The sequence below is a fragment of the Hibiscus syriacus genome, unplaced genomic scaffold (assembly GCF_006381635.1).
Source record: "Hibiscus syriacus cultivar Baekdansim isolate YM2019G1 unplaced genomic scaffold, ASM638163v2 tig00112293_pilon, whole genome shotgun sequence".
Classification (NCBI taxonomy): Eukaryota; Viridiplantae; Streptophyta; class Magnoliopsida; order Malvales; family Malvaceae; genus Hibiscus; species Hibiscus syriacus.
In genome coordinates, this window is record NW_024063296.1 from 3761252 (window position 1) to 4049609 (window position 288358).

General features: G+C 34.4%; 1 protein-coding gene and 1 long non-coding RNA gene across 2 annotated transcripts; one reads left to right on the forward strand and one right to left on the reverse strand.

Annotated features, from left to right (window-relative positions):
• Positions 1 to 57063: 57063 nt before the first annotated feature.
• On the reverse strand, positions 57064 to 58349 carry LOC120177616. Its single transcript, XR_005521436.1, has 3 exons — positions 58224 to 58349; positions 57417 to 57484; positions 57064 to 57136 (listed from the first exon to the last, which is right to left on the reverse strand). It is a non-coding gene; the product is annotated as an uncharacterized LOC120177616 (long non-coding RNA).
• Positions 58350 to 257690: 199341 nt separating this feature from the next.
• Positions 257691 to 258847, forward strand: LOC120177580. Its single transcript, XM_039183677.1, has 2 exons — positions 257691 to 258346; positions 258466 to 258847. The coding sequence occupies exons 1-2, from the start codon at positions 257691 to 257693 to the stop codon at positions 258845 to 258847; spliced, it is 1038 nt and encodes a 345-aa protein (XP_039039608.1).
• The last annotated feature ends 29511 nt before the right edge of the window (positions 258848 to 288358 follow it).

A 288358-nucleotide genomic window follows, 5' to 3' on the forward strand; every position in this document is an offset into this window, starting at 1 on the left:
TAATAACAAAAGAAAAATATATAAATTCTTACAATTTATCTGTTCACATAAAAATTCAAAGAAACAAAATTCCTCGTCTTTTTGTTTGCTCATTATTTTACACAACAAGTAACATATAACTATAAAAATATATTATTTAATTTTATAATAAAAAATATAAAATAAAAATTTAATCAATAAATTTTTAATATCAATTTAATTTTATAACAAATTTAATTAATAAATTTAAAAATTATATTTATATAATCAAAGATATTTAGAGGTACTTTAAAATATTTTCATATATATATATATATGTGTGTGTGTGTGTTTCCCAAGTTTTTAGTTTAGATATGAAAATTCATGAACACACATAATAAATATAGATATTTGAAATAAAATCAAACATATATATTGAATTGAAAAGCATTTAAAAAAAATTACCTTCGAATTAAATGAAATACTTGATAACTTGATTGAAGTCTGCCACATTTCAAATTCCAAGGACTAATTTAGATTGCTTTAAAACCTCATTACCGATTTGAACACTTTATAAAGAGTGAGCGCTTATAGCATGATTTACCCAAAAGCTTAGGCTAGGAAACTATATCCCTTCCTTTTTACAATTTCTTTCTTTTTCCATTTGAAACAAAAAGTTGTCGCAACTCTATATCTCTTTCATGTTCTCTTTCTCTTCATTCAGTTTTTCGTCGATTCTTCATTCCCCAGGTCGCCGTGTTCGACACCTTCAACATCATTGTGTTCGTCTCATCGACCTCGTTCATCTAGTGTTCTTGGATTATTGTTTGTCGTAGCCATTTACAACCGATGAAGGTTCTAATATTCGGGTTTCTTTAAAACCCATTCTTTATTGAACTTTTCAAAAAACAAATGTTTGTAAGCAATTCTTCAAGTCGTAATATATTTTTCCTGTTTTTTTAGGAATTTTCTGGCCTTTGGAGGAGGCTTCACACACCCCATGCACAACCATGTTTGAGTGGGCTTCGTCTTGGCAGTTCAAACAGTGAACCGGTTTAGCTAAACCTGTCATGAATCGGTCTGATTGAACTGGTTTAACTGAACTAGTTTGACCAAATAGAACCCTGACTTGAATCACACCATTGACCATTAATCATTGACCGTTAACTTTTTTCGTTGACTCTTATCCTTATGTTTTGGACATCCTAAGTCCGATTTTGTAGTTCGTTTTGCCAAATTCTGACCCAAAATCCTTGTTTTGTTTCATTTATCACTTAAAGTCATAATTTTTTAAGTAAATTAAGAGATTTTGGACTCTCTATTTAGTGTTATTTTCTTAAGGTGAACATGTATCTCTGTATTGCTCTCTGGTAGATACTGATCACTCCCCTTTAGCTCAGTTCGATTCTGCACGTTCATCTTGAGATATGTGTAAGTGTTATGTAGTGACTTTATAGTCTATTTCCATTTAGATATATGGTTTCAGTATTCATTGAAAGGTATTATTTTTAGGTCCCTATTCTGCAAGACCTAGTATGACTGATCATGGGAATTGTAAAGCTTAGCTGACACTAATTAACTACTATATGTGTATCCCCTTGACATGTTTGATACTTTTAATATTATATGTTATTATGATGTATGATGTTATTTTTATATATGTACGTATTCTAGTTACGATTATCTAGGTTATGACTGATTTCTTATTAATGTTGTATCACTTTTAATATGTATATTGATGCATCCTACATGGGATTGTATTCCCATCTTGATTTTGCATGCGATTATATATCCATCCTGATTTCTATACGGGTTTATATCTTGTCCTATTTTTGCATGAGATTATATCTCTGTCCTGTTTCTATTTAGGATCCCCTTCAAAAGGTGAAATTGTGTTAATTTCCTATTATATCTTTTCGTTAATGGTTAATTGGATTAATGTTGTCTGATTTTATATTTCATCATTAAGTCATTTATGTTTTACTTTAAATGACACATTAGGTTTTATACCTCACTCTTTTAGTTTCTTTCTTTTCAAACCCTTTTGGCTTTTAGGATACGGCAGTTAGTTGAGGATCAACTAGTTGCACATTTTTATTTTTGATATTGTATGGATGATTTTAGACTCCGCTTTACCTATGATTCCATTATTTTATTTTCTTATATTTATATGTGACTTTGAATTATTATGTTTTTACTGAATTTAACTTTTCAACTCGTTTTACGATACATATATATTTATACTAAGAACTTCTACTACTATTTTTGGATCATAATATTTTTTTTGGCAATGATGTTGTAATATGGAAATTATAACTTTTGGTAATCTGGTTGTTGGGGTCTTCGAGATTTGCTCGTAACATCCAGGTTGGGTCTTAGGGGTTACATTTAGCATATGTTTAACGGTAAATTATTTATGGCAATATCGAACAATTTTGGTTATGAGAAATATTTTTTGAAATCCGTTTTAAATGGTAAATTTCTGCTTTCTAAATGATTTTAATCTTGTCTATTTTCAAATCTGAACATTTTGTTTCAAGACTCCAATACCAAATATTGATTTTAGATCATGTTTACTTTTTATTTCAGACACCACTCAATAGATAGTATGCCACCCCGTAGAGGTCGATGTCCTTTTACACCATACCGTAGAGGTGGTATCGCTCGGGGCCATGAAGGTCGAGCAACTAATTTTGTTAGAGATCTTTCGATTCCTAACGTTGAGTCATCTGAAGGATGAATCAAGCATCTGATTCTTATGATCCAACTGAGCATACACCTTCCATTAGAGGCATATATGCGGCTGATTTAGAGGATGCTAATGTTGGTCGAGCAATATTACATTTACTATAAAGATCTACTAGGGTCCAACTAGACGACACTAACGTTATTGTTTCCTCGACTATATTAGGTAATGGAGTGGTGTACTTTAACTTACTCGAGTGTCCACGTCTATTGGGGAGTATTGGATTGAAGATACCAAGTTTCTTTTCGATGAGATGGATTATATAGAGAATCAAAGACTTCAGGCATTTATTTCATTACTGAAAGATGATGCCCTAAGTTGGTAGAATTCAATAAAGATGACTACTCCTAGTGATTAGTTGACCTATGAGTTTTTTCAAAATGCTTTTTGGAGTCAGTTTTTGGTAGTCATTATCTGAAAGAGCGAAAGTAGAAATTGATGAATCTAAAGTAGATTGATATGTCAATTCAAGATTATGAGCTATATTTTATACGTCTTAGTAGGTACGTTGTTGGACTTATCGCTATCGAGGAAGACAAATGTTTATTGTTTGAAAAAGCTCTACATGTTGAGATCCATAACAAGATAGCCACTTATCATGAGAGGGATTTTGTTAAGTTCGTATATCGAGCTGAGACTGTTAAGGAGATAAAAGTTCTCAATAGGTAACATCGTAATTATAAAAGGAAGCAATCGGGTTCTGAGGGTCCTTCTGGTTCTTCTACTCATTATGGGAAGCGCTTGAAGGATTATACTTTGAGATTTGATTCTAGGTTTAAACATGTTTCATATTTTTGTCTGTCTATGAAACATGATGTTTCTTCTACACAACGAGTTGTTCCTAGTTGTACTTACTATAGTAGGCAACATGATGGTGAGTGTCGTAAAACCTTAAGAGTGTGTTTCAAGAGTGGTTCCATTGAGCATTTTCTAAGAGATTGTCCAAAATAATCCTCGAGATATTAGACTCCTACTCATTCTCAAGGATCATCTCAGACACCAAGGGGTCATATTCAGAACCGACCCGCCTCATCAGGTCATGCTCTAGGTTCTTTGAGTAAGGATGATATTCTTATGGTAAAGGTTCTAAGAGGTCAGAGGCCAGTCAATCTGCTCTTGTTTATGCTACTAGACGTCGTGAGGATCGTGATAAGCTAGATGTCATTGCAAATACTTCTACTGTTTATTTTATTCATTATTTTACTTTACTTGACTGCAAGTTTACTCATTTGTACGTTGTGAGTTTCGTGGCTCATAATCTTGACATTCTGGTTGAGCCAATTACTTGTCTTGTTACTTTTCAATCTATTATCGGTCAATCTGTTATAGTTGACAAAACCTATCAAAACAGTCCTCTCGAGCTCTGTGTAGAGACATTTTTGGTAAATCTTATGGAACTCTCGTTGGATGAGTTCGGTCTTATTCTTGGTACTGGTTGATTGAAAGAACATCAGATTAATCTAAACTATAAACGTAAGAGAGTAATTTTAAAGACTTCTAATGATAGAGAGATTGTTCTAATTCGTGAGTGTCTGTTTATCTGTCTAATGTAATATCAACCTTAGTAGCTGAGAAAATGATTCGTAAGATTTTCATAGCATACCTTGCTTATATTTTTGATTCGAGAAAGTCTACTTCCGGAATTGAACAGATTCCTATTATAAGAGATTTTATAGATATACTCCCAAAATAGTTACTTAGTGTATCGCCTGAGAGAAAAGTAAAGTTTGAAATTGATTTGTATCAAAGTATCTCACCAGTATCTATGGAACCTTAAGGTTCAGTTGTAGGAGTTGTTGGATCGAGGTTTTATTCAGCATAAGACCTTCTCGTGGGAACCTCCCATGCTTTTTGTTAAGAAGAACGATGGTATGTCACGCTCGTGCATCGATTATTGAAAGTTGAAAAAGTTGACGATTAAAAAGAAATACCTGTTACCACACATTGACGATTTATTTGATCAATTTTGAGGTGCAATTGCTTTCTCTAAAATTGATCTTTGATCTGAATATTTTCAGCTTAAGTTGAAAGATTTTGATGTTCCAAAGATGGGTTTTTGTACTTAATATGATCAACAATATCCTAATTTATTTGAAGTCTGAGGCTGAGCATGATGAGCATTTAAGGGTTATTTTGCAGACTTTGGAGGAAAAACAACTCTATGCGAAGTTTAATAAGTTTGAATTATGACTTAGCTGGGTAATGTTATTGGGTCACATTATTTCTGCTAAGGGTATTCTGTTGATCCAAAAAAGACTGAGGCTATTATGAATTGGAAAGAAACCTAACAATGTTGCTGAGGTATGTAGTTTTCTAGGTTTGGTAGGTTATTATCGTAGATTTGTAGAGGGATTTTCCATGATTATTACAGGAATGTACCTTTTGTTTAGGGTGAAGCTCAACAATCGAGTTTTGAGTAATTGAAATAAATTCTGACTCAAGCTCTGGTTTTAATCCAACCCGAGTCTAAAATTGATTATATAGTTTACAATGATGCTTCGTACAATAGTTTGGATTCTGTTCTGATGCAGGATGGAGGAGTAGTAGCTTACGTATCTTGTCACTTAAAGCCATATGAGTGTAACTATCCTACTCATGATCTAGAGTTAGCTAAAGTGGTATTTGAGCTGAAACTCTAGGGGCACTACTTGTATGGTGAAAAATACTATATTTATATCGATCACAAAAGTTTGAAATATTTTTAATTTGACACAATGTCACCGGTTGGAGTTCTTGAAATATTATAATTTTAAGGTTGGGTATCACACTGTTAAGGTCAATGTACTTGCTAATGCTTTGAGTCGTAGAGTGATTATTGATTTAAGGGCGATATTTTCCAATATGATATTGTATGATGATGGTACCTTGTTAACTGAACTCCGAATTAAGCCTACCTTGATGGCTAAGATTAAATCGAAGCAACCTCTCTATGCATCCTTGTTTTCGTTTGCAAAATGACCAGTGCAGGGTTATGATTATGAGTACACCTTCGATGAGGTTGGTGTATTGTGCTTCCGAGGATATTATTGTGTTTCGAATGATCCTGACTGTCAAAATGCTATTTTGCGGGAAACTCATAATGGTCCTTATTGTATGCATCTTGCTGGTATTAAGATGAATCAAAATCTCAGAGAAAGGTATTATTGGTCTGGTTTAAAAAGAGATGTCACTTATTATGTGACTGTGTCTAACCTATCAACAAGTAAATCCTGAGTATCAATTTCGATCTGGTTTACTCCAACCCATTCAGATTCTCGAGTGGAAATGAGTGCGAGTAACTATGGATTTTGTTAGTGGATTACTATTGACACAATCCAAGAAGGATTCAATATGGGTTATCGTTGATCGTCTAACCAAGTATGTTAACTTTATTCCGGTTTTGACTAATTATACTCTAGATAGATTTGCTCGATTTTATATTTATGAGATTATTGATCTTCATGGGTTCCTTTGTTAATTCTCTATAATATATATCTAAGGTTTACGTCGCAATTTTATAAGGATATTTGTGAGGCTCTAGGTACACGATTTGAATTTTAATACGACTTATTATCGCAGTTTGATGGACAACCGTAATGGGTTATTAAGATTCTGGAGGATATGCTGCAGATTTTCAGGGCAATTGGGAGGTTCACTTTCCATTGGATGTGACTGCCTACAAAAACATTAATCAGACCAGTGTTCAAATGGCACTGTATAAGGCTTTGTATGTATGGTCATAGGTGTCATATTTTTTTATGTTGGACTGAGTTTTCTGAGAGAAGGGTTACAGGACCCAATCTTATTTAATAGACTGGGAGTATAGTTAAGCTGATTCAAGATAGGCTTAAGGCTACTTTTGATAGGAAAAAGTCTTATATTGATCTGAAGAGGCGAGATATTGAGTGCGATATGGGTGATCGAGTCTTTTTGAAAGTATCCCTGTGGAAGAAGGTTCTCATATTTGACCGTAAAGGCAAGTTGAGTCAAGGGTTTGATGTAACACCATGAATTTTCCTTAAATTTGAAACCCTATAAATTGGGGATTTTTCATTAAAACCTTAAAATTTATTTCAGACCAAATTGAAATTTTTAGATGTTTCGATGATTGTTTTACAAAAAGGTAAAACTTTGAGATATTTTAAAAAACTTGAAAGAGTGGAGATATTTATAATGTAATTTTCCCAATTTATTTTATAACTCAATTATCTGCCCTATTTCTTCTTCAGCCGTCCGCACCCCCTTTGTTATCTTTCCTTCTTCCTATTACTTCATGAACGTTGGCACAACCATTTTTTTGTCAACACCACCATTCTTTAAACAAGGCTATTAGGTTGTCGTTCGGTCGCTCTTCTTGTCCTTCGTTCTTCTCATTCATTGTGTCATCGTAGGGAAAAACTTGGTAAGTTTAAAACCCGACTTCCCCATCGTTGTTCGTGTGAACCATGATCGTTCACAACTGATTGGGAGTCGGTCTGAACGGAGCATTGTCGGACCGGCCTGGTAAAAGCTGCGATGGTCACCATTTTCCGTGTGGAGCCCTATTAGCCTTTGTTTCAATTTTGTCCCTATCGTTTAACGTTGATGCTCTCTTCGGTTGCTTAGGGCCAAGACAAGTCTGGCCATGCTTTATCGTCGGCTTTAGGGACTGGTTCCGATGTGCCCCGTCACTGGTAGTCTCATTTCACTCGATCTAACAGCCCTATACCTAAACTAAATTCCACTGCTGACTTTTGATTTGAGTTGGAAATCGATTAATTATTGTTGTTAATAATTTCATTGATTTGAAATTGATTTTTGGGACATTAAATTTAGATTTTATGTTTTTTTGTAGAAAATATCAAACTAGAAATAAAATTACTGACCCCTCTGTCGTTACCTGCTAATTTCAAACCGATATGAGTTAATCGTTCTGATTCGATTTGATCCATTGTTTAATTTAACCGTGGAAGATGTTACGATTGTCACTAGTTATTTTGTTTATGTGTCTCTAACGAGTGCTACATTTTTATTTATGAATTATCTAGTTGTTTGGTATATCTTGTTGATTGTGTTGTGATCCTTGATTGTCTACTTTATCATTCGGTTATTGTTATGTGAAATTTGATAGTTTAACAAATATCTAGAAATGATATATGTTGAATATGATTTATCATACATTAATTTGTGTTATGTAAAGCATGTTGATTTTTTAGATTTAGAACTTTATGTAAATATTTTCATATCATACTAGTTGAGATTGAATTTGGATCGGATTAGAATTTGGATATTTTCATATCATACTAGTTGATTTTCATATCATATCCCTTCATTTTATAGTTTCTATCCTTTTCCATTTGAAACAAAAGTTATCGCCATTCTCTTTCTCTCTCACGTTCTCTCTCTCTTCATTCAGTTTTTCATCGATTCTTCATTACTCAGGCCGCGTGTCTGACACCTTTGATATCATTGTGTTTGTCTCATTGACCTCGTTAATCTCATGTCCTTAAATTGTCGTTCGTTGGCGTTGTTTATAACCAGTAGCAGATCCAGAAATTTAGAAATAGAGTCCAAAAATTTTAATAGTCTTCCTTTTAATATAATGGGTATGCAAAATTTCTTTTTTTTTTATTCTTTTAATAAATTGAACTATATTGAATATCTAATCTAAAATAATGGGTGTGCATTTGGCTCCCTGGCCATATGCATATGCCCTTGTTTACAACCGGTGAAGGTTCAAATATTTGAACCCTATCTCCATTGATATTTCGGAAAACCAACGTTTGAAAATGACTCTCCAGGCTTTAAAATATTTTTCAACTTTTTTTTGGGAATTTTTCAGCCACTGGAATAAGCTTCACTGGCCGTCGTGCATGAGTGAACTTCGTCTTAGCAGTTAAAACATTGAACTGGTTCAGTTGAATTGACCTTGAACCAGACCTTAAACTAGTCTGACTGAACCAGTCATATAGAAATTTTGTCAATAGTTAGAGGACCTTTTATCCTTTAAACCTATTTTAATTTCTTGGTAAAATTAATGTAATAATCCCTTTTTAAAATGTCACAAAAATATTAACTTAAATCTGCCAACTAACCTATTTGTTGATGCAATAGATTATGCAAACACCATTCTTATTACTTTATCTTCTCTCTCTGCCGCTCTGTTCAGTGTTGCACTGTATGGCAGATCATAGGGACAAAGCGCAATCATTTTGGGCAACCATAATCACCATGTTTTGTTATATGATTTTTTACTGCTAATTGTACTTTTTTGATCATATACCTCATATTAGGGGATGAAAATGATGACTTTTTAAGTCTAATAATAATAGATAAATATACCCACAGCAACTAGAACTGTATTTTATTTTAGCATTGTCACGCTTCACTTGTTCTAACGACGATATTTATTTTATATGAATAGATAAAAATGGCGTAGTTCTTTTTGAGAGTTTAAGTTAGTCCTATATTTTTATATTAACATGACTAATCAATTTCTGCATACTTCATTCTCATCTCCTTTCCATGTCCTTTTTTTTTTTTTTTTGTATTTATTAGGGTATATGATGCCTATGTGTGCACATTGCATGTTTATGTGGCTTGTTGAATAATGGTGAAGGTTTAATGCAGGGTTGTTTGATGGTAACAGTGAGTGAAGTTTAAGGCTTTGGAAATGGTGATCGAGAATGGTGGTTAAGTGGTATTGGATTTGGGAAGATAGTGAATCTGAGGACTAGCATGAAGCTTAGGGATTGTGGTCGAGATATCGTGATTGTTATTTTTTTGGCATTTAGAGAGAAGCATATTGTAATGATTGTACATTTGAGGACATAATTTAATTGCAAAAAGATGAGCCTTTATGTAATTTATATTTGGAAATTATTGTATTTTGTAAAAGTATTGGGTAATAATCGTAAATTATAAAAGTTTTGGGTAATAATGTAAATTATAGAAGTTTTGAGCAATTATAATAATTTATAAAAGTTTTAGGCAATTATTGTAATTGTAGTAGTTTTTGTTAATTTTTGTAATTTATAAAGATCTTGGATGACATTATTATTGACATTCATATTATTCTTTAATGATGATAGAGAACGTCACTGAAAATATGAAAAATGTTCTTTGCCATTTATAGCACGCAATTATTATATTATTGGTCATGATATGAATATTCAATGACGACATTTTATACTTTAGTGATGTAATTAGTTGTCACAAAATGTAAATTATAGTAACGTTTTATATAAGCATCAATATATGTCAATAATGCATGACGAAAATAAGTATATTCGTCACTCTTGACATTTAGTGACATACCAAGCGTGATAAATGCCTAATTTTACGTACAAAATACAAATAAGATGTAAATGTTAATTTTCATGACAATATTTTAAATGTCACTAATAACAAATTTGTGTAGTGGTGAAAGATAAAGTTGTGTGAATTTTTTATATCTTTTCAATAATGGTCAATTGGTTTTGTTGCTATCTGATTTTATATAGCATCATTAAAATTTCTGTTTACTTTATATGACACAGTAAACTTTATAGTCCACTCTTTTAGTTTTTATCTTTTGACATGTTTATAGGAACACATGAGAAATGTTATATGCTATGAGATATATTAATACGAAATGATATGAAAATTTACATGAACTACGTAATTACATGTATATGTAAATGAAGCTATGAGTTTATATGAATATGTGATATGTTTACATGAATATGGAAAAAAATAATAATAATGCCCATGATATGTGTCATGAGAGCTAGGGGTATAGTTGGCATGCTAAGAGTCGAGGGTCTATCCTTCGGGATATATATGTATTCTTTGGAACATGTGTGAGGTCTTTTGGGACACATACCTGATCCTTGGCATATGTATATGATTCTTAAGGAATTTTCTACGTGGTCCTTAGGGACAATCTTATATGGCACTACGGTGCATTTCTAAGTGGCACTACGGTGCAATTCTACGTGGGACTTCGGTGCATTTATACGAGCTATGGTGACAACATTAGTGCACAACCTCTATAGACTCACATATTTATAGTTCTCACATGTGTACATGGGCTAATAAAGAAATAACAACAAACATATTACATGTGACTTGTATGCTTTTGTGCTATGAATGGTATTATATGATTTATATGATGATATGTGGATTATATGATTAAATGAGTCAAATGTTGGTTAAAATACTAGGTATAAGAGGATATGTATTTAGTGATTTAAACAATAATAATATTGATAATGAAATAAGGCTAAAGATGGAAATGATGAGTGATGAGTATATGTGTGTGTATATGTTCTTACATGTAATGATATATTGCATATGTGTTATAGGGATTTGTTACATGAATAAGAGTATGAGTGATAGCAATAATTGTTCGTGCATGATTACAAGCTATAGTTTATATTATATGTTTATTTGCCTCACTAAGTCATAGACTTAGCGTGTGATTGTTTCACACGTAGGTTACACAAGTGAGAAGAGTAAAGAGCAAATTGGAGCAAGACAGGTCAATTACTTCTTACCGAAGATCAGATCAGAAAGATGTCTTGAATTAGGTGTATTCTGTACATTGAAAATAGTTGGCATGTAATTAATGTTTTGAATTGTATATGCTCTGATCGGTTTTGCAAAAACATTTAAGCTCTGAATAGTTCTGGAAATATTTTGAATAAGTTACATGTATAAAAGTTTTAAATTACTCACTATTTTATACAAGTAAATATTTTGAAAAGTCAATGTGACACCTCAGACTCGGATCCGGGTCGGGTACGAGTTGGGGGTGTTACATAGAGGGTCTCGTTATTTATTTTCAAACATACTTTACAATACACACTTTATTCGGTATTTATCTTCATCGGACATTTTTTTATTTCTAGAATTATTTTTATTACTTGTATTTTGGACATAGGGCATTATAATTATTTTTAAAATTGTTTATGCATGTCATATCGAATATTTATTATTTATGAGGAAATTTTCTCGTATAATTGTTTCAATAAAATATTATTTGTTCTTTAAGAATGTTTCTTTAATTATATTGTAAGTTTGTAAGTTTTAAATTTAACATGGTTTACTAAGGGGAAAATTATTTCAATTTGATTCTCTAGGTTCAACCTAATTTCTTCTAGGTCGGTTCTAGAGTTGTATTTAGTGGTATTAGAGCTAGGTTCAACTCTCGGGCTGTGAAGCTCGGTCACAAAAGTTTTGACCAAAAATGATTTCTGCATGCATATAAAATTTTATTTGTAAAAAATTGATTTTTTCATAATAAAATTATTTCTTTTTCTTTACTTATTTTTATTTTGAAAAAGGTAAAAAATATATTTTGATTTGAAACTCCAATTACCAATTAAGATCTTAGATTTTGCCTTTTGTATATGTAGTCCACTATGCCACCTCGTAGAAATTCTTGATTAGTGTATGTTTAAGGTTACGTCTGTTTAGACACGATCGGAGATAAAAAGAAAGATAGATATGCTAATTCTAGTTAAGTTAGTATGGGTAGATCAGATCAAAGACGAGGCTCAGCTAGATCGACTGTAAGGTAGCCAGAGTTGGTATATTCTACTCGGAGATATGAGGATCATGATGAGTTAGACGAAATTACAGGTACTTTCTTTATTCATTCAATTTTCATTTTGGTAAACTTTGAGGCCGAATTTTTCTTTAAGAATGAAAGATCTGTAACATCCGAAATTTTCCCCAAATTTAAAACCCTATAAATTGCGGATTTTTCATTAAAACCCTAAAATTTATTTCAAACCAAATTGTAATTTTCAGATATTGTGATGATCGTTTTACAAAAGGGTAAAACTTGGAGCCATTTTCAAAAGACATAAAGAGTATAGGGATTTATGAAGCCATTTACCCAATTTATTTATAACTAAATTCTATACCCTATTTCTTCTTCAGCCGTGCCCTTTGTTATTTTTCCTCGTTCCTATTGCTTCATGAACGCTGCCACTGCCATTTTTTTGTCAATGCCACCGTTCGTCAAACAAGGCTGTTGGGGTGTCGTTCGATCGCTCTTCTTCTCCTTCACTGTGTCATTGTCGACCAAGACTCGGTAAGTTTAAAACCTGACTTTCCTACGGTTGTTCGAGTGAACCACGGTCGTTCACAACTGTTTGAGAGTCGGTCTGAGGGAGGCTTCGTCGGACCAGCATGGTAAAGGTTGTGCTGGTCACCATCGGTCTTGTGGGACCCTACCGGCCTTTGTTTTGATTCTGCCACCCCTGTTGTTTAACGTAGATGCTCTCGTCGGTCATTTAAGGCCGTGGCAAGTCCGATCGTGCTCTACCGTCGGTTTTAGGGACTGGTTCCGGTGTAATTCGTCACCGGTAGTCTCGTTTTAATCGATCTAACAGCCCTATACCTGAACTAAATTCCACTGTTTACTTTTGATTTGAGTTGGAAATCGATTAATTATTGCCGTTAATAATTTCGTTGATATGAAATGGATTTTTGGGACTTTAAATTCAGACATTACGATTTTTGCAGGAAATATCAAACAAGAAACGAAATTACCGTCCCTTCAATCGTTACCCACTAATTTCGAACGGCCCGAGTTAACCGTTCTGATTCGGGTCAATCCATTGTTCAAGCTAACTGTGGGAGACGTTACGATCATTACTACTTATTTTTTTTATGTGTCTCTAACGAGTTGTACATTTTTATTTGTGAATTATCTGGTTGTTTAGAATATCTTCTAGATTGTGTTGTTACCCTTGATTGTCAAGTTTATCCTTCGATTTTCGTTATGTGAAATATGATAGTATACCATATCTCGGTAAATGATATATGTCCAATATGATCTATTAGACATAAATTTGTGTTATGCGAAGCATGTTGATTTATCAAATTCAGAATTTTATGTTATGCATTCGGACTTTGATAGTATGTAAATATGTTTACATTTGGATCCGATTGGAATTTGGATATACATATCATATTTTCATATCATATTGGTTGAGATTGATAGGGGATATTCAGTTAATTCACTCGACGGAAGGAATTTCACTTCGGATTCAGTGATCTTTACCTTTGAGGTGAACCTCACTTCCTATGACGTGATTGTATTTAGAGTGGTTTTGGGGAATCCACTCTTCGGATGGTGTGTAAGGCATATGGGCGCATTTACAGTTGCATTTCATTCAAACCATGAATATTATGACTCGGACTATGACTATGTTTGTGTTTTGAACTTGTTTGTGACTGATGCACTTTAGAGAAACACTAAGCTTAATAGCTTACATCCCTATATATATATATATATATTAGATACTCAAATTTAGGTGATTCGGTACTTGGAGGGTCTCGTTATTTATTTTTTAATAAATTATTATTTGAATTTTAAGAATGTTTCTTTAATTATATTGTAAGTTTTTAAGTTATTGAGCATGGTTTACTAGAGAGAAAATTATTTCAATTGGATTCTCTAGATTCGACCTAATTTATTCTAGGCCGAGTCTAGGGGGTTACATTTGTTGTACCTTATTAGATTCTGCTTCAACTATTTCCACTTGCTTATCATCTTGAGTTACCGCCTGAGCTTGAGAGCATTCATGATGTATTTTATATCTCTATGTTGAGGCGTTACAGTTCTAATACGCCACATATCATATCTGTGGAGGATGTTGAGTTAAAACATGATGTGTGTTATTAAGAGGGGTCTATTCAGATTCTTGTTTATGAGGATCGAGTATTGAGAAACTGATGTATACCGACGACTAAGATTCTAGGGAGTAATCTTAGTCTTTCAAAGGCCACTTGGAAGACTCGGAAGTCCATGAAAGACCAGTTTCCTCATTTGTTTCCGTCAGATGAAATTCCAAGGCCGGAGTTTTCGAGTTGTCACATTCCAAATTTTGGGACTAATTTAGTTTGCTTTTAAAACCTCATTACCGGTTTGAAAACTATCTAAAGTTTGAGGTTTTATAGAATGGTTTACCCAAAAGTTTAGGGCTAGGAAACCATATCCCTTCATTTTATAGTTTCTATCCTTTTCCATTTGAAACAAAAGTTATCGCCATTCTCTTTCTCTCTCACGTTCTCTCTCTCTTCATTCAGTTTTTCATCGATTCTTCATTACTCAGGCCGCGTGTCTGACACCTTTGATATCATTGTGTTTGTCTCATTGACCTCGTTAATCTCATGTCCTTAAATTGTCGTTCGTTGGCGTTGTTTATAACCAGTAGCAGATCCAGAAATTTAGAAATAGAGTCCAAAAATTTTAATAGTCTTCCTTTTAATATAATGGGTATGCAAAATTTCTTTTTTTTTATTCTTTTAATAAATTGAACTATATTGAATATCTAATCTAAAATAATGGGTGTGCATTTGGCTCCCTGGCCATATGCATATGCCCTTGTTTACAACCGGTGAAGGTTCAAATATTTGAACCCTATCTCCATTGATATTTCGGAAAACCAACGTTTGAAAATGACTCTCCAGGCTTTAAAATATTTTTCAACTTTTTTTTGGGAATTTTTCAGCCACTGGAATAAGCTTCACTGGCCGTCGTGCATGAGTGAACTTCGTCTTAGCAGTTAAAACATTGAACTGGTTCAGTTGAATTGACCTTGAACCAGACCTTAAACTAGTCTGACTGAACCAGTCATATAGAAATTTTGTCAATATAGTTAGAGGACCTTTTATCCTTTAAACCTAATTTTAATTTCTTGGTAAAATTAATGTAATAAATCCCTTTTTAATAAAATGTCACAAAAATATTAACTTAAATCTGCCAACTAACCTATTTGTTGATGCAATAGATTATGCAAACACCATTCTTATTACTTTATCTTCTCTCTCTGCCGCTCTGTTTCAGTGTTGCACTGTATGGCAGATCATAGGGACAAAGCGCAATCATTTTGGGCAACCATAATCACCATGTTTTGTTATATGATTTTTTACTGCTAATTGTACTTTTTTGATCATATACCTCATATTAGGGGATGAAAATGATGACTTTTTAAGTCTAATAATAATAGATAAATATACCCACAGCAACTAGAACTGTATTTTATTTTAGCATTGTCACGCTTCACATTTGTTCTAACGACGATATTTATTTTATATGAATAGATAAGAAATGGCGTAGTTCTTTTTGAGAGTTTAAGTTAGTCCTATATTTTTATATTAACATGACTAATCAATTTCTGCATACTTCATTCTCATCTTCCTTTCCATGTGTCCTTTTTTTTCTTTTTTGTATTTATTAGGGTATATGATGCCTATGTGTGCACATTGCATGTTTATGTGGCTTGTTGAATAATGGTGAAGGTTTGAATGCAGGGTTGTTTGATGGTAACAGTGAGTGAAGTTTAAGGCTTTGGAAATGGTGATCGAGAATGGTGGTTAAGTGGTATTGGATTTGGGAAGATAGTGAATCTGAGGACTAGCATGAAGCTTAGGGATTGTGGTCGAGATATCGTGATTGTTATTTTTTTTGGCATTTTAGAGAGAAGCATAATTGTAATGATTGTACAATTTGAGGACATTAATTTAATTTGCAAAAAGATGAGCCTTTATTGTAATTTATATTTGGAAATTATTGTATTTTGTAAAAGTATTGGGTAATAATCGTAAATTATAAAAGTTTTGGGTAATAAATGTAAATTATAGAAGTTTTGAGCAATTATAATAATTTATAAAAGTTTTAGGCAATTATTGTAATTTGTAGTAGTTTTTGTTAATTTTTGTAATTTATAAAGATCTTGGATGACATTATTATTGACATTCATATTATTCTTTAATGATGATATAGAACGTCACTGAAAATATGAAAAATGTTTCTTTTGCCATTTATAGCACGCAATTATTATATTATTGGTCATGATATGAATATTCAATGACGACATTTTATATACTTTAGTGATGTAATTAGTTGTCACAAAATGTAAATTATAGTAACGTTTTATATAAGCATCAATATATGTCAATAATGCATGACGAAAATAAGTATATCGTCACTCTTGACATTTAGTGACATACCAAGCGTGATAAATGCCTAATTTTACGTTACAAAATACAAATAATGATGTAAATGTTAATTTTCATGACAATATTTTAAATGTCACTAATAAACAAATTTGTTGTAGTGGTGAAAGATAAAATTGTGTGAATTTTTTATATCTTTTCAATAATGGTCAATTGGTTTTGTTGCTATCTGATTTTATATAGCATCATTAAAATTTCTGTTTTACTTTATATGACACAGTAAACTTTATAGTCCACTCTTTTAGTTTTTATCTTTTAAGATCCTTTTGACTTTTAGGATACAACTGGTACTTAGAGGATCGATTAGTTTCATATTTTCATTTTTGATATTGTATGGATGATTTCAGACCCAGTTTTATCTATTATTCTATTATTTCATTCTTCCACTAAAAAATGGATAACTTAAAAAAATGAAAAACAAAATAGAGAAAACCATAGAAAATTTTGTATCTTGAAATCAAAAATAATAAAAGTACATAATTTTTTATTTAAAATAATAATACAAAAAATGAATCTTAACACTTTTTATTAAATGATATTTAAGTGATTTTCAAATTTCAAAATAATATACATATTTTTTGATGTTAAAACAATAATATCAGATCGGCATGTAGTTGTGACCCCAATTTTTTTTCATAACATCAATTAACTGCTCAACATAACACACAAACTCAGTTTTTATAAGCCTTCTTGTATTTTCTCCCTGATGAAATGGAAATCGATATCGATGTGTTTTGTACTCTCATGATAAATCGGGTTAGCAGTAATATGCAATGCTGCCTTATTAACACAATAGATTTTAACTGATCTCCCGTTCTCAACTCCCAGCTCTGCTTGCAAACAACTCAACCATAGCAATTCAGATGCTGTCATGGACATGCTTCTGTACTCGACTTTAGCTGAGGATCTTGCAATTGTAGAATGTTTCTTTGACTTTCAAGAGACCAACAAATCGCCAATCTTAATACAAAAACCCACCACAGATTTTTTTGACATTGGACAAGATACCCAATTAACATCACTGTAAGCTTCAACATGATTATCACCTGAAGACTTAAATAGTAGCCTTTATCCTGGATCCTTCTTGATATACCTTACAACTCTAAGTGTTCGTTTCATGTGTGAAATTTTAGGATGCTTCATAATTGGCTAACATGATGCACAAAAAAAAAATATTCGATCGTATGTGAGTTAAATAAATTAACCTTCCTATTAGCCTTTGAAAAACTGCTTTGTCTTCTAACAACCTATCTTCGTAATGTTGTTGTACTCCATCAAACGTCGTTATTGTGAGCTTTTGATTTTGTTCTAAACGGGTCAGAACATATTTTGATCCATTAAACATGTATCATTAATGAATTACAAAACATATTGCCATTGATTCAAAAAAAATCCCTTCCTTATACCTCAATACTTCAATGTCAAGGAAGAACTTCAAATCATCAAGGTCTTTCATTTTAAAGTTTTGATTCAAAATCCATTTCAGCTCCTTAATCAATTCATCATTATTTCCAGTTACAAGTAGATCATCAACATAGACTAGCAACACTACCATATCTTTTCCACGCCTATCTATGAATAAAAAATAATGAAATTTACTTTGAACAAATTTAGCAACTAAAAAGACCTCGATCAACCTCAAATTTCATTGTTTGGATGCTTGTTTTAACCCATATAAGGATTTATGTAGCCTGCACACAATCCTCTCCCCTGGATGTAAAATCGTTTAGGAAGTTACATATAGATTTTTTCATTCAGGTTGGCTTGAATAAAGGCATTGTACACATCCATATGATAAATGGGCCACTGGAAATGAGAAACGAGAGCCAAAATTGTTCTCACAGTGACTATCTTTGTAACGGGAGAAAAAAGTATCCAGATAATCAATTCATTCTTTTTTACTTTAGCCTTTTGCAACCATTCGAGCCTTAATGTGCTCCATTTAACCAGATGCATGATACTTACCTTTGTAAACCCATTTACAACCTATGAGAATTTTTCATGCGGTAATGGGACAACTGACCAAGTTTTATTGGATTCTAAAGGATGAACCTCTTCTTTTACGGTCTGAATCCAAACTAGATACTAAATAGCTTCAGAATAGATTCGAGGTTTATTGAAAATATTTCGATGTTTCTATATAACAAATTAAGTATAAATGAATTTTAAGATTTTACAAATCATTTTCAAAGTATATTCGATTCAAATATTCGAATATCAAAATATTACTCCAAGGATTTCAAAGGTCAATACCAATCCTTACTAAAGTGTAAAATTGTGTTTTATACTTAAAATATTTTTGAAACAATTTTCACAAAGTATTTCGAACCAAAATCGAGCCAAAAATGAAATTTACAAAGTGATGTACCGATGCACTACATTGATGCATCGGTGCACACCCATTTCGAATGCATTTTGTGTACCGATGCACAAGCCATGCATCGATGCACTCATGAATATTTTGAAACATCGAATGCATTTTGTGTACGGATGCACAGACCATGCATCGATGCACCCCAAGCTCATTTGAAACATCGAATGTAATTAGTGTACCGATGCACCCATAGTGTAACGATGCACTAAGTCTTATAACGGTAGAAATATTTAAATTTTATACATAGTATACCGATGCACCTTAGCTATGCATCGATGCACCCCACGCTCCTACCAGATTTTTAAATGATAATTACACAATAACAGCTCTATTTACTTCACAAATGATCCCCAATGTTCAGAAGTGATCCAAGGTGTATTTAAACAAGCTTAGGAGCCATTGATCAACAACAATTAAGAAGAGAAGAAATAGAATCAAAGAGAAAGCATCAAACCTCAGGTTTGAGCATTTCAAGCCAAATTTTCATTTTGCTTTCAAGAACACTTATTGTGCTCAATTGTATTCATTTTTGAGTGTTCTTTCTTTGCTCTAGAATTGTGCAAACATCTTACCTTGTGATGTTTTCTTGTAAGTTTGCAAATTTGTGTATTTCTCTTTAGGAGAGAGTGTTCTCAAGAATTTGGGATATAATTCTTGAGGGAGTAATAAGGTTACTCTTTGTCCTCAAAATACAAAACAAATTAGTGAATTTGTTGGAAAATCCTTTGTGTGGATAGCTAAGGTAGTTGACGTAGACTTTGGTTGAGAAAGTTGAACCACTCTAAATCGCTGTGCAAATATTTTCAATTTTCTGCAAAAGCTTATACCAAAATTTTTATTGCCAATTCACCCCCACTTGGCTATTTCTTCGATCGATTAACTCAACAATTGGTATCAGAGCCTCACTCATTTGAAGGTTTAATCTCCTCTTGAGTAGATTCGGGAAGACTTATATCGATATTCAAATCATCAATGGCCTCCACTTCAAACCCCGACCTTGGTCTTGATTCAATGCCCGTCAACAAGCCTCCTTTCTTCAATGGAGCTAGTTATTCTTATTGGAAGAATAGAATGAGGTATTTCATTTAAGCAAGTGAAATGGGTGCATGGAATATCATAGAAGATGGATACTTCATTCCTTCCACTCATTCAAGATTGTGGAGTGAAGCAGAGATAAGAATGTTCCAGCTCAACTCAAAGGCTATCGATATTATTTTTTGTGCTCTTGGACCGGATGAATACGGGAGAGTTTTATCTTGTACAACTGGCAAGGAGATATGGGATAAAATACAAGTCACTCATGAAGGCACATACGAGGTAAAATAATCTAAAATTAGTCTTCTAACTCATAGCTATGAAAATTTCAGGATGAAACCGGATGAAGATATCAAAGCTATGACGGATAGATTTGCCACGATTGTCAATGGTCTCAAATCATATAGAGAGATCATTCCAAACGAAAAGCTTGTAAGGAAGTTAGTTTACTCTCTTCCAAAATCTTGGCAATAAAAGAAGACGGCAATCATCGAGGCTAAAAACTTAAAGTCTTTAACTCTCGAAGAGTTAATTGGTTCTCTCCTCACTCATGAAATGATGCTTCAAGATGAGGTAGACCTCGAGAATATTGACGAGACAAAGAAGAAGAAGGCGAAAAAGAATAACGTGGGAGTTGCTCTTAAATCAAAAAAATATGAGAGTGATTTGGATGAAGATGACGATGACGAGGAAATGACATTATTTGCCAAATGGTTCAGAAAATTGCTGAAGCCCAACCGAGGAAGAAAATTCAAATGAAATGAAGGCTTCAAAACTGAATCGAATGAGAAAGACCCGATCAATTTCTACGAATGCAAAAAGCCTGGTCATGTCAAATACGATTGCCCACAATTGAAGAAGAAGTGTCAATCAAAGAAAAAAAACAAGGCTCATGTGCTAAAATGAGCGATGATGAAGGTTCCGATGAAGAGGAACAAGAAGTAGCAAACTTGTGCTTGATGACCATCAGGGAAAACTCTAAGGTAACCTCTAGCACATTTAATTTTAAAGATTATTCTTTTGATGAGTTATTCGAGGAATATACTGGGTTGGCTTCGGATTATGAGAAATTATTTTTAAAATACAAAAATGATATTTCAAAATTGAAAAATGAAAATAATCTCATATCCAAGACCAACAATGATCTTGAAAGTAAAATCAAAGATTTGCAAATCAAACTAGATGAGTTTGAAAAGAAAAATACTGATTTGCATAATTTACTTTCAAGAGTAAATGATGATCATCAAAAGAAAATTGATGATCTTAAAGTTTCTTTTGATAAATTTGGAACAAAACGTTTTAAAAATGGAGAAGTTAAAAATCCAACTTTGTTAGAAAAAGTTTTAAAAACTACAATCATAGACGTCCCCAAAGAACCTTTAATGAAAAAATCGTTAGAAGTATATGGGTTCCTAAAGAACTTATTAATACTAAAGATAAGGATATCCTACTCAAATGGATACCCAAGGGGACTAGAATTTTGGAGACTAATGAATATGAACCCAAAATAAATTGGGTACCAAAAATAAAAATTTAATCTACGTTTGTAGGGAAAGGAGCATTGCTACAAGGCACGGGAAACAAATTGAAACTCATGGTACCTTGATAGTGGATGCTCAAGACATATGACCGGAGACAAGAGCCGGTTTATAGAGCTTAACGACAAAAATGGAGGAGAGGTGACTTTTGGTGATAATTCAAAAGGTCACATTTAAGGTATAGGTACAATAGGTAATACCTCTTCCATACAAATTCAAAATGTTTTATATGTGAATGGGTTAAAGCATAATCAATTGAGTATTAGTAAATTTTGTAATAAAGGATACAATGTCTTATTTGAAATAAATGGTTGTAAAGTCATTGACATTGCATCTAATCAGATTATGCTTGTTGGTCATAGAATAAGAAACATTTACATGGTGCATTTAGATTCTATAAATATGACTAATTTATGCCTAGTTGCTAAGGATGAGCATGATAGTTGGTTATGGCATAGGAGACTAGGACATACTAGCATGAGTGTTTTACAACGACTAATTCAAGGAGATTTCGTAAGAGGGTTGCCAAAGCTAAAATTTGATAAAAATAAAATCTATGATGCTTGTGCTAAAGAAAAACATCAAAGAGCTTCCTTTAAGTCCATTAATGATGTATCATCTAGTAGAGTATTACAATTGATCCATATAGATCTTTTTGGGCCAATTCGAACTATTAGCTTGGGTGGAAAATAATATTGCTTTGCATTGGTAGATGACTATTCTAGATATATTTGGGTTCTATTTTTAAGTACAAAAGATGAAGCATTAGAAAAATTCATCACGTTTTCAAAAATAATCCAAAATGAAAAAGGTTACTCCATACTAGTGTTAGGAGTGATCATGGCACTGAATTTGAAAATCTTGGATTTACTGATTTTTTTAATTCTAATGGTATTAGCCATAATTTTTCAGCTCCAAGAACCCCTCAACAAAATGTAGTTGTTGAGAGGAAAAATTGAACTTTAGAAGAAATGGTTAGAACCATGCTTTGTGAAAAAAGTTTGCCAAAATATTTTTGTGCGGAAGCCACAAATACCACTTGTTATGTTATTAATCGAGTAATGATTAGGCCAATTTTGAAGAAAACTCCATATGAACTTTTCAAAAATAAAAAGCCAAACATTAGTTATTTTCATCCTTTTGGATGTAAATGTTTTGTTTTAAACAACGGTAAAGAAAATCTTGGCAAATTTGATGCTAAAAGTGATGAAGCAATTTTTATGGGTTATTCCTTAGATTCTAAAGCTTATCGAGTATTTAATAAAAGAACTTTTGTAGTAGAAGAGTCTATACATGTTGTTTTCGATGATAATACCCTTTCGAGGAAGGATTCTTGTGTAAATGATGATGTAAGTATTATAAACAAAAATGACGTTAGACATGACGTTGGAGAACCATCAACAAAAGAAGAAACAAAAGATGAGGAAAATCATGATGTTCTCGAGAATCCAACCATTGAAGAAAGGGAAGTCTCTTACCCAAGAGAATAAAACTATGCCAAGGATGGTGAGATAATAGGTGATCCATCCAAAGGGGTAACAACTCGATCTTCTCTTAGAAATATATGTAATTATGTTGCATTTATCTCATGCATAGAGCCTAAGAATATTAAACAAGCATTAAATGATGAACATTGGATTATGGCTATACAAGAAGAGTTAAATCAATTTGACAGAAGTAAAGTATGGACATTAGTTGAAAGGCCTAGTAATAAATCTACTGTAGGTACTAGATGGGTATTTAGGAATAAGCTTGATGAAAGTGGTAATATAGTGAGAAACAATGCTAGGCTTGTTGCTCAAGGCTATACTCAAGAAGAGAGCATAGACTATGATGAAACATACACTCTCGTAGCTAGAATGGAAGCAATTAGAATGTTATTAGCATTTACATGTTTCAATGAATTTAAATTGTATCAAATGGATGTTAAAAGTGCATTTTAAATGGTTTTATAAAAGAAGTGTATGTGGAACAACCTCCTGGTTTTGAAGATTCAAAATTTCCAGATCATGTTTTTAAACTGTCAAAAGCACTTTATGGTTTAAAACAAGCTCCTAGAGCTTGATATGAAAGATTGTCAAAATTTTTAATTGGAAAAGGGTTTTCAAAAGAGAAGGTTGACACTGCATTGTTTTTTAAAGCATAAAGGTAAATATTTATTAGTTTTTCAATTTTATGTTGATGATATAATATTTAGTTCTACTAATGATGTTCTTTGCCAAGAATTTTCTAAGCTAATGCAGAGTGAATTCGAGATGCGCATGATGGGTGAGCTCTCATTTTTCTTGGGACTCCAAATCAAGCAAAGAAAAGATGTCATCTTCATCAATCAAGAAAAATACTTCAAAGATATGCTCAAGAAATTTGGATTGGAAAATGGGAAAACTCATGCCACTCCAATGAACTCATCAACAAAGCTTGACAAAGATGAAAGAGGTAAATGTTTGGATGTTAAATTATATAGGTCAATGATTGACTCTTTGCTTTATCTAACCGCAAGTAGACCGGACATTATGTTTAGTGTTTGCTTATGTACTAGATTTCAATCATGCCCTAAGGAATCATATTTACTAGCTATTAAGAGAATCTTTAGATACCTTAAGGACACTCCTAATTAGGACTTTGGTATCTTAGAGACTCTAGCTTTAGCTTGCATATCATCTCTGATGCGGATTATAGAGGATGTAAAATAGATAGGAAAAGCACCTCCAGTACTTGTCAATTCCTAGTAAATATGATGATTTCTTGGTTTTCAAAGAAACAAAATTGTGTTGCATTATCTAGTACTGAAGAAGAATACATTTCAGCCAGTAGTTGTTGTGCACAAGGTTTATGGATGAAACAACAACTTTTAGATTATGGAATTGAAGTAGGTACCATACCTATCAAGTGTGACAATACTAGTACTATTTGTCTCACTAAAACTCCCATCCAACACTCTAGAACTAAGCACATTGAAATTAGACATCATTTTATTAGAGATCATGTCGCTAAAGAAGATGTAGTTCTAGAATTTGTTGATACTTTGCACCAATTAGCGGATGTTTTTACAAAACCTTTAGAAAAAGAAAGATTTTGGACACTTAGGAGAGAATTAGGTTTAACTGACCTATCTTCACTTATTGTTTAAAATAAGTTTAGCACTTTTTATAAATGATAAATGCTTATAAAAAAAATGTTTTTGATTGCATCCTTTGCTATTAGTTAGGGGGATTTTATGATTCTTAGTGAAAATTAATTATATGTTCAAATAATGTTTAAGGATAGATTTGATTGTTTGAACATTTTTAATTTTCATGATATGAGTTGCCAATACCACTAGAGCTAATTAATTTAGCATTTTAAGTGTTTAAAATGAATTTTTGACATTTTTGTGCACAATGCATCGATACACTAGACAGTGCATCGATGCATCCCTTGAATGTGCATCGATACACCATGAAGGTGCACCGATGCACTCCTTAAATGTGCATCGATGCACTCTGTTGTTCATTGATACACCCGTCGGGTTTTGGGTATTAAATCCTTAAAATCTTTACATTTTTCAAAAACCCAAACGCCTACACACTCCCGTTGTTTGCCTTCTCTCAACCCCTACTCTATCTTTTGCTCAAAATCAATGAATACTAGTCGGAATCTCTTCGTTCTTCAACTTCTAATCCTGCTACAATCATTAAAATCGTGCAAACTACATCCAATTCCACTCAATCCGAAATTTCAAGGTAATTTTTTCTAAAAACCTCTATTTTATTGATTTTTGAACTTAAGACTAGTTTTGATTAGTTCTAGGTTGAACAAAGTATCAGACATTGATTATATGATGATTATAAACTAGATTTTACAACCAATTTCGTCAAAAATACAATTTTTCAAAATTTTCTTTGAATTTCGAAATAATTTTTTTTATTTTCAAAAATTATTATTTTAATTGATGTTTTTTTATTCAATTATGCTGCTTTCATGAAAACTATACATATTATAATTTTCAAACATTGTTTTCCAAATAGCTTTCAAAAATTTGCCCATTAGGATTCGATTTAGAGAACCTTGACTATTGCAGACTCATTTGAGTTTTGGGATTGATTTCATTGCATACATGTGTTTCAAAATTTGCTTGTTACCTTACCTTACGTATTTCAATTTCTTAAACCATGTCTAATCCTAAATGCCCTAGGTCTTCATCGAGTCGTTCGAGTCAAAACCGACCTCCCATTCCTCCTCCACCACAAAATCCAAATCCAAACGAACCCGAATTAACTATTCTTAATTCTTGCTTCAACCAACCCGATCATCGTCGAGATGAATTATATCATAGGTTCATTAATTCTTTCCAATCCTACAAAATTCAGGAAAAACGTATCTCCTCCATTCAAGAAATAGTGGATATGAACTTACGATATCTTCCTATCCTCCGTTCCTGGAAGTTTGATAAATTGTGTCAAATTAAGCCCATTATTTATCACCAATTAGTCCTCATTTTCTACTCTAATGCGGGTTGTGTCCAAAACGCACGTCAAAATGAAACTGTAGGAATTAGATCCTATCTTTTAGGTCAAACCATTTATATTAATTCGGACACAATAGCTAATGCCTTTGGTTTAGACAATGATGGTCTTGATAATGAAAAAGTGGTTGTGGCTACACCCTATCAATCTAAGGGTAGTGTTAGTACCTTACAAACTCATAACGAGCGATTCATTCATTTGATGATCTCTTGGTGGTTTAGACCATTCGAAGGTAGGTACTCATCTCTTAGGGTCTTAGATTTATGGTGGATACATTATATCCAACATAACAGGAAAATAAATTTGCCACAGATCATCTTCGATTAACTAGTTGATACCGTAAAAGTTATCCCATCCAAAAATATAGAAACTTTAATTTACGGTTGTCTCCTTAGTAACATGTTTATCAAACAAGGGCTTCAAGTTTCGGTTGATATTCCCATCCCTCTTCAGAACCAAATCAATCTCACTTCCTTAAAGAAATCAGGATGGAAAAAGGATAAGGAAACTGATCAATGGGTTCGAATCTATGAGAAAACTCCGGGAGCAAGCTCCTCACGAGCTTTAACTCCTCCAGCACCGGTAGCGGAAGATGATCCAGAACTTCAACAACTTATGCAAGATATTGACGATTAAGTTCCTGACGATGAGCCGGTGCAACAAGAGGATCAAGTGCCTCCATACGTTGGTTCATTTTTGGAGATATTTGATCTAAGGTTTGCATCCATTGAGTCCCATCTAACTGCTATGGGGGCTCAACAACTGGAGATGAATGAACGTTTAGATGCTCTCACACTCGAGATGCGAGCACATTATCCTCTACCTCACGATCCTCCTTTGGATGACTAGACCTAGCTTGCTTTAGTTTTCTTGGATTTCGTACCTATTGTTAAAACATTTTGAATGTTTTTTGATTTATATTTTGGATGATTGTGAATATTTTAAGTATAAAACACAATTTTAAATCCTTGGAGTAATATTGTGTTTTATACTTAAAATATTTTTGAAATAATTTTCACAAAGTATTTCGAACCAAAATTGAGCCATAAATCAAATTTACAAAGTGATGTACCGATGCACTACATTGATGCATCGATGCACACCCATTTCGAATGCATTTTGTGTAACGTTGCACAAGCCATGCATCGATGCACTCGTGAATATTTTGAAACATTGAATGCATTTTGTGTACCGATGCATAGACCATGCATCGATGCACTCCAAGCTCATTTGAAACATCGAATGTAATTAGTGTATCGATGCACCCCTAGTGTACCGATGCACTAAGTCGTATAACGGTTGAAATATTTAAATTTTATAAATAGTGTACCGATGCATCTTAGCTATGTATCGATGCACCCCATGCTCCCACCAGATTTTTAAATGATAATTAGGCAATAACATCTCTATTGACTTCACTAATGATCCCCAATGTTCAAAAGTGATCCAAGGTTTTTAAACAAGCTTAGGAGCCATTGATCAACAACAATTAAGAAGAGAAGCAATATAATCAAAGAGAAAACATCAAACCTCAAGTTTGATCATTTCAAGCCAAATTTTCATTTAATATTCATTTTGCTTTCAAGAACACTTATTGTGCTCAATTGTATTCATTTTTTATTGTTCTTTCTTTGTTATAGAATTGTGCAAACATCTTACCTTGTGAGGTTTTCTTATAAGTTTGCAAATTTGTGTATTTCTCTTTGGGAGAGAGTGTTCTCAAGAATTTGGGGTATAATTCTTGAGGGAATTGTAAGGTTACTCTTTACCCTCAAAAGAAAGAACAAATTAGTGTATTTGTTAGAAAATCCTTAGTGTGAATAGCTAAGGTGGTGGACGTAGACTTTGGTTGAGAAAGTCGAACCACTCTAAATCGCTGTGCAAATATTTTCAATTTTATGAAAAAGCTTCCACCAAAAATTTTATTGCCAATTAACCCCCTCTCTTGGCCATTTCGTAGATCGATTAACTCAACAAGGTTCAAAGATGACAGAAGTACATGAATTAAAAGCTTATGTTGAAGAGGGTAAATGTGAGTAAAAAACATGATCAGAAGGAGGAGAAGATGGGTAGGTGCACACTAAATCCTTAAGCCAAAAGTTTAGAAGTACGTGTAGACTTTTGAGTGACATCTTCTAGGAATAACAGTAATGAATTAGGATTTTCCTGGCTAATATGATCATCATGACTATTACGACCTGAAGCACTTTAAAAAAAAAAGAGAGAAATGGACATAACATAAACTGTACGAAGGTATGCATGACTAAAAAATCATCATAGACATAAAGAAAGAATGTGAAAAAAGGAAGAACACTTTCATGAAAACTTAAAGGAGAGATATCATCATGAAAGTGTACTACCCAACTTTTTGGGCTATAGATATATCAAAGTATGACATTTTCCCTTGGGAAATTTTAGAGTCTGTTCACACTAACATCGATGAATAGGAAAGTGTCATCATATCAAAAAAATATTATAGGTGAATATTTCGATATCTAGTGTGATCTACTATCAAGTGAAATGATTATGTTAATTGATTTGATTAAGTATAATTGGATGTTATTTCCTTATATAAGAAGATCTTTTATGATTTGGAGAAATCTCAGTTGTCGATGTAAATAATCTAGACATTGGATTTAGGGAGACTCAGCTATAAATATAGGTCTTTTCCATCTCATTAAAGTCACAAAAAAGTGACAAAAAGGGAAGAAAGAAAGATAAAAGTCAAACAAAAAAACATAAAAAGAAGGGAGAAAATGAGGACCTTCCATTCGACCCTCAATGATTCTGACGATTTCTATGTCTATTCGAAAATCTGAACAGTGGGGAACTTTGTTGTAGTGAGAGAACCCACATACCCAAAATCCAAGTCGATCGGACGTTGAGGAGTGAGATCGACAAAGAAGAAGTCAAAACGTTCTTAGCTAGATTTATGTCGTTTGGAGCACAATATCACAAAAAGAAGGCTGGATTCATGTTCTTGGTAGTGAGACAAAGCAGGGAGAATTGTCTCCTTGGTCCTTTTACGTTTTGCCTTACTCTGTTTTGATCCTTTTAGCATAAAATTTAATTTAATCATTGTAATTTGGCCCTCTAACTTTTACTTAATGCAATTTGACCTATTTGTTTCATTTTAATTATTATTAATATGTATGATATCCCTTTTTTATTTAACTTTATATTATACATCGAATATGATTTATTAAATTGGTTTTTATTTAGGTTATTTTATTATATGAAATATGTTATTGATGACATATCAATTTTTAATATTAACTACAAGCATGATAGCCTCGTAAGCATAACTCGACAATTTTCATAATTTGAATAAAACACACTGCTTGCTTATTCTAAACTAATATTTTTTTCATAATTTTCATAAGCATGATAGCTTAATAAGCATACCTAAATGTTTTTTTAAATATTTTTTTAACTAAAATTTATTAAAATGATAAAATATTTTTGGGTGATCCAATCACACCTTAAACAAAGAATTGTGGGGACTCCCTCAAACCATATTTTTAAAAGGAAAACTCAATTTTAGTCAAAATGAACATCTAAAATTAATTTTTAATTTTTCAAGACATACTACAGTTTGGCGACTCCGTTGGGGACTTCAGGTAGTCATTCCATTAGTTGATTAATTATTGTCTTTTCAAAAGAAATTAGGAATTTAAATTAATTTAATTCTTTATCCCTTGTTTGTTTGCACCTACCAAAATAACTTGATTGTTTGTATTTTCTTTTATTCTCTTGTAAATAGTTGTACCAATGTGTGTATTTCAATGATTTTCAGACTTTTAAGAAATTTTGAGAAATTGTTTTAGAATTAGATTTTGTTCATCAAATGTTGGTAGGTTTCTCCTCACACATAACATGTGTATTGTATAACATAAAGCTTTATACCTGACATGTCCTTTTTGATTGGGGGGTGAAAGTGATGTCTTCGTAGAAAATGTTTTATCGTGTTAGGCTTAGAAGTAACTTTCAAAGTCCATACTCTATGCCTTCATGGTATATGTTTCTCCGTGTCAGAATAGGGAATTACATCATCTCAAATTTAACTTCATCCATACGAACCTGTGATGGATTTAGGATCGAGGGTCTGGTAAAGCCCAATGGGACACCATAATGGATAATATAAAAACCTTTTATCCTAGAGCCAAAATCATGCATAGAATGAACCATAGAAATCTACACGGAATGAAATCATGCCAAACCCACAGGGAATTCTAAATAAGTGTACACAAATGAGAAATCAACTTCTATAATTTTTTCTTTTATTTTTACTTAGCATCCAAACAATAATCACAAATGAGAAATCAACTTCTATAATTTTTTCTTTTATTTTTACTTAGCATCCAAACAATAAATCATGCAGTTATGGTTTATTTTTCCAAACAAAGCATGTTGGTAGAAATCATGTGTGGGTAGGATTCTATCATGAAAAGGGTAGATAACATGTGCGGTAGGATTTACTTGCTTTATTTGATATTACTTATTTCACTAGCTTATTTTATTTGTTTTAACCTTTTTGATTTATTTTATCTATTGCATCAATTATCATACTATCAGAGGTGTTGATTTGTGGGTATTCATTCAAATTAGAAAGTTTTCACAAATGAATCAAGAGTCCCAAAAGCATCTAACTTCTTATTCAGAAGTGCGTGCTTGATCAGAAACAACACAACGTGTGCATGAAGATAGTCTACCACTAGGTTTTGTGTTAGATAAGACTAATTTCAGTAGCAATCAGATTGATTTAAAAATTGAAGAGTCCCTTATGCAAAAGAAAACCCAATATTGTCCGAAATATTCAAAGGCCATATGCAAAAAGAATAAGACCTTACGAATGCATATTATGGAGGAGGCCATTATACAAATGAGTGGCGTAGCACAATACATGAACATGATGGTAGAATAATTTGAAGCTATCCAAGATCATATTGATATTGTATTGGACTATTGATAACTTCGTAAAAAGACTTAAATTCTAGTCTTTTCACTTAAGTTATTGCTCGTTTAAACAAAGTATGCATTGCATTTTTAGTTGCATTTAGTTACATATAGGTTGTGGTGGATAAGTTTTGCCTAAGCATGATTTATTTGACTTAACTGATGTTGTTGAGGAGAAGGGGTTGTTTGTGTTGTGTTTGTGCAGGAATTCTACAGAGGAAGAACATTTCAGTTGTGATAATGAAAAGTTGCAAAGGCCAATGGAGCAGATGAGAACGTGAGGAGCAGATTTATCTCGCCGAGGCAAGATTTATCTCGTTGAGGCAAGATTTATCTAAAGAAGTCTGAAGCAAATGTGGCGAAACAGCCTATATCACATGCCAGCTGGATGACCTGCTTCACATGCAAGCAAGCCTTGAATATCCTGACAACCACCAGCCGCCTTTCCTTTTTAGGTTTGGGAAATTAATAATGGCTATTTAAGGAAACTCCAAAAGTATGCAAAGCCCAAGGAGATTCTCCTTATAATTACCTGCCGTAGCCACAAAAAGAAAGGGGAAGGAAGAAGAAAGAAGAGCTTTACCTTAGGCGTGAGCAAGCAACTGTAGTGCTTTCCCTCCATCTACCCCAGTCTTCCTTGGTGTCTTCCATAGCCAGACGATAACAGAGCGGGGATCAGGCCTCGAGAGAGGGTGATCACCAAGGAAGGCGTGGTGCTGATCAGGATTGTCGCGACAGAGCCTCCAGTTTTGGGAGTCGTTATTCCTTTGTTCTTAAACTCTGATTTTATTTAGGGGTTATTAAACGGTTTAATCTTGGATGATCTTTGATAACACAATGAATGCTTTACATGGTGTTAAACTTTGTTTTGCCTGAACAATATTTTATGTTTATGAATGATGAATTATGTTTGCTTATGATTGTTTTGCTCATAGTTTAATTATTTTGCCTTAACACTGTAAGAGCATCGAGAGATTGCCCGGGGTTTTGGTAAAACATTTATGGGCATTGTAAGAGCATCGAGAGATAGCCTTTTGTCTAGAAAGTGATTCTTAAATTTGAGAGAATTAAGAGAGATCAACTTGAGCAAATTAATGAATCGGGATGGTGAAGTTCTAACTTGTCTACCTTAGAGATAAGGAGTGAGTTTCAAACGACTAAAAGGGATAAAGGCTATAGTAGGTTAAGACAACGTCTATAGTTAATGCCAAGAGGTATTGCCATAGCAACCATCAATGAATACCTAGTAATCCTGTCAGGAATTTTAGTGAGTCATAATAATTCATTATGGGCTTAGAATAATTGTTGTCGAGACAATGGTTTAGCATCAGTGCTCTATGACACGTCTGAATATGTGAGGTTGTTTACATTATATTTAATCCAATACTTGTTTTGTTTTGTTTCATCTGTCTGCATATTTTACCACACTTTTCTGAAATCATTGAATCATTATTCTTAGGTCCTTAATATTAGTTCTTAGCTTTGATACTTAGTAGGATTAATTTGTGGCATTAGTTCTAGTTGTGATGAAAAGATATTTCTAATCCAATTCCTGTGGAGACGATACTCACTCACTACTATATTACTTGCATCGATTGTGTATACTTTCACAGATTAGCTTGCCTTAGCATATACAATCACAAGCGATCATGTTTTTGGCGCCATTGCCGGGGATTGGCAACTGACGAAATTTCTATCCATAACAAGTTCTTTGTGTCACTTTATAATTATTTAGTCTAACGTAGTTTATTATTTTTTATAGGTTTTTATTATTGCATGACCTTGATATTTGCTGGTAAGCCTTTGGAACCATTCGACCCAAAGTTGAATAATCGTTCAGACAAAGGTTGCGTGCCCAAAGAACCATAGAACAATTGAATCAAATGCAAAACGACATGGGAGATTTAGGAGATCAAGTTGCAAGACTAAGAGAGATACGAGATCATTTGAACCCAATTCTCGATGACCTTAATCCTGGCATAGTGGCACCTGAGATACAAGCCACTCATTTTGAACTGAAACCGGTGATGTTTAATATGTTGAACTCTATCGGCCAATTTGGTGGTACACCCAATAAAGACGCTAGACAACATGTGCATGCTTTCCATGAAGTATGCGATTCATTTAGACAAGAAGGAGTACATAAAGATGTACTCAAACTGAAACTTTTTCCTTACTCCTTACGTGATAGAGCAAGAGCTTGGCTCAGCGGAGTTCCTTCCGGATCAATGGAGTCATGGGCAGATTTATGCAATTGTTTCCTACTCCGTTATAATTCGCCCAATATGAATACACAGCTTCAGAATGACATTGTGAGTTTTCACCAAGGCGATGATGAATCAATGTATGAATGTTGGGATAGGTATAAAAGTTTATTTCGTAAATGTGTTAATCATGGATTTCATGATTGGACGCAAGTGGTGATGTTTTATAATGGAGTCAATGCACCAACTCAAATAATGTTAGATGCCTCAGCAAATGGCACCTTACTAGACAAATCACCCGAGGAAGCTTTTGAAATCCTCAATAGGATAGCAAATAATGACTATCAATTTCCAAGTGCAAGATTGGGAACCGACAGAAAAACCTCTGGAGCATATGAATTAGAAAGCAAAGATTCGGTAGCAGCCCAACTTTCTGCCATAACCAATATGTTGAAAAATTTGCAATGTCCTAATGAGGTAAGAGAAGTCAAGGTGGCCAATAATGTGTGCCTATTCTGTCAAGGCAACCATCATGAGAGTGAATGTTCTAAAAACCATGAGTCAACAAATTTTATGGGCAACTATAATCGGAAAAGCAATAATCCCTATTCGAACACGTACAACCCTGGTTGGAGACATCACCCAAATATTTCGTGGAATAATCAAGGGAACAACAACAATCAAGCCACAAATTACAGGCCGCAACAAAATAATTCTGACCATCAGCATATTCAGAATCAGCATCAGTAGCCCTGGTAGAAAAACAAAGGTATACCTTACTCTAACACTCATTCCAATACTAACTCCTTGGAATTATCCTTGTAGGAATTCATGGCCTCGACAAAAGATTTCATGGCGTCTACAAAAACCTTGATGAACGAACAGTCTGCAATAATTAAAAATCAAGGAAATTTGTTACAAAGCCAGGAAACACTTTTGCAAAGCCATAGTTCATCTCTCAGAGCATTGGAGAATTAAGTGGGACAGATTGCCATGGCATTACATTCTCGCCCACACAAAAATCTCCCTAGTGATACTGAAGTCACTAAGCATCATGGGAAGGAGCAATGCAATGTACTTATGCTAAGGAGTGGAAAACAAATTGATCAATATGACAAGTTTGGGGGAGAATAGCTGAACAATTCTCGCCAAGGTGTAACACAACCAGATGAGGAATCTGAGAATGCTGAACAAGAAAAAGCGCATGAAGAGAAGGAAAGAAGTGAAGGCTCAGAAAAATATCAACCGGATAACAATAAATTCATGGTTAAGGCCAGCAATTTGCCTGCACCATCAGTAGTCGATGTGAGACCACCACCGCCGTTCCCTCAACGGTTGAAGAAACATGATGATAACATACAATTCAAGAAATTTGATGATGTTCTGGACCAGCTGTGTATCAATGTGTCCCTACTCGAAGCCATTGAGAAAATGCCTTCCTATGCCATGTATCTGAAGGAAATTGTTACAAATAAAAGGAAGGTAGAACGTGTCGCCACGACAACAGAAATCTGCTCGGCAGTGAGCAAACTCCCACCAAACTAAAAAGACCCTGGCAGCTTTGTAATACCATGTTCCATTGGTAATGATTTCATCGGACGAGTTCTCATTGACTTGGGATCATGTGTAAACTTGATACCAAAATCGATATTCATGAAACTAGACGGGTATCACGCCCATCCCACCTCGGTCATTCTATAGTTGGCTGATCGGTCTTATGTGCGACCTGAGGGCAGAATTGAAGACGTCATTCTAGGATGCACATTCTTAGCCACAGGGAGAATCCTAATAGACTGTGAAAAGAGAGAATTCATCATGAGAGTTGGCGAGCAAAGTGTCACGATCAATGTATTCAACTCTCTGAAATATGAAGACGATCCAGAGGAATGCCAATGCATTAATAAGATTGAAGAAAAGGGAATCCTGGGACGAGGTGAATCCTTAAGGCTCGATGAGTACAACAATTTGTACCATGAACCTACAACTGAAATACATGAAGCAGAAAACTTTGGCCCTGACGAAATATTTTCAGAAGACGATTCTGACAATCATGGCCACGACAATGAAAATCTGCACACTGAACACCCTGAAAGCGATACCAAGGTAAGATGTAAAGGAAAGACAAAGGAACAATTTAGATTTTTCATAGGTTAGGTATGAAATTTGAACCTTTAGATTATGATGAAGTGAAATCTCAAGAGTCATCTTCACAACATGCACTGAAATTGGAGCTTAAGACTACCATCACATTTGAAATATGTTTATCTAGGAGTTGATGAAACTTTACCAGTGATAATCTCTGCCAACCTAACCTTCGAACAGGGGAAGAGTTTGTTGAATGTTTTGTCACATCACAGAAAAACTATAGGATGGACGATGGCAGACTTGAAAGGAATCAGTCCAACTATATGCATGCACAAAATCAATCTTGAAGATAGCCACAGCACCTCAGTGGAACCCCAAAGATGGCTCAACCCGATCATGAAGAAGGTAGTCATGAAGGAAATAATAAAATGGGTGGATGCGGGAGTGATTTATCCTATATCCGATAGTTCATGGGTTAGCCCAGTCCAATGTGTGCCAAAGAAAGGTGGTGTAATTGTGGTTAAAAGCGAGCATGATAAGTTACTCACCACGAGAACAGTCACGGGCTGGCGTATATGCATGGATTATAGGAAGCTCAACAAAGCCACAAAGAAGGATAATTTTCCCCTCCCTTTCATCGATTAAATGTTGGATAGATTAGCAGGAAAGGAATTTTATTGCTTCCTCGATGGATACTCGGGGTATAACCAAATTGCCATAGTACCCGAAGACCAAGAGAAAACAACTTTCACATGCCCGTATGGTACCTATGCATTTAGGCGAATGCCATTTGGAATGTGTAACGCTCCATCTCCATTCCAACGATGCATGATGGCAATCTTTTCAGATATGGTGGAAAAGTGCATGAAAATGTTGTGAAGAAACCAACCTAGTACTGAATTGGGAAAAATGCCATTTTATGGTAACTGAAGGAATAGTGTTGGGACACAAAATTTTATGCCACGGCACCGAAGTCGACAAAGCCAAGGTGGATGCAATTGCTAATCTTCCCCCACCTACTAATGTGTGTGGTGTATAGTTTCCTTGGACATGTATGATTCTAAAGGCTGTTCATAAAAGACTTTTCTCAAATTTCTAAACCCTTATGTCTTTTTGCTTCAACAAAATCATCCATTTGAGTTTACTAATGATTGTTTGAATGCCTTCACAGATTTAAAGAAAAAGCTTTCAGCAGCGCCAATAGTTATCCCACTAGATTGGAACGAACCATTTGAGCTTATATGCGACGCTAGTGACTATGCAGTCGGAGCAGTGCTAGGGCAACGAAAAAGTAAAATTTTTCATGTTATCTACTATGCAAGCCGAACACTTAATGATGCTCAAGTGAACTATACTACCACTGAAAAGGAACTCTTAGTAGTAGTATTTATATTCGATAAGTTTAGGCCATATCTAATAGGTACTAAGGTAATTGTGCACACAGATCACTCAGCTATTAAATACCTGATTAATAAAAATGATGCAAAGCCTAGACTAATTCGATGGATATTATTACAGCAAGAATTTGATTTAGAGATCAAGGATAGGAAAGGTATAGAAAATCAAGTGGTGAACAATTTGTCTAGGCTAGATAACAAACTTGATTGTCCTAACATCACAGATATTAAAGAGGATTTCCCTGATGAGAAAATATTATTTGTCACAGCTGCACTGTGGTATGCTAACATCGTTAATTTTCTTGTTAGTGGTACTGTGCCTCTTGATTTATCTAGCCAGGGAAAACGGAAATTTTGACATGATGTGTGACATTACTACTAGGACGAACCATTTCTATTCAAGCAGTGCAGAGACCAAATAATCTAAAGGTGCATTCCAGAAGAAGAGCAGCAAGATATCCTACTCCAATGCCACTCGTCACCATATGGAGGGCATTTTAGTGGGATGAGAACATCAACAAAAGTGCTTCAGTCGGGATTTTATTGGCCAACCCTATTCAAATATGTGCATGAATTCTACAAGTCATGTGATAGATGTCAACGTACAGGAAACATTTTGAAACGGCATGAGATGCCATGGCAAAATATTCTGGAGATAGAACTTTTCGATTTATGGGGCATAGATTTCATGGGACCTTTTCTAACATCATTCAGAGATATGTACATTCTCTTTGCAGTGGATTACATATAAAAATGGGTTGAAGCCATTGCAACACCTAAGAACGATTCCAAGACGGTGTTGAAGTATTTGCACAAAAATATATTCACCCGCTTTGGAACACCACGAGCTCTCATTAGCGATGAAGGGACACATTTTGATAATAAATTGATTGCCAAGGCACTGAAAAGATATGGAGTACAACATAGAATTGCTATGGCGTATCACCCTCAGACAAATGGAAAAGCCAAAGTTTCTAACCGAGAAATCAAGAAGATCCTCAAAAAATTGGTCAACCCAAGTCGAAAAGATTGGTCTCCGAAGCTAGATGAAGCATTATGGGCTTATTGCACAACATTCAAGAGACTGATAGGAATTTCCCTGTTCAAGCTAGTCTATGGAAATCAATGTCATCCACTGGGTGAACTCGAACACAAAGCTTATTAGGCCATCAAAAAGATAAACATGGATGCTCAGCTTGCTGGAGAAAGAAGACTATTGGAACTGAACGAGGTGGATGAATTTAGAGAACATGCATACGAGAATGCTCGGCTTTACAAGGAGAAAACAAAACGATGGCATGACAGAAAAATATTGCCGAGGAAATTTTATTCTGGACAACAAGTACTGCTCTACAATTCACGCCTTAAGTTATTCCCAGGCAAGCTAAAATCACGATGGTCAGGACCATTCATCGTACACCAAGTCCATGACAATGGAGCAATTGAAATTCAGAACCAAAACGATGGTTCCATCTTCAAAGTGAAAGGGTAGAGACTCAAGAAGTACAAAGGATCTCCAGTCATGCGTGATAAACCGGCATCGTTGGCACATGATGCCCAAGAGTTTGCTTTTCTTAATTGAGCAAATATTAGTTGTCTAGGTAATGAAAATCTGAATTTTGTACATAAGTAAGTTAAGTTATTTTATGCTTTAATCTATTTTATTTTTTTATTTTATTCTTTCATATTCTAGGGGAGCAAGGAACACGTGGCAGCATGGGGAGTTGAAGCATGCATGAAGAAAAAAGAAGCCCTAGGGTACGCGCTTTGGCGGCAGAATAAAGAGGGAAAAAATACTTTCTTCCCCTTTATGTCTTATCAAATATTTCTCATTTAATAATAAATCTTTTCCCCATCGTGTAAAGACCAAAATGCCCTGAAACCACCTATCACTTTCCAAGAAAAACTACTCACTCTTCTTCTTCTTCATCGTGTTTCCTTCTTTCTTTACAAACAAGAAAATTTATTTTCTTTCTCTCAAAATACCTCCCCATCGCCACCACTAAAATCAGCAAAGAAAAATGGTGAGATCGAGAACGGCCCACCCCCAGACAGAGTTTCAAACGTTTGCAAACAGCCGAAGCAGAGGCACGCTTCAAAACTATTCAGTAATGGCCAAGCTCGTAATCCTAACGCCGTAGCACCAGCAATGGTGAGGGAGTTCTATTCCCACCTCGCAGACACCTCCAACCACACTGTATATGTTCGAGGAAAACTCATTCGCTTTTCCCATTCTGCACTTAATAAATACTTTAAGTTGGGGAAAGTGGATGACCAGCATAAGAGATTTGTGGCTGAGGCAGATCAAGAAACGTATAATGGAGTTCTACAGGATTTATGTTTTGGGTGGGCCAAGTTCGAAGGGAATGCCCCCACAAGAAAGCGAGTAGATCGTCGAGCCCTCAAACAACACGTGAAACTATAGAACCATTTTCTTAAAAGCAAGCTAATTCCAACGTCCCACAACACCACTATCCTTGTCAAGCGACTGATGCTGTTGCACTCGATCATATACGGTAGGACAATCGATGTGGGTGAAATCATCTTTGACTAGATCCATGACTGTGCCAAGAAAAACCGTGGTAACCTACTTTTCCCAAACCTTATAACTGTGCTGTGCAGAAAGAAAAAGGTTCCTGAGGAACCATTCGAAGGCTTCATCAAACCCAAGGAGGGTATTACAAAGAAAAAGGTCCACGAGTTGATGAGTTTCAATGATGACGACCCAAAGGAGGGTCTGGAGCGAGGAGCAAAATTGGTTTCCGTGGCTAGAATGACACTTGTGGTCACACACACGCGTGAGATGCATGAAAAGATCGGGCACGTGGAGGACCACTTGAAAATTTACTATGAATACGCCAAGGCAAGGGACATGCAACTCAACACCTTCATCAAGGAGTTGCTCCCAACCACAATGATCAGACTGCCAACCTTCCCCAGTGTCATCCTCAATTACAATGCGGGCGGCAACATATTCCATGTCTCGACATCTTATATCCCTCTAGACGTTCCACCAGAGGTGCCCACCGATGTGCCACCATTGGCAACCCATGTCCCACCCGTATCAGAAGAAATCCACGACAATACCGAGGAGTTCTTTAGTTCCTCATCCTTCTCCACCACCGAAAGCAGCAGTGATACTCCACCCCACTTCTTCACTGATGAAGATTTCACGCCAGCACGAAAGCAGCCTGAGCAGGATCCTATTCCGTCCACAGTTTGATTAACACCACCAGCCCCAACAACAGCTACTAGTCCACCACCAGTTCTAGCACAACTGACTCCCGCGACCGAGCAGTCCACTCCAGCCCGAGCTTCGACCAGCAAGAAGCGATACTAGAGAACAGCGGGGCGTATACTTCAACCGTGTCCTTCTCAGCCTGAAGCAGTAGACTTGGGATCCAAGAGCCCTTCTCCTCCCAAATGACGCCGCACGAGGGCGTCTAGTCAAGCCACACCACCACAGTCAGGTTTTGTAATTTTTTTTCGCATTTGCATGTAACATCATTTAGTGTAGTTTTCATGCAATGATGACAATGCATCCCTCAAGCTTGAGGGAGGTGTTGTCCATTCTGCCATACTTTGTTAAATAGTAATTGTTGTTAATTGGTTAAAAATTTTGGTTGTCATGATATAAGCAGGTTAGGATTATTTTTAGGAATGAATTAGGGATGCCTAATGATGAATGCAAAATTTTATTGCATAGGCCAAAATTATTATAAAGACTGTCTGAACAATAGAACCAACCCTAGGCTTGATCTTTTGAAACTTATAAACACGATTGTAGGCTGTCTTTGCTCTAGGTAATCTGTAAAAGTTTTAGGAAAGATCTTTTAATTACCGAGACTTCAAAAATATTCTAAGGGTAAGGTAAAAACTCTCTAGTGTTTAAAAACTTGAAAACTCAAAAAACACAATGGGACACTCCTTTGTGCAAAGGCATGAAAAATAAAAACTCCAAAAGAAATTAAGAGTAGCCAAGGCATATGAGTTAATGAAAGTAGTCACAGAATGACTCTGCCCCGACTAGCTTGAGGGTAGAAGGTATGCTCCCTTTCACCTAGAGTGTGGAACGGTGGTTGTGATGAGCTGACTCCCCTATATAAAAATAAAGTGTGAATAAAGAGAATAAAAGTTGATAAATAACTAGGAGTATAAACTAAGCCTGATGAATAATTTGTTTCCTTGACAACCTAGAAGTGCTTACTTTAAGTTTTCTAATTACCTCTATGCATAGACTGGTTACAATCACGCATACACAAAAGTAAAGGTTCCTGACTAGGGAAGGGACTTGACTAATATGATTGTCGAACATGTTGAGGCCACATATTTTTGCTGAGGGCTGAAATCTCAAACTTGATGATGTTCTTGATACAGCTTTGCCATGACAATTTTGATTTTCTTCTAGCTATTATCCATTGCTTGAGGATAAGTAATAACTTAAGTTTGGGGTGTGATAACTCCGTAAAAAGGCTAAAATTCTAGTCTTTTCACTTAAGTTATTGCTCTTCTAAACAAAGTTTGCACTGCATTTTTAGTTGCATTTAGTTACATATAGGTTGTGGTGGATAAGTTTCACCTAGGCAAGATTTATTTGGCTTAACTGATGCTACTGAGGAGAATGGGTTATTTGAGTTGTGTTTTTGTAGGAATTCTACAGAAGAATAACATTTCAACCGTGACAATGAAAAGTTACAAAGGCCAATGGAGTAAATGAGAACGTGAGGAGTAGATTTATCTCGCCGAGGTAAGATTTATCTGAAGAAGTATGAATCAAATGTGGCAAAACCACCTATGTCACATGCCAACTGGATGACCTGCTTCACGTGCAAGCAAGCCTTGAATATCCTGACAACCGCCAGTCTCTTTTCCTTTTTAAGATTGGGAAATTAATAACGACTAATTAAGGAAACTCCAAAAGCATACAAAGACCTAGGAGATTCTCCTTATAATTACCAGCCATAGCCGTAAAAAGAAAGGGGAAGGAAGAAGAAAGAAGAGCTTTACCTTAGGCGTGAGCAAGCAACAACAGTGCTTTCCCTCCGCCTACCCCCAATTATTCCTTGGTGTCCTCCATAACCAGACGATAGCAGAGCGGTGATCAGGCCTCGAGAGAGGGTGATCACCAAGGTAGGCATGGTACTGATAAGGATTGTCACGACAGAGCCCCCAGTTTTGAGAGTCGTTCTTCCTTTGTTCTTAAACTCTTATTTTATTTGGGGTTGTATTAAATGGTTTAATCTTGGATGATCTTTTATAACACCATGAATGCTTTACTTGGTGTTAAACTTTATTTTGTATGAACAATATTTTATGTTTATGAATGATGAATTATGTTTGCTTATGACTATTTTGCACATAGTTTAAATATTTTGCCTTAATACTGTAAGAGCATCGAGAGATTCCTGGGTTTTGGTAAAACATGTCTGGGCATTGTAATAGCATCGAGAGATAACCTTTTGTCTAGAAAGTGATTCTTGAATTCAAGAGAATTAAGAGAGAACAACGTGAGCAAAGGAATAAATCCGAGATGGTGAAGTTCTAACTTGTCTACCTTAGAGATAAGGAGTGAGTTTAAAACGACCAAAAGGGATAAAGGCTAGAGTAGGTTAAGACAACGTCTATAGTTAACGCCGAGAGGTATTGCTATAGCAACCGTCTAAGAATACCTAGTAATCCTGTCGGGAAGCTTAGTGAGTCATAATAATTCATTATGGGCTTAAAATAATTGTTGCCGAGACAATGGTTTAGTATCAGTGCTCTGTGACACGTTTGAATATGTGAGGTTGTTTCCATTATATTTAATCCAATACTTATTTTGTTTTGTTTCATTTGTTTGCATATTTTCTTTGTCTCGACTACATTTGTCTGAAATCATTGAATCATTATTCTTAGCTCCTTAATATTGGTTCATAGCTTTGATACTTAGTAGGATTAATTTGTGGCACTAGTTCTAGTTGTGGTGAAAAGATATTTCTAATCCAATCCCTGTGGAGACAATATTCACTCACTACTATATTACTTGCATCGATTGTGTATACTTGCACATATTAGCTTACCTTAGCATATAAATTCACAAGCGATCAACTATGGAAGAAGAGTCATTTGGTTGATGAATGAAATGACTAGGTCGTATATGTAATCAAACTATTTATGATATTTGAGATTTTTCTTTTAAATGAAAGGTATTCTTTAATGGGATACTATTTTGATCAATATTTTTCTTGTATTTCATATTGCATTCATCTCATAATGCACTACATTAATTTTATTTATATGTTTTTGTACTATAGTATGCATGCATATTTAAAAGATAAATTAGTAATAAATAGAAGATTGTGTAATAGAAAAAGATAATGGCCGACATAATTTTGTTTCTTCACAATACATACTTTAAAGTAAAGAAAATGTAGGCTAGGCTAAAGGAAATTGAAGATAACTTTGTTAAAATGCAAAGAGATTTGGAAGATATATTAAGCCAAACCTTAAAACTACTATGGATTTCATTAAACAAGGCCAAGCTTCTCTGGTAAACTAGATAATGGAGAGTTACAGACTAAATCTTGCTAGCATCTTAGGAGTGGGAGGTTCTGAAGAAGTAGTGGCACCACCACTGTCGAAATTGGTGATCACACCTGGAATTTTCCAAGGGTGTGAGGGAGATTCTTCTGCCACAAAGGGGAAAAGTTCGATAATGAATCCTCACAATAACCTAAAAGACAACGATGTGACAAATCATTATGAGGAGGACAAGTCAAGGAAAATAGAGAATAAAATAAAGCAATTGGAATATCAAGTGAGGGTTGTGAAATGAGAAGACAATCTATATGGGGTTAACACTTTGGACCTACGTATGCTCCTAGATTTAGTCTTGCCCTCTAAGTGCAAGATCCTAGACTTTAAGAAGTTTGATGGGATCAGTTTCCCCTTGGTTCACATCATCATGTCTCTCGAAAGATGACGAGTTATGACAAAAATGATCAGCTTTTAATCCAATACTTTCAGGAAATTCTAACGGGTTCGACAATCGATTAGTACAATCAATTGAACCCAATTCACATCAGATCATGGAAGGATCTTGCTAAGTCTTTCCTGAAATAATATAGACATATGAGCGATATGAAAATTGGCCGAGTGACTCTACAAAGCATGAAAATAAAGTGTTGTGAGAGTTTTAGATAATATGCACAACAATGGAGAGATGTTACAATCCAAGTGCGTCCACCAATGATTGAAATAAAGTTTATTACTCTATTCATTGACACAGTGAAGTCGCCCTACATTGACTACATACTAGGAGCTGGTACCAAGAGTTTCTCTGGCATCGTCATGTATGGAGAAATGATTGAGAGAGAATTAAAAATGGAAAGATAAAAGGCACTAGTAGTATTGATGCTAAGAATTGAGTCAATATTAATATGATGAAATCTCGTTCAAACAATAGTTGGACCAAATCTCATAAACATGTTATAGAGAAAGCTCATATTAGTTTGATTTCTATGATATATGAGGAGTTGCTCCCAACGCTTGTTGAGAAGAGTCTTTTGAATCTTGTTCAATCTTAGCCAAAAGAGCCCTTATATCCTGAAGGGTACGATGTCAAATGTTATATTCAACTACCACATATAGCATTTTATCTTGTTTAAAATTGCTTTTTTTTTTTATTTCTTCCTTGAAAAGTTTGTAAGTTGCTTGATGTTAAAACATATCAAATCAAATGCTACTTCCTAAGGATATGAGAAATGGGCAAGTTTTAATCTTGAAGTTCCTTTAATATCAACTAAAATAAAGTTCTTTTAAAAATCAAGGTTATAGACCTTTGACAAGTGGTGAAAAACCCTAGCCAAAATGTACAATCTCTCAATTTTTCTCTTGAAAATCATTTGCCAACTTCAAAACATATAGTCTTGATATCCTCAACATTATATTGCCCTTTCTCTAGAGCATTAAATTCATACCCTCACTTTCTTAAACGTAATTGGCCTTATCAAAACATTACCTTTCGTTACATATATAACTTCAATGTCGCATTATCGTATTCTTAGACGCAGAACCATTGTTCTTCTTTCACAATAAAATCCAGACACGTTGAAAGAGAGTCGTTGTTCATGTATGAATCTCCCTACAGGGAAAGCAAGTTTGGGCATCTTACATTAGTCTTATGTAGATAAGTTATAACTCCGTAAAAAGACTCAATTTCTAGTCTTTTCACTTAAGTTGTTGCTGATCTAAACAAAGTATGCATTGTATTTTTAGTTGCATATAGGTTATATTAGCATGTAGTGGATAAGTTTTGCTTAGGCAAGATTTATTTGGCTTGACTGATGCTGCTGAGGAGAAAGGGTTGTTTGAGTTATGTTTGTGTAGGAATTCTATAGAGGAAGAACATTTCAGTCGTGACAATGAAAAGTTTCAAAGGTCAACGAAACAAAAAAGAACGTGAAGAGCAGATTTATCTGCCGAGGCAAGATTTATCTGAAGAAGTCTAAAGCAGGTGTGGCGAAACTGCCTATGTCACATTCCACCTGGATGACCTACTTCACGTGCAAGAAAGCCTTGATTGTTCTGACAGCCGCTAGCCACCTTTCCTTTTTAAGCTTGGGAAATTAAAAACGACTAATTAAGGAAACTCCAAAAGCATGTAAAGCCCTAAGAGATTTTTCCTTATAAATATTCAGCCATAGCCGTAAAAAGGAAGGAGGAAAGAAAGAAGAAGAGAGAAGAGCTTTACCTAAGGTGTGAGCAAGCAACTGTAGTTCTTTCCTAGCGTCTACCCACCAATCTTGCTTAGTGTCCTCCATAGCCAGACGATAGCAAAGTGGTGATCAGACCTTGAGAGAGGGTGATCACCAAGGCAGGTTTGGTGCTGATCAGGACTGTCGCGACAGAGCCCCCGGTTTTGGGAGTTATTCTTCCTTTGTTCTTAATTCTGGATGATCTTTGATAACACCATGAATGCTTTACTTGGTGTTAAACTTTGTTTTGCCTAAACAATATTTTATGCTTATGAATGATGAATTATGTTTGCTTATGACTATTTTGCTCATAGTTTAAATATTCTTCCTTAACACTGTATGAGCATCGAGAGATCGCCTGGGGTTTCGGTAAAACATGTCTTGGCATTGTGAGAGCATCGAGAGATAGTCTTTTGTCTAGATAGTGATTCTTAGATTTGAGAGAATTAAGATAGATCAACATGAGAAAAGGAATGAATCCGGGATGGTGAAGTTCTAACTTGTCCACCTTAGAGATAAGGAGCGAGTTTCAAGCGACTAAAATGGATAATTGCTAGAGTAGGTTAAGAAAACGTCTATAGTTAACGCTGAGAGGTATTACCATAGCAACCGTCCATGAATACCTAGTAATTTTGTCAGGCAGTGTAGCGAGGCATAATAATTCATTCAGAACTTAGAATAATTGTTGTCAATACAATAGTTTAGCATCAGTGCTCTGTGACACGTCTGAATATGATAGGTTATTTGCATTATATTTAAACCAATACTTGTTTCATTTTGTTTTATCAGTTTGCATATTTCCTTTATCTTGACTACATTATTCTGAAATCATTGAATCATTCTTCTTAGTTTATTTGTATTAGTTCTTACTTCAAATACTTAGTAGGATTTAGTTTGTGACATTAGTTCTAGTTGTGGTGAAAATATATTTCTAATCCAATCCCTGTGGAGACGATACTCACTCACTACTATATTACTTGCATCGATTGTGTATATTTGCACAGATTTTCTTGCCTTAGCATATACATTTACAAGCGATCAAGTTTCTGGCACCGTTGTTGGGGATTGGCAACTGACAAATTTTTTTACCATAACAAGTTCTTTTTGTCACTTTATATTTATTTAGTCTAACATAGTTTTTATTTTCTTTTATAGGTTTTTATTATTGCATGACATTGAGATCTACTGGTAAACCTTTGGAACCATTCGACCCTGAAGTTGAGCAATCGTTAAGACAAAGGTTGCGTGCACAAAGAACCAGAGAACATTTTAATCAAATGCAAAACGACATGGAAGATCTAGGAGACCCAGATGCAGCGATTAATCTCCAAGTTGCAAGACCAAGAGCGATATGAGATCATTTGAACCCAATTCTCGATGACATCAATCTTGGCATAGTGGCACCCGAGATACAAGCCACTCATTTCAAACTTAAACCAATGATGTTTAATATACTTAACTCTATCGGCCAATTTGGAGATACACCCAATAAAGATGCTAGACAACATGTACGTTCTTTCCTTGAAGTATGCGATTCATTTCGACAACAAGGAGTACATGAAGATGTTCTCGAACTAAAGCTTTTTCCTTACTCCATACGTGATAGAGCAAGAGCTTGGCTCAGCGGAGTTCTTTCCGAATCAATAGAGTCATGGGTAGATTTATGCAAGAGTTTCCTACTTTGATATAATCCGCCCAATATGAATACACAGCTTCGAAATGACATAGCGAGTTTTCGCCAAGGAGATGATGAATCAATGTACGAATGATGCACCAACTCGAATGATGAATCAAGAGCTTGGCTCAGTGGAGTTCTTTCCGAATCAATGGAGTCATGGGTGATGTTTTACAATGGAGTCAATGAACCAACTCGAATGATGCTAGATGCCTCAGCGAATGACACCTTATTAGACAAATCACCCGAGGAAGCTTTTGACATTCTCGATAGAATAGGAAATAATGACTATCAATTTCCAAGTGCAAGATTGAAAACCGGCAAAAAAAACCCCTGGAGCATACGAATTAGAGAGTAAAGATTCGGTAGCAGCTCAACTTTTTGCCATAACTAGCATGTTGAAAAATTTATAACGTCCTAATGAAGTAAGAGAAGTCAAAGCAACCAATAATGTGTGCATGTTCTGTCATGGCAACAATCATGAGAGTGAATGTCTGAAAACCATGAGTCAACCAATTTTGTGGGCAACTACAATCGGAACAACAATAATCACTATTTGAACACGTACAATCCTGGTTGGAGACAACACCTAAATTTCTCATGGAATAATCAAGAAAGCAACAATCAAGCCGCAAATTACAGGCCACAACAAAATAATTCTGACTATCAACATTTTCAAAATCAGCATCATCAGTAGCCCTGGCAGAACAATATAGGTATAGCTTCTTCCTCTAACACTCATTCCAATACTAACTCCTTGGAATCATCTTTGCAGGAATTCATGGCCTCGACAAAAGATTTCATGGCTTCTACAAAAACCTTGATGTACGAACATTCTACAACAATTAAAAATCAAGGAAAATTGTTACAAAGCCAAGCAACACTGTTGCAAAGCCATAGTTCATCTCAGGGCGCTGGAGAAATAAGTGGGGCAAATTGCCACGACATTACATTCTCGCCCACACGGAAATCTCCCTAGTGATACTAAAGTCACTAAGCATCATGGGAAGGAACAATGCAATGTACTAACGCTAAGGAGTGGAAAACAAGTCGACCAATATGACAAGTTTGGGGGAGATCACCTGAACAAGTCTTGCCAAGGCGTAACATAACCTGATCAATCTGAGAATGTTGAACGAGAGAAAGTGCATGAAGAGAAGGAAATAAGTGAAGGCTTGAAAAAGCATCAACCATATAACAAGAAATTCATGGTCACGACTAGCGATTCCTCAGCACCATCAGCAGTAGATGTGAGACCACCACCACCGTTCCCTCAACGGTCAAAGAAGTATGATGATGACATCAAGTTCAAGAAATTCGTTGATGTTCTGGATCAGTTGTATATCAATGTGCCCCTACTTGAAGCCATTGAGCAAATGCCTTCCTATGCCAAGTTTCTAAAAGAAATTGTTACAAAAAAAGGAAGGTAGAACGTGTCGCCACGGCAATAGAAATCTGCTCAGCAGTGAGCAAACTCCCACCAAAGCAAAAAGACACTGACAGCTTTGTGATACCATGTTCCATTGGTAATGACTTCATAGGACGAGCTCTTATTGATTTAGGATCAAGTGTAAACTTGATACCAAAGTCCATATTCATGAAACTAGACGGATATCACACCTATCCCACATCGGTCATCCTACAGCTGGCTGATCGGTCTTATGTGCGACCCGAGGGAAGAATTGAAGACATTGTAGTAAAGGTGGATAAATTTTTATTTCCAGTTGATTTTCTTATCCTGGATTGCGAAGCCGATGAAAATGCACCAATCATTTTGGGACGCCCATTTTTTGCCACTGGCATAATTTTAATAGATTGTGAAAAGGGATAATTCACTATGAGAGTTGGAGAGCAAAGAGTCACGATCAATTTATTCAACTCCATGAAATACGCAAACGATCTAGTGGAATGCCAATGCATTAAAAAGATTGAAGAAAAGGCAATCCTTGGACGAGGTGAATCCCTAAGGCTCGATGAATACAATACTTTGTACCATGAACCTACAACCGAGATGCATAAAGTAGAAAACTCTGTACCATAGATATCTGAGCAATGAACACCCTGAAAGCGATACCAAGGTAATATGCGAAGGAAAGACAAATGACCAATTGAGATTTCTTATAGGTCAGGTATGAAATTTGAACCATTAGATTATGATGAAGTTAAGTCTCAAGAGTCATCTTCACAACATGCACCAAAATTGGAACTTAAAACTTTGCCATCACATTTGAAATATGCTTATCTAGGAGTTGATAAAACCCTACCAGTGATTATTTCAGCCAACCTAACCTCCGAACAGGAGAATAGTTTGTTGAATGTTTTGTCACAACACAGGAAAGCTATAGGTTGGACGATGGCAGATTTGAAGGGAATTAGTCCGACCATATGCATGCACAAAATCAATCTTGATTATAGCCACAACACCTTATGGAACCCCAAAGACAACTCAACCCGATCATGAAGAATGTAGTCATGAAGGAAATAATAAAATGGCTGGATGCAGGAGTAATTTATCTATATCCGATAGTTCATGGGTTACCCCAGTACAATGCGTACCAAAAAAAGGTGGTGTGACCGTGGTCAAAAGCGAGCAGGATGAGTTACTTGCCACGCGAACAATCATGGGCTGGCGTATATGCATGGACTACAGGAAGCACAACAAAGCCACAAAGAAGAATCATTTTCCCCTCCTTTTTATTGATCAAATGTTGGATAGATTAGCGGGAAAACATTTTATTGCTTTCTCGATGGATACTCGGTATATAACCAAATTGCCATAGCACCCGAGGACCAGAAAGATAACTTTCACATGCCCGTATGGTACCTATGCATTTCGAAGAATGTCGATTGGATTGTGTAATACTCCAGCTACATTCCAAATATGCATGATGGCAATCTTTTTAGATATTGTGGAAGAGTGCATGGAAATATTTATGGATGACTTCTCCGTTTCGGGTGATGACTTTAACTGATGTCTCAAAAATTTATCCAAGGTGTTAAAACGATGTGAAGAAACCAACCTAGTACTGAATTGGGAAAAATATCATTTTATGGTAACCGAAGGAATAGTGTTGGGTCACAAAATTTCATACTATGGCATCGAAGTTGACAAAGCCAAGGTGGATGCAATTGCAAATCTGTCCCCACCTACTAATGTGCGAGGTGTACGCAGTTTCCTTAGACATGCAAGATTCTACAGGCGGTTCATAAAAGACTTTTCTCATATCTCTAAACCCTTATGTCTTTTGCTTCAACAAAATCATCTATTTGAATTTACTAATGATTATTTGAATGCCTTCACAGATTTGAAAAAAAGCTTTCGGTAGCACCAATTATTATCCCAGTAGACTGGAATGAACCATTTGAGCTCTTGTGCGACGCAAGTGACTATGCAGTAGGAGTAGTGTTAGGGCAACGTAAAAGTAAAATTTTTCATGTTATCTATTATGCAAGCCGAACTCTTAATTATGCACAAGTGAACTATACCACCACTGAAAAAGAGCTCTTAGCAGTAGTATTTGCATTCGATAAGTTTAGGCCATATCTAATAGGCACTAAGGTAATTGTGCACACAGATCACTCAGCCATTAAATATCTGATTAATAAAAAATATGCAAAGCCTAGACTAATTCGGTGGATATTATTACTGCAAGAATTCGATTTAGAGATCAAGGATAGAAACGGTATATAAAATCAAGTGGCAGACCATTTGTCTAGGCTAGATAACAAACCTGATTGTCCTGACATTACATAAATTAAATAGGATTTCCCTGATGAGAAAATATTATTTTTCACGGCTGAACCGTGGTATGCTGACATAGTTAATTTTCTTGTTAGTGGTATAGTTCTTCTTGATTTATCTAGCCAGGGCAAAAGGAAATTTCGACATGATGTGCGACATTACTTCTGGGTCGAACCATTTCTATTCAAGCAATGCGGAGACCAAATAATCCGAAGATGTATTCCAGAAGAAGAGCAACAAGATATACTATGCCAATTCCATTCGTCACCATATGGAGGGCATTTTGGTGGAACGAGAACAACAGCAAAAGTGCTTCAGTCCGAATTTTATTGGCCAACCATGTTCAGAGGCGTGAATGAATTCTATAAGTCATGTGATAGATGCCAACGAACATGAAACATCACGAAACGACATGAGATGCCATGGCAACATATTTTGGAAATTGAACTTTTCGATGTATGGGAATAGATTTCATGTGACCTTTTCCAACATCATTCGGTGTTGAATTTTATGCACAAAAATATATTCACCCGCTTTGGACTACCACGAGCTATCATTAGTGATGAAGGCACACATTTTGACAATAAACTGATTGCCAAGGCACTGAAAAGATATGGAGTACGACATAGAATCGCTATGGCGTATCACCCTCAGATGAATGGACACGCCGAAGTGTCTAACTGAGAAATCAAGCAGATCCTTGAGAAAGTGGTCAACCCAAGTTGAAAAGATTGGTCGCCAAAGCTATATGAAGCACTATGGGCTTATCGCACAGCATTCAAGACACCGCTGGGAATATCCCCAATCAAGCTAGTCTACGGGAAGGAATGTCATTTATCGATTGAAATTGAACATAAAGCTTATTGGGCATATGCATATGAGAATGACCACTTGTTGGAGAAAGAAGACTCTTGGAGCTGAATGAGATGAATGAAATTAGAGCACATGCATATGAGAATGCCCATCTTTACAATGAGAAAACAAAACGTTGGCATGAAAGAAAAATATTGCCGAGGCAATTTTATTATGGACAAAAAGTACTACTCTACAATTCACACCTTAAGTTATTCCCAGGCAAGCTAAGATCGAGATGGTCATGACCCTTCATTGTTCACCAAGTCCATGACAATGGAGCAAATGAAATCCAAAACCCAAAACGATGGTTCTATCTTTATGGTGAACGGATAGAGATTCAAGGAGTACAAAGGAGCCCCAATCATGCGTGACAAACCGACATCGTTGGCACATGATACCCAAGAGTTTGTTTTACTTAATTGAGAAAATATTCGTTGCCTAGGTAACGAAAATCTGAAATCTGTACATAAAAAGTTAAGTTATTTTATGCTTTAATCCATTTTATTTTATTATTTTCTTCTTTCATATTGTAGGCAAGCAAGGAACACGTGGCAGCATGAGGAGTTGAAGCATACATGAAGGAAAAAGGACAAACTAGGGAAAAAGGTTTTGGCGGTAGAGTAAAGGGGGAAATAAATCTTTTCTCCTCCTTTATTTCAAATCATATATTTCTCATTTAATGAGAAATCTTTTCCCCGCCATGTGAGGACTAAAATACCCCGAAACCACCCATCACTTTCCAAGAAAAACTACCCACCCACCTATTCTTCATCATTTTTCCCTCTTTCTCCATAAACCAGAAATTTGTTTTCTTCTTTCTCTCAAAAATACCTCCCCGTTGCTACCACTAAATTCAGCCAAGAAAAATAGTGAGATCAAGACTAGCCCCAGCCCCCAAATAGAGTTTCAAACATTTTCAAACATCCGAAGCAGAAGCACGCTTCAAATCCATTCAGTAACCCCAAGTATATTTGGAAGATGGATTCATTTTTTCAGTCGAGGGTAATGAGCTGTTTGGACCCGAGGTGAAGGACGCCATAAAGAAGCATACTTGGGAGAAGTTTACTCGAAATCCTAACGCTACAGCACCAACAATGGTGCGGGAGTTCTATGCCCATCTCGAGGACCCCTCCAATCACACAGTATATGTTCGAGGAAAACTCATTTGATTCTCCCCCTCTGCACTCAAAAAAAACTTTATGTTGGGGAAAGTGGATGACCAGTATAAGAGATTTGTGGCCGAAATAGATCAAGAAACGTACAACGGAGTTCTACAGGATTTATGCTTTGGGTAGGCTAAGTTCGTAGGGAATGCCCACGCAAGGAAACGAGTAGATCGCCGAGCCCTAAAACCGCACGTGAAATTATGGAATCACTTTCTCACAGGCAAGTTGATGCCAACATCCCACAACACTACTTTCCTCGTCAAGCGACTGATGCTCTTGCACTCGATCATATATGGTAGGAAGATCGACGTGGGTGAAATCATCTTTGAGTAGGTCCATGACTGTGCCAAACGGAACCGGGATAACCTACTGTTTCCAAATCTTATAGTCGTGTTGTACAGGAAGAAAAAGGTTCATGAGGAACCATTCAAAGATTTCATCAAACCCAATGAGGGTATTACAAAGAAAAAGGTCCCCGAGTTGATGAGTTTCAATGATGACGACCCAAAGGAAGGTTTGGAGCGGGGCACAAAATCGGTTGTCGCGGCTAAAATGGATTATGTGGTCATGTACACGTAAGAGACGTATGAAAAGATCAGACGCATGGAGAACCACATGAAAATTTACTTCGAGTATGCCAAGGAAAGGGACATGCAACTCAACGCCTTCATCAAGGAGTTGCTACCGACCACAATGATAAGACTGCCAACCTTTCTCAATGTTATCCTTTATTGCCAAGGCCAGAAATTATTGTTAAGATTGTCTAAAGAAGAGAACCAACCCTAGCCTTGATTATTTGAAATTTATAAACACGATTGTAGGTTGTCTTTTCTCTAGGTAATCTATAAAAATTTTAGGAAAGAACTTTCTAATTGCCGAGACTTCAAAAAAATATTCTAAGAGTAAAGTAAAAACTCTCTAGTGTTTAAAAACTTGAAAAACACAAAGGGACACTCCTCTGTGTAAAGGCATGAACAAGAAAAAATCCAAAAGAAATAAGAGTAGCCATGGCATATGAGTGAATGAAAGTAGTCACATGATGACTCTGCCCAACTAGCTTGGGGTGGAAGGTATGCTCATTTTCACCTAGAGTGTGAAACGATAAGTGTGATGAGCTGACTCCCCTATAAACAAATGTGTGAATAAAGAGAATAAAAGTTGATAAATAACTAGGAGTATAAACTAAGCCTAGTGAATAGTTTGTTGCCTTGACAACCTATAAGTGCTTACTTTAAGTTTTGTAATTACCTCTATGCATAGACTGGTTACAATCATGCACACACCATCGCAAAGAATCCTGACTAGGGAAGGGACTTGACTGATATGTCTGTTGAACATGTTGAGGCAAAATATTTTTACTGAGGGCTGAAATCTCAATCCTGATGATGTTCTTGGTACTGCTTTGCCATGACAATTTTGATTTTCTTCTAGCTATTATTCATTGCTTGAGGACAAGCAATATCTTAAGTTTGGGGGTGTGATAACTCCGTAAAAAGACACAATTTCTAGTCTTTTCACTTAAGTTATTGCTCCTCTAAACAAAGTATGCATTGCATTTTTAGTTGCATATAGGTTATATTAGCTTGTGGTGGATAAGTTTTGCTTAGGCAAGATTTATTTGGCTTGACTGATACTACTGAGGAAAAAGGGTTGTTTGAGTTATGTTTGTGCAGGAATTCTACAGAGGAAAAACATTTTGAGTCGTGACAATGAAAAGTTGCAAAGGTCAATGGAACAGAAGAGAACGTGAAGAGCATATTTATTTCGCCGAGGCAAGATTTATCTGAAAAAGTCTGAAGCAGGTATGGCGAAACTACCTATGTCACATGCCAGCTGGATGACATAGGAGAAATTAATAACAGAAAATTAAGGAAACTCCAAAAGCATGCAAAGCCCTAGGAGATTTTTCCTTATAAATATTCAGCCGTAGCCGCAAAAAGAAAGGAGGCAAGGAAGAAGAAGAGATAAGAGCTTTACCTAAGGCATGAGCAAGTAACTGCAGTTCTTTCCCAGCGTCTACCCACCAATCTTCCTTGGTGTTCTCCATAGCCAGACGATAACAGAGCAGTGATCAGGCCTCAAGATTGTCGAGACAGAGCCCCCATTTTTGGGAGTCATTCTTCCTTTGTTCTTAATTCTTATTTTATTTTGGGTTGTATTAAACGGTTAAATCTTGGATGATATTTGATAACACCATGAATGCTTTACTTGGTGTTAAACTTTGTTTTGCCTAAACAGCATTTTTATGCTTATGAATGATGAATTATGTTTGCTTATTACTGTTTTGCTCATAATTTAAATATTTTTCCTTAACACCGTAAAAGCATCAAGAGATCGCCTAGGGTTTCGGTAAAACATGTCTTGGCATTGTGAGAGCATCGAGAGATAGTCTTTTGTCTAGATAGTGATTCTTAGATTCGAGAGAATTAAGATATATCAACGTGAGCAAAGGAATGAATCCGATATGGTAAAGTTCTAACTTGTCTACCTTAGAGATAAAGAGTGAGTTTCAAGCGACTAAAAGGGATAATTGCTAGAGTAGGTTAAGACAACGTCTATAGTTAACGCTGAGAGCTATTACCATAGCAACAGTCCAAGGATACCTAGTAATCCTGTCGGGCAGTTTAGTGAGGCATAATAATTCATTCAGAACTTAGAATAATTGTTGTCAAGACAATAGTTTAGCATCAGTGCTCTATGACACGTATGAATATGAGAGGTTGTTTGCATTATATTTAAACCAATACTTGTTTTGTTTTGTTTTATCTGTTTGCATATTTCCTTTGTCTCGACTACATTATTCTGAAATCATTGAATCATTCTTCTTAGTTTATTCGTATTAGTTCTTAGTTCAAATACTTAGTAGGATTTAGTTTGTGACATTAGTTCTAGTTGTGGTGAAAATATATTTCTAATCCAATCCCTGTGGAGACGATACTCATTCACTACTATATTACTTGCATCAATTGTGTATACTTGCACAGATTTACTTTCCTTAGCATATACATTTACAAGCGATCAATAAGTTATAGTAATTTGGGCATAACAAAAACAAAAGGAGGAAAAAAAAATTAAAAATCATTATGCATTAAAGAGTTTTTTTTAATGATAAATTAATTATGAACAACTATCCCCTTGGGATACCTCTTTCACAAGGAATTTATGTATGAGATGATGAAGGGTCTTAGATCATTATCCATTCACAAAAAGAGAATTATCCATTGATTTCCCCATTTGATCCTAAAATATTTTTTCTTCTTGGATTTAACCTTAACAAAGGATCACTCCCCACACTGGGAACAAAATGAAAGAAAATCTACTCTAATGAGTGAAGGTAATCCTTATGAAATAGTTTCTCTTAAAACAAAAGTTTTTTCTTACATGAGATAGTTTTTCTTAAAACAAGTTTTGTCTCACTAGAGACATTTTCTCTTAAAATAAAATTTTTATCTCGCTTGAGATAGTTTTCTCTAGAAAATTTTCGTCTCACTTGAGACGGTTTCTCTTGAAATTTTTTTATTTCACTTGATATATTTTCTCTTGAAGTAAATTTTATCTCACTCGAGAAAGTTTCTCTTGAAACAAAATTTTTATCTCCCTTGAGATAGTTTTCTGTTGAAAATTTGTCTCACTTGAGACAATTTCTCTCAAAAATTTTCTCTCACTTGAGATATTTTCTCTTGAATAATTTCATCTTGTTAGACACAATTTTCCAATATGACTTAACCTATAAAGAGGAGTCATCCAAAATTTTACTTAACTCGCAATAGAGGAGTCGTTCATAACTTAGGTCAACTCACAACGACGTGCTAATTTGCGACATGTTGAATTAAGTTTTGATATAAAAATTATGGCAAAATGTTTTTGGACTTGAATTGAATTTATTCAAAGATTTCAAAAATAATTCAAAGTCAATTAAATTCGAATTTGAGCAAAAATACTAAGAGGTACCGATACCCCTATGAATGGGTACCGATACCCCTATGAATGGGTACCGACACCCTGGGTACCGATACCCCTATGACTGGGTATCAATACCCCTATAACTGCTCAAACATCGAATGCAATTTTGGTACCGATACCATACAAGGGTATCGATACCATAGTGCAAAGGAGTACCGATACCCCTTGAGGGTGCTCTGTAACCGCTTGTCGTCAGTGGTAGTTGTCTTGTGGACAGCCATCTTCTTTCTATTAAAACAAGTCAAAATAACAAGACAATCATTAACTCGCAAATCGTATTGAGGCATCCGAATTCAAGCACCTATCCACATGGCATACAATACACATGACTACAAGGTCAGAACATTCTGCTTCGCATGATATCCGACTATAGATTTCACTGCAGACAAAAACTTTATAGAAGAGTGTCTCCTAAATATCTGAGCAACACCTTCATAGGTAACCTAATTTCGAGATGCTTAAACTTAATAGGTAGCCTATCCAAGCAAAGTTCATATTGTGAAAACACCTTCTCATGCTACCCTTACCACCGGTGCGGACTGCACCAACCATTTTCATGAGCCTTTCCTTGTTCATCTGCCCAAGGTAAACAGCAAGTCAATAAAAAAGTATGACAAATTGAGACACGAGATTCACACACAAACACAAGCTTATCAAAAGCACCAAAACAAACAAATAAAAACACACTACATATGAAACAAACACGCACCATACAATATACCAGCAAATCTTGGGAAACACAAAAGAAATGAACTATCTCACGCCTTACTAACACACCCAAAAACCAAACAAAAAGATGAAAAGAACAATTCAATGACAACCTTATCCTAATTTTTTCTTTTGAGGCAAAATAAAACAGACGATGCAATTTAGAAAAATAAAAAAGGAAATGAACTTTAGAACAATACACACATATATCAGTTGCCTTAATCAGGATTTAAATTGAGGACATATCAAATGCTACTATAGTCATTGCGAGTATCACAGTCATGCAACAATGGTTTTGGACCGCACCGCTACCTCTGTACAACAGACCACTACCTAAATCTCTGGGCCTAGTTTATTTATTATAATTTTATTTACGGGTTAATGCATAAAGCATAAGCTAAGTTTTTTTACACAATAATTCCACAAAATATACAAAAACAAGGGTCATAAAAAACTTAAATCAAAACAATCTTAAGAGATAAAAAATGGAAGATAAATCGGCCATTGATTGAAAATTAAAATTATAGAAACAGATTAAAAATAACAACCGCTTGCACAAAACGTAGATGCCAAATGATAAAAGAAACGGGAAATTAAGCTATCGAACCTTAACAGTATGAGAAATAATGATGGATATGCCGCGACTCAGACTGCAACTACAACTGGAAAGGATATGGTGAAAAAATAGGGTTTATATATATCTAACCCCGTGAACACGCTCAAGCTTCTATTTCTATGCCTTTAGGGTTTTTATCTCCACCCTTGGATTTTTAGTATTTTAATCCAACGGTTACGAAGCCATCTTGTCCATGTTTATCTTTGCAACAATGGACATGTCCATTTTACTTTTTCTTTGTTTGAGTTAATTACATTATCGTCATCAAATTGTGATCAAGATTTTAAATTTGTACCAACTTTCAAAACATTTATATTGAATCATGTGTCTATTATTGTTGTATCAATTAGGATTTTTTTTAGTCTAGTTCTATATAAGGATAGACATTTGACTCGAATTTGATAGATTTTGATTAGATTTAACTTGATCCAGTCATTTTAAAAAAAATGTTTTTTATCGGGTTAGATTCTTTTGAAAGGTTTGAATTAGAACGAATTCAATTTAAGATGAAAAAATCCAACTAATATTATAATTATTATATATTTAGAGATAATTATAATATTTCTCTTTTATTACTTTTTATTAAGTCCTTATTTTACCAAATAAAAATAAAAAATAGATATAAATATATATATTCGATCATGTCAGATGTAGATTTTACCAAAAAAATTGGATCGAAGTCCAAATAATATGGAGTCCTTCTAAATATGAATCGGATAGAGTTCAAGTAGGTCAAAAGCTCAACCATGAGCGTCACTAGTTGTGTATAAGTCAGGTCTTGTTTAAGCATATTTAAAATACATAAATTAAATTCTATATAATGTATATTTATTTGAATAGTTTTTCATAAAATATGTGTTAGGAATTTTTTGTTGTATCGATCAACAAAAAAATGGCTAAAATGGTGTGAATTGGGTTTTTGAAAATTTTGGGAATTAAGGAGAAAGGATAGGAAAATTGGCTAAATGATTTGGAGTGGTTCAATTTCCTCAAAGAAGTCTATTGTCACACCCGAATATTATGGTTTAATTTTAATCAAAGGATCAGTTTGAGAGATTTTAGAATTTGAGATCATTTATGTGAACACCTCATTGTCCAATAACTTCAGTCATGATTTACCCATTTCCTTTAACCTTGAAAATAAATAAAAGAATTTTTGTAGAACCATGACTTGAACCTAAAACCAAAAGTATGGCCAACCATGCCTTAGCCATTAGACTAGGCCACTCTTACAGACAAGAAAGAACGAAAATATCTCTTAAGTATGATTCCTAAACACCCTACTTAATTTTTTTTACCAAATTTCTCCTTGTGAAAGGGGGTCAAACAAACAAGTTTTAGAACTATCCACCCCGAGCTGTTGCTTCCCTCCAGTTATCAGTGATCGTCACCGTCACCGTCACTACCAACATCCTCGCCTTCACCTTGCAATGCTAATCCCATCAGCTAGCCACACAAATTCACCACCTTTCATCGTAAAATTGGAAAAATATCATTCATAATCTTCAACTCTGATCTCAGTCGTCGTTCAGCGATGTCATGAACTGCCTAGACTAGTGTGCTTCTAGCACCTCCTGACTAAAACCCCGTAGGCCACTCATTGTTTGTTGCCACCGTTCACCGCATATAAACCTTCGAAGGTATCCTAGAGATAGCAATGACGCCTCTATTTTTTGATGATTGGGGATGATTCTGATGGCCATTGGTCTCACCGCCACTTTCGTTGAACTCCCTGCTTTGTTTCAATCAAAACCAAATCGGTGGGTCCTTAATTGTCGTTGTTTTCATCATATGTCATCGGTGGAAGCTTTTGATTGTATTTCACTCATTTCAACGTGGATTAGCTCCTTTATCTAGGTTGATTTAGGGTGTTGATGGTGTAGAAATTCATTTAGAGTGATTGGCTACTCAATACCGACAATATCACGCTGCCACATGCCACTACCGTACGTGGGGCCTCCTTCCTAGCTGTGTCTTCTAGAAATAAGTTAACTTAGGATGAGTCAACTAAGATCGAGCAACCAAGTCAACTAGAACCAGTTTAACTCGTTAACTTTGATCGAACCGTTGACTTTGATTGAACTCTTGACTTTGACCCATCCATTGACCTGATCGTTAACATACCCAGAGTTGACCATTAACTTTGATCCGTTGAATTTGAAAAAAAAGTTAAAATTTTTGAAAAACCATATTTTATGTTTTTCTACATCCTGAGTCCGAATTCGAAGTTCATTTTGCCAAATTTTTACCCAAGAGCCTCTAAATTAACCTCCAAACCCAAACTTGCATAGTTACTTTAATTAAATTGTTTAAGGAAAACTATAGAAGGGAAAAGAGCTGATTACGAATTTGGTCATGGTAGGTATCCACGTTTCTCCTGACCCGTCGATTGCTCGACCTAGCTCCTCTTGTTTTGTCTAACCGCGTGAGTTGTGATTACTCATATAATTTTGTAACTCAGTTTAATACTTTATTCAATATATTATTCATATATTAACACTATTCTGATCTAATTTAAGTTGTGTACTACTTCTATTCTTAGCAAGATCGGTGCTCAGTAGATCTTTTGAATCAACCCATTTTGCGAGGTGTGTTTCTTGTGTTATATATATATGTCCAAATTACCATGTGTACATGAATGTTTTATCTATTTTGGAAGCATGACTGATTTAGATCATTGAAAAGTCTGATATTGGTTTACTGATTTACTGAATCTCTGATATATGTTTTACTAATTTTAAATTCATATTTGACTGATACATGTTCTCTGGTTACTGTTTACTGAAAATGTCTATCTTAAGATTTCCAGTTTATTAGTACTATTTGAAATTATTTTCAATAGAATAGGGATATACTCTGGAAACTTTAGAGGTTCAACTCTGATCAAGTTGGTAATTCCTTTTGGACCTATGGCGACCCTTGGGTGAGCTCAATGGGCTTAGTGATAAGACCTTATGGACCCTTTGACGCTCCCATAGGGTGACTCATTTGCTTTGTGTATTGGGTAAGTCTTTATGGACATGAGGTCACTCCCCTCAGGTGGCTCCTATGCTTCGGCTAGGATAAGTCCTTATGGACCCAAGAGGCTCTCTGAGGTTGGCTCCTAGGACTTTTAGGCCTAGAGTAAGTCCTTATGGAATATAGGTATAGGGAACTGCAGTTGGTGCTCGGTTGGAGGGTAACTTTGTGATTTGACTGAAAATTATATTGCTACTTTCATATTAAAATTGTTCTGATTTTTAAAAAAAATATCCATATGTTTTACTTTGCACTATTAAAACACACTTATAACCCTAGCTCACTCCCCCATCTTCCCCTTTTTAGATATTTTGGATAGGCACTGAGATTAACACTTGGAGGATCAACACATTTTGCATAATATATTTTATTGTAATGCTTTAATCTTCTGAACTGCCTTTATTTTGTTGACATGTGTTTGTTATTTTGATACACTAGTTTTATGGCCTACTTCCTATCACTCTGATGTATGTATATATTTTGTCACTGGTTATTAATACTTTGTTTCACTAGTGATATTTTGTGTTTTATGTTACTCGTTTTGGGATTTTTTTGATTTAAGTATGTTTTTCTTGGGAGTTGTATCCATGTTGGATGAGAATGCCCACACTTGGTGGGAGTCTACAGTGAGTAGTGTTTCGGCTGATTGTCTGACGTGGAACTTTTTTCTAGTAGCATTTTAGGAGTCAATTCTTGGGATAACGATATCTGGTGCAGATATGATAGTAGCTTCAAGACTTTGTTCAGGGAGATATTGTTGGGACTGTCAGCGCACCCATGGCGCAACGGAAATAAAACGTGACTACCTCACCAGTGATCTAAGTACGTTAAATTCAAAATCGAGAGGAAGAGATGTGATTACTTACATTGGGTTCATTAAAAATCAGCAAATACAACAGCAACTAACTGAAGTCGCGAACAGTTCGAATCTAGCCTCCACAAAAATTTGTCTTGACCTCTACTTAGTTCACCTGATTGAATAACAGTTAAAAGCAAAACCTTTCTAGGAATTTTGGGATTTTTGAAAAACATTAAAATGGCTGCTACACCAATATATCCGTTATATAAGTGTCGCCCTAGGTATTAGGGCTTTTAAAAATTCTGAATTTAAATAGGAATATAATTACTTTAAACACATTATATTCATGTGTAATTAAAATTACTCACGGATACACACATTTATATTACTAATAAATACACTTTATTCATGTACAATCAAAATGTACATATGTAACACATTTATGAGTTGCTCTCTTTTTCAACCATTGGGTGCAACCCTGTAGGTTCCTGTAACGTTAGTAGTAATATTTAGAACTATTATAATATTACAAACAATGAGTGGCACCTAGGAGTATGTCATTGTTCCCTAAGTTACGTGAAGTCATGATTCGACATAACATGTTTGTTACTAACTCTTTCAATGTATTATATCCTTTTGTCCTTTATATATAGAATATACACAAGTCTTGGAATAGTCGCACTTGTGTAGCCCATTTATTATTCCTTGATATCTAGAGTAGACTATAATAAAGAAATATTTTGTGATATCTCATACCAACTTATTCGAGCATGGCCATGCATTTCTAGTCTCACCTAATCAAGTGGCCTGTGATATGTTTCCTATTATATAGGAAGGACAAATCCTATCTCGATCATTCACACCCTGCTACAAATATTGTGATATATTCAATGTCAATCTTTATAGTGCAACCAGTTATGGAGCATTTTTAACTTTATAAAAATATACAACAATGTATGTTGAGATTGTAATGATCTCAAGTCTAAGGATTATACATATAATTGTCACTAATATCGTGAACATCACATAATAATCCAAGACTTATGTTTATAGAGGCTCAATCCAATATATTGTTCTCTAACAATATATTCATGTATTAATTTTGACATCACTGTGACAATGACAACTCTTTGTCATCAATCAATAACATGTTAGTCTTAAGTGTATTATTACTAACCATGCCCATAATAATTCTTGACTAAGGATCTTTTAATAATAATCACTTTATTATACAGACATTATTATTTTTTAGCTTATTTAATGCACAAAAATACAATAAAAGAAAATAACGGTAATGCGTTTATTTGATAAATAAGGTAAATAAAATGTGTCAATACAATCATCATATGATTGGTCTTTGAGCATAGTCTAACAATATCCCACTAGCACTAAGGCTAATCACTCACATATTAAATACCAAATGACTCAGTGTGACGATCATGCTTCTGTTGTGCTAGAGGCTTCATCAAGGGACAAACAATGTTGCCATCAGTGTGTACTTTGCATATCTAAACTTTTCCTCGATACATGAAATCTCAAATGAGATGGAAACGCCTAAGAATACGTTTGGACCGTTGAGGAGATATGGGTTCCTTTTCTTGTACAATGGCTCCATTGTTATCACAATGGAGTTCTATAACATCTGATATACTAGTAACAACCCCTAGTTCAAATATGAACTTCTTGATCCAAACATCCTCTTTTGTCATAGTATACACCATGAAATTTTTGAATACCTTTAGCGACTAATATCCCTTTGTATGTTTATACATTACCATCTATGTCAGTTTTCTTCTTGAAAACACATTTACATCCTATAGGTTTAATACCTTGAGGTGGTTTAATAGAACTCCATATGTGGTTTATTAGCATGGAATCCATTTATTAGATTCTGGGCCTGACGCTACTTTTTGATAAGTTCTAATCTCCATGTGTGGTAATAAGAAATCCATATCTCTCATGTATATGGCATTCTCTTGTAGATATTCGCAGTGGTTGTGTTCCTAACTATGTTGAATGTCCTTTAACAACTTTTAAAACATGCTTAACCTCAGGTTTATCAATTTGTTTTTCTTAATCTTATCCAATTTCAACATTTCTACCCTTTCATTTCTTTAAAAGAAGTTCTCTTTTGAGAAAGACTCCCGTTCGAGCAACAAACACTTTGTTCTCGTTAGGGTTAAAGAAATAATATCCCTTAGTTTCTTTAGGATATCTAACAAATATACACTTATGAGATTTAGGTTCAAGCTTTGAAGACATCTAAAGTTTGACATAAGCTTCACAATCCCAAATCTTCATAAAAGACATACTAGGATGCTTCCCAATCCATATCTCATATTGCGTCTTTTGAACAAATTTAGATGGAACACGATTTAGTGTGAAAACGATTGTTTCAAGTGCTTGTCTCCAAAAAGAGGTCGAAAGATCACTGTGACTTATCATTGATCGAACCATGTCTAGCAATGTTCGAGTCCTCCTATCAGAAACTCCATTCCATTGTGGTGTACCAGGTGGTGTAAGTTGTGAGACAATCTCACATTCTTTTAAGCTCATCAAACTCTATGCTCAAGTATTCTCCACCTCGATCCAATCGAAGTGCCTTAATACTCTTACCTAATTGATTTTGAAATTCATTTTTAAACTCCTTAAACTTTTCAAGAGCTTCAAATTTATGGCCCATAAGATAAATATACCCATATCAACTGAAGTCATCAATAAATGTAATGAAGTATTAGAATCCACCTCTGGCTTGTGTATTCATTGGCCCACATACATCGCTATGTATTAATCCCAATAAATCACTTACTCGCTCACCTTTACTATTAAAGGGAACCTTAGTCATTTTTCCTAATAAGGAAGATTCACATACATCCAATTATTTGAAAACAAATGAATCTAAGAATCCATCTTTATAGAGCTTTGATATGCGTTTCTCACTTATATGGCCTAAACGACAGTGCCGAAGATAAGTTTGATTTGAGTCATTTGTTTTTACCTTTTAGTATTTATGTTATCTTTTAGTATTTATGTTATATATGGTATTTTCTTGATTTAAAATATAGAAATCGTTAGTCAACTGTGCTGAACTATAAAAAACATTATCGAGATAAAAATAACAAATATTATTCTTAATAATAATATCAAAACCATTATTGTCCAAACAAGAAATAGAAATAATGTTCTTAGTCAATCTGAGGACAAAATAAGAATATTCTAAATGCAAATCAAGTCCACTAGGCAAAGATAAAGCATATGTTCCTATAGCTAATGCAACAACTCTTGCTCCATTTGTAACTCGTAGGACCACGTCTTCCTTAGCCAGATTCCTTCTCTTTTGTAGTCCCCGTACAAAATTACAAATGTGAGAACCACAACTGATATCTAATACCCAAGAAATAGATGTTGACACATTAACATCAATAACATAAATACCTAAAACAAATGTTCCATTTGCTTTCGCCGTCTTGAGCTCTTGAAGGTAAACATGGCATTTTTTTCCAATGCCTGGTTTTGTCGTAATTAAAACATTTTTCTTACTTGCTAGCTCCCCTTTTGGGTTTCAATGCATCATTTTCTTTGAGCTTGCCATTACCCTTAGGCTTGGTCACTTTCTTGTTATTTTTCTTTCCTTTGTTCTTGCAGATCATCAGAATGGGCTTAGGTCCAACCTTTTTCATATTACTTTCAACAGTTCGTAACATGCTTAGTAATTATGGCAAAGTCTTATTAATTTCATTCATATTGAAGTTAAGGAAAAATTGGTTAAAGTTATCTGGTAACGATTGCAGGATAACATATGTAGCCAATTCATCTTTGAGAGGAAATCCCAACTTTTCCAACGTTTGGATGTAGCCATCATCTTGATAAAATGAGCTCCTACAGGAGATCCCTCTGCCATTTTACATTGAAACAGAGCTTTAGATGTCTCATATCTCTCTTGGCGTACTTTCCCCACATATATTTCTTTGATATTTTGAATCATCTCATATGCAACCATGTCCTCATGTTGCTTCTGAAGCTCAGGAGTCATGGTGGCAAGCATTAGACAACCTAAGTCTAACATATCATCCATATGTTTCTTAAATTTGTCTTTGTCATCTATAGAAACATTAGCTACCGGTTCATCAGGAAAAGGTTCTTCAATGACATATTTTTTCCTTTCCAGTTTGAGAACTATTCTCAAATTGTGGAACCAATCAATGAAGTTTATCCAATTCAACTTCCACTTATCAAGGAGCAATCACAATGATAAAGTGTTGTTTTCCATTATCTACAACAATAGAAATATTTAAAGTAATTAAATTTACCTAAACTTTATAAATATGTCTTTATTTACAAATTACTCCCACTATTTTATTCAAAATTAAATCCCCTCTTGTTTTAATTTCGGAAAAACATCTCGAATGTTTTTCTAGTGAGTTAGGATCCATATTTCACATTATTCTTAAACTAGCTTTGACTTTTCGTTTAGGAAAACGGTTTTTAGGTAAGTAACACCTTACTAATTACATTTCATGTAACTCCTCCATTTGGTGAACAACTATTTTCTCTAAACATCTTATGATTCATCCAAATAATTGACCTCTGGGTTTCTAATCCTATTAGAATAACATAGCTAAGTTATTATAATTATTTCAATCAACAAATATCACTGGCTTTTCTTCGGTTTAACCAAGATAGATTTATGTGCCAATGCTTTGGCAAAGCCTACACAATGTCGATCGAAGTCTTAAGGAGGGTAAATATTGGACGGTTATGTTAACTTAGATTATAAAGAGGGATTTACGAAATTACCTCATCATTGTTAATATTAGGCCTTTTATTGATCTCATCAAGGTTCATGCTTATTTTAGCATGCCAACGTGTCATTTGTTTCATCACATACATTGCAGATATGAACAATAAATAAAATGCAATGGTTATATTAAAAAAAAACTAAGGTAGTCTATCCCAAGCCAATGGGAGAACCAAGAATCCTAAAACCTATGATTGTTTCTCAAGCACCTTCTCGCCTTTAGTTGTACATTCATCTTCTTCTTGTAACTTCAAGGGATTGCAATTTAAGAAAATCATTTTACATACAAGGGAGTGAGATGAGAAGAGAAATACAATAGAAATATAGAAAGGCACGACATGCAGGTCGTATTTAAAATTGCAACCATTGTAAATTAAAAGGGCTATAACCATGCATGACAAATACCGTGGAAATCAAACATATCGTATATATGTTATTACAATTTTTTTCAATTACCAATATGGGGCTACAATCTATGTTACCTATTAAGGAGTCAAGGGCCAGAGCCCCTCACGACGGTAGGCCGCACCGGCATGGCCGGTCAGAATTTCATGAAAACATCACTTACATTTTTTATGAAAAACCCTCAACATTTCATAAAATTTATCAACATAATCATTTTTTTCTTTTATTCTTTTTTGAAAAAAAATTAAACATTGGAAAAACTGTTGTTCCTCTGTCGAACGCTATATGTTATCTCATACCCACTTATTGACATGTTAACAATTAACATATCAATATAATAAACTCTTGTAACAAACCAACATATGATAAACTCTTAATCAATGATTGTAAATATAACAGATTAATGTATTAATCATAGCAGTTATCGAATCAAACAATAATATCATATATATTCACTGAAAACGATAAAATTAAAACATGTATCGCATACATATAGCATCAACAAAAAATTTAACCCAAATTTGGATCGTACAAGTGGATCTAATGCCACTGTTGGGACCGTCAGCACACCTATGGTGCAGTGGAAACAAAACGTGACGGTCTCACCAGCAATCCAAGTATGTTAAATCCAAAACCGGGAGGAAGAGATGCGATTACTTACATTGGGTTCCTTGAAAATCAACAAATACAATAACAGTTAACGGAAGTCACGAATAGTTTGAATCCTAGCCTCCAAGAAAATTTGTCTAGGCCTTTACTTAGTTCACATGGTTGAATGGCATTTAAGAGCAAAACCTTTCTAGAAATTTCGAGATTTTTCCAAAAACATTAAAACGGTTGCTAGATCAATATATCCCTTATATATGTGTTGCCTTAGCTATTAGGACTTTTAAAAATTCTGAATTTAATTAGAAATATAATTACTTTAATTACATTATTAAATTTGGTATTCATGTGTAATTTAAATTAGTCATATATATATATATATATACCATATATATATTAATTTTAAATACAAATTTTATTCAGTTACAATCAAAATGTACATATATGATACATTTATGAGTTGATCTCTTTTTCAACCATTGGGTGCGACCTTGTAGGTTCCAGTAACGTTAGTAGTAATGAATAAAACTATTATAATATTACAAACAATGAGTGACATCTAACAATATGTCATTGTACATAAGTTACGGGACGTCATTATTCGACATAACATGTTCGTGACTAACTATTTTAATGTATTATATCTTTTTGTCCTTTATATCTATAATATGCACAAGTCTTGGAATAGTCACACTTGTATAGCCAATCAATTATTCCTTGATATCTAGAGTAGACTATAATAAATGAATAATTTGTGATATCTCATATCAACTCAATCAAGTGGCATGTTATATGTTTCCTATTATGTATGAAGGACAAATCCTATCTCGATCATTCACACCCCGCTACATATATTGTGATATATTCAATGTCAATATTTATAGTGGAACCAGTTATGGATTATATTTAACTGTATTAAAACATACAACAATGTATTTTGAGATTCTAATGATCTCAAGTCTAAGGATCATACATATAGTTGTGAATATGAGTAATATTGTGACCATCACATAATAATCCAAGACATATGCTCATAGCGGGCAATCCAATATACTATTCTCTAACAATATATTCATGTATTAATTTTGACATCTCTATATCAATGACAACTCTTTGTCATCAATCAATAACATGTTAGTCTTAAGCATATTATTACTGCTTATAATAATACTTGACTAAGGATCTTTTAATAATAATCATATTATTATACGAATGTTATTATCTTTTAGCTTATTTAATGCACATAAATACAATAAAAGAAAATAAGGGAAATGCTTTTATTTGCTAAATACGGTAAATAAAACGTGTCATTACAATCATCATATAATTGATCTTTGGGAATACTCTAAAATTTATGACTGTTTCTGAGTATAAGATAGAGTTCTTGAAGTTGTCAAAATATGGGTCTAGCTTGGTGCCAACCAAGAGAGATAGGTTCTGTAAGTTTGCTTAGGGACTTAGGTATGAATTATGCAAAGAAGTTTTTACTCATCAGGACAACATATTCGATAAGCTGGTAGGTAGAGAAAAGTATGCTGAGAAAATTGAAGCTATGGATATTGTTAGTAGGATATTAGATCAAGAGTGATCTAGGAGTCCTTTGGTGTATCTGAGTCTTCTTCCTGTCCGGAGAAGAAATCTCATTCTGTTACCCCTCAGAGGAGCAATATTGGTTTAAGACCTACGTCACCTCCACCCTTAGTAGTTAGTCAAGGTGACTCTTCAGTTTCTCCCTATGATAAGTTGTGAGTACTATAGTAATCAAAATAGAGGAGAGTGTAATAAAAATATGGGTACTTGTTATCGTCGTTGGTCTAGTGAGCATTTTCTTAGGAATTGTCCATACTATGCCTCTTCTGAGCGTTCATATAGTATGACCCCTATCTGTTCCCATTCTTCTATTCAGACCCCATCTAAGAGTCATAATCAAGGTAAGACTTATAGATCTGCTTCTAGGACTGATGATAGAACCCGATCACGACAGAGTAGAGGACCAACTTTGTTTGAGGTGAGACAACCTACTTTTGTCTATGCTACTAGATGTTATAATGATTGAGATAAGCTCGAGACTTCTGCATGTATATTTATTATTGTTTATGTTTCCTAGAATGTATTTTGAATAATGATCCTACATATTCATGTATTCCGAGTCTTGTATCTCGAGACCCTTAGATTTTGATCTAGTATGTTGAAATTAACGATATTGTTACCGTTGCAAGTCTAGTGAGATATTATGTTATCTTAGATGGAATACTTAGGTTATGTTTTGAAGGATTCATTGGAGACTTAGTTTCTACATCTGCTCGACTCAGGTGAATTTCGAGGATAAAATTCTTTTAAGGGGAGAAGAGTTCTACACCCTAAATATTATGGTTTAATTTTAATCGAATTACATGTTTGAGATATTTTAGAATTTAGGATCAGTGAATGACTTCAATCTTGATTTACCATTTTCCTTTAATTCTAAAATATAAATAAAATATTTTTTATGGTTCTCATGACTTGAACACAGAACCCATAGTATGACCAACCATGCCGTAGCCATTAGACTATGCCACCGTTACTAATTAGAAAGGCTGGAAATATCTCTTAAGTTTGATTCATAAACACCCAACTTAAATTTTGCTACCAGTTTTCTCCTCTTGAAAGAAGGGGGTAAAAAACAAGTTCTAGAACCATCTACCCATAGTTTTTGCTACCCTTCTGTTCACCAGCCTCTTCCAGTTAGCGGTGACTGTCACCATCGCTGTCAACATCCTCGCTATCACCTTGCGATGCAAACTCCTTCAACCAACCACCCAAACTTTCCATTGTTCATCGTAAAATAGGAAAAACATCGTTCGTAATCTTTAACTCCAATCTCAATCGTCGCCCAGGGATGACGTGCACCGCCTACACAAATGTGCATGTCAGTACCTCCTGACCAAAATTTCGTATGCCACTCGTTGTTTGTTACTGTTGTTCACCATAAAGAAACCTTCAAAGGTTAGCTAGACTTAGTAGTATCGCCTTTATTTTTAATGATTAGGAGAAATTCCAACGGTCGTTGGTCTCACCACCACTATTGTTGAACCTCCCGCGTCGTTCCTATCGAAACCCAAATACTGGGTCTTTTAACCGTCGTCGTTTTCATCATATGTCGCTGGGGTAAGCTTTTGATCATATTTCAGTTATTTCATCATGGATTGGCTCATTTATCTGGGTTGATTTAGGGTGTTGGTGGTGTAGTAATTCATTTAGAGTGATCGATCACCTGAAACCGACAATATTGCGCTGCTATTTACCATTGTTGTATGTGGGGCTTTATTCCTATTCGAGTCTTCTGGAAACTGAGTCAACCTGAGTCAAATAAAACTGATTTGAATCATTAACTTTGACCAAACCGTTGACTTGGACGTGATCGTTAACCTTCATAGAGTTGACCGTTGGCTTATATAAAAAAGTTAAAATTTTTTAAAAAAAGCCTATTTTATGTTTTTCGATGTCTTGAGTCTGAATCTAAAGTCTTTTTTGCCAATTTCTAACCCAAAAGTCTTCAAATTGACCTCTAAACATGAACTTGCATAGTTACTTTAATTAAATTATTTAAGGAAAAGTAAGGAAGATATAAGAGTTGATTACGACTTTAGTTATGGTAGGTAGTTGTGTTTCTCCTGACCTGTCGACTGCTCGACCTAGCTCCACTTTTTCCAACCGACCATGTGAGACGTGATTGTTTCTATAGCTCTATTAAAATACTATATTAAATATATTATTCTGAAAGTAATACTATTATGATCTTATTTAGGGTCATGTACTACTTTTGTTACTAGTGAGACCAGTGCTCAGTAGATCTCTCGGAGCAACATGATTTGCAAGGTGTGTTCCTTGGGTTATATATATATATATATTTGTCAAATTACCATGTGTACATGAATGTTTTATCTGTTTTAGAAACATGTCTGATTTAGATCATTAAAAAGTCTAATTTTGAATTACTAATTTCCTGTTTGACTAATACATGTTTTCTGGTTACGGTTTACTGAAAATTTCTAACCTATGATTTCCTGATTTATTATTACTATTTGAAATTATTTTTAATAGGATTCTGGGATATACTCTGGAAGCTCTGGAGGTTCAGCTCCGATCAAGCTGGTAATTCCTTATGGACCAAGGCAACCCTTGGGTGGGCTCATGGGCTCAATGGGCCTAGTGGTAAGACCTTATGGACCCTATGAAGCTCCCATAGGGTGGCTCATTTTCTTTGTGCATTAGGTAAGTCCTTATTGACCTAAGGGTACTCCCTTTAGGTGGATCCTACACTTCGACTAGGGTAATTCCATATGGACCCAAGATGTTCTCTTAGGTTGGCTCCTAGATCCTTTAGGGATAGGGTAAGTCCTTATGAAATGTAGTTCTAGAGAATTGCATTTGGTGCTCGATTAGAGGGTAACTTTGTGATTTGACAAAAAATTGTACTTCTACCTTCATATTAAAACTGAATATATTTTTTTTTAAATTATCCGTATGTTTTACTTTGCACTGTTGGAACACATTGAGCGCCCTAGCTTACTCCCCTATCTTTACCCTTTTTAGATATTTTGGATAGGCACCCAAATCGACACTTAGAGGATCGAAACATTTTGTATAGTATATTTTGTTGTAATGTTTTAATCGTATGAATTACATTTATTTTGGTGAAATGTGCCTGTAATTTTGGTACACTAGTTTTATGGCCTACTTCCTATCACCTCTGATGTATGTATAAATTTTGTCACTGGTTATGGGTGCTTTGTTTCACTAGTGATATTTCGTGTTTTATATTACTCGTTTTGGGCTTTTTTGATGTAAGTATGTTTTATTAAAGAGGTTGGGTTTTAAAGTGTTGAAAATTTCTTGAAAATTATTAATGTAATCCACTAGATCTAGTCGTTTCACATAGGTTGGGTCTATAGGGTTACATCTACATTCACTACCTTAGCTCCTCACTAAGGATTGCTAAAAAATTCACTAATTTTTTCTTTCTTTTTTCTAGGCTCAAGACTAACCTTTACAAAATTCTGTATGCTTTCAATGTTTAAGAGAGATATACTCCCTTTTGTATCGATACTGTTCATGGAGCATCAATATTGTAGGAACAATATCAATATTGTTTTGCCAAAAAATTGTTCTTGTGTTCAAATTCTTGTTTAATAGACTTTGAATTATTTTTGAAAACTTTGAATAAATTCAATCAAGTCCAAAAATATTTCTCTTAATTTGTTATATCAAAATAGATTCAACAATTTCCCCCTTTTAGATATAACAAAAAATTTAAAAAATGGCAATGGCAAAACCCCCTTAATAAAAACATTTAATGAAAAAGAGATATATTTTAGAAAATATTAAAGCTCCCCTCTTCATTCTTGAAATTGAATTTTTCAAACACATACTTCTCTCATTTTTTTATATAAAAATAATTCAAACTTTTTAGGTTTAAAATAACAATGGAGAGTAAGCAGAAATTTTAGTATAAAATCTTTCTGAAAAATCAAAGCTCCCCTTCAACAAAAGCATTAAAAAATGACTTTAAAAACTAGACGCTTAAAAATTATTGAATTTCAACAAAGATAAAGAAACATGTTAGTAACGCATGAATCCAATAAATCCAAGTCTGTTATACTTTATGTAATATTAACATGAGACATTAAAGTTCATATGCGTAAAATCTTTAAAAATGGTATGCATTTGAAAATTTTGATATAAATTCTAAGAGAGATATCATTTACAATAAAAAGCACATACATAAACATTTAAATTTAAGTTCAAAAGTAAAATTTTGTAAAAACAAAGAACATTAGAAGTAAATTTGACCAAAAATCATTATGATGAACTAAGAATTTTATAAAAATCATTAAAATTTTAAAAAGTTCACTACAACACATTTTAACATACATGAAAAAAAATTTCATTTATGCTCAAAACTCATGCATGCATAAAACAAAATAGGCAACCAATATAAGGAAACAAAAACATTAAATTTAGAGGTTACCCAATCATTTCCATGTGCGACTAGAGCATTTGAATTTCTTCACTTTTGTCACAATTGCTCCCATATACCTACAAGAGATATTTATTTCGAATTTGGTATCCAAATTACTTTGGACCCTTGATGGTTAGGGCGAATGTCTCGAGTTCCTTTAGAACCCATACTTATATAATTTTAAAATGTTTTCTAAGTTTTAAAGGGCAAGTATGTTTCATGTGACCATGAAAATGAAAATGTGAGCATTTTATCATTTTTAAAATGGACAAATAATTTTGAGAAATGATTTATTTTTATTTTCTTTACCATTCAATCTTAGCCTTCAAGTTGAAATTTTCTTTCTCTAATTCTTCAATTTTGATTTTTGAAAGCTCAAAATCTTTCATTTTGTTTTTCAAAATCAAATTTTGCTTTTAAAACCAAATCATTTTCATTTTTATATTTCAAAATCAATTTCTTATATTTGGAATTCATGGTCTCAAATTCAAAATATGATTCATCACAGGCTTCTTTTAACTCTTTAAATGAATAAGAATTTAAATCACTAGAGTTAGAAGTTACCCTTGAATATTTTTCTATGGTTGTGTGACATAGGTTGGCTACATCATCTTCATCATTGAAGTTGTCATCATCACTCCAAGGAACCATAAATGTCTTCTTTTCTTCCTTGATCCCTTCTTTATTTATAAGAGGACATTCATATTTGACATATTCTGTTATTTGACACTCAAAGCACACCGGAAGAGCCTTCTTCTTGCTTGATTCATGCTTCACTCCCTTTCCTTCAGAAGACATGAATCTTGTTAATCTTTTGAAGAGCTTGGCCATTTATTCTTCATCCACCTCTTCACTTAAGTTTCTCACCTCCTTCTTTTTATTATTCTTCTCTTGTTATTCATTCTTCTTTTTTAGTATCACTTCATAAGTGTAATGATTTGATGAGCTCATCAAGGGTCTACAACTCCAAATCCTTGGCTTCTTCGTTGGCTGTTTCTTTGCCTTCCCAAGATATAGGCAATGAGGAAAACATCATTCTCACTACTTATTCATTGGGATATTTCTTCCCAAAGTTCTTCAACTTATTGATTATTGAAGTGAATCGATCATACATCATCTTTATGTCTTTATCGAACTTTATTTTAAAGTTATCATAGTTAAGAGTGAGAATGTCAATATTGGACTTCTTAACTTAGCTTGTTCCTTAATGGGTCACCTCTAACTTGTCCCATATCTCTTTTGCATTAAAGTATGAAGCTAATCTAGTATATTCATCTGGGCCAAGTGAAAAAAGAGAATTTACACGGGCTTAACATTGAGTTGGGTGAGATTTTTGTCTTTTTTGGTCTATTATACCGGTTTCTTGGAGGGGTGGAAGAACTATCGACGATTGCATCCCAAACATCTAGGTCAGTGGCTTGAATTTTATTAGTCCAATAGGAGTAGTTGGCACCATTAAATTAAGAAGGTCTCGTGATAGAGTAAGATTCCTTAAGGTAGTATGAGCCAGAAGTTGAAGTCATCTTCTCGGTTGTATAGAGAATTGATAGAACTTCTTCAAGGATAGTCTCAAGAGCTTGTAAGACCTTTATATGAGTTATGCTCTGACACCAATTGTTAAAATTTTTGTTGTTATATCAATCAACTGAAAAAGTTATCAAGAAGGGGTGAATTGACTTTTTGAAAATTTTGGGAATTAAGGAGAAAGATAGGAAATTTAGATCAATGGTTTAAAGTGGTTAAACTTCCTCAATGAAGTCTACACCCACTACCTTAGCTTCTCACTAAGGATTTCTAACAAATTCACTAAATTGTTCTTTCTTTTTCTAGGCTCAAGAGTAACCTTTACAAAATTCCCTATGTTTTCAATGTCTAGGATAAAACAACTCCCCTTTTACAGAGGATAAAATTTTTGTAAACAAGAAAACATCTACAAGGTAGGTGTTTACAATTTATGCTCACTAAAATACTATTTACAAGAGAAAATAAAAAAATAAGAGTGAAAGATCTTTTCTTTTGATGTGGATTACTTGGATAGGTGTTGTAACCTTATTCAAGTTTACTCAACTTGTTTTTATACGTTGGAATGAGTTTGTGACCATTTATAGCCATTGCAAAATAAAACTACCCATACCTAGGAGTATTAATACTCGGGATGGGAGTATCGTTACTACCCTAATAACTTTTAAATAAAATAGCTATTTACGACTGTTGGGCTATAACAGTATCGGTATTGGGGTCATGGTATCGATACTACTATGTAAAGTAGTATTGATACTCCTTTGTGTATCGATGACAAAATTACCTACAGGAATCTGAACACTTTTGACAATAACATGCAATATTGGTATTGCCAAATGAGTATCAATACTTTGCATACCTTTGGTATTGATACTACAAGAATAATATTGATATTGTTCATGTGGTATCGATATTGTAAGAACAATACCAATAGTGCTTTGTCATAAAATTATTATTGTTTTCAATTCTTGTTTAATAGACTTTGAACTATTTTTGAAAACTTTGAATACATTTAATCAAGTCCAAAAACATTTTTCCCTTAATTTGTTTTATCAAAATAGGTTAAACAACATGATTGACCAATACAAATATTTTAAAGACTTAACTAACATATTTAAATATTAAAGACCAATTTAAAATTCAAATTATAGTTTCGAGGTATTTTGTAATACCCCAACCCGTACCCGACCTGGATATGAGTTTGAGGTGTCATATAGACTTTTCAAAACATTTACTTTTACAAGATAATGAAAATTCCAAATTTCATTGAACAAAAGTTCATAATTTATACAATTTCTCCAAAGAATTTACAAAACTTATTAGAGCATATACAATTCAAATCTTTTATTTACATGTCAACTAATTTTCTTATAACAAAATATATATTATTCATATACTTTTATGATATGATATTTAGAAAAGAGAAGCTGACATGTCTTGCCTATCATTGCTTTGCTCCTCTTCTTGTTTCTCGGAACCTACGTGTGAAACACCCACACGCTAAGTCGAAGACTTAGTGAGGCATATAAAACATATAATGCAACTTTAACTCCTAACCATGAATAAACATTTAATTCTATCACATCACAAAAAATCAAATACCTTTCACGTAACAAATGCATACATGCTCATATATCATCATCTATATTCTTAACATTATCATATATTATTCTCATTAATCTCTCTTATCATCTAATCTTATATTTAGCACTTATACACCTCACATCATACATTTCATACAGCAAACCACATAACATCACATAGAATTTATTTATGTTATATCTTTTTAATAGTCCATGTACACTTGTGAGAACTAAAGATATGTTAGTACATTAAGGTTGTGCACATATGCTGTCACCAAAAATTCCCACTAGGGGCACATAGAATTTCTCCTGAAGGACCACATATATGTCCCGAAGGACCACTTATATGTCCCAAAGAACCACTTATATGTCCCAAAGCACCACTCCTTAAGGATCACATATATATTCCAAAGGACCAAATATGTGTCCCGATGAACCACATATATGTTCCAAAGGATTATATATGTATCCTGAAGGACCACATAGAACCCTCGACTCTTGGCATGCCAACTATACCCCTAGCTCTCATATCACATGACATGGGCATTATCATTTATATTCAACACATAACTTGTATCACATAGCCATATAGTCACATAGATCACTTTTACATATCTCATACTTTCATGTAATCATATATCACTTGTCACATAACTTATATCTTGTTCTTATATCTTCTCATAGATATATATTCAAATGTTCACATAGTCACATAACTCATCACATATACATGTACTCATATAATTCATATAGTTTCTCATATAATCCCATAGGTCATATCATATAGTTTATACTTCATGTTCATATATTCATTTATATCTATACCACATAACTGATATTCCAGGTTCATATCATTATATAATTCAATTATATCATTTAACATAGATTATCACACTGATATGCATTCACATAACTCATTTAACATACATAGTATAACATGTAACTCATACAATAACATATGACATATACACTCATATTCATTTACTTTAATATGGAAAATAGACTCATCACAAGTCTTATTTCTATAGAATATCATATACCTAATATTATGCACTCATCTTAGCCTCATTAGTCCACGTCATGTACGTATCTCTTTCTTGTTCGATCTTATCTCATTGACTCATCAAATACTCATCTTCCGATCAATATCTACACAATTATACAAATTATATAAATATCAGAGTTTGAATCGTTTATGACTAATCAATATAACTTAGGCTGAAATAACAACATGATTTAGCATTCCAAGCTTAATAATATCGGTACTCTTATTATGGTACTGATACTACCCTCTTATGGTATTGATACCCCCTACATACCGATACAATTTTTACATTCAGTATTTATAAATTGATAATAATATCGATAATAGACACTTGGTATCGATACCCCTTCAACCAGTACCGATACCACCATTTAGGTATCGATACCTCATAAATATTTCATTCAATTTTTCCTTATGGTATCGATACTGTTCCTTCAATATCGATACCCAAACTCAATTTCTACTCATTTGTTTTGGAAGTATCGGTACTGGGTGAACAATATCGATACCCCACCGCAGAGCTTATTCATTTTACCCTGAAAATCGACCATTACCCAGCTAAATTCCTTATTTTACTCTTCTTTCATGCCTTTAAACTTAATTTAATCAAACTATTAAAAATAATGTAATAATAAATTCAATGTTTCATATTTATATATTTATTAATTTAATCTTAATTTTTAAATTTTATTCTTAAATTTTACATATTATTTCAATTAAATATATTAAAAAAACTACTTCCTCGTTCTATTATATTCAAAATTGTGGTTGAAAATGAATGAATGAATTGAATGATATTGATTCTATTTATAGTAAGTAATAAAATGTCACTTGGTGAATAGACTTATTAATAACAAGTCATGTAACTTGATGAATGTACTTATTTTTTATTTAAAGTTGCATCCATTCAATTATACCTATTAGCTTTTCAATAAATCTATTCATCAAATGGCTTAACTCTTCATCAAAAGGTATTAACCTTTCAGTTCAATTACTTCAACTATAAATAGGTTAGTTGAGACACCTTTTAGGCACAACTCACAAATCAAAATAGGAAATTACTTAGAAACTTCTTTCTAAAATCATTTTTTATGGTAATGGTAAAGGATAAGATTGTGTTTGACTAATTACTAGTGTTGTGCTTACTACTTTGATTGTTTGTTTTGTGTCTTGGGAGAACGATGTCTTACCTTACTCAAAATAAATAAGGAGAATACAAACCTAAACCATGATTTTACCTTTTTTGATGGAATGAATATAGACCCCAAACTTGTTAAAACCAATCATTTTTACCTTTTTTCCAAAGTAGAAAACCCATCCAATCTTTCTTTTTTTTTGTTAAGTTTTTTCTCTCTCTCCAAGAAGCTAGCATCCTTGATTTGTCACTGACCAATCATTGGTGACTTACACTACCGAAACCATTACGTTCTCTATCCTTCCTTTTATTGATTGATGTCATTGAGTTCTTCTTCATCGTTGAAGTGTGGATAAATGAAGTGAAGTAATTTTTAGTCGTTTGATAAAGTTTAATTTTGACGTACTTTGTCAAAAAACAACATGGATAAGTGAATCAAAATCCTTTAAAGCTTATTTTTGGAATTTTTGTAGCTTTCTAACCTTTTTAGATCACCTCACATGCTCATGTACTGCCCCATGAGCCTGGGAGTTGTTCACCGTATGGGAGCTTTTAGAACCGATTTGAATTGTCCAAACCACCTCAATCGATTTAGATCGTCTGAGCCATTGATTGATTAATTGACTGAGTTAAGACGAGGCATTGATCAAGCCGTTCATCAAGAACTGTCAAGTCATTGTTTGAGTCGAGTCGAGCCATTGACTAATAAGAGTGAAGCCGTTAATTGAGTTGGGATGAACCAAATTGACTAAGTTGATCCATTAATCGATCGTTGACCAGTGTTGACCATCATTGACCGACTGTTTACTTTTTTTAAGAACACCTATTCTAACATTTTTTAATGTCTTGAGTCAATTTTTGAGGTTTCTTTCACAAAATTCAAACCTAGTATGTAACATCCCAAAAGACGGGTCAGTGATCAAGATAGAAGTTTTGGAAACTTAGTGACCAATCTCAGAAAAAGATTAAAAGTTTAGGGACTTAATTGAAAGATTTTGATGTTGGATGTAGTAATAATGTTTGAAAGTAATAAGGTTTTATAGTCATTTTAGAAGCCAGATTTTTTATTTCCCTTTATATAGGGTATTAAACACGTGGAAAGTGAGATGAAAGAAGAAAAGAACAAGAAGAGTCTAGAGATGGTGAAGATATCTTCTTCTCTCATCTTGTGTCTTCATGTATAAGGTAAGTTGGTTTCAAACTAGCTAATTCTTTTGTTTTAAAGTTGGTTTTGATTCTTAGAGTGATAGAAAAGATTAAGGAAAGCTTAAGATGTCTTAAAACTCAAAGATTATCAAGTTATGAGAGATTGAAGATAAGAGGTTCAAATTGAAATCTTGGAAAAGAGTTAGTAATTGAAGTTGGAAGTTAAATTTGACTTGTCATCAATCAAAATAAGAAATTCAAAGTGCTGGAAACGAATTTAGAACATGTTGAGAAATTGATAAGATTCTTGGGTTTCAAATTCAAGATAGAATATTGATTATTAAGGTGAGTTATAGTGATATAAATTGGTTAGAAGAAGTGTAGTTAAGTTTAAAGGGCTAAAAGGAGGTTATATAAGAAGAATTAAGTAAGTTTAGGTGCTTTTCGTGCTTAAAATGTGAATTATGGGCAAAGGGTATCGATACCCATTCACGAGGTATCGATACCTCCAGGGCAAAATTCAGGAAAATATTCAAAGGGTACCGATACCTTCAGAAGTGTATCGATACCCCCTTGAACGAAAAATTTTAGAATGCAAAGAGGGTACCGATACCTTAAGGAGGGCATCGATACCCCCTAAAGGAAAAAGTGAATTATAGTTCAATAAATTAATTTAAGTTATTAGTATCGAATTACAAAGTGAAGATATCTGATAATTACCTTAAAATGGATATTTATGTAGATGCAGAGCCTAAACGAGTTCTGGAACCATTGACAAGTAAGAGTGATCAGGGGGATAGTTAAGAAAATGATATTGACTAGTGAGGCCAGGTGAGTGCATACAAGTTAGTTTATGATGTTTAATGGAAATAAGACTTGCGACTAGTCTATTTCCTATATTAGAATGTATGAATTTATGATCATATGCATGTGTTTGATTTGAGTATATGTGATATATATATATTACAGTATGTGTTAAATGATTTGTGTGAATATATGTAGTGTGATAAGTTATAGGAACTAATATGAATAATCTATATGATTGCATGGGAATGTGAAATAGGTTATATGATAGGTGACCATACATGTTACATAGTATATGTGATCAATTATAAGAATCAGTATAATAGATTTATATGACTACATGAGAAGGGTGATGAGTTAAATGAGACTAGACTATATAGTAATATGATAATAATATATTAGTGAAGGGAATTGAGTATAAATGATAATACCAAACTATAAGATAAGTGTTATAGAAAAGAAGTATACTTATGAAAACTATAGTAAATGAATTATGTAAAATTAAACTAAATAAATAGATTAACTTAGTATGCAAATAATATTAGATATTTGATATAAATTATATGTTATGATATAAATAATTATGAGAATAAATTGAAAAGTGAGACAAGATAAGTATTTAATTATAAGATAATATGAGATTATATGAATATATCTAGTAAAACTTTTTGAGGAAGACTTAGGTGTTATATGATTTAGGTATGGAAATGATCTATGTGTAAGTAAATTATGTGGGTAAGTGACTATGTGTGAAATGAAGTAAACTAGGTAATTATAAGGTATGTGAATATAGGTATATAAGATGAGCTACATGACTATAAACTAGGTGAAATTAAGTGGTGAGAATGATATGACAGAAAGCTATAAAAGAATATGTTATGATAAGATATAAGAACAACTTATAAGCTATGTGATATGTGAGTTTTATGAAGAAGTTCTACGTACAAGTGATCTACGTGTATGTGTGATTTATATGGAAATGAACTATTTGACTACTTGTGATCTTATAAAAATGTAATAATGAGACTATGTGTATATTTGAATGTGTGATAAGATAAATATTAGTGCCCATGTTGTATGTCACGAGAGCTAGAGGTATAGTTGGCATGCCAATAGTTGAGGGTCTACGATGTCCTTCAGGACATATATGTATTCTTTGGAACATGTGTGAGGTCTTTTGAGACACATACTTGATCCTTGGCATATGTATATGATTCTTAAGGAATTTCTACGTGGTCCTTAGGGACATTTTATATAGCACTTCGGTGCATTTCTACGCGGCACTACGGTGCAATTCTACGTGTCACTTCGGTGCATTTATACGAGTTGTGGTGATAGCATTAGTGCACAACCTCTATAGACTCACATATCTATAGTTCTCACATATGTACATGGGCTAATCAAGAGATCATAACAAATATATGTTTGTGATATGATAAATGTTATAGAAAGGAATGATGATGTATGGGTATAGTATTTGATTAAGAAGGTTAAGTATAAAAGTATGTGATTAAATGATAAACTACTAATGATGATTTATGTGTATGTATGTATTTCTTACTAGGTAATTTGATATGATTTATATGATGATGTTTGTATTGCTTGGTTAATTGAATTATATGTTGATTAAAAGAATAGATATAAGAGGATATTATTATAAGATATAAACTATAAGAATATTGATAGTGGAATAAGGATAGAGATGGAAATAATATGTGATATGTATATGTGTATATTACATTGTATATAATGTTATATTGTTTTGATGTGACATCATGAGTTGACATGTTCATACATGTGTAAATAGTTAGAGTTCTTTTATAAGTTTAATGTCTCACTAAGTCATAGACTTAGCGTGTGAATGTTTCACACATAGGTTCCGAGAAGAAGAAAAAGGGATCGAAGATAAGCATGGTAGGTCAGCATCTCCTTCTTGCAGTTCATATCAGAAAAATCTTGAATTATATGTATTTTATTTTATGAAATGTAGTTGGCATGTAAGATAAAATATTGGTGTCGGATACGCTCTGATAAGTTTTGTAAAACCATATTTTTTATACAATAGAAATTATGTGGTTTATTGAAAATGTTTAATTGAACATTTATTATATTTTGACAAAGTAAATGTTTTGAAAAGTTAATGTGACATCTCGGACACGTATTCGGGTCAGGTACGGGTTGGGGGTGTTACATAGTAAGCTATTTTTCAATGTTCTACCTTCCGATTCGATTTGATTTTCATTATTAAGGTTTGTTTTTGATATAATTAATTTTTCCATGTATCTAAGATACTATTATACAAAAAATTAAAGTTATAGAGAAATCAAATAAAGTTTCAACACCTTATCAATTTAGCTCAGAGTTAAGGTAATACTTTACTAATCTATGCATTCTTTACGATACATGCTGATAATTGGTCAATTCATGAATGAATATGTTTTGGACATGAGCTACAATTGATTATTTTTAAACCCACTCTGCTTATGATAAAATGTTAGTAAATTAATTAAGACTCGAATGGTACATATAAGAAATTAGATTACTAATAGGAAATCCAAAGTTGAATGATTAACTAATAAATCAATTAACCTTGAAATCTTCAAATCTGATTATTCTTGTAGAAAGATTTAATGAAAAAAATAAATGGTTTGAAAAGGAAGAAAATATCCTTGACATGTAAAAAGGACAATGTATTTCCTTAGTAGTGGAATTGACGTGGGAATACATTCATAACCTCATAAAACTATTGATTTTCCCATCGAAATCATGATCTATTTGAAAAGCCCTAATAATATGTTTATGACTTTCGATATTAAAAAATACTTTAATTATCAAATTTCTTAATAAATATTTAAAGTACTTTATATGTCTCAATTGATCAAAATGACTGAATTAGCATTGAGTATTGAAATGGCTTAAATATTCTTGTAACTTTGAATAAGTGAATGGCTTCGAATAAATCTTGAGAGTATCAATAAAACCTAAATGTTTTATCATCCCTAAAGGTTATGGGGCCCAACCCAAGTATGTCGGCAATTTTTGATATTATTTCATTACTAGAAAGAAAAGATTCCACATGAATACATGTTAGTTTCCTCAAGGTTCGTCCGATATTGATTCGTTAATATGATGTGTTCAACTTTATAATGCATTTGATACTAAGAAATGAATATCCATAACTATCTTCATCTGAATATATAGTAAATTACCAAATTACTAAATCTTTTTAATTCAATTAGAAATTTGGAATAATGTAAATAATTGTTTACCTATACTCAACTGAATTACCAAAATTTTTTATAGATTTAAAATGACTAAAATACCCCTACAGACCTAATTGGTAGGATAACTCTTGATATATTCAAATTTTAAATAATCATAGTGTAATTGTTCGTAAATATCTTTCTAATATATTTGAACTTTAAATAGTCCTGATGTATCAATTCTCAAATGCCTAAGTCGAGCCTTAGTTATCGAACCCCTCTTAAAAGGAATCTCATTTCTAAAACCAGCTAAAAATAAATTATGTGTTCCTTTCCTAGTAATTACCATGTACCTTCGAGAAATAAATTAGACTTCGAGTGTGTTCCATGTGCATTTGAGTATTTTTTTGATTTAAAAAAATGTGGTTGTTCTAAGATTTTAAAGGTATTACTTTGTTATCTAAAAATAAAAAACACGATCTCTAATTTTTGTTTTCTTATACAAAAAATACATATGTTTCATGATTTTTTATATTATTGTTTTAATGTTCTAGTTGTAATTGGAGGAAGTATTTCAGACTTAGTCTATGACTTACAAGTCCTTACCATATGCTCATTTTCTTTTTGTATAAGGTAAGTCCTTACCGCAAGTCCTTATGCTAAATGCAGAAGGTCCTTATCAAGGTCCTTATTCTATATGTAGAAGGCCCTTACTATGTGTAGAAGTGGGTGTAGGGTTCAATGGAATTTACACATTTTGGTATTCATATGAAGGGTAGTTACATGGTGTTAAATTAACTTTTATCGTCTCTTTAAAAATCTTTTTTACTAAAAATATTATTACTGGTTGAAACTATATGTTCATTTTCCTTTGCACTGATGGAACACACTTGACTCTCTAACTTAATCTTCGTAATTTATCTCTATCTAATTCTTTTAATCTATAAACTTCCCGAATGTTGCCTTGAGGATCAATTAATGAATTTTAACTCATAGTTAGAACATGTAGATATCTTGATCGCCATGAAATTTTATGTTTTTGGATAACCTGATTATGACCTATAACATCATCTGGTAGTTCTACATTTGTAAGATTTCCAAAAGCTCACTCCTTTACTCACCATTTTAGGTTAAAGGAATTAATCATTGTGCAGTTAATGACATCAATAACGGGAATTCCTCTGATAGTTCATGTGGAGTACAATACATGTGTAATTAGGGGTATTTGGTCACATCATTTTTATGTTAGAGTTTGAAATTTAATTTTATATTTTGTATTATAGAATTATGTTTTAATGTTTGAATAATTTCTAAAATTATGTTTCCTCTGCTTATTTTAAAATTATTTTATGATCTTAAATGATTTGATTTTTATTGTTATCTTGATTTTTATTGTGGGTCATTCTGGTGGTCCTAATATAACACCTCAAATTGGATCCGATCACTTGTATTAGTCTGAGGGTGTTAAATTTAGTGGTATCAAAGCTTAGAGTTGAGTCTTCTAGACAGATCAGTCTATAATCCCCTAAACCCGGTCCATATGTTTCAACTAAGTCTAGTGAATCACATTCATGATGCTTAAAGATATTGTTCCGAAACCATTATTCAATCATGGTAAAATCACATTATAAATGACGTTTATGAAATTATAATAATTTATACTATAAAAATACAACTCATAAATATAATGAAAAAAAAAATTTATTTAAACATGTCTTAAAAATCCAAATTTACGATAAACCAAATATAAATAGCAAAGGAGTAATCATTATAAAATCCAATACTTTAAAATAAGGCCCATGTTACCAAAATAGTGTCAAATTAAAAGATAAAACATTACAATACGATATACTTCAAGAGATATGTTGATCCTCCAAGTGCTCAATCAGGTGAATCAAACCAACAGTATCTGAAAGGGGAAAACATTTTCGAAAAGTGAGCTAGGCTCAGTGTGTCCCAACATTACTATAAAATCATGATAGGTACACTAAACAAATCATAGTCCAATAAATCTCATAAAATTATACTGCAGTAAATCTCATAAAAGAGTTACCCTAAGGGAACATCTTAGGGCCTGAGAGCCTACCCAAGATAGATTTTGGGGCTGTGGGGCCTACCTAAGAACACATCTTAGGGCCGCAGGTCCTACCCGAGAATGATCTCAGGGCCGTAGAGCCTACCTAAGAGTCACATTAGGTCCGTAAAATTTTCCAGATTGATTACAACTGTACTTTATAAATTCGTATTCCAAAAATTCAATTGCACCGTGACATAAATCCATAACATGGTAATCATATACCATTGCAAAACAAAATCAGATAGCAGTCATAATCCATAAACCATCATATTAAATCGGTGCATCAATAAAACAGTAACCAAAGAATTCAATGTACCACATATTAAAACAAATAAAACAGTTCAGTAATAAATAGGGAACACACCTCGATAATAAATTCAAGTAGTAGATCTACTGATTGATGGTCTCACCACGCTCTGCTACAGTTTTCGAACCTAATTTATAATAACACTATATTGTTAATGGGTAACATAATTAATCTCTAAAATCATAAAATTTACGGGTGAATACTGGCACACGTGGTTTAACTGATCTAGAAGAGCTGGGTTGAGCTGTCGAACGATCCGGAGAGTCTCTTTTACCTTCAAACAAAAATAATTTATCAACCCCAAGTCTTACTTAATTGATCAAAGCTAAAATTCTTAGGTATATAAGCATTTTCCGGGTTTGACTATCAATTTGGAAGATTTCGAGTCTGAATTTGACCAAACAGATTGCGGAATCGGAATCAGGACGTCGAAAAACATAAAGTATGACTTTTCAAAAATTTAAATTCTTGGTCAAAATCAAAGTCAATGGGTTTGACTGATGATTTGGAGGCATTCGGGTTTGAATTTGGTGAAACGGACTTCGGAAACGGATTCGACATGTCGAAAAATGTCAAAATAGGTTTACTCGAACAAAATCAAAGGTCTTTTAATGGTCGTTTAAAGCCGATCAAAGTTATGGTCAAAAGGGTTCAATAGTCCACATTTGAAAATTCCCAAAATGTCACCTTTTCAAAATAATTCACAAAATATCACCTTTTTCAAAATAATTCCCAAAGTGTCACCTTTTTCAAAATAATTCCCAAAGTGTGACTTTTTTCAAAATAAATCCCAGAATATCACCTTTTTCAAAATAATTCCCAAAATGTCACCGGGTCCGGTCGGTCCGGTCAATGGGTCGGGTCGAACCGGGTCAGACCGGTTCAATCCGATGCAGATCGGTCAAACTGGTTCAGACGGTCAAACCGGTCAAACAACATCACCCATCAGTTCGTAACTCCCCCACGCGTGGGGGCGCGTGAAGGCTCTTCCGGACTCCAAAACTTCCTGAAACAAATTCTAAAAATTATTTTAAGCGATTTTGAGTCACGTACCAACCTCGGTTCAAAATTTTGAACGGTGGAGAGCTCGATTTCAACTCGATCGGAACTTTGACCGCTTCACCTCCCTCGCGCGCCGCCGTCTACAGAGACAAGGAGGACACCGTCGGACTCAGAAATACACAAGGAACACGATGGTGCGGGAGGTGTCGAAAACGGATCAACGATCGTAGATGAATTTAATATTTTCTCGGCGGTGGTGCTAAAAAAAATCAATATTTTGACTCGAAATTAACGGCGTTTGGCAGTGTTTCGCTATAATTGATTTACAGGGTTTTGTTCACGGCTCAAAAACGAACACTATGGTGGTTTTAATTCGAAGATCAGAGGTCGGACGGCGTCGGAATTGGGCTTGCAAGAAGGGTGCGGGAGGAGGAATTTTGTTTACAAAAGTTTCTGATTTTAAAATCAGAAACGCGGTGCATGTATAAAACCACATAACCTGCCGACACTCTTTGGTTAAATTCAGGGCTTAGTCCCTGAATTTCCTTCAACTTCTAAAATGGCCTACAAATTTTGAAAACTCCCGATTTAATCCTCAAATTTCACCAAATTACATAATTAATAATTTTTTTTCCAAATTTTATTCTGGGTTGCTACAATTCTCCCCCTCTACAAGAAATTTCGTCCTCGAAATTTACCTCATGAGAAAAGTTGAGGAAACTGAGCCTCCATTAACTCCAATGTCTCTCAAGTAGCTTCAGAAGGGCCTGGATTACTCCATTGAACTTTTACAATTGGAATATGTCTATTTGGAAGAACTCGTTCATCACTTTCTAAGATCTGAATGGGCTCCTCCTCATATGACTAATCAGGCCTCAGCTCTACCTCTTCAACCTGAATGATGTGACCATGGATCTGGACGGTATCGCCTCAACATTGATACATGAAAGACATCATGAATACGACTGAGATCAGGAGGCAAATCAAGCTGATATGCAATAGGTCCTACCCTCTTCAAAATATGAAATGGTCCAATAAATCTTGGACTCAATTTGCCCTTACGCCCGAATCTCAGTACTTTCTTCCAGGGTGATACTTTTAAAAAGACATGATCTCCAACTTCAAAGTGAATATCTTTCCTCCTTTGATCTGCATAAGACTTCTGTCTATCAAATGCTTCTTTCAGACGGTCACGAATCATTCTGACTGTGTCCTCCGTCTCGCGTACTAACTCAGGTCCCAACGTCCTCCTTTCACGTAACTCAGTCCAACAAATCGGGGTGCGACATCTTCGCCCATAGAGTACTTCGTAAGGTGCCATACGAATGCTGGTCTGATAACTGTTATTGTAAGCAAATTCAGCCAACGACAAAAAGTTCTCCCAGCTACCATGAAAATCAATTATGCAACCCCGCAACATATCCTCCAGAATCTGAATCACTCTCGATTGACCATCAGTTTGTGGATGGAAGGAGGTACTATAATCCAATCTTATTCCCAAAGTCGTATGTAGCACCTTCCAAAATCTCGAAGTAAATCTAGGATCTCGATCAGAAATAATAGACAATGGAACACCATGCAATCTGACAATCTCCGAAATATACAATCTCGCCAGATTGTAAAAAGTATAATTTACCCGCACATGAATGAAGTGAGTTGACTTTGTAAGTCTGTCAACAATCACCCAGACTAAATCCTTTTTCGAAGGAGTCATAGGTAAGCTGGCAACAAAATCATAGTAATACGCTCCTATTTCCATTCAGGAATCATAATAGGCTGTAACAAACCTGATGGATGTTGATGTTCTGCCTTAACATGCTGACAAGTCAAACACCTAGCCATAAAATCCGAGGCGTCCTTCTTCATGCCGACCCAATGATACATCTCTCTAAAATTCTGTACATCTTATCTCCACCGGGGTGCATAGCATATGGACTACTGTGAGCCTCATTAAGAATAATCTGCCTCAACTCAGCATCGTCAAGCACACAATATCGACCCTTAAAGCATAAAACTTTATCCTGATCAAGGGCGTAATCTGAGCTTGTCCCCTGCTCTACTTGCTGAAAGATGGATAGCAAGGAGTTATCAAGGGGCTGCTTAACTTTAATTTCATCAACCAAAGTCAGCTTAATTTGTAATTCTGCTAACAAAGTGCCATCGTCATATAAATTAATTCTGGCCATTAAAGACCTCAACTCCGATACTGCATTTCGACTCAAAGCATCCTGCCACAATGTTAGCTTTACCAGGGTGATAATCAATCACATAATCATAATCCTTTAGAAGCTCTAGCCAGCGCCGTTGTCTCAAATTAAGCTACTTCTGGGTCAGAAGATACTTTAAGCTCTTATGATCAGTGAAAATGTAACACTTCTCTTCATAAAGATAGTCTCCAAATCTTCAAGGAAAAAAGCACTGCTGCTAACTCCAAATCATGAGTTGGATAATTACACTCATGTGGTCGCAGTTGACGGGACGCATAAGCCACCACCTTACCTTCCTGCATTAGAACACAACCAAGTCCTGAGTGTGAAGCATCACTATACATTGTAAAATCCTTCGCAGACTCTGGTTGAATCAACACTGGTGCTTGAGTCAACACCGCCTTTAATTTCTCAAAGCTTTCCTGTTGTGCCTCTCTTCATTCAAACGGCACATTCTTCCTTAACAGCTTTGTCAAATGAGCATCAATGATCGATAAACCCTCGAAAAAACGTCGATAATATCCAGCCAAGCCCAAGAAAATGCGGATCTCAGAGACGTTCTTGGGTCATTTGTAATTCACAATAGCCTCGATCTTGCTTGGATCGACCTGAATACCTTGCGCAGAAATAATATGCCCCAAAAATGACACTTCTTGAAGCCAAAACTCACACTTGCTTAGTTTGGCATATAGTCGATGCTCTCTCAAGGTTTGTAGAATAATTTTCAAATGCTCATCATGCTCTGTTTCTATCTGAGAATAAACCAGAATATCATCAATAAATACAACCACAAATTGATCCAAATATAGTCAGAACACACGATTCATCAAATCCATGAAAGTTGCGGGAGAGTTCGTTAAACCAAAAGGCATTACTAAGAATTCATAATGACCATATCTAGTGCGAATGGTCATTTTTACAACATCGGACCCCTTAACTTTTAATTGGTAATACCCCAAACGAAGATCAATCTTAGAAAATACAGTAGGTCATCGCAACTGATCAAATAAGTCGCCAATCCTGGGTAATGGGTACTTATTCTTGATCATCATCTTGTTCAACTTCCGTTAGTCAATACATAGCCTTAGGGACCCATCCTTTTTTTTCACAAACAAAACTGGAGCTCCCCAGGGTAAGGTACTATGCCGAATAAATCCTCGATCGAATAATTCTTGCAATTGGACCTTCAACTCCTTAAGTTCCTTTGGATCCATGCGATAAGGTGCCATAGAAATAGGTGAAGATCCCGGATAAGTCTCAATCTCGAACTCTATCTCTCTATCAGGAGGTAACCCATGCAGCTCCTTTGGAAAAACATCAGAAAACTCGTTAACTGTACGAATCTCTTTGATCGTGGAAAAGAAACCTTTAGTGTTCAGAATACAGGTAATGAAAGTCTCATACCCCTTCTTGATCATACGATCAATTTCCATAGCTGAAACAATATTGGAGAGATAGCCACGCCATTCACCAATTAACACAACAGTCCGACCATCTGAAGTCTTCAAAGTAGCTTGCTTGTATTCGCAATCCAAATTTACATTGTGTTTATTCAACCAATCCATCCTAAGAATTAGATCGAACTCCTCTAAAGGAAGCTCCATAAGATCAGCGAGAAAATTTTTTCCCTGAACCTCCAGAGGACAACGCCGAAATACTTTATTCACTAATACTGCCTGTCCTACTGGACTCGTAACCGTAACAGTATTATCCGTGTTCTCGATCGAAATATTAAGGTTTCGAGATACTGAGCTCGATACATAGGAGTGGGTGGAGCCATTGTCCAGTAATGCAAAGTATGGAATAGAATAAATAGTAAATGTACCTGCAATATCCTTAGGCTCATCTCTGTCATCCCGATGTTAGTGGCGTAAACCAAAGCTGGCTGTCTAGCCTCAGAAACTGTTGGCCCTCTATTCTGCTGAGGTCAGGCTCTACTATCTGTCCTGGACGTTGAACCACGAGCCTTTACTTGGCTACAATCTTTAATTGGAGTCTGTACTGTAGTCTGTGAACACAGTAGTCTGGGTAGCGGTCTGCTCAGACGAAGCTAGCTGAGGACAATCCCTCTGAAAATGACCACTAGATCCACAATGAAAACATGCTCCGTCTTCCTATAACACTCTCCCATGTGCCGTTTACCACAAAAGTCACAATGAGTCACTCGAAACGGAACCAAAGAACCACCTCTACTAATAGCTAAAGGTGATGATGCTGAAGGCCTGAAGCGTGTATTGCTCCTCTGAGGGACTAAAGTACGAGTCCTCTACCAGACTGTACGGATGATTCAGTAGGGCCAAAAGATTTCCTAGATCGCTCCTGATCAACACGCTCTCTGCCAGAAGCTAAAGCCTCCATCTCCTCAGTATTCTTGGCTCTGCTCACCAGCACATCAAAAATCTCATCTTGAAGGGCTACCACCTACCTACGTAGCTCGTATCTGAGTCCGAGGGCAAATTTACGACATTGATCTCTCTTGGTAGGCACCAGACTGATTCCATACTTTAACAATTTCAAGAACTCTATCTCATACTCTGAAACAGTCATATCACCCTGAACCAAGTCCTGAAACTATTTTCATCTCTAGACTAAGTAACACTCCCCCAAGAATCGACTCCGAAAGCGCTCCTTAAAGAAATCCCATCTCAAACGATCGGTAGGAACACTACTGGTCACTGACTCCCACCAGGTATGGTCATTATTATCTAACATCGCTACTGCCCCCAAATATCTCTTAGTTGGGTCCAAACCCAACTGATCCATGCGTCTTTCTGTATCTTGAATCAATCTTCTGCTTCAGTAGGAATTCCTCCAAGTTGTCATCTAAAATTCCTGACCCAATGACGATAAGAGTTTGAGAAATAGGCACCTCGGATCCAGCACAAGCAGCTCTGACCGCTCCCTGAATCAACTGTAGAAATTGTCTACCAAAATTCTCATCAGGTGCAACTCTGGTAGAATCAGGCTCAATATCAGTCGCTCCTATGATCGGAGTAGTCATGCCAATACCAGCGGCAGGAGGCAAATTCTTCAGGGTCGCAGGAGTAGGATCACCTGTCGGTGGTGGGGGATCTACTCGAATCTCATCGATTGGGTCTGCAAATCTAGCCATTCGACCTCGTCCATGGCTAGTTCGACGTCCATGTCTAGTACTCAGTTTGGTAGATCTCTAGTTTACTACGAAGATAAAACTTAGGGTTAGATAAGCACTTTGAGTCTCAAACATAATTAAAATCGTAAAAACTTTGACACATGGCCTTAGCAACAAGTTTTGTAAAATATTTCAAAACCGTATTTTCAATTTGGACTCATAAACAGTCCGAGGTTTAAAAACCAAAGGCTCTGATACCAATTAAATGTAACCCCTTAAACCCAGTCCATGCGTTTTGACTAAGTCTAGTAAATCACATTCATGATTCTTAAAGATAATGTTCCGAAACCATTATTCAATCATGGTAAAATCACATTATAAATGACGTTTATGAAATTATAATAATTTATACTATAAAAATACAACTCATAAATATAATGAAAAAAAAATTAATTTAAACATGTCTTAAAAACCCAAATTTACGATAAACCAAATATAAATAGCAAAGGAGTAATCATTATAAAATCCAACACTTTAAAATAAGGCCCATGTTACCAAAATATTGTCAACTTAAAAGATAAAGCATTACAATACGATATACTTCAAGAGATATGTTGATCCTCCAAGTGCTCAATCAGGTGAATCTAACCAACAGTATCTGAAAGGGGAAAACATTTTCGAAAAGTGAGCTAGGCTCAGTGTGTCCCAACATTACTATAAAATCATGATAGGTACACTAAACAAATCATAGTCCAGTAAATCTCATAAAAGAGTTACCCTAAGGGAACATCTTAGGGCCTGAGAGCCTACCCAAGATAGATTTCGGGGAAGTGAGGCCTACCTAAGAACATATCTTAGGGCCGCAGGGCCTACCCGAGAATGATCTCAGGACCGTAGAGCCTACCTAAGAGTCACATTAGGTCCGTAAAATTTTCCAGCTTGATCAGAGCTGTACTTTATAAATTCATATTCCAAAAATTCAATTGCACCGTGACATAAATTCCATAAATCCATAACATGGTAATCATATACCATTTCAAAACAAAATCATATAGCAGTCATAATCCATAAACCATCACATTAAATCGGTGCATCAATAAAACAGTAACTAATGAATTCAGTGCACCACATATTAAAACAAATAAACTTAATTGATCAAAGCTAAAATTCTTAAGTATATAAGCATTTTCTGGGTTTGACTATCAATTTGGAGGATTTCGAGTCTGAATTTGACCAAACAGATTGCGGAATCAGAATCAGGACATCGAAAAACATAAAGTATGACCTTTTGAAAATTCAAATTCTTGGTCAAAATCAAAGTCAACGGGTTTGACTGATGATTTGGAGGTCTTCAGGTTCAAATTTGGCGAAACGGACTTTGGAAACGGATTCGGCATGTCAAAAAATGTTAAAATAGGTATACTCGAACAAAATCAAAATGTCACATTTTTCAAAATAATTCCCAGAATGTCACCTTTTTCAAAATAATTCCCAAAATGTCACATTTTCAAAATAATTCCAAAAATGTCACCGGAACTTTGACCGCTTCACCTCTTTCACGCGCTGCCGCCTACGGAGACAAGGAGGACACCGTCGGACTCAAAACGACACAAGGAACATGATGGTGTAGGAGGTGTCGAAAACGAATCAACGATCGGAGATGAATTTAAGATTTTCTCGGCGGTGGTGCTAAAAAAACGTCGATACTTTGACTCAAAATTAATGGCGTTTGGCAGCGTTTCGCTACAATTGATTTATAGGGTTTTGTTCACGGATAAAATAGAACACTATGGTGGTTTCGGTTCGAAGATCGGAGGTCAGACGGCGTCAAAATTGGGCTTGCGAGAAAGGTGCGGGAGGAGGAATTTTGTTTACAAAAGTTTCTGATTTTAAAATCAGAAACGTGGTGCATGTATAAAAAAACATAACCTTTCGACACTCTTTCGTTAAATTCAGGGCTTAGTCCCTGAATTTCTTTTAACTTTTAAAATGACCTACAAATTTTGAAAACTTTCGATTTAATCCTCAAATTTCGCCAAATTACTTAATTAATAAATTTTTTTTCCAAATTTTATTCCGGGTTGTTACACAGTTGATCTTTTGTCCTAGGGTATTTTGTGAGTACATGATCTAAGATTATAATCATATTCTTTTGAGCCAGAACTCTGATGTTGATTCCTCGTTCTATAATAAGTATATCTCATTATTTTGTCTATTAGGCTCAATCCATATAAAAAATGTGTGTTATTAGCTTATGACTTACTTGATAGAGAAATCAAATCAAACTTCTGATAGAGATGCGATAGCGGATGAATGATTGTTGAGGAATCAAACCTAGAAAGCTCTAGGCTCGATGAAGAAAATGGAAGGATTTGAATGGAGGAAGAAGATGACGGAGTTGTCAAAGATAGTTAATGTAGGGATTATGGTTGCTGGAAAATCAAGAATAAATATTAAGACAATAAAGTCTAAGATAATAAAGATAAATAAAGAGAAGGAAGATGAACATAACATAAAGAATTGATAAAGATAGAATGACAGCCAAATTAGGGTTTATGGCCAAATCGTAGAGATGATGGTGTGAATGATATTAATAATGAAGATGAATATGATGAAAATAGATGGTTAACTATCCTCTCCAACCATATTAGTCTCAATGAACAGGAAAACTCAATTAATGGATTTAACCAACCCTTAATCGCAATGAAGAGGCAAACCAGAGTTTGAAGATATCTCTCACAAAGAACTTGAAAAGAACTTAATGAAAAGAAGCTTCGAATGCATAAGTAATCAACACCTGCAAATATAAACTATTAATTTATTGTATTCAAGAAAATATGTGTTTATAATGGTGGGAAAAGATATGCTTACAATGGTGGGAGGAGCCTCCTTTATATAAGGTGACGGAGTCCTTGATGTAGTATAACTAACGCTTGAAATTAATAATAAAAATAACAATAACAATACTATCATAATTCTTAATATTAATAAACTAAAAATAATTGTTTTAACTCTATTTTAATTAATTATAAAATAATAGATCTAAGTATTAAAAATAATGCATCATCCTATATTAAACTATATTACAAATAATCAATAAAAATATTGAAAATTTGTAATATTTACAAAATCCCATATTAATCTTGTATAGAAATTTATGAATGCGCTATCTTCACTAAAATGAGCGTATCTTGAGTTCCTGATATCGGATTGATGCGATTCAAGAACTGTTGGAAAGATAAGAGATACCCGATCATAACTCTAGAAGACATGTTGACAAAATAACATCGGAATGCCTTTAAAAATTCATTGCAAGTCTGCTGCTATTTTGTTCTTCTTTTCCAAGGCTTGGTCGCGTGGATCAATTGGAAGCATTAGTCCATCTTCCTTTGATGTAAGCCTTGTGATGCTTATATCAAAATTCAATATGAATTTGAGTTACATTACCCTAAATGTTATGTGAAGATAAACTCATTTTCAATCTTTATATGTGGAATTTCAAATTTACTTTTGGGACACAATGTATCGGTTGAAAGTATCTGAGTTGCTCTATAATGGATTCGAGTAGTAATAGAGCATAATCAAATGAGATTATTGAGAGACGCATTCTTGTTGGCATTTTTGATTGGATGCCTGATTATGATGTATTCTTGAATTTGATCTCTGGTGGTTTAGGTTCCAAGGATATCATAGTTACCATGAATCATTGATAAGTATAAGGGTTACGAAATGCTGAAGAATTTTAGACTGACGTGTTGGATTAAAAATCGAATAATCTACTTCAAATGGTTAATGCATATGAAACCAAAAAATTGTTTCGGATTGAGAATACATGTTCATTTATGTGGGATGCTGGAGAATGATGGGTTTTAGCATGATTTCAAGTTGACCTTAATTTAGTTATGCATGTCTTAAAGAGCAATTTCAAGATTAAGAACTGCTACCAAAGTGGATTGTAGAGAAAAGTACCTTGTCTAAGCTCGAACAAGGTGATTTTCCACTAAGTTCTGAATCATGAACCAAATTGGAGAATTTCTGAAATCATCATCATTCTAATTGTATAAGTTTAGAATTTGATAGGTGTATATCCACGTACCTTAGAGATATGTCCAATATGAAATCATCAAAGAGAGATTATTTATCCAATATCATGTTACAGATGTAATACATCATGAAAGAATAGTCTATTTGGTAGTAATGATTACACTTGAAATTGTTCTGGTGAAAGTTGGTTCTATAGTAATGTATTGAACATATTAATGATGCTGGAAATAAACTTAGACATGGTATAGAAAGATTATAGTTTAAAAAAGGAAGTGTTTATGTATAGTGTAAAATCTCAAGGTGATTATGATATGTTTAAAAGAAAAAATTATCTTTGAATGTTACACTAGAGGTAAGCAAGTCTTATTTCCCAAAAGTTCGGTTACATGAATTGCACACTTTCTTAGTACAACAAGGAATTACAGTATGCATATTATGTATATTTATCCTAATACTCATGAATAAAAACTTTGCTTTGTAAAATTATGTGTATAAGACATGGTCTATAAAGTAATTATGTGTAGAAGAGTAAGTTTCGTCTAAAGGACTAAATTTTATCTATGATAGTTTAAGTGAGGCTTTTAACTAACAAAAGTCTTATGTTGATATGAAGGATTGTGATATCAAGTTCAATATTGATTGGAGTAAATGGAAAACTGAGTCTTGAATTCCTTCAACTAAATTGTATACTTAAGATGATAAGATTAGTTGTTTACCAGCTTAAGTTGACTTTGAAACCTGAATGCCTTCTACATGTCTTTTATTTGTCTACATTGCGATGATATCTCTTGAAAAATTTCATGTTGTTTAGATTAAAGATGTTTAACTAATATTTGATTGGTTCTAAAAGGAGAAGTTTGTTTAGATTCGGGATTTATGATAAGAGATAGTTCTACAAGTGAACAACTTCTGATGGTTGAAATTCCGTAAGGTAATTGAAGTTGCTATCAAAGCCACCTGAGGAAAGTTTACGAACACAAATTTTACATCTGTTTGATTTAGGTAAATTTCAAGGATAAAATATCTTTTGGGGGAGACTTGTGACACCCCGATCTAGGGGTTAAATTTTTCTTATTTTAAATACAAAGACTAAATTATTATTTTAAGTTTCGAATCAAATTATAATACGGGGAAACTTTGAGGAGTTGAAGCATATATAATTTTACCTCACATGACGAATTTTTTAAGTTCGAAAATGGGAAATTTTTAGGATTGAGAAAAAATAAATAAATAATTTAGAAATGTTAAGAGTCACCAACCATTTGCACTGTGTAGGTTAAAAACCTGGAAAAATGTCTTTTAAAGAAATAAAAAAAACCTTAAAAGATGACGTTGGTTTGTGTTTTAAGAAATTATATGTCTGAGAGATGATTACGCTCGGGGAAAGATTAACATCCTACAGCAGCTGGGATCGGTAACATCAATTATAAATTATCCCTAATATTAAAAATTTAACAATTAATAATTGTGGTTCTTTTATTCTAATTTATATTTATATATTTAAAATAATTTTTGGAAAATCACATATTATTAATATTCTCGATTAAAGAAGAAACTAACTCCCTCTAGTCGCATTAAGAGAATTATTTATTATGTTTAATTGAAACAATGGAATATTGTTGAATCATAAAAAATTTGAAAATACTAAAATTTACATTATTTATTTCCCACTAAAGAAAAAACTAACTCCCTAGTTGCACTAAGATAATGATTTCTTATGTTTTAATTGAAATAATTAAAATATTGACATTTTTAAGATTTTAGAAAATTAGGGAAGAAGATACACTATTATTTATTTCTAATTAAAGAAAAAATTAACTCCATAGTTTCATTAAGAAAAGATGTGCAATTTAATCGCATTGATAAGAGCCAAGAAAGCTTCGAGATACTAAAGGAAATATTAATGGAAATCCCAGTGCTAGTGCATCCAAATTTGTAAAATATTATGCAATTTATATTGATACATCTCATAATGGTTTTATTGTGTATTGCTGTAAATATTGACATTTTTAAGATTTTAGAAAATTAGGGAAGAAGATACACTATTATTTATTTCTAATTAAAGAAAAAATTAACTCCATAGTTTCATTAAGAAAAGATGTGCAATTTAATCGCATTGATAAGAGCCAAGAAAGCTTCGAGATACTAAAGAAAATATTAATGGAAATCCCAGTGCTAGTGCATCCAAAATTTGTAAAATATTATGCAATTTATATTGATACATCTCATAATGGTTTTATTGTGTATTGCTGTAAGAAGAAAAATCATAGCTTACGCTTCGAGGTAACTTAAGATACTTGAGAGGAATTATCATTCTTATGATTTGGAATTTGGCAATAGTCGTGTTTGCTATGAAAATACGGTGTCATTACCTATATGGTGAATGTTGATATGTCTACACTGATCACACAAGTGTAAAGTATATGTTGACTCAAAATGAGTCAAACTTGAGACAAAGGAGATGGATTTGACTTCTTAAAGATTATAATTTGATTATTAACTACCATCCAGGGAAGGCTAACATGGTAGTCGATGTGTTAAGTAGAAAGAAATTTTCTACCTTAAGAGCTTTGGATGCATGACTATCAATGAAAGAAGATGGTGTATTGATTACATAATTGAGAATAAATTCTACACTATTAGGTCGAATAAAGGATGAGAAGTGCATGTCAAGAATCGTACAAGTGGAAAAAGATGAAACCAAAGACTTTGAAGTTAAGTCTGATGGATGTTTATTCTACAAAGGAAAAGTTTATATTTCTAAATAATGATGAAATTTAAGAAAGCTATAAATCTTATTGTATTCCTTTAACTATGCATATAGGAGGAAGCAATATGTATTGTGACTTAAAAAGTTGATATTGGTGGCTAAACTTGAAAAAGGCTATAACTGAGTTTGTTGTTAAAGGCCTCAGATGTGAACAAGTTAAAACAGAGCATCAAGTGCCTTCAGGATTATTGCAATCAATTTTCATTCCTCAGTCGAAATAAGAAAGAGTTACAATGAATTTTATGAGGGACTTCCTTAGACACCCAGTAAAAAGGATTATATTTGGGTGATTGAGGATTGATTGACCAAATCAACATACTTTATCATAGTTCAAGCTGATTACTCTATGGATAAATATTTGAGTTATACATTAATGAAATTGTTTGATTACAATGAGTACCTATTTAGATAGTATCTTATAGAGATCCAAGGTTAACTTCAATATTTTGGAAATCTTTACATAAAGCCTTGGGAATTCGACTTAACTTCAACATCGTTTTTCATCCTTGAACAGATGGACAATCAAAGAGAACTATTCAAATTTTGGAAGATATGATAAGGGAATGCATGATTGAATCCAAAGGATCATGAGAAAAGTACTTGCCTTTAGTTGAATTTGCTTATAACAATAGTTATCAAACAAGTATTAAGATGACTCTCTATGAAGTCTTATATGGAATGAAATGTTGAACTATTTTGAATTGGTATGAGCTTAAGGATTGAAATATCATCATATATGACCTAATTAAGGAAAATAAAGAAAAATTAAAGAATATTCAAGATAATCTTAAGACTAATTTTGATCAAAAAAAGTCTTATTCGAACATGAAGAGAAATAAATTGTATATCAAGTTGGTGATAAAGTATTATTGAAATATCATCATATATGACCTAATTAAGGAAAATAAAGAAAAATTAAAGAATATTCAAGATAATCTTAAGACTAATTTTGATCAAAAAAAGTCTTATTCGAACATGAAGAGAAATAAAATTGAGTATCAAGTTGGTGATAAAGTATTTCTTATAGTATCACCATGGAAAAAAGTACTTTGATTTGGATGAAAAAGGAAAATTAAACTTGAGATCAATATTTAACCATATCTAACTTATGTGGAATAACCAATAAAGCTATTAGAATATGGAGTTAAAGAAATAAGTAATATGACGGTATCACTTATTAAAGTACTTTGGAGAAATCATAAAGTCGAAGAAGCTACTTAGGAAATAAAAGAAAAAATGAAAAAACAATTATCTCATCTTTTTGCATCATGTGTTGGAAATTTGAGGATGAACTTTCTTAAGGGGGAGAATTGCAATAACCAAAAAAGTTGGATAGTGACCAAAATAAATAAATTAAAAATTTAGCAGCCAAAGTGCAAACTTGGGATAAGTATAGGGACAAAAATAGTAATTATCCTAAAAAATAAATTTATCCCATAAATTAATATTTTATCCCCAAGATTGAGGTTTTTATGTCACTTATATTTTTCGTATGAAGTTTGGATTAAAAGCTATAAAGTGATAAAGTTCGAGAAAAAATTAGATAATAAAATGAAATTGATTTTTTTAGATATTTTGAAGGATGGTAAAGTAAGGTTAATAATTTCATTTCCATGTCTTATATTAATAGGATTTAACCATTAGATTTATGTTGATTTTCCATGTTAAATCAGACTATCAGATGGAAAATTGTAAGATTATAATGTTGGAAAAGTATAAGGGCAAAGTTCAAAATTAATAATATGTTGGTTCATCTTTTAACATAGGATGAATAAAATGGACATGTGGTATGATACTGAACATAATATTTCAAGGGCAAAAGGGTTATTTGACATAAATTGAATTTTTAATTCATTTTAGTTTATAAAATGACAAATGGCTTAATATTTTAACATAGAAAAATCATGAATTCTCCATCATTTTTCTCCCATGGTCATGAGCTTCATATGATATTGTGATTGAAATCGAAATTGAACCAAGTTAAAAGTTAAGGATAAGTGTAAAAGTGAGGCTTATATAGTTAAATAAATTGTGCAAGCTAAGTCTACCAGGTGAGTACATCTTTACTTATATTATATATGTGATATAAAGAAGAGTTGGGATGAATCAACCTTGATTATTTTAGAAATAAAAAAATTGAATCGTATTATGATATATATATTTTCATAATGCTTTGTTAAATTATATTTAAATGATTTCAGGTATGACAATGCACTGATTTGTGATAATTGTTATATATGAGTATATATGGATACTTTTCATGAATGAAAGTTATGGATTTTGATATAAAGCCCATTGTATGTGTATTGAAAGTTATTTGGTACAATTTGCATGATATGAGGTTGAGTGTTTATGTAATGCCCTGAGTCCCAGGTTAGTAGTTTTGGGTTAACTCGAGTGGGCTTAAATAAATCCATTAGAATTATATGAAGTCTTGGACCAAGTGAGTGTGTGTTATGCTTGAATTTGGCTAAATGGATGATAAAAAAAAGGTATTTGAAGGTATAATAAAAAATAGGAGGACCAAAAGAGTAGTTTCGCCAATTTTATTTTTAAATTATGAAAACATATTAATTTAGGTGATCCCACGCCTGAATCGCTCTCTTTTTCTCAAATCTTCCTTGTCTTTTCTTCTAATTCCTTTATCATTCATTATCTTACTCTTTAACTGCACCAAAGGTGCCAATTTTGCTAGGAAATCATTATATTTTCGAGATTTCAAGGTAAAGAATAAAACCTTCATCTCCTAAGCTTTCATTCAAGTTATTAATGGCAAGTTTTGGCCATGCTTAGTAAATATGGGTTTGGTAAGGGTTTTAGAAAACTAAGTGATTTTAATTTATTTTTTTAGAGATTCAAGCCTCGTGAAATGCTCTAAACTCCCTTATAAGTTTCCCAACAACATTAGTAATACTTATGCTCGATTTTTGTGAAGTGAGAGAAGTTGGAGAAAGCTCCAAAGCTAAGGGAAGGAGAAGCTCACTGTTGGTTGAACCATGGGTGTTTCCAACAGCTTAGGATATCAAGGTAACTCAATTCTAACTCAACTTTACCACATGTAGATCACCAGGTGTGTTTTGGTAGGTTGCATGAGTTGTGTGGAATATCCATGGTAAATTGCATCTTTCGATGTTTTCAATATGTTAAAAGACCTATTATGATCTCTTTTTATGCACATAACATTTTATTAACATTTAAGGATCATAGTAGGACATTTGAGAGTATTGGGGAGACATTTTTTTGCCAAAACATGATATTTCTAGGCACGAGTATTGATATTGAAAGAAAATTATCGATATTGTTCTTTAGGTGTTAAAATAAATGGATTTTTTGTATAGTAGTATCAATATTCATGCACTCGGTATGAATATAATAGGTAATATATCAATAATCGCAGGGTGGTATCGATACCAAGTTCATTTAGCGAACTTCAATAGTTATTTTTGGCGTTGCTACTCCTTGGATTATCGATACTAGGGGTAGAGTATCAATTCTCCCCAATAGGGGTACCGATATCTAGCCATTTTTCAAAACATCAAAGCCAAATTTGGTATCGATACTTAAGAAAGTATCGATACTTAAGAAAGTATCGATACTTAAGAAATAGTATCAATACAAGCCTTTTTGTTTTCAGCCTTAAATAAAGTAATAGAATTGATACCAGAGATAATTATCGATAATCAGAAGCTTAATATTGGTACTCACAAATAGTTATGGGTAGGAAACCCAAGGGTTTTAATGGTTAGAATTGAGGGACCCAATAACGGCAGAACGCCATGAAATAAAACTACAAGTGAGAATAGTAATAAACCTAGAATAATTAGAAACAATAACAACCAAGGCAACATAAAACTAGCCTTGTTTGATGCTCAAGATAAAGTCAGGACACTTGTGTTACTTTAATAGATATGATTGTACAGTTTGGATATCCCAGTAAGTACCAAGGTAGTTCAGCCGCAAGCTGGGCGCTGATGCCCCAAGACTCGACGGAGTGAGTTACCCGGTAAACTTTTGATATATTTATGGATCTCACCCCAGATACCCAAGGGTATATATGAAGGCTAAAGGGAATTGTATGCTCTGAGATGAAGAACCTTCAACCACACCATGACCCCTACTTGAGCATGTTAAATTAATATTTCTATGTTTTTATACGTGTGCCACTAGAATGCACATTTAGTGAATGCATGTAGTATACTATAGTTATTAGTGACACACTGAGCTTGTAAGCTCAACGTTTGAAATATGTTTTTGTTCATAGGGTTTTGGGAGATCGACGAAGATCGTTATCGTCACCAGATATTCTAACATAGTCGAGACACCAATGTACGTCTTGATTTAATTTAGAGGGAATGTTGTATTTAGATGTAACTTTATTTTGATTTTGAACTCAGTGTATTTATTCTAGATGATTTGGGAGCTCTTTATATTTTGTAAACTTTGAATTATCACATTTTATTTTATTCTTCTTGAGATGGATTTTATATGGTATTTTACAGTTGTTTTTAAAAAATATTTTGGGTTAACCACTCTGGTGGTCCCATGTGACATCATGATCTAATGATATTTAGGTTTTATTATATTAGGGTATTATATTTAATGGTATCAGAGTGTCAGGTTTAATAATTCCTAGGACTCACGGGTTAGAGTTAGTCAACATCTACATGTGTACATGCCTTTAGAGAGTCAAGAGTATTATAAAGAGTACAATGAAGATAATAACCTATATTTTTTTCTAATTTCAGATGAAACCTATGGAAAAAGCCCCAACTTATAGACAGGACGGTAGGAACAAGAATCATGCATTCCTAGCAGTCGATACTGGTGACAACTTCATACTGGATACAAACCACTAGGATGTACCTATAGATGCAGGGGTTGAGGTGGTAACCTTGTTTAGGGACCTTACCTTTACCCTTAGGAATATTGTTAGAGCTATACCCAAAACCTCAACTACACCATCTTTAGCCCAGCTCATAACAGTGTCCGAAGAGACTCTAGTAGAGAGGCTCCGTAGATACAGGACCAGTAAGTTCTTAGGTTCAGGGGATGACGATCCTATGGTAGCAGACCATTAGCCTAGGGATACTCTATGTACCCTCAGACATGCACCTTACCCTAGAGGGTAAGCTCGAGTGTGTCACTGCCCTACTCATGAATAACTCCATAGATTGGTGGGAGATTATAGAGATAATGTTAGAGCCATAGAGGCCGTCTTGGTAGTAATTCCTAGCAGACTTTCATTAGAAATACATCAGTGAGGCTTACACCGATGATTTGAAGGAGAAATTTGTACACATTGCTCAAGCGGATTGAACTTTAATAGGGTACAAGAGGGGGTTCCTCAGGGTGAGCAGATATGATCCAGAGTTGGTGTCAATAGAAAATCACTTCTACTGTAGATTTAGAAAAGGTCTACACCTCGATATTCTGTCACACCTAACAACTGAACCTCTCAGGGTCTTTGTTGAGTTAACATACCAAGAAAATACGATCAAGAAAGTCTTGTGTAGGAGACCCCTAGTACTGCAGTCGAGGATGACTGGAAATAGTTCAGATCGAGGTGGAAGATCCGAGTAGGGAGGAGACCTCTAACCTTGGTCACTGGAGCTAGTACCAGTGAGTAAGGGAAAATATTTAATCACCCTATTTGTACTCAGTATGGAAGAAGGTACCAAGGGACGTGGTAGTAGGAATTGAGGGGTTTCTTCTATCGCCACTGTATATATTTGTTAGAGATTGTCCAAGGGCTCAGGGAATGATTTTGATGTCGACCTAGAGATGAGCATCGTCTGTATAAAGAAATTGAGGGTCGATGAGTGGTGGATCATTGTTTCTCGATAACATATCAAAGGGATAAATAGGTTTGTAAATGGTGTAGAGCTGAGGGTATCCTATAGACAATATGCAGTGAGAGCCTAAAAGGAGTGCAATGCAGCAAACGTGATATGAGGTACTTTTATAGTATTTTCCATTCCATTTATTGCATTAATAGATCCTAGTTCCACACATTCATATATATAACCTAACCTAGTTCAAGAGATAGAAATCCTAACCATAGACTTAGAGGTAGGATTTCGTGGATCAACCCCTCTAGGTCTAGATGTTCTAGTAGTTAAGGTCCACCGGAGATGTTTAGTAGAAATTTAGGGTCAGAATTTCCTAGAGAACATAATGGAGTTACGTTTTCGATAGTTTGACAAGACGCTAGTTTAAAGTGTGAAGCCAAGCAGCTTAAGCTTAGGGCAGATGATTGAACCAAGTTATTGATTACAAGTGATAAGTTTGGTCGATCGAGGATCGTGTCAGCTATAAAATCTTAGCGGATGATCGACCATGGATGTCAGGTATTCTTGGATCATGTGATCAATATTTGAATTTCATTTCCAAAACTCAAGAATATTATATGAATATGAGATTCTCGATGTGTTCAGATAAGAGTTTTCGGCTTTACCACCCTATAATGAACTAGAGTTTAACATTGAAGTAATGTCGGGTTCAGCTCTAGTGTTCATTGCTCCCTACCACTTGGCACTGAAAAAATTGAAGGAGTTAAAAACTTAGATTAAGGAGTTGTTAGAGAAAGATTTAATCTAACAGAGCATTTTTTCATGGGGAGCTCCGGTCTTGTTTGTCAAGAAAAATGATCACTCAATAAGGTTGTGCATCCACTATAGACAGATGAATAAGTTAGCCATCAATAATCTTTACACAATTTTTTAAGATAGATGACCTCTTCGACCAGTTGAGGGGAGTGTGTGTGTTCTCCAAGATTGACTTGCGGTTATGGTATTACCAGTTTAAGGTAAAAGATGTCGCTTTAGCAAAGATAACTTTCAAGACAAGATATGATCATTATGAGTTCCTAGTAATGTCATTTGGACACACCTACGACCCAATGGTATTGATGGACTTGATGAACTCAATCATTTATCCCTACCTAGATCAGTTCGTAGTGGTGTTCATAGGTGGCATCATAGTGTACTCGCGATTAGAAGGAGCATGACTAGTATTTTTCTATTGTCCACTAGACACTTTGAGACCAACAATTATATGCTAAATTTGGGAACTGTGAGTTTTGGTTACTAGTGGTTTCATTTTTGGGTCATGTTGTATCAACAAATGACATTCGATTTGGCCCTCAGAAGATTCAAGCTATAGTTGAGTGAGAACCACCTAAGAATATAACAGAGGTATATAGTTTCCTAGGTTTGACTAGGTACTATCGTTGATTCATTATGGGATTTTCAATGATAGATTCCCTATTGATTAAATTACTTTGTAAGAAAGTTTTCTTTGTGTGGGATAAGAAGTGGCAACAGATCTTTAAGTAGTTGAAGACCATCCTAACTCAAGCCCTAGTGTTGACCCAACTTGAGTCAGATAAGGACATTACAATTTTCAGTGACGCTTCGTTGAATGGTCTTGGATGCTTCATGATGTAAGAGGGAAATGTTGTAGCTTTCACATCTCATTATCTTAAACCTTACGAGCATAATTATCCTACCTAAAACCTTAAGCTAGCAACATTGGTGTTTTCCTTGAAGATTTGGTTAGACTAACTTTTTGGTGAAAATGTCATATCTTCATATATCACATAAGTCTTAAGTATCTACTCACACAGAAGGAGTTAGAGTTAACACAGTGTAGATGGTTCAAATTACTTAAGGACTACAATTATGTAATAGACTATTATCAGGGTAAAACTAATGTTGTCACAAATATCTTGAGCAAAAAGTCAATGTTAGAGTTGCGAGGTCTCCTACCATTGTTGAACTTGTCTAGTGAAGGTGGGTTGTTAGTCGAGTTAGAAGTTGTGCCTAAGTTAGTGAGTGAGACAAAGAGATTACAAAATTAAAATGATCTTTTAAAGGATCATGTTGAGCAAACTTGTTTAGATGAAGCACCAGGCTTTGATTTACATGATGGGGATGCATTGTACTATAGTGGTCGATTGTGTGTACCCAAAGATGCTCAATCGTGTAGTAGGATCCTCCATGAGGCACATTATAATCCACTCTCAGTTCCTGGTTCTCGGAAGCCCTTCATGAATTCTTACAAACCAAACTAAACTTCAGTAAAACATGCTCAGATAGACGACCAATGATAATGTTTTCTTCAGGTCTTAGAAGATATTCTTAAGTGCACCATTATAGATCTTCAGGGTAGCTGGTAGGACCACCTACCATTAGTGGAGTTTGCCTACAACAATAGTTTCCAGTTGAGCACTCAAGTGCCTTTGCATGACTCCTTGTATGGGCATATGTTTAGAACTCCACTATGTTGGATGGAGCTTAGTTAAAGTCAGATTGTCGGTCCAGACTTGATTAGAGAAATCGAGTACAAGTATAGTTTATTCAGAGTTTGTTGAGGGAGGCTTCAGATAGATAAGGATTTAAATCGTAAGGATGTAGAATTCGTTGTGAGGGATAAAGTGTTCCTTAAGGTTTCCCCATGGAAAATGTACTTCACTTTGGGCGAAAAGGAAAGTTGACTCCGTGCTTCGTAGGGCCTTGTGAGGTACTAGAGAGAGTTGGGCCAGTCGCTTATCAGTTAGTCTTTCCACTAGAGTTGGAGCACATTCACAATTATTTCTATATATCCATGCTTAGGAGATACCATTTTGATCCTTCTCATGTCCTAGCAAAAGATGTAAAAGAGCTAAGGAATAAGATAATTCCTTTAGTGATTGTGATTTGTAAGAACCATGGCAGTGGGGAGCGACCTAGGAAACTAAGGAATACATGCAACTTTAGTACCCTTACCTCTTCTACCTAGGTGAATTTCAAGGACAAAATTTTATTTATTAGGGGAGAGTTGTAACATCCCGAATACCGGGTTAGTAGTTTCAGGTTAATCAAGTTGGCTTAAAAAATCTCTTAGCATTGTAGGAAGTTTTGGACCAAATGAAAATTGGTTTGGGCTTGAATTTGGCCCAATGGATGATAAAAAGGGTTTTCAGATTTATAATCAAAGGCTAAAAACCCATTAATTTGGGTGATCTCATGCCCGACTCTCTCTTTTTCTAATCTCTTTATTCTCATTTCTTCTCATTCCTTAATCTTTCATTCTATTACTATTTAAATACAAAAAATGTGCCAACTATGCTATAACATCATTCCATTTTTAAGATTTCATGGTAAGAAATAAAACCTCCATCTCCTAAGCTTTCATTCAAACTCTTATTGGCAAGTTTTGGCCATGGTTAGCAAATATGGGTTTGGTTGGGGGTTTTAGAAACCTAAGTATTTTCAACTCATTTTTATAGATTCAAGCCTCAAGAAATAATATAAATTCCTTTTTAAGTTTCTCAACAACGTTAGTAAAACTTATGCTTGATTCTTTCTAGTGAGAGAAGTTTGAGAAAGCTCTAAATCTAAGGAAAAGGGGAAGATCACTCTTTCTTGAACCTTGGGTGTTTCCAACAACTTAGGATATCAAGGTAACTCACTTCTAACTCAACTCTACACATGTAGATCACTAGGTGTTTTCTGGTAGGTTGCATGAGTTATAAAGCATTTCCATGGTAGATCGATTCTTTTGATGTTTTCAACATGTTAAAAGACTGGTTGTGATATATTTTAACACATATAGCATTTAATAAATTTTGATGATCTTAGTAGGATGTTTTAGAGTATCGGGAATACATTTTTGTGCCCAAAATAAGGTATTTTTAGGCAAAAGTATCAGTACTAAAGAATAGTACTGATGTTATTCTTCAGGTATTAAAAACAAAAGAATTTTTGTATAATAGTATCGATACTCATGCATTGGGTATCAATATTACAAGTAAGGTATCGATAATAATAGGGTGGTATAAATATTGAGTTCACTTAACAGACTTTAATAGTCATTTTTGGCATTGATACTCATTGGAGTATCGATACCAAGGGCAGAGTATTGACACTCCTCAATAGGGTATCAATAAATAGGAAATTTTCAAAATATCAAAGCCAAATTTTGTATCAGTACTCAGGAAACTATCAATAGCATATGCAAGAAGTATCGATACTCAAGAAGAGTACCAACCTTCAATAAGTCAGTAGTATCGATACCCAGAGGTTAGTATCGATACCCATAGGTTAATATCGATAATGAGTAGATTATTATCAGTACGAACAAACAGTTTCAGGTAAAAAACCTAAGGTTTTAAGGGTTAGAATTGAGGGACATAATAATGCTAGAACGTCATAAAATAAAACTAGGGGACCCAATAACGCTAGAACATCATAAATAAAAATACAACTGAGAATAATAATAAACCTAGAGCAATTTGAAACAATAACTGATAGTGTAACATAAAACTAGTCTTATATGATGCTTAAGACATAGTTAGGACACATGAATTAATTTAGTAGATAGGATTGTACAGTTTGGATATCTCAGTCAGTGCCAAGGTAATTCAGTTGCCAGTTGGGCACAGATCCCCCGAGTCATGGAAGAGTAAGTCGGCTGAGTATAAGCTTCCGATGTAGTTCTAGATCTTACCCAAGATACCCAAGGGTACATAGGATGGCTATATGGGTGTGTGAGCTCCAAGATGTAGAACTCTCAGTCACACCATGATGCCTACTTCAACATGTTAAATCATTATTCCTATGTTTTAATATTTATTCCACTAGCATGCACATTTAGTGAATGCATGTACTATAATAAAATTATTCAGAATGTGTTTATGTATGCAAGGTTTTAGAAGGTCATAAAAGGAGCGTTATCAACACTAGATATTCCAACATATCTGAGGTATCAGAGTACATCTTGATTTATTTTAGAGGGAATGTACTACTATAGACCCTTTGCATTTAGATGTAACTCTATTTTAATTTTAAACTCAGTGTATTTATTTTGTATAATTTGGGAGCTTCCTATGTTTTGTAAACTTTGAATTATTACCTTTTATTTTATTCTTCTTGGGATGGATTTTATACAGTATTTTACAGTTATTTTAAAGTAAAAATTAGTGTCTCGTGTGACATTATGATCCAATGATCTTCAGGTGAAATTAGATTAGTGTTTTACATTTAATGACATTTGAGTGTTAGGTTTAGTCGTTCCTATGACATATGGGTTAGATTCAATCAACATCTATATGTGTACATGCCTCTAGAGAGTTAAGAGTAATATAAAGAGTAGAATGGTGTTAATAACCTCCATTTGTTTCTAATTTTAGGGTAAACATATGGCAGACGACCCAACTTATAATCAAGACGGTAGGGACGAGAGTCATACGTCTCTAGAAGCTGATAATGGTGACAAGTTATCTTGGATACAAACCAGGATGACGTACTTATAGATATAGGGGTTGAGAAGGTGACCTTCTTTAGGGACCTTGCCTCCACCCTCAACTTCACTACCTCCCCAGCTAGCACCACCAGCCTAGCTTGTAGCAGTTCCTTAGGAGTCTCTAGTAGAGAGGCTTGCATATACAAGACCACCGAGTTTTTTGGTTTTAGGGGATGATGGTCCCATAGTAGTAGACCAGTGGTTTGAGAAGACTCTCTGCACCCTCAGATAGTTTCACCTTACACTATAGGGTAAGCTTGAGTGCGTCATTGCCCTACTCAAGGGTAACACTATAGAATCGTGAGAAATGATATATATAACACTAGAGCCATAGAGGTAATCTTGGGAGTAGTTTCTAGCATAGTTTAGTCAGAAATACATAGTTGTAGCTCACACTGATAACTTGAATTAACAGTTCTTATATTTGACCTAAGTGGGTCAGATTATGATGAAGTACGAGGGGGAGTTCCTCAAGCTGAGCATATATGCTCTAGAGTTGGTGTCGAATGAGGAACACCACTATCATTGGTTTAGAAAAGGTTTACACCTCGACACTCTGTCAAACATGGAAGTTGACTCTCTCAAGGACTTTGCAGAGTTGTCCTACAAGGCAAAGGTTATAGAGAGTCCTGTGTAAGAGGGATAAAAAGCCTAGTGAGACTGTAAGACAGTTTCAGAGAGTTACCCAGCCATCTAGAACATTACAGACTCTGGCCGAGAGGGCTAGAGATAGTTAGGGTTCGTAGAGACCCCTAATAGCAAAATCGAGAAGTGCTGAAAAAGTTCAGATCGAGAGGTAGATCTAAGTCTAGGAGGAGTCCTCTAACCTTAGTCTCCAGTGATAGTGCCAGTGAGTTAGTTAGAGTCTTCACTCAAGTTATTTATTCTTAGTGCAAGATAAGTCACTTGGGGAGATACCAATAAGCATCGAGGGGTTACTTCAGTTGGGGTTCCTTAGATCACTTTGTCAGAGACTGTCCAAGGGCTAAGGGAGTGACTCTGGTGTCGACCTAGTGATTAACATAGTGTATATAGAGAGGCTGAGGGCCAGTGAGAGGTTCTGGCACTATTTACATATAGTATAGTAGATGGACAAATGAGTTAATGGTTAGTGCATAACTAAGTGTAGCCTCCATATAGTATACGATTAGAGCCCATATAGAGTGTGATGTAGTAAACGTGATATCAGGTACTTTCACAATATTTTCTGTTACAATTACAGCATTTATAAATATCAGTTCCACCCACTTGTATATCTACTCCGACTTAGTTTAAGAGATAGAAATCCCATCCGAAGACTTAAAGGCAGGAGTTTGAGTATCGATCCCTTTAGACCTATATGTTTTAGTAGGCAAGATTCATCAGATATGTTTAGTAAAAATTTAGCACCAGACTTTCCTAGGTGACTTAATAGGGTTATCCTTTTAAGAGTTTAAAAAGATCTTAGGTATGGATTGGTTATCCTAGCATGACTTCAGTTTAAAGTGTAAAGCCATGCAACTTAAGCTCAGGGCAGATGATAGAACCAAGTTAGTGATAATCAGTGATAAGTAAAGTTGATTGAGGATTGTGTCAGCTATAAAATCATAGCGGATGATCGACAATGGATGTGATGCCTTTTTTGTTGGGACCGTCGACGCACCCCATGGTGCAACAGAAACAAAACCCAATGGCCTCACCAGCGATCCAAGAATGTAAAATCAAAATCGGGAGGAAAGGATGCGAATACTTACAATGGGTTTCTTTAAAAGCAACAAAGATAGCAGCGGAAAGTGGTGATCACGAATGGTTCGAATCGTAAGCCTTCACAAAAACACGTCTTGGCCTCTACTTAGTTCACCTAATTGAGAGCAAAATTTTCTTTTCCTAAAAACGGTTTTACGAAAAAGGGCTGAAGAAAAAACGACTGTTAAACCTTACCTCCTTTAAATATATCAATGACCCTAACATCTTAGGGTTTTTAAAGTTATTTCAAATTAATAAATAAAATATTATTTAGTTAATTCAAATTATATATACATTAAAGACTTATAATCTGAATTAAATCTGTAATGTTTATTTAAAAACTTATTTAATTATTACGAATTATATATATCAATTAAATGAGTTGTAATCTAAATTACATTCTTTTAATGCTTACTTACTATATTCGGGATAATTAAAATCATATGTATATCAAATATACATATCTTAATTCTAGATATATTTTAGTAACATGCAACAAATTGTACATCTTTTCTCATTTCATTCCTAGGGTGTGACCCTGTAGGTTCTTGTAACGTTAGTAGTAATTATTAGAACAATTCTAATATTACATACAATGAATGACATCTAGCAATATATCATTGTCACCTAAGTTACAAGAAATTATAATTCGACATATCATCTTTTTTATTAACTCTTTTATGTATTACATCCTTTTTGTCATTTATATCTAGAATAGGCACAAGTCTTAGAATAGGCACACTTGTATAGCCCATATATTGTTTCTTGATATCTAGAGTAGACTATAATTAATAAATAATTTATGATATCACATATCAACTTATTAGAGCATGGCCATGAATTTCTAGTCTCACTTAATCAAGTGGCCTGTGATATATTTCCTATTATATAGGCAGGACAAATCCTATCTTAACTATATACACCCAACTACATATATCAAGATATATTCAATAACAGTCTTTACAGTGCAACCAGTTACAAAGCATGTTTAACTGTATCAAAACATACAACAATATATGTTGGGGTGACATTGAACTCAAGTCTGAGGATCATACATATAGCTATCACCATGAGCAATGTTATGACTGTTACATAATAATTAAAGACATATGCTCATGATGGGTTAATCCAATATATTGTTCTCTAACAATATAATCATGTATCTATTCTGACATCTCTATGTCAATGACAACTCATTGTCATCAATCAATAACATGTTGGTCTTAAGCGTATTATTATTGTCCATGCCCATAATAATACTTGACTATGAATCTTTTAATAATGTTATTATATGGACTTTATGATCTTTAAGTTTATGTTAAACACAAACATAAAACTGAAAATAATATTGGCAATCCTTTATTAAAAAAAATAGGTAAATAAATGTATTATTACAATCATCATATGATTGGTCTTTGGGCATACTCTAACAATCTCCAACTAGCACTAAGACTAATCAGTTACATATCTAATACCGAGTCACTCAGTGTGACGATCATGCCTCTACTGTGTAAGAGGCTTCGTCAAGGGATCAATAATGTTGATATCCGTGTGTACTCTGTATATTTCAACATCTCCTCGATCTATGATCTCTCGAATAAGATGAAAACGCCTAAGAATATGTTTGAATCTTTGATGAGATTTAGGTTCCCTTGCTTGTGCAATGGCTCCATTGTCACAACAGAGTTCTACAATATCTGATATGCTGGGAACAACCCCTAATTCCAATATGAACTTCTTGATCCAAACAACCTCTTTTGCTAATTCACTGGCTGCAATGTATTCAACCTCTCTTGTAGAATCAGCTATTGTGTCTTTCTTTGAACTTTTCCAGCTCACAACACCTCCATTAAGATAAAACACAAAACCCTATTGCGATCGAGAGTCATCCTTGTCAGTTTGGAAGCTGACATCAGTATAACCTTTTACACTGAGCTCTTCCTCCCCTCTATACACAAGAAATTTATCCTTAGTTCTTCTTAAGTACTTAAGGATATTATTAACAACAACCCAGTGATTTTCACCAGGGTTTGCTTGATATCGACTCGTCATACTTAAACCATACAATACATCTAGTCATGTACATGTCATGGCATACATGATAGAACCAATAGTCGAAGCATATGGAATATTATTCATCTGTTCTATTTCTTGTGGAGTTAAAGGACACATTTCCTTCGAAAGAAAAATGCCATGTCTCATAGGCAAAAATCCTTTCTTGGATTCTTCCATACTGAACCTTTTTCAACACTTTTTCTATATATGTACTTTGATTCAGACCTAGAAGTCGTCTTGATCCATCTCTATAGATCTTAACTCCTAATATATACGCTGCCTCACCCAAATCTTTCATAGAAAAACAACTACCTAACCAAGTCTTAACAGACTGTAAAGTAGGTATATCATTTACTATGATGAGTATGTCGTCTACATACAAGATTATGAAAGAAATAATGCTCCCACTAGCCTTCTTATAAACACAAGGCTCATCTTCATTTCTGATAAAACCAAACTCTTTGATTGTACCATTGAAACGGAGATTCTAGCTTCGAGAAGCTTCCTTTAGTCCATAAATAGACCTCTGTAGCTTACAAACCTTTCTAGCATTTTCTGAGATGACAAAACCTTCTGGTTGTGTCATATACACATCCTCTTCAAGTTTTCAATTAAGGAAAGTAGTTTTGACGTCCATTTGCCAGATTTCATAATCATGGAATGCAACTATTGCGATAAAGATCCGGATGGATTTAAACATAGCTACAGGGGGAGAACGTTTCGTCATAGTCTACACCATGAACTTGTCGAAAACCTTTAGTGACTAATTTCCCCTTGTATGTTTGTACATTACCATCCATGTCTGTTTTCTTCTTGAAAACCCATTTACAGCCTATAGGTTTGACCACTTCAAGTGGTTTAACCAAAGTCCATACTTGGTTTACTAACATGGAATCCATCTCAGATCTCATGGTTTCAAGCTGTTTCTTAGAGTATGGGATAAACACTGCTTCTTGATAAGTCATGGGCTCATCTTGATCCATAAGAAGAATATCTCCATGTGAAGTAACGAGAAATCCAAATCTCTCAGGTGCACGGTGTTCCCTTGTGTATCTACGCAGTGGTTGTGTTTCTAAATCTATTGAATGCTCCTCAACAACTTCTGAAACATGCTCAATTTTAGGTTCATTGATCAATTGTTCTTGAACTTCTACAAGTTCAATATTTCTACCCTTCCATTTCTTTGAGAGAAATTCTCTTTCGAGAAAACCTCCTGTTCGAGCAACACACACTTTGTTTTCATTAGGGTTAAAGAAATAATATCCATTAGTTTCTTTAGGATATCCAACAAATATACAGATTTAGGTTTGAGATTTGTAGAAATTTAATGTTTTACATAAGCTTCACAACCCTAAAACTTCATAAAAGACATAATAGGACGCTTCCTAGTCTTTATTTCATATGGTGTCTTTTGAACCGATTTAGATAGAACACGATTTAGTGTGAAAGTGACTGTTTCAAGTGCATTTCCCCAAAAAGAAGTCAGAAGATCACTGTGACTCATCATCGATTGAACCATGTCTAAGAGTGTTCGATTCCTTCTTTCAGAAACTCCATTCCACTGTAGTGTACCAGGTGGTTTAAGCTATGAGACAATCCCACATTCTTTAAGGAGTTCATCGAACTCTATGCTTAAGTATTTCTCCATCTCAACAACTTGTGAAACATGCTCCAAAAAGATAAGTTTGATTCGAGTCATTTGTTTTTGATCTTTTAGTATTTATGTTATAAATGGTGTTTTCTTGATCCAAAATATAGATACCATTAACCAATTGAGTTGAACCATAAAAACATTATCTAGATAAAAAGAACAATAATTATTCTTAATAATAATCTCAAAACTAATCTTGTCCAAACAAGAAATAGAAATAATGTTCTTAGTCAAACTAGGCACAAAATAGTAATCTTCTAAATTTAAATCAAGTCCATTATGCAAAGATAAAACATATGTCCCTATAGCTAATGCAACAACTCTTGCTCCATTTCCCACTTGTAGGTCTACGTCTCCTTTAGCCAGATTCCTTCTATTTTGCTGTCCCTGTATAGAAGTACAAATATGAGAACCACAACCATTATCTAATACCCAAGAAGTAGATGTTGTCAAATTAACATCAATAACATAAATACATGAAACAAATGTTTTGTTTTCTTTTGGCTTCTTGACCTCTTCAAGGTAAACAGGGCAATTTCTCTTCAAGTGTCCAATCTTATCACAATGGAAACATTTTCCTTCTTTGATAACTCCCCCTTTGGGTTTCAATGCATTTTTCCCTTTTGGTTTGACCTTAACATTGCCCTTAGACTTTGCCATTACCTTTTTCTTTCCCTTTCCTTTGTCCTTGTAGACCATCAGAATAGGCTTAGGTCTAAACTTTTTCATGTTACTTTCAGCAGTTCATAACATGCCAAGTAACTCATGTAAAGTCTTGTTAATTTCATTCAAGTTGAAATTAAGGACAAATTGGCTAAAGCTATCTGGAAACAATTGCAGGAGAACATCGGTAGGCAATTCATCTTTGAGAGAAAATCCCAACTTTTTAATGTTTGGATGTAACCCATCATCTTGATAACATGAGCTCCTACAGTAGTTCCCTCTGCCATTTTGCATTGAAAAAGAGCTTTGGAGGTCTCATATCTCTCTTGACGTGATTTCTCTTCATATATTTCTTTGAGATATTGTATCATCTCATATGCAACCATGTTCTCATGTTACTTCTAAAGCTCAGGAGTCATGGTGGCAAGCATTAGACATCCAACATCTAACATATCATCCATATGTTTCATGAATTTGTCTTTTCCAGATCTTGAAGCATTAGATGTCGGTTAATCAGGAACAAGTTCTTCAATGACATATTCCTTTCTTTCCTGTTTGAGAACAATTCTCAAATTACGAAACCAGTCAAGGAAGTTTATGCCATTAAGTTTATACTTCTCAAGGACTGATCGCAGTGATAAAGTGTTGTTTGCCATGAAATCTACAATAATGGAAATATTAAAGTAAATTTACCAAATTAAATTTTATAAATAGGTCTTTATTTAAAAATTACTCCTATTATTTTATTAAAAATTAAAACCCTCTATTTTAATTTTGGAAAAATTCAACGAAATTTTTTCTAGTAGGTGAGGATCCATAATACATCAATTTCCTAAATCACCTTTGGCTTTTCTTTTAGGATAGTGATTATTTAGGTAAATAACACTTTACTAGTTACATCTCATGTAGCTCCTCCTTTTGGTGAACAACTCTTGTTCAAGTCATCTCATGACTTATCAAAATATTTAACCTCTAGGTTTCTAATCCTATTAGAATAACCTAGCTAAGTTATTACCAATATCTCAACCGGTGAATATCACTTACTTATTCTTCGCGTTTAAAGAAGATAGATTTATGTGCCAATGCTTTGGCAAAGCCCACACAATACCGATCGAAGCCTTAACGAGGGTAAATATTGGATGATTAACATAACTTAGATTATAAAGAGGGATTTGCGTAATTATCTCATCATTGTTCATTTTAATATTAGGTCCTTATTGATCTCATCAATATTCATCCTTATTTTATCATTTGATGCATTGCATACATAACAGATATAGCAATAAATAAGATGCAATGGTTATAGCCCAAAATAATGACTAAGGTGGCCCATCCCAAGCCAATGGGAGAACCAAAAAACCCTAAAGCTTAAGAATACTCTCTAGGTATCTTCTCGCCATTCTTCTGCTCCTTGTGAATCTTCATAGGATTTCAATTTTAAAAGAAACTCGTTTTACATATGAGGGAGTAAGATGAGAAGAGAAATACAATAGAGATATAGAAAGGCATGACTCCAAACCATATTTCAAATTAAACAATTGTAAATTGAACAAGGGTTATAACATGCATGTCAAACACCGTGCAAAACCAACATATCATATATATATACACATTGTTACGCCTTTGTTTAAAATTATTAATATGAGCCTTCAATTTGTACTGCTGATGAGGGATCAATGTGGGATTTTTTGAAAACCTCACGATTTGATAACACTTATCAACAGAATCATGCTTTTAGGATTTTTTGCATCGGAATAACCATTGTTCCACTGCCAAACATGATCTCCTATCGCACACCCATAGATCATCATGTCAACGATTGAAATATGGATATCGTAAAATCCATGCAGCAACAAATCAATTGAAAAATAGATTAAAAAAATAACAAATTAATCGTTGCAGTTATCGATTCGAACAATGATATCATGCATATTTGCTGAAAATGATAAAACTAGAACATGCATCTCATACATATCGCATCAACCAAGAATTTATCCCGAATTCGGATCATACAAGTGGTTTTGATACCATTGTTAGGACTGTCGACAGACCCCAAGGTGCAGCGAAAACAAAACTCGATGGTCTATCAGTGATCCAAGTACGTAAAACCGAAATCAGGATGAAAGGATACGAATACTTACAATGGGTTCCTTGAAAAACAACAAAGACATCAGCGGAAAGTGGTAATCATGAATGGTTCGAATTGTAAGGCTCCACGAAAACAAGTCTCGGCCCCTACGTAGTTCACTCGATTGAGAGCAAAATTTTCTTTTCCCAAAAATGGTTTTGAGAAAAACTGCTGCTAGACCTTACTTCCTTTAAATATATCAATTACACTAACATCTTAGGGCTTTTAAAGTTATTTTGAATTAATAAATAAAAATATTATTTAATTAATTCAAATTAAATATACATTAAAGACTTATATTCTAAATTACAATATTTAATGTTTATTTAAAAACTTATTTAATTATTCTGAATTATATATCAATTAAAAGAGTTGTAATATAAATTACATTCTTTTAATGCTTACTTACTATATTCGGGATAATTAAAATCATATGTATATCAAATATACATATCTTAACTCTAGATATATTTTAGTAACGTATAACAAATAGTACATCTTTGCTCATTTCAATCATAGGGTGTGACCCTGTAGGTTTTTGTAACGTTAGTAGTAATATTATTACAACAATTTTATACAATGAGTGACATCTAGCAATATATCATTGTCACCTAAGTTACAATAAATTATGATTTGACATATCATCTTATGATTAACTCTTTTATGTATTACATCCTTCTGCCCTTTATATTGATAATAGGAACAAGTCTTAGAATAGTCACACTTGTATAGGCCATCTATTGTTTCTTGATATCTAGAGTAGACTATAATTAACGAATAATTTATGATATTCGAGCATGCCCATGCATTTCTAGTCTCACTCAATCAAGTGACCTGTGATATATTTCCTATTTTGTAGGTAGGACAAATCCTATCTTAACCATATACACCCCACTACATTTATTGAGATATATTCAATAACAGTGTTTATAGTGCAACCAGTTACGGAGCATGTTTAACTGTATCAAAACATACAACAATATATGTTGGGATGACATTGATCTCAAGTTTTAAGGATCATACATGTAGCCACATATTTTCGTCCGACCCCATTACAATATGTTATATATATTATATAATATAAACATTTTATTATATAACATACATTTTTTACTTAAACCGTATAATATTATTATTTGTATAATAATGCTTCTATTTGGGTTCGGTTTTGTGTGCAGACCCAACTAGAAGGCTACCCAACAAGACCACACGTGTAAGACTAGAACCCTAGCGCCGCATGCCTTCATCCCAGTTTGGTCAAACTGTTGATCCTCACGTGACCTTTGTTTGCTTCGGTAACAACCACAACATCGTGAGCATGTGGGACACAAAAACAACCAAGGAACGAATTTCAGTTCAAGTGGGACTCTCATCAACAAACAAGCCGAGTTTTACTCGGAATCAAATGCTAAAACTAGGGCATTTTCTTGTATTATAAAGAGATGAACACGCACACACGAACGGGGGGGAGAACATGAAAAATAAATACGAAATACAGGGGAAGAGAAGCTTGTCATTTTTTTTCTTTGTAACCACAAGAGAGGTTCTATAAAAATTACTCTCGAAAATACATGCAAGGGATTGATTCTCATTTTTCAGATTCCAAGCAATACAACCCTTTCTAAAATTTTCATTTTCTACCAATGGTTATATTTTTCCATTTCATGTGTTTGAGAAAATAGAAGAAACAAAGTGGGTTTCAAAAATGAAAAAAGGGTTTGAATCTTGTCTAAACCGTTTGAAGCTTTATCGTTTGAGAACTTTTTTGAGGAGGCTATCGGAGTTAGGAGGTCGTCGGATCGAGGAGAGTAAAAAGGGTTTTGATTTTTGGGAATTTTAGCGTTGGTTTATAACACTTTGGGTAGATCTAAGCATGGTTTAGGGTGGTGACCATTGCAAATCGCAGGGCCACCACAGGCGCATGGTGGTCAATCTTTCTTTTTTGGTTTTGATATACAGCGCTGCTTAATGAAATAAGAGAGGGGGGAGCTCGTGAGAAGAAGAAACAAATTGGGATATACTTTTTAAAACATTCCCGAGGTCGCAAATGGAATAAAATAAAAACACTGACGAGGATCTGGGGACCATGGGTGCACGCGTGGAGGCTTGCCACTGATGATGAATGGAGATTTGGAATGGAATAGCCGAACAGGTTATTTTTACTCTTGATTTCCTTATAATTTTAACCCTATTATAAAGCTTTAATTGTTAAAGTCCATGGCTTTGTCTTATTCCATAGTACTTTAATTATTAAATTTCATGGCTTTTTCTTATTCCATAGTGCTTTAATTATTAAATTCCATTGCTTTGCCTTCTCCCTTCAAAGTTCAAATAATCGAGTCTTCTCAATTTATCTTTGGTGCAACGTGGTCATTGGAGTAAGTACCCACCGACCATTAGCCATTGCCGAGACTAAGCGGGATTAAATTTTTTTTCATCATTCAATTGTAATTTAATTAGGGAACGAATTGTGCATTCGATCTTCACCCTAAATTTTGATCTCTAACATATCACACCTAAGTTGAACAGCCACTCTTCTTTTTTGGGGAATTTTTAATCAAATCAAAGGTAAGTAATTCTAATCGGTTTATTAAATTTTTAATATAAATTTTAATTTTTGCAAATAAAGACAACCGAAAAATTAATTTGTACTGAAAGGGCAGTTCAAGGGTGCTAATCCTTCTTGACCGTAACTGACTCCCGAACCCGACACATCTTTGGAAAGACGCAGATCAGGTAAGAAATAGGGTATCCGATCAACCCATTTGTTTTAAATAAATGATCGGTGGTGACTCCAATCCACATTTTTCAAGTCGAAGCCTAATTCCGGGGCCCAACCGAAAGACGATTGTGAACCGTCTTTCGGTTGTGCCCCGGAATTGGGCTTCGACGTGAAAAATAGATTGGGAGTCGCCACCGATCATTTACTTTACGAAAAGTTGGTTGATCGGATACCTTATTTCTTACATGATCTGCGTCTTACCAGTGATATGTCGGATCCGGGATTCGGTTACGGTCAAGGAAGGATTAGCACCCTTGAACCGCCCTTTCGGTACTATGTAATTTCCAGTTGTCTTTAATTAAGAAAGTTAAAAGTTTAAATTGAAAGGTAAAATAACGATCCAAAACTTACATTTGATTGATTGAAAATGTACCCTTAGAAAGTAAAAAGCCATGTTAGATAAAATGGTAAGAAATTAATTAATTAAATTAAAATGAAATAAAACAATTAAGTAAAATGATAAAATGAAGAAAGCAAAGATAAAATAGTAAGTAAAAAAAACAAATAATAAAATATAATAAAAAAGAAAAAGAAAATAAATAAATAAACAAAAACAAAAATAATAATAACAAGTACGAATAATATATATATATATAAATAAATAAAAAAGTAATATATATAAATTAATAAATTAAATGACGAAAAGAACATATACATATATAATGGTAAAAAAAAAATAAAGATAATTACATATATATATATATATATAGTAAAAATACTACATGATAATAAGTAGTTAAAAAAGACAATCACACCGAAAAGAAAGAAAAAAAAAGTAAGGTTTGGTAAGCATAATTGACAGGAAGAAAAATGATGAGGGGCGGGGACAAAGTAAGTAGATATAATTAATTTGTGTAGAATATATATATATATATATAATCATAGTAAAATGTATATATAACACAATATATCAATAAAAAAAGAAAATAAATATAATATAATGATAATAAAAAATATAAAATTAATAGAAAAATGTATGTATAATATTATAAAATATAGCACTTAAAATAAAAAAACCAATATTTATTAATAATAGCTATAAAAACTAAAATATTTAAAAGAACATACGCATATATATATAACAAATAAATAATATAAAATAATACAATAATAATACAAGAATAATAAAAGAAAGAAAGTAAAAAAATATAATAATAAAATATAAAAAATACATATATAATATAAATAAGTAGAATAAAGGAAATATATAGTAAAATAATAATAAATATAATAGTAATAATAAAAATGCAAAGAAAATAAATATATATATATGGTAATAACGTATATAAATAGAGAAAAATTAAAAAGTGATAAATTAAAAATAAAATTAGCAAGTATGTATATATATATAAAACTAATTAAGGGATTAAAATGAAATTATGTAAATTAAGTGGGTAAATGTCAAAGAACATCGAAGATTAAACCGGCAAAAATAAAAAGTTTTCATTTTTTGATAGATTTTCGTACTGTCATTCCAAAAATGTAATTTGTTTTTTGCGAAATAGCCTCTAGGGAGCGTAGATCTAAAATCAAAGTTTCGAAAAAAACTCCCTCTGGGTCATCGCTAAAACATTTGTCTTTGGGTTCTCCAAAGAAAACACGATTAACACGCATCAAGTGAGAGTAAGAAAACAAACGAATGATAAAAAAAGCTTTCACCTTTATTACTTCGAATCGTTTACAATAGCTTTGCCTTTGTATTTTCCATGTTTTCCTCTGTATTTTGTCTGTAATCGGTCTTACAATAGTGAGTTACAATGGCTATTTATAGTGCTTGTGGATCCTATCATTAGGAGTTTAAATCATAGTAGAACTCTATCCTATTTTTAGGAGTTTAAATCCTAGCAAAATTCTATCCTATTTTTAGGAGTTTGAATCCTAGTAGGACAAAAAGGTGTGTTGTGTTGACAGCTGCCCCTCTTTGCCCATAGTCGTGTAACGGGGATAGGGCAAAGATTAAAAGATACACTTTTCGTTCGGTGGAGTTGAAAATTGACTCTGATGTTTCAATAAACTCCCTGTCGAATTGAGTTACGGATGACTCCTCCGTCGTGAAGTCGAGTTCATCTTGAAATGATATGAAATTGAAGCTGTAGTTCGGAATTTGAATCAGCATGTGGCTTCTTGTTGCCCTTCGGTCTTCTTCTTGGTTTAAAGACCTTAGATCGGAATCGAACTCAGAAATCTTCATTGACAGATAGCTTTTTCTTGAAAATGGTTGCTTGTAACTAAAGCACGGTTAACCCAGGTCCTCTTCTCGACTGCAACCGGAAAGTAGTGCGATTGATGTGTCATCGAGCTGAATGTAATCGAACTCGATAATTTTGATGCCAGATAACCCTTCTAGCCTTGAGTTATGCTATAAATGATGTGCCTTGGAGCTGAGCGTAGTCGAACTCGAAGGTCTTTGTTGACAGATACTCCTTCTTTGAGTTGGATATCCTTCGTCGTAAAGTTGAAATCCAATCTAAAGATGGATGATCGCTTGTGTGCACGATTCCCTTCGTCGTGAAGTTGAAACCGTGGGTGGCCCCTTCTTCGTGAAGTTGAGCCTGAAATTGGATATCCTTAGTCGTGAAGTTGAAATCCGAGTAAGTAGCATTGTTCTGAGTCCAATATCCTCCGTTGTGAAGTAGAAATTGGCTCTGGAACCGAGAAATTGTTTGTTGACAACCAGCTGTCCCTTCGTTGTGAAGTTGAACTTTTGTTGTCTCAAGTCCAATATCCTTCGCTGTGAAGTTGAAATTAACTCTGAATGAAATTTTGTTGACAATTAGCCGCCTCTTCGTCGTGAAGTTGAGCTTGTGTTGCCTTGGGTTAAAGATCATTCGCTGAGAAGTTGAAATTGGCTCTGAAATTGGGAAGTTGTTTATTGACAACCAGCGGTCCCTTCGTCGTGAAGTTGAACTTGCGTTGTCTTGAGTCCAATATCCTACGCTGTGAAGTTGAAATTGGCTCTGAAATTGGGAAATTGTTTATTGACAACCAGCGGTCCCTTCGTCGTGAAGTTGAACTTGCGTTGTCTGGAGTCCAATATCCTTCGTTGTGAAGTTGAAATTGGCTCTAAAATTGATAAGTTGTTTGTTGACAACCAGCGGTCCCTTCGTCATGAAGTTGAAATTGGCTCTGAAATTTGGAAGTTGTTTATTGACAACCAGCGGTCCCTTCGTCGTGAAGTTGAACTTGCGTTGTCTTGAGTCCAATATCCTTCGCTGTGAAGTTGAAATTGGCTCTGAAATTGGGAAATTGTTTGTTGACAACTACGTCCCTTCGTCTGAAGTTGAACTTGCGTTGTCTGGATCCAATATCCTTCGTTGTGAAGTTGAAATTGGCTCTGAAATTGAGAGTTGTTTGTTGACAACCAGCGGTCCTTCGTCGTGAAGTTGAACTTGCGTTGTCTGGTCCAATATCCTTCGTTGTGAAGTTGAAATTGGCTTTGAAATTGAGAAGTTGTTTGTTGACAACCAATCCCTTCGTTGTGAAGTTGAACTTGCATTGTATGGAGTCCAATATCCTTCACTGTGAATTTGAAATTGGGAAGTTGTTTATTGACAACCAACGGTCCCTTCGTCGTGAAGTTGAACTTACGTTGTCTGGAGTCCAATATGCTTCGTTGTGAAGTTGAAATTGGCTCTGAAATTGAGAAGTTTTTTTTTGACAACCAGCGGTCCCTTCGTCGTGAAGTTGAACTTGCGTTGTCTGGAGTCTAATATCCTTCGTTGTGAAGTTGAAATTGGCTCTAAAATTGGAATGTTGTTTATTGACAACCAGCGGTCCCTTCGTCATGAAGTTGAACTTGTGTTGTCTGGAGTCCAATATCCTTCACTGTGAAGTTGAAATTGGATCTAAAATTGAGAAATTGTTTATTGACAACCAGCGGTCCCTTCGTCGTGAAGTTGAACTTGCGTTGTCTGGAGTCCAATATCCTTCGCTGTGAAGTTGAAATTGGCTACGAAATTGGAAAATTGTTGTTGACAACCAGCCGTCCCTTCGTTGTGAAGTTGAACTTGTGTTGTCTTGAGTGGCAAGATATCCTCCATCGTGGATTTGAAATTGTGAATGTTTGGCTTCGAGCTAGATATCCTTCGTTGTGAAGTTGAAATCTACTATCGAGCAAATTGTGAGTTCGAGAGAAACTTTCAATCTGTCGAGTTGGTCGAAGTGTAGCTTCTTGCTGTTGAGTAACATGAATTGGTTATATTTTATCTCCTAAAAAAGGTCTGATAATTTTCATTAGGATGTTGAATCCCCAAATGATGCCCCAATATCTGATGTTGAATCTTCAAAGATGCCCCAAATGTTCCTCATTTCTTGCTTTAACATTTATTATGAGCATGAGTTTTGTGTCTAAAAGTCACATGTCATTTACCAAGATCCACTCTAGAGAGACTGTCTTGTTTAAAAAAAATGTTTTTCTTTCTCTTTTATTTTCAAAGTTATGAAAATATCAATTAAAAGAGTTTTGAAAAATGTTTGATCCAAAGTTTTGAAAATATTGTCACTTTCACGGTTTTACAATTGAGACGAAACATAAACTAGAGTTCATCGAATATCAAAGAATTAATTATATTGTTAATCCTTTAATGAATTATAGTTATTTGACAAGTGTCAAGATCAAAGCTATTTTTGGGATGTGGTTAAGTAAGGAAAGGATAAAAAACAATCTCAGGTTATTATGTTTGGTCAATGGTTTGGCATTTGATACTCAAAGGTTTGGCATGTGATGCTCATAGGTTTGGCATTTGATGCTCAATGGTTTGATGGGGTAGCTTGTATGCTCCTCTACTGGAAGTGTTCTCTGACTCCCAACCTTCATGGTCACACTCGGGTTGTGTGATGTCGTATCAAGGAATTTGTGTGATCGCCTCAGTTGCACAATTTTTATATTCGAGCCGCCTTTTCAGATTTTCAACTCGAATCCTCCTTTGGTTTCAAGAAGTTATTCATTATTTACGTCTTGAACCCCCCTTTGTTATTTTTCTCTACCATGCATTAATTACATTATTTTTTGCAAACAAAGGTTAATCCTGATGGGCGGGATGAAATCTGAAGATATTCTCTTTTGTTTAGAAATCCATGTATGATTAGAAGGTACTTTTAAGGCACGTAATGTAGGCCAAATTCATGATTATGAAAGAAAAGGATAAATAGGCCCAAACAAGTGTTTCAGGGTGTTGAACCAAGGATCAATTCATTCTGATGCCTTCAATTTTGCTCAAAATGTTTCTCTCTCTTGATGCTCTATGATCTTCGAGTGAAGTGATTCAGTGATTCGGGAATGATTGTGCTTGATCAATCTCATAGTTTGAAGCTTGATGTACCATTTGTCTTTAGGGAATCTTTGCATGTGCTTTTTTGTCCCCTTTTCTTTTTGATTTTTGTTCTTTCTTTTTTTTTCTTCTTTTTTGCTTCTTTTCTTTTTTGTTTTTCCCTTTTTGTTCTGATTGAATCTTCGTACTTGGCATTTGGTTCACCTTTTGGTATCTCATCTGAATCAATGTCTTCGCTCATGTAAGCATATTTCTTCTACCTTGCCCCCAGTGTGGAGGGTGATCATTGGTTAGGGTTGAATCAGTAGAAAAATACTACAGGCTCAAAAGGGGACACAAGGGATATATTTTTTGTCCTGTTGTGAAGGGATAAAGAAAGAAAGTCGTTCATCATTTCATACATGTAAATCTTCACAGAAGAGGTATCCCTAGGGGGATAGATTTTCAAGATTAATTATATTCACATGAAAACAGTGTAATTAATGTATGATAGAATTATTTCGAATGAATTCTTCTTCTTCTTTTCCCAGATGTCTTAATGTTCAGGCTCCCCGCAATATGCCCCAAGTTGGTTCTTTAGAAGAATGCTCATGTTAAAATGAACAACTCAATGCCTTGGGTTTTAATGGTAAGAAAGGTTATTTTTGAGTCTAAAAAAGATAGTGGTGTGATCTTATTAACTCAAAGAAAGGTATGAGTTTATCAAAAAGATAAAGGCAATGTTCAAGAATTTCAAAAGGAGGTAATGTCAAAATTTCGTCTTTTGGTAATGACAACGAGTTGTTTTGGCCAAAGAATCAAGGTATTTTATTATGGGGTTTGAGACAAGGTAAGAAAGGTCTAATCTTCCATATGTCAAAAATATATAATTCTTGAAGAATTAAAAGAATCATTAATTCATTCAATATTCGAAGAACTAAAGATTAAAATTTGTTCAATTGCTCCACCTTAGAAAGCATCATAAATTCAATCATTTAAAAGATTAAGCAAACATGAAAGATTAAAGACGTGTTCAAATAAAACAATCCTCTAAGTGCAAATGGTATATGCCATGCCCCCTTCTTCGGCAAGCGCCTTACAGTTTTCAAAGGAATGTTTGGGGCTTCTTATGTGGTAACAACTAACAGCTTCAACATTGTAGCCCTTAGGATATGGGGATTATTTTCTTAGATCATCCTGGCAGGCTTTGTCTTACAATCAGCTGATCAGGCTCCCACTGTATTGTTTTCAGTTTTTTTCTTTTGATGTTACAATCTTGCTTCCATGTGGTGTCATGTGGTTAAAACCACTTCATCGGATCCTCCATGAAGAAATTTCTGAAAATGCTTAAAAATGAAATGTAGATGCACAACGCAAAATGAAAAAAATACATGAAATGTTCGAGGCATTGATCCAAAAAAGTGCCCATTATTATAAATAATCCTTATTTCGACAAAAATGTTTTACCTTGTAAGAGACATAAAAATAATCAAAGGTACATTCGGACTAAATCCTCTAGACCCCGAACAGCTTCCAGCAGGTTGACAAGTCTTCTGTTTTCATCTGTCACTGTTTGTTTGCCTTGTTGGACCGCTCCAGCTTCCCTTGCTAGGCCGTGTAGATGGCGAGCTGCCTTCTGTACTTGATCCAGGAAATCTCAGATGACGGCGTCTCTGGCTTTTAACCTTTGTTGTGCTTGCTCCCAACGGAAACACCACTGCAAACCCCCGTCGAAGGGCACTATCTGAAGCTCACTCGCTTTCTTTTTGAAGCTATTATTTTACCATCTTTCTCATGTTGTTTCTCCAGATCAGCCATTTGGATTCTCAGGCTTTGGATTCTCAGGAGTTATCCTTGACTTTATCTTGGTACCCCTTTCTCAAGTCTTCAAGCTCAAAATAGACTCTTTTCTGCTCCCTTTCCCGTTTGTCTGCTCTATCTTTCTAAGAATCGACATCTAGTTTCCATTGATAACGTTCAATTTCAAGTTATTTAACTCTCTGTTTCAGCTCATTATTCACAGCTTCAAACTCTGCCTTGACTATCTCAAGTTCAGAAGGGACAGGCCTGAGATGTTCCTCCGTGGTCCGGGTGTCTTCACAGTCTGGCATCGGGATGCTATCATTCTTTCTCAATCTTTGCCACTCCATATAATCCGGAGTAAGCATATCTCTGGCAGCCACGACATCCATCCGGGATACTTTCTTCCATGACTCGGCTGCCTCTTTGATCCTCTTCTTATAACTGTCACCGTGATACACAAACTCTTATATAGATAATCTGTATGTTGCTGGGATAAACTGACGTGCCCCATACTATCTAAGTGCCAACAACGGAGTATACCCAACTGTACCCCAAAGTCCAAGTAAGGTCATAGTTTCAGAATCCTCAAATCAGAAAAGAACGTCACTGAGAAACAACCAGGGGGCTCTCCAAGTAATATCCCGGTCCTGAAGATGAGTGAAGACCTTCATCCATTCTTCCTTTGAAGCGCCTTCATGCCATTTCATAGTGATGAATTCTCCCAATAGTGAATAGGTAGTGCTGAATCGGCGGTAGGCAACCCCGTTAGTCTTCCAAAAGTAGCTGTGAATCCAGACTTGAAGGAGCTGAACACATCCAATGAACATTCCTCCACCAGTTCTTCTGCAATGATTAAGAGACCAAAAGGTCTAGGCTAAGATGGTCGGCGTTGGGTTGACTCACCTTGGAAGTTGTTCACATAGTTCTACTACGGCTGCGTTGATGCACCCTAGGGTCTTAGGAAAGATAATCAAACCGTACAAACCCATTGTAAAAAGATCTATAGTCTTCCATTCATCAAGGTGGTTCTTCATTAGTTTCTTTATATGGATCCACTCGATTCATTCCCTGTTACCTTTGTGTCGAAGTCGATCAGTCACCCATTTTTCATCAACACCTGCAATCTTAGCTAGTACGTTCTTGAAAGGCTGACTCTTGATGTGTTTGATATATGCCCTCTCTAGTCTGATGTTTTCGCAGTGCAGTAGGGTAGTATACTCTTCAATTGTGGGCACCATGTCCTCCCGATTAAAGGTGAAACTTCTGCTTTCTGTCATTCTTCCAACTATCCCAAATATTTCGTAACTCTTGGACATCATTCTGTTTTAGGCTGACAGAGGCATAGCTAACTAGCTATGACACGTAGTTCCCCTGAAGACTGTCTCCCTTCTATTTCTGAGTCATCTCGGACCATAGTCGTGCCTCGGCGTTCTTAATCTCTTGTATTACAACACCTTTGTCCATTAATTCAGATTATTTTGTATGTAACATATGCTTTTTAAGGATCAATAGCCTCTTATTATGATGCAAATGCTAAAAAAACAAACACAAAGGCAGAAATGTTAGTAAAATAAATAAATGAATGACGAAAGGAAAAAAAAAGACATGGTTAAGGTAAAAATATCCTAGGTTTCGGAAATATGGTTTCGGGGTAGGCTGTAATTCTCCATGGTCTCCCAGTTTATGTTCTAAAAACGGTACCCGAGTTCTCTTTGCCGGTGCCCCTTTGGGCTTGCCAGACCCTTAGTCCTAAACCCATCACAGGCTTGTGTGGACTAAGTTAAACTCGAGGGGACACATTCCCTTATGCCCGCACGGTGAATAAATTCACACGAAGACATAAGGTATATGAATCCCGAAGTCTACTTGCTAGGCTCGCACGGTGAATAAATTCACACGAAGGCGTCGCTTTCACCCCCACTTAAAGCAGGGTTTGGAGCTCGAGTTTAGAGCCTTAGATGAAGAATCTTTAAGGGCTGAAATCATTAAAAAACGATCAGTACAACTATTTACTCGAAAATATAATCAAAAGTAAGTAATAAGGATCAAAATGTTACCTTAAAATTTAAACTTACCATTTTCATTAAAAAGACAACTGGAAATTACCTTAGCCTGGCTCACTTACCTGTCTCCCCAGCGGAGTCGCCAAGATGTTGCAACCGTCTTTCGGTTGTGCCTCAGAATTGGGCTTCGACGTGAAAAATAGATTTGGAGTCGCCACCGGTCATTTATTTTACGAAAAGTGGGTTGATCAGATACCTTATTTCTTACCTGATATGCATCTTACCAGTGATATGTCGGATCCGGGAGTCGGTTACGGTCAAAGAAGGATTAGCACCCTTGAACCGCCCTTTCGGTACTATGTAATTTCCAGTTGTCTTTAATTAAGAAAGTTGAAAGTTTAAATTGAATGGTAAAATAATGATCCAAAACTTACATTTGATTCATTGAAAATGTACCCTTAAGAAAGTAAAAAAGCCATGTTAGATAAAATGGTAAGAAATTAATTAATTAAATTTAAATGAAAAGAAAACAAATTAAGTAAAATGATAAAATGAAGAAAGCAAATATAAAATAGTAAGTAAAAAAAAAATAATAAATATATAAAAAAGAAAAAGGAAATAAATAAAACAAATAAACAAAATAATAATAACAAAGTACGAATAATATATATATATAAAATAAATAAATAAGTAAATATATATAAATTAATAAATTAAATGACGAAAAGAACATATACACATATAATGGTAAAAAAAACCAAATAAAGATAATTACAATATATAGTAACAATACTAATAATGATAATAAGTAGTTAAAAAAGACAATCACACCGAAAAGGGAAGAAAAGAAAGTAAGGTTTGGTGAAGTATAATTGACAGGAAGAAAAAATGATGAGGGGTAGGGACAAAGTAGGTAGATATAATTAATTTGTGTAGAATATATATATATATAATAATAGTAAAATGTATATATAACAACAATATCAATAAAAAAAAAAATAAATAATATAATGATAATAAAAAATATAGAAAATTAATAGAAAAATGTATGTATAATATTATAAAATATAGCACTTAAAATAAAAAAAAACAAATATTTATTAATAATAGGTATAAAAACTAAAATATTTAAAAAGAACATATGCATATATATATATATAACAAAATAAATATTATAAAAATAATACAAGTAATAATACAAAAATAATAAAAAGAAAGAGAAAGTAAAAAATATAATAATAATAATAATAATAAAATATAAAAAATATACATATATAATATAAATAGAATAAAAAAAAATAATAGGAAAAATAATAATAAATAATAGTAATAATAAAATGCAAAGAAAATAAATATATATATATATAGGTAATAACGTATATAAATAGAGAAAAATTAAAAAAGTGATAAATTAAAAATAAAATTAGCAAGTATGTATATATATATATATAAAACTAATTAAGGGATGAAAATGAAAGGAATGTAAATTAAGTGGGTAAATGTCAAAGAACATCGAAGATTAAAACCGGCAAAAATAAAAAAGTTTTCATTTTTTGATAGATTTTTGTACTCTCATTCCAAAAATATAATTTGTTTTTGCGAAATAGCCTCTAGGGAGCGTAGATCTAAAATCAAAGTTTCGAAAAAACTCCCTCTGGGTCATCAGCTAAAACATTTATCTTTGGGGTTCTCCAAATAAAACACGATTAACAACACATGCAAGTGAAGAGTAAAGAGAAACAAACAAATGATAAAAAAAGCCTTCACCTTTATTACTTCGAATTTACAATAGCTTTGCCTTTGTATTTTCCGTGTTTTCCTCTGTATTTTGTCTGTAAATCGTGTCTTACAATAGTGAGTTACAATGGCTATTTATAGTGCTTGTGGATCCTATCTTTAGGAGTTTAAATCATAGTAGAACTCTATCCTATTTTTAGGAGTTTAAATCCTAGCAAAATTCTATCCTATTTTTAGGAGTTTGAATCCTAGTAGACGAAAAGGTGTGTTGACAATACATATAGTCATTTCCATGAGGAATGTTATGACTGTTACATAATAATCCAAGACATATGCTCATGATGGGTCAATCCAATATGTTGTTCTCTAACAATATAATCATGTTCAATTCTAACATCTCTATATCAATGACAACTCCTTGTCATCAATCAATAACATGTAAGTCTTAGGCGTATTATTATTATCCATGCCCATAATAATACTTGACTATGGATATTTTAATAATGTTATTATATGGACTTTATTATCTTTCAATTTATGTTAAACACATACATATAACTGAAAATAATATTGGTAATGTCTTTATTCAAAAAAATGGGTAAATAAATGTATTATTACAATCATCATATGATTGGTCTTTGGGTATACTCTAACATTCTTGGCTCACGTGGTTGAATCCTGAATTTCTGTTCCAACACTCGAGGATATATGAGCAGTACGATATTTCCCTAATGTGTTCTTAGAAGAGTTATCGGGTTTACCACCCAATCTTGAACTAGAGTTTGGCATTGAGGTAATGATGGGTTCAACTATATTGTACATTACTCCCTATCATTTGTGGTTGGGCATGAAAAAGGAAATGTCAGAGTTGTCGATAGATTTCTAGTGTGTCAGCAAGTTGAAGTGGAACACCAGGTTCTTTCAGGTTCACTTTATCCCATTCAGATTCCTCAATGGAAATGGGACATAATAACCATTGACTTCGTGACTGAGTTACCCATGACTAGAGAAAGACACAATGTTGTTTGGGTCATAGTTGACCATTTGACAAAATCAGTCCACTTCCTCCCAGTTGGGATGTATTATACCCTAGAGAGGTTAGCTTATTTGTACATCTATTAGATAGTAAGATTACACAGAGTATCAACTTCCATCATATCCAACAGGGATCCCAATTATGGAAAACGCATCATGAATCTTTAGGCACCAAACTAAACTTTATTACAACTTTCCATTCTCAGACAGATGTCCAATCAGAACGTGTCATTCAAGTCTTAGAAGACAAGTTTAGGTGCATTGTTATAGATATTGAGGGTAGTTGAGAGGACCACTTACCATTAGGGGAGTTTACGTACAATAATAGTTTCCAGCCGAGCATTTTGATGGCTCCGAACAAAGCCTTGTATGAGCACAAGAGTCGAACTCCACTATGTTGACAGAGCTCGGTGAGAGTAAGATTGTAGGTTCAAATTTGATCAAAGAAACCATGTAAAAAGTTTAGTTTATTTAGGGTTGATTGAATAAGGCTTTAGATAGACAAATATCCTATGCAAATTTAAAACACAAGGATGTAGATTTCGTAGTGGGCGTAAAGTATTCCTCAAGGTTTCTCTATGAAAGAAAGTACAGAGCTTTTGGCGTAAAATAAATTTGACTCCGTACTTCATAGGGCTTTATGAGGTACTAGCGTGAGTTGGACTGTTAGAGAATACCCAAAGAACAGTCATATGATGATTGTATGAACACATTTTATTTATCGATTTTATTGAATAAAGACATTGTCACTATTATTTTCAATTATATATTTTTGTCTAACATAAACTGAAAGATAATAAAGTACATATAATAATATGATTTTTATTAAATATCCTTAGCCGAATATTATTATGGGTATGGACAATAATAATATGTTTAAGACTATCATGTTATTGATTGATGACAATGAATTGTCATTGGCATAGAGATGTCAAAATCGATGCATGAATGTGTAGTTAGAGAAAACATATTAGATTGACCCACTATGAGCATATGTCCTGGATTATTATGTGATGGTTACAACATTGATCATGGTGATAACTATATGTATGATCATCAGACTTCATATCATTATTATCTCAACATATATTGTTATGTGTTTTGATATAGTTAAACATGCTTCATAACTGGTTGCACTATAAAGACTAATATTGAACATATCTCGATATATGTAGTGGGATGTGAATGATTAAGATAAGATTTATCCTTCGTACAAAATAAGAAATATATCACATGACACTTGATTTAGTGAGGCTAGAAATGAATGGCTATGCTCGAATAAGTTGATATGAGATATCATAAATTATTCGTAAATTATAGTATACTCTAGATATTAAGAAATAATAATTGGCCCATACAAGTGTGACTATTCCAAGACTTGTCCCTATTCTGGATATAAAAGACAAAATGATGTAATACACAAAAGAGTCAATCACAAAGATGATATGTCGAATGCTGATTTCTTGTAACCTAGATGACAATGATATATTGCTAGATGCCACTCATTGTTTGTAATATTAGAATGATTATAATAATTAATACTAATGTTAGAAGAACCTACAAGGTCACACCCTAAGGTTGAAATGAGAAAATATTAAATGGGTTTGATTGTACAATATAATTAGAGATAATATATGTATATTTCATGTTCATATAATTTAATTGTCCCAAATAAAATAAGTGGACATTAAAAGAATGTAATTATGATTATAACTCTTTTAATGAATATTTAATTTAGAATAATTAAATAATATTTTATTTCATAATAATTAAATAATATTTTAGTTAATTTGAAATTAAAAACCCAAAAGGTCAAGGTAACTCGTGTGTAAAGATAAACAAGGGTCTAGTAGACGCTCTTAATCTTTTAGCCGGTTTTCTCAAAAACCGTTTTGGAGAAAAGTGAAAATATTTGCTTTCAATCGGGTTAATTAAGTTGAGGATGAGACCTTTTGTGGAGGCTTATGATTTGAATAACTTGTAATCACTATTATTGTTGTTGCAATATTGATGTTTTTCAAGAAACCAATGTAAGTAATCGTATACCTTCCCTCGTATTTTCGATTTTATTGTACATGGATCACTAGTGAGACTGTCGAGTTTGATTCTGTTGTGCCATGGAGTGCGTCAGCGATCTTAACATAGACATAGCTTACCGCTAAGCCATATCCTAAGAGTTGGAGTGCATTCACAATTTATTCCATGTATCCATGCTTAGGAGAGACCATTATGATCATTCTCATGTCATGCCCTTAGAACATATCGAGGTGAGCCCAAACATGACCTATGAAGAAAAACCGATCAAAATCTTAGTAAGAGATGTAAAAAAGCTAAGGAATAAGAGGATTCCTTCAATGAAGGTGCTTTGGAGAAACCATAACACTGAGGAAGTAACCTAGAAAAACAAGGACACACATATTCAAAGCCCTCACCTATTATAGCCAGGTAAATTTTGAAGGCGAAATTTTATTTAGGAAGAGATAGTTATCACACCCTGAATATTGGGTTAGTAGTTTCAGGTTAACATTAGTGGGCTCTAATAAATCCATTACCATTGTAGGAAGTCTTGAACCAAGTGAGAATTGGTTTGATCTTGACTTTGGACCAATGGATGATAAAAAAGGAGTTATAATCACAACTAGGAGGACCAAAGGAGTTATTTCACCAATTTTATTTTTAATGGCTGGAAAGCCATTGATTTAGGTGATCTCACGCATGGCTCTCTATCTTTCTCTAAACTCTTCATTGTCTTTCTTCTCCTTCCTTCATCCTTCATTATCTTATTGTTTCAATGCAAAAAAGGTGCCAACATTGCTAGGAAATTATTCCATTTTTGAATTTTCAAGGTAAAACTAAACCCTCCATCTCATGAGCTTTCATTCAAGCTCTTAATGGTAAGTTTTGTCCACGGTTAGCAAATATTGGTTTAGTAGGGGTTTTGGAAACCTAAGTGATTTCAGTTTGTTTCATAGAGATTCATGCCTCAAGAAACGTTCTACAATCCCTTTTTAGTTTCTCAACAAGGTTAATAACACTTATGCTTGATTTTTGTCTAGTGAGAGAAGTTAGAGAAAACTCCAAAACTAAGGGAAATGAGAAGCTCACTCTTGGTTGAACCTTGGGTGTTTCCAGTGCTCTTGGTTGAACCTTGGGTGTTTCCAGTGACTTAGGATATCAATGTTACTAACTTCTAACTCAACTCTACTTCAATTAGATCACTAGGTGTGGTTTGGTAAATTGCACACCTTATTAAACATATCAATGATAGATTGCATTTTTTGATGTTTTCATCATTTTAAAAGACAATTATGATATCTTTAACACATAACATTTTAGTAACATTGGAGATCTCAGTATGATGTGTCAGCGTGTTGTGGAGACATTTTCGTACCCAAAATAGGGTATTTCTGGGCACGAGTATAAGTACTAAAAGAACAATAGCGATACTATCTTTCAGGTCTTAAAAAAGAGATTTTGGTATCGTAGTATAGACCCCATACAATGGGTATCTATATTGTAGGTAAGTTATCGATACTCATAGGGTTGTATCAATACTGAGGTCACTTAACAGACTTTAATAGTCATTTTTTGTGTCTCTACTCTTTGGAGTATCGATACCATGGGTAGATTATCGATACTTCCCAATATGGGTATCGATACCTAGGAATTTGTCAAAACATTGAAGCCAAATTTGATATCGATACTCAGGAAAGTATCGATACCATATGCCAAAAGGAGTATCGATACCAACTCTTTTGTTATCAGCCTTCAATAAGTCAGTAGTATTGATACCCAGAGGTCAGTATTGATATTGAGGAGCTTATTATCGGTACCCATAGATAGCTTTGGGTAGGAAACCCAAGGGTTTTAAGTGTTATAATTGAGGGACCTAATATCCCAGAACGCTATGAAAATAAAGCTACTAGTGAGGACAGTAATAAACTCAGAACAGTTAGAAACAATAATAACTAGGGCGATATAAAACTAGCCTTGTTTTATACCCCGAACATAGTCAAGATACCCGAGTTACTTTAGCAAATACAATTATACAATTCAGATATCATAGTAAGTGCCAAGACACTTTATCCGCCACCTAGGGACAGATACCCCAAGACTTGACAGAGTAAGTTGGCTAGGTGTACGCTTCTGATTCAGTCATGCATCTCACCCCGGATACCCAAGGGTAAATAGGATGGCTATAGGTGTGTGTGAGCTCCAAGATGCAGAATCCTCAACCACATTATAATGCCTGTTTTAGCATGTTAAATAAGTATTCTCATGTCTTTAGACCTATGCTACTAGCATGCACAATTAGTGAATGCATGTAGTATAGTACAATTATTAGTGAGGCAATAAACTATTAAGCTCATTGTTCGGAATGTGTTTCCATGTGCAGGTTTTTAGGAGGTCATTTGAGGAGTGTTATCGTCATTAGATATTCCAGCATAGCCAAAGCACCAAAGTACGTCTTGATTTAGTTTAGAGGATATGTACTATTGTGACCCTTTGTATTCAGATGTAAATATATTTTGATATAAACTCAATGTATTTATTCTGGATGATTTAGGAGCTCTCTATATTTTGTAAACTTTGAATTATCACGCTTTATTTTATTCTTCTTGTGATGGATTTTATATGGTATTTTATTGTTGTTTAAATATAAATGTTGGGTTAGCTACTCTGGTGGTCTTGTTTGACATCATGATCTAGTGATCTTCTGGTTGGACTGGATTAGGGTATTACATTTAGTGGTATTAAAGTGTCAGGTTTAGTCGTTCTTAGGACCCGCGATTTAGAGTCAGTCAGTGTCTATATATGTATATGCCTCTAGAGAGTCAAGAGTACTATAAAGACTAGAATGATGATAGTAACCTCCATTTCTTTCTAATTTCAGAGGGAACCTATGGTAGATAACCTAGCTTACAGTTAGGATGGTATGGACGAGATCATGCATCACTACAAGTTTATAATGGCGATTAGTTCGTCCTAGATAAAGACCAACATGACAAACCTATAGATTCATGGGTTAAGGAGGCACCCTTCTTTAAGGACCTTACCACCACCTGTAGCCATATAGTCAAATCTATACCCAGTAATGAGTAGATTAAGGAGCTTAGTTTGGCATCATTCATTGAGGACTACCTACTGGTATCACTAATGACATCCCACTGTTATTTTTGATTTTATATTTGGCATGTGTATGTATTATAAGTGTCCGTAATATTTCAATATGGGTTAGATATGCTCTAATATGTCTATAATGGTCAAATGGTTTATAATAGTTTACATGTGTGGATTTTAATAAGAAATATATAACTATGAATATGAAATTTAATTTTATATATATTTGGTAAAATTTTATTTTTCAAGCATAAAGATAATTTTTATTTAGGTAGTTTAACTTGTATAAGTATTATGTGACATCTCTGACTCGAGTTTGGTGATGGAAGTGGGAAAAGGGTCTTACATTTATTGGTATCAGAGTAGTAGGTTAGTTTATTATAATCCTAAACTGGTATGTTTTAAGTTGAAAAGTGTATTATATTCCACTAGGATGTCATTATTATTGATCTAGTATTTATTTCATTGATGTCTCTCTTACTAATGAAAGTTGACAAGTGTATGTATTATTTGTTTGAAATATAGGGTTTGAGTCAAGTGACAAAATAAGAGGACCAAAAATAAGCGAGTAGTAGAAGTTGTGAAATTAATCAAATTCCTTATATTTAGTCTAATTAAGGCAATGCACCAGCATAACAAGAAGTGCTAGTGCAAGATTAAAGAACCCCTATTTATGCCTAAGCATTAAGATGATTAAATAAAGACATATCACATTAGAATTGATCTCAAGGGAGATAGTAGCGACTAACAAATAAGCTAGAGCGCGATGGTAAGTTGTATTTGTAGAAGTTGTTCTCTAATGGTTCAAGTAATTGAGTTTCCATTGAACCTAATAGAGTTACCCTCTGAGAAATTTGAGTTAATATTTGTTTTGGATTGGTTGTCTCCTTATCATGCTATTGTTGACTGTTGCTTAAAGCGATTAATTCTGAAAGATTTAGAAGGTTTTGAGATTATAATGGTCGGTCAAATGATAAATCTATTATCTAATATGCTTTTAGCAGTAACTCCCAAGAAATTATTGTTGGAAGGTTGTCAAGCTTATTTAGCTAACGTGATTGATTAACTACACATTGAAAGCTTAAATTTAAAATAGAGGTACTATCAGTACTACACTTATATCTATGGCCCCGTTTAAAATGGCTTTGACTGATATCTCTTCAAAATAGTTATATTTTATATCATTCTTACTTAGGTTAAATTTGCACTGTAGCATTTTTAGGATCATATGTAGAAAGATTTTAATGTTTATGTTGTAAAACTGATGTTGTGACATTGTTACTAGTCGTTACTGAGTGTCGGTACTGGATTGGATTGCCTAGACGATGCGACTATTCACAACTACTATGGGATAAGGGCTGAAATTTGAATTTTTAAAGGAATTACCATAAAAAAAGGATTTTCCTATCGGTGGAAAGTTTGAATTTAATAGGCTATAAATACAACTTATTTATACACACTTGAAGATCATCAAAAACTCTAGCAATCTTTTATTTTTCTATCATACCATCACTTTAACCTATTAAGTCTTTCATCGGGGAGTGTACCAGCAGTGTGAAACAACTGTGTAGCAGCTATGATCGATCGAGACTCAAGTTTTCTTAGTATTCTTTCCTTGGAATAAACTTTTCTAAGTTTAAATTAATTATTTTTATGTTGTTATTCGGATTTGAAGATAAAGTGTTATATGAAATGCATACCTTATTATTTTTGCATAAAACAATATTTTTATGAGTTGAGTTCTTTTTAATGGATGTTTTTAGAGATAGATTCATCATTATGCATATTGATCTTAATTGTTTTTAGAAATAGAAATCATTGAGATTGAATGCTACTTAAGTTTTAGCATCAGTGTTTATGAAAGTAAAATTAAGCATATGGAGATGTATGATGTTGATTGTCTGTACTTTATTAACTATTTGATCTATTTTTTAATGAATGTTTATTCCAATTGGTTAAGTGTTTAATTCTTTAAAAAATATTAATATGTTAATTACTGTAAGACTCTTAATCGTATTGCCACAACATAATCATACTATTAGTTATCAAGTAACAACAACATTCTTTGGTTTATTATTCTTACTACTACACTACTTGCTATAGCATTCCTCCACTTTTATTATTCTATGTTTATTTACTTTGTTGTATTTCTGTTACCTTCTTAAAATACATATTACTTATCTTTTCTTTATGCCAACAACTCTTTTATGACATACACTGCTTGTGGGTTTTACATTCGATACACTTTGTGTATCCACTAAACTACTCGAATATGATACACATAATTGCATGATTGATGTAGCATCAAGTTTTTCGTTCCATTGTAGGGGAGCAAATGTTTTATTTCAATTGTTTCTTTGTTTATTAACTATGTTTATTTTCTTTTTATTGGTGCTATTTTCGTTTTCTTCTAGCATAGTGTTGCTGGTGCATTACCTATAGAAACAATCAAGATCTAAAGCCTTTTGATACAAAAATCGAATATACATTACTAGAAAATCATAGAAAATTAGCTTGAAATCAAGAAAACATGGCCCAACAGGGTGATGTAACAATGTTTTGCCACCCGTGCCAAATGGCAAGAAAGAATTGTCAGTTGGAAATAGAGGAAATCAAGAAAGAATTGTTTTTTAAGCTTCCACCAATGAAGCATTGTTGGATAAGTCCAATAACGAAGCTTACGACATTTTAGAGGGGATATCAAACCACGACTATCAATACCCGAACACGAGGAACATGTGTGGTAGACACATTACTGCAATAGTAGATAATAATGTCCTCAATTCAATGGCTACACAAATCATAGTATTGATAGACATGGTTAAGAAGTTGCACAAAACATGGGGTATGTATGAGGTATTTTTACATATTTTGTTAATTGTGTTTATTGTGGTGATAACCATAACTTTGAAGAATGTCCATAAAACTCTAAATCTGTATATTTTGTGAGAAATTACAATAGGAATGACAACACAAGTACCTATGGGAACGCGTATAATGCCAACTTTTAAAACCATACAATTTTATCTTGGCGGATCCAAATGCTGCAAATCCCAGCACAACAGTTAAATCAATAAAATCAACAAAATTACCAACCACAACAACAATATGACATTCAAACGAAGCTTTGACCTCAATATCTCTTGAGTCTTAACTGAGAGAATTCATTTGAAGAACCGAGGCAACAAATCAAAGATATGAAGAAAAAAATATAAGGAATGAAACTTTGATCCAAAGTCAATCAGTATTATTGAGGGCATTGGAAAATCAAGTGGGGCAATTAGCGAATGCTCTGATAAAACACAGCAAGGAACACTGCCTAGTGACACCGAAGTTCCTAGGCCACATGGGAAAGCTTATTACTACGAGCATTGAAAAGCCATCACAAATCCAAACGGTCTCTATATTGGAAAGCCTAATGTGAAGCCTAAGAACAAGGATGATGAGAGGATTGAACAATAAGATAAGGGAAAGGAAACGAAAGTATACCTTAAACCAATTATATGTGTCGCAACAAAAGATTCATGACAATGCATTAATTATTGGACATTGCTAGTAGCACTGCCAATGACATTGCCAATTGTAATGTCACCGTCGATGCAAAATTGGTAGATTCAAAGATCTCCCACCTTTTCCACAACGATTAAAAAACACTAAGGATGACCAACAATTCTGAAACTTCATCAAAGTATTGAAACAATTGACAATCAACATTTTCTTGATTGATGAATTGGAGTAAAATATGAATTACAATAAGTTCATGAATGAGGTACTCTTAAAGAAGTGAAGATTTGGCGAATTCGAAACTGTTTCACTTATTGAAGGGTGTAGTGCCATGGTTTCGAGTAAATTGCAACCAAAATTAAAGGATACTGAAAGTTTTACTATCCCTTGTGTTATTAGTGATCAATTTGTAGGTAGAGCATTGTGTGCTTTAGGTTGTAACATTAACTTAATGACTATATTTATAGGAAATTTATCATTGGTGCCCAGCGTATTACTGTAACACTTCAACTAGTTGATTGATCCATTATTCACATATAGACTATGAAGCTGACAAAGAATCGTCGATCATACTTGACAACCCATTCCTTACTACATGCATAACAATAATCGATGTTGAAAATGAGAACCTACTATGCATCTTAATGATAAACATGTCACTCTTACAATTTTAAATCTAGTTATGAATGATGTTAATGTTGAATGTAATTCTATTAACACCATTGATGAAATTGTAAATGAATATATGGACGAATGTTACAGAATTGAGATTAATATTCCTAATGTCACGACAACAAAAGAATTAGACGAGTTTAATCATAAAGACACCAAGACAAACGAGGGAACCAAGGCTTCCATATTTATTTTGACATTAATTGCAACTCCACACCTTTAATGCCAATTACATATTCACGAAATAAGCACTTGACAAAAATTACAAATGCTATCATGATGCATAAAACACAACAACAAGCAAGACATCAAGGAAGGTCTCACAAGGCTTTTACATTTATGCAGTGACAATTAAGAAGTGTGCTTCATGATTGATTCCAGAAATCAAGAGTTTTACTGTGAACAATGTTGTGATCCCAGAAGCACAAAGGACCTAGAGCACTGTGATGATGCAAAAACAACCATAAAAAACATAATGAAGAATCGTTTTACTGGGACCTAAGCGAAGTTACCACAAACTTCAATTTCAATATATGAAATAATTTTTGTACATGCTCTCAATAAGTCATTTATGACATTAAGTTATTTTATTTTATAATTTTCTCTTGAGATTTTTTTAAGGTCAGGTTCCCATAGCAACCGTCATACCATTAGTCATCATATGTTGCCACTGCTTCACAACACAGTTGGAGTTACAACCACCATTGATGCCCAAAACCTTTTTGAATTTATGATTTCATCGCTACATAGCATCTTCACCGACATTAGGGAAGTATTGTTATTGCTTCTTCCAAGTTTTTTTCTTGTTTGCTTTTATTTCTTATTATTTTATTTTTCTCTTTGTGTCTATGCACTGAGGACAATACGTAGCTCAAGTTTGTGGGGTGTTGTTCATTTTTTCATATTGCATTTGCATTTGTTATGTCATGTTTTGTGTTTTGCATTATTTGTGTAGTTCATTCAAGCTTTCCATGGCATTACTTTTCATGACATTAAGATAGTAAGATAGCTGCCAAGACTTTGCACTTACCTATGATGAGATGATTGTCCATAACATTTTAATGCCGAGAATCTTAGGATTTAGAGATAATATGAGATTGCCTTAATGATTCTTGTGATGCTATGGCTATTTTTTCTAATGTCATGTTTGGTAGATTTGTGGGCATTTTGACCAATATATAGTTATCTTTATGTAAAAAAATAAAACCAAAAGATAGAGAAAAATGAGATAAAAATAATAATTGCATTTTATCTATGTTCTGTGTGAATTGTACCGATAATGTTTTAGCTATAGAACACTCTGCTGCTAAGGCAAGTCTGGTACGCTTAGTGAATGTTAAGTAGGAAAGATAGTCATGAATAACATGAGTGAATGAAAGTAATCACGGGATCACTCTACCAAAGCGGTAATTGCAATGAGCTAAAACTTTATATAAGCTAAATAGTATTTACCATGAAAGTTTCTACTTTATTAATAAATTGGATAATTATGATATTCTTTTCATTAGAAATTGTTGTCGATCTTAATTAATTTTAGAAATAGAAATCATTGAGATTACATGCTACTTTAGTTTCACCATCAGTGTTTATGAAAGTAAACTTAAGCATATGAATATGTATGATGTCGATTGTTTTTGCTTTATTAACTGTTTTATTGATTGTTTTAATAAAAGTTAATACCTATTGGTTAAGCGTTTAATTTTTGAAAGAGGATTAATGTTGAAAACATTTTGTGTTTCGATATAACAAATTAAATTTAAATGAATTTTAAGATTTTACAAATGATTTTATAAGTATATTCAATTTAATTAATTGAATATCAAATTATTACTCCAAGTCTTTTAAGATCAATTTCAAACCTTACTAAATGTGTAAAATTGTGTTTTATACTTAATATATTTTTGAAACAAATTTCACAAAGTATTTTGAAACAAAATCAAGCCTAAAATCAATTTTTAAGAGTGATGTACCGATGCAACAATCCATGCATCGATGCACCATGAATTAAATTGAACATCGAATGCATTTCATGCATCGATGCACATACCATGCACCGATGCACTGAGGATTTTATGAAAAACATCGAATGCATTTGATGCATCGATGCACCAGCAATGCATTTGATGCATCGATGCACCAGCAATGCATCGATGCACTCTGGGTATTTTGAAACATCGAATGCACTTGATGCATCGATGCACTCTTAGTGCACCGATGCACTAAGGATCCGACGGTTAAAATATTTGAATTTTACACTGATGCATGCACCATGGATATGCATCGATGCACTGATAGTCCCAACTGTTTTAATTAATTTTTTCACACTAAAACGGCTATATTATCTTCATTAATGATCCCCAACATTCAGAAGTGATTCAAGGTGTATTTAAGCAAGCTTAGAAGCCATTGATCAAAAACAAGAAACATCAAGCAACTAGAATCAAGAGAGAATCAAAGAGAAAGCATCAAACCTCAAGTTTGAGCATTCCAATGCTATTTTTCATTCAATATTCATTTTGCTTTCAAGAACACTTATTGTGTTCAATTGTATTCATTCTTTATTGTTCTAGAATTGTGCAAACTATCTACCTTGTGAGGATTTCCTTGTAAGTTTGCAAAATTTGTATTATTCTCTTTGGGATAAAGTGTTCTCAAGAATTTGGGGTATAATTCTTGAGGGTTTGTAAGGTTACTCTTTGTCCTCAAAAGAAAGACAAATTAGTGAATTTTTGGAAAATCCTTAGTGTGGATAGCTAAGGTAGTGGACGTAGACTTTGGTTGAGAAAGTCGAACCACTCTAAATCGCTGTGCAATTATTTTTAATTTTCTGCAAAAAGCTTCCACCAAAATTTTTATTACCAATTCTCCCCCTCTTGGCCGATTCCGTCAATCGATTAACTAATAATTGGTATCAGAGCCTCACTCATTTGAAGGTTTAATCGCCTCTTGAGTCGATTCGGGAAGAGTTACATTGATTATCAAGTCATCAATGGCCTCTGCTTCAAATTCGACCCCAGTCTCGATTCGATGCCTGTCAACAAGCCTTCTTTCTTCAATGGAGCTAAATATGCCTATTGGAAAAATAGGATGATGTACTTCATTCAAGCAAGTGACATGGGAGCATGGAATGTCATAGAAGAAGGATACTTCAAACCTCTCGCTCATCCAAGATTATGGAGTGAAGTAGAGACAAAAATGTTTCAGCTCAACTCCAAAGCCATCCATATCATATTTTGTGCTCTTGGACCAGATGAATACGGAAGAGTTTCATCTTGTACAAATGCCAAAAAAATATGGGACAAACTTCAAGTCACTCATGAAGGTACCGATGAGGTAAAGAAATCTAAAATTCGTATTCTAACGCATAGTTATGAAAATTTCAGGATGAAACCAAATGAAGATATCAAAGCTATGACGGATAGATTCTCAACGATTGTCAATGGTCTCAAATCATATGGAGAGATCATTTCAAATGAAAAACTTGTGAGGAAGTTAGTCTACTCCCTCCGAAAATCGTGGTAATCAAAGAATACGGTAATCATCGAGTCTAAGGATCTAACATCCTTAACTCTTGAAGAGCTAATCGGTTCACTCCTCACTCATGAAATGATTCTTGAAGATGAGGTGGACCTTGATAAGATTGAAGAGACACCAAAGGAAAAGGAGAAGAAGAAAAACATTAGAGTTGCTCTCAAATCCAAAAAAAATGAGAGTGATTCGGATGATGACGAGGAAATGGCATTGTTTTCCAAACGATTCAAAAAAATGATGAGACCTTACCGAGGAAGAAAATTCAAACGAAATTAAGGCCTCAAAAATGAACCAAAAGAGAAGGACCCGATCATTTGCTATGAATGCAAAAATCCGGGGCATGTCAAATATGATTGCCCACAACTGAAGAGAAAGGGTCAATCAAAGAATAAGCACAAGGCTCATATGGCTACATGGAGCGATGAAGAAGGTTCCGATGAAGAGGAACAAGAAGTAGCAAACTTGTGCTTAATGGAATTCGGGGAAGATTCTAAGGTAACCTCTAACTCATCTGATTTTGATGATTTATCCTATGATGAGTTGTTAGAGGAATGTAATGGGTTGTCTTCGGATTATGAGAAATTGTTTTTAAAATATAAAAATGATGTTTCAAAATTGAAAAATGAAAATAAACTCATATCCAAAACCAACGATCTTGAAAGTAAAATCAAAGATTTGCAAATCAAACTAGAAGAGTTTGAAAAGAAAAATTTAGATTTGAAAATTTACTTTCAAAGGTCAATGATGATCATCAAAAGAAATTGATGATCTTAAAGCTTCTTTTGATAAAGTTGGAACAAAACATTTTGAAAGTGGAGAAAATTCAAAATCCAACTTTGTTAGAAAAGGTTTTAAAAACTACAATCATAGAGGTCCCCAAAGAACCTCTAATGGGAAAATCGTTAGAAGTATATGGGTTCCTAAGGAGCTCATTACTACTAAAGATAAGGATATCCCACACAAATGGATACCTAAGGGGACTAGGATTTTGGAAACTAATGAATATGGACCCAAAAGAATTTGGGTACCAAAAATTAGAAATTAATCTATTTTTGTAGGAAAAGGAGCATTGCTACAAGGCACGGGAAACAAATCCAAATTCATGGTACCTTGATAGTGGATGCTCAAGACACATGACCGGAGACAAAAACTGGTTCATTTAGCTTAATGCCAAAAAATGGAGGAGAAGTGACTTTTGGTGATGATTCAAAATGTCACATTGAAGGTATTGGTACTATTGGTAATACCTCTTTCATACAAATTAAGAATGTTTTATATGTGAATAGATTAAAGCATAATCTATTGAGTATTAGTCAATTTTGTGATAAGGGATTCAATGTCATGTTTGATATTAATGGTTGTAAAGTCATTGACATTGCATCTAATCAGATTATGCTTATTGGTCATAGAATAGGAAACATATACATGGTGCATTTAGATTCTATTGATATGACTAATTTGTGCATATTTGCTAAGGATGAACATGATAGTTGGTTATGGCATAGGAGACTAGGACATGCTAGTATGAGTGTTTTGCAATGGCTAATTCAAGGTGATTTAGTTCGAGGGTTGCCTAAGCTTAAATTTGATAATGATAAAATCTGTGATGCTTGTGCTAAAGGAAAACAAAAGTGAGCTTCTTTTAAATCCATTAATGACGTATCAACTAGTAGAGTATTACAATTGATCCATATAGATCTTTTTGGGCCAACTAGGACTACTAGCTTTGGTGGAAAACAATATGCATTTGTCTTAGTAGATGACTATTCTAGATATACTTGGGTTCTATTTTTAACTACTAAAGATGAAGCATTAGAACATTTCATCACATTTTCAAAAATAATCCAAAATGAAAAAGGTTACTCTATAACTAGTGTTAGGAGTGATCATGACACTTAATTTGAAAATCTTGGATTTATTGAGTTTTGTAATTCTAATGGTATTGGCCATAATTTTTCAACACCTAGAACCCCTCAAAAAAAATGGAGTTGTTGAGAGGAAAAAATTGAACTTTAGAAGAAATGGCTAGAACCATGCTTTATGAAAATAATTTGCCAAAATATTTTTGGGCGGAAGCCACAAATACCGCTTGTTATGTTATAAATCAAGTAATGATTAGGCCAATTTTAAAGAAAACTACATATGAAATTTTCAAAAATAAAAAGCCTAACATTAGCTATTTTCATCCTTTTGGATGTAAATGTTTTGTTTTAAACAACGGTAAAGAGAACCTTGGCAAATTTGATGCTAAAAGTGATGAAGGAATTTTTATGGGTTATTCCTTAAATTCTAAAGCTTATCGAGTATTTAATAAAAGAACTTTAGTTGTAGAAGAGTCTATACATGTTGTTTTCGATGATAATCCCCTTCCGAGGAAGTATTCTTGTGTGAATGATGATGTAGGTATTATAAATACAAATGAAGTTAGACATGACATTGAAGAACCATCATCAAAGGAAGAAACAAAAGAGGTAACTCATGATACTCTTGAGATCCAACCATTGAAGAAAGGGAAGTATCTTATCCAAGAGAGTACAACTATGTCAAGGATGGTGAGATTATAGGTGATCCATCCAAAGGAGTAACAACTCGATCTCCTCTTAGAAATATTTGTAATTATGTTGCATTTATTTCATGCATAGAGCCTAAAAATATTAACGAAGCATTAAATGATGAACATTGGATTATGGCTATGCAAGAAGAATTAAATCAATTTGATAGAAGTAAAGTATGGATTAGTTGAAAGGCCTAGTAATAATCTACTATAGGTACTAGATAGGTATTTAGGAATAAGCTTGATGAGTGGTAATATAGTGAGAACAAGGCTAGACTTGTTGCTCAAGGGTATACTCAAGAGGGCATAGACTATGATGAAACATATGCTCCCGTAGCTAGGATGGAAGCAATTAGAATGTTATTAACATTTGCATGTTTTCATGAATTTAAATTATATCAAATGGATGTTAAAAGTGCATTTTTAAATGGTTTTATAAAGGAAGAAGTGTATGTGGAACAACCTCCAGGTTTTGAAGATTCAAAATTTCCAGATCATGTTCTTAAATTGACAAAAGCGCTTTATGGTTTAAAACAAGCTCCTAGAGCTTGGTATGAAAGATTGTCAAATTTTTTAATTGAAAAAGGTTTTTCAAAAGGGAAGGTTGACACTACATTGTTTTTAAAACACAAAGGTAAAGATTTATTAGTAGTTCAAATTTATTGATATAATATTTGGTTCTACTAATGATGTTCTTTGCCAAGAATTTTCTAAGCTAATGCAAAGTGAATTTGAAATGAGCATGATGGGGGAGCTCTCATTTTTCTTGGGACTCCAAATCAAGCAAAGAAAAGATGGCATCTTCATCAATCAAGCTAAATACGTCAAAGACATGCTTAAGAAGTTTGGATTGGAAAATGGCAAACCTCATGACACTCCAATGATCTCTTCAACAAAGCTTGACTTGGATGAAGGAGGTAAATGTGTAGATGTTAAATTATATAGGTCAATGATTAGATCTCTACTTTATCTAACTGCAAGTAGACTGGACATTATGTTTAGTGTTTGCTTATGTGCTAGATTTCAATCATTCCCTAAGGAATCACATTTACTAGCTGTTAAGAGAATCTTTAGATACCTTAAGGAAACTCCTAGTTTAGGACTTTGGTATCCTAGAGACACTAGCTTTAGCTTGCATGCTTTTTCTGATGTGGATTATGGAGGATGCAAATTAGATAGGAAAAGCACCTCCGGTACTTGCCAATTCCTTGGAAATATGCTGATTTCTTGGGTTTCAAAGAAACAAAATTGTGTTGCATTATCTACCACTGAAGCCGAATACATCTCAGCTGGTAGTTGTTGTGCACAAGTTTTATGGATGAAACAACAACTTTTTGATTATGGAATTGAATTTGGTACCATTCTTATCAAGTGTGACAATACTAGTGCTATTTGTCTCACTAAAAATCCCATCCAACACTCTAGAACTAATCACATTGAAATAAGACATCCCTTCATTAGAAACCATGTCACTAAGGAAGATGTAGTTATAGAATTTGTTGATACTTTGCACCAATTAGCGGATATCTTTACAAAACCTTTAGACAAAGAAAGATTTTGGACACTTAGGAGAGAATTAGGTTTAACTGACCTATCTGCACTTAGTGTTTAAAATAATTTTTAGCACTTTTAAGAATAAATGAAAAATGCTTATAATGATCATTTTTTATTGCATTCTTTGCTATTAGTTAGGGGGAGTTTATGTTATTTGGTGAAAATTAATTTTATGTTCAAATATAATTTAAAAGAATAATTTGATTGATTGAACATGGTTAATTTTCAATAAATGAGTTGCCAACCACTAGAGCTAATTAATTTAGCATTTTGAGTCTTTAAAACAGATTTTTGGACATTTTTGTGCTTCATGCACCGATGCACTTAACAATGCATCGATGCATCCCTTTGAATATGCATCGATTCATCATGTTGATGCACATGCACGCCTTGAATGTGCATCGATGCACGAGGTCATGCATCGATGCATCCGTCGGGTTTTGGGTTAAAATGCTTCATTTTCTTTATTTTCTCAAAACCTAAAATCTATTCTCTCTAAGACGTTCGTCCCTCTCACTTTAAAATCTCCATTCTTGCTCAAAATCAACAATTTTTCGTCGGAATCTTCAAGCTTTTCAACTTGCAAACCTGCTTCAATCATTAAATCGTGCAAAACAACTCCTCATCCCTCACAATCTGAATTTTCAAGGTATTTTTCTAAAAACCTATATTTTACAAACTTTTGATTTTAGAACAAGATTTGATTAGTTCTAGAATGTACATTATATCGGGCATTGATTGTTTGTTGGTTCTAAACTAGATTTTACTACCAATTTCGTCAAAAATAAACAATTCTTTTTAAAAAAAATTAATTTCGAAATAAAAAAAATTATGATTTCGAAAATTATTAAGATTTTTTTTTTGTTTTCATGAAAACTATATTATGATTATCAAGATAGTTTTCAAAACATGCCTATTAGGATATGTTTTAGAGAACCTTGAATTATTGAGGACTCATTTGAATTTTGGGATTGATTATGCATGCATGTGTTTCAAATTGCAGGTGACATTCCTTATTCCAATTTCTTTTAATCATGTCAAATCCTAAACGACCTAGGTTATCTTCGAGTCGATCAAACCAAAACCGTTCTCCCATTCCTCAACCTCCTAATCCCATTCCTCCTCCACTTTCATCTCTATTAGGATCTTGTTTTAACATGCCTGAGCGTCGTAGAGATGAATTATACTCTAGGTACAGAAACTCTTTCCAAACTTATATAATCCGTGAAGAGCGTATTCCTTCGCTTCAAACTATGGTTGACATTGATTTCGAATACCTTCCAATTCGTAAAGCTTGGAAGTTTGATAAATTGTTTAAACTTAAACACATCGTCTATCAACAATTGGTCCGCATTTTCTATTCTAATGTGGTATGTATTCAAAATGAAACTCAATGTGGAACTATAGCCATTAGATCCTATCTTTTAGGCCAATATATTAATATTAACCCCGAGACTATAGCTTTCCGTTTTGGGTTAGATGATAATGGTGTATATAATGAAAGTGAAAATATGGAATATCCCTATGTTCCAAACTCAAGTGTTAGTAATCTACGATCTCATCATGATCGTTTTCTCCATTTGATGATCTCTTGGTGGTTTAGACCATCTGGAGGTGGGTACTCCACACTTCATGCTAGGGATTTATGGTGGATGTATTGTCTTAAAAATAAAGTCAAAATCAATCTGCCCCACATTATCGTTAGTCAACTAGTTGATTTCATAAACATTGTTCCTTCAAAACATGTCGAAACATTAGTTTATGGATGTCTTCTTAGTAACCTCTTTATCAATCTTGGGCTAGACGTTTCTCTTGATAATCGTATCCCACTTCAAAATCAAATCAATCTCACATCCTTGAAGAAAGGGATTGGAAGCAATACGAGGTTACCGGTCAATGGGTTTTTAGACCCGAAAAGAAAACTCCGGGAGCTAGTTCCTCACGAGCTGCTCTTAGCTCCTCTCGTGCTCCTCCTCCTACAGCTCCGGCCGATGACAATGATCCTGAATTTCAACAACTTATGCAAGACATCGATGATCACGTACCTGATGACGAGCCTGCACGAACCTGCTCCACAAGAAGAACAAATGCCTCCGTATTTTCGTTCATTTTTGGAGACATTTGATTTACGGTATGCGTCCATGGATTCGCGCTTCACATTAATTGAGTCCCAGCTCTCTACATTAGGAGCTCGACAACAAGATATGAATGATCGTTTGGATGCACTCTCACTTGAGATGAAAACACGTTACCCTCCTCCTCCTCCCGATCATTCAATGGATGAATAGACTTATCTTTCTTTGATTGTCTTTGGGATGAACTTGAATTGTTAAATCATTTTGGATTATCTTTCGTTGATTGTTGGATCACTGTTTGATATTTTATATATATTTTGGTTTGTTACAACATATGCATCATTTATTTTTTTAGCTGAAATATGACCAATTTACCATTTCACATTTTTATTATGAATATTTATTATGAAACTAATGGCTAACTCTTTCTTTTTTTATCTTAGCAGCTTAAGCTATATATATATATATATATATATATATATCAATTGGCTATGTTTTTCACTAACTTGTTTAAAACATTTTGAAGCTTTTTGATTTAACAAAAAGGGGGAGAAATGTTTAAGTGTTAAAATGTGTTTAAAAGGAGAAGTGTTATAGTAAGGGGGAGTAAGTAATTTTTCTAAATTGAAATTGATTTCAAATTTTTAGAAAATCTTAAAATAACACAAATGTTTTGTTATATCAAAAAGGGGGAGATTGTTGAAAACATTTTGTGTTTCGATATAACAAATTAAATTTAAATGAATTTTAAGATTTTACAAATGATTTTCTAAGTATATTCGATTTAATTAATTGAATATCAAATTATTACTCCAAGTCTTTTAAGATCAATTTCAAACCTTACTAAATGTGTAAAATTGTGTTTTATACTTAATATATTTTGAAACAAATTTCACAAAGTATTTTGAACCAAAATCAAGCCTAAAATCAATTTTTAAGAGTGATGCACCGATCCACCAATCCATGAACCGATGCACCATGAATTAAATTCAACATCGAATGCATTTCATGCATCGATGCACATACCATGCACCGATGCACTGAGGATTTTATGAAAAACATCGAATGCATTTGATGCATCGATGCACTCTAGCTATTTTGAAACATCAAATGCACTTGATGCATCGGTGCACTCTTAGTGCACCGATGCACTAAGGATCCAATGGTCAAAATATTTGAATTTTACACTGATGCACTATGGGTATGCATCGATGCACGGACACTCCCAACTGTTTTAATTAATTGTTTTCACACTAAAACGGCTATATTATTTTCATTAATGATCCCCAACATTCATAAGTGATTCAAGGTGTATTTAAGCAAGCTTAGAAGCCATTCAAAAACAAGAAACATCAAGCAACTAGAATCAAGAGAGAATCAAAGAGAAAGCATCAAATCTCAAGTTTAAGCATTCCAAGCCTATTTTTCATTCAATATTCATTTTGCTTTCAAGAACACTTATTGTGCTCAATTGTATTCATTCTTGAATGTTCTTTTCTTTATTCTAGAATTGTGCAAACTATCTACATTGTGAGGATTTCCTTGTAAGTTTGCATAATTTGTATTGTTCTCTTTGGGAGAGTGTGTTCTCAAGAATTTGGGGTATAATTCGTGAGGGTTTGTAAGGTTACTCTTTGTCCTCAAAATAAAGACAAATTAGTGAATTTGTGGAAAATCCTTAGTGTGGATAGCTAAGGTAGTGGACTTAGACTTTGGTTGAGAAAGTCGAACCACTCTAAATTGCTGTGCAATTATTTTTAATTTTCTACAAAAGCTTCCACCAAATTTTTTATTGCCAATTCACCCCCCTCTTGGCCGATTCCGTCAATCGATTAACTCAACAATTAATGTGTTAATTTCTGCATTGCTCATAAACGTATTATCACAAAATAATTGTATTATTAGGTACTAGATAATAACAATATTCTTTGGTCCATTGGTCTTATTTCTCCAGTGCTCGCTATAATATTCCCTTTATTTTATTATTATGAGTTTATTATTTTGTTTTCTTTCTGTTATCTTCTTAAAATACGCATTACTTTTCTTTTCTTTTGCCAACAAAAACACTTTTATGACATACACTCTCTATGGGTTCGACATCTAATATACTTTGTTATCTATTGTACTACTTGAATATGATACGTATACTTGCATGATTGTTGTAGCATTTATTGTAGCATTAATCATATACTAACATATTGAAATATAAGGATATATTAACATATTAACACGTTAAATTATATACCATATACTAACATATAAAACAGGACACTATACACTAGCATATAAAAAGCATACTAATACTATATATCATATTACAAAATCCTTATACTATATATCTAAAACTATTATAATATTATATTTATTAAAATTGTATATTAATTCATACTACAAAAAATATACTAATTTTATATGCTAAAAAACCACTTACGATATATACTATATATAATAATGGCCCACTAATATGTCATAGGATTATGCTATCATCGAGATAAAATGGGTGATGACATTGCATTTTTTGATGGAGTTAATATAAACCCCAACTTGTTAAAAGTAATCATTTTCACCACTTTCCAAAATAGAAAACACATCTAATATTTCATTTTTGTTGATTTTTTCTCTCTCCAAGAAGCTTGCATTTCTCATTTGTCTTCGATCATTAGTCGATGACTTACACCGCTATAACCATTATGTTCTCTATCATTCCCTACATCGATTGATGCCTTTGAATTCTTCATTTTCATTGATGTGCGGAGAGGTGAAGCAAAGTAATGTTCAGTCATTCAAGAAAGTTCAATTCTGTTGTAGTCCATCACAAAAAAAAAACACCTATAAATGACTCAAAATCCTTAAAAGATGAATTATGGAATTTTGCATAGCAATCCAACCACTGTAGACCATTGTTCACGTCTCATACATTTTACCTATGCGTAGGCCTTGTCCATAGCTTGAGGAGCTTTTAAAAATTCTGAATTGATCCATATTGCCCGAACCAATCTAAACTGTTCGTGATTGGTGTGCTTATAAATTACGTAAAAATAAGTACAAGTATACATAATCGAACGAGTAATACAAAGTGAGTAAGTAATATCTCTATAGGGATTGGAGGAAATTACGAGTTAAGTTAAAGACCAATATAAATTATCTAAGTATAGTTAGTGTGATAGCATGAACAAATGATAATGTCATGGTTAGATGAAATTCATGCAGATGATATTTCAATGGTAGTGTGAAAATGTACCAGATGGAAATACTATGGTAAACTTAGATGTATGAAGTTTAATCAATTAAAAATGATAAGATAAAAACAATTTGGAATATTGAAATGAATAAGATAACTTGACAATCCTCACATAAACAAGTTGCAATGGGAATCATTGGTGGGGTCACTAAGAAATCCTACGCTTTGTTCTATAGAATGGTCCAAACTTCTATTGCTTACTTGCTCGGCAAAGTTTACTAAGAGTGTCCCTATGCTATCTCTAGTTAAAGAACCCGACAGATGAAAATGCCACGACAATACCTCTTAGCTTGAACGTTAGCTTAAAACCTATCAATTATGTTATACTCTTTTAGTCGTTGAAATCATATCCTTATCTCTAAAGTAGATTAGGTCTTATTTAGCAACTAAAACTCATTCTCACGTTGTTCTTCACCTAACTTATCCTGAACACTAAGTATCTTCACTTAGTTTCTCTCAACCACTATGTATTGAACATAAGAAATGGCTTCTCTCAAAGCTCTTACAATCCTAATTGATTAAATACAATGAGCAAGGAAAGTAATAGCCATAAAACTTAAACCATTCATTAAAACAACCCTTAATCATCCACAAATAAACATCAAATAAGGTTTAATTCATGGTGGCATTCAAATCATCCAAAAATCATTTGTTTCATAATAACCCATAAAAGATAAATGAAAATGAAAGCACAAAGGTGAAGAAAAACTCCAACGTACGCTATCGTGAGCTTCTTTGGGCTACCGTGAACCACCTTAGAGACGCTATCTTCTCTTGAACACCTAGGTAACCACTCCCTTGAGTTTAAAAATGGAGGACATAACTAAAAAGATGAAAAGGGGAAGAAAAGTGGTATCTTGTAGCCACCTCTCACTATTTCTTAATTCACCCTTTTTTCCTAAAAAATTCTCTCTTTCTTTTATGGAATCATCTTCTATTTATACTAAGTGAATTTCCTAGGGTTTTGTGTCAAAATTTCCTTACTACCCTAAGGTACAATCCCTTCACGTGAAAGGTAGTATGAAGGTGGCAGTGGTACCCTCCAAGGTCGCTTGCAATAGGAGTCACATGTGGGCTGGACAACTGGCTCTTTTATAAAAGTATCTTAAGATCTTTCGTCTTTTTCTATGCCTAAAAATGTCATCTTCTGCATCATTTTCCTCTTTCTTCATCAACCAAAATTGATGCGGCAATTCTCTATGCTCACCTTTTGCTTTTATGAACCTGCACATATCAGGCAACGATACCATCCTCGTAAAGCAGCAACATTTGCAAAATAAAATGCCACTACTTTTTGAATCCACCAAATGCAACTACATGATCCTAAATGTATCTATGAACCTAAATGTTCCCTAAGATAACCAATATCTTAAGTGAAATGCCCTAAATATAGCCTTTATACGAGTTACCACACTCTCAAACTTAAGATATTGTTTGTCCTCAAGCAATAAATAGTAGTCACCAGAAGAGAAATGCCACGGAAAAGTTCAGGTCAGGATAACGATGTAAGATAGAATTTCAGCCCTTAAAAATTGGCTTCAACATGCTACACAAATTGAGAGGTCAAGTATTATTCCTTATGAGAAGATCCTTTGTATGTGTGTGTGTGAGCGTGATTGTACCAAGTTTATGCTTAACAAAGCTAGAAAGTTTCTACTTAAGCACTCTTTTTTACAATAGCATTTTATTTATCCTTTAAGCATAACCCTTACTCCCATTTCCTTAACACTTATATTTTTCTAACTACTTCTAGGAGAGGAATCAGCCTATCACACCTACCTTCATAGACTTGAAAATAAAATGGAGAAAACACCCAATTTCATAGCCTATTGAGCAGAGTCATCACGTGATTACTTTAATTCACTTGTATGGCATGGCTGCCATTTATTAAATGAGAGTATCCAAGCAATGCCATATCAAGGAGGAGTGTCCCTCTACAACTATGTTGAAGCATTTATTTGTAACTAAACACAATTCAAAATATAGGGAGTCAAATTTTAGCCTTTAAGACAAAATTTAACATTTAAGCTCATTGTCAAAGTTTTATGCTACAACATATGCAAAACTTCTTTTATAAAAGTTGCTAAGTTCCTTAAGCATAGAAAACATAGTATCATGTATTAACAAATAAAAACGAATCGATTCCTAAAGTTGGTTTCATCATTGGGCATCATCAACTTATTTCAATAAACTATCTTAGCTCTTACTAATACCATGGAAAAATAGTTTTGCAAACCTTATTAATGCAAATAACCTACTAAGAACACTACATCCCCCAAACTTGAATGAGGCCTTATCTTCAATGCTTAAAACCAACATGAAAACTAAACTACATGTTATTCTATGAAATGCAAGGTACCTTGGATTTTCTACGATTATGGTGTTATGGTGTCTGGTTTGTATTGGGGGCACTTTTTCAACGTTGTGGGACTTGGCCCTAAATTCGATATTGGCTCTTCGGGTAGGGTACTAGTTCTCTCAAGGTTCTTGTTATAAGAAATATCAACATGCCCCATCAACTTCTTCAAGCGTCTTCCAATTATGCGCGAAGAAAACTACTGCAACATTTCCATTTAGCCTGGGTATCTCACAAGTAGGTTCCTCTACAACGTGGGTCTATGTTGCATGTTCTTGTTTAGTTTGGTTTTGTAATTGGGGCTATTTTTCTTCTTCCTCATACATCATGTCAGATGGACCAATATCTTGTGGCTCAGTCGGATATTCATGTTGGGTGGCATCTGGGAATGCTACAACATCTTTATATGTTGGTAATATGGAGATGGGAAAATAGGGAGATCATGAACCAACTTGGGAAGTATCTCCTTAAAGTAGGATTCAAGCACATAGTCTCTTTGCTTCACATAAGCAAATAATATATGGAGATCACCTGATAAAGCCTCTACATGTTCCCTCATCTGGTTGGAAGACTCGACACATTAACTAAACTTACCGTGATATTTATCTTTGTACAAGCTTCCAAACTCTCCTTGGTATTGTCCTCGTTGAATCTTAATAGCACAAAAAACTTTACCTTTGTGTTGCCCTTCAAACCATATAAGATTTTGTCAAATTCATCCTCAATAACTCCTTTCTTTCGGTAAAGTGTGGCGATGAGACTTGGAAATACCAAAGTATTTATTGGCCATTCCAAGAATGCATGTGCTTATTCTACAACGATCTTTGCAACGTCTATCATGTGTCCCATGAGTATCGAGTGTAGAAACATCATCTAGGGTAGCAACTCAGTTGTGTTTTGGGATATAGGAATCAACAAGGTTTTCATGAAATGGTTCCATATCTTAGCATTCGGTTAGAGTTAGTCCCTATCTACCGTGTACTGAATAACTTATTTACCATTCAACATGGAGTTTTGAAAACATATATCTTCCAATACACCTTGATATGTCTCATTTTCGGTATCCTTTACAAAGTTTGTATGTCTATTGATAACATTCTAAAGCTTAAAATAACGGTTAATTGCAGGAGGTGTAAACCAAATGTACTTACTTCTCACAAAGACAGAGTGTTGCAGCAGATCATATATGTTTGCATAAAACATTTTAACAAGAGAAGTGTTTACATTGCCCTAGTGATTTGTGAATTTTTGCCACTTGAGTTAAGTCACAACATCCATCATGTCTGACCTAGCCCGTCATATACGTTAGAGAAAATAAAGTTGTACTTAAAGAAATCCTTTTGGCATTTGATGCTTTGCAAGTTTTCCTTATCCATATCATCTTTAAACTAATGTGCAAAGTTAGGGTTTACATTCGCTGGACAAGATCGCACGATGTTTAATTGAGTGGAAGAAGAACAAAGAGAAAAGCTTGAAGATTTTAGCTATGAGGGCTCGACCTTGAAAGAGAGAAGGAATAAATGTTGAAAACAAAGGAAACAAACTATGAAGAGAATAAAAAAATTGAAAAGTAAAGGGGGTGTTTAATGTTGGTAATGTGTGGTGGGGTTTTTGTGAAGATAAAAAAGTCGAAAGTAATACAATAAGTGTGAAAAGAAGTAAAAAGAAAGTAATAAATAAAAGTGGGGATTTGAAAATTAAAAAATCACTCCCTTGTTTCTTTTTATTTTTTTCCACCCAAAACAAAAAAAAGTAGGGTTTTGTCATTCCTTTTGTTGTTGCAGCCTCAGCCGCCAACTATCCTGAATGAAATAAAATAATGCCCTAAAAGAAAACATGAAAATTAATAAAATAACTGAAATACTAAAACAACTGGATAAAAAATTTAAAATGCACGTGTTATTTATCAAATAATAGCAAACCAAAAATGTTGTGGCAATTTGAAAAGGTTAAAGAAGTAAACTCAAGCATCATGCACGCAGAGCGTCGACTTGTCATGCAATATGGGATCTCTAGTGTATGCCTTTACCCATTGGCCATTTACCTTGAAAATAGTCCCATTGTCCAATTTTTTAATATTTACAATTATGTGGGGGTATACGTGGTGCACCTCAAAGGGTTCTTACCATCTTGATTTTAGTTTACCAGGAAATAGCCTCATCCTTGAATTGTAGAGGAGTACTTGCTGACCGCTATGAAAATGTTGCCGTAAAGTATTTTGGTCATGCAACTTTTTGTTTTTTTCCTTATACAACTTGAAATTCTCATAAACTTGGGCTCGAAACCCCTCCATCTCATTTCGCTCCAATAGTCTTCCTTCACTGGCTAGTTGGGCATCAAAATTAAGCTTCTTGTTAACCCAATATGCTTTGTGTTCCAACGCAACAGGAAGATGACAAGTTTTTCCATACACCAGTTTAAATGAGGACATTCCCAATGGAGTTTTAGAAGAAGTACGATATGCCCAAAGTTCTTCATCAAGCTTTGGGGACCAGTCCTTCCTCTTAAAGTTCACCACCTTATTGAGGATCTACTTGATCTCATGATTTGATACTTTAACCAGCCCATTCGTTTGTGGGTGGTATACTATGGAAATTTTGTGTTACACCCCATATATATTTAATGCCTTGGCAATCAACTTGTTATCAAAGTGGGTGCCCTCATCACTGATGATAGCTCTTGATGCTCCAAATCTGGTGAAGATGTTCTTGTGAAGGAAATTCATCACGGTCTTTGAGTCATTCCTTGATGTAGTGAAATATCTAACCCACTTATATACATAATCCAAAACTATGAAGGTGTAGAGATTTCAAAATCAATATGGGAAGGGTCCTATAAAGTCTATGCTCCAAACATAAAAAAACGATATCTCCAAAATATTTTGTAATGACATTTCATGTTGTCTAGAGATGTTCCCTATCCATTGGCACATATCAAAAGCCTTGCAAAACTCATGGGCATCCTTGAAAAGTGTAGGCCAATAAAAACCCAATTGAAAAACCTTTGCAATAGTCCTAACACCTCTAAAGTGGCCTCCACACATAGTGGTGTGATAATGGTCTAAAATTTCTTTTTGCTCCACTTCAAGGACACAAAGTCGGATCATCTGATCGAAACTTTGTGTGAACACATATGGCTCATCCCAAAAGTGAAATATTGAATTGTGCTTGTATTTCCTTTTTCCCTGTCTGTTCAAATCATGAGGTATAATATCATTAACAAGAAAGTTAACAATGTCGGCATACCACGCAATTGTCGCGGGATATGAAATTTTCTCGTAAGGGAATTCTTTATTGATTTTTAAATTGCCATGAAATTCTAGTTTGTTTTCTAGCCTAGAGAGATTATCATTAACTTGGTTTTCATTATATTTTTTATATTAACCTCCAAGTCAAATTCTTATAGGAGTAATATAACGTAATTAGTCTAGGTTTGGTACCCTTTTTATTCACTAAATATTTGATAGTTGAGTGATCAGTGTGAACAATAGCTTTGGTACCTACCAAGTATGCCCTAAACTTGTCAAATCCAAATATCACGATAATTAAATTTTCTCATTGGTTGTGTAATTAAGATGTACATCGTTCAAGGAACGACTGGCATAGTAAATAACATGAAAAATTTTGGTGTTGCCCGAGCATTGCTCCCATGACAAAGTCGCTTGCGTCACACATCAACTCAAATAATGAATTCCAATTAGGGGGACAATAATGGATGCTGAGATAAGTATTTTCTTCAGCTTTGTAAATGCACCATGGAAAAATTCATCAAACACGAAGGGCTAATTTTGTTGTATCAAAGTGCATAAGGGCTTGGAGATTTTGGACAAGTCTTTAATGAATCTCCTATAGAAGCCTGCATGTGCCAGAAAGCTTATAATACCATTATCAGTTAGTGGTGGAGATAACTTCTCTATCACCTCAATCTTGGCCTTGTCCACCTCAATGACCTTTTGTGAGATCTTATGGCCTAGCACAATGCCTTCAGTTACCATGAAGTGACAATTTTCCCAATTCAACACAAGGTCAACCTTTTCACATTGCTTGAGTACCCTTGCCATATTGCAATGGTATTTTTCAAAGTTGTCTCTGAGATAGAGAAATCATCCATAAATATTTCCAATAATTCCTCAACCATGTCTGAGAAAATGGCTTGCATGCATTTTGAAAAGTTGTTGGAGCATTGCAAAGTCCAAAAGGCATCATTCGAAAGGTATAAGTTCCATATGGGCACGTTAAGGTTGTTGTGTCTTGGTCCTTGATATCTTGTAAATGTATATGCTATGGCAAGAAATTTTGTGCACGTATACACAGTCGAATCAAGTAATAAATGGTAAGTGAGTTATCAGCTCCACAAGGATTGGTCGACTCTTTTAAGTTTCACCACAACCAGAACTAGTTGTCACGAGCTAATTCCTGAAGTTTTGTCGAACTAGAAAACTATTAGTAATAAAATAAATCAAGAAAATACTATAATGTATGGTTGAAAACAAGTTTGGTTGGGGCAAAATAAATATGGAAACTATCGAATTAAAATAAACAAGGCAAAGACAAATGTTGACTAAAATATATTTAAAACATCCTCACATATTCATGCTTTTCACAGAGCACTTATGCTAATCTTTTGTTATGATAATCAATTATTCTTAGTTTAGAATGATTTTTTATGATATGCTTAAGTTGCCCGACAGGATTATTGATTATTATTAGACGGTTGTTATGGCAATACTACTCAGCTTTAACTACAACCCTTGGTTTGTCAGACTATTATTTTAGCAATACCTTTCAAGGTGAACTATAATCATTGTCTATCCTACTCTATCGTCTATCCCGTTTAGTCGATTAAAACCCTTTCCTTATCTCGAAGGTAGACAACTTGAATATCACCATCCGGGATTCATTTCATTTTTCACGTAGATATATCTTAATTCTCTCGAGTCTAAGAATCAATATCTAGACAAACAAAAATCTCTCGAAGCTCTTACATTGTCAAGACGTGTTTCACCTAGACCCGAAGCAATCTCTCGAAGCTCTTAGAGTGTTAAGGTAAAACAATTAAACAATGAACAAAATAGTCATGAGAAAAATCATAATTCATCATTCCTAAAAACAGAAAATAATTGTTTCGACAAAACAAAGAGTAACACCAACTAAAGCAGTTTATGGTGTTGTCAAAGAGTCAACCAAAGTATCATCATTTTAATACAACCCCAAGGAAGGTAAAGAAATTAAGAACAAAGGAAGAACGAATCCCAAAGTTGAGGGCTCTATAGTGACATCTCTGATCAACACTGCGCATGCCCTGGCGGTCAGCCTTTCTCGAGGCCTGATCGCTGCTCTGCTACAGCCTGGCTATGGAGGAAACCAAGGACGGACGATTGGAAAATGGTGGGAAAGCACTATAGTTACTCACTCACACTTTAGCTAAAGCTTTTCTTACTTACTTGCCTCCTTTTCTTGGCGGCTGTGGTTGGGTACTTATAGAGGGAAATCTCTTAGGGTTTTGTTCAAGTAAAGATTACCTAGACACCTATTATTTTCTTGTCCATGCTAAAAAAGGAAAGACAGCTGGCTTTTGTCATAATCTTGAGGGCTTACTTGCACTTGAGGGTAGTTGTATAGCTGGCATATGACTTATGCAATTCGTCAAATCTGCTTCAGAGTTACAAGATAAACTTTACCTTCGCGAGATAAATTTACTCCTTATTGTCTTTATCTTCTCTATTTCACTGGCCCTTGCAAAATACTTTGTCCCGACTAAAATGTTATTCTTTAGTTAATTTCCTACACATACACAATCCACACAAGCCCTTTCTTCGGCAGCATCAGTCAAACCAAATAAATTTTACCTAAGCAAAACATATCAACCACAAGCAAATATAACCTAAATACAACTAACATGCTGTGAACAATTTTTTTAGACGAGCAATAACTTAAGTAAAAAGACTAGAATTAGTCTTTTTATAAAGTTATCACACCCCCAAACTTAATCTATTGCTTGTCCTCAAGCCATGGACAATAGCTAAAAAAATTAAGATTGTCATGGCAAAGTAGTATTAAGAAAATACGTGGTTTGAAATTTCAGCCCTCAACAAAAGTTGATCTCAACATGTTTGATTCTCATATCAGTCAAGTACTTTCCCTAGTCAGGATTCCTTACTAGCGTGTGTGCGTGATTGTAATCAGTCTATGCATTAATGTAATTAGAAAGCTTCATGTAAGTGCTTCTCTTTTGTGAAGGTGTCAAATTTTTTTTTGACATTTTTTTTGGGAGTTTGCTCATCATACCTACCATCCCAGACACTAGGTGAAAGGGAGCATACCTTCCACCCCCAATCTAGTCGGGTAGAGTCATCCTGTGACTACTTTCATTCATTAATACGCCTTGGCAACCCTTAATTCTTATTGAATTTTCTGGTTATGCCATTATATATAGGAGTGTCCCTTTTATTCTTCAAGTTTTAAACACTAAGGAGTTCGACCTTAACCTTAAAATTCTTCGATGTCTTAGCAAGCAGAGAGTTATTTCCTAAAAATTTACTAATCACCTTAAGCAGAGGCAGTCTACAATAATGTTTATAATCTTTCAAAGAATCAAGTCTAAGGTTGGTTCTCTTCTTTCGACAGTCTTAAAGATAATTTGGCGTAGGCAATTAGATTGTGACTTAATCATCGGGCATCCCTAATCCATTCCAAAGAATAGACTTAACATACTTATATTATGGTAACCAAAATTTTAACAAATTATCCTCAATTGCTTTTTAACAAAGTGTGAGGCAATACCTCCCCCAAACTTAATGGATGTATTATCCTCAATACATGAAAAATTAAACTACATGTAACTAAATGCAAATGAAAATACAGGAAAAAATTAAAATAAAATAAAAATACAATGTTAATGTGGTGGGTAGCTTGATTGGACGCACGTGTTCTGCGTAATTTTGGAGGAGGGGGACTCTCTAATCCCATATCTTCTGCTGCAATCTACGATAAAGATGGCAGAAGGACAACTCGTCGTTCGTTTAATGTGTCGTTTAGCACTCGGGGCTCTTGTTGGTGTTTGTTTCTCTCCAACTTGAGTGGGTTGTGCAGGAACTGTTGGAGTCTGGCTTTGCACTGGTTCAAGATATGGTATTGCGTGATGGATGGGGGATTATTTTGATGCTTGCTCGGGTGTGGGATGAGCAGGGACTGGAGTTAAATCTTTATCGGCAAAGAATTAGAGTGGAATCTCCTGAGTGCTTCCAGAGGAAGAGAAAGAGAATCCGAGGAATTCCTTTGTGTCACCGTAACCTTCTTCAGGAATGGGCTAGATATGTGTGGCTAGTGGAGGAACGTCGGTGAGAAATTCTGGTGGAGCATTTTGTGTCGAGGCATTGAATGTACTACTGCCTGCAGTGTGTTTAAGGATAACATCGGGGAAGGACGGCAGATCTTCATTGGTGGTTGAGAGCAGCTCCTTGAAAAAGGCATTGATTTGTGCATCCCTTGCCTTGACATGGCCAAAGAAGATCTCCATGTGATTTTTTAGACGCTCGATCATCTCACGGGTTTCTCTCTTATATGTGACCACTGCTGTCATTCTGGCCACAGTAACAGATTTGGCTCCTCTTTCCAGACCCTCATGCAGGGCATTGTTATCAAAGTTCATTAGCTCTGGTATTTTCTTCTTTGTTATTCCCTTTTTTGACTTGATGAAGTCCCAGAATAGTTCTTCGGGGACTTTCATCTTCCTGAACAGAGCAGTTATCAGGTTAGAAAATAAAAAGATTACCTCAGTTTTCTTTTGCGCAGTAGTGGATTTGCTAGAAGATAATTTCTCCAACATTGATCGCTCGCCCATAAATTATCGAATATAACAACATCAATATTTTCACTAGAATGGTCGTGTTATGGGAGGTTGGCATTAGCTTGCCCTTGAGGAAGTGATTCTACAGCTTCACCACCATTTAAGTGCTCGACAATCTACCTGCTTTCTTGTCTGTGCGTTTCCCTCAAATTTTCCCATCAGAAACAACGATGTTCAAGTACCCCCACTATAAGTTTCTTAGTCCGCCTCAGCCACGAACTTCTTATGTTGATCCTCCATGTTTCCCAACTTAAAATATCGATTGAATACTGATGGGGAAGATCAAATGAGTTTCCCTCTAAAGTAGAAGGTATGTTGGGATGGGTCTTCAAGATATGCGTAAAATTCCTGAACCATTTCCAGTGTTTCGGCTTTAGGTTATGAAGCGAACATCTCCCATTTATGCTTTCAAACACATCCATATCTTTTGGTCTGAATGGTTCTTTGTTTTTAATGGAAAATGAAACCATCCTCCAAGAATACTTACCATTTTTAGATGTTCTTGAACTATGCCTCTCCTTATCCGTCTGAATACGCTCAAATCTTGCTGTTGGGGCTGGATTTTTCTTTGATCTTGCCATGATATTTGCTGTTACAGGGTTTTAGTGGCTGCGAGGAAGGAGAAATATTGAAGGAAAATTGATTTAAAGAAATAAACTGAGGGAATGATGGGGAAGATGAAATGTAAGTTGGTTTTTATGGAAAGATAATGGGTGGTTTAATCGGGGTAAATTGGTAAAAACATGAGGGAAAAATATGGCTTTAATATCTCAATATTTGATTTGACATAAAGTAGGGAAAATATAACTTTCCCTCTTTACAATTACCACTAAAACCTTCTTAATTTAGGGTTTCTCTTCCTCTCATTCGTAAGTTCTTTCCCCAGGCTACCACGTGTACCTTACATGCCAACAATAAACAAAAGAAAAAAAAATAAAGTGAAACATATAACTAGTGCAAAAAATAACTTAATTTATTTATATACAGAATTCAGATTCGTTGTCTAGGCAACAAAAATTTGTTCAGGTAAGTAAGGCAAACTCTTGAGCATCATGTGATGTTGATGCCTATTTATCACGCATTGTATTCCTTTATTCTCTGACCATTCACCTTGAAATGGATCCATCACCTCGGTTCTTGATTTTTATTGCTCCGTTACTATAGACTTGGTGTACGATGAACGATCCTGACCTTCTTAATTTTAGCTTGCCTGAAAATAATTTGAGTAGTGAATTATAGAGCAACACTTGTTGTCCATAATAAAATTACCTTGGAAAAAATTTTCATCATGCCATCGTTTTGTTTTTTTCTTATATAAGTGGACATTTTCGTAGGCGTGAGCTCTGAATTCATCAATTTCGTTTACTTTATGTTCAAATTCCACAGGCAAGTAACCTTCCTTACTGTAGACGAGTTTGAAAAGGGACATTCGTAGCGGTGTCTTAAATAGGCCTATAGTGCTTCATCTAGCTTTGGCCACCAGCCTTTTCAGCTTAGGTTGACCACTTTCTCAAGGATCTGTTTGATTTTTGGATTACAAACTTCGGTTTGCCCATTAGTCTGTGAGTGATATGCCATAGCTATCTGATGTCTCACTCCATATCTTTTCAGCACCTTGGCAATTAATTTGTTGTCAAAGTGTGTGCCTTCATCACTGATGATAGCTCTCGTTGTTCCAAAACGTGTGAATATGTTCTTGTGCAAGAATTTCAGCACAGTCTTGGAATCATTCTTAGGTGTTGCGATGGCCTCCACCGATTTGGACACATAGTCTACTACCAAGAGAATGTATAGATCACCAAAAGATGTGGGAAAGGTCCTATGAAATCTATCCCCTATACATCAAAAAGTTCAATCTCCATAATGTTTTGTCATGGCATCTCATGTCTCATTGATATGTTCCCTGTTCGCTGGCACCTATCATATGACTTGTAGAATTCGTGCGCATCTTTGAAAAAGGTTGGCCAATAGAAACTAGATTGAAGAACATTTGTCGTTATTCTAATTCCATGAAAATGTCATCCATAAGTTGATGAGTGGCAATGAAGTAGAATTTCTTTGTGTTCTTATTCTGGGACGCATCTTCTGATTTTTGCTTGCCATATTGCTTGAATAGGAACAATTCATCCCAGTAATAGTGTCTCACATCAAGTCTGAACTTTTTTCGACCTTGGCTAGATAAATATGGAGGTACAATACCAATAACAAGAAAGTTGACTATGTCAGCATACCACGACACAGTCGTGGCAGATAAAATTTTCTTATCAGGGAAATCCTCTTTGATATCTTTCATGTCATGACAACTAATTTTTTTTCTAGTCTAGACAAGTGATCTGCTACTTCGTTTTTTGTACCCTTTCTATCCTTTCGAGGATATTGAAGGCTTCCTCGGGTGATTTGTCAAGTAAAGTACCATTTGTTGATACATCTAACATCATTCAAGTAGGTGCATTAACTCTATTGTAAAACATCACGACTTGAGTCCAGTCATGAAATCCATGGTTCACACATTTGAGAAGTAGACTTTTATACCTATCCCAACACTCGTACATTGACTCATCATCGCCTTGGGGGAAACTTGCAATGTCATTACGTAGCTGTGTATTCATATTGTGTGGATTGTATCAAAGTAGGAAACTCTTGCATAAATCCGCCCAAGATTCAATTGAACCTGAAGGAACTCCACTGAGCCAAGCTCTCGCTATATCGCATAGGTTATAAGGGAAAAGTTTAAGCTTAAGCATATCTTCATGCACTTCTTGTTGTCGGAATGAATTGTACACTTCAAGAAAAGCACGGATATGATGTCTAGCATCCTCATTAGTTGAGCAACCAAATTGACCGATGGAGTTTAGCATGTTAAACATTACCGGTTTAAGCTCAAAATAGGTTTCTTTTATTTCAGGTTCCACGATGCCTGGATTGAGATCATTGAGAATTGGGTTCAAGTGATCTCGTATTGCTCTCGTTCTCGCAACTTCTCTCTAGAAATTATTGGTTGCGACATTAGGATCTGCATGATCTCCCATATTGTTGTTTCCTTGAAATTTGTAGTTGGTTCATATACTCTCTGGCTTGTTGGTTACATCACCTTTGTCTGAATGACTGTTAGGTCCAATGGTTTAGCAGCAGATCTCAGGGTCATGTAACAATAAAATCTTCAATAGAAAATAGATAATAATTAAACGAGTTAAACTAACTAAGTAAAAGGTGACAAAAAATTTGTTATGGCGAAAAATAAAAATTTGTCAGTTGTCAATCCCTGGTAAATGTTCCAAAAACTTGATCATTTGTAAATGTATATGCTAAGGTAAGAAATTTTGTGCAAGTATACATGGTCAAATCAAGTAATAAAGGGTAAGTGAGTTATCAGCTCCTCAAGGATTGGTCGGCTCTTTTAAGTTTCATCACAACCAAAACTAGTTGTCACAAGCTAATTCATGATGTTTTGTCAAACTAGAAAACTATTAGTAATAAAATAAAGCAAGAAAAAACTATAATGTATGGTTTAAAACAAGTTTGGTCAAGGCAAAATAAATATGCAAACTATCGAATTAAAATAAATAAGGCAAAGACAAACATTGATTAAAATATATTAAAAACAACCTTACATATTCAGACTTTTCACATAACACTTATGCTAATCTTTTGTTATGACAACCAGTTATTCTTAGTCTAGAATAATTTGGTATGTTATGCTTAAGATGCGCGATAGGATTACTGAGTATTCTTAGACGACTGTTATGGTAATACTACTCAGTGTTAACTACAACCCTTGGTTTGTCAGACTGTTGTTGTAGAAATACCTCTCAGCGTGAACTATAATTGTTGTCTATTCTATATAGCGTCTATCGTTTTTAGTCGATTGAAACCCTCTCCTTATCTCTAAAGTACACAAGTTAGAACATCACCATCCCGGATCCATTCTATTGTTCACGTAGATCTATCTTAATTCTGTCGAGAATCAATATCTAGACAAACGACAATCTATCGAAGCTATTAAATTGTCAAGACGTGCTTCACCTAGACCCCATGCAATCTCTTGAAGCTCTTACAGTGTCAAGGTAAAATATTTAAACAATGAACAAAACAATCATGATTAAAATCATAATTCATCATTCCTAAAATAGAAAATAATTATTTTGGCAAAACAAAGACAAACACCAAGTAAAGCATATCATGGTGTTGTTAAAAAGTCAACCAAAGTATCAAAATTTTAATACAACCCCAAGCAAAGTAAAGAAATTAATAACAAAGGAAAAATGACTCCCATAATCGAGGGCTCAGTCATGACATCTCTGATCAATAACGTGCCTGCCTTGGCGGTCAGCCTCTCTCAAGACTTGACTGCAGCTCTGCTACAGTCTAGCTATAGAGGACACCAAGGACGGTCGATTGGAAAATGGTGGGAAAGGACTGTAGTTACTCACTCGCTTTAGTTAGAGCTCTTCTTACTTCCTTACCTCTTTTTTTGCGGCTGTGGTTGGGTATCTATATAGGGAAATCTCTTAGGGTTTTTCACAAGTGAAGATTCCTTAGATACCAACTATTTTCTTATCCATGCTAAAAAAGGAAAGGTGGCTGGATTTTTTCAGAATCTTGAAGGCTTACTTGCACATGATGGTAGTCGTACAGCTGGTGTATGACATAGGCAAATCATCAAATCTGCTTCAGACTTGCAAGATAAACCTTGCCTTGGCGAGATAAATCTGCTCCTCACTATCTTTATATTCTCTATTCCATTGGCCCTTGCGAAACACTTTGTCACGACTGAAATTTTCTTCCTTAGTTAATTCCCTGCACATACACAATTCACACAAGCAATAACCTAAATGCAACTAATATGTTGTGAACACTTTGTTTAGACGAGCAATAACTTAAGTAAAAAGACTAGAATTAGAGTCTTTTTATGGAGTTATCAGTCCTCTAGCGCTATGGATATTTTGTTATACCGAGAATATCACTCTAAGATTAATAGTATGCCTTGCATGCTAATCGATCTAGCATTTGATCGATGAAAGGTAGAGGAAAATGGTCTTTCTTGGGTGCATTGCTAAGCTTTTGATTGTTCATGCATATCCTCCATCAACTGATGGTGCGTGTAGGTGTAAGCTCATTATCCTCATTGCTTACCACAGTCGTGGCTCCTTTCTTGGGGACACAATACATCATGCTCACCCAAAAACTACTTGATATTGGATAGATAACTTTAGCATCAAGCCACTTTATGATCCCTTTCATCATAACGTTTTCATAACAGGGTTGAGCCTTCTTTGTGATTCAATTGAACTGCTATGGCATTCATCAAGTAAAATTTTTCACATGAAAATAATATGGTTTATCCACTTCAAGTCAGCCATAGTCAAACCTATGCTTTCTTATGTTCTGACAAAATAGTTAACAAACTACGTTATTGATCAAACTAAAGACTAGATAAGAGAATAACAGGCAATGTCTCATATAGCATATTTAAGATGTGATGGCAAAGTTTTTAGTTCTAAGGTAGGTGCATGTTGTAGCGAGGGATTTGGAGGAATAAATTCATGAAATTCAAGATGTTCAAATCACGTACCTAGTTAGGAGTGAGTAAGCTAGACTATTTCACCTTCAGTGGACAATCCTCGTGCTCCTCTATGCTTTATTTTTCATTGAGTCACTCATAGTTTATCAGTTGTACGAAATTAATTTAGAAAAATTGCTCATCTTCTTCTTCTCTCATTGAGACAATTTCCAAAATGCTCTGGCATTATTTAGAATAATCTGCATACTTGAGAGTACGAGAAATATTCATAGTCACACTTTTATCGGCAACTCACATAGTGATCTTTCCCTTATCACAGTAAATAAAAATGTGTCTCGTGGTTAATAAAGGCCTCCCAAAATTATGGGTGCATTGGTGTCAACCTTGTAATCAAGTATAAGAAAATCAAATGGGAAAACAAACTTATCCACCTTTACAATGACATTTTCAATCCTACCCTCGAGACGAACATGTGAATGGTTAGTTAGTTGCAAAATAAAGGAGGTGGGTCATGCATTTCCCATCCCAATCTTCAAGAATATAGACATGGGTATCAGATTTACACTCGATCCAAGGTCACCTAGTGTCTTCTCAACATAGAACATGGAATGATGAAGCAACCCAGATTTTTACTTTTGTGGCAACTTGCTCAGTGCGGAACAATATTCTTTTACCGTTGCAACAGTCTCATACTTCTCAATTTTCCTCTTCTTGGCAACTATTTCCTTGGGAAATTTAGAATATGTAGGCATTTGTTCAATGGACTCCAAGAGTAAGACATTAATATATAGTTGGTCGAGGATGTCCGTGATATTTTTCTCGGATCATTTTGTGGTTGTATATGGCATCCGGGTTTAGCTTCAAAATATTCAAGCTGTGGTTGAGTGATAACCATCATGGAATGTGTTCGAGGTGTTTTATTTTTTAGGGCTCACGAGACACTATCGTAGTTTTGTCAATAGGTTTTCGATGATTGCAGCCCCTTTGACTAAGTTGTATTAGAAGGTAGCTCAAACTTTTTTGGAATTAGAAACGCTAGTAAAGATTTAAATAGTTAAAGAAAATCTTAACTCAGAACATATGTTAACTCAGTTGTAGTCCTTGAATTATATAATTTCTAACAACGCTTTACTAAACGGGTTGGGTGTGTCTTGATACAAGAGGTGAGGGTGGTTGTTTATGTTTCTCCTCAGCTTAATCCACATGAATGCAACTACCCTACTAACAATTTAGAGCTTGTCGGTGTGGTCTTTGCCTTGAAGATTTAGAGGTATTATCTATATGAGGTGAAGTGTTATATCTCCACTGATCACAAGATTCTCAAGTTCTATATTTTTGGATATATTTTTTGAAAGGTTATAATCTCATCATTGAGTATCAATCTGGAAAAGTGAATATGGTAACTGTTGCTTTGAGATGCAAATCGATGTCAGATTTACAATAGATGTTAGCTTGATTGAGTGTGATCAAAGATGGAGTTCTACTAGACGAGCTGTATTTCGAGCCAAGTTTGGTGAAGGAAGTAAAATAATTGTAATAGACCAAAGAACTCTTAAGGTCTAATGTGAAACGGGTTCACCGATGAGAGGCATCCAACTTCGAGGTGATGGATGATGATGTATTATTTTCGAGGCCATTTGTGTGTCTCGACTGATGAGCAATTGCGAGATAAGATTCTTTATGAGGTGCATTATCCATTCAGATGGTTACAATATGTATTAAGATATTCATCAGTTGTATTGGTGGCAGAGTATAAAGAGGGAAATATTTAAGTTTGTTTCTAAATGTTTGGTTATGTTGGTTAATTGTTATATATTCAACGCAAGTGCACGTATCGTATCATGTAATGAAAATGGTAGCTAAGATAGCTACGGATGTCAAAACTATAGAGAGAAAGAATTCACAATAGATTTAAGTTTTCAAATAAAAGATGTTTTTGTTGAAGAGAACATAAAGCAATATGTAAAAAACAAAGTAGAAAATACCAGACAGTGTAACAATATTATGGAAAACATTAAGTCAAGTATCAAATGGATTAGAATGATAAGTGGCAGCTTTTAAGACGATCACGCAATGGAGCCTATTCTCATGCATCATGTAATGATTATAACATATGATTAACTGAAACTAATCTTCATTAATCAAACAATTAATAAGGCTAGATAATTGACAGCATTCTTCTCAACATACAAGCTTGTTTTTAACAAGAACCAATGTTGATAAAAATAAAATGAATCATCAATAATATCTATTTCTAAATACCATCAATAAATCATGTTTGGAGTTAATAATATTTCTAACATTAACTCTAAAAGTGTAGCACCGTATGAGCATAGATATAAAGATAGATTCGAAATAAAAACTTGTAACAAACAACTAAGTCTAAAACCAAATATCAACCAAAAAGTTTATAAACATCCTCGACTACTTTCTATTCCCTTCTTAAACAAATATCAATAGTAGAAAGATGATCTCTTTGACTACCAATGCTGCTTGGAAATGCTCTCCAAATGTTGCGGGACTTCCTGGCTAGGGACTTGGGCTACTATGGCTTGTTAAGACGATAAAACGAGAAGAAAATTTTTGGATCTGAAGCATTTTGTCTCGGTGTTGAGCATATTGCCAGTACTGCACTTTAGCATTGTGCATCTGGGATTCATTTTTAAGGGAGTGGCTCAACAATGCCATGATGTTCTTCTGCTTCACTATTATAGATTCTAGAGCATTTTACAGCTCAAGTATAGCTTGAATAGCTAGTGGAGGAGGTTACTCAGTAGTATTATGATCTTCAGGGTCTTCATTGATTTCTTTATCCGACTATTCTGGATCCAGCCCTTCACGTAATAGTGTCATCTTGATAGAAGATGATGTGATGGGACTTCGATTGTAAAAAATCTGACCATGAGAAAAAATGGCTACTTGCGCTTGGTGGCACAGTGAAGTGATCATTGAGGGGAAAATAATTATCTTGTCATATTTTGGGCACAATAAAACAACTCAGCAGAGAAAATTTTTCCAACATCATTTTTTCAAATAAAATTGAATGTGAAAGAAAATTATATCCTTAGTAATGGTGAAAGAATGCATTGTACGCATTAATCTAGTTCAAAGGATAATAACCATACCCTTACGTCTCAACGGAGATCTAAATGCTACATAGTGCAAATCCTTCGGATGATTTTATCCATTAATGGCCGAGTAAACAATCGTCAAAACTAATTTGCTCCAAAACGTCTTCGATGAGGTTGTTTACAAACTCCTTGTACTCACATGGTCCCTCCTCAATACCTAGCAATACGTTGGTCGGGTTAGCCCACTAATAGATCATCTTTTCCCATACGAACACCAAAGTCTTCTTCTAATCAGTGATGTTACTATAAAATTCCCAAATCATTTGCTGATTTATCTCGTCGTGATGGGAACAAAAGGTTTCCCATTTCATCTTGGTAACGGTCGGTTAGTTAGAAAATGCACGTGAGTCCTCCATTGTAGAAAACTCGAATCCCTATGCAAAAAAAAAAACAGCCAAAGAATTCCTCCGTGTATCGATGTTGCAATTTAGCCTCCATGAATAGCATAAGTTCTCTGTTAGAATTGGTTACTGGCTGAACAATAGGTTCCTTCTTCGGAGGAGTGATACCTGATTTATTGTTTTCCATAATTCTGCAGCACTTCCTAGCTAAGGACTTAGGCTACCATGGCTTGTTAAGACGGATAAAATGTGAATAAAATATTTGGAGGTGAAGAATTGGATGAATTTCGCTCAACTAGCCCTCCAATTTATAGGCTAGAGGAGTATTGAACAATCAAGATAGCTAAGCTAACAACGAATGCAAGAACTGAATGTTTTCTAATATATTTCAATTCATCCTTTACAGCCTATATATAGTTCCAAGTAAACAGAGTAAACAATCAGTTATTCGTTTGTTACAGCTACTAACAGATACTCAACAGCCTAACTGACTAATGCTAACAGGCTAACACCTTAACTGCTTTAACTGTACAAACACAACCAACAACCTCTATCAACTGTATCTCATCCTCATGGGTGAAGACTTCATGCACCACGAGCACGCATATTCCAACATTCTCCCTACTTTCTCTCTTTTCCTGCTTCTTCAACACAACTTCACACACAACGTTTCTCGAAAATCTTCAAAGGCATTTCGAGCTAGTATCTTGTCAGGCCATCAGTAACCTGATGAGCAGCGGGCATGTAGTTAACTTGCATTTGCTTCGCTGCAACCTTCTCTCGCACAAAATGGATGTCAAGGTCAACATGTTTGGTGTATGTGTGTGATAGACAGGGTTTGCACTCATGGCCACAGCGCTCGTGTTATCACACCATATAATCGGTTGTTCCTTTTGGCACACACCAAGCTCCGTAAGCAACGCACTAATCCAAACCACATCTGCTGTAGTGTCAGCCATGCTTTTGTATTCTGCCTCCATTATGGATCACGAGACAGACTTTTGTTTCTTGGAGCTCCAAACAACCAAGTTGTTGCCAATTAAAACACTATGCCCGGACACCGACCTCCTATCATCAAGACTGCCTCCCCAGTCTGCATCGGCAAACGCAACAACTTTCACCCCAGCGACAGTAGCAGTGAACACCAGACCAAAATTCATTGTGCCTGCCAAGTAACGCAGAATCCGTTTTACTGCAACCATGTGTGACTGTCTCGGAGCATACATATATTGGGCCACTTTATTTACACAAAATGCGGTGTCCGGTCTCATGTGGCAAATATACAGCAAGCCTCCAACGATACTACTATAGTTGTATGTATCAGGAATGAATTCTCCTTCATCACTGCTCAACTTAGTGGCTGCAACCATGGGAGTTGGTGTAGGTGTGGCTATTAACATATCTGCTTTTTCCAGCAGCTCAGTAATAAACTTCTTTTGTGACAAGGCTAAATACTCATATGTTCTTCTTACTTCAATGCCAATAAAGTATGAAAGCTGTCCAAGGTCCTTAAGTGAAAATTTGTCACTTAACATTCATACAACTTTACCTATTTCATCGCTCGAGTGGCCTGTGATGATTATGTCATCAACATATACCAGCAGATAAACATAGTTCACATCCTTCTTCTTGACGAACAGCGAGACATCAGTTCGTGACTCTTGAAACCCAATACTCAACAAATTTTCTCAAAGTTTGGTGTGCCAGCTTCTCGGTGCTTGTCTTAGGCCATAAAGGGCCTTCTTCAGTCGACAGACCAGCTTACTGCCACCAGGATCAGTCTGTTCAAAGCATGGTGGTTGTTGCATGAAGACTACTTCTTGAAGCTCACCGTTCAAGAAGGCATTATTGACATCCACTTGTCGAAGTGCCCAATCGTTTGTCACTGCTAGAGACAGAATGATATTCAGGGTGGTGAACTTAACCACAGGGCTGAAGGTATCTCTGAAATCGTTCCCAGGAATTTGTGAGAAACCCCTTGCAACCAGACGTGCTTTGTAACGATGAACTGAACCATCGAGGTTCTTCTTGAGCCTGAACAGTTACTTACATCCAACTACTTTTCTTCCTTCTGGTATCTTGACTAAATCCCAAGTTTCATTACGTTGCAATGCATTATATTCTTCATATACAGTTGTCTTCCATTCTGAGACTTGAAGCGCTTCATGTACTGTGCATGGAACATAATCCAGAACAGACCCTATGTATGCTTTGGGTTTGTACACACCACACTTACTCCGAGTTGGAATGGAATGAGTGTTGCCACGAGGTTCTATAGGCTGCACATTATGCTCACTGACTTCATCATCAGCATGTTGATTTGCAGTGGATTCATTAGTAGGTTGGCTGACAGTATCATCGTGTGCTTCCAGACTGCCAGAGTGTTGTTCTGAATTGACTACATGATCATCGTTCCAACTATTTGTATAAGTATCCATAAGCAGCTCATTTTCGGGCATGGGTTCCACATTTCCTTCCAAATCATGAGTTACAGCTGCTGCTTGCCTGCCATCTGACGTATTTCTGCTAGCACACATAGGTTGCCTACTGAATTCACATTGCTGAGTATTGAATTTGGTGACATCAGTGACTACCTCAAGTGACTGAGAACATTTCAAATTCGATCCTTCCATAGAGCTCCTGTTGAAATCACCTGCAAAAAGGAAACACATCACGTGCCTAGAGACATATACACGTCCATCTCTAGCTAAGCACTGAAATCCTTTGTGTTGTATGCTGTAACCAAGGAATGTGTACACTTGAGATCGAAACTATAATTTATGATTCAAGAATGGCCTTAGATGAGGGAAGCATCTGCAGCCAAAAACTCTCAAGCCATTGTAATCTAGTGTCTTGCCATACATAACCTCAAAAGGTAACTTATCATCCAACATTCTTGATGGTAACCTGTTAATCAAGTGGATTGTAGTCTGAACAGCATAGGACCAGAACTTAATAGGCATGGATGCCTGAGCAAGCAGAACTAGAGCCATCTCAACAATGTGCCTGTGTTTTCGTTCGACTACACCATTTTGTTCAGAAGTGTGAGGACACGTGATTCGATGAATCACACCGGACTTGCTTAGTTCATCTGTCAATGGGCGAAACTCTCCACCCCAATCGGTTTGAAGAGTTTTAACTACACTGTTGAACTGTGTAGAAACTAATTTTTGAAAGAGTTTGAATACTATTACAGCTTCAGCCTTTGACTTTAGCAGGTACAGCCATGTAAATCGTGTAGTAGCATCAACAAACGAGACATAGAACCGAAAGCCATTTGAAGACACGTGTGGGGGTCCCCACAGATCTGAGTAAACAAGTTTAAATGGTTTTGTGTAAGTAGTACTAGATTTAGGAAAAGGAAGCTTATGACTCTTACCCAAATGACAAGCCACACAATTTTTATTTATATCAAGAAGAGCTTTTACATCCATTCGTTTACAAATTTTAACAAACGTGTCATAGCCAGGGTTCCCCAACCGTCTATGCCAAGTTTTAGAAGCTTTGGAGGATGCTACGACAGTATGAGCTTTGGCTTCACCACTTCCTCTTATTGTGCTGGCAGCTTTGAAGGAGTATAGACCACAACATTCTATACCACACAGTAACACGGCCTTTGTGTCTTCATCTCTAACACAGCAGGTTTTAGCATGGAATTTAAGAAACAAATGGTTATCCCTAGCAAGCTTGGAAACAGAAAGTAGATTCTTAGTAATGGAGGGAACATGTAGAATATTACTTAAAGATAAGGTGCGTGAAGGGGCTTGTAACTCAACCTTGCCAACCTTACAAACAGACAATGAATCCCCATTCCCAACCATTAGCTTACCAGGATTATTGTAATTTGTGTGTGAAGTAATCGACGCTGCGTTGGGTGTAACGTGATGGGTCGCACCTGAGTCAATGACCCATTGTTCTTGACCAGTAGTACTGGAAGGTACCTGGTTCTGCCTTGTATTTCCGTTGGCATCATGGTATGTATTGTCATGACTGCAGTGACCACACGCATTACCACTAATTCCGTTGGCAGCATAATACGCTTTAGAGTTTTCAGAGCCTGAGACATGATCATCAAGTGTGATGCCAGTAAACTCTTCATCAAACCTATGCCAGCATTGACTGACAAGGTGTCCATTTTTACCACACAGTTGGCACTGCACCTTGGGTCGAGTTCTGCCCCTGCCACGAGTTCTCCCTCGAGAGTGAGTTGAGCTGTTGGCTCTATATTGTTGCTTATCACGATATGAGTTAGTGTCAACTTCTAGCTTTCCTTGTGCAAGATTTGCACTAACAGGTAAAGACTCAGGTTGATAATAGAAGCCCTCAATTTGAGTTTCAGCATCGACAAGCATGGTACAGATACTGTCAAGTGACAAGGAGTCACGCATGGCAAATATGACTGCAATGAAGGGCTGGTACTCCCTTGTAAGGCCTTTAAGGATGCTAGCAACATGCTCAGATTCTGGAATGGACTGCCACAAGAAGATAATGCATCAATGACTTCTTTTATTTTGGTAAGATAGACCCTCATGTTATCTCCCCCTTTCTTGAGGGACTGCAGTTTGGAATGTAAACTCATTACAGCAGTAGCAGATCGGTTTGCAAAAAATTGTAGAACTTTATTCCACACTTGCGCCGATGTTTCAGCACCAACAAACTGTGGAAGTAAGTGAGGACTTACTGTTGACAGTAACCAGGAAGCTAGCGCGCTGTTTTGGGCCAGAAATTCTTCGTACTCTTCATTCACGACCGTGATTCCTCCTTCGCCAGTCACAGTTTCTGGAGGGGGCAGCATCAATCCAGTTAGCATTCGCTCAAGACGACGACTGCGCACGGTGAGTAGCACTTGTTGTTTCCAAAGTAGGAAGTTTGACTCATCAAGAATCACGTTCACCCTTTTGTTGGTGAATTCCTTGGTGTTTCGGGTTGAAAACTTCATTGAAGTGGTTGTAGAAGAGGTACTTTGATCCATAGCACCACGAGCAGCGGAAACAACCCCTAGGATACGGTGGCGAATGATACCATATTGAACAATCAAGATAGCTAAGCTAACAACGAATACAAGAACTGAATGTTTTCTAATATATTTCAATTCATCCTTTACAGCCTATATATAGTTCCAAGTAAACAGAGTAAACAGTCAGTTATTCGTTTGTTACAGCTACTAACAGATACTCAACAGCCTAACTGACTAATAATAACAGACTAACACCTTAACTGCTTTAACTGCACAAACACAACCAGCAGCCTCTATCAACTGTATCTCATCCTCATGGGTGAAGACTTCATGCACCACGAGCACGCATATTCCAACAAGGAGCCAGCCTTTAACCAATATAAGTCTTCCATTTTTAGGTGATTTCAGCCTTCTGACAGTTTCCCTCGACTTGTATCATTTCCAGAATATTCCCATAACCACTTGGTGACTCATCGATTAATTCAACATCTGCTCAGCATCCCCCTGTAGCTTCAAGAAATGCTACAACATCAGTGTAACAATTTCCAGCAATAAAATCAAGATCAGGACAAAGTAACTCAGTTAGTTCTCATGATGCGAATGTGTAAAAATATATAAACTATGATCTTTATATTCCTCTAATAATGCTAAATTTCAAGCTAAACGTAGATATAAAGAATTCAAATGATAACATTTTTTTAGAGTTATCATTTGGCTTGCCAATAAGTAAAGGCGAAACTTAAGGTTTTTTCAGGTTTTTCTTTAGCCTATCCAAAATCTTCAATGGAAGTAGGATAGAGTGACCATGAATTTGGTGCATATTTTACCGATGACATGACAACGACATGATGCAATGTGGGTAGTTGTAGAGTGACTCATTTGTACATTCAAAAACAAGCTTTTGAGAGATCGACTCATTTGTACATTCAAGATATAGTTAGACATAATGGATGCCGATGTCAATTATCTCCTATAGGAGTCTGCGTTTCACATCAAGGTTTTGAGAGCACTCTATGAGGTGTTAGGTATACACTTGAACTTCAGTACTACCTTTCATTCACAAACTGATGGTAAGTCTGAGCGAGTGATTAAAGTTTTGCAGGATATACTCCGATGTTGCATTATTGACTTTGTCAGAAATTGGGATGATCATCATCCGTCGGTAGAGTTTGCATACACCAATAACTATCAGTCTAGTATTCAAATGGCTCCATAGAAAGCTTTGTACAAACAAAAGTTTAAGACCCTGCTATTATTGTAAAAAGCATACAATTTTGCCAAGATGATAAGCTAGTTTCATCCCTAAGATTTAGCATTTTATCATATTTGTCACCACATTTCACTTTCATAAAATTGCACTGCATGTTAGATATCGACGCTTTGCATCGTAGATTTTAAACTCAATTTTACCTATGCTTTATTTTAAAGGTTGAAATACATGTTTTTGATGTCGCTATCATAGTATGAAGGTAACATGAACTATCACTATCTATGGAAGTTTCATGAAACCTTGACTGTGCTATCTATGGAAGTTATTTTGATTTGTTTAATCTGTTGGTTTGAGGGTACTAAACACAAAAGTGTTATTGTGGTGAAAATCAAGTCAGAGTTTGTGTTGGCAGAAGTTGCTTAATGTCACAACGGAAGTTGGGCAAGATTGTGGGTGCAGTAGTCTAAGTGTATAGCCCGAGAGAGAATGATACTTAAATTTTTTTTAGTCTTATTATTTAACTAAAAAATTCATGTTTGGTAGATATACATGTGCTTCATTGCATTGACAATCAAAATATTTCTCCTTGCTTGCTTTTATGTCTTGGTTAAAGGAACTCTGATGAATGCTCATTTCTATCCAACTGTCTAGTTTTCTTATTTTATTATTTTGTCCCCACATTTTATTGCACTCACGTTTAACTTATTCACATTCATCGTAAACATAATTGCAACAAAAATAGTATAAATCAACATTGTTCCATGTTGGTTCGACATCCTTTAGCCATAAGGTTAATCACTATTCTTGCAATCGACTGGTGTACGCTTTCACCAACGTAATGACGTTCACACAATGATCATGTTTCAGCATCATTGTTTGGGATTGACTTAATTGTTTTTATTGTTTTTGTTTTTCTTTTCTGTTTGTACATTTTAACTCAGTGAACTAACTAAAATTATTTTCTTTTTTTATTATTTTCTTCGCGATGACAATGTATGACTAAGAGCAACCTTGGTGACGTACTCGATTTCGATCCAAAACCTAAATGAACTCTAAGGCAAAGAGACAATCTCAACGAGTATGAGTGATGGGGAAAAGATCTATTAGAAATTTTTTCATCAGCTTTGTTAAATGATCTCCAGCCAATAGAAGTCCATCATCTCATCCAAGCAGGTAATTTTGAGCATGAACTTAAATGGTCAGTACACTGGTTTGCCACATGAGGATGTGAGGGAAAATATCAAATCCTACCTTTTAATTTTTCTTCCATTACTCGGCAAGGTATTCCTGATAATGCCTTGAAAATATAATTATTTCCTTATTCATTGTAGGGATGCGCTAGGACATTGAAATCTCCAATGTCGACACTGAAAATATCAATGACTCAGATTACGTTGAATACGTCGATGCAAGTGGACTCAATTATTCAAATTCCTCTCCGTCACAGATTTCATAATGAAAATCACAATGAAGATTGTCGGCAATTCATCTCAATGTTAAAGCAAATTCAAGTTAATATACCCCTCTTAGACATTATTATTCAATTTTATAATTACAAAAAGTATATGAAAGAGTTTCTATCTAAGTAGAATAAGCTTATCGTGATTGAAACGAGCCATTGCTGTCACATTGTAGTTATCGGACAAATCACTAACACATCCTGAATGACAAGTCAAAGATATGGTTGTGAAACTTGATATGTTTTCTTTCCCAATGGATTTTATCATACATGATTGCAAGGTTGATAAGGAAGTACCTTTCATTCTTGGAGGACCCCTCCTCGCGACAAGTAGAAATCTGATAGATGTCTCCTATGGATAGTTAATAATGTAGCTGAATGATGAGCCCATTACATTCAATGTTTTTAACCTATACCCTTCACAACAAAAAAAGAAAGTTCACTGCGGACATAATCAAGGAGATCGTCCAGATGGAATTCGATGAGTAACTTAGAAATATTTTAGAGGAAGATCCATTGGTAGCAGAGAATGAAGAGGATTGTTGTGAAAATGATGTCACCTCTGAAGCCAATTTTGTTAGAACATATCACCAATGGAAGTTGGAGTATGGGAATCATGTAAATAAAAAATCCATATCATTTAAATCATCTATCGAGGAAGCGCCAATCCTGAAACTCAAGCCTTTACCTATCAATTTGAAGTATGCTTTCCTAAACGATAACGAGACATTCTTATTATTGTCTCCATGAATTTGGACGCATCCGAAGAGAAGTTGTTACGCATTCTAAAAAGTAATAAGCGAGCTATTGGTTGGACCATATCTAACATATAAGGAATTAGTCCCTTATTTTTCTTGCATAAGATGAATTTAGAGGATGAAGTTAAGTACTTTATTGAGAAACAAAGAAGGCAAAATCATATGATGAAGGAATTTGTGATGAAAAAGATTATCAAGTGGTTAGATATGAGTATTATCTACCCCTACTTGGGGGATTCCTGTCCAATGTGTGCATAAGAATGGAGGACTCATCGTGGCCAAAATTGAAAATAATGAGCTTATTCCTACCCATATACCCATTGGCTAGAGCGTGTGCAAGGGCTATATGAAGTTGAATGTAGCTACAAGGAAAGAACACTTTCCTCTTTCTTTCATTGATCAATGCTAGATACGTTACCTGGCATCCTTATTATTGTTTTCTAGATGGTTATTCAAGCTACAATCAAATAGCCATAGATCCCAAAGATCAAGAGAAGACCAATTTTACATGTTCCTTTAAAACATTTTTCCTTTAGACGAATGTCATTTGAACTTTATAATGCACCATCAACCTTTAAACGGTGTACGATGGACATATTCTTGGACATGTTTGAAGAGTCGATGGATATTTTATGGATGACTTTTTCATATTTGGAAATTCTTTCGATGAATGCATCGGCAAATTGGATAAAGTGCTTCAAAGATATTAAGACACCCGTTTGGTGCTTAATTAAGAGAAATGGCATTTTTTTGCTAATAAAGAAATTATGTTCAACCACAAAATATATCACAGAGGTTAAATATCAAAGGTTGAGATTATTGAGAAATTGCCTCCACATTCTACATAGAAGGAATCAGAAGTTTTCTAGGTCATGCAGGATTCTACAAACAATTCATTTTAGATTTCTCATGGATTGCTAAACCTTTATCTTCTATTTTAAAACAAAGTCATAAATTCATCTTTGATAATGCATTGTAACTAAAAGGACCAAGATAGCAAAAATCGAAAATTAAATGACTAAATAGGAAAAATAGATATTTAAAGGACTAAAAGGGTAAAAACAGACATTAAAAGGGCTAAATAGTAAAAACAGAAACTAAAAAGACTAAAACAATAATTACAAATAAACCAGAGTACAAATCACAAATGTTAAATAATACAAGCACCAAAAATGTAAATAACCCATAAATGCTATACATGACTAAAATAAAATAAACCATAACCTAAAGGATCAAACAATAATTAAATCAACTACCAAAGAGTGACTAAATAAAAAAGGATCAAACAATAATTAAATCAACTACCAAAGAGTGACTAAAATAAAATATTTACAACTATGATGTCCAAATTCGAATAACAACAATGTTTATACAATACATGGATTCAGAGACTAAAATGCAATTATTACAGATACCATATCCAAAGTGAAATATTGATAATAATAACAAAATAAGTAAAACAAGACTAAAATACAAGTATTAAAAAATAAATACTCAAAGCAAAATAAAACCAAACTTCATTTAATGACTGAAATGTGCGATTATAAAGCATAGAGCCTAACGTGTAATTATCCCATAACAATTAGAATGACACGGGTGAGATTACAAAATGTGAAGGATTAAAACTGCAAATAACCCCCAAATATGAAAACACGCTAACCCCCTTATCCTAAACGACGTCATTTCACCCTTAGCATTTAAGCCCAAAATGAGGCTTTTTCTCTCATTTCCCCTCATTCTTTCATTTTAGCAAAACTAGAGAGGGAGAGAGTTAAAAAAGTCTCTCAACCTCTATCATCAAAGAAGAAAGCAATGGTCGCCGCTGGCGAAGCTCACGGCGGTGGTCGCGGCGATTGACGGTGGCCGGAGCAAACAAACTAACCCAAAAGCCTCCCCTTTTCTTCCTAAAACCGAAAACTAATCCTACTCAGCCTAAATTCTCTCTAAAATCCCTAGATCTAAGAGTTTACCTCTCGAACCAAAAAGAAACCGATGACCCCTTCGGCTTCATGATGCTCATCCGATCGAGGTAAGGGCTCTCTCTTTCTCTCATTTGGCTATTTTCACTGTTTTTTCTTCGTTAGTTTGAATGGGCTTTTGATTTTTTGTGTTTTTTTCTTGTTCGAAGACCCCTGAATATCTCTCTTTGTTTTTTAATTGGTCTCCGAATGGTCCCCTCTTCTCTGTCTTCTTTTCCTTTTTATTTGCATGTGTTGATCTATGAAAATAAATCCCCATGGGATTTTGGATTGATTTTGTGTTGATTTGTAGCAAGAAATTTGTCACAGTTCGATGGATGAGTGATGTCCGGTCACTGTTTGCGCAGGGGAACAATCGACGGCGTCAGGGGAGACAATGGTAACTGCAGTATCATACCCTAGGGGGCCGGGTCGGATCCGGGTTGCTGAATGGGTCCGCTTGTAATGGGTTTGGTTCGAGTTGGTTTCTAGACTCGGGTTCTGGAACTGGGCCAGTTGATATTGCTTTGGGCCTCGGTTGGGCTTCAATCAAGTTGGGGCTCCAGTTGGATCTTCAAACTGGGTCGGGTTGTCTGAGTTGGGTCAATTTTTGTAATTTGGGTTGTTGATCTGGGTTTGCTTGTAATGGGTTTAAGCCTGTGCATTTAGGCTTTAGGTGGCATGCACAAAATATGTATTGTAATAATAATAATAATAATAATAGTAATAATAGTAATAATAATATAAATAAAATTAAAAAAACCTGACAAAAATGAGTGTCTACACTAGTCATACTTTAACTGAAGCATAAATCAATTACACCACCACTAAAAAAGAATTTCTATCTGTAGTTTTTGAATTCAACAAATTTTGATCATATCTTATCAGTGCAAAAGTTACAGTCTTTACCGATCATGCTACGCTACCGAAATTCTAAGAAGGATTCCAAGCCAAGGTTGATAAGGTAGATCTTACAACTTCAGGAATTGGACATGGAGATAAAAGATCGCAAGGGATCTGAAAATCAAGTAGCAAATCACCTACCTAGACTTGAATCAGATAGTGAAGATGGAACCATTTTATTGATTGTTAACACATTTCCTGATGAAAAGCTATTCAAAGATTCTAAGATTGTGCTGAATTTTTTTTCACAAATTCATTCTCACTAGGTTTGTTACACCGAGAGCATTAATCAATGAATAGGGCATCCACTTTCATTGCAAGCAAATGGCTGCTGCGTTAAAATGATATGGAATCAAAGACCGACTTGCAACCATATATCATCCTCAATTAAAAGGCCAGAATGATGTTTCAAAAAATTGAAATCAAGCAAATCTTAGAGAAGGTTGTTAATCATACTCGTAAGGATTGATTCACGAGATTAGACGATACGTTGTGGGAGCTTATAACTACTTATAAAATGGCGCTTCGAATGTTTCCATTTTAACTGGTCTATGGAAAATCTTATCACTTACCTTTTGAGATTGAAAACAAAGCCAATTGGGATATCAATTAAGTAAACGTGGATTATCCAACTGCTGGTTAGAAGGGAATGTTGGATATCTCGGTGTTTGAAGAGATACACCAAGAAACTTATGAGAATGTCATGATTTATAAAGAAAAAACTAAAATGATGGCACGATAGCATTAGTTTTTGGAGATAGTTCAGTGTGGGCTAGTTAGTCATTCTTTTAAATTTTAGATTAAAGCTCAACCAAGGAAAAATACGGTCGAGATGGTCATGACAATTAGAGGTATTTGAAACTTTTCCTCATGGGGTAGTCACAATTAAGGATTTAAAGAATGTCCATACATTTAAAGTGAATGTGAAGAGGTTAAAGCATTACATTGGGGAGAACGATAGAAATCAGGAGACCATTAAGTTGGTCAAAATTCTTTAAGTCATTTTACACCCACATTTCATTAGTTTAGGTCATTGTATATACTTTATCTTTAAATTTACTTACGATTATTATTATTCTTATTTTTATTTTTCTTATATTTTTATTTTCTTATGTGTAGGATGAGTCTGATGCTGCCGAAAAATTATATTGGTGCAATTGTTGAATTTTTGTCCCTAACCGTCACAAATAGAGGGCAATCACTTCATTTCCTTATTTTAATCTCTAAGCGTGTGGTTACCATGATGACAGTTTATTTTTTTAGGAATCAAATGCCCTCATCTCTCCATTTTCTTTCCCTCATAAACTGTTCGTCACTTCTCTTTTAAAACAAAGCTCTCTTTTTAGACCACTCAAGCATGAAAGAGATACCAAAACCAAATGCTAAAACGGAACCCAGTGTTGGGGTAAGGGATTTGTGTTAACCTTAACAAATTTTTGGGTGAAACCATTTATCAATGAATCTCTACACTTGTCGTACCGTTTTTCGGCGGGGATAATTGTTTAATTGTTTTAAAAAACAGTTACGACTTTAATTTTTAAAATGAGGTGATTTGGAATTAATTTGGATAAAATTGAACAGAGTCGCCATCAACCTTTTGGGTTAGGTAAGTCGAATACCTAAAAATGTCTTTTAAAAACGATTTTAAGAAAAACTGTTTTTAAGACAAAAGTTGGTCTGCATTTACCAAAGATTCGATTAAAACGGTTCGGGGTCGTTACGCGTGGGAAGGATTAGCACCCCCACAGCGCCCAAAATTGGTACTGTTTCGCTTACACGTTGTCGTAATGGTGAAAATCCTGAATCAAATATCAAGTTAAAATATGATACATTTATTAAATATTGATTAACTTATTTCAAATTAATTAATTTAAAAAAAATCATTTTACTCGAATAAAAAAACTTGAAAACATGAACTTAAAGGATTAAAATAACATAAACGAAAATTTAAGGGATTAAATAGCAAAAACATACATTTAAATGACAAAAATAGAAAAAATAAAAATTCGTAGAATAGAACCACAAATATAAATAAAAGAGTTTCTATCATGTAATCTAATATATCAAACCAACCCCCACTTATTTTCAATAATTGCATCCGTTCTTCTTTATAAGGAAAACATATCCAATATGAATACAAAACCTTCTAGCAAACATTAATTATGGGGTCTAACTTATACGCTATTATTAAATAATGTTTAATTAATTATTTATTTATATTATATGATTTTAAAGTCAAAATGAAAGACAATGGCATGTGAACTGTCGGCAAGCATGGTTTCCAACTTTCAAATATCATCAAAATTAACATTATTTTATTCATACTTTTTTCTTACTTTTATAATATTCTAATATTATAAACTAATAAATAATTATTAAAGCTTATGGATAGCATAAACTATATACTTCTTCGTTTATAATTTTCTTTTGAAATTGATATCAATTAATCTATTGCAAATTTCTTAAATCAAAACATTAAATAATATCTATACTAAAAGTAAAAATAATCCAAAAATAAAAAAACCTTAGAATAAAATAAACAAAAAAATTACAAGGATTAATAATAATTAAACCTAATGCTAGATATTGACTAAATGAATTATTTACTAATATGGTATCTAAATTCGAATATTAATAAAAATTATAAAATAAATAAATTAGGACTAAAAAGAAACATGCAGAATATAGAATCCTAATGTCTAAACACAAAAATTAAATAAATTAATATTTAGACTAAAATTAATGAACATAAAATAAAAAGATAAAATTGTAAACTCTCAAACTATTAATTAGGGACTAAAATGATGAAATTAAAACATACAGCTTAATTTAAGATTTATCCTTAAATACAAAATAATGACTAAAAATACAAGTTTCATAAACCAAGAGAATAATTTATAATATATACGAAATCCATGTAGTAATATTCAAGTGATCAAAATATAATATTTACAAATGTGACACATGTAATATAATAAAAATAAAATATAATAGGTAACCATATCATAAATGTACAAAACAAGGAAGCCGTTTAAGTATAATTCCCTTGTTAAACTACGTCGTTTTAACAATTGTATATAACTCTAAAACAAAGCCAAAAATTGGCTAAACACTTCATTTTACTCATTTCAAACTGAGAAAGGAGAGAATTTCAAATTCTCTCCACTTATTCATCGGAGATGAGAGGAACACCCGCCGCCGACGGCGGCGTACGGCAGACTTACAGTGGTCAGAGGGACCAAATGGTCCCAAAAAGCTTCATCTCGCTCCCTACTTCCCGATTATCCCCTTAATTCGGCCTATAAACAACCCTACAAGTCTAGATCTAGAATAATACCTTTCGAAAAACACCACTCCGACGACGTTTTGATGCTTCTCCGATCAAGGTAAGGGTTCTATCCCTCTCACTTTGTTTTTTTTCTTCTTTTTTTCCTCCTACTCCCTGTTCGAATATGGCCTCCATTTATAATGGATTTTAGCTTCTGTGTTGTGGATTTTCCACTAATATCCAAATAATGGCATATTAGGTATTAGGTAAAAATACCTAATTTATGAAATAATTTTAGTGGATGTTGATATCTTGTCTGATTTGGTATAGGAGGTGATGTTTGATGCATGTAATGACGACCTTCGGTGGCTTGGAGGCTTGGTTGATATCTTGGCTCGACCATGGCGTGAGGGTAAAGCTCGGCTGGTTAGGCAGCAGCGTGTGCCGTTAGACGGTTTGGCTCTCTTTGGCGGTGGTGGTAGTAGGCTTCAATTGATTTAGGGTTTAGAAAACCTCGTTGTATTGGGTCGGTTTCCTGGGTCAGTCGGGTCGGATCTGAGTAGATCTGGATCCGAGTCAAATCTGGATATGAATCTTGGGCTCCACTGGGTTGTATTCTGGCATGTTGGATTGACTTGTAATTTACACTTGGACTGCTTGTATTGGTAACTTGTACTGGATTGGGCTTCAAAACCTGCACAAAAATATAATAATAATAACATTAATAATAATAATAATATAATATTTTTTAAGCCCGATAAAAAATGGGTGTCTACAGCTGCCCCTCTTTGCACATTCTTGTGTTAACAAGAATAGGGCAAAGATAAAAAAAAAGACAACCAGTTTTTGTCCGGTCTTCTTTTTTTTGGCATTTGATTTGGATATCCTTCATTGTAAAATGTTGATCCTTCGAGTGATACGTTGTTGATTCGAAGTGTTGTGAATCGAGCAAAGGAAATGTTGAAAGCATCCTGCCGAAGGTCTTAAGGATGGCCTGAATTACGTAAAAATCAAGAAACCCCCAAAGGCTCAGTTTCTTAAAACATCCTGCACTGAAGGTCTTATGAATGGCCCGAAGGATTTAAAAATTAAGAAATCCCCGAAGGCTTAGTTTCTTAATTGTCACCAAGGAACCTCTACATATCATGTTGGTCTCTTAAGCATGTCATCAAGAAACCCCTACATATCATGATGGTTTCTCAAACTTGTCATCAAAGAACCCCTACATATCACGATGGTCCTTCAAGCTTTTCATCAAGAAACCCCTACATATCACGATGGTTTCTCAAGCGAGGCGTCACTGATTCAAAATGCCATGAATCGAGTGATAGGTCGAACAAGTTCTTCTCATTATGAACTTCTTCTCTCTCGTTGGATGAGTTCTTCTCATTATGAACTCTCCATTGGAAATGTTGATCCATCTCATTCTGTGATGGAATTGAAAGGAACAAGTTCTTCTCATTATGAACTTTTTCCTTTATGACGAGTTCTTCTCATTATGAACTCTTCTTGAAATGTCAATCCCTCAAGCGAGGCCTCACTGATTCGAAATGCCATGAATCGAGTGATAGGCCGAACAAGCTCTTCTCATTATGAACTTCTTCTCCCTCTTTCGGATGAGTTCTTATCATTATGAACTCTCCATTGGAAACACTGATGCGAGATCGAACAAGTTCTTCTCATTATGAACTTCTTTTCTCTTGTTGGATGAGTTCTTCTCATTATGAACTCTCCATTGGAAACACTGATCCATCTCCTTCTGTGATGGAATTGAAAGGAACAAGTTCTTCTCATTATGAACTCTTCTGGAAATATCAATCCCTCAAGCGAGGTGTCACTGATTCGAAATGCCATGAATCGAGTGATAGGTCGAACAAGCTCTTCTCATTATGAACTTCTTCTCTCTCTTTCGGATGAGTTATTCTCATTATGAACTCTCCATTGGAAACAATGATCTGTTTATCTTCTCTTTGAATATTTTCAAACCTACAAAAGATTATCATGTGTCAGTAATAATTGTGTTTGAAGTACCCGAAGGTATTGACCCAAAGGTTCTAGAATCTTTGTTGAGATCCATTTCTTTCAATGATGAAAAATATGGATTGATTCTTTGATGAAGTCGTGAGATCTTTGTTGGCTCTTTGAATTCCTGTCAGATATTTAACACTCGATGAAAATTAATAAGAAACTTGTTTTAAGAAAAAGCTCTCTCGAGTGAGATAAATTTTGTTTTGAAGGAAAATTGTCTCAAGCAAGACGAAGTAAGTTTTAAGAAAAACCATCTTAAGTGAGATTCAATTTCTTGTTTCAAGGGAAAGCTGTCTCAAGGGAGATAAAATTTGTTTCAAGAAAAACCGTCTTAAGAGAGACAACTTTTTTCAAGAGAAACTATCTCAAAAACTTATTTCAAAAGAAACATTCAAGGGAGACAAAAATCATTTCAAGGGAAACGTTCTCAAAATTTTGTGTTTCAAGAGAAACTATCTCAAGGGAGACAAAATTTGTTTCAAGGGAAACTTGTCTCAAGAGAGACAAAATTTGTCTCAAGGGAAACTGTCTCAATAGAGAAAAAATTTGTTTTAAGGGAAACTGCCTCAAGAAAGACAAAAAATTTTTCATGGGAAACAGTCTCAAGGGAGACAAAAATCATTTCAAGGGAAACGTTCTCAAAATTGTGTTTCAAGAGAAACTATCTCAAGGGAGACAATTTGTTTCAAGGGAAACTGTCTCAAGGGAGACAAAATTGGTTTCAAGGGAAACTGTCTCAAGGGAGACAAAATTGGTTTCAAGGGAAAATATCTCAAGGGAGACAAAATTCGTTTCAAGGGAAACTATCTCAAGGGAGACAAAATTCGTTTCAAGGGAAACTGTCTCAAGGGAGACAAAATTCGTTTCAAGAGAAACGTTTTCAAAGTATATGTTTCAAAAGCAATTGTCTCAAGGGAGACAAAATTTTGTTTTAAGGAAAACATGTAGTGAAATGAAATGTATTGTTTTGAATAAAACTTGTCTCAAGCGAGACAAATCTTGTTTTAAGAAAAACAATATTGAGTCAAATGAAATGTCTTCCTTCAAGTGAAACAGTCTCAAGTGAGACGACTTTATTTAAAATGAAACAAACTCAAAGATTTTTTTTAAAGAAATTGTCTCAAGAAAGACAAAATTCGTTTCAAAAGAAACAATCTTATAGATGGGTGTTTCAAAAAAAACTGACTCAAAGATTATAAAATTTCTTTCAAGTGAAACAGACTCGAAATTTGTATCTCAGAGAAAAAATGTCTCAAGCGAGACGAAATTTGTTTTGAGAAATTGTCTCATGTGAGACGAAATTTGCTTTGATAAATTGTCTCAAGTGAGACAAAATTTTTTTTGAGAAATTGTCTCAATTGAGATTTTTTTAAAAAAAAACAACATCAAAGGATACTGATAATTTGCTTGTTCATGTTGGTAGAGGAAATGCCTTCAGAAGATCTGATCGTTCGCATCAGGATATTGAATGCCCCAATATTCGATATTGAATCTCCAAAGATGCCCCAACATTTTGATGTTGAATCTCCAAAGATGTCCCAACATTTGATGATGAATCTCCAAAGATGCCCCAACATTTGATGTTGAATCTCCAAAGATGCCTCAACATTTAATGTCGAATCTTCAAAGATGCCCTCTATTGCTTCAGCACTGATTCTAAGCATGAGCTTTGTGTCTGAGAGTCGCATGTCAAATACCAAGATCCACTCTAGAGAGATTGTCTTGTTTGAAAAGTGTTTTTCTTCTTCTTTTATTTTCAAAAGTTTTGAAAATATCAATTAGAAGAGTTTTGAAAAATGTTTAATCAAAAGTTTTGAAAATATTACCCCTCTCTAAGTCTTATAATTGTAACAAATCATTAAACTATAGTTCATTGGATATCAAAGAATTAATTACACTGTTAATCCTTCAATAAATTATAACTTTTTGACAAGTGTCAAAATCAAAGCTATCTTTGGGAAAAGGTTAGGTAAAGAAAGGGTAAAATGAAACTCAGGTTATTGTGTTTGGTCAATGGTTTGACCTTCTTATTTCTTTGATGTTCACTGATCTAATGGGGTAGCTTGTATGCTCATATAGGGGAAGTTTTCTCCGACTCGTAGCTCTCATAGTCACACTCAGATTGTTCAATGCCTTATCAAGAAATTTGTGCGATCGCCTCAGCTACACAATTTTTACATTCGAGTCGCCTTTTTAGGTTTTCAACTCGAATCCTCCTTTTGTTTCAAAACGTCATTCAAAATTTACGTCTTGAACCCCCCCCTTTGTTATTTTTCTCAATCATGCATTAAAGATTTTATAAAACCTTTTGCAAATAAAGATTAATCCTGATGGGCGGGATGAAATCTGAAGATAGTCTCTTCTGTCTAGAAATCCATGTATGATTAGAATGGACTTTTTAAGGCACGTAATGTAGGCCATGGTTCATGGTTATGAAAGAAAATGATAAGTAGGCCCAAACAAGTGTTTTAGGGTATCGAACCAAGGATCAATCCATTCTTGTCATCTTCAATCCTGTCTTGCTCAACTTGAATCTGCTCGTATGTGTCTCTCTTGATGCTCTCTGGATGCTCCATGTTTTTCGAGTGAAGTGGTTCTGGAATGATTGTGCTTGATCAATCTCACGATTTGAAGCTTGATGCGCCATTTGAGATGATTATCGTCCCTATTTCTTTACTTTCTTTTTCTTTTTCTTTTTGCTCTTTGTTGCTTTTTTTTCTTTTTCCTTTTCTTTTTGCTCTTTTTTTCATTTTGTTTGATTGGATCTTCGCACTTGGCATTTGGTTCACCTTTTGGTATCTCCTTTGGATTGATGTCTACACTCATGTGAGTATATCTCCACCTTGCCTCCCAGTGTGGAAGGTGATCCTTGGTTGGGTTGAATCAGAAGAAAAACACTACAGGCTCAAAATGGGACAACTAGATATATATATATATATATACATATATGGATAAATGAAACAAAGTCGTTCATTATCTCATACACAAAAGTCCTCGCAGAAGAGATATCCCCAGGAGGATAGATTTTCAGAATTAATTTTATTCACATGAAAAAATGTAATTAATGCATGATATAATTATTTTGAATTCATTCTCCTTTCTGCTTCTTGCTCCCAACATGTCTCAATCGTTTAGGTTCATCTTCAGGAAATTGACGTGTGATGCCCCACGTTGTATCTTCTGATATGAAGGTTCATGCTCAAGTGAACATCTTGTACTCAATGCCTTAGGTTTTATTGGTAAAAATGTTGGGTTACGTCTAAAAAGACGATGGTGTGACTTTATTGACTCAAAGGTATCGATATGACTCTTTGTATCTCCATGAATTATTCTGGGTAAAAATCGAGGGACTTTTTTTTTTGACAGGATAAGAAAGGTCTAATCTTGTCATATGTCAAAAATCTATAATTCTTGAAGAATTAAAAGAATCATGAATTCATTCAATATTCAAAGAACTAAAGATTAAATTTTCTCAATTATTCAACCTTAGAAGGTAGCATAAGTTCAGTCACTTAAAAGATTAAGCAAGTATAAAAGACAGAACAAAAACGTGTTCAAACAAAACAATACTCTCATTGCAATGTGGTAGATGCAATGCCCCCATCATTTTCCAATTATCCATGCCCCTGAATCAATCAGGTTATGGATCTTGCGCTTCAGTGCCTCACAATTCTCGGAGGAATGTCATGAGCTTTTTATGTGGTAACTGTGCACAATATCAACATCATTTCCCTCGGGATATGGGGACTCTTTTCTCAGATCATTCTAGAAGGCTCAGTCCTACAATCAGCTGAACAAGCTCCCACTGTATTGATTTCAGCTTCTTAATTTTATGTAGTGTCACGTGGTAGGACCACTTTATATAATCATTCATGAATGAGCTCCATGTTTTTTATGAAAATGTTTAAAAATGAAATGCAAATGCAAATGCAAAGATGTAAATGCAGATGCAAAATGAAAATATATAAATGCAGATGTAAAATGCAAAGATGTAAATGCATATGCAAAATAAAAAGATGTAAATGCATATGCAAAATGCAAAGATGCAAATGCAGATGCAAAAATGTTGATCCCAACGATGGATATCGTAGAACAATTTTCACCGTTGATAAAAGCTTTCACATTATTAGACAATCCACTTTACAGACATGCATTCGCTTAGATGATTGAGTCTGAAGTTGATTACTACTTTATCTTGAATCTTCGTCCTTGAAAATTATGTCTCTCAAGTGCTCTGTAACCTAACTCTGTTAATGCTCTGGTGACGCTGAAGTGCATTACTCCTTGATGGTTAATGATGAAATGATCCTAGATAAGAATCTATTGCTGGATTATTTCTTGGATCAATGGATTGTCATTTCAGTCTCAAATACTGCACAATTTTTGAGTTCACTGCATCGTCTTGGATCTTCGTTTTTAGAATTGATGCCCCTCAATGCTCTGTAAACTAACTCCATTAATACTTCGGTGGTGTTGGAAGTCAGTACGTCGCTCCTTGAAGGCTAGTTATGAGATGATCGTAGATAATAATCTACTGTTGGATTACTTATTAAATCAAATGATCATCTTTCCATTCTCAAATGTTGCACGATCATCGAACAAATCTCATTCTGGATTCTTGTACTTCTTTTAGCCCTCGACACATGTCTGTGTATACGACTGCTTGATTGAATTTTTTTATCTCTTATGTGCAAAATTTTCTTATGAATATCCCCTTGTGAATCAATATTTTTGCATTATGTTATGTTGATGCAATGCAATGCAAATGCTAAATGCAAATGTAAAAGGTGTTAATTCCAAAAGTGACCACCATAGAACAACCTTCATTTAGACAACAAGATTTCATTACACCATGTAATCAAAATACAATTGTGATTCTTCGTTTCTTGATTTCATTGAATCATATTTTTCATGAAATGGTACCCAAAAGTTATCGGCATATTTATCACATTTGATGACGTCGGATATCCTTAAATTGAATATTGAAATCTCCATCTTTACTTTCAATGCAAAATGGTCTTCATGCCTTTGTAAAGGGTCTTCTCGTCCTTGGTATGATTATATCTATCTTCTGAGGAAACATCTCGATCCTGACGCTTTTAAAGGTAATATTCGATCAACTTCAAACTTCTTCATTCATCGAAGATCTTTCTTCATGAATTGGTCTTCAATTAGTTTCAAATTTCTTCATTCATCAGATGTCCTTCTTCCTGAATCCTTTGAACATCTTTGGATCTCTCGATTTTGACTACATGGTTAATAATTTATTGTCTCATTATGACCAACTTTCTTATTAGTCAATCACTTGCGAATTAACACCTTTGGATGACATGAAGATGCAAATGCAATAAATCCAAAATAAAATAAACATAAAACCAAAATGGGTTATTACACATAATATAAAACAAAATAATAAGTAAATAAAACCTACCCTCACATACTGACTACCCAATCATGCTTTAATAGATCATACCCAACATGATATCTACCCCCATGCTTTGTCATTTACAAAAAATCCTAACCGCATGATATTTAATTTGCATACTTTTTTGAAAAACAAACCTAACCACATGATCTCTAATTCGCATGCATTTATTCGAAAGGAAAAATATATTCTACGAATTTAAAGCAAAAGGGTTTAGAAACACTCCTCCTATATGTACACTTAATTTTGAGTTCCTATTGACAGACAGAGTTTCAGTATAGTTATACCTAGAGTGACCGTTCTACGGTTCATTATATGTATGGTTTCAGCTCTATAAGGGAAAAGGTACTCGAATTGTCCTTGATGTTAGTGCCCCCTTGGGCTGCCAAACCCTCAATCCTCACCCATTATAGGCTTAAACGGATCGAGTTCAATTCAAGAGGATACATTCCCTTATGCCTATGCGGAGAATAAATTCACACGAAGACATAAGGTATATGAATCCCGAAGGTTACTTGCTAGGCCTGCACGGAGAATAAATTCTCACGAAGGCGTCGCTTTCGCCCCCACTTAGAAAGGTTCGGAGCTCGGGTATAGAGCTTATGTTATGCAAATGCCCGTGACGTGTGTGAGAATGAACATTCAATATTTTGACTCAAAAGGAAAACGAATCCACTCGATAAAAATTTGGACAAATCTGAAAGAAAAAAAATCAAATGTTAGTATAATAATAAAAAATGAAGCAATTAAAAAACTTCAATAAATGAATCATAACTTAACTAAAGACTTGAACTCATAATTTTCACCACAACAACAATGAGTAAGCGACTTACAGACTGACTTTCTAAAAGGTCCCCAGCAGAGTCGCCAAGCTGTCGTCACCATTTTTCGGCGGGGACAATTGTTTAATTGTTTTAAAAAATAGTTACGACTTTAATTTTTAAAATGAGGTGATTTGGAATTAATTTGGATAAAATTGAACAGAGTCGCCATCAACCTTTTGGGTTAGGTAAGTCGAATACCTAAAAATATCTTTTAAAAACAATTTTAAGAAAAACTGTTTTTAAGACAAAAGTTGGTCTGCATTTACCAAAGATTCGATTAAAACGGGTTCGGGAGTCGGTTACGCGTGGGGAAGGATTAGCACCCCCACAACGCCCAAAATTGGTACTGTTTCGCTTACACGTTGTCGTAATGGTGAAAATCCTGAATCAAATATCAAGTTAAAATATGATACATTTATTAAATATTGATTAACTTATTTCAAATTAATTAATTTAAAAAAAATCATTTTACTCGAATAAAAAAAACTTGAAAACATGAACTTAAAGGATTAAAATAACATAAACGAAAATTTAAGGGATTAAATAGCAAAAACATACATTTAAATGACAAAAATAGAAAAAATAAAAATTCGTAGAATAGAACCACAAATATAAATAAAAGAGTTTCTATCATGTAATCTAATATATCAAACCAACCCCCACTTATTTTTCAATAATTGCATCCGTTCTTCTTTATAAGGAAAACATATCCAATATGAATACAAAACCTTCTAGCAAACATTAATTATGGGGTCTAACTTATACGCTATTATTAAATAATGTTTAATTAATTATTTATTTATATTATATGATTTTAAAGTCAAAATTGAAAGACAATGGCATGTGAACTGTCGGCAAGCATGGTTTCCAACTTTCAAATATCATCAAAATTAACATTATTTTATTCATACTTTTTTTCTTACTTTTATAATATTCTAATATTATAAACTAATAAAATAATTATTAAAGCTTATGGATAGCATAAACTATATACTTCGTTTATAATTTTCTTTTGAAATTGATATCAATTAATCTATTGCAAATTTCTTAAATCAAAACATTAAATAATATCTATACTAAAAGTAAAAATAATCCAAAAATAAAAAAACCTTAGAATAAAATAAACAAAAAAAATTACAAGGATTAAATAATAATTAAACCTAATGCTAGATATTGACTAAAATGAATTATTTACTAATATGGTATCTAAATTCGAATATTAATAAAAATTATAAAATAAATAAATTAGGACTAAAAAGAAACATGCAGAAATATAGAATCCTAATGTCTAAACAACAAAAATTAAATAAATTAATATTTAGACTAAAATTAAATGAACATAAAATAAAAAGATAAAATTGTAAACTCTCAAACTATTAATTAGGGACTAAAATGATGAAATTAAAACATACAGCTTAATTTAAGATTTATCCTTAAATACAAAATAATGACTAAAAAATACAAGTTTCATAAACCAAGAGAATAATTTATAATATATACGAAATCCATGTAGTAATATTCAAGTGATCAAAATATAATATTTACAAATGTGACACATGTAATATAATAAAAATAAAATATAATAGGTAACCATATCATAAATGTACAAAACAAGGAAGCCGTTTAAGTATAATTCCCTTGTTAAACTACGTCGTTTTAACAATTGTATATAACTCTAAAACAAAGCCAAAAATTGGCTAAACACTTCATTTTACTCAGTTTCAAAACTGAGAAAGGAGAGAATTTCAAATTCTCTCCACTTATTCATCGGAGATGAGAGGAACACCCGCCGCCGACGGCGGCGTACGGCAGACTTACAGTGGTCAGAGGGACCAAATGGTCCCAAAAAGCTTCCTCTCGCTCCCTACTTCCCGATTATCCCCTTAATTCGGCCTATAAACAACCCTACAAGTCTAGATCTAGAATAATACCTTTTGAAAAACACCACTCCGACGACGTTTTGATGCTTCTCCGATCAAGGTAAGGGTTCTATCCCTCTCACTTTGTTTTTTTTCTTCTTTTTTTCCTCCTCCTCCCTGTTCGAATATGGCCTCCATTTATAATGGATTTTAGCTTCTGTGTTGTGGATTTTCCACTAATATCCAAATAATGGCATATTAGGTATTAGGTAAAAATACCTAATTTATGAAATAATTTTAGTGGATGTTGATATCTTGTCTGATTTGGTACAGGAGGTGATGTTTGACGCATGCAATGACGACCTTCGGTGGCTTGGAGGCTTGGTTGATATCTTGGCTCGACCATGGCGTGAGGGTAAAGCTCGGCTGGTTAGGCATCAGCGTGTGCCGTTAGACGGTTTGGCTCTCTTTGGCGGTGGTGGTAGTAGGCTTCAATTGATTTAGGGTTTAGAAAACCTAGTTGTATTGGGTCGGTTTCCTGGGTCAGTCGGGTCGGATCTGAGTAGATCTGGATCCGAGTCAAATCTGGATATGAATCTTGGGCTCCACTGGGTTGTATTCTGGCATGTTGGATTGACTTGTAATTTACACTTGGACTGCTTGTATTGGTAACTTGTACTGGATTGGGCTTCAAAACCTGCACAAAAATATAATAATAATAACATTAATAATAATAATAATATAATATTTTTTAAGCCCGATCAAAAATGGGGGTCTACAACACTGAATTGGGAGAAGTTTTGCTCGCATCTAGGAGACTACTCAAAGTCTATGGTATTTGAGTTATACTCCAACCTTTACAGTCACTAAAGACGAGCACGCTGAGTGATGCTGAGACATTACCCTTTGCAAGCACCATGAGATGCTTGAAGACCTTTGCATAGAAGGTGTTAATGGTATGCTAAAAAAATAAAAATTTCAACAAGGACCATAAGCTTCTGACCTTGGAAAGCAAGGTACGGTTTCAATTTATTAATTGTCGTTTAAAGCCTTCTACACATAGCACCATTGTCTCCCTAGATAGGATGTGTCTCGTGCATTCGATTGTGAATGGTAGGGATATAAATGTTACCGCAATAATACATGATGAGATAGTTGAATGTGCTAACAATAAATCTGGCTTTGTTGGAATTTCCATCGTTAATCATGTCTTTATGAAAAGCTCGGGGTATTAACTCTCACCCTGATGAAGAAATGACTCCCAACAAGGGAGTTTTCAATTAATTTTCATTGTTGTGCATGGCTCGATCCACTAGTAAAGGACCTCACACAAAGGAAAGGAGAAAGTTGATAAGCCAAAGAAGGTTGAACATGACATGCGCCACTTTACAACTGACTTAATTGAAGAACTCGGAAAAGTTTAAAAGCTTATGGAGTCTGTCACTTCAAATTTTGTCATGATTTATCGAATAGAGCGAAGGCAGAACAATTTTTTCATTTGCATAAAAAAGAGGGATAATGCCATTATCGATGCATCAAAATCTGTCAACCCTGACATTACAACCACAATTCTTCTTTTCCATGATATTATTTGTTATCGCTCTCTCATTCTGAGGATGATTTTCAAACTCTGTCATTGAATTCTCTAATACATGTTCAATAGCAACAACTCATCCATATCCATGATGAAGATGAACCACAACACACTCTATCTCATTCCCTCGGAAATGATGCAACCGATGTTGTATCCAACCTCGATGCCCTTGTTGAGTCCATGCTTTATATGGCACGAGGCAGTCCTAGCAAGTGTATACTAAGGAGACTTGATTCTCCAGTGTTTAAATCTGAGAATTCGTAAGAGGAGAATAAGAGGAAAGATAAGGAGGAAGATAATTAAACTATTGTTTTGAAGAAGGACACTACTGATCCTAAAGATGCAGATGTTTCTAGTATGCATAATAACACTATAGAGGGCACAGAAGCTAATGTCATTACAACGAAAGATTCCACCTTGTAAGCCAGTGTTGACGCATCTAAATTGGACCAATATTCAAACATTCATGAGGATATTAGTGTTGAAGCCCACGAAGAATGTCGGTAGTAAGCTGATTAGGTAGACCATATCCTAGACCCACACCCTCTAGCTAAGGTGGTGTTTGATGCACCACTTCAAACAATTATGCCCGAGAAGTTGAGGGAGCTCCAGAGTCGATATTACCTTATGGTGGAGTAGACCGAGAAGACACACACATTAGAAGCCAGTTACATCAGAATCTATACCAAAAAGACCGGCCATAAGGATATAGCCGAAGAGTTTGCACAGGTAATTGTGCTTGAGAGATTGTCCTGCTCACCCAATGAAAAGAGTCTACCGAGGACCATGCTGAGCTAGATCCTACACTGATCACCACCAAGCCAGCTATTAAGGAACCAACCACTGATCTAGAAGTCATCAAGAAGGTTGCCACCAAGACTGTCACTATTCAATTAGCCAAGTAAGCCTCTGTTCTAGGGTTTGCTAAACCTATAAAAATTGAGTATGTTCCATTGACCATAGAGACAACCATCGGGCCAACAACCCAAGAGTAAGGAAATGTGTAGAATTCCACTAAACCTATTAGAGAGGTCAACGAGAAAAAAAAAAAAAGAAAGAGGAACCGAACCAAATACATGATCGATAAGAAGATGAAGGAAAGTGAAGAACATCGTGATCGTATAAGTGAGAAGAAACGTTTGAAGACAGCCACATTAGCTGTAGAAGAGGAACCTTGAGTTTGTTTTTCTTTTCTTGAATTTATTTTTAGCATTCATTCATGTTGCATTCTATTTTTGTCATCACATTTTTGTCATTGCATTATGTTTATGTTACAATGTCAGTGCATGTTATGTTGTTTAATTTACGTATTGCCACTCTGTAGTGTAAATATATGCATTGCAATTTGTATCTTTTCAGTGTATTTTTATGTCGTTGTGACAATACATGTTTTAAGTGTGGGGGTTGCATGTAAATAGATGGAAATTTAAACCACGTCTTGTCCTAGTCTTGCCATAAGTGTAGAATGAATATTGTAGTATGATAAAGTGGAAGTTGATAGTTTAGCTAAATTCGATGCATCAAACTTTATTTGAATGGGAACTTAGACAAACAATTTAGAGGAATAAAAATAACTATATATATATATAAGCCATCTATTGTCGACACATTATATTTCTATAAATAAAAAGACAACGCTAAAAATAGATCACTTCATTAAATACAAGCTTTATGTTGTTAGTGTAAAAGTATGTGTCGATGCAATGAGGGTACCTCCTAAAGCTTTGTGGCACCCCGTTGTTACTTCTCAGGACCAAAAGTATTTTGATTTTAGGTTTCTCTTATTTGTCTCATGCTTATCTGATGTGATATATTTATATGTTAGACATCTTTGATTTGTAATGTAAACTTAAATTTTGAGTATAATGCTTAAGATTTTAAAAATACATTATCTGATACTTATGTGAATGTTGGCACAATTGTTAAGTTGATTTCTATGAGCTGTTTATTGTTTGAATCATGTAGTAAGATTTGAATGCCCATTAGCTTCCTTCAAATTTTGCTTATGTGATTGCATTATTCGTTTTACTCGAGGACAAGCAACTATTTAACTGTGGGGGTGTGATAGTAGTGTTAAAGGCATGTAATTTTGGCCACATGATAAGCTAGTTTTGTCCCTAAGATTAAGTATTTCATTATATTTGTCACCACATTTCATTTTCATAGCATTACACTTAATGTTAGATGTCGATGCATTGCATGTTGCATTATTAAACTCAATTTTTCCTATGCCACATTGTCAAAGGTCGAAAGACTCGTGTCTAATATCGTCCCTGTAGTATGAGGTAACAGGAACTATCACTGCCATGGACCATGACAAGGATATCGCCACAATCATTGAAAATAGAGATGATATTCTAGAAGCCATGCAATTATATTGAGTTATCTCCTATTCTAGAAGCTTTACAGAAATCACACCATGTGCGTGAGGGACAGCTGTACTTGATAAGATCCTTTACATAGAGCCAAGTACACACTGGAAAGGTCTCTCTTCTTCCCTGCTCGTCATCTCTAGTTGATAGATTCATCTTCTCCAATCACCCAGACGCTATGGCCATGGTGTATTAAACCTCCCGTAGCATTCAAACGATCGGCTGTAACTGGAGCTAACCGTGGAAGCGGCAACATAATGCCAAGTTAGCAGGGATTAGATCAAGGCTCACAATATGAATATTTGCAACTTTGATTTGATTTTTCTTGAACTCTATATTTTTTATTTGTTTTTGTAAACAAAAGTTTCATGAAACCTTTATTATGTTATCTATTAAAGTCTTATTTTGCTTTGTTTTAATTTGTTGGTTTGAGGGAAGTAAACACATAAGTAATATTTTGGTGACAACTCAAGTCATATTCTGTGTTGGTAGAAGTCAGTTATTGCCACAATGGAAGTTGGGCAGGATTGTGGGCGTAGTAGTCTATGTGTATAGCCTGAGAGGGAATGATACTTAGATTTATTGAGTCTCAATAGTTAACCAAAAAAAGTTATGCTTGGCAAATATTCTTGTGCTTTATTGCGTTAACTTCAAAATACTTCAACTTTCTTGCTTGTGTGTCTCAATTGATGGAAGTTTGATTAATGCTCATTTTTTCCAACTATGTAGTTTTCTTATTTTATTATTTTGTCTCCACATTTTCTTGCACTCACATTCAACTTATACACTTTTATCTTAAATAAAATTGCACCACAAATATTAGAAATCAATATTGTTCATTGTGTGTTCGAAATCCTTTAACCATAAGGCTAATAAATATTCTTGCAATCGATCGATGGGTGTACGCTTGCACCAATGCGGTGATGTTCACAAAACAATCAAACTCCACTATATTTGAAAGAGCTTAGCGAGAAGAAAATTGTTGGTCCCGTTTTAATTCGAGAGACATAAGATAAAGTCCATTTGAATTGGGATCATTTGAGAGAGGTTTTCGATAGACAGAGATATTATGTAAATTTGAAGCGTATGGATATTGAGCTTACAATATGTGACAAGGTATTTTTTTAAGGTGTTACCGTGCAAGAAGGTGCTTTACTTTGGGTGAAAAATGAAGTCACCGTTGCATTTTATAGGACCATATGAGGTACTTGAGAGAGTTAGACCCATAGCTTATAAGTTAGCTTTACCGCCTAAGATGGAATGTACATACAAGGTGTTTCATATGTCAATGCTTAGGAAATATCGTTATGACCCTTCCCACATCATTTCATTAGAGAATATTAAGGTGAGCCACAATTTATCCTATGAAGAAGAGTAGTAGGAATTTTGGCTTGAGAGGTCAAAGAATTGAAGAACAAGCATATTCTCTAGTAAAGGTTCATTGGATGAATCATGACACCAAGGAAGTGACTTAAGAGCTTGAGAAGTCTATCCAACTTCTATATCCACATTTGTTCTATTTAGATATATTTCAAGGATATTTTTTAGGAGAGAATTGTAAAGCCTCAAAATTTAGATTAATGGTTTTGAGCTAACATGAGGAGGCATAGGTTGAACAGAGTAGGCCATTAAGAAGCCTAGGGCCAAGTTTGGTTTTGCTTGGGCTTAGATTAAAACCATATGATAATAAAAAAAACATATTTTTTTGTTTGAGACTAAAGGATGAGGGACTAAAGAGGAAATTTCCGTAACCATAGTTTAGATTTAGTAAAGTGGGATCTATAACCCTCATCTCTTGAGCTTTATTTCGATCTTAAAAACTCAAGGTTTGACCGTGGTAGCCAAGGTGGGGGTTTTAAAACGATTTTGAATTCTTAAGCTTAAGGGTAACTCTAACTCATTTCTAATGCTTCGGAAGGTCATTTTTTTACTTCTTTTAAGTTCTTAGGTGAGTTAGTGACTCATTTTCTTGCTTGTGAATAGTGAAAGAGGTGGGTGAAAGCTCCAAAGAAAATGGGAAACAAAAGCTTATGCTTGGGTGAGTTTGGGAGTAGCTTTTCTAGCATCTAGGAGTAAGGTAACACACTTGTAACTCTTCTATAATGATTATAGGTCATTATGTGTAGTTTTCTTGCTTGTATGAGTGAATGGGACATAATGGGTGCAGTTGTGTTCATGAGGGAAATGAGGTGTTTTTGATGTTTTTTATGATTGAAAATGTCATATTATGATCCCCTAAAACTCCCATAAGCTTTTAATAATATTTGAGGGCCATAGAAGGGTTTTAGGGATAAGTTCGAGTGGTGTTTCATGGAAAAATTAGCATTATGGATTTGATGTGCCGATACTAGAAGAATAATATCAATATTGTTCATAAGATATATAAAAATAAAGGGTTTTGGGAATGTAGTATTGATACAATATTCATAGGGTTCTGATACCAAGCTCATTATATCAATATCAAGGGTTGATCTCAAATTCTAATAGCCAAAATTGGTAGCGATACTATGGGGAATATTGATACCACAAGAGGGTAGTATCGATACTCTAAGTAGGTGTATCAATGTTGGGGTGAATTTCCAAACATCAAATGCAAATTCAGTATCGATACTTTGGGTAGTATTGATAACTTAATAAAGAAGTAATGATATTGCACATGGGGTATCGATACTAGCAGGCTATATCAAAAATCAAAAACAAAAATAGTATCAATATTAGGGTGAGTACCTATACTCAAGGACTAGTATCGGTACCCCATGCTGCGTATTAGTACCAATGGTAACAAAAAGGCTTTGAGCCTTGTTTTTCGTAGAGACACAAGTGGAGAGGTCTTAGAGCATGAAATCCTCTTAATAGATGCTTACAAGTGGAACATTTACTTAAATATGTGATAAGCTTAAGATGAGGTAATATTTGATAAGACTTATGTCTTAGTTTCACACTCGGGAAATATGAGGACACCCATGTTACTTGTGTATGATGATCATCTTGCATGTATGAGGAATATCTAGATATATATATCTAATCTAGTGCAAGGGCACTATAATCACTAGTCAGACATCTTATGATGCTTCGGGACCCAAACACGTAATGCGTACTCGAGTGGAGTAGACTAGTCATGTAACGTGTTGATGCTTTGTGGCTTAGACCTCACCTTAGGTACTTGGTCGTGTGTATCATTTGGATGTAAGATGTTGATATTGTGTGAACCATATCTTACCCAATGTACCTTTCATAAGCATGCTCTTGTGACCCCGAAGTATACCATAATGCTTACTTATGTTGTATTCTTGGTGCATTTCAGATCGTTCATGACTATACTTGTTAGCATGCTCATATGGTGAATGAATATAGTATAGTAGTGTTATTTGTATGGCACTAAGCTTGTGATCTCACTATTTAGAATGTGTTTCTATTTGCAGGTTCTTAGGTGTTAGATCTAGGAGCTCATCACCGAAGTTGGACATGTATTATTCATAGACCTAATGTGTATATAATTATTAATTTCATTTGATTTAAACTCAATATATTTTTGGATGTATTATTGAGAGCTCCCTATTTTTGTAACCTTATTATGCTTATGCTTTAACTATAGGATTTTTTTATGGTTATGAATGATGTTAAAAAAAAATGGTTAGCCACCTTAGTTATTCTATGTAATGCTTCGATCATCTGGGTTATGCTGGATTCAGATTTTGTTGTTACGGTGAGTTTCCTCCTCATTCTCTTTGAGCTTCCCTAAGTTATTGGTGCATGTCTACTTAACGCTACTTGATTAACAAACGTTTTCTCTTTTTATGAAAATTTTCCAATTAAATTGTCACTTGCGATCAACACCTTTATTTTAATGTCATTATGATGATATGTGCCAAAATAAATAAAAATTAAACTTTATTTAGTCATGATAATAAGATAAGAGTAAAGTAAAATTCATCTACCTCATCATGATATATACATGAACATGTTTTTTATTAAACAATGATTCTAGCGTGTCATGCTTTCTACCCGACATTATTAAATTCTAGAATATAAACCTAACCACAAGGTTTCTAGTTCGCATGCTTTTATTCACAAAATAAATCTATCCTACGAAATAAAGGCAAAGGTTTAGAGTTATTCTTCTTTTTGAACACTTATTGGGATAATACAAATGGACATACTATTGGCATATGTTTTGATGAGAATGGCTCATTTTATGTGGATTTATAGTTCTAAATAATAAGGTACTCGAATTTTCCTCGTTGGTTCCCTCTTGAACTGCTAGACCCTCGATTTTCACCTATTATAGGCTCGTACAGATAGATTTCAATTCAAGAGAATACATTCCTTATGTATACCTGGAGGGATACTCAAGAACATAAGACATGTAACTCCAGGAGTGATTCAGTACTTTGCGCATAGGGATACTCATGAAGGCAAATAGAGTCTCACCCCCACTTAGTGAGACAGAGCTCGGGAATAAAGCTTTTAGTAAACAAATACACGTGTTGTATTTGAGAAAGAAGTCACAAACTTTTTAACCGAAAAAAAAAATAAGGAATCATTTTCTAAAAGCTTAACAAGTTTGAAAATAGTGAGATCAAACATCAGTACGCTATGTCAAAATGGTCCTTCGGTTGCCCAAGATTGAATCTCAACTTAAAGTGAATAATATACCTTTTGAAGTCTCCACCAACTTTTTTGGATTAGATAAGGGAGAATACCTAGATTTTGCTTTTTAATGGATCTGTCTTACTAGAGATTTACTTGGAAGGGTTCGAGAGTCGGTTACGTGTGAGGAATGATAAGAACCCTCACATTGCCCTTTCGGTACCAACCCGGTTATGAATTACCTTAATAGAGAAATTAATGTTTATGCCAAAATTTAAAGAAGAGGTCCAAATTATTTACCTTTGAGTTTTGTTAATATAGAATAAAATAAATTAGGGTTTTTGTAAAAAAAAAATTAATGAAATTGATTATAATCTGAAAAAAAATTAGAAAAGTGAGTTACGAGTACCAAAATAAAGGGAATAACTCAAAACATACATGAGAAATAAACTAGTACTGAAATTAAGATAGAAAGAGAAATTTAAAAGGCATGCAAGAATAAATAAATAAGGAATATTTAATAAATAAATAGATGATTCATAAATATAAAAAATTAATAAAAATGTTTTTAGAACATTGACCCAAAGACTAAAAAAATTAAATTGGCGTTAATATAAAAAATAATAAATAATGAAAAGAGGAAATAAAATAAAATAAACAGAGCGAAAAGTTAAATTGAAATATATATATATATAATCTTCTTGCACAATGTAAAACTCATTTAGTTTTATACGGATTTAGAATCGTTGGATGAGTTAAAATAGATAGCTAAGATTATCAGTAGGAAATGAGAATATATTCACACAAAAAAGCATGAGTCAATCTCAGCCATCTATTTTCACTCATTCAACGATCATATTTTTTGTAAAACGAAAGAGTTTTACATTGTGTAAGTAGATCATATATATATATATAATAAAATAGTTGAGTAAATAAAAAATAAATGGTTAAAATGAATTAAATAAAAATTGAAAAATAAATTAAAAAAAATAAAACTGAAATTATAAAAAATATAAGGATGGAGGTCGTAATTGTACTCTACCCGTGTAAAAACACTTAAACTCTATAAAATTCAGATCAAATCATCAGGTCATTTAATTGAATAGAAACCCTAAAATTAGAAAATATCGATAGTTTTTCTTCCTTTCAAATTTTAAATCAAATAAAATAAGATAAAAACTTTTCATTCAAGATTAACCATCAATTTTCATTGAGAAACCTTAAGGAAGGATTGATCTAGGAAGATCTATTTGAAAACCTTTTTCTTATTCATTGGTTCTCTAATTCGATGAGATTTTCAAAGAAAAGAAAGTTGGATCGACCAAAACAACAAAAAACAAATAAAATAAATTATAAAAACAACAATAACGAAGAGAAATAATTTTAAGAAAAAAATTTATTTTATTAGTCTTACTCTTCGAACTACAATGTTTTGGATATTTTTCTCACTCTCTATTTTCTCTCATTTTTCCTTCCCTAATGAGATGGAGACGACCTCTACTTATAGTTAAATCTCCTTACATCTAATGGTGTAGATCATTTATATCGACAGTTAAGATTTGTTCAAATCATACAAGAACCCTCCATATAAGGAAATAATATGCAGTCTTATCTAATCACATCAATTATCATAATCCTTTCCTTCGATAAGAGATCACACTAAATATGAAAATATTATTCTAGGATATTCTCTAAAATGATAACGTTTTCCTTTTCTCCAAGGTTAGTGTGGATAGGCTCTCTAGCATTCCCCTAAGGAAATGACCTATTTAGAGAAGTTTATATCCTGAAAAGAAAATTGAGAATTATAACTACCCTCTTTGCTCACTAGCATGTATTGGGAGTAGAGCAAAGACAAAAAAAATTGATTTTTTTTCAGTTGAGGTAGTTATGTATTTATATGAAGTTGGAAAGTTAATATGTTTCACTGTGATTTATTTGATCTACTTTGATGATTCTTTAGGTAGACATGATTATCGTCACTTTATGTAAATCATCTGGAAAAGTTAATGACTTGATATATCCTATTGTTTCTTCAGGGTGACATGATTTGTAAAAGTCAGCATTATTGTTGATTAGTGTGTCTAAAAATATTAAAATTTGGTTTATTTGACCTATCTCTTTGAGTGGGTTGTACTGTTGTATCATTTCGTTAGAAAAAAAGTTTCAAGAAAAATGATATTTCAAGGGAATAAATATCAAAGGGGACAATCTCAATGGTGATAAATTTGGTGTTTCAAGGGAAACTATCTCAAGAGACATAAATTTGATATTTTAAAGGAAATATTTTTAAAGATTGTGTTTTGAGGGAAACAATCTCAAGTAAGATTTTTTTAAAGAGATTTTTTTTTTGGTTCAAGATAATCTGTCTTGAAATAGATGATTTTTTAGAGAATTAGTCTTAAAGTTCGAGTTTTGCGAGAAACAATCTTGATAGAGACATCTTTTTATTCCTTTTCAAAACAAACTCCAAAGTTATATTTCAAGCGGAAGAAATTTCAAGCAATATGAAATTTATTTTCAACGGAAACTTTCTTGAGTGCATTAGCAGAGCCAACCTATTACTAGGAGTGTCAAATGAAACCACAAAATGTTTTTAAATTATCTTTTCATAAATTTAAATTAAAATATTTAAAAATCATATATATATATATATATATATATATATATATAAAATATTGGTACCTTTATACATAAATTGACCCCATAATTCATTTTCATCCACTGAAAAAATTTCTTTATACAAATCTTGATACCTCAAAATAAATTTCATAACTCCGCCCCTGTTCGAGTGAGACAGAGTTTTCTTTCAAGAGAACAATCTCAAAAGAGAGATATTTTCGAAATCAAAAATGACATTTCAAGAAGAATTGTATCAAGTGAGATGTTTTTTTTCAACAAACTATATAAAGTGAGATCATTTTCATTTTAAGGGGAATGTCTCCAGCGAGACAACAATTGTTTCAAAAGAAACTATCACAAGTGAGATAAACTTTTTGTTTCAATAGAAACGTCTCAAGCGAGACAATTTATTTCAAGAGAAACTATCTCAAGTTAGATAATTTTTTTAATGAGAAACGATCTCAATTTTTATGTTTCAAGTGAAAATATATCGAGCGAGACAAAATTTGTTTCAAGAGAAACTATATCAAGTGAGATAAAATTTTGTTATGAGGGAAACTATCTCGAGTGAAACAAAATTTTATTTTGAGGGAAACTATCTCGAGTGAGATGAAATTTGTCTTAAAAAATTATCTTAAGTGAGATAAAATTTTGTTTCAAGGAACTTATATCAAATGAGACAAAATTTGTTTCAAGAGAAATTATGTAACACCTCATACCCGGCCACGTAGGGTGACATGGTTACATGAGCGTATATTAGGTTTCGAACTCGTTGCACAAAACAGAATCTTTAAAAAACATGCAAGCTAAGTGGAAGCAATTTAAAATTTAAAATATGCAATTCATGGCAGTGGTAAACATTTATTAAACTAAGGACATTTAATCATTGAACATTCCGAGAAAAAAATTATAACAATTTATCAAGGGTAAACTAGTTATTTCATAGTTAATATCCTCAAGAGTAAATTATTTAATTAGACTCATCGTTATTCATTTACAATCCTTAATTAACGAGATGCAAAGTTTCATATTGATCATACATCAATCGAGAGTCTAATTGAACTTACAAACTTAGAGACCAAATTGTAAATTAATCAAAAGTCTCACACGAACAGCAATCAAGCAATCGACTCTCTTATCATATAATCTAATATATTAAAGTGTGACAAAACAAATCCCATCAAATTGCAAATTATTTTCTAACATTAATTAACAAATCAATTTCAAGAACATTTTAAACATACAAAAACATCCTAGGGCCAAACTAAGACTTATGAACTCTTATAACCTTTAATAAATCGAAATTTTCCATTTTCCTCGAACACAAAGCAAAGGGATCGATCCGTTTTAGAAAGGGATAGATCTTTTTTGAAAGGGATTGATCCTTTTCCACAGGGATCATACGCAATACAATAGGTTTGGGATCGATCCTTTCGGGCGAGGGATTGATCATTTTTCTGGGAAATTGCATACTTCATATGAACATGCAAAAATGAGTTGGTAAACTTCCACTTAATAATTCCTAGGGTCCAAATACATACATGTACATACTCAAACCACTTCATACACATCGTAATACACTTGTAGAATGTTTTAAAACATTAGTCAACTCACCATAATTAAATCTAGCATTAAAAGTCAAAATTTGCTTAAATAAACTACTTTTTTATAACTTACCTAACCAAATGACACAAAGACTAGCGGTTAACAACTCCTAGTTTTCCTTTCGTTGCGATCTTGGTTTATCATTTCAAAGAATTTCTTGATTATTGGTGCATTACCCTGGAGGAGAAGAAGAAGTAACATATAAGGTGTCGTAACCGGTTTTCGTCCGGGTACGAAATATTTATTTGGCGGGAAAATTGAAGTGAATAAATGGTTTTTGTAAATAATTTGGGAGTCGCCATCGGCCTTTTGGGTCAGGTACGTCGAATACCTAAAAATTATTTTTTTAAAAGAGTTTTAAGAAAACATCAATTAAAAAATGAACTAATCTGCGTTTATAACCAAAAATTCGTTCTTTTCGGCCTTACATCTTTATGTTTAGCTCAAAAGTATTAAAGCTCAAAGAACTATTGATATCTGTGGAATCATCTTGAAAGATCACTTCATAATCAGATGATTTTACCAAACCAGATCAGATAACTCAAATAATTGTCAAATCATGGACCGATTTAGTTAATAGTAAAACTGGTCATCTTCAACTTTTGAAATACTGTAACCAATGTTACCCTATATATCCAGAGTGCAAATAATGATTTGTTCATGGATTTATGATGATGATGATTGGTTTACTTTGTATTCCATGCATTTAAAAGTATTAACATAAAGTGATATTCAGAAATCTTTAACTTATTTCAAAATTATGTTAATTCATAGAAGAATAAATTGAATTTTCAAAAATAAATTGAATCTTAAATAAATTGAACTTAAAATAGATAGAATTGTATTCAAAGTTATGACAAGCATAAGATTGATAAAAATTCAAATGTCTCAACAAATTATTAGCATAAGTATTTCTAAATTAATCAAATTGACACAATTTAGAGTAATGATGTAAGCTTTTGTCTGGAAGATCTCAAACGTTGTCAAAATGCTTGTAGATGTGAAGTTTCTCCCAAACTGTCAAAATCTTAAGAGGGTTCAATTGCCAGATGCCTAATATCAATATGCATTTGAGCCGCCCATTCAGGTTTTCAACTCTAATCCTTCCTTTGGTTACAAGATGCCCTTTGCGGGTTTTCATCTTGACCCCCCTTTTTTTTTTCTTTTTCTTCTTTTTTTTTTTTTTTTTTTTCTTTTTTTTCTTCTCTTCAAGCATAATATTTCTTGACAGAATCCGAGTTTATTGGATTTCTCAGAATTTTTCCATCCATTTCTGCCAAGATCAACGCTCCTCCGGAAAAGGCCTTTTTCACAACGTATGGCCCTTCCCAATTAGGCATCCATTTCCCACGGAAATCTTTATGTATAGGCAAAATCTTTTTTAGTATTAGATCACCCTCTTGGAATTCTCTTGGATGTACTTTTTTGTCATGAGACTTCATCATCCGTTTCTGATACATCTGTCCATGGCAAATAGCTTTCAATCTTTTCTCCTCAATAAGGTTCAATTGATCAAATCTAGCTTGGATCCATTCAGATTCATCCAATTTTGTTTCTCTCAAAATTCGAAGAGATGGAATCTCAACTTCAATTGGTAAGACTGCTTCCATCCCATAGACTAAAGAAAAAGGTGTTGCCCCTGTAGATGTTCGAACAGTAGTTCGGTATGCATATAAAGCAAAAGGTAACTTCTCGTGCCAATCTTTGTAAGTTTCAGTGGTCTTTGTAATGATTCTCTTGATGTTCTTATTTGCTGCTTCAACTGCCCCATTCATCTTTGGACGATATGCCACTGAGTTTGCATGTTTGATCTTAAACTGTGCACAAAGTTTGGTCATCATTTTGTTGTTCAGGTTCAGAGCATTATCTGTAATGATCCTTTCTGGTAGGCCATACCGGCAAACTATCTCTTTCTTTATGAATTTGCAGACTGTGGACCTCTTAATATTGGCATATGAAGCAGCTTCAACCCATTTGGTAAAATAATCAATTGCCACAAGAATGAAACAATGTCCATTCGATGCTTTTGATGTGATTGTACCAATGACATCTATTCCCCACATAGAAAATGGCCAGGGTGCTGTCATTACATGTAAAGGAGATGGGGGTACATGAATCTTGTCTGCATATATCTGACATTTATGACATTTCCTTGCATAATCAATGCAATCTGTGTGCATGGCAGCCCAATAGTATCCATATCTCATTATTTTTCTGGCCATGGAAAGACCATTTGCATGTGTTCCACATATTCCACTGTGTACTTCTTCAATGATGCTTCTAGCTTCGCTGGTATTTAAACATCTCAATAGCATTTGATCATTGCTTCTTCTATACATAATCTCTCCATCAAGAAAATATCCAGCAGCCATTCTTCTCAAGGTTCTTTTATCAATTTCAGATGCATTTTGTGGATAACTTTGATTTTTGATATATTGCAGAATATCATGATACCATGGTTTACCATCTAACTCTTCTTCCACACTATAACAATGTGCAGGAATTTCATATACTTGCATTTTGATTGGCATCATATCAACTTTCTTAGTTGCCTGAAACATAGCAGCTAATGTAGCCAAAGCATCTGCCATTTGATTTTCTTCTCGAGGGAGATAATTGAAGGTAACTCTCTCAAATTCTTTCACTAATTCGAGGGTAAAATTTTGGTATTCCAACAATTTGGGATCTTTTGTTTCCCATTCTCCTCGTAATTGATACACCACTAATGATGAATCTCCATATATTTTGAGACATTTGATTTTTCTTTCTATAGCTGCTTTCAATCCCATGACACAAGCTTCGTATTCTGCCATGTTATTGGTGCAAAAGAACTCCAGTCTACTTGTAAAGGGATAATAAATATTTTATGGAGAAATTAACATTGCCCCGATTCCTCGTCCCAAGGCATTGGATGCTCCGTCAAAGTAAAGCTTCCAAAATGCAGATGCATCATTTGTTCTGACTTCTTCATTCATGGATATGCACAACAAATCTTCATCGGGAAAATTGAAACTCAAAGGCTGATAATCATTTGATACACGACTGGCCAGAAAATCAGCTATGACACTTCCTTTTATCACTTTTTGGTTGACATATACAATATCAAACTCAGATAATAACATTTGCCATCTAGCCATTCTTCCTGTCAAAGCTGGTGATTCCATTAAGAATTTCAAAGGATCAAGTTTGGATATCAGCCAAGTAGTATGATATAACATATATTGTCTGAGTCTTCGAGTAGCCCACACCAAAGCACAACATAATTTTTGTATTGGTGGATATCGAATTTCACAATCAGTAAATTTCTTACTCAGATAATAAATAGCTTTTTCTTTCCTTCCAGATTCATCATGATGTCCAGTACACATCCCATTGAATTTTCAAAGACCGTCAAGTAGAGAATTAATGGTCTATCAGGCATTGGTGATACTAAAATTGGGGCATTGGATAAATATTTCTTAATAATATCCAAAGTTTCTTGACATTCTTCATTCCAGACTTCAGGATTGTTCTTTCGAAGTAATTTGAACACTGGATCGCATTTGTCAGTTAATTGAGAAATGAACCGAGATATATAATTTAATCTTCCCAAAAAGCCTCGAACTTCTTTTTTTGTATTAGGTGGTGGAAGATCTTGAATTGCTTTTACTTTATCTGGATCAATCTCGATTCCTTTTTTACTGACCACAAATCCCAAAAGTTTCCCGGAAGTTACCCCAAAAGTGCATTTTGCGGGGTTGAGCTTTAATTGATACTTCCTCAATCTCTGGAAAAGCTTTCTCAGATTTTGAATATGTTCTTCTTCAGTTCGGGATTTGGCAATCATGTCATCCACGTATACTTCAATCTCTTTGTGCATCATGTCATGAAACAAAGTTACCATGGCTCTTTGATACGTTGCCCCTGCATTTTTCAATCCAAATGGCATCACTTTATAGCAGAATGTGCCCCACATGGTTACAAATGTTGTTTTTTACATGTCTTCAGGATTCATTTTTATCTGATTATATCCTGAAAAGCCATCCATGAATGAAAACCATGCGTGTCCTGCAGTATTGTCCACCAAGGTGTCTATGTGAGGTAATGGAAAGCTATCTTTCGGACTAGCTTTATTGAGATCTCTGTAATCCACACACATTCGAACTTTCCCATTTTTATTTGGTACGGGAACAATGTTGGCTACCCATTCTGGGTATTTAGCTGCCTGTAGGAAACCTGCATTGATCTGTTTCATCACTTCCTCTTTGATCTGTAACAACATTTCTGGTCTCATTCGTCTGAGCTTTTGTTGGACCGGTTTATATTCTGGATTGATTGGAAGTTTGTGCATTACTATATATGTGCTCAAACCATGCATATCTTGATAAGACCAGGCGAAGATATCCTTGATTTCTTGAAGAAGATTTATCAATTCTTGTTTTATCTGGATTGTCAGAGTAGTACCAATTTTCACCTCTTTCATTTCTTCATCTGTTCCCAGATTCACAGTCTCAATCTCTTCTTTGTGAGGTAGAATTTGTTTGTCTTCTTTTTCTACCAATCTTAATAATTCAGTAGGAACATCACATTCTAGTTCATCCTCACAACCATTGATTTCTTCCAGACATATGGGCTGCTCAAATCTGAGAAAGCTTTTCCAGAGATTGAGGAAGTATCAATTAAAGCTCAACCCCGCAAAATGCACTTTTGGGGTAACGTCCGGGAAACTTTTGGGATTTATGGTCAACAAAAAAAGGAATCGAGATTGATCCAGATAAAGTAAAAGAAATTCAAGATCTTCCACCACCTAATACAAAAAAAGAAGTTCGAGGCTTTTTGGGAAGATTAAATTATATATCTCGGTTCATTTCTCAATTAACTGACAAATGTGATCCAGTGTTCAAATTACTTCGAAAGAACAATCCTGAAGTCTGGAATGAAGAATGTCAAGAAACTTTGGATATTATTAAGAAATATTTATCCAATGCCCCAATTTTAGTATCACCAATGCCTGATAGACCATTAATTCTCTACTTGACGGTCTTTGAAAATTCAATGGGATGTGTACTGGGATAGCATGATGAATCTGGAAGGAAAGAAAAAGCTATTTATTATCTGAGTAAGAAATTTACTGATTGTGAAATTCGATATCCACCAATACAAAAATTATGTTGTGCTTTGGTGTGGGCTACTCGAAGACTCAGACAATATATGTTATATCATACTACTTGGCTGATATCAAAACTTGATCCTTTGAAATTCTTAATGGAATCACCAGCTTTGACAGGCAGAATGGCTAGATGGCAAATGTTATTATCTGAGTTTGATATTGTATATGTCAACCAAAAAGCGATAAAAGGAAGTGTCATAGCTGATTTTCTGGCCAGTCGTGTATCAAATGATTATCAGCCTTTGAGTTTCAATTTTCCCGATGAAGATTTGTTGTGCATATCCATGAATGAAGAAGTCAGAACAAATGATGCATCTGCATTTTGGAAGCTTTACTTTGACGGAGCATCCAATGCCTTGGGATGAGGAATCGGGGCAGTGTTAATTTCTCCAAAAAATATTTATTATCCCTTTACAAGTAGACTGGAGTTCTTTTGCACCAATAACATGGCGGAATACGAAGCTTGTGTCATGGGATTGAAAGCAGCTATAGAAAGAAAAATCAAATGTCTGAAAATATATGGAGATTCATCATTAGTGGTGTATCAATTACGAGGAGAATGGGAAACAAAAGATCCCAAATTGTTGGAATACCGAAATTTTACCCTCGAATTAGTGAAATAATTTGAGAGAGTTACCTTCAATTATCTCCCTCGAGAAGAAAATCAAATGACAGATGCTTTGGCTACATTAGCTGCTATGTTTCAGGCAACTAAGAAAGTTGATATGATGTCAATCAAAATTCAAGTATATGAAATTCCTGCACATTGTTATAGTGTGGAAGAAGAGGTAGATGGTAAACCATGGTATCATGATATTCTGCAATATATCAAAAATCAAAGTTATCCACAAAATGCATCTGAAATTGATAAAAGAACCTTGAGAAGAATGGCTGCTGGATATTTTCTTGATGGAGAGATTATGTATAGAAGAAGCAATGATCAAATGCTATTGAGATGTTTAAATACCAGCAAAGCTAGAAGCATCATTGAAGAAGTACACAGTGGAATATGTGGAACACATGCAAATGGTCTTTCCATTTCCAGAAAAATAATGAGATATGGATACTATTGGGCTACCATGCACACAGATTGCATTGATTATGCAAGGAAATGTCATAAATGTCAGATATATGCAGACAAGATTCATGTACCCCCATCTCCTTTACATGTAATGACAGCACCCTGGCCATTTTCTATGTGGGGAATAGATGTCATTGGTACAATCACACCATAAGCATCGAATGGACATTGTTTCATTCTTGTGGTAATTGATTATTTTACCAAATGGGTTGAAGCTGCTTCATATGCCAATATTAAGAGGTCCACAGTCTTTAAATTCATAAAGAAAGAGATAGTTTGCCGGTATGGCCTACCAGAAAGGATCATTACAGATAATGCTCTGAACCTGAACAACAAAATGATGACCGAACTTTGTGCACAGTTTAAGATCAAACATGCAAACTCAGTGGCATATCGTCCAAAAATGAATGGGGCAGTTGAAGCAGCAAATAAAAACATCAAGAGAATCATTACAAAGACCACTGAAACTTACAAAGATTGGCACGAGAAGTTACCTTTTGCTTTATATGCATACCGAACTACTGTTCGAACATCTACAGGGGCAACACCTTTTTCTTTAGTCTATGGGATGGAAGCAGTCTTACCAATTAAAGTTGAGATTCCATCGCTTCGAATTTTGAGAGAAACAAAATTGGATGAATCTGAATGGATCCAAGCTAGATTTGATCAATAGAACCTTATTGAGGAGAAAAGATTGAAAGCTATTTGCCATGGACAGATGTATTAGAAACGGATGATGAAGTCTCATGACAAAAAAGTACATCCAAGAGAATTCCAAGAGGGTGATCTAATACTAAAAAAGATTTTGCCTATACATAAATATTTCCGTGAGAAATGGATGCCTAATTGGGAAGGGCCATACGTTGTGAAAAAGGCCTTTTCCGGAGGAGCGTTGATCTTGGCAGAAATGGATGGAAAAATTCTGAGAAATCCGATAAACTCGGATTCTGTCAAGAAATATTATGCTTGAAGAGAAGAAAAAGAAAAGAAAAAAAAGAAAGAAAAAAAGAAAGAAAAAAAAGAAGAAAAAGAAAAAGAAATAAAGGGGGGTCAAGATGAAAACCCGCAAAGGGCATCTTGTAACCAAAGGAAGGATTTGAGTTGAAAACCTGAATGGGCGGCTCAAATGCATATTGATATTAGACATCTGGCAATTGAACCCTCTTAAGATTTTGACAGTTTGGGAGAAACTTCACATCTACAAGCATTTTGACAACGTTTGAGATCTTCCAGACAAAAGCTTACATCATTACTCTAAATTGTGTCAATTTGATTAATTTAGAAATACTTATGCTAATAATTTGTTGAGACATTTGAATTTTTATCAATCTTATGCTTGTCATAACTTTGAATACAATTCTATCTATTTTAAGTTCAATTTATTTAAGATTCAATTTATTTTTGAAAATTCAATTTATTCTTCTATGAATTAACATAATTTTGAAATAAGTTAAAGATTTTTGAATATCACTTTATGTTAATACTTTTAAATGCATGGAATACAGAGTAAACCAATCATCATCATCATAAATCCATGAACAAATCATTATTTGCACTCTGGATATATAGGGTAACATTGGTTACAGTATTTCAAAAGTTGAAGATGACCAGTTTTACTATTAACTAAATCGTTCCATGATTTGAAAAGAATGGGATATATTGGAACAACAAAAGAGACAGCTGTCGTCATTCAGTTCTTGCACATCTGTTTTCAAAGATATGCTAAGACAGTAGAAGGCGACCTCTACAGCACTGATTCCAGCAAAAAAGAAACAGGACATTGATATCACTGGGGAACATATCTCTAGTAGATCCTCCTTCTCGTGTATGGTTTTTAAGGAAACCTAGAAGCATTTCCGCCTCATCAGATCCAAGTGGAGCAACTTTATTCCTTCCAACCCATACTAGATTCCATTTTCAGCACTCATCAAGAACATACTTCTGGACACTCAAATGTGACTCATTGTCATAAGCTTCAAGAGCCTTACAGATCCTTTCTGTCAATTTGGCACTTCCTGTACATGTTTATAAACAGTTCAACTTTGTTCTTGGATCCTAGGAAGGCCATCATTTCTTTGTCAATGGAAAAGCATCAGCACATGGAGAAAGCAGAATAAGAGAAAATCTGTTCTTAATTGGAAGAATTGTGAATATAGCCCTTTTCTGTGTAGTAGCATGAAAATGCTTCGAATCTACAAATTCTGGCTCTACATCGAATAAGTACTGTGATATCCCAGTCCAAACATTAACTGGAACAAATCGAGGCCTAACAGACTGGCCCAAACAAAACAAAAAAACCCTTAAACCCATTTAGGGTTTATATCTCAACTGCCGCCGCTTTGCTTCTCCACCGTTGGATCTAGCATTGATCCAACGATCCAGATGGCACCAGACAAAACCCTAGGGTTATGATACCCTAGGGACTACACCAGCTGCCGCCGCTCCACGTTGCTCCAGCCGCTGCCACGCCCCAACCGAAGGCTCCAGAAGTTCCAACACCAGCCGTCCATGTTATGGCCATGGGGTGAGTCACCACTGGGAGTCCGGTGACTCACCAGACTCCACTCTTTTACCCGGTCCGATGGCCACACCGGTGATGGCTATAAAGCCATCACCCCATCTGTAGAAGAAAAAAAAGCCGACCCAGAGAGACAAAAAACCGAGAGCAAAGATACAAAAATAGAGACCAAATCACAACAAACAACAACAAAAAACAAAAGAAAAGGGAGGAGAAAGCTTACCGAGGAAGCTATGACCACCGGACCTCTTCAAACGTCACAAAAAACCTTCGAAAACCGAAGGTATATTTCTTAGATTTGCTCCGATTAGGAGTCGTTTAAAAGAAAAGACCATCGGAACCGTCATTAGGGAAAGCTTTACAAATTCGATTTAGTGACTAAAATGTAAGGATTACAAATTCAAGGGATGGCGGACGGGATTTAACAATTATTTAATTACACAAATAGCCCTCCCCGAAACGGCGTCGTTCGGGAAGGGCTATTTAAAGCCAAAATCGGCTGGCCCGAAGGGCCAGCTTCATTTCTCATCTCTTCCCTCTCTCTCTCTTCTCTGAGAGAGAGAAAAATTCTCTCGCTTCTCTCTAAAACAGAGAGAATCTCTCCGGCCGGAAGCCGCTCGCCGGCGTTGACCCTGCCGCCGGCCACCGCCTTCGGTGGCCGGAATAATTTTTTTTTACACTAAAACGTAGATCGGACCGTCCTAATGACGGTTCCGATGGTCTTTTCTTTTAAACGGCTCCTAATCGGAGCAAATCTAAGAAATATACCTTCGGTTTTCGAAGGTTTTTTGTGACGTTTGAAGAGGTCCGGTGGTCGTAGCTTCCTCGGTAAGCCTTTCTCCTCCCTTTTCTTTTATTTTTTTGTTGATGGTTGTTGTGATTTGGTCTCTATTTTTGTATCTTTGCTCTCGGTTTTTTGTCTCTCTGGGTCCGGTTTTTTTTTCTTCTACAGATGGGGTGATGGCTTTATAGCCATCACCGGTGTGGCCATCGGACCGGGTAAAAGAGTGGAGTTTGGTGAGTCACCGGACTCCCAGTGGTGACTCACCCCATGGCCATAACGTGGACGGTTGGTGTTGGAACTTCTGGAGCCTTCGGTTGGGGCGTGGCAGCGGCTGGAGCAACGTGGAGCGGCGGCAGCTGGTGTAGTCCCTAGGGTATCATAACCCTAGGGTTTCGTCTGGCGCCATCTGGACCGTTGGATCAATGCTAGATCCAACGGTGGAGAAGCAAAGCGACGGTAGCTGAGATATAAACCCTAAATGGGTTTTAGGGTTTTTTTGTTTTGTTTGGGCCAGTCTGTTGGGCCTCAATTTGGGTTTTTTAATATTAATAAATAATATATATTAATAATAATAATTATTATTATTATAATAATAATAATAAATTTTAAAATAGAATAAAAAAATTGATGTCTACAGCTGCCCCTCTTCGCTCATCCTTGTGTTAACAAGAATAGAGCAAAGACGAAAAAGACAATAATTTTTTCATTTAGCTTCTCTTGATTATGATGGGAATGTTGAAATAATTCTTCCTTGGGATTAGCTCTTCTCATTATGAACTTTTCCGCTGGGGATGATGTTGACCTATTTCCTTCTGTGATAGAGTCATTCAAAAGGTTGAATAAGTTCTTCTTATTTTGAACTTATTTCTTTTTCAGATGAGTTCTTCTTATTATGAACTTTCTCTGGAAAGGTTTATGCTAATCTATCTGCTTCTGTGATAGAATTATGTAAAAGGTTGAACAAGCTCTTCTCATTGTGAACTTCTTCTTCCTCTTCAAATAAGTTCTTCTTATTACGAACTTTCTCTGGAAATGTTGATCTATCAAGTGATGAATTTGAACAAAAGGTTAAACAAGTTCCTTCTCATTATGAACTTTTTCTTCCTTCTTCAGATGAATTCTTCTCATTATGAACTCGAACTGGAAAAGCTGATCCATCAAGTGATGGATTTGAGCATAAGGTTGAACAAATTATTCTCATTATGAATTTCTTCTTCCTCCTTCAAGTAATGAGTTCTTCTCATTATGAACTCTACCTGGAAATTTTAATCCATCAAATGATGAATTCAAACAAAAGGTTAAACAAATTCTTCTCATTATGAACTTCTTCTTCCTTCTTCAGATGAGTTATTCTCATTATGAACTTTCTCTGGAAAAGCTGATCCATCAAGTGATGGATTTAGGCAAAAGGTTGACCAAATTCTTCTCATTATGATGACGAGTTATTCTCATTATGAACTCTACCTAGCAATGTTAATCCATCAAATAATGAATTCAAACAAAAGGTTGAACAAATTCTTCTCATTATGAACTTCTTCTTCCTTCTTCAGATGACGAGTTCTTCTCATTATGAACTCTACCTGGAAATACTGATCCATCAAATGATGGATTTGAATCTTTGCTAAAATCTTTGAAATTCCTGTCAAAATTCAACATGGATGAGAATGAATGAAAATGCACCTATTTTTGCAAATGCCTAAATATGATGCATGATTGTTAAGTTATTTGATTTCAGATTGGTGAACTGAATATTTCTTCAGTTGTAGAAACCCAATAAATCTTTCTTCTTCAAATCAGAGAATCTATCATCTTTGACAAATTTAGATGTAGATATAATGTCACAAAACCTCTTGAGAATAAAACTCAATAGTATAGGCTCTTGAAAAGCTTGCATTCATGCAACATGTATAAGTATTGTGATATCCCAGTCCAAACATTAACTGGAACAAATGCCATGTGCTAATAGCATCTTCTGGAAGTGTTCTTTGAGTTATCTGATCTGGTTTGGTAAAGTCAATCATTGAATTTGGAAGAGGAATGTGCTCATAGCATCTTCTGGAAGTGTTCTTTGAGTTATCTGATCTGGTTTGGTAAAATCAATCATTGAATTTGGAAGAGGAATGTGCTCATAGCATCTTCTGGAAGTGTTCTTTGAGTTATCTGATCTGGTTTGGTATGAAACACAGAACCAGTTATTGAATTTGGAAGAGGAATGTGCTAATAGCATCTTCTGGAAGTGTTCTTTGAGTTCTCTGATTTGGTTTGATATAAAACCCAGAAACAATCATTGGAATTAAAAGATGAATTGCATGATCGTCTTCATTAAGAAGTTTCTTTTAAAGCTTCTTTTGCTTATTCCTTTCCCAAAAATCATAGCCCAAGTTTCGCCTTTTCTTGTAATTGGGATCATTGCATAATGGCTTCCCATCTTTTACCGGAAGAAATGTGTCAGTAACCTTAGCCATTTGAGCAGCACATATAAAATTTGTCAATTTTGCAATTGATGAATCTGTACCACATCTCTCCATGGCTATTGAAGCTTCAGCCTCTGAGAATCCCATTTTTGTCAAGTATAACAGTTTATTCTCCTCATCATAATCAGAATTCAAGATTTCTCGGTATTAAAAGAACTATCGATATCTGTGGAATCATCTTGAAAGATCACTTCATAATCAGATGAGTTGTTATCAGAATGTGAAATCATCTTGAAAGATCACTTCATAATCAGATGAGTTGTTATCAGAATTAACATGTTGCATGAATGCAAGCTTTTCAAGAGCCTATACTATTGAGTTTTATTCTCAAGAGGTTTTGTGACATTATATCTACATCTACATTTGTCAAAGATGATAGATTCTCTGATTTGAAGAAGAAAGATTTATTGGGTTTCTACAACTGAAGAAATATTCAGTTCACCAATCTGAAATCAAATAACTTAACAATCATGCATCATATTTAGGCATTTGCAAAAATAGGTGCATTTTCATTCATTCTCATCCATGTTGAATTTTGACAGGAATTTCAAAGATTTTAGCAAAGATTCAAATCCATCATTTGATGGATCAGTATTTCCAGGTAGAGTTCATAATGAGAAGAACTCGTCATCTGAAGAAGGAAGAATAAGTTCATAATGAGAAGAATTTGTTCAACCTTTTGTTTGAATTCATTATTTGATGGATTAACATTGCTAGGTAGAGTTCATAATGAGAAGAACTCGTCATCATAATGAGAAGAATTTGGTCAACCTTTTGCTTAAATCCATCACTTGATAGATCATCTTTTCAAGAGAAAGTTCATAATGAGAAGAACTCATCTGAAGAAGGAAGAAGAAGTTCATAATGAGAAGAATTTGTTTAACCTTTTGTTTGAATTCATCATTTGATGGATTAAAATTTCCAGGTAGAGTTCATAATGAGAAGAACTCATTACTTGAAGGAGGAAGAAGAAATTCATAATGAGAATAATTTGTTCAACCTTATGCTCAAATCCATCACTTGATGGATCAGCTTTTCCAGTTCGAGTTCATAATGAGAAGAATTCATCTGAAGAAGGAAGAAAAAGTTCATAATGAGAAGAACTTGTTTAACCTTTTGTTCAAATTCATCACTTGATGGATCAACATTTCCAGAGAAAGTTCGTAATAAGAAGAACTTATTTGAAGAGGAAGAAGAAGTTCACAATGAGAAGAGCTTGTTCAACCTTTTGCATAATTCTATCACAGAAGCAGATAGATTAGCATAAACCTTTCTAGAGAAAGTTCATAATAAGAAGAACTCATCTGAAAAAGAAAGAAGAAGTTCAAAATAAGAAGAACTTATTCAACCTTTTGAATGACTCTATCACAGAAGGAAATAGGTCAACATCATCCCCAGCGGAAAAGTTCATAATGAGAAGAGCTAATCCCAAGGAAGAATTATTTCAACATTCCCATCATAATCAAGGGAAGCCAAATGAAAAAATTATTGTCTTTTTCGTCTTTGCTCTATTCTTGTTAACACAAGGATGAGCAAAGAGGGGCAGCTGTAGACATCAATTTTTTTATTCTATTTTAAAATTTATTATTATTATTATTATTATTATTATATATATATTATTTATTAATATTAAAAAACCCAAATCGAGGCCCAACAGACTGGCCCAAACAAAACAAAAAAACCCTAAAACCCATTTAGGGTTTATATCTCAGCTGCCGCCGCTTTGCTTCTCCACCGTTGGATCTAGCATTGATCCAACGGTCCAGATGGCGCCAGACGAAACCCTAGGGTTATGATACCCTAGGGACTACACCAGCTGCCGCCGCTCCACGTTGCTCCAGCCGCTGCCACGCCCCAACCGAAGGCTCCAGAAGTTCCAACACCAGCCGTCCACGTTATGGCCATGGGGTGAGTCACCACTGGGAGTCCGGTGACTCACCAGACTCCACTCTTTTACCCGGTCCGATGGCCACACCGGTGATGGCTATAAAGCCATCACCCCATCTGTAGAAGAAAAAAAACCGGACCCAGAGAGACAAAAAACCGAGAGCAAAGATACAAAAATAGAGACCAAATCAAACAACCAGCAACAAAAAAACAAAAGAAAAGGGAGGAGAGAGGCTTACCGAGGAAGCTACGACCACCGGACCTCTTCAAACGTCACAAAAAACCTTCGAAAAGTGAAGGTATATTTCTTAGATTTGCTCCGATTAGGAGCCGTTTAAAAGAAAAGACCATCGGAACCGTCATTAGGATGGTCCGATCTACGTTTAAAAGAAAAGACCATCGGAACCGTCATTCGGTGGCCGGCGGCAGGGTCAACGCCGGCGAGCGGCTGCCGGCCGAAGAGCTTCTCTCTGTTTTAGAGAGAAGCGAGAGAATTTTTCTCTCTCTCAGAGAAGAGAGAGAGAGGGAAGAGATGAGAAATGAAGCTGGCCCTTCGGGCCAGCCGATTTTGGCTTTAAATAGCCCTTCCCGAACGACGCCGTTTCGGGGAGGGCTATTTGTGTAATTAAATAATTGTAAAATCCCGTCCGTCATCCCTTGAATTTGTAATCCTTACATTTTAGTCACTAAATCGAGTTTATAATCCTTTTAATTCAGATTTTTAATTTTAATTTTATTTATTTTAGTCCTTTGTATTAAAATAATATGTTTAGGGTAAATAACAGATTTAGTCCTATAATTTTAATAATTAATATTTTAATCTGAATAGTATGTTTTAATTTATTTTATTCTAATATCTGAATTTTATATAATTTTATTTTAGTCACTAAATTAATAAATAATAAAATAGCATGTTTAATCCCTATAATTTTGATTAATTATGAATTAGATATTTAATTTTAATTTTACTATAATTTAGTCACTAATTTTAAATCTTTTCATTTATTTTATTGCTTTTAAATATATAGTTCTAATTGTATTTTTACTGTTTTAATTTTTCTTGTTTATATTTTTAAATATTTTTATTATTATTATGTAGTATTAAATATATATATATAATAAATAATAATTTATATTTTTTTAAATAAATTATTTTAACATTTATTTGTCAATATCGAAGAAAAGGGCAGTCTTAATACAACTGGATTTCCTATTCTGGTATTTTAAAATTAAATATTATAAAAAAATATTATTTAATTTTATTCAAATTAATATTTATTAATATCAAAGAAAAGAGCTGTCTTAAGGCACCTAGAAGTCCTTTTCCGATATTTTTAAATATTTTTTTATATATTTTTGAAATAATAGGATTATAAATTAAATATATTTTGAATTTTTAAATTATTAATAATAGAGACAATTTATAATTAAAAAGTACCAATTTTGGGCGTTGTAGGGGTGCTAATCCTTCCCTAAACGTAACCGACCACGAATCCCTTTTTATTATTAAAAAGAACGAATTTTTGGTTATAAACGCAGATCAGTTCATTTTTTAATTGATGTTTTCTTAAAACTCTTTTAAAAAAATAATTTTTAGGTATTCGACCTACCTGACCCAAAAGGCCGATGGTGACTCCCAAATTATTTACAAAAACCATTTATTCACATCAATTTTCCTGCCAAATAAATATTTCGTACCCGGACGAAAACCGGTTACGACAGAAGGTTTATAGAGGAATCTAGTTTTGTTAGTCTCGGAACCCCTTTACAGATTGGCTTCTAAGTGTTCGACCTTTTGCCTGACCGGAGGTATCAAGTGCGTGCTTGGGATTGTTCTTGAAATGGGTTCGCCAATAGTTCTCGATATCTTTATCAGTTCTTCCTGATACAAAAAATAAAGGCGAGATTCAGAAATGGAGAAAGTTCAAACGGTGGATCATAGCTCAGGGAAGGAAGGCAAGATAGCAACACTGTTTGTTCAAAACATTCCACCTAGATATCATTGGAGTGGGTTGAGACAAATATTCGGGAGGCATGGAGATGTGATTAGTTCTTATATAGCAAGGAAGAATGATAGAACAGGAAAGTGTTTTGGTTTTGTTAGATTTTCCAACAGAGATGACTCAGTTAGAGCAGTCCAAAGATTAAATGGATTCTGGTTATTTGGATATAGATTAGCAGTCAATGAAGCACGGTATAGAACCAAGAATTAAAACTGGAAACTGAATTGCCCATCAACCTCCAATGCTATAACCAGGGCAGAACAAGGAAAAAGCGTGAGTGGAGATAGTTGGGAGGAGCAACCAATAAGGAGGAGTAGGTTAATACAGGGGGATATAGACGAGGAAGTTGTCCGAAAGCTCCAGAAGTGTCTGGTAGGAACGATGGAGACAGTTTTCTCTTCGAGTCAGGTGGAAGACAGATTACGAGCAGGATGTCTAGGATAAATTAAGACCAATTTTCTAGGAGGGAGAGATTTCTTATTGCAAATAGATGATGAAGAGTTTTACAGAATATTGAAGGAGCAGAACTAGTCGTATTTAAATAAAGTTTTTAAGGAAGTTCAACCTTGGTCGGAATCATACAGAGCATTGGAAAGAGTAACATGGATTAAACTATTTGGTATGTCGCTTCACTGTTAGAACCATAGCACCTTTAAGAGGATAGCATAGCAATGGGGAGAATGCTTAGCGATGGGAGAAAACGCACTTCAAGAAATGGGCTGCGAGGAGATGTCTATCCTTATATCAACTAGTAGGAAAGAATTAATTGATGAGGTGGTAGACTTGGAAGCAGACAGAGATATATTTAGAATTAAAGTAGTGGAACATTCCACAAGAAGAAGTGACTCTTCGTTTCGAAAGCGAGAAGAAAAAAGATGCGGTTGCAGTAGATTCTGAATCATCGGCAGGAAGAAGCGTGGACTCATAGGAGGAGAAGAATTCCGAGAGGTGGTTTGAGGAAGATGATAGTCAATTACGTTGTATGGGGAACATACCTAAAGGCGGCTACTTATCGGGTGAGGATGAGGAGGAAAGAAACATAGGGGAGGAAATAATTATGGTTATGAGGATTAATGATGATGGACCGAGGAAAGTACTAAAGCAAATCGAGGAAGTGGTGGAACACGAGGAGAGAGAGGCACAAGATTCCAACAAGAAAATATTTAAGATTGCTCGTGTTAATAAGGAAATGAATGATAGTTTAATAGATTTGACTATATGGGAAGGTCGATTAGAGTCAAAGACGGTGGAGGATGTGGTTAATATGGGCTTCATAAACAATTGTGCTATCAAAAGTTCCAAGGGAGAGGAAGTCCAATATGACGGGCATGTGGCAGACCGGGTGGATGAAAAGACCTTATCGGGGATAGAAATGGAGGATATGGATCATAGACTTTGCTTGTCAACTCAACTAAGGGAGGATATTTTAATGCACAATTCCATGCAGAATTAGAGAGCAAAGGATGGGAAAAAAAATAGTTCTCTTCAAATAATCCAAGAGAAATTCAAAGATAACCAAAGGAAAAGTAGAAACTGCCAAAGCAAGAGAAATCAAAAAAAAGTGCAAAGCGAGGAAGAATTGACTGAACTTGAAGGCAGATCCCTATCTGACTCTGAATTACAAGCAAGATGGCATAGACAAAATAAGGAAGCAAAAGAAACATTACATATCGGCGGAGAATTGGGTATAGAGTTTAAAGGATCAAAAGAGGTTTTGGTTCGGGAAATTATTGCAATGGAATAATTGGAATGTGAGTCTCACTCTCTATCTATTGAATTTTAGTTGTAATAAGAGGAGGTAGTTCGAGATGAGGATCTTATCCTGGAACATAAGAGGTATAGGCTCAAATGTTAAAACTTCTGAACTAAGGAGGATTATTAGGACGCATAAGATTGAAATTATGTTAATTCAAGTAACAAAAAAGAGGTTTTTAGTGAAACTGATATAGTGAGATTTTGGTGTGATGATGTTTTTGACTTTAGTTTATTAAAAGCAGTGAGTTAAGCTGTGGGTCTACTGTCTGAGTGGGATTATAGTCATTTTCAGATTGAAGATAGTGTAATTAAGTATAGATTTATTCTGAAAATTGGGAAGTTTACTTCAGAGGATTTGAAATGTTCAGCGTTGAATGTTTATGCTCCTTGTGATGTTATTGAACAAGTTTCATTTTGGAATGAGTAGTGGTAGAAAGGGAAAAAAATTTCTTCGGTTATATTTTTTATATTAGTTTAATTGTCATCTTTAGTTTAACTTAGGATTAGAGACTTCAGTGGGAGGGTGCTGCTAGTTCATCTTGTAGGTTAGATTTGAGGATTCAAGCCTTAGAGATCTTAGTTTATAGGGGTTAGTGTGTTGGTTGCTTTGTAAGTTTTATCTACCCATTCATGGGGCTTTGAGTGGAAGATCCTGTTTGCTTCAGGGGAATCTGTGTATGGTTTTTCAGTTCAAATCTCTGATAAGCTGTGATGCGGTGGATTTGATCAATAGCAGCAGCTCTTCGAGCGTTTGGTATTATTTGGATGTTCCAATGGTGAAATCATATTTAACTTGTAGTGTTTGTTGGAAAGTTCTTGTTCGGTCATTAAGTTCAGATTTTTAAAGTGTAAGCTTGACTTGGGGTTGAGAAGTTGTTGAACTGGTTGGTTATTTCTGTTTTTGTCCCACAAGGTTTTGAAGACTGAGTTACTGGGCGAGTGAGTATTAAAATTATTACTCTCAAAGTAGTATTGAAATCAATTCTTATAATTCAGTTTGGTCGTTGCCGCTTTCGCTTCCAGATCATTCAGTGTGGTTGGCTGCTGGTTGTACATGGTTATGTTTGTTCTACAATTAGATTGTCTGGTGATGTTTCTGAGTTGTCTTGGTCAGTTCCTTTGAGTTGTTTATGAGTATTTTTTTTGTGGATGGTTGTTTGTTGATTGGGTAGTGAGGAGCTTTGTTTGTGAATTGTTCGTGGCAATAGTGGGCATGTATCGAAAATCCCATTTCAAAGATTGGTGATGATGGTAATCGAGAGCTGGTTTAAATCAGGTGATGCTATAATCAAGCTGGATGTTTGATGGTTGCGGTGTAAAACTTCTTTAGTGTTCGTTACTATCTTTTTGTTTCTATGGTAGACATTTACATGGACGCTCAATGTTGGGAGCAGGCATCCAGTTTAGATGGTTGTTGTTGGGGTGATTCTATTATTTGTTGTTCTTTCTTTCGAGTGAATAGTTGGTCTATGTGTGTAGTTTTGGTGTGTTTTGTTCCTAATCGTCAGTACTCTTTTCCTCCACCTAGTTTAGGGAGATTTTTAACGAGGCTTAAGATTTAGGCTAAAAATTTATTCTTTAATAAAAACTTCTTGCTGAGCAAAAAAAAATCATCATCATAATATTTACAAACTTGACAACACCCTCAATCAAAATTCTAAAGTGTTCGTGTGCAGTCCACCCTCATTCAACACATACTAAAAACATCACCATCATCATAATGTACTATCAAATCATCATAACATACTACTATGTAATTCTAAAGTGTTTGTGTGCAGTAGACTATAAAATGTGTTTCTCAACTCCCTTAGTCCACCCTTAATAAAAAATCATTCTTAAATAAAACTTTAAGATTTATCACCTTTCTAAAATTATACTTCATTATTTTTTGTTCTCATCTTTACTTCAATTTTGCTAGGAGATTCCTCACGACATAAAGCCTTTATCCCAACAATTGTCGAGTGACCCATTAGTTTTCTTATAGGAATGTTTTTCCAATTCATAAAGTTAGCAAACTCAACATTACCTCTTTGGCCCATTACTTTAGTGGAATACCTATAATTAGAGGATTCAAGTGTCAAAAAGTCTGTGAGTTGACAACTTGAATGGAAATAACTTGATAAAGCTTGGACTTATCTCCATGGCTGCTTTAGACTTACCTCTAAAGATTATCAGCTTACTGCTTTCAGCGCAGTTCCCCAAGTTTTATTACACTTACCATGTTATGATGCTTAATTAAATTTATGATTATTCAACTTCAAGATTTCTTAAGAACATTAAGAAGAACATGTTATAGTCTTGATCTCTCTGGAGATCAAAATGTTTCACATTTACAGGTCAATTTCCCAAACAATTAAACCAAGATTCATTTCTATAATGTGTCATTCCATCTGTGAAGATTATGAATCATCACCGAACATCATAAATAGAATTGCAATCTAAATGATCTAGCAATATTGTTTACATGGGATGTCTCGTCTTACCTAGACTTGTACTTCACTTGCAAGTTAAATTGGAACAATACCTCATTCGTCTATAAGAATGCCTCATTCGTCCATAAGAATGCGAGGATGTGACTCTGGATTAATATTATGAGGAAGGATAATATTGAGAACAAAGTAAAGCAATTTTATTTTTTGAATAAAATCAAGGGATCATGCCTTGGGAGAAATAGTAAAAGGATCTAATTTTCGGGGGTGGGTATAATTATGTTAATTTATCAAAAATTTATAACTCTGATTCTTGAAAAAACTTTTTCAATATGTTTGAATGTCAAGTGACTTACAAACTTTTAAGTGAAAGAAAGAAAAAAGTAAGTTCAAATAAGATAGAATGCAAGTGCAACAACACTTTATGGTGGATACATCAAAATGCCTCATTACTCATCCAACGTCCATGCTCTTGAATCAACTAAACTATGGTCTTTACTTCTTCACGCCCTACAATTCATGGTGGTATGTCTTAAGCTTCTAGTTGGTTAACCATCGTAGGTGGAATCATTATCTTCAGAATGAGGATATAAAGTTATGTGATTAGAATCACTAGCTGGAAATCCTCTGTAAATGATTTCCAATACTTTCATTATTGATGGATGCAATAATACTTAAATAAATGCAATGCAAACACATAATGAAAAGATACAAACGAAAAATGCAAAAATACAAATGCAAGATGTAAAATGTATGAAAAATGTTAGGTGTTGATTTCAAAAGTAATTGTCATAGAACAACCTTAATTGAAAAAAAAATCTATTATAAAGAAAATAAAAACATTTGAAATATAGTCTTCGATATGTTCTCTAAATTTTGAACTGCTTGGTTCCAAGAGGCTCACAACTCTTCTTCCTTCACGTTGGCATTGGTTGGACACTCTAATGCGCGTCTCTACATGATGAACCATCTTACGAACTCATTTCAATAAAATTTAAATAGTTGAATCTCTTTTTTCTCAATTCTTGAATGTTATTATGCTTGGAAACAAACTGGATAAAATTTTGCCAATTTTGATAAGCTGTCTTCCTTCAAGCTTTCTCCATGCTCCTCCTTTTCAAGCAATTGTCGTACCTCTACATTCTTTATTTCTTGAATATTAAACATTTTTCCATGGAGGAAAATTGTCCTAATTTTACATCCACGTTGCAGATCAACACCGCTATATTATGAAGATGCAAATGATGGAGCATAAAAAAGAAACAAAATAAAATGAAGAGGGAATTAAGTTAGTAAGGTAATAAAATTAGAATTACAACAATTCCTACACTCACATGATATATACTTCACATGCTTTATTCCTACTAAAACACGATTTTGACCATACATGCTTTCAAGAAACCCTAACCACATATATTTCTTGTTTACTTGCTTTGAATAATAAATATATAGGAAAATTCAAGCATCCTAGGGATTCAATATGGCTTTGGGGTGGGCACTATGATTCACAGTAACAGTTTGATTTTAAAGAATGTACTTGGGTTCTCTTCGCTGGTTCTCCTTGGGCTTGCCAAACCCCCAATCCTTACCCATCAGAGGTTCATATGGACCATGTTAAACTCAAGAGGATATATTCCCCTGTGACTGACACGAAGACATAAGGTATATAAACCCTAAAGGCTACATGCTAGGCCTGACATAGAAAATAAATTCACCCCACTTAATAGGAAAAGAGCTCTAGTATAGAGCTTAAGAAATGCACTGTACGTGCTCTTTTTCATTCAAAACTATGAAAACCACTCAAAGTACACATCAATACAACTATTTACAACAAAGAATCAAAAAGGTAAATTAAAAGGATCTAAAATTAAATAAAGGCTCAAACTTACAATTTTCTCTTAAAACGACAATCAATAACTGATTATGGCTTCACTCTCTTCATATCTTAAGTGGAGTCACTAAGCTCTCAAAATAATCCTCTAGGTGACCCCGTATTGATTCTCGACTAAAAGTAAATAATTAACCTTTTGGAGTCGTCTCCAGTCTTTTTGGATTAGGTAACGTCGGATACCTAGATTTTACCTTTTACCAGATCTATGTATTTCCAAAGATTCACTTGGAAGGGTTCTAGAGTCAACAACGTGTAGGGAATGATGAGTACCCTCACAACACCCTTTTGGTACCAACACAGTTACGACTTGTCTTAATAGAGAAAATTAAAGTTTAAGCTGAAATTTAAAGAAGAGATACAAATTATTTACTGTTGAGTTTTGTTACTACAAAATAAAATAAATTAGGAGTGTGGTAAAAAAAAAAAAAAAAAAAGAAGGAATTGAGTATAATCTATAAAAAAATAAGAAAAGGGGATTACAAGTAACAAATTAAAGAAAATATCTCAAACCATAAATGAGAAATAAACTAACAATGAAATTAAAATAAAAATGAATATTTAATAGGCATGCTAGAATATATAATTAAATAAGAAATACTCAATAAATAAATAAATCATACAAATAAAGGGAAAATTAATAAAAATATTTTTAAAATATTAACACGAAGAACAAAAAAAAGTTAGTGTTAACTTTTAAAAAATTCAAAATATATCAAATATAATAAATAGTGAAAATGAAATAAAAATAAAATAAAATAAAAAGAGGGTGGTAGTTTAAAAGGTAAAAATTAAATAATATATATGTGTGTGTGGCGCACGTGTGTATGCATGTGCATGTGCGTGTGTGTGTGCGTGCATGCTCGGGGATGCACATATGCGTGTGTGTTTTAAGAATAAACAAGTGTAGCAAAAAAAATAAAAACATATAAATTTTTAAAATAAATTTAATAATAAAAAAAATTGTAAAAAAAATCTAAGGATGCCAGTTGTAATTATCTCTTACTCATGCGAAAGCACTCAAATTCTATAAGATTTTGACGCCAGACAGAATAACGATTATCCTGTAGGCTAGTTCCAACAGATGATTCACAAGAGAAAATTCTCCCAAAAACCAGAGAAAAATAAGTCTCTAGAGTTTAATAAAATATTATAAAATCAAAACTGTCCAAAATCAGTCCACAAGTCGGACTGTTATTGCCAAAAATCTTGTTTATCGGAATTTTACCAAAAAATAGCAAAATCCTGAAAATCACTCTAAATTGAAATTCAAAATAAAATAAGCAATCTGCAAAAAATCGGGCCGAAATCGGATTTAAAATGACTTCCTAATTGACAATCGAAATATTACCATAAATAGTAAAAAATATCTAAATCTAGTGATTCGGAGGAGAAAACGGCAGAATTTGAGGTCGAAAAAAAGGCCAAATAGAGCTTAGCTCGATGTGGACAGCGTGCACGTCGAAAAGAGCTTTCTGGATTGGGGTCTTATGCGCGATTCTGACACCCGTAGCAAACGTTATGGCCAAAAGACTGAAGCACACTTAAAACGGCCCCAATGAGGAACATATCACAATCAATTCCCGCCTTTGCGCTGATCTGCCAACTTATGGTATCTCAGTGCCATCAAGGTGCAATCTGACAGCTCAACATCATCTGTCTCCGATCCCTCTGCATCAGATTTCGAATAGGGTCATGGGGTTATTTAATCGAATACAAAATCCAGAGTTAAAAATATCAATCCCTTTTCTTTCTTTGAAATTTTAGATCAAATAAAATAAAATAAAAATAAAAAATTTCATTCAAGATCCACCACCAATTTTCATTAATAAACCTCAAGAAAGACTTGATATTAAAAGATCTATTTGAAACCTTTTTTCCTTATTCATTGGTTCTCTGTCACTATGAGATTTAAAAAAAATTAGGTCGGGATCGACCAAAACTACAAGAACACAAATAAAATTAAATATAACAATAAAAAAAATTCTCGTCTATTAGTCTTACTCTTCAAGTTACAATACTTTGGACGGTTTCACTTTCTATCTTTTTAGTCCTCTTAATGAGAAGGAGAATACCTATATTTAGAGTTGAGTCTCCATACATCCAATTGTCTAGATCATTTACATCGAAATTTAAGATTTGTCAAAATCATACAAGATTACCCTATGATAGGAGAGCACACTTATATAGAAAGATTCTCCCATGATATTCTTTGATATGATAACACTTTTCTTTTATCTAAGGTTCTTTGTGAATGGACTTTCTAAAATTCCCCAAAGAAATGACTTATTTAGATAAGTCTAGAGTCCAGACAAAATTGGGTATTACACGTTATTTAAAAAATAGAATAATGCATGATTTGTGAAAATTTGAAAATTGAGATTGAAAGGAATGTAAATTAAATAGAGGTTTGAGTCTTTAATGTTTCTAGTGGAGTCGTCAAGTTGTCAGAACGTTTCAAAATCTTGGAACGAGTCATACAATTTTGGTAAAATTCCAATTTTGAAAATAATTTGAGATTCGCCAATAATCTTTGGATTATATAGGTCAAATACTTAAAATATTTACAAGACAAGAGTTGATTTCTTTATTATCAAATATTCAATTTTAAAGGGTTTGAGAATCAATTTTTTAAGAGTGGTCTATAAGAAAATCTTCAAATACCAAATATTTCATTAACCCCTTTCTCTTTCGTTTTCCACGATATGGGTATGGCAAAGCTCAATACAGAAGAGACACTCGCAAACATATTACTGGAATCCTTGAAGATAATTCGCCTGCAAAGCATTCATCGGTTCACATCGAAAAGTCGATGGAATTTAATGGCAATAATTTAGAGTAAGCTAGAGCCGTACTGGAGTTAAGCAGAATTTTAGATTTGTCTTTTAAAGGTTGTAAGAAGGTAATTATAAAAAAGGTTAGGGAACTTGAGGAGGAATTACAGCAAATCCTTTAAGTTTTGAAATGCTATAATATTTGTTAGGGGGTTTGTTTGTTTGTTTTTTTAATGAACATATCAGTTATTACATGGAGTGTGAGGTTCTTTGCGAGACAGGAGAAAGTAAGAGCTGCTGGTAGATTAATCCGCTTTAATAAACCTAAGCTGATTTTCCTCCAAGAAACAAAGTTAGCAGAGATTAAGAATTGTCGTATTAGAAAATTATGGAATTTTGCAGAGGTTGATGGGTGTTCTCTCCAGCTAACGAATCTGCGGGAGCCCTTTGATCTATGTGAGATTCTAGCTTCTTCAAAGTCAGTAATAAATACATTAATCAGAGGTTCATTGCGGTGATTGGAGAGATTCGAGCAAAAATTTGTGGTGTAGTTTTATAAACATATATCGTCCATCTGTTGATTCATAAAAGGCTTTTTTCTTCCATAAATTGTTAGTGTGTTTAGATCATTTCACTATTCCTTGGTGTGTGGCCAGCGATTTCAATGTTTTTTTAAATATATAAGAGAAAATGGGGTCTACTGTCAACTACATGACATTAGGATTGCTCAGAGACTTTGTTCAAGGGGCGGGTCTCATGGAGCTCCCCTTAACTGAACTTTCATACACTTGGTCAAACAACCACCAAGGGGCGGGTCTCATGGAGCTCCCCTTAACTGAACTTTCATACACTTGGTCAAACAACCACAATCCTTCTTCTTTCGTCTGTTTGGATAGGTTCCTAATCAATACTGATTTTTTATTTTCTTTTCCCTTTGTTGGCCAAAAGTTGATGGAGAAATCCGTTTCAGATCATAATGAAGAGGTTTTATGTGAGGAAACCAAGAATTGGGGTGTTCGTCCTTTCAAATGTTTTAACTCCTGGTTTGAGGAAGAGGGTCTTAATGATGCTACTAGATTAACTATTTTAGGATGTAAAAAATCGAAGGGAAAGGTTAGAATTGGAAGGTTACTAAGAGCTTCTAAAGTGGATGCTCATTCGTGGCAAACAGGAAATAATTTTGATTTTAATACTAATATAACTGATAACTCTCAAAAAAGAGTTATTATATATGTTCTTTTTACTTGGGATGAGCTTGGGCTTGGACATTATTAGAAGCATAGTTAGGTTATTTGTAGACATTTTTATACATTTTGCATTATCATAGTTGGTTGAGTAACTTTGGCTAAATTTGATAGTTAGTGTTGAATTATGGTACACTTATGTTGTGGCATTACTCTTTACTGGAAGTGATGCTATGAAGAGATGCAGGCTTGATAGTCGTCAAGAGCTGCTAGCAACTGCTGATGTTACATATGGTTATTGGAATTTCCAGAATATGATAGCTCACTGGGCAATTTGTCAATTAGTTGCATTTCACTCAACAAGTGGAGCAATTTATTGGGTGAAATTTGATTCCTTTAGCCTATAAATAGAGGAGGCTTTCACACCATTACATCATCTAATTTTTAACCTTCCAATATTTTCTCCCCAATCTTTATTATCAGATCAACCATGGCTGCCTATGTCCACTACCAGGGAGTGTTGCATCAGCTAGGGAACATTACCGTGTAGTAGCGGTGATTGAGAAAATCATCTTTTATCCCTGTTACTCCATTGAGATAGGGAAGTAGCAAGTTAGATTTAGATGTTTACTTAAACACTGAGATGTTATTTGGTTATGAAAAGCATGTGTTTGTGTAATTGCTTTTGTTCTGATTCATGCTTTTATTTTACTTATGTGTGCTAAACTTCATTGGATGTTTTTCGAAGTAAAATGATCTTATTGATTGCTCTATCTATGATATTTAGACATAAGTGTATTTTGATATTGCATCAACTTCTGACCAACATTGGTATATGCGAGAAACAATTTAGTGTATTGAGATGTATGCTGCCAATGCTATGCAGTATTACTTATTTAATTATTTGGGTTAATAAAGGTTAATACTTGTTAATTAAACATTGTTAATCATTGCTCAACGCATGAGTTTATAGTTTTCTGTACAAGCGTAGTAGAAGATATCATTTATCATCTAAATTCCATCCTTAATCTAATGCTCCTTGAATGTTGTAGCACAAACTGACACTTTATTATACTGAGTCATACCTTTGCTATAATGTTGTTTGTTGGTCATCTTAAACATTTATCTTTTCATCAACTCTCTAGTAATTAAATCTTGCTCTATGTGGGTTCGACAGTTGAAACTCTTGAATTTTCTAATTTATTACTTGATTTACGATACATGCACTTGGTATAGGAAAAGCACTGTGTGATTTAGATGTTAGCATTAATTTAATATAGTTATAAATCTTTAGGAAATTTGGAATTGGAGAAGCACGACACACTACTATGACTTTACAACTCATTGACAGATCCACCATACATCCTAGTGGCATTGTTGAAAACATGCTACTTAAAGTTGACAAGTTCATTTTTCCCACTTGCTGCATCATATTGGATTGCGAAGCTGACAAGGATATCCCAATTATACTTGGTCGACCCTTCCTTGCCACCGGCCGAGCTTTAATAGATGTTGAAAAGGGAGAACTTACTATGTGTTTAAATGATGAACACATTAATTTCAATGTTTTGAATAATGTTTCATATGTTTTATGGCAAGGTTGAATGTTATTCTATTGATGTTATTGACGTTTTCATGTAGAAGTAGGATGAATGCCACATCATGAATGTTGTTATGAGTAATGTTGTGCAACAGAAGAGTTAACTGAGAATGAAGAAATCAAGGGGAATTAGATACATCACTTTGAGTCATTGGACCCCCCAACCGGCCTATTCAACCTCCTAAACCTTTAATAAAAGAGCCATCCACGCTTGATTTGCAGCCTTTGCTTGAGCATCTTAATACGCCTTTCTTGGAAGTGAAAAGACTTTTCCTATTATTAATTGTTGACGAAAACGGGTAAAGAAAACAAAAGAACACGAGAATTTTACGAGGTTCGGCAATGTGCTTACGTCCTCGGTGCCTAGGCGGCGCTAGAAGTTTTTATTCAATGATATTTTAGGTATAGGTTACATCTCTATTTATAATAGAAAACCCTGGTACATAATTACAAAATTAACCATGTACCGTACGCACGCCCCAACCCACATAATTCGTAACCCCACAACGAGACTTTCTTTGTAAGGACAGTTGATGTTCGCTCACTCCGCTCCATCTCCTGTCCTCTTTACTGGTATATTTATGAGCCATACCTAACAAATCTCCACCTTGGCGAATATCCTGCCTCTTGGAAAATTCAATGTGGGTTGGGTTACCTTGATTCTTTAACAACTCAAAACATTCAACAAGTCCAAGCAATGCTTGAACTTGTCTGTCGTAACTGGCTTAGTGAACATATCAGCGGCATTTTCATCAGTATGTACCTTCTGAAACAAAACCTCTCCAGATGCAACCAACTCTCTGATCTTGTGGAACCTTACATCAATATGTTTAGTTCTAGCACGATACACCTGATTCTTAGCCAAGTGAATAGCACTTTGATTATCACAAAGCAACTGAACTCCACCTTGTTGAACACCCAACTCCTTCACTAAACCAGTAAGCCATAAAGCTTCTTTTGCAGCTTCAGCCGCTGCCATGTACTCAGCTTCAGTTGTAGATAGAGCCACAATAGATTGAACAGTAGACTTCCAACAAATAGGCCCTCCACCAAGAGTAAAGACATACCCTGTCGTAGATCTTCTATTATCCAAGTCACCTGCATAGTCTTAATCCACATATCCTACAACCAAAGGATTATCCCGCTGACTCCCAAAAACAATTCCATGTCCCACAGTACCCTTTAAGTACCGAAAGATCCACTTGACTGCATCCCAATGTTGCTTACCAGGTTTAGACATGTACTTACAAACTTGACTAACAACATGAGCTAAATCAGGACGAGTACATACCATCGCATACATCAAGCAGCCAACAGCATTAGAATACGGAACCTTTGCCATATCTTCAGCTTCCTTATCTGTCTTGGGGCACTGTTCTGATGAGAGCTTAAAGTGATTCGCCAATGGAGTGCTAATTGGTTTCGCGCTGCTCATCGCAAGCCTTTCTAGCATTTCTCAACATAACCCCGTTGAGATAGCCGCAGTTTCCTTGAGTCTCTGTCCCTGCAAATTTCCATTCCAAGAATTTTCTTTGCAGCACCTAAATCTTCATATCAAATTCCTGACTCAATAAAGTTTTCAAACCAATAACATCATCCATGTTCTTCGCAGCAATCAACATATCATCAACATACAGTAATAGAAAAATAAAAGAACCATCATCAAGGCTCTTAACATAGACACAACAATCATACTCACATCGGTTGTAGCCAATCTTGATCATATAGGAGTCAAACCGTTTATACCACTGTCTCGGAGACTGTTTTAACCCGTACAAAGATTTCTTCAATCTGCAAACTAAATGCTCGTTTCCAGGTTGAGTGAAACCTTCAGGTTGCCGCATGTAGATCTGCTCCTCTAAATCACCATGCAAAAAAGCAGTTTTAACATCCATCTGCTCTAAATGCAAATCCCAACTAGCCACCAATGCAAGTACTGCTCGGATTGAAGTGTGCCTGACCACAGGAGAAAAGATTTCATCATAATCAACTCCTTTCTGCTGTGAAAAACCCTTCGCTACCAAACGAGCCTTGAACTTCTCCCCCTCTTTTTCTGTTACTACTGGTTTCTTCTTATACACCCATTTGCAACCAATCGGCTTCTTACCCTCAGGAAGGGGAACTAACTCCCATGTGCGATTGTGATTCAAAGACTCCATCTCCTCAACCATGGCTGCCATCCACTTGTCGTTTTCCTGACTAGTAACGGCATCATGAAAAGTAACCGGATCATCACTGCTAACAATAAGTGCAAAAGATACCAAGTCTTCAAAACCCAATCTGTTCGGAGGCTTTATATTCGTCCGTCTCACCCTGTCTCTGGCGAGACTATAATCCTGCAAATCATCCGTAGTGGAACCACCAGAAGTCGGTTGAGAAGTTTCTGGTTTCTCAACTGGAAACTGCTCGAAATCCACCACTGTCGTGTCTTGCTTTTGCTGCAACATGGATTGTTCATAAAAACGACATCTCTACTAATCACAACTTTCTTCGCAACTGGATCCCAGAACTTGAATCCTTTGACACCTTTCTTGTAACCCAGAAAAATGCACTCCTTCGATTTTGCATCAAGTTTGGATCTCTCATCAGCAGGTACATGCACATAAGCAGGACAACCAAAAATCCGTAAGTTATCAAAACTAACATCATGACCAGTCCATACCTCTTCTGCAACTTTCCCAGCCAGCGATGCCCTTGGCGATCTGTTGATAAGGTAACATGCCATGTTAACAGCCTCAGCCCAGAAGTGTTTGGGAAGCCCCGCATTCAACCGCAAACATCTGGCTCTTTCATTCAACGACCTGTTCATTCGTTCTGCAACACCATTCTGTTGTGGTGTCTTGCGCACTGTAAAATGCCTCTGAATCCCATGCTCCTTACAGAATTGTAGGAACTGTGAATCTGTGTACTCCGTACCATTGTCAGACCGCAAACACTTGATTTTTCGTCCTGTTTGGTTTTCTACCTCAGCTTTCCACAGCTTGAACTTCTCAAAAACTTCAGATTTCTGTTTCAAAAAATACACCCAAACTTTCCGTGAAAAATCATCAATAAAAGTAACATAGTACCTAGATCCACCCAAAGACGATGTCGTGGAAGGCCCCCATACATCAGAATGCACATAATCAAGAATCCCTTGAGTTGTGTGCTTCGCAGTCTTGAAACGGACTTTAGTCTGTTTACCAAGAACACAATACTTGCAAAAATCGAGCTTACAGCTTTTGACACCATGCAACAAGTTTCTCTTGTGTAATTCTGCCATACCACGTTCACTAAGATGAGCAAGGCGCATATGCCACAATTTTGTCGTATCATCACAGGACTCAACAGAGTGAACTCCACCTGCAACGGTACTCCCTAACAATCTGTAGATATTCCCTGCAGTCATCTTGCCTTTCATCACAGTCAATGCTCCTTTAACAATCCGAATGGTTTCCCTATCCTCGTCAGCCTTAGGGATAAAACCATTCTTGTGCAAAGTGCCCAAGGAAATCAAATTCTTCTTCAAGTCTGGGATATGTCGAACACCACTCAACGTCCGAACGGAGCCATCGTGCATCTTAATTCTGACATCACCAATACCAACAATATTGCAACATCGATCATCACCCAAATAAACCGAACCAGAATTAACCGGCCTGTGTGTCGAAAACCATTCCCTATTTGGCGTGATGTGATAAGAACATCCAGAATCAAGAATCCAAGCATCCGTCAATTGTGTCGTTGAAATAGAAAGCATATCACCCTCACTGCAATCAGAATTATCATCCTCGACCACGTTCACAGACTTGGATGAGCCATCACGCTTCTCATCTGTCTGCTTTTTCAACTTCGGACAGTCTCGCTTCATATGTCCCGCCTCCTTGCACTTGTAACAGTGAATCGTCTTCTTATCCCTGGATTTGGATCTGTAATTCCGCTTCCCGGACCCTGCCTTCTCTGGCTTCCGTCCACGATCTCGATTACCCTTGACATATAAGCTATCGGCTTGAGAGCTTTCCCCTGCATTCTGCTTCCGCTGGTTGTGAGCCAACAAGGCTGCAGTAATCTCCTCAACATTGATAGTCTCTTTCCCATATGTAAGAGTAGTCACCATGTGTTCGTAAGAGGGAGGCAACGAACACAACAGAATCATCGCTCTGTCTTCATCCTCAATTTTCACATCAAGCCGAGCCAGATCAGAAACGATTTGATTGAAGACATTCACGTGTTGCGCCAAATTGTGATCGTCCTGCATCTTCAGCCCATACAGCCGCTGCTTCAGATACAGTTTTGTCGTTAAGGATTTGGACATAAACTGACTTTCCAACTTCCTCCAAATTTCGTCTGGAGACGATAGATGCATGACGTGATACATGACCTCGTCCGCCAAGCATAATCGTATGGTTCCTGCCGCTCGCTGCTGCAATTCTTCCCAATCTTCCTCATCCATCGACGCCGGCTTTGTAGATCGCAAAGCCTTCAAGATCCCTTGCTGCGCCAATAGATCCTTCACCCTCGTTTGCCATAATCCGAAGTTACCCTGACCATCGAATTTCGCGACTTCGAATTTTGCTCCTGACATCTCTGACACCAATTGTTGACGAAAACGGGTAAAGAAAACAAAAGAACACGAGAATTTTACGAGGTTCGGCAATGTGCTTACGTCCTCGGTGCCTAGGCGGCGCTAGAAGTTTTTATTCAATGATATTTTAGGTCTAGGTTACATCTCTATTTATAATAGAAAACCCTGGTACATAATTACAAAATTAACCATGTACCGTACCGCGGGGGCTACGCCCCCGCACCCCCAACCCACATAATTCGTAACCCCACAACGAGATTTTCTTTGTAAGGACAGTTGATGTTCGCTTCGCTCACTCCGCTCCATCTCCTGTCCTCTTTACTGGTATATTTATGAGCCATACCTAACATTATTGCAGCGAAGTTCGAAGCATCACAAGAGGATAAACTGATTGTTGTTCTAAAGCGGCATAGGCAGGCAATTGCTTGGAGTATCATTGATATTAAAGGCATTAATCCAACATTTTGTATACACAAAATACCACTAGAAGAACCCAACAACAGTTCTATTGAGGAAAAAAAAAGGCTAAATCTAGTTATGAAAGAAGTTGTTAAGAAAGAGATCATCAAATGGTTGGATGCTAAAGTCATATACACAATCTCCTAAAGTAATTGGGTAATCCCTGTGCAATGCGTTCCAAGGAAAGGTTGGATTACTATAGTCTCTATTCAGAAGAATGAACTTGTGGCAATACGTACAACAACTGATTGGAAAATTTGTATCGATAATAGAAAGATCAATAAAGCCACAAGGAAAAATCACTTCTCGTTACCATTCATCGATCAAATGTTGGATCGTCTTGTCGACAAGACTTTCTATTTTTTTTTATAGGTATAGTGGATATAACTAGATATCCATAGCCCTTGAAGATCAATAGAATTCCACTTTCACTTGCCCATATGTTACTTTTTCTTTTAGATGAATGTCATTCGGATTGTGCAATGCTCTAGTAACATTTCGATGATGTATGATGGTGATATTCTCTTATATGATTGAAGATTACTTGAAATTTTTCATCGATGATTTTTCTATTTTTTGTCAAAATTTTGATCAATTTATCGTCAATTGGGTTGTTTAATTGCAAAGATGTAAAGAAACCAATTTAGTTCTAAATTGGGAAAAATGTCATTTCATGTTAATTGAGAGAATAATGATAGGGCATCAAATTTCTCATGTGGGAATTGAAGTAGACAAAGCTAAGATAGAATTTATTGAGATGCTTCCACCTTCCACTAATGTGAAATTGGTAAGAAGTTTCCTTGGACATGCTGGATTCTATCGAAGGTTCATCAAAAACTTCTCCCAAATTGCTAGACCATTATGTTATTTGTTGGAAAAAAATATGAAATTTTTTGTTGATGATGAAGTGTTATAATCCTTCGAAATAATTAATTTAAATTTAGTAAATGTCCTTATTGCAGTGGCATCAAATTGGATTCTTTAATTTGAGCTTATGTGCGATGCCAGTGACCATATTGTACGTCCATTGCTAGGGTAACAGAAATAAAAAGTCTTACATGTTATACATTATGCTAGCAGAACACTAAATCAGGCTCAAATCAATTACACCAGAACCGATAAGGAATTGCTAGATGTTGTGTTTGCCTTTGATAAATTTTGATATTACCTTGTTGGAAGCAATATTATTTTCTACATTGATCATTCGGCTTTGAAGCATTTCTTTTCCAAGAAATAAACTAAGACAATATTAATACGATGTGTATTATTGTTTCAAGAATTTGATATTGAAATATGAGACAAGAAATGACCTAAGAATATGTTTGTTGTCCATTTATCTTATTTGGAATTATGAAGTGAAGATGGCAAAATGTTACTGATCCCTGATGCTTTCCCATATCAAATATTACTCTTCATTGAGGCGTTTCCTTGGTATGTGGACTTTGTTAATTATTTAGTAAGTGTCATGTTTCCACCTAACTTAAATTACCAAGGAATAATTTGTTTTTTTGAAATATGTTAGAGCCTATCATTAGGATGACCCTTACCTCTTTCATCAATGTAACGATCAGAATTTACGAAGATAAGTCCCTGAATGTGAGCAGCAAAGTATTATGTATTAAAATCATGATGCACCTTATGGTGGTCATTTTAGGGGTATGTGTACTGAAGCAAAAGTTATTCAATCTGGTTACTATTAGCCTTCGCTGGTCAAGGATGCCAATGATTTTGTCATACGATGTGATCGATGCCAACGAATTGACAACATTTATTGTCGTAATGAAATACCGATGCAACCTATTTTAGAAATTGAATTGTTTAATCTCTATGGATTGGATTTCATGGGACCATATACATCATCATGTAGAAACCTCTTTATCCTAGTTGATGTTGACTATGTATCTAAGTAGGTGGAAGATTAGAATCTCCTACAAGCAATGCTAAGGGATTTTTAAGGTTTCTCCACAAAAATATTTTTACTCTCTTTGGAACACCAAGGGTGTCCATCAATGATAAAATTTTCCAATTTGTTGGTAAGAAAATTGCTAAGGCATTACAAAGATATATATATTAAGCTATTGAGTTTCTACAATATATCATCCTTAAAAAAATGGTCAAGTTGAAGTTTCTAACTGTGGGATAAAATAAATTCTGGAAAAGGTTGTAAATCCTTCAAGGAAGGATTGGTCATTACGCCTCAATGAAGCACTATGGGCTTATAGGATAACTCAGGAGACCCCATTGGGCATGTCTCTATATTGTATATTGCTTAGTGTCTGGAAAAGCTTTTCATTTGCTCGTGGAGGTGGAGCATAAAGCCATGTGTGCTTTGAAGAAACTAAACTTTGATTTGGATGTTACTGATATAAAATGAATGTTGGACCTCAAAGACTTATAAGATCTTCGAATTGATGCTTATGAGAATGTTTGAATTTATAAAGAAAAAGTAAGAAATGGCATGACAAACATATTTTGCCATGGAAATTTCACACTGGACAACATGTCTTGTTATTCAACTCTTAATTCAAGTTATTTCCTCGGAAGTGTATCCAGATGGCTTGGTACATTTGAAATACTTGAGATTTTTCCTCATGGCATTGTGATCTTAAATAACTTGGTGGATGGAAACATATTCAAATTTAATAGGCAACATTTGAAGCCTTTTTACCAAAAAAAACCCCGTATATCGCGTCCATTACACTCAGCGAACCTTTTTCCTTTTAAGTTTCCATTTTTTCTATTTTAAATAAGTCGTCTTTAACATTATATTGGTTTACATTTAATTCTTTTTCTGTTTAGGGGATGCCTATTACTTCCAACATCATGCTTGTACTTCTGCTAGCACTGACCAACATTCACCAGTATTTTGCATGACTGATGTTATATGCATTGCAAGCAGAAATTGCCAGTTGACGGAAATTTTTAAAGGTAAAAGGTTAATGTGAGTTGTTATCCATGATCTACCCCATCATCACCAGCCATCCACTTCCACCAATCACAATCGTCCATTTGAATTTTATCCCTTCATCTTATCTCTATATAACTGGCCATTTCCCATTTTTACACGACACCATTAATAACCCCAACAACCCTAAAAAGCCCATTTACTTTCCCTTTCACTTTCTTTTCAGTTGTTTATCTCCTAAATCCCAAAAGGTTCTATATTATTTCTTTCCTTCTTATTTTTTGTTTCATTTTCCAATCTCTGACAATGGCCCAAGAAGAAAATTGTTGTAAAGGTGACAAGTTGAACACCGATCCCACCACCACGAATACCACATTCTCTCCAATTGGATGTATCCAATACATGTCCCATGCCGTTTATGGAGGCAGAACAACAACGCATGTACGAGGAAGAATTTTCTGAACAGAGTGTCATAATCAATTTTTATTTTTTTATTTTAAGAACAATTATGACTTTATTAAGAAACTCGACTTTTTAAATTGATTATTACGAATTGGAGCTTCCATCGACCTTTATGTTAAGTAGGTCGAATACCTAAAAATGCCTTTTAAAATACCTTTAAAAATATCATTTTAAAGACACAAATTGGTATGCATTACAAAAATGTATTTTTAAAGGTTCATGAATCGATTACAAGTGGGGACGGATAAACACCCCATCATGCCTAGAAATTGGTACTTAGTCGCTTACACATTTTTGTAAATGGTAGACATTGTATATTTGAATCAATTTTTAAAGTACGATCATTTTATTGATCATTGAATAGTTTATTCAAAATTAATTATTAGGGAAAATTCTTTGACTTGAAAAAGAATTCTCAAGGTTTGCAATCCTCCATCAGGAAAGCTATCTTATTTATTTCTTATCTGTAAAAGAATATTCTCTCCTTGAATTGTTTAAAATATTAAATTGAATAAGAAACAGATATCAGAACTTGCATGAAATATCTATTACCTTTTTCCCCTAAAAACATAAATTGTCAATAGTAAAATAAAATGGTAAATTAAAACATTCCTAACGTTTTAATAGATAAAAAACACTCAATTTATTTCAAGATCACACTTTTTCGAATGCTCTTGAATCACACTTCATCCATGAGGTAGTGCTTTTCATGTCCATTCTACGATAAAGATTTTTGAAAATGGTTCCGACTACTAAAGACATTAAATTTTGGCAAATAAAATGAGTATTTTTTTAATCATTTGAAAATATCGATAAAAACAATATATATAAGGGTCATGAAATATTATATATATATATATATATCAATATTTTATATTTAGCAACCAATATTTATTACCACGCTAAAATTTCCCTACAATAAATGTCACTTTCACATGATAAACACTAAAATAAAAAGGAAGAAATTACCAGAGTTCAAATAAACAACTTCAAGACAAAAAAAAAGGACTAAATCAAAGATCAACAAAAGTAAGATGGTCCAATCATGTGAATACATCAAAACTGTCCCAAAATAAAACAGTCGCAATGTAAACAAGTCAGAAATTAAGGACATGGAGACTGAATAGTCATTTTCGCATATAATAAAGCAAAGGACTAAAATAAAACAAATTGGAAATTTAGAATGATAAATGAGAAGTATACATAAAGTAAACAATATACAAAACAGTGACCGAAATGAAAGATTCGCAAATATTATAGCCAGAGTCAGACATTAACGAAAATCGCATAATATATGTGATGGTGACTTAAATATAAATATGGGGAATTAAGTGCCCAAAACAAAATATCATAAAGTTTCAATTAGTGTCCACACGATGAGGTTATAAAATATGGGGATCTAACAAGTGATTTACCCCAAAAGAGAAGCTAAAGCATTAATGCTTCATCTTTAAAACGATGCCGCTAGGCGTCTAAAATAAAACCAAAAAATTATGCCAAAAATAGCCCAAAAATTGGTCCTTAGGGTTTCAATTCCTAAACCACCCAAAATAATAACCCAAGCTCTCTCTTATTTTCCCTTTTTTTCTCATTCCTTCTACGTCGCCAATGGGGACTAACCAAGCCTCTGACTGCCACGAAGTGGAGAACGCTCTATACCCCTCTTCAATATGGCCCCTTTTACAACCAATTCTCTAAAACATAACCCAACAATACCTAAACAAAAAAAAAATCAACCCAATCACTAAAGTTACAAAATTTACCTTCGATTATGGAGTTGATCATCGCTGGTGAAGCAGTCAGTGGCCAATCCTTGCTAAAGGTGTGTCTCTTTTTTGTTCGAATATATTTATTTTTTTGGTTTTTTTCTGTCTCTTGGTTCGAATGTCTTTATTGAATCTCCCTTCCTTTTTGTTGTTTGCCCCCATTTTTGGTGGTTCTTGGATGGAACTCATGATATCTTCTCATAGGGGAATGATTTCCCTAGTATTATCCAATATTTAACGAGATTTTCACAATTTATTTATTGGGTTATTGGATTTGATTAGATTTTTGACTAATTTGGTTGTATTTTTTTCCACTGTTCGGTCGAATTTGATAACGACAATGGCTTGGGAGTCATCGACGATGGCTCAGGCGACTGGGGAATCTAAAAGTCAAGCGACGTGTACTATAAGCACTGGCCATGTGGTTTCCCTTTGTTGGCAGTGAGGGTGGTTGCTTTATATATTTAGGGTTAAAAACTCTAATTAGAGTTGCATTTGGGCCATTAATCTCCTCCTTGATACGATGGTGTAGATTAGGAGGCTATCCATTATATGATGAAACCCTAAATGTGTTTGGGTTTTCATCCTTGGTCCTGTTAGGTTGGTTCTTGTAATAAGGCCTGTAAAATTAATAATAAATAGTGTTATTTATAATTATATACTATATACATAATATTTATTAATTATATAACCATATTTATAATTTATAATTATCTACTATATACATAATATTTATTAATTATATAACCATATTTGAAATTTAACATAACTTTTATATGCATAATTAACTAAGATCTTAAATATTAATCACACATATATATATATATTTAATTATAATAATTTACATACACAACTATAATTAATGAACTTAAATAAAGCAAAATAAAATTATCAACAAATAATTAATACTAATAATTAAATATTAAGATAATATTATTCAGACAAAATATGGTGTCTACAGATGCCCTCTTTGCCTATTATCTCATGACGAGAATAAGGCAAAGATTAAGAAGACACATATTTTTTCTAACTGTGAAACTTGATAAAATAGGTTGTGGAATTAAATATCATCCATGGATTTGAACTTTGAAAGCGACATTGTTCCTTCATGTTGAGGACTTCTGGTAGCGTTCAAACGATGGCACATCTGAGATAGTGGTGTTCCTTCACGTTGAGGAAATCTGAGTGCCTCAAAATATTTAGAAATTGACAATGACATTGCTTTTTGTTGTTGAGGAGAATTAATCATTGCTCAGTTTTGAATCTATTGATGACATTGCTCCTTCTCGTTGGGGACTGTCATACCCCATAAATTACTACTATGACATATAATTAAATATAGAGCACTAGGAGTAAAATAATGGGGGCATGAGGTTTTAATCATTTAAATAAAAAGTTAATGGAAGATAATGAGATTCATGGGATTTTTAAAAAACTTGAAAAATATATTTAGTGGTAGACAATGGCCTATCCACCATCACATGTGGTATATTTTTATTCAAAACATGAGATGGTGGTTTATATTATATTATGAGACAGCCCATTAATTCTACAAAAATACTCTTCCCGTGCATTAAACCCAAAACTAAAATTTTTTCATTAAGCTCACCCTTGACACATTTCGACCTGCCTCCTTCGATCGGTGGGTGGTGCACCGTCTTGTCCTTCAGTCTCAGCAGCAACCATCGGTCCAACCCCGACTAACCCAGTTCTAAAATCAGTCACAAATAGGTTGAATCGAGAAGGGAAATCGACATTTAAAACCTTGATCGTCGTTTTAAGTTTTGTCGATTCCTACCATTCCAACAATCGTCTTGTTTCGTCCATTCGCCGTAGGTAAAGTCAGATCGTTTAATTTGGATAATATTTCAGTGTTTAGATTGAAAACATATTATAGTTGGTGTTGGTTTAGATGGGTGATAAATACGTAATTAATTTTGGTTATGGTGTTATTCTGGGAATAGTTTGAAAAGAGTGACTAATATGTAATTAATTTCGGTTATGGTTGTATTTTGTAAATATTGTTAAAAAATGTTAGTTTCATAAATATTGTTAAAAAAATGATAGTTTCGTAAATATTGTTAAGAAGATGTTAGTTTTGTAAATATTTTGAGAAAAAGTGATATTTTGGTAATTATTTAGAAAAAGTGATATTATGGTAATTATTTTGAAAAAAATGATATTTTGGTAATTATTTAGAAAAGTGATATTTTGCTAATTATTTCGAAAAAAGGTGATATTTTGGTAATTATTAAAAAAATGTTATTTTCGTAATAGTTGAATGTGGACTTTTGAGTACCTTTGACCATAAATTTGATTGGCTTTAAACGGCCATTAAACGACCTTTGATTTTGTTCGAGTATACCTATTTTGACATTTTTCAACGTCCCGAATTCGTTTCCGAAGTCCGTTTTTCCAAATTCAAACCCGAAGGCCTCCAAATCATTAGTCAAACCCATTGATTTTGACTTTGACCAAGAATTCGAAATTTCAAAAAGTCGTATTTTATGTTTTCTGATATACTGATTCTGATTCCGCAATCGGTTTGGTCAAATTTAGACTCGAAAGCCTCCAAATTAACCCGTAAACCTGAAAAATTCATATTTATCTAAGTGTTTTAATTTAGTTAATTGAACAAAATGGTGAAGGACTAATTATAGTTATGTTAAAGGTACTCGGGGATCTCCAGACTGTTTCACTACTCGACCCGGTTCCTCCCGATCCGCTCTTCCACGAGAAGCCATGAATACTCGTATATTTCTGAAACCCTATTAGTTATTCTGTTTAGAATATGTTTCCAAGTATAACCTTGTTCTGATATGACTTAGGTTCACGTTCAGTCGAAGAGCCTAGTGAATCTGGTACTCGATAGATTTTTCCGAACTGATCCTGTTATCGAGGTGTGTTCCTTATGTGCAGTATAAATATTTTAAATATCAGTTTGAAATCTCATGTGAACATAATTGTTTTCTCTGATTTAAAATACAATGTTTGATCTGATTTGTCTATTGAATGATTTATCTGATTCTGGATTTACTGAAATGAAAAGTATGATTGCCCGATTTCTAATTTCTGAACACTGGATTATTGAACTGATAATCTGTCTGAACTCTGAATTACTGTTACTACTGGTTATCGTCTGAAAAATGTTTTCTACGGGGTACTCTAGGTTCTGGTATGAAGACTCTGGCAGGTTCAATCGTTGTTGGTAATTCCTCGGATAGGTTCAACACCGATTGGTAATTCCTTATGGACCTAAGTCGAGCCTTGGGTAGGCTCTACGGCCCTGATATTTTCTTGGGTAAGACTTTATGGCCCCGGGAATTGGCTTGGGTAGGCTCGCAGGCCCCAAGGTACACCCTTAGGTTGTGCATTTCTGGGGATCTGCACATGGCGTTTGGTTGGAGGACGATGCGGAGTTTTTAAATTAAAAACTCCTATGATGTTTTAATGATTTCGATATGCACTAGTTTTGAAAATCATAACTGTATGTTTTTATTTCTGCACTGTTGGGACACACTGAGCCTCTAGCTCACTTTTCAAATTATTTTACCCCTTTCAGATACTCTGGATAGACACTCCGTATCAGGCACTTGGAGGATTGGTAAATTTAGTTTAGAGTATTTTGTTGTAATATTCTGTTTTCTAAATTGTTTTTAATTATGGTGACATGTACCTTATTTCTGAAGTATTTATCGTTTTATAACTTTTTCTGTTGTTGTTACTGATATTTGATTTTTAATGCTCCAGATTTATTTTATTTAATATTTTACCTCGTATCTTTCATGTTTTATACTTCGAATTTAGTTTTTATCTTTAATTATTATATACTTATATATAAAGGTCATTTGGAACATGATTTTAAATTATTGAAAAATGTTTTTTGAAAAATGTCTTTCAAAATCTTTAATGTAATCTGCTAGACTTAGCCGAAACCCATAGGCCGGGTTTAGGGGGTTACAGGGAGATCTGGTTGTATTTTGATATTTTGGTTTGACATGGTTTTCTTGTTGAGGACGACCAGTCATTCTTAAGACTTAGAAACTGAAGACAACGTTGTTCCTTCTTACTGAGGAAATATAATTTTTTAAAGATATTTTGACTTTGAAAATGACATCGCTTATTCATAAAGCGCTAATCGTTGCCCGAGATCAAATTGAATGATGACATTGCTCATTCTCGTTGATGAGGTCTAGTCAAAGTTTCCACTGAATTATTTAAGAATAATCTTGAAAATCAAATCAAAAGGGTTATATGTTTGCAATTATTCCCTAAAGATGATCTTAATGTCAGTTGGTATGACATGCACGAAAGTTCTTTTAGAGGGGGAGAATTGTCATACCCCATAAATTACTACTATGATATATAATTAAATATAGAGCACTAGGAGTAAAATAATGGGGGCATGAGGTTTTTATCATTTAAATAAAAAGTTAGTGGAAGATAATGGGATTCATGGGATTTTTAAAAAACTTTAAAATAATATTTAGTGGTAGACAATTGCCTATCCACCATCACATGTGGTATATTTTTATTCAAAACATGAGATGGTGGTTTATATTATATTAGGAGATAGCCCATTAGTTCTGCAAAAATACTCTTCCCGTGCATTAAACCCAAAACTGAAAATTTTTCATTAAGCTCACCCTTGACACTTTTCGACCTGCCTCCTTCGATCGGTGGTTGGTACACCGTCTTGTCCTTCAGTCTCAGCAGCGACCATCGGTCCAACCCCGACTAACCAGGTTCCGAAATCAGTCGTAAATAGGTTGAATCGAGAAGGGAAATCGACATTTAAAACCCCGATCGTCGTTTTAAGTTTTTTCGATTCCGACCATTCCAACAATCTTCTTGTTTCGTCCATTCGCCGTAGGTAAAGTTAGATCGTTTAATTTGGATAATATTTCAGTGTTTAGATTGAAAACATATTATAGTTGTTGTTGGTTTAGATGGGTGATAAATACGTAATTAATTTTGGTTATGGTGTTACTCTGGGAATAGTTTGAAAAGAGTGACTAATATGTAATTAATTTCGGTTATGGTGGTATTTTGTAAATATTGTTAAAAAAATGTTAGTTTCGTAAATATTGTTAAAAAATGATAGTTTCGTAAGTATTGTTAAGAAGATGTTAGTTTTGTAAATATTTTGAGAAAAAGTGATATTTTGGTAATTATTTCGAATAACTGATATTTTGGTAATTAATTCGAAAAAGTGATATTTTAGTAATTATTTCGAAAAGGTGATATTTTGGTAATTATTTTGAAAACGCGATATTTTGGTAATTATTTTGAAAAGTGATATTTTGGTAATTATTTCGAAAAAAGGTGATATTTTCGTAATTATTAGAAAAATGTTATTTTCGAAATAGTTGAATGTGGACTTTTGAGCACCTTTGACCATAACTTTGATTGGCTTTAAACGGCCATTAAACGACCTTTGATTTTGTTCAAGTATACCTATTCTGACATTTTTCGACGTCCCAAATCCGTTTCCAAAGTCTGTTTTTCAAAATTCGAACCCGAAGGCCTCCAAATTATCAGTCAAACCCGTTGACTTTGACTCTGACCAAGAATTTGAATTTTCAAAAAGTCATATTTTATGTTTTCCAATATACTGATTCCGATTCTGCAATCGGTTTGGTCAAATTTAGACTCGAAAGCCTCCGAATTAACCCGTAAACCTGAAAAATTCATATTTATCTAAGTGTTTTAATTTAGTTAATTGAACAAAATGGTGAAGGACTAATTATAGTCATGTTAAAGGTACTCGGGGATCTCCAGACTGTTTCACTACTCGACTCGGTTCCTCCCGATCCGCTCTTCCACGAGAAGCCATGAATACACGTATATTTCTGAAACCCTGTTAGTTATTCTTTTTAGAATATTATTCCAAATATAACCCTGTTCTGATATGACTTAGATTCACGTTCAGTCGAAGAGCCTAGTGAAGCTGGTACTTGATAGATATTGCCAGACTGATCCTGTTATCGAGGTGTGTTCCTTATTTGCAGTATAAATATTTTAAATATGTTTGAAATCTCATGTGAACATAATTGTTTTCTCTGATTTAAAATACAATTTTTGATCTGATTTGTCTACTGAATGATTTATCTGATTCTGGATTTACTGAAATGAAAAGCATGATTGCCCGATTTCTGAACACTGGATTACTGAACTGATAATCTGTCTGAACTCTGAATTACTGTTACTACTGGTTACCGTCTGAAAAATGTTTTCTATGGGGTACTCTGGGTTCTGGTATGAAGACTCTGGCAGGTTAAATCGCTGTTGGTAATTCCTCGGATAGGTTCAACACCGATTGGTAATTCCTTATGGACCTAAGTCGAGCCTTAGGTAGGCTCTGCGGCCCTGAGATTTTCTTGGGTAAGCCTTTATGGCCCCGAGAATTGGCTTAGATAGGCTCGCAGGCCCCAAGGTACTCCCTTAGGTTGTGCATTTCTGGGGATCTGGACATGGCATTCGGTTGGAGGACGATGCGGAGTTTTTAAATTAAAAACTCCTACGATGTTTTAATGATTGTGATATGCACTGCTTTTGAAAATCATAACTGTATGTTTTTATTTCTGCACTGTTGGGACACACTGAGCCTCTAGCTCACTTTTCAAATTATTTACCCCTTTCAGATACTCTCGGATAGACACTCCGTATAAGGCACTTGGTTGATTGGTACATTTAGTTTAGAGTATTTTGTTGTAATATTCTATTTTCTGAACTGTTTTTAATTATGGTGACATGTACCTTATTTCTGAAGTATTTATCGTTTTATAATGTTTTCTGTTGTTGTTACTGATATTTGATTTTCAATGCTCCAGATTTATTTTATGTAATATTTTACCTAGTATCTTTCATGTTTTATATTTTGAATTTAGTTTTTATCGTTAATTATTATATACTTATATATAAATTATTGAAAAATGTTTTTCGAAAATGTCTTTCAAAATCTTTAATGTAATCTGCTAGACTTAGCCGAAACGCATAGGCCGTGTTTAGGGGATTACATTTATTGGTATAAGAGTTTTTGGTTTTAAACCTCGGACTGTGAATGAATCCAAACTGAAAATACGGTTTTGAAATGTTTTACAAAATAAGTCAGTAAGGTCATGTCACAAATTTTTTATGATTTTAATTGTGTTCGAGACTCCAAGTGCCTATCTAATCCTAGGTTTTATCTTCTGTAGTAAACTCAAGATCCACCAAGATGAGTACTAGACGTGGTCGTCGAACTAGCCGTGGTCGCGGCAGAGTGCCTAGATTTGCAGACCCAGTAGATGAGATAAGTATAGATCCCCAACCTTCGATATATGATCCTGCTACTACGACCCCGAGGAATTTGCCTTCTGCTTCTGGTATTGGCATTACTACTCCGATAAGAGGAGCTACTGGTACTGAGCCCGAGTCTACCAGAGTTGTATTAGATGAGAATTTTGGTAGACAATTTCTTCAGATGATTCAGGGAGCTGTCAGAACTGCTGGCATTATACCCGAGGTTCCTATCTCTCAGACCCTTATTGGAAATGGAGTCAGGACATTTAGTGGTCTTACTGGTGGAGATCCGACTGAGGCTGAGGATTGGCTTAGTGATACTGAGCGACACATGGATCAATTAGGTTTAGATCTGCATCGATGTTATTTAGGAGCAATTTTTATGTTGGATGGGAATGCTCACACCTGGTGGGAGTCAGTGGTTAGTAGTGTTCAGACCGATCGTTTGACTTGGGATTTCTTTAGAGAGTGCTTTAGGAGCCGTTTCTTAGGAGAGCGTTATTTAACTCAGAGACGACAACAGTTTCAAGACCTGGTTCAGGGAGATATGACCGTTTCTGAGTACGTGATTGAGTTCTTGAAATTGTTGAAGTATGGATTCAGTTTAGCACCTACCGAGAGAGATAGATGTCGAAATTTTGCTCAGGGACTTCGATTCGATTTGCGACATCAGGTAGTTACTCATCAGGATGAGGTATTCGATGTTGTAGTTGGGAGAGCAAAAGACACGCGGAGGAAGTCGAGGCTTCTGCACTTGACAATGATAGAGTATGTCTAGAAAGTTGTAGGAAGCCTTCTGGTCAGTCTGCACCTTTTTCACGCCCTGATAAAATATCTCGTATTGTTCCTCATCAAATGAGTCGGTCTGATTCGAGGCCTGCATCTCCTCCACATACTGTAGCTAGTCGAGAGGATTCTGTATATTCCACTTCGAATTTGAGTTGTGAGTTCTGTGGAAATCAACACGGAGGGGAGTGTCGTAAGAAGATGGGTACTTGTTTTGGTTGTGGATCTAGCAAGCACTTCTTGAGAAATTGTCCATATCCAGCTCCTGTCAATCAGACAGCTGTTCAGACTTCTATACGTTCTTAGACCTCTGCTCAGATTCCATATATGAGTCATAGTCAGGGTATGGCTTCCGGATCTATTTCTAGGGTTGACAATAGAGCCCGATCGCAGAGTAGAGGACTAGATGCTTCTGAGGCTCGACAGCCTGCTCTTGTTTACACTACCCTAAGTTCTGGTGATCGAATTGAGTTTAATACTTCTGCAGGTATATTTATTGTTAATTCTGATTCATGCCATACATTTCTAACAACACTCTTTTTATATCTGAGTTTCGTAAGACCCTAAGACAAAATTAGCTTTCTCCACTAAATGATCTATCAGAGACATAATCTCAATTTACTTTCAGATTCTGATGAATTTCGAGGACGAAATTTCTTTTAGAGGGGGAGAATTATCATACCCCATAATTTACTACTATGAAATATAATTAAATATAGAGCACTAGGAGTAAAATAATGGGGGCATGAGGTTTTAATCATTTAAATAAAAAGTTAGTGGAAGATAATGGGATTCATGGGATTTTTAAAAAACTTTAAAAAAATATTTAGTGGTAGACAATGGCCTATCCACCATCACATGTGGTATATTTTTATTCAAAACATGAGATGGTGGTTTATATTATATTAGGAGATAGCCCATTAATTCTGCAAAAATACTCTTCCCGTGCATTAAACCCAAAACTGAAAATTTTTCATTAAGCTCACCCTTGACACATTTCGACCTGCCTCCTTCGATCGGTGGTTGGTACGCCGTCTTGTCCTTCAGTCTCAGCATCGACCATCAGTCCAACCCCGACTAACCAGGTTCCGAAATCAGTCGTAAATAGGTTGAATCGAGAAGGGAAATCGACATTTAAAACCCCGATCGTTGTTTTAAGTTTTGTCGATTTCGACCATTCCAACAATCTTCTTGTTTCGTCCATTCGCCGTAGGTAAAGTCAGATCGTTTAATTTGGATAATATTTCAGTGTTTAGATTGAAAACATATTATAGTTGGTGTTGGTTTAGATGAGTGATAAATACGTAATTAATTTTGGTTATGGTGTTATTCTGGGAATAGTTTGAAAAGAGTGACTAATATGTAATTAATTTCGGTTATGGTGGTATTTTGTAAATATTGTTAAAAAATTGTTAGTTTCGTAAATATTGTTAAAAAATGATAGTTTTGTAAATATTGTTAAGATGTTAGTTTTGTAAATATTTTGAGAAAAAGTGATATTTTGGTAATTATTTCAAAAAAGTGATATTTTGGTAATTATTTCAAAAAAATGATATTTTGGTAATTATTTTGAAAAGTGATATTTTGGTAATTATTTCAAAGAGAGGTAATATTTTCGTAATTATTAAAAAATGTTATTTTCGTAATAGTTGAATCTGGACTTTTTAGCACCTTTGACCATAACGTTGATTGGCTTTAAACGGCTATTAAATGACCTTTGATTTTGTTCGAGTATACCTATTCTGACATTTTTCGACGTCCCGAATCCGTTTCTGAAGTCCGTTTTTCCAAATTCAAACACGAAGGCCTCCAAATCGTCAGTCAAACCCGTTGACTTTGTCTTTGACCAAGAGTTCGAATTTTTAAAAAGTCATATTTTATGTTTTCCGATATACTGATTCCGATTCCGCAATCGGTTTGGTCAAATTTAGACTCAAAAGCCTCCAAATTAACCCATAAACCAAAAAAATCATATTTATCTAAGTGTTTTAATTTAGTTAATTGAACAAAATGGTGAAGGACTAATTATAGTTATGTTAAAGGTACTCGGGGATCTCCAGGCTGTTTCACTACTCGACCCGGTTCCTCCCAATCTGCTCGTCCACGAGAAGCCGTGAATACTCGTATATTTTTGAAACCCTGATAGTTATTCTATTTAGAATATTATTCCAAATATAACCCTGTTCTGATATGACTTAGGTTCACATTCAGTCGAAGAGCCTAGTGAAGCTGGTACTCGATAGATTTTTCCGGACTGATCCTGTTATCGAGGTGTGTTCTTTAAGTGCAGTATAAATATTTTAAATATCTGTTTGAAATCTAATGTGAACATAATTGTTTTCTCTTATTTAAAATACAATGTTTGATCTAATTTGTCTATTGAATGATTTATCTGATTCTGGATTTACTGAAATGAAAAGCATGATTGCCTGATTTATGATTTCTGAACACTGGATTACTGAACTGATAATCTGTCTGAACTCTGAATTACTGTTACTACTGGTTACTGTCTGAAAAATGCTTTCTACGGGGTACTCTGGGCTCTGGTATGAAGACTCTAGCAAGTTCAATCGTTGTTGGTAATTCCTCGGATATGTTCAACACCGATTGGTAATTCCTTATGGACCTAAGTCGAGCCTTGGGTAGGCTCTGCGGCCCTGAGATTTTCTTGGGTAAGCCTTTGTGGCCCCGGGAATTGGCTTGGGTAGGCTCGCAGGCCCCAAGGTACTCCCTTAGGCTGTACATTTCTGGGGATCTGCACATGGCGTTCGGTTGGAGGACGATGCAGAGTTTTTAAATTAAAAACTCCTATGATGTTTTAATGATTGCGATATGCACTGGTTTTGAAAATCATAACTGTATTTTTTATTTCTGCACTGTTGGGACACACTGAGCCTCTAGCTCACTTTTCAAATTGTTTTACCCCTTTCAGATACTCTCGGATAGACACTCCGTATCAGGCACTTGGAGGATTGGTACATTTAGTTTAGAGTATTTTGTTGTAATATTCTGTTTTCTGAACTGTTTTTAATTATGTTGACATGTACCTTATTTCTGAAGTATTTATCGTTTTATAACGTTTTCTGTTGTTGTTACTGATATTTGATTTTCAATGCTCTAGATTTATTTTATGTAATATTTTACCTCGTATCTTTCATGTTTTATATTTTGAATTTAGTTTTTATCGTTAATTATTATATACTTATATATAAAGGTCATTTGTAACATGATTTTAAATTATTGAAAAATGTTTTTGGAAAAATGTCTTTCAAAATCTGAAGACAACGTTGAGGACGACCAGTCATCCTTAAGACTTAGAAACTGAAGACAACATTGTTCCTTCTTACTGAGGAAATATAATTTTTTAAAGATATTTTGACTTTGAAAATGACATCGCTTATTCATAAAGCGCTAATCGTTGCCCGGGATCAAATTGAATGATGACATTGCTCATTCTCGTTGATGAGGTCTAGTCAAAGTTGCCACTGATTGATTTAAGAATAATCTTGAAAATCAAATCAAAAGGGTTATATGTTATGATTTTATGTTTGCAATTATTCCTTAAAGATGATCTTAATGTCAGTTGGTATGACATGCACGAATGATTATGCACAACTTGATCCTGGCATTTGGGACCATATATATTCTTTGATCGTGACATGCAAGATTTTTTTGTTTGCCATTGTCTGATCTCTGACTGTGGTTACTCTCCTAATCTCCATGCAGATATTATGGTTAATTTGTTTTCTTTGATCTTCCTCGAGGAAAAATTTATCTTTCATGGTTTGCTTTTTGACCATTGGTTGACTTTATCTTCAGGAAAATTTGGTTGAATGACATATCATTTAGTGCACCTTTCAATTGGGATTTCTTAGATCTCTTTGTCTGGGAAAGGTAGAGTTAGGCTAAGATTGATTTCTTGGATTTGCAAAAATTTCATTTCAATTGTGTTTCCTGGTAAATACTTGTTTTGAAATCCTCATACTCTGACACTGTTCAGAGTAAAGCATAATATTTGATACTATTATTAATCAGTATTTCGATGCTTATGTAAAGGAACAATGAAATATATTTAACCTATTTCATTAAAGATATGTAAAGAGAAAGTACAATATTTTGGGACAAGTATTTTTCTTACGAACAAGGCCAACATTACAGGAAGAATAAAGGTTGAATACATTCGATATCAAGTGTTGAGTCATTCTATTTCCTCAGCCCAAATATTTATTGAAAGTTAACATGTGTCTAAAAGATTCAGATTATTCTAAGGACACCTGAGTATGAGAACCTCTCCCATAACTTTTAGGCTTATGAGGGAATCCGCCATTTCCAATCCTGAATATTCGAGTTGTCCATTGTGGATTTTCAACTTGAATCCTCTTTTAGTTTCAAGAGGCTCATTTTGAGTTTTCATCTGGAACCCCTTTTATTTTATTTTTTTCTCTTTTTTTCTATTTTCTTTTCTATTTTCTATTTTCTATTTTATTTTTCTTTTTATTTTTTTTTTTTTTTATTTTTTTCTTTTTTCTTAAAGTATAAAATCACTTGACTGAATTAGATTCACAAGATCAGACAATTATTCTCTATCCATTTCAGTCAAAATCAAAGCTCCTCTTGATAAGGCATTTTTCACAACATAGGGATCTTCCTAATTTGGCATCCATTTCTCTCAAAAGTCTTTTTTGCAAGCGCAAGATCCTTTTCAGTACTAAATCCTCTTCGTAAAATTATCAAGGTCTGACCTTCTTATTATAAGCTCGCATTATCCTCTTTTGGTACATATGACCATGAAAGATAGCTCTTAGCCTTTCTCTTCAATCAAATTCAATTGATCAAACCTATTCTGAATCCAATCAGCATACAGTTAGAATGTTGTTGCCCCAGTCGATGTGGGAACGGATGTGCGATATGGAAATAGTGCAAAAGGTCATTTCTCGTGACAGTCTCTATATGTTTTAGTTGTTTTCATGATGAACTTCTTGATATTTTTATTTGTTGCCTCTATTCATTTTTTGAAGATAAAGAGTCAAGTTGTGATGTTTGATCTTGAACTCCATACATATTTCCTTTATTATATCATCATTCAGATTCAATGCATTATCTGAAATGATTCTTTCTGGTGTTCCATATCTATAAATGATTTCCCTTTTTAGTAATCTGCAAACTACTATTTTTTTTGATATTAGCATACTAAGTAACTTTAACCCATTTGGTGAAGTAATCAATGGTCACTAGGATGAAACGATTTCCATTTGAAGCCTGCGGTGAAATTGCCTCAATAACATTGATGCCCCACATTGAAAATGGCTAAGGTACTGCCATTACATGGAGTGGTGAAGGAGGAACATGTATTTGGTTACCATGGATATGGTATTTATGACATTTTCGAGCAAAGCTGATCCAATATCCTTCCATGGTTGACTAGTAGTACCCAAACCTAATGATTTGTTTGGCCATTGTGAAGCAATTAACATGCATTCCGCAAATCCCTTCATGGACTTCTTCAAGTATTTTTTTGGCCTCAACCTTATCCATACATCTCAAAATAACTTGATCATTGCCTTTTTTATACAAGATATCCCCATCAATGACGTACCCTATAGCCAATATTCTTAACATTCTTTTGTCATTTTTAGTTACTTCGGCAGGTTAAGCTCGATATTTCACATATTGAAGAATATCATAATAGCATGGAAAACCATCATCTTCCTCCCCCTCAATATTACAACAATGAGTCAATAATTCTCTTATACTCATTCGAATAGGAATCATTCAAGCGTGATTATCGGCTTTGAACATGGAAGCCAATGTGGCCAAGGCATCTGCTATTTGGTTTTATTCGCGTGGGAGACAGGTAAAAGTAATATTTTCGAACTCCTTATTCAAATTTATCACTAGATTCTTGTATTCTATCAGCTTGGAGTCACAAGTCATCCATTCTCCAGAAGTTGGTAAATAACCAGAGCATAATCACCAAATACTTCCATGATTTTAATCTTGTACTCAATTGCATACTCTAACATATTTTTTGTACATTCAAAGGTGAGCCAACTAGTAAAAGGATAATGATCTCCTTCATGTGAAATTAGTATTGCCCTAATCTCGAGTCCCATAGCATTTGAGGCACCTTCAAAATTCATTTTCTAAACTTAATCATTTGGAGCCACTTATTCTTATACAACAAATATGCTCACTAATTCCTCATTAGGAAATTCAAATTTTTTTGGTTCATAGTCTTCCAATGCTCTACATGCTATAAAATCAGCAATGACATTTCCTTTCACAACCTTTTTGATTCATGTAGACTATTTCAAATTCAAACAACAACATTTGCTATCTCGTCATTCTTCCAGTTAGAGCTGATGACTCCATCATGTATTTTAATGGATACAACCTTGATATAACCAAGTGATGTGATACAAAAAATATTGTCTCAGGTTCTTAGCATTCCACACCAAATCATAGCAAAATTTCTCGATCGAATAATATCTAGTCTTAGAATCAGTAAATTTCTTATTGAGGTAGTAAATGGCTCGTTCTCTTTTACCAGTTTCATCATGTTGTGCCAATACACATCCCGTTGACTTCTCAAAGATAGTTAAGTATAAGATCAATGGTTTATATCTGATTGGTGGAATTAGGACTAGAGTGTTTGTCAAGTAACGTTTGATTTTATGAAAACATTCTTGGCAGCTATCATCCCAAACTCCAAGATTTTATTTTCTCAGTAAACAGAAGATTAAATCACATTTCTTGGTTAACTGAGATATGTACATGGCAATACAGTTCAACCTTCATAGAAATCCTCATACATTTGTTTTGTGTTCTAGGTGATGATAGTTCCAAGATTGCTTTGACTTTACAGGGATCTATTTCTATCCTGTTTTCACTGACTACAAACCTCAATAGCTTTCATGAAGTAGCTTCAAAAGTGTATTTGGCTAGGATAAGTTTTAGCTGATACTTTCTCAATTTTAAAAATAGCTTCTTTAAGACCGCTACATGTTATTCTTTAGTTTGTGATTTGGAAATCATATCATCCACGTATACTTCTATCTCTTTATGCATCATATTGTGGAACAAGGTAAAACTGGCTTGTTGATACGTTGGCCTGGTATTCTTTAGTCCGAAAGGCATCACCTTGTAACAAAATGTCTCCCACATTGTCACAAATGTCATCTTTTCCATGTCTTCATGGATCATCTTGATTTTGTTATACTTTGAGAAACCATCCATGAAAGAGAAAAAACATGTCCAACTATATTGTCGACTAAGGTATCAATGTGTGGGAGCAAGAAATTATCTTTGGGACTTGCTCAGTTAAGATCTCAGTAGTAAACACACATCCAAACCTTGCCATATTTCTTTGTAACTGACACTATGTTTGCTACCCATTCATGATATTTTGCTACCTGTAGGAAACCAACACCAAACTATTTCTTTACTTCTTCCTTTATTTTTAACGATATATATGGCCTCATCATTAGAGGATTTTATTGCATAGGCTTCTATTATGACTTTATTAGCATTATTGGCATGTCTTGATAAGACCAATCAAACATATATTTGCATTCTTGTAGAAGGTTTATGAATTCTTGTCCTATTTTTTATGAGAGTGAAGTACCAATTTTAATCTACTTTCTGTCATTATATGTCCCTAAATATTTTGTCTTAGTCTTATCTTTATGGGGAAAATTTTTCTTGTTTTCCTGTTCTATCAGTCTAAAAAGTTCAGGGTTCAACTCACATTCCTCATCATCCTTATAACCCTCATATTCTTCTAGACACATGTCATTTTCAAATTCAATTTGTGATTCAGAAATATCATTATTTGAGCAATTGATATCTAAGGACCTGTGAATGAAAAAGAAAATATTTTGCTGTGGACAAGAACATTATTTGATATTTACCAAAAGAATAATTATAATAAATAATTAATGAATTAAATAAGATATTTCTATGGATAGAATGAAGAGAATGCATCATTTCAATAAAGTAAATACAAATAACAATTTTTCTTTTACAAAAAGAAACCCTATTATATTTGGGTCAAAAGTGACAGATTTGTTATTATGCATTACTTTGAAAAGTGCTTATAGAATACAGGGAGTTCTTCAATAGTGTAGTTGTTCAAAATGTAACCAGGAGGACAAGGGTGAATCGATGCCAATGAGCATTCTTCAGTAAAATCATTTGTGATGGCATTAATACTCAAGCTTCCCATCAAAGTTTTAATCACTTCAGCTCCTTCACTGCCCCATGGTTTCTTCAGTGTGTCAGTGACAAACCCTCCAGATACAAAAGTCTTAGAGAGTGGTGGTATGACCATAGGCCCCCAAACAATAACTTCTCCTTATGTTTTTGCCTTTATCCTTTCCCTAAGCTTTTGTGCATCCTTGACTATTTCATGGTAAGTTGGCCTATATCCGATACCAAAATAATTCTTTTTTGGAACTGGGACCAACCCTTCTGTGATGCCTTGGAGCTTCTTGCACAAACATTTCCCAACTTTGACTCCTCTATCTAATGTCTCCATTAGTTACATTTTCGTATTCTTTGAAAGTAGAGGAGTGGGAATTCTTTTTCCTTCAGGAAAAAAAGTGGCATTGACAAATTCCAATGACTAGAATGATGAATCTAGTGCATTCTAATCTACCCTTACATATGGTGTATCAATAGTGATAGAAGCAAAAATATATTATTTTTCCTTGATAGTTACTAGAGTTCCATCAACGATGAATCAAAGCTTTTGGTGGAGGAAAGAATGAACTGCCCCAACCATGTGAATCCACGACTTTCCCAGAAAGCAATTGTAATTCAGATGGATGTCCATGACAACAAAATCCACCTCGATCTTTATAGGGCTAACATTGAGAGAGATCAATTTTCCCCATGATTTTTCGTTCAGTCCCATCGAATGCTCGCATGGCGTTGTGACAAACCCTTATTTAGGAGACTTCCACTAGTAACCTATTTAGTTTGGCAAATAGCATGACATTTAGGGTTGACTCACTGTCGATTAACACCTAGAGATGATAACTCCTTTGCAGTGAGGAATAATAAGTAATGCCTTGCATCTGCCTTTGCATTCCTCAAGTATCTCATCATCATAAAAGTAAATAAAGTTATCTACATTGACGTGATTCATCATTATGTCAAATCATTCAATTAGTATGTCATTTCCCACAAAGGTTTCATTCATAACATTTATCAGTGTGTTTCGATGTACCTCATAATGTAAAAGAAGAGATAACATCGAAATTCACGTTGTAGTTTTATGTAGTTGCTCTATGATGTTGTACTCGTTGTGTTTCAGAAACTTCATAAATTCTTAAGCTTCTTCTATCTTGATAGGTTCATTTATCTTGTCCTCAAGCTCATTAATTACAATGACTCTAGCTTGTTCAACTTTACCTGGGGCATAACACCTCCCGTTTCTCGAGAAACCTCCAACTTTATCAATCATTTCTTCCTGATTCTCAGGAGTATTGATTTGACATGTATAATTCCAAGAGACACTCTTATTACTTTTTTAGGTAAAAAGGGTCAGTGTCTTTATCACCACCTTGGATGTTGTACTTCCCATGCTTTCATCATAGTTCGATTTTGATATAATCAGGATTGGTTTCCTTAAATTTCCTTCGACCTTTCCTAAACTTTCCTCGGAATCATAAATATCTCCTTCATTCTTTATTGTCCATTCTTCAAAGAATTGCAATTATTGTCCATCAACTCTTGGATCATCTACTTAAATCTTGACAATATTAGATTTGATGTCCATCTTTGCAATGGTATTCACAAAAGCTAACTAATTTTTCAGCTACAGACTTCTTTATGGAACTCAACAACCCTCTTTTCTTTATTTGTTTGAATACCATTTAAAGGTGTTCTTACTTCATCAATCCTTCTTTTACTTCTTCAATCTTTCTCTTAATTCTTTGACTTTCCTCAATAATAATAATTCCTTGGTTTTGATGATTTTGAAGTGGATTTGCGGCAACACATAGTGCCTCTGAGTCATTGAATGACACCACCAATCTTTTGATCAGATCCTCAACCACTCTTTTGAAAGCAAGACATTTTTCAATAGTATGCCCCGAACATTTGCATGACATTCACATGTCTCATTTTCATTGTACCATTTCGGAAAAGGTTGTTTGATCAGATCTACGAATTTTGGAGACACTATATGTGCTTTGAATAATCCTTGGAATAGTTCATAGTAGGTTTTCAAAATTAGAGTAAGTGATACCCTTTCAGCTTATTCTCACGTTTTGTTTCCCCTTGAGATGAGGAATTTTTAGTCCTTGTTTTGTTCACAGACAAATTCATGTTGTTCACTTCTCACTCATTATTCTTCATAAATGGATTCTTTGTAGAGTTTTGGCCACCAGCTATTTAACCTTTCTTTAAAGCTCTCTCAATTATTTCTCCATGCATCACAATGTTGGAGAAACCCTTGGTTTCCACCCCTAACATGTGATCTATGTAAGGAGACTTTAACGTATCGATGAACATCGTTATGAACTCCCTTTGAACTAGAGGGTGGCTGTACTTGGGCATCAATATCTCTCCAATGTTGTGCATACTGTCGAAAGTTATAATTTTGTTTCATTTCCATATTTTGGAGAGTAACTCTGTCAGGCATCATATAACTAACATGTTGGTATTGTTCTTTAAAAGCATTTTCCAAATTCTTCCATGCCCCTATCTTGGCATGGGTTAACTGATTATGCCACCTTGCAGCTGATCCTGTCAAGATCACTTGAAAGTAATGAATCAATATGATAAGTGCTTAATTTAGTTAACATTTTTCTTTTAAATTACTCCTTAACCATTGGTTTTTGTGGCTTAATTGTTCATTTTCATTCATTTTCTGTGCAGGACGTTAGATTATGGAAATTACACTAAAAGGACGGAATTCTACATTTTTTATTTTTGGAATCGAAGCTGAACTAGTGGGCATGAATTTGGGCATGAAACATCCAACGAGGCTATGACGTCAGCACCTTCTAGAAGATTCAGTCAGCGTTTCTAGAAGAATGAATGAATTGACCGCACGTTTCTGGAATTCGGATTTGGATTAAACTCAAGTTTTAGGATAATATTTTAAATATTATATTTCATCTTTGTTTTAGGTATTTTAGTTTAAATAGGTTTTAGTATTTTGATTAAGTTTTAGGATATAATTTTTATATTTTATCTTTGTTTTAGGTACTTTAGTTTAAATAGTTTTAAGTGTTTTAATTAGGATTTAAGATGTTTTAGCTTGTTTTTAGGAATTTAAAGGCTATAAATACCCTCTAAGGGTGAGCTTAGAAACATATCTCTCTCATTTGAGAATTAAATCTTCTTTTTCTCTCTTTATTTTTGCATACTCCTTTATTTTTCTTAAAATTCCGTTTACAACAATTGCTAAGTATGACTTTGGTCATTCTTAGCTAATTTTCTTTCAAACCATAGACTAAAGTGAAGGCTCAATTCTAAACGTGAGAATTGTAAGACACTTAAATCGCTTTGGATTTTTCTCTTTGTTTTCTTAGAATTACTTTTCAAATCAAAACAATTTCGACATTGGTCTGAATGTTGTTATAGTTAACATTTGAAGAAGGATTTGCTTATTGAAGTATATTAGGCTTCCCGAGAACACACTTAACAAAATTGTTTGCTAAGATGAAACTGAGATCGGAATCAGTTATTGTTGAAACGACATAATCAGAGTTGGCAGAAAAGAATTATCCTTGTAAGCTTACTTGAATCTTGAAGTAAATTTTTTTTTCGATGATCTGAGGAATTTGAGACAAAGCTGAAGTCTGAGGCTGCTTTCACAATAAGTTTCTCTTTATCTCGATCTCTTTATATTAATTATTTAATTATTTTCTTTTATTTAATCTTATATTTTATTTAAAAAAAAACTTTTAAAATCCCCTTTTTATTTATTACTATTACTATTTATTATTTTATTATTTTCCTTTTTAATTATTATTATCTATTTTATTAAATCTTTTCAACTTTACCTAGAACTCTATCTCTTCCTAAAATCAAGAAACAATTTTACTAAATAACAAAATCCATAGTCCCTGTGGATCGACCCTGCTTCTCTATACTACCTTTTCCTTTCTATTTCATTAAGAAGCTGAAATTATTTTGATAACAAAACGACGATTATCAAATCGGCTCCATTGTCGGGGACTAACGAAAAATACTGATTTATTTTTCTAGTTTTTTATTTATGACCAGAAGAAACCCATGTGAATTACTAGATATAGATATGGAGATCGAAACACGAGCATGAAGAATCCACACACAAACACATTGAGAAAAGAGAAAAAGACAAGAAAAACAAGAGCAGAGTTTAGAAGCATAATTAAATCTAGAGACAGACTCTGAAGCAGGCGCATGCAACATCCAGATGGTAGAAGAAGAACAAACGATCCGAGAGCTAGCCACAACTCTTGTTACTCAGACGCCATTATGTATTGATTTTCCTAGTGGTGGGACTTCGTTTCAATTAAAAATGATACTTATTCATCTTCTTACCATTTTCCATGGCTTTCCCACTACATATTCGTACAAACACTTGTTGGAATTCCACAAGGTTTGCACTAGCATGAAACCACAGGGAGCTATCGAAGATCAAATTAAATTGAGAGCTTTCCATTTCTCTTTAGTTGACTTGGCTAAAGATTGGTTGTTTTATTTACCTCCAAATTCAGTTAATTCATGGGCTGAAATGAATTGAATTTTTCTCTACAAGTTCTTTCCAGCGGCTAAAGTAAGCGAGTTACGAAGGAGCATTATTTTCATTCAACAAAAGACCGAAGAAAGTCTTTATAACTATTCGTAACAATTTAAAAAACTTTGTACACGTTTTCCGCAACACGGATTAAGTGAGTAAACTTTACTTCAATACTTTTATGAAGGCCTTTTACCAATGGAAATGAAAATAATAAATGTTGCCAGTGGAGGAGCATTAGTCAACATGACCCCAACAACATCAAGGGAATTGATTTCAACCATGGCATCCAACTCTCAACAGTTTTCAAGTGAACCCAGCTGACGGGATCATGAGATAAGTACATTTTCCCTTGAAAATAAGTTAGATAAATTAATTGAAGTAGTTAATTCACTTGTTGCAGGAAAATATGGAGCAACAAAAAATGTGGGATATGCACAAAGCTAGACCATCCGACAGATTGTTGCCTGTTGATACAAGGAGGTAATGCAGAAATCAATGCAGTATGGAAGTTTCCAGGTACTCCACAAAGACAATACAACCCATACAACAATACTTATAATCCAGGATGGTGAGACCACCCAAACTTCAGCTATGCGGCAAATCAAGGACCAACTTATTAACCAAGACCTCCTCAACAGCAAACGAAAAAACCATCATTGGAGGAACTCATAGGAAAGTTAAGAATTTCACAAGAAAAATTCATTGCATCCCAGGAAAAATTACAAAGCCGAACCGAAACACATCTTCAAGAGTTAGATAACCAAGTAAGTCGACTAGCTCAAACTGTGGGAAAATTGGAATCACAAGGAAAATTACATTCTCAAACGGATTTAAATCTGAGAGAGAATGTTAGTTCCATTACACTCCAAAATAGAAAATTTATCTCACCTGAAGTTCCAGCAGAAAAAGTCGCACATCAGAAAAAACAAGAGGACACACCACCTTTAGAAATACAAGGTACGTCTGACTCACATCCTTCTCTTTCTTCTCATGAAATCATGCCACCACCCTTCCCATCAAGGTTAATGAAGCTTGATAAAACAGTTGAAGAAGAAGAGATCTTAGAGGTGTTCCAAAAAGTTCAAGTTAACATACCTCTTTTTGAAGTAATTCGACAAGTACCAAGGTATGCTCGATTTTTAAAAGAACTTTGCACTACAAAGAGGAAATTAATCTGGAAATAAAAGGTAAATTATGGAGAACATGTCTCTACAATTTTTTAATGAAAGCTTCCACCAAAGATCAAAGATCAAGGTATGTTCACTATACCTTGCAAAATATGTGATTTTAAAATTAAACGTGTAATGTGTGACTTAGGAGCTTCAATTAATGTTATGTCATTTTCTATTTATAAAATGATTACTAACGAGCCTTTGAAGGAAATAGGAATAACCATACAGTTGGTTGATCGATCTGTGATCTATCCAGTAGGAGTAATGGAAAATGTCTTGGTAAAGATCGATGCATTTTTTTCCTATAGATTTCTATGTCATTGGCATGGAACATGATAGGTCAGATTCTTATTCCGTGGTACTCTTAGGCCGACCCTTCCTAAGAACAACACATACAAAGATCGATGTTAGAAGTGGTATACTAACAATGGAATTTGATGGTGAGATCGTTGAATTTGATGTTTACAAAACAATGAAATGCCTTGATCATGTTGAAAGAATTAATTCTATTGATGTTATAGATTCTTTAATTGATGAATATATTGAATCTAATTTTTCCTATAATATTTTTAAGGATCCCAAACTTTGTCACAAATATGAAGAAAGAGAGTTTGAAAATATTAATTCAATCAATTCTGATTTATCTTTATCTTCTTCTAACCCTAAAATTTTACCTTATATTTTATAGGCACCTGAAGTAGAATTGAAAAAATTACCGAAACATTTTAAATATGCCTTTTTGGACAAAAATGGAACCTTACTAGTGATCTTCTCAAGTAAATTGTTCGAAGGAGAAGATGAAGCTTTGGTAGCAGTGTTGTGCTCTAAAAAAGAAGCCATAAGATGAACCATTACTGACATTAAAGGATTAAGTCCCTCGATTTGCATGTATAAGATCAAAATTGAAGAAGGAGCAAAGCCATCACGAGAAGGACAACGCCGATTAAATCAACCGATGATGGAACTAGTGAAGAAGGAAATTAAAAAAATTCTTGATGCTGATGTAATCTATCTGATATCAGATAGTAATTGGGTAAGTCCGATTCATGTGGTTCCCAAGAAAATGGGTATCATAGTGGTCGAAAATCAAGAAGGGGAGTTAGTGCCAACAAGAGTTCAAAATGGATAGCCAGTTTGTATTAATTACAGGAAGTTGAACTCTCTTACTCGAAAAGATCATTTTCCTCTTCCTTTAATAGACCAAATGATTGAAAGATTAGTTGGGAAAACTCATTATTGTTGCCTTGATGAGTTTTCAGGTTTTTTCCAAATCCTAGTAGCTCCAGAGGATCAAGAAAATACGACTTTTACTTGTCCTTTCGGTACATTTGCATATAGACGAATGCCATTTGGTCTTTGTAACGCACCGACCACCTTCCAAAGATATATGTTAAGTATATTTTCTGACTATGTGAAAAAAGGCATCGAAGTCTTTATTGGATAACTTCATGATTTATGGTAACTCTTTTAATGAATGTCTTGATAATTTAACTAATGTTCTTAAAAGATGCTTAGATTATAACTTGTTTTGAACTATGAAAAATGTCATTTTATGGTTGATAAAGGTTTAATTTTAGGTCATATTATTTCCTCAAAAGGGATTGCGGTTGATAAAGCTAAAACAGATGTTACATGCTCACTTCCTTACCCCATAACTGTGAGGGAAATTCGTTCTTTTCTTAGACATGCAAGATTTTACCGCAGGTTTATTAAAGACTTTTCGAAGATAGCACAACCTTTATGCAATCTACTTCAAAAGGATCAAGACTTTGACTTTAATTCAAAATGCAAGGAGTCTTTCGATTCATTAAAGGAAAAGCTTTTTTCAGCTCCAATTGTTCAGCCTCCAGATTGGAATTAACCCTTTGAACTTATTTGTGACGCATTGGATACTAGCGTTGGAGTCGTTCTCGGCCAGAAAATAGGGAAATAACCACATGTCATAGCATATGCATCCCGAACTCTGGACTCGGCTCAGAAAAATTATTCAACTATGGAAAAAGAACTTTTTTCTATAATTTTTCTTTAGAAAAATTTAGATCTTATTTGCTTGGCACTAAAATTACTGGTTTTTTATGATCATGCAGCTATAAGGTATTTGATGAGCAAAAAGAAATCAAAACCAAGGCTTATCTGATGAATCATGCTCTTACAGGAATTTAACTTGGAAATCAAAGACAAAAAGAGATGCAAAAATATGGTTACGGATCACTTGAGTACAATTCCTCTTTCCACATCCAACCCACCACTTAGAGAAGAATTTCCTTAAGAAAAATTGATGGTGGCACAAAGCATAACTCCGTGGTTTGCGGACATGGTTAATTATTTAGCCACATGTAAGTTACAATTAGATTTGGCTATAGCTAAAATCAATTTAATTAAGCGAGAATCTCGATACTATATTTGGGACGATCCTTATTTATGGAAGCACTGCTTGGGTCAGGTAATTCGACGATGTATTGTTGAAAGTGAGGTAAAATCAATTTTACAATTTTGTCATTCTTACTTTTGCGGTGGTCATTTTAGGACAAAACGTACAACCCATAAAATTATTGAATGCGATTTCTTTTGGCCTAATATCTTTTGAGACTCTTATCTATTTTTTAAAACTTCTGAAAGATGTCAACGTACAGGTAATTTAAGCCGCAAGAATGAAATGCCACTTAATTTTAGACAAGGTTGTGAAATTTTTTATGTTTGGGGAATCGATTATATGGGTCCTTTTACTTCATCATTTGGAAATACTTTTATTATTTTAGCTGTATATTATGTTTCTAAATGGGTAGAAGCTAAGGCCACTTAGAAAAATGATGCTAAAACTACAATTAGTTTTTTAAAATTTCTTTTTATAGGTTTGGCACGCCACGGGCTATAATAAGCGATAGATGAACACATTTCACAAATCGAGTGATCGAGTCGCTAATGAAGAAATTTGGAGTAACTCAAAGAATTACTACCGCTTACCATCCACAAACAAATGGACATGAAGAAGTATCAAATTGGGAAATTAAAACAATTCTTCAGAAAATTGTTAAATCAGACCGAAAGGATTGGAGTTTAAAATTAACCGATGCACTTTGGGCATATCGAACCGCTTATAAAGGTCATATTGGGATGTCACCATACAAGCTTGTTTTTGGTACACCATGCCATTTACCAGTTGAATTAGAACATCAGGCTTACTGGGTGTTAAACAGTGTAACATGGACATGGATGCAATTGGTCATGCTCGGAAATTACACATTCAATAACTTGAAAAAATATGATGAAATGATTATTATAATGTTCATATATTTAAAAAAAACAAAAGAATTTCACGATAGTATAATTTCTTTTAAAACTTTTTCTGTCAGTCTAAAGGTTTTGTTATTTAACTCCAAATTTAAACTTTTTGTAGGAAAGCTCAAATCAAAATGGCTCAGACCGTTTACAGTAACTCAAGTATTTTCTCACAATGCTGTTGAAGTTGAAGATAACTCAGGAGTTTGACTTAAAGTTAACAGTCAAAGATTAAAGCCATATTATGAAAATGCTTCGGTTGGTCTAACCGAAGATATGAATTTAGAGGAACCCACACTTTGAAAAATCAAGTCGTTGAGCTAACAACGTTAAACAAAAGCGATTGATGAGAGGCAACCCATTTTGTTATATTTTTGTTTTTATTTTCATTTTATTTTTCATTTTATTTTCATTTTATTTTTACCGAACTTTATTTCATTCTATTTTATTTATTTTATTTTATTTTTCTCTGAACAGATTCGAATTCTGATAGAATATTTAACGAAAAAACAGTGTAGAAAAACATATTTGGCTCAAACTGTGCAGAAAAATTTGAACAGAATAGTGCAGAAAAAACTGATTTGGTTCGACCAGTGCAGAAAAGTTCGAACATAACAGTGAAGTTTCAGACATTCTACTCTACAACAGTTCATGTCGTCTTGACGTGGCCGCGGTCGCCACTAGATTGGGGAGTATTATTTTTCCCTCTCTTTGCTTTTAAATTTGATATACGTTTTGGGACAAAACGAAATAAGTGAGGGGGAAGGAAAAGAATGGCGTCAAATTTTTCCTTAACTTGTTTGACTATTTGAAATTAAGTTGTTCTGATATTGATATGTTGGGATCGTTGGTTGCTAGTCCTGAATTTTGCTTTATACTCTTGCTTCCTATTAGATTGTATCATTTTTTGATCGAATTTAATTTCCAAGACTGGTGATTGATATAGCTAGTGAATTGTTTTGTTGAGTATTGATATTTCATGCTTTTGTCGATAGAGATGAACTTGAGTCAATGCACATAAACATTTCTTGTGAGATTTCAGCCTAACGAGCATACATTTTCTTTCTTGCTCATTGTTTGACTTGTGTGTGCCGAACTAATTAGGATGTTCTAGAACTTGTAATCACAATGCATATCGAGACTACATGTTGAATGTAATGTTTTAATGTGAAAGGGGCACCTAGGATAAACCCACTTTTCCCAAAAAGCATACCCGTTTACATATACACTAGTGAACCATATTTGAGTCTATTTCCCTTTCATTTTTTTATACCTCATAATTAAACTCAAAACCTTTCTTTTTATTTTTCCTCTCTTTTTACACCCTTACCGAGACTTGAGATCTTGTATCACTCTTGTTCCACGAAAAAAATGATGAAAAATATTCATTGTTTCAAAAAAAAACAACAAGTTGTTCACTATTTCGAACAACAGAAAAAAAAGACCCTTGTTCAAAAAAAAGAAGGGAAGGAAAAATTGACTGTTTCAATTGTCTTTCATCTATTCTTTTTCCTTGTTTTGTTTTTTCATTGCACTTCAAGTTGATTCGTGGATTGTTCGTAATTAATTTGATCTCTTGTTTCGGTATTTTAAACATTTCTTTTGGCCTTTTCCCTACCCTAACCTAAGCCTCGTTACACCTCGTTTAAAGAACCCTTGATTATTGCATTATGTTCATTTTTTGTAGTGGATACCATTGGATTCCAAGTCTATGGTAATATTTTGGTTAGTTTTGGTTTGAGTGATTTATTTACCCCAAACACTTTTAGTGGATATATATGAATCTTTGTGAGGTATTCAGTCATGTTTCATTGAAGTTGGCAATTAATTGGGATATCTTGCTTACTTTAAATTTTCTTGGTTGTATCTTTTCTTGATTGTTACTTGAATTCGATAAATATCATGGACTTAGTTCGATTGGAAGTTTGAGGGATAACATGAAATTGAAGATGACAACTTATGATTTTGATATGTTAATTGATGAATGCTTAAGGACAAGCATTGAATAAGTGAGAGGAAATTTGATAAGCACTTAATTTAGTTACATTTTTCTTTTAAATTACTCCTTAACCAATGGTTTTTGTGGCTTAATTGTTCGTTTTCATTCATTTTCTGTGCAGAACGTTAGATTCTGGAAATTGCACTGAAAGGACAAAATTCTGCAATTTTTTTTATTTTTGGAATCGAAGCTGAACTAGTGGGCATAAATTCGGGCATTAAACATTTGACGAGGCTATGACGTCATCACCTTCTAGAAGATCCAGTAGGTGTTTCTAGAAGAACGAATGAATTGGTCTCACGTTTCTGGAATTCGGATTTTAATTAAACTCAAGTTTTAGGATAATATTTAAATATTATATTTTATCTTTGTTTTAGCTATTTTAGTTTAAATAGTTTTAAGAGTTTTAAGTGTTTTAATTAGGTTTTAAGATGTTTTAGCTTGTTTTTAGGAATTTGAAGGTTATAAATACCATATAAGGGTGAGCCTAGAAACATATCTCTCTCATCTGAGAATTAAATCTTCTTTTTCTCTCTATTTTCGCATACTCCTTTATTTTTCTTTAAATTTTGTTTACAACAATTGCTAAGTATGACTTTGGTCATGCTTAGCTAATTTTCTTTCAAGCCGAAGACTAAAACGAAGGATCAATTAAAAAATGTGAGAATTGTAAGGTACTTAAATCGCTTCAAATTTTTCTTTGTTTTTTGAGATTACTTTTCAAGTCAAAACAATTTCGACATTGGTCTAGATGTTGTTATGGTTAACGTTGGAAGAAGGATTTTCTTATTGAACCATATTCGACTTCCCGAGAACACACTTAGCAAATTTTATTTGCTAAGAAAAAATTGAGATTGGAATCAATTATTGTTGCAACGACATAATCCGACTTGGCAACAAAGAATTGTCCTTGTAAATCGATGTGAATCTTGAAGTAAAAATCTATTTCTTTGATCCGAGGAATTTGAGATGAAGCTGAAGTCTAAGGCTGCTTTCACAATAAGTTTCTCTTTATCTCAATCTCTTTATATTATTTGTTTAATTATTTTCTTTTATCTAAGTCTTATCTTTTATTTTAAAAACAATTTTTAAACCCCCTTTTTATTTATTACTATTAATATTTATTATTTTATTATTTCCCCTTTTATTTATTATTTTTTATTTTATTAAATCTTTTCAACTTTACCTGGAACTCCATCTCTTCCTAAAATCAAGAAACAATTTTACTAAATCACAAAAACCATAATCCTTGTGGATCGACCCTACTTCTCTATACTACATTTTCCTTTCTGTTTAATTAAGAAGCCGAAATTATTTTGATAACAAAATGACGGTTATCACAATAATTTATCATCATTTACAAAACCAATCATCCTCTTACAGAACATGGTCAAATGTGTGATGGGACAAGTTTTACCCTCGTATTTTTCAAATTCAAGCATTCTAAACTTTGCGGGTAGGATTAAATCTGGAACCAAGCTCAATTATACTGCATCCATTCCATCCTGAGATCCATGTATTTCCATTTCTTTGAAAAAGTCTTTGCACCAGTCTTTACATCAGTCTTGTATTTCTCAATTTCCTCGTGATCTATTGTAGTGTATTCATGTGGGTTATTTTGAGGATTTGTTGTAGCCATTTGAGCTTTGAGGATAAAAGATCCCGCGGGATGCTTAGTAAGCTTTTCAAGATAGATAACCAATCTCGGGGTAGATTTTGTTGTGGCATGTTCATAAGCTTCAATCAATGTAGCACTTGGCTCTTTTGTTGTTTCAACATGTAATCCACACATTCTGGCCACTATATCATTTACCATGCTAGTTTGGATTTGTAATATACGGTCTATGACTAATTTCTACAATTGTTCCATTTTTGCTTCCAATTCTTGTTGTATCCTCAACAAATATTCATCTATTGCTTTTTTTAGATGTTCAATCTTAACCTCCTTGGTCTTGCTTCGGGTGCGGTGAGGGTTTGTATTTTTGGTTGCCAATATCTTCTATCACATAATCCTCCATTAGTTAATTTTACTATTTTCTTAAATACGAATACAAGTTATTGGTAATGTATTATGAATGATAAAATGAATAATTATGTGGAATAAATGATACAAGTGAAAATGAAAATAAAAGGCATCGATCCCAACAGTAATCATTCTGGAATAACTTTCATTGGATGAAAAGTTTCGCTCATTACATAGGAGTTTGATTATATATAAGTCCTAGCCCTCGAGCTTAGCTATACAATTACATTCATGATTGCAGTGATCTCACTCGTATAATCAATGATTGGACTAGTTTGGAGTTGGATAATCCCATCTTTATTAGCTAATTCATTCGTATATCGAGCTACTTCATCCATCTGTGCTATGGCCTCACCCATCATACGTTCTCTTTCTCCTACCAGAGAGTGGTAATATTCATGTGTGTCTTTACATCTAGCATTTATATGATTAATCTCATTTTCCAGGTTAGTGATTTGGATCCGACACCGTTGGAGCTAGCTCTTCAACCCTCTAATTTCTTTTTGGAAAGTCTTATTGTCTTCAAGAGAAACTCTTAAGTCCATTAACGTAGGTGGAACTTGCACTTAAAGCAAATATTTCTCAAGATGTGAGATGTGGCTTTTAAGCTTGTCATTCATGACTTGCGATAGGTTTAACTCTTCTTCAAACCTTATTTTTAATTTTCCCATTTCCCTAGAGATCTCATCCACTCGCTGACCTTTTTGAAGAACCTTTGCATCCATGACCCAATTTCTTCCTGCTTTCTATCAATGATACGATTCCAACCCTACATTTCATAGCATATTTCATCCTTTTTTTGCTCTCTTTCCTCTTGGAGATGTTGAATTCTTATCTCTTTCTTCAAAATCTGCAAGTATGTTATTCATTTATGTTTCCAACCCCTATACTCGATTTTCTCATCTTCTAATTCTTTCAAACTGGCCTCTTTCTTTTTCTTGAATTCTTGAACTTTACGATTCCTGACTTATATTACTTTACCGACTCCATCTTGTCGGCTTCTAATAACCCTATTTTTGCTTGCTCAACTTCTAGCTTCTTGAACTGATACTTGTTCTCAATGTCAAGACTTTTAATTCGACGATTTGTAGCTGCTAACTCTCTATCCCACTACTGAGGTGCTTTACTTGACCTAACTCCCTATCTGGCTCGTTACAACTTCTGATAATCCGTTTTTAGGCCTTCAAGGTCATCTTCCACCACTTCTTTTGTTTTTCTCATCATCTCGAGTTGTTTGGCTTGAAATTCAGAATCAAGAGTTAGCATGAAGTTTTCCCTTTCCATTTCTTCAATTCTCTTAGCATCTTTGGCCTTTTCCACCTCGATTTCTTTCCACGAGATTTCTAGGCTTGAAGGAACTTTCCTGAATTGTAGTTCTATCGACATTGATCCTTCTCCAGAAGCTAAAGGGATTTTGTCAATGACCCTTTGAATTCTCTAGACTTATTATTAGGCTTTGACATGACATCAGCTCCAACTATCTATGTTCTAAACGTCAGCCTCTATGAATCAGCATCATCTTAGAACTTTTTCTTTTAATTGATTTCTTTGTAGTCGAACTCAACATTAGCTAGCTCATAGGTCAATGGGATGAACTGTCAAGAACCATATTGTCTCATAACTAACAAAAGAGTGTATCCAATTGCTCCCCTTAATCCTAGAAGCGTAATCCAATCAGAGTCCCCACACTTGAACGAAATTTGAGTGTGTATCAGCTATGGGACTCGCCATGCTATATTTTAACCTTGTAGATTTTTATAAAAAATTGATCCATTGGTCTTTATGTGATGTTTCAGGCTATTCCTTTGTAAGATACTTCACAATACAAGAAATGATTGTAGTTAACTTTTTCTTCTTTCCAGAACTGACTTCTAATCCAAACAGTAAGCAATTAAGCGCAACCCATAAAGTACCCTTCTCCCAGTCTCCTATAGATGTTCAAATATTTGAATGTATCAGCTAGGATTGTAGGAATTGGGTTTAATTCTCTCTTCAGTTTTTCAAACAAGTCAACCACATTTTGCTCTATGAGTCCCAAACATTTAGGAAAAATTACCTAGCCATAGATCCCTATGGCAAGCACATCTCTTCTTACATTTTTTCCACATGTTCCTCAACTATCTTTTACAGGTGGAACCATGGCACTCCTTCAATTTCTCCTTTTTACTGTAGGAGATCAATCATCCACTTGTCACTTGTGCCCGGGATCTTTACGAGTTTTGACTTAAATGATGGTCCTTTTATTTACCAGGAATAGATCTTATCCAGTTTAATGTTTGGAAAATTAGACAAAAAGTGGTATTCTTCCAGTGTCGAAGTCATGTCCTCCCGATTGAATATAAAGCAATTATAAGCTGGATTCTAGGATTGTATCATGCTTCAAAGCAAGATCAGTTCTACAGTGACATACATCATATGGAATATGTCTCCATAAACTTGTTGAAACTCCTACTTCTCAGTAAAATCCAAACTCTCCCATATCATTTTCAACCATTAAATCTCATTTTGCTTTATGGAGGCCGGTGTATAATTAGACAGTTCTGACACATAGTGCCTTGGTAGACCATCTCCTTGCTCATTTTGCTTTGCTTCATACCAATTTCGTACATCTACAGGATTATCTTATTTGTTTAGGAATCTTTTCTCCATCGTGAAAGTCTTTCAACTTTACTGACACTCACGGATCAATCGCCTTATCCTAATGTTATGAACATGCAGTATGAAGAAATATAAACAACAAAACAAACAAAACAGTTAGTCGAAACAGATGTGTGATATTAATAAAAATATAGGACAATAAACAAACATGACCTATCTCCATGCTATCTACCCAAACATGATTTTTCAAAAATGGGTCCTACCCAAACATGCTTTCTACCTTCGTATATTGATTTGGCAATTAAAACCTAGCCACATATAATTTTCTAGTAACTGTGCTTTTATTTTAAGGAAATAAATCTATTCTACCAATTAATAAATAAATAAAAAGGTTATAGTAAGTTCCTCCTTATGTACACATATGGAACTTGTTGACGGACAGAGGTTCGACATGACTGTACCTAAGGTGACCATTCTTTTGTTATACATGCATGGTTACGGCTATAACGAAAAAGGTACTCGAATTGTCCTGTTATATAATTTTCTAGTAACTGTGCTTTTATTTTAAGGAAATAAATCTATTCTACCAATTAATAAATAAATAAAAAGGTTATAGTAAGTTCCTCCTTATGTACACCTATATTGGAACTTGTTGACGGACAGAGGTTCGACATGACTGTACCTAAGGTGACCATTCTTTTGTTTACTACATGCATGGTTACGGCTATAACGAAAAAGGTACTCGAATTGTCCTTGTTGTTGGTGCCTCCTTGGGCTACCAAACCCTTAATCCTAACCCATTATAGGCCTAAACGGATCGAGTTCAACTCGAGGGAATCCACTTCCTTATATCTATACGAGGAATAAATCCCTACGAGGATATAAGGTATGTGTACTCCAGGGGTTATTTGCTAAAACTTATACGAAGAATATATTCTTACGAGAATATTACGTTCACCCCTACTTACTTGAAACGAAGCTTGAGTATAGAGCTTATGTCATGTAAATGCACGTGATATGTGTGAGGAGAAACATACAAACCTTTGACCCCAAGGAAAAAAAAAACTCTCGATAGAAACTTTGACACAGCTGAAAACAAAAATTAAAACATTAGTATGTCAAATTAAAAAAATAAAGAAATTTGAAAATCTTCAATAAATGATCATAAGCTAACTATAGGCTCAAACTCATAATTTCCACTACTACAACAATATATAAGCAACTTACATTCTGACTCTCTAAAAAATCCCTAGTGGAGTTGCCAAGCTTCCATAACCAAATTTTATTTTTTTTGTTTTAAGAACAATTATGACTTTAATAAGAAATTGGACTTTTTAAATTGATTATTACAAACTGGATTCACCATCGACCTTTGGGTTAGGTAGGTCGAATACCTAAAAAGCCTTTTAAAACAATTTTAAAAAATCATTTTAATGACACAAATTGGTATGCGTTACCAAAAAATTATTTTTAAAGGTTCGAAAATCGATTATGCATGGGGAAGGATAAGCAACCCACAGTGCCCATAAATTGGTTCTTGGTCGCTTACACATTGTTGTAAATGGTAGACATTGTAAATTTGAATCAATGTTTAAAGTATGATCCTTTTATTGAACATTGAATAGTTTATTCCGAATTAATTATTAGGGAAAATTCTTTGATTTGAAACAGAAATATCAAGATTTGCAATCCTCCATCGGGAAAGCTATCACATCTATTTCTTATATGTAAAAGAATATTCTATCCTTGAATTGTTTAAAATATTAAAGTGAATAAGAAGCAGATATCAGAACTTGTATGAAATAATGTATTACCTTTTTTCTTAAAAACATAAATTGTCAATACTAAAATAAAATGGTAAATTAAAATATTCATAGCATTTTAATAGATAAAAAAACACTTGATTTATTTCAAGTTCGCACTTCGTTCAAATGGTGTCTTGAATCACACTTATTTCATGAGGTAGTGATTTTCACGCCCATTCTTCTATAAAGATTCTTGAAAATGGTTCCAAGTACAAAAGACTTTAAAATTTTGCAAATAAAACGAGAATTTTTAAAATCACATGAAAATAGTGATAAAAACAAAATATATAAGGGTCATAAAATATTATATATTTGGAAACAAATATTTATTACCATACTAAGATTTTTATTGAATAAATGACGTCGCATTCACATGATGAACACTAAAATAAAATGACAGGAAATTACCAAAGCTCAAATCAACAACTTCAAGTCAAAAAAAGGACTAAATCAAAGATCAACAAAAGTAACAAGGTCTAATCATGTGAATAAATCAAAATTGCCCCAAAATAAAATAGTCATAATGTAAACAAGTCATACATCAAGGACTTGGAGCCTGAATAGTCATTTTCGCATATAATAAATCAAAGGACTTAATAAAACGAACCAGAAATTTGGAAGGATAAATAAGAATTATACCTAAAGCTAACTGTCGAGACGTTTCTCTACCCTGGAGACGGAGAGTGCAAATAGTACACCCTAAACGGTGTAACTAGTCTCGAAAAAGTAAGTGTTTATCCTCCTTGAATCATATGAAACACCAAGTTGTATAGTCGCCACCAATCGTTTAATTTAGTGAGATTAGTCACCAAAATGTCATATTATATTATTTTAATAAAAAATCCTAAGAATAATATTAAAATAATACAACTCGGGTCTGCTTACCAAAAAAATGAGTTCGGGAGTCGGTTACGTATGGGGAAGGATTAGCACCCCCAAAATGCCAAAAATTGGTATCGGTATTTATTAATTAATGTCTCTGCAGTAAATGATAAACATATATTTAATTTAATTTACAAATAATTTAATTTGGATAATTACTAAATAATTTTTAAGATAAATAATACTACCCTATTATATTATTTAATATTAAAACTATATTATAAAATTATAAAATATACTAATATTATAACTAATATTATTAAAATATAAAATGGAAAACATTAAAATTAATTAACATGATCTAAACTATAATTAAAGTTTTGTACCACTAATGTAATTTGCCCTAAATCATTTATAAGGGACATAAATATAACTTTATTAATATTTAGGGGCTAAATATGTAATTTAATCTAAATATATATACATATACGATTCATGGTTAAAATATAAATAAATAAAACTTGAAAACTAAATTAAAATGTATGAAAATATGCTTTCAATGATAAAATTGAATGGTTACAAAGTTTCAGGGACTACGGGCGCAAATTCCCCATACTCAAATTTAGACACAATTCCCTCACCAAAATGATGTCGTTCGGGGAGGGATATAAATAGCCTGATTTTGGCCCTAAAGAGCCAAGTGCTCTCATTTCTCTCGTTTCCCCCCTCTCTCTAAACCGAGATAACCCTCTCGATTCTGTCTAAGTTCCTCACCTGAAGTATATCGGTCACCGGCTGGCCGTCGAACGCCACCGTCAACCACCACCCACGGTTGCCAAAAATCACCAAATTTACTCAAAATAAAGATCCAAACACCCTCGTCCCAAATCCAACCTCATTTTCACCTAAAAATCCCTAGACATTAGCAGATCTAAAAAATACCTTCGAAGTTCGACTTCACAGGCCGCACGTGGAGGCGCATGAATGCTCCGATGGTGGTAAGACTTTCTTCACTCTCTTCTCTCAATATTTTACTGGTTTGGGTGGCTTCCTTCTTGCTTGCTTTGTTGTTTTCGTTCTTTGCTGGTGCATCCCTATTTATAGGGGGTTTTGACGTTCCCTTTGGACCGGTTAATAGAGTGTACCCCGGTGAGACACCGGAGCTACGGTGGTGAATCACCCTAGGGGTGGTGAGTTGTGCAGTGGAGAGACTAGGAGCATTAAATGCACCCAGATCTTGCTTCGATTTGAGATGATGTGTCGTTATCGTGGCATGCTCCGATTGGTGAGTTCGTCGGTGGAGGCATCATCATCTCTATGGCAGTGCCAGAATTGCCCTAGGGTTTTAATGAGTACACTAGGGTTTGGCTGGTTCGCTTCTGGCCGTTGATTTGCTTCTTATCAAGTTGCTGAGGAAGCCTGTGATGCTAGAACATGTGTAAAACCCTAAACCAAACTTGGGTCTACTCCTTGGGCTTGTTGGATTGCTCAGGTCGGATTTGGGCCTGAACAGAGTCTGTTGGGCTGCTTGGATCAAATCTGGTTGTAACATGGGTTCTGGGCTATGCTTGTAATTGGGCCTTTGGGCTTTGTAAATATTTTTATTTGGGCTTGTAATGATAATTTAATAAAATTAATAATATAATATAAAGAGTCTGACAAAAATAGCTGTAGAGAGCTGCCCCTCTTTGCTAATTTTTGGGTTAACAAGAATAAAGTAAAGATAAAAAGACAAAACGTTTTCATGGAGTGGCTTTTTATTTGATAAAAAATTTGTTCCACTACACTTCCATAGAGATCAAACTTTTGATCTGATCTTGCTTCATTACTTTTTTTTGAAGGCTAACTTTGCGTTACTTCACTACTCTTTTATGAAGACTTTATTAAATTGCTTGTTTCCATTACTCTTTCATGGAGATTGGGTTGATTTGGAAAAAAATCAGTTTCACTACTCTTCCGTGAAGATCAGATTCGAGGTTGATTTACTTCCACTACTCTTTCATGGAGACCTAATTTGCAATATTAAAAAGAACTTGTTCCACTACTCTTTCATGGATACTAAGCTCATGTAATCTTTCGATATCCCTCTTTTTAGGGGTTTTGAGTTGATTATTCGTATTTCAAAATTCTAATATCTTGAACCTCTAGCTTTCTTTTGAAAGACCTGCAAATGTGACATTGTATTTGCTATCATGCAATTATGAATGTCATGATCCTATTTATGCCTAAAATGTGTGCAATGACAAAATTTCAGGATATTCTCCTTTTCTTTGAAAAATGACCCCTTTTTATTGTCCATTATTGACTTTAGTCTCATCATGGGTGCAACAAACATAATCATTTTATCTCAACCGACCATCTTGATCCTTCTTGGTTGAACCTAAACTTGCTTTTGTTCTTCATGAATTCCACCATTACAAATGACAATCATTCAATTGATAACACATGTTTCATACCATTTTCAAGTATCTGAAACCTCATATGCTTCAATGTTTCATGTACCATATCATCATATGTTAAAATCATTGGTAGCCTCAAAATGTCTGCATTTTTCAAAGACTTTTTGTACAATAGTACACCATGATTTTATGTACTTTAAATTAAACTAAATGTTTTAAAATTTTCAAATCAAGATGCTTTGCAAAAAGAAAAATATTTTTATTTATGCAAAGAAATTTACGTGGGAAACTTTTATTTGTAAAAGACAAAGTAGGTATCTTCAAACACCAATAACATAAATGCTCTTGAACTGGCATACTGCAAAGTGATTTGAGTGTAGCTTCTGTAAAAAGGATCTTGAAATTATGATGAAGGTATGGAGTTCCTCAAATCCTTCTTCCCTTCATGCAAAATATCTTTTAACTGCATCTGAATTTACTAGGTAAGGTAATTCAGGTCCATCCATTTCAGTAAGGACTAAAGCTCCTCCAGAAAAACCTTTTTCACAACATAAGGTCCTTCCCAATTTGGCACCCACTTTCCTCGGTGATCCTTTTGAAAAAGTAAATCATTCTGAGCACAAGATCTCCTTCGTAAATTCTCGGAGGTGAACTTTCTTATCATGTGCTTGCATCATCCTCTTTTCGTACATTTGACCATGACAAATTGCTTTCATTCTTTTTTCTTCGATCAAATTTAATTGGTCATATCTAGTTTGTACCCAGTCTACCTCGTATAGCTTTACTTTTGATAGAACCCATAATGAAGGAATTTCTACCTCAATTGTACTGCTTCCATCCCATAGGTAAATGAAAAAGGAGTTACCCCAATTGATGTTCGTACTGAAGTTCGATAGGCTAACAAAGCAAATGGTAGTTTATCGTGCCAATCATTATAAGTTTCAGTCATATTCTTTATAAGCCTCTTGATATTCTTATTAG

Bases quoted from the DNA above. Each gene is read 5' to 3' on its own strand.
- LOC120177580 (XM_039183677.1), top strand. From the start codon at position 257,691: ATGAGTACTAGACGTGGTCGTCGAACTAGCCGTGGTCGCGGCAGAGTG. The intron at 258,347-258,465 runs GTATGGATTCAG...TCGATGTTGTAG, and splicing joins GAGTTCTTGAAATTGTTGAA to TTGGGAGAGCAAAAGACACG.